At 43.0% G+C, this 288,358-nt stretch overlaps 7 protein-coding genes and 1 long non-coding RNA gene across 23 annotated transcripts in view; 2 read left to right on the forward strand and 6 right to left on the reverse strand.

Moving 5' to 3' along the window:
• Window positions 1-1,451, forward strand: part of ppib (peptidylprolyl isomerase B (cyclophilin B)) — a 4,834-nt gene extending 3,383 nt beyond the window's left edge. Inside the window, exons 2-5 of the mRNA XM_071326754.1 lie at window positions 356-469; window positions 581-674; window positions 772-956; window positions 1,058-1,451. Coding sequence (XP_071182855.1) covers window positions 356-469; window positions 581-674; window positions 772-956; window positions 1,058-1,180 — 516 coding nt within the window. The 3' untranslated portion in view covers window positions 1,181-1,451. The remainder of the gene's footprint in view (window positions 1-355; window positions 470-580; window positions 675-771; window positions 957-1,057) is intronic.
• A 150-nt stretch (window positions 1,452-1,601) lies between these two features.
• Window positions 1,602-22,647, reverse strand: snx22 (sorting nexin 22). Of its 2 annotated transcripts, none has more exons than XM_071326753.1 (7): window positions 22,333-22,647; window positions 9,647-9,730; window positions 9,312-9,416; window positions 8,093-8,187; window positions 5,868-5,900; window positions 5,312-5,379; window positions 1,602-2,494 (listed from the first exon to the last, which is right to left on the reverse strand). In XM_071326753.1, the coding sequence occupies exons 1-7, from the start codon at window positions 22,411-22,413 to the stop codon at window positions 2,334-2,336; spliced, it is 627 nt and encodes a 208-aa protein (XP_071182854.1). In that variant the 5' UTR covers window positions 22,414-22,647; the 3' UTR covers window positions 1,602-2,333. The 2 variants fall into 2 exon arrangements, with proteins under 2 accessions (XP_071182854.1, XP_071182853.1); XM_071326752.1 differs by having other exon boundaries at window positions 8,037-8,187; window positions 22,333-22,608.
• A 6,371-nt stretch (window positions 22,648-29,018) lies between these two features.
• snx1a (sorting nexin 1a) lies at window positions 29,019-42,081 on the reverse strand. Of its 2 annotated transcripts, none has more exons than XM_071326755.1 (15): window positions 41,876-42,081; window positions 37,391-38,261; window positions 36,577-36,713; window positions 35,476-35,539; window positions 34,945-34,988; window positions 34,701-34,842; window positions 34,373-34,451; window positions 34,054-34,129; window positions 33,523-33,636; window positions 33,207-33,300; window positions 32,817-33,022; window positions 31,263-31,406; window positions 30,648-30,728; window positions 30,484-30,555; window positions 29,019-30,190 (listed from the first exon to the last, which is right to left on the reverse strand). In XM_071326755.1, exons 1-15 carry the CDS (start codon window positions 41,993-41,995, stop codon window positions 30,140-30,142), a joined length of 2,295 nt encoding a protein of 764 aa, XP_071182856.1. In that variant the 5' UTR covers window positions 41,996-42,081; the 3' UTR covers window positions 29,019-30,139. The 2 variants fall into 2 exon arrangements, with proteins under 2 accessions (XP_071182856.1, XP_071182857.1); XM_071326756.1 differs by lacking the exon at window positions 41,876-42,081 and adding an exon at window positions 38,481-38,574.
• Window positions 42,082-43,483: 1,402 nt separating this feature from the next.
• On the forward strand, window positions 43,484-74,109 carry sv2 (synaptic vesicle glycoprotein 2). 2 transcript variants are annotated; one of them, XM_071326758.1, is made up of 13 exons: window positions 43,484-44,161; window positions 44,398-44,496; window positions 46,531-46,692; window positions 47,026-47,188; window positions 47,506-47,627; window positions 47,971-48,134; window positions 48,373-48,453; window positions 57,108-57,200; window positions 57,544-57,632; window positions 57,800-57,927; window positions 58,189-58,284; window positions 58,603-58,762; window positions 73,724-74,109. In XM_071326758.1, exons 1-13 carry the CDS (start codon window positions 44,047-44,049, stop codon window positions 73,731-73,733), a joined length of 1,482 nt encoding a protein of 493 aa, XP_071182859.1. In that variant the 5' UTR covers window positions 43,484-44,046; the 3' UTR covers window positions 73,734-74,109. The 2 variants fall into 2 exon arrangements, with proteins under 2 accessions (XP_071182859.1, XP_071182858.1); XM_071326757.1 differs by lacking the exon at window positions 73,724-74,109 and adding an exon at window positions 61,771-65,740 and having other exon boundaries at window positions 43,485-44,161.
• LOC139530390 (uncharacterized) lies at window positions 53,028-54,501 on the reverse strand. The gene is made up of 2 exons (XR_011666018.1): window positions 53,914-54,501; window positions 53,028-53,814 (listed from the first exon to the last, which is right to left on the reverse strand). It is a non-coding gene; the product is annotated as an uncharacterized lncRNA (long non-coding RNA).
• Window positions 74,110-74,174: 65 nt separating the features above from the next.
• On the reverse strand, window positions 74,175-97,977 carry cpeb1a (cytoplasmic polyadenylation element binding protein 1a). 2 transcript variants are annotated; one of them, XM_071326761.1, is made up of 12 exons: window positions 97,584-97,977; window positions 96,911-97,085; window positions 95,341-95,547; window positions 82,226-82,428; window positions 78,011-78,296; window positions 77,494-77,607; window positions 77,260-77,349; window positions 76,718-76,854; window positions 76,231-76,429; window positions 75,875-75,969; window positions 75,700-75,780; window positions 74,175-75,518 (listed from the first exon to the last, which is right to left on the reverse strand). In XM_071326761.1, exons 1-12 carry the CDS (start codon window positions 97,596-97,598, stop codon window positions 75,408-75,410), a joined length of 1,713 nt encoding a protein of 570 aa, XP_071182862.1. In that variant the 5' UTR covers window positions 97,599-97,977; the 3' UTR covers window positions 74,175-75,407. The 2 variants fall into 2 exon arrangements, with proteins under 2 accessions (XP_071182862.1, XP_071182861.1); XM_071326760.1 differs by having other exon boundaries at window positions 77,245-77,349; window positions 97,584-97,887.
• Window positions 97,978-99,082: 1,105 nt separating this feature from the next.
• LOC139530403 (AP-3 complex subunit beta-2) lies at window positions 99,083-200,453 on the reverse strand. 11 transcript variants are annotated; one of them, XM_071326780.1, is made up of 28 exons: window positions 200,284-200,453; window positions 146,858-146,933; window positions 141,746-141,820; window positions 141,164-141,259; window positions 140,220-140,380; window positions 140,044-140,110; window positions 139,586-139,768; window positions 139,239-139,448; window positions 138,989-139,086; window positions 137,926-137,980; window positions 137,683-137,754; window positions 137,538-137,600; window positions 137,237-137,369; window positions 132,188-132,297; window positions 131,695-131,871; window positions 129,387-129,573; window positions 124,249-124,367; window positions 116,052-116,166; window positions 115,082-115,268; window positions 110,133-110,304; window positions 108,149-108,236; window positions 107,664-107,776; window positions 103,771-103,999; window positions 103,388-103,472; window positions 102,959-103,056; window positions 102,369-102,389; window positions 100,704-100,842; window positions 99,083-100,458 (listed from the first exon to the last, which is right to left on the reverse strand). In XM_071326780.1, exons 1-28 carry the CDS (start codon window positions 200,394-200,396, stop codon window positions 100,272-100,274), a joined length of 3,429 nt encoding a protein of 1,142 aa, XP_071182881.1. In that variant the 5' UTR covers window positions 200,397-200,453; the 3' UTR covers window positions 99,083-100,271. The 11 variants fall into 11 exon arrangements, with proteins under 11 accessions (XP_071182881.1, XP_071182880.1, XP_071182876.1 ...); XM_071326779.1 differs by having other exon boundaries at window positions 124,237-124,367; XM_071326775.1 differs by lacking the exon at window positions 200,284-200,453 and adding an exon at window positions 177,872-178,254.
• A 29,596-nt stretch (window positions 200,454-230,049) lies between these two features.
• On the reverse strand, window positions 230,050-244,217 carry rbpms2a (RNA binding protein, mRNA processing factor 2a). 2 transcript variants are annotated; one of them, XM_071326762.1, is made up of 8 exons: window positions 243,657-244,217; window positions 236,755-236,832; window positions 236,551-236,589; window positions 236,217-236,279; window positions 235,534-235,684; window positions 234,620-234,783; window positions 231,353-231,425; window positions 230,050-231,109 (listed from the first exon to the last, which is right to left on the reverse strand). In XM_071326762.1, exons 1-7 carry the CDS (start codon window positions 243,711-243,713, stop codon window positions 231,360-231,362), a joined length of 618 nt encoding a protein of 205 aa, XP_071182863.1. In that variant the 5' UTR covers window positions 243,714-244,217; the 3' UTR covers window positions 230,050-231,109; window positions 231,353-231,359. The 2 variants fall into 2 exon arrangements, with proteins under 2 accessions (XP_071182863.1, XP_071182864.1); XM_071326763.1 differs by having other exon boundaries at window positions 234,635-234,783; window positions 243,657-244,208.
• Window positions 244,218-288,358: the final 44,141 nt, after the last annotated feature.

The following is a 288,358-nucleotide window of genomic DNA, read 5'->3' on the forward strand; positions in this document are numbered from 1 at the left end:
AACAATGTTATAGTCGTTTGGACCAGACGGCATCAGATGGCCTACACGTAGAGACAGAGGGGTGCTGTTTCACTTGCTCAGATGCTTTTTCCGGTGAGCTACATTCAGCTTCTTGAGAACTGAAGGAACATTATGAAACGCGGGATGGAAGATATATATATTTTTTATGATGTGCGCACCATCAGTGGTCCTCTGGGGGGGGGGGGAGGACATGTAAATGCATCGTGACATTTCTCATGTCACTTGAGTTCCATGATGGCCTATCTGTAGTGCTCAAGGGATGACATTCCAGGATGAGGACAAGTTGCTTCCGATAATTCCTGCTAACCCATTTACTCATTCTTTCCCTTAACAGGTTTATTTCGACATCAGAATTGGAGATGAGGATGTTGGACGAATTGTCATTGGGTTGTTTGGGAAAACGGTACCCAAGACCGTTGAGAACTTCATTACACTAGCAACTGGAGAGGTGAGTTTTTTTAATAAATTTTTTATACCCAGGGTATCGATTTAGCAAATTGGATGTGTTATGGTAGAACCATTGAGGTACTGACTAATGCATTGCTTCTTGTCTTCACAGAAAGGATTTGGCTACAAAAGCAGCAAGTTCCACAGAGTAATCAAGGATTTCATGATCCAGGGTGGTGACTTCACCAGAGGAGATGGCACTGGAGGTGAGGGGAATTCACTTGGATATCGCTCTAACTACCAATAATGATATGGGCATCAATGCAAATGTTGATTATCGTCAATGTCCTTGTTTCCCTGAAGGAAAGAGCATCTACGGAGACCGATTCCCTGATGAGAACTTCAAGCTGAAGCACTACGGACCTTACTGGCTGAGCATGGCCAACGCTGGCAAGGACACCAACGGCTCCCAGTTCTTCATCACCACCATTCAGACACCTTGGTTGGATGGCAAGCACGTGGTTTTCGGCAAAATTTTGGAAGGCACGGTGAGTACTCCCCACCCACCCCAACACAGAACAAATACACACCTCCCCCTGCAGCTGAATCTGTTTGCATACCCCTCACTTGCGGTATTGCTCCCCTACAGGATGTGGTGAAGAAGATCGAGGGCACAAAGACAGACGGCCGGGACAAGCCCCTCAAAGACGTGTCCATCCACGACTGTGGCAAGATTGAAGTGGAGAAACCCTTCGCGATTGCCAAGGAGTAAAAACAAGTCAACTCTATTAAATGGGGGAACAGGACTGTGGGGTGTAGGTAGACCATTGAATTTTCTGTTTTGTTTACCACTGGTCCTGTAGCGGGGCTCCTGCGCGGGTTGTCCTGGTAGCAGAAGCTGCCCATTGAAGTTAAGTGCCAGATCAACGCAAAGGCACACTGGGTCCATTTCCAAACAGGCATTCCAGTATGGTTGTCGTGCAGCTGATACCTGCTCATTTTGTAAAGAATACATCTTCAATAAAGGATCCAGGTTTTGTTAAGATGGTTTCTAGTGTTCAATTATTGTCAATGTTTTAGTAGTGTTGTCACAATCTTATGTATGTTGTACCTTATTTTTAGTATTACATTGTTATTGATTACTGCATTGTTGGGGTTAGAGCTTGCAAGAAAAGCAGTTCACTGTGCATGCGCATGTGACAACTTTACTTTATTAAGTGGCACTTAGTTTCTTGTAAGAGATTGCAAGTAGAACAATGAACATCCAAACGGACCACTTGATGGGGCAAGTATTACATTTATATAGCTTAACATGTGAAAACATTTACATATGAAATGCCAGTGATTGTGAAACTGGCACTTGCTTTAATGCATAAACCAATGGTTTGTTGCCACACTGGATAGGTGCAGTGACATGTTTTACAGGGTCAGCCATAGTAGTACAGCATCCCTGGGGGAAACTAGGGTTTAGTGCCTTGCTCAAGGGCAAAGCATTTCAGTCAGCAACCTTTCGCTTACTGGCCCGACATGCTAACCGCCACCCTATTAGTGAGGCATCAAATCGTTGTATGTGGATAGCTGATAGACACATCTGGACATTGATCTGGTAGGTGACCGATAGTCAGGTCATTTTGAGTGAGCTAAGGCAGTTAATGGTGGACTCAACTCTGCTTACAAACCAAATTGCAGATTTGAGTTTTGTTTATAAGCAGGAACCACCCTGCTTTATCTTGAACACCTTCAATTGGCCTATATTGGTGACTTTAGTCAAGCACCCAGAGTAAAGTAAACATCTATTGTATGGTAATATACAAGCAAATGGGCCTCCACTGGTTGCCGACTGACACTGGACATTAATCCAAATTACTATCAAGGCCATTTAAAATCCACAGATCCTAGTGTCAGGACTTCTGCACGGGCTGCCACTATATAGAGGGAATTGCTGGAGCTTTGAAGGTACGGGCTGGACCTGGAGCCAGACTGGGTCTCTCTGGGAGGCTGGGTTTTGTGCAGGCTGTGAAGCTGACACGGATGTCTCGGGGGTACAAGCCCTGTAGGACCCCATCCATGACGATGTCCGGCAGATCTGTTGGAAAATATTAATTCAAAGTTCAATACCCATGGTTGCGTTCCAGGCCGACTAGATTAGTTGCACGCCATATGTGGATAGCTGATACCACCTATCCTGGCAGGCAACTCCAATGTACACTGAGGCCAAAAGTATGTACACTGCTCAAAAAAAAAAGGGAACACTTAAACAACACAATGTAACTCCAAGTCAATCACACTTCTGTGAAATCAAACTGTCCACGTAGGAAGCAACACTGATTGACAATACATTTCACATGCTGTTGTGCAAATGGAATAGACAAAAGGTGGAAATTATAGGCAATTAGCAAGACACCCCCAATAAAGGAGTGGTTCTGCAGGTGGTGACCACAGACCACTTCTCAGTTCCTATGCTTCCTGGCTGATGTTTTAGTCACTTTTGAATGCTGGCGGTGCTTTCACTCTAGTGGTAGCATGAGACGGAGTCTACAACCCACACAAGTGGTTCAGGTAGTGCAGCTCATTCAGGATGGCACATCAATGCGAGCTGTGGCAAGAAGGTTTGCTGTGTCTGTCAGCGTAGTGTCCAGAGCATGGAGGCGCTACCAGGAGACAGGTCAGTACATCAGGAGACGTGGAGGAGGCCGTAGGAGGGCAACAACCCAGCAACAGGACCGCTACCTCCGCCTTTGTGCAAGGAGGAGCACTGCCAGAGCCCTGCAAAATGACCTCCAGCAGGCCACAAATATGCATGTATCAGCATATGGTCTCACAAGGGGTCTGAGGATCTCATCTCGGTACCTAATGGCAGTCAGGCTACCTCTGGCGAGCACATGGAGGGCTGTGCGGCCCCACAAAGAAATGCCACCCCACACCATGACTGACCCACCGCCAAACCGGTCATGCTGGAGGATGTTGCAGGCAGCAGAACGTTCTCCACGGCGTCTCCAGACTCTGTCACGTCTGTCACGTGCTCAGTGTGAACCTGCTTTCATCTGTGAAGAGCACAGGGCGCCAGTGGCGAATTTGCCAATCTTGGTGTTCTCTGGCAAATGCCAACCGTCTTGCACGGTGTTGGGCTGTAAGCACAACCCCCACCTGTGGACGTCGGGCCCTCATACCACCCTCATGGAGTCTGTTTCTGACCGTTTGAGCAGACACATGCACATTTGTGGCCTGCTGGAGGTCATTTTGCAGGGCTCTGGCAGTGCTCCTCCTTGCACAAAGGCGGAGGTAGCGGTCCTGCTGCTGGGTTGTTTCCCTCCTACGGCCTCCTCCACGTCTCCTGATGTACTGGCCTGTCTCCTGGTAGCGCCTCCATGCTCTGGACACTACGCTGACAGACACAGCAAACCTTCTTGCCACAGCTCGCATTGATGTGCCATCCTGGATGAGCTGCACTACCTGAGCCACTTGTGTGGGTTGTAGACTCCGTCTCATGCTACCACTAGAGTGAAAGCACCGCCAGCATTCAAAAGTGACCAAAACATCAGCCAGGAAGCATAGGAACTGAGAAGTGGTCTGTGGTCACCACCTGCAGAACCACTCCTTTATTGGGGGTGTCTTGCTAATTGCCTATAATTTCCACCTTTTGTCTATTCCATTTGCACAACAGCATGTGAAATTTATTGTCAATCAGTGTTGCTTCCTAAGTGGACAGTTTGATTTCACAGAAGTGTGATTGACTTGGAGTTACATTGTGTTGTTTAAGTGTTCCCTTTATTTTTTTGAGCAGTGTATATGGACACCCCCTCAAATGAGTGGATTCGGCTATTTCAGCCACACCCGTTGCCGACAGGTGTATAAAAATCGAGCACACAGCCATGCAATCTCCATAGACAAACAGTAGTAGAATCAACCGTACTGAGGGGCTCAGTGACCTTAAATGTGGCACCGTCATAAGTCCAACAAGTTAGTTTGTCAAATAATTTGCCCTGCTAGAGCTTCCCCGGTCAACTGTGCTGTTATTGGTTCGGGCTAGGCTCCTTAGTTACAGTGAAGGTAAAGCTTAACGCTACAGCACATGACATTCTAGACGATTCTGTGCATCCAACGTTGTGGCAGCAGTTTGGGGATGGCTTTGGGGATGGTTTGGGGATGGCTGTTTGGTTTGGGGATGGCTGTTTCAGCATGACAATGCCCCCGTGCACAAAGCGAGGTCCAAACAGAACTGGTTTGTTGACATTGGTGTGATAGAACTTGACTGGCCTGTACAGAGCCCTGACCTCAACCGCATTAAACACCTTTGGGGTGAATTGGAATGCCTGCTGCGAGCCAGGCCTAATCGCTCAACATCAGTGACCAACCTCCCTAATGCTCGTGGCTGAATGGAAGTCCCCGCAGCAATGTTCCAACATCAAGTGGATGCCTTCCCAGAAGAGTGGAGGCTGTTATGGCAGCAAAGGGGGAGACCAACTCCATATTAATACCCATGATTTTGGAATGGGATGTTCGACGAGCAGCAGGTGTCCACATACTTTTGTCCACATACTGTCTTTGATCTGGAACACGACCAATAACTAAAACGTAAACAAAAATACTAAAGCACAGGGCATTTGCGGAGAAAGCTTTCAGCAAGCTCTTTAAAAGGGAGACCATCCTGAGGAAACATTAACATTGAGCTTGCTGGATGTTACTGGCAATGATGATAGAGTGTGGTGATCTCAAAATGAGGAGATAGGCTCTAAGCCAAGGGTGGGCAGTTCTAAATATACAGTATAGGTCCATTATCATTTCTACTTACTCTCTACCTAGTTTTAGACACTAAAGTGTAAGCCCCCCCCCCCCCCATTTAATCGTCTGGGTGGTCTAAGGATCTCCAACAACCATACGACAATGCGGAGGCCTGCCGTACCTGAGGGGGACTCCAGGAGATAGGGGTCACGACAGAATCCCACCACACGTTGATGCTGCAGCTGACAGCTGAGGGACAAGAGACCACTGGGTGAGTCGAAGAGCTGAACGAGTAAAATGTATGTTGCTACAATATAGATGTGTGCATTGCAATATGGAGTGTAACCTTTGCAGATTTCAACATTCTAAATTGAGATTTTACTTTTCTTATGCATAAATTTAATTGGCATCTTTTTGTATGGCATTTACACTTGCCCTCTGCTCTGCATGCCCAAACCCTCATAAGCCAGACGTTCTCACTTTGCCCCCCCAGCCAATCCACCAGGACAACCAATCCACCAGGACAACTGACTCAACAAATCAAGGGCTTGCTGATGAGTTGGCAAGATGAATCAGTTGTGCTAGTGTTAGAATAGATCATAGTGGAACTTCAGAGGGTCCCGAGCCCGAGCATAAACCCGAGGACCGGTTCGGAAACCAAAGTACAGGGGGACATGTACTCTATGGCACACAGGAGGAATACACATGGCTGTTCACAAGATAAAAGGGAAGCTCACCCATATCCCTGAGGGTCACTATCATCAAATGATCTGAAATGAGGAAACCACCGTTTTTATTACAGCCTATTATTTGCCCATGTTAAACAATATACACAGAGTATACCAAACATTAGGAACACCTTCCTAATATTGAGTTGCGCCCCCAGCCTCAATTTGTCGGGTCATTGACTCTACAAGGTGTCTAAAGCGTTCCACAGGGATGCTGGCCCATGTTGGCTCCAATGCGTCACACAGTTGTGTCAAGTTGGCTGGATGTCCTTTCGGTGGTGGACCATTATTGATACACACAGAAAACTGTTGAGCGTGAAAAACCTGTCAAGAAACTTGAGCGTGAAAAACCTGGCAGTGTTGAAGTTCTTGACACAAACCGGTGCGCCTGGCACCTACTACCGTACCCCGTTCAAAGACACTTGTATCTTTTGTCTTGCCCATTCACCCTCTGAATGGCACACACACAATCCATGTCTCAATTGTCTCAAAAAAATCCTTCTTTAACCTGTCTCCTCCCCTTCATCTACACTGATTGAAGTGGATTTAACACATGACATCCATAAGGGATCATAGCTTTGAACTGGCCAGTCTCATGTAAAGAGCAGGTGTTCTTAATGTTTTGTACAATTTGTGTATATTGGCTACATATAACATGACCGAATTCAATAGAGGGTCTCTACATTTTCAATAGCAAAACACTGCAGCGTATAAGGTAGTGTGTACAGTGCCTTTAGAAAGTATTCACACCCCTTGAAGTTTTCCACATTGTTGTGTTATAAAGTGGGATTAAAATAGATTTAATTGTCATTTTTTGTCAACTACATACACAAAATACTCTGTCAAAGTGAAAGACAAACTAATTTAAAAAAAATATTATTTTGGAAAATAAAATACTAATATATCTTGATTAGATAAGTATTCAACCCTATGAGGCGATACAAGTTAGAATCACCTTTGGCAGCGATTACATCTGTGAATCTTTTTGGGTAAGTCTCGAAAAGCTTTGCACACCTGGATTGTACAATATTTGCCCATTATTATTTTCAAAATTCTTCAAGCTCGGTCAAGTTGGTTGTTGATCCTTGCTAGACAGCCATGTTCAAGTCTTGCCATACCATTTTTGCTTAAATCTATCTAGGCCACTCAGGAACATTCAATGTCGTCTTAGTAAGCAACTCCAGTGTATATTTGGCCTTGTGTTAAGTAATTGTCCTGCTGAAAGGTGAATTTGTCTCCCAGTGTCTGATGGGAAGCAGACAAACAAGTTTCTCTAGGATTTTGCCTATGCTTAGCTTAATTACATTTCTTTTTATCCTAAAAAACTCCCTTGTCCTTGATGTTGATAAGCATACCCATAATATGATGCAGACACCACCATGCTTGAAAATATTAAGAGTGGTACTCAGTCATGTGTTGGATTTCCCCCTAGACAAAAAGTGAATTTCTTTGCCACATTTTTTGCAGTATTACATTAGTGCCATATTGCAAAAAGGATGCATGTTTTGGATAAAATAAAATAAATTCTGTACAGGCTTCTTACTTTTCACTCTTTCAATTAGGTTAGTATTAGTCATTAAACTCTAACTGTTTTAAAGTCACCATTGGCCACATGGGGAAATCTCTGAGCGGTTTCCTTCCTCAGAGTTCGGAAGGACGCCTGTATCTTTGATACACCATCCTAAGTGTAATTAATAACTTCACCATGCTCAAACGGATATTCAATAGGTGTCCTTCTTTGCGAACCATTGGAAAACCTCCCTGGTCCTTGTGGTTGAATCTGTGTTTGAAATTCACTGCTCGACTGAGGGACCTTACAGATAATTGTATGTGTGGGGTACAGAGATGGCGTAGTCATTTAAAAACCATGTTAAACACTATTATTGCACACAGAGTCCATGCAACTTGTGACTTATTGAGGCTTGCCATAACAAAAGGGTTGAATACTTATTTTTAGTTCTTTTGTAAACATTTGTAAAAACATAATTCCATTTTGACATGGGGTATAGTGTGTAGATCAGTGACACAAAAAAAGTCAAGGGGTATAAATATTTTGAAGGCACTGTATACCTCAGATATCATACAAGCTTGACTGACATCGGATTCTCCATTCCTAACCACACATGTCATATTCAGTATACTTTTTTTCTGTCTGATATGTCTGATATTGAAGTGAACCTGATGTGAGTAGCTGGTTGAGGTGAGGGGACAGAGGCAGGCAGGCAGGTACATACTCAAGGCTGCTTATTTTGTTCCCAGAGTGGAAATGTTTCACATGCAGGAAGTCCAGCAGCACCTGAGGGACTTCTTCATACTGGTAAATTAGATCCTACAAAGAGAGGCCAGTAGAAAATACAAAGAAAATGGTTTTGATCACACACAGTCTAAAATAAGATTAGTAACTGTTATTGAAAATTTCAACTATCCCAGACTGCAATCCAGTGGGGCTAGTGTAAGCATCAGGTAATGCCCATACGGAACATAGTCCCTCAGTCATACCTAAATATTGTATGTCAATTCATACCTGAATATAGTTTCAAATTCCTAATATGGCACGTACAATATATTAATTCATTACATTTCATACGTAAATATTACACCTGAATGTGGTAACTGAACATGGTATGTAATTAATATATGTAGTCCTCCTAACTGAATAAAGTAAATACAGTAACACTTTACTTGACACCCAGCGTTATAACATGTCATTACAGCTGAAATAACTTGTCATAACACTGTCATGACATCTATTTAGACCTGTTGTGACATATATTGCGTTATTTTATGGCTGGTTATGACACCTACATAAGAGTGTCAAAACCCACAAAACCTACCACACAAGGCAAAACATTCCATTACACCACAGGCTATTTGTTAACAATATATTTATGTTCTATAAAATGTTCTGAAATTGACCATCTTAAAACATCATTGTAATTGAGCACAAATTTCAGGAGCAGGACAAGACACCGTCTTTTTGACTGATGACTGACAAGGGCATATACGTGATAGGCCTATCTGGCTTAAATGATTTTGACGGTCCTAATGCTTCTCGACGGGGTCATAAAGTGTATTTTCTTAGTCCAAGTGAAGTGACACAGGATGGTCATAATGCTTCACGACAGTGTCAAAGTGTATTTTCTGCAAGTTATTTAAAATATGATGAAAAAAAAACATGACCGTAAAACAGAATTCATTACAACAAAGGACTTAAGAAACAAAGTTTCAAAACGAAAGGAAACTTCTTGGCTGGGAAAAAACACATTGGAATAAATGTGGGTTTTGACAATCTTATGTAGGTGTCATATTGCATTATTTTATGGCTGGTTATATGTCACAACATGTTTAAATATATTGGCCATGACAGTGTTATGACCATATTATGACACGTTATGTCAGCTGTTATGACGTTGGGTGTCAAGTAAAGTGTTACATGTATCTACGCTATTCTACCTGAATGTAGTCCTCCAGCTGCTGCCTCCTCTGCTCAAGAGGCTTGGTTCTCAGATGGGTGCTCCTCTTGCTGGGGAAGTCTGGGGGATGCAGAATCTTCTTCAGCTATGGAGGCAGGAGGAAACTGTAAATGACATTACGGGGATGGGCCTGTAATGGCTTAATGTCCATCACGCTTCAACAACTTATCCGTTGCATTGCGACCATCATTTGCATGTTTCAAGCAGGGAAATGTAAGCATATTTGTAGAGCAGATTTTTTTTTTTTTAATCATTCAGATACTGTATAATTCTGGTGTCAAGTAAGGGGAGGCAGAGAGTCAGCAATTGCTTTACCTTTCTGTGCAGGGTCTGGAATTCACTGTGTCTTCTGAGCACAAAGTGTTTCCTTCCATTGAACAATATCTCAACTCTAAAGAGCTAGAAAAGAAAAGAGCAGAGCGGAGCTTTGGGCTATTACACTGGTTTTCTGGAAAGGAATATCAATAGAATTATGTTTGCTCGTCATCGGACAGAAACATTTATGTACAAAAGGTAAGTCTTTCCATTCACATGAGAGTTTGCCTTTCTAAAAGGTAGTTCTACACCAACTAGATGGGACTTGACTGTGCTGCAATCATGCCTGAGTTTAGTGTCCAGTGTAATGCAGTCAGATATCCAGCAGGGGAAGGAAGAGGCCTGTTGGAGATAAAAACGAATCCTATCAAACTTTGCAGCTTTTGCTTGAGGAATTGGACAACAAGTGTGCGTCCCAATATCTCCTTTCTCCTGCAGTATGGACTCGTTCCCACAAATGGTTGGTGCGGACATAGGCTTGTGGGAGTTCCCACCATATTTCTTATAGTAGTAATTTCCTTTCAAAATCAGTGAAGGGGTCAAATGCAGTCTTGGGAAGCAGGAGAGACAATTGGGACATTACCCAGGAGCACTTGCCTAGACCTGACCAGTCAACAGACAGGGCAAACAACTAGATGTACAAAAATCGCTTTGCCTTTTCGTGGATGCTAAAATTCTAATTTAAGTTTCTGGCAAAACACGCAGTGTAGTGTATAGAATCATTGTATCATCTAAACCGCTGTGAAATATATTTTCAAATACCAAAAATATAGTATTTTCAGCATTTTGAAGCTGGTGTACAAAATTGAAAGTACACTGCTCAAAAAAATAAAGGGAACACTAAAATAACACATCCTAGATCTGAATGAATGAAATATTCTTATTAAATACTTTTTTCTTTACATAGTTGAATGTGCTGACAACAAAATCACACAAAAATTATCAATGGAAATCAAATTTATCAACCCGTGGAGGTCTGGATTTGGAGTCACACTCAAAATTAAAGTGGAAAACCACACTACAGGCTGATCCAACTTTGATGTAATGTCCTTAAAACAAGTAAAAATGAGGCTCAGTAGTGTGTGTGGCCTCCACGTGCCTGTATGACCTCCCTACAACGCCTGGGCATGCTCCTGATGAGGTGGCGGATGGTCTCCTGAGGGATCTCCTCTCAGACCTTGACTAAAGCATCCGCCAACTCCTGGACAGTCTGTGGTGCAACGTGGCGTTGGTGGATGGAGCGAGACATGATGTCCCAGATGTGCTCAATTGGATTCAGGTCTGGGGAACGGGCGGGCCAGTCCATAGCATCAATGCCTTCCTCTTGCAGGAACTGCTGACACACTCCAGCCACATGAGGTCTAGCATTGTCTTGCATTAGGAGGAACCCAGGGCCAACCACACCAGCATATGGTCTCACAAGGGGTCTGAGGATCTCATCTCGGTACCCAATGGCAGTCAGGCTACCTCTGGCGAGCACAGAGGGCTGTGCGGCCCCCCAAAGAAATGCCACCCCACACCATGACTGACCCACCGCCAAACCGGTCATGCTGGAGGATGTTGCAGGCAGCAGAACGTTCTCCACGGAGTCTCCAGACTCTGTCATGTCTGTCACGTGCTCAGTGTGAACCTGCTTTAATCTGTGAAGAGCACAGGGCGCCAGTGGCGAATTTGCCAATCTTGGTGTTCTCTGGCAAATGCCAAACGTCCTGCACGGTGTTGGGCTGTAAGCACAACCCCCACCTGTGGACGTCGGGCCCTCATACCACCCTCATGGAGTCTGTTTCTGACCGTTTGAGCAGACACATGCACATTTGTGGCCTGCTGGAGGTCATTTTGCAGGGCTCTGGCAGTGCTCCTCCTGATCCTCCTTGCACAAAGGCGGAGGTAGCGGTCCTGCTGCTGGGTTGTTGCCCTCCTACGGCCTCCTCCACGTCTCCTGATGTACTGGCCTGTCTCCTGGTAGCTCCTCCATGCTCTGGACACTACGCTGACAGACACAGCAAACCTTCTTGCCACAGCTCGCATTGATGTGCCATCCTGGATGAGCTGCACTACCTGAGCCACTTGTGTGGGTTGTAGACTCCGTCTCATGCTACCACTAGAGTGAAAGCACCGCCAGCATTCAAAAGTGACCAAAACATCAGCCAGGAAGCATAGGAACTGAGAAGTGGTCTGTGGTCACCACCTGCAGAACCACTCCTTTATTGGGGGTGTCTTGCTAATTGCCTATAATTTCCACCTGTTGTCTATTCCATTTGCACAACAGCATGTGAAATTTATTGTCAATCAGTGTTGCTTCCTAAGTGGACAGTTTGATTTCACAGAAGTGTGATTGACTTGGAGTTACATTGTGTTGTTTAAGTGTTCCCTTTATTTTTTTGAGCAGTGTATAAAGAGGCATAAACGAAACTTAAGAACAGATTGCATAGACAACTCGCACATAGAACATATCTACCGCTTCTTAGACTCGTTTTTAATGAGAATCACAGATCTCTCTCTCAAATTTCTATGTGCATTTGGTCGGGTCGACAAAAAAGTTACATATTACAGCTTTACGTGGTCAAAAACAACTCAGTTATACATGCATTACTGCTCACAAGAAAAGCAAAACAGATCCCCTAGAATGACCATAACCCTAGGTAAAAGGACGACCTGTGGAAATGTTCTTTCTTAAAGACATTCTATACCTTCCTGAATGGGAGGACACGTCCGCTACAGCGCACCTGCACATCCTTAGCAATCAGTAATTTGATAATTTGACAGATAACTGGCAGAATGCAGCCAAAGGACAGGAGTTGCAGGACCAGTATTGTTTTTATAGCCCAAGTGCACTGTCCACATTTTTTATGCTTGGAAAATAGTACTGATAGTACACTAATTATTGTAGGCTGCTTTCTTGTACATTACAACAAATCAAACAAGGGCAGCTTCCTTTTCCAGTGAAGATCCAGTGTGTACCATGGTAGTTAATAAGCAGGCTTATTTGGATAAATGGCAACGCTGCCGGCTGTATAGCCGTGGCAGCTAGCTGATATTCATCTGGACAAATACACATGAGAATACACCCGTCACCCAGAACTGAGGTTAATGACAAGTAGAAAAGTGTCCATCCTTTGGTCTTCCCCACTTTCTAAAATTAAGAAAACAGGGATATCTTTTCCAAATTGGTCTGAAACCAAGTTAACAATAATACATAAATAGCCACTGACAAAGAGAGAGGGATAGAGTTTCAAAAAATATGAATAGAAGGGACTCTGTCTAAACATGACAAGGTGTGGTGAACAATGAATGACAAAAATTCTAGCCTACATTTCCAGCAAGCTATTATCTAAATATTCCTTTGAAGTTGTTGACTTAAAGTTGGAGCTTCAGGACATGCTGTTTAGAATCCAGTATTCAGGGCCATGTTCATACGGGCATGCAGCAGAAAACAATCCAGGTAGACCCTCCCCATTTGAGTCTGTTTCCTTATATTTAGTGCCAAATGAACATGACCCAGGACAGAGAGTCATCCTGACATGGGGATTAGCCGAGTCATGCAGTTGATCCACACTTTTTTTTTGCCAGGCCCTCACGTTAAATATAGCTGACTGGCTACATTCAGGCTATAATTAAAAGGCCCATGCCCCCCTTTCCACCTAAACTCATCTCTCATGGGTTGATCCAGAGTGATTGCTACAAGGACGATTTTGCCACCCTATAACTAATTTAAAGCTATATTTTAATCTATGAACTAGTCTACAACCATACAACACAATAAATAAATAAAAACTGTACATTAAAGAGTTTACCTTTTTGGTATTTGTTCTTGACCTAAAAATACATCGGGTCCTTAATTATTCGCAACTGGCTGAGCACTCTCTCTGTTACTTCGAAAGAGTGGTGACCCTAAATCAGCAGTGACTCGAGCGGTCAGCCTAGTACAGTACTTAACTCCTCTCTCAGCAAACAGTCATGTTGACTCTCTGTAGCTGTGTAGCCTGGTCCCAGATGTGTCTGTGCTGACTTGCCAAGTACCAACTCTGGCAAGACAGCACAGACCGATCTGGTACCAGGCTAGCTGTTCAAAGAAGGCACAGGGCCTCCATATTCCTGGATTGCCAAGGCGACTCGCGACCCAGTGGACCGATGGGGCTGGAGCCATGTCATCACATACCAATGATGGTCCAAAACAGATGACCCTCAATCCATGGATGAATGAGCTCTCAGAGCAGGAGGGCTGTGGCCATTATCCAGGCAGCCACTGGATCTAACATGGATCCTCATGAGCAGAATAATCATCAATCCTTGACTAATTATCATATTGGTAAAATCATTATAAGTTATTTTTATAGAGTTACTCTACTCTGCAATCAGTGCCCAATGCCCAGAGTATACATTTGAGATGTTTCAAGATGACTGTTTACATAATACAAGATTATTACCCTGACGATACAGACTTTTGACCATCACCTGAACTGTGATTAATGGTTATTTAGTGACAAAGATATGTGACTGACTGTTCATGAGCTTTAAAAGTAACCAATTCCTCTCAATGACACACAAATTTCCCTTTCCTGAAGTTGCTGTTCTTCCCGCTATGGAGGAACTCACTGGTTTAGTCAGTTCCACAAAGTCAAGTATCACAATGAACAACAAGTACCTGCTTCTGCTCAATGTTCAGCCTGCTTCACTAATCTGCAGAAGTCAGTCTCAACCTCAGCGCCTATTTCATATGAAATAACTCCCCTGGCCTACGCATGCACACCTTGTGCTTCTTCATTCGTTTACCAAATTACTGTTCAGGACAAGAAGCACATGATTTAATTGATTGAGTTACATCTGCCCAAAAAGGTACTTCTTGTCAAAGAAAAGAGTCTTTGTCTGCTCACTCGAGACTGGTAAACAAGTTTAAAAAAAACAGCTCATCCACTTTTGATGCTTTAACTCGTTAATTTCAGGTAACAAAATGTCACTATATGTTCCCCATGCAATTATATGTCTACAGATGAGCTGATGGTACATTCACTCAGTCCGTGGGGATATATGAGAGTACAGAGATTGTCATCAGTTTATGGGAAAGACCATTTTTCCATATCGGGTCTCTTTGTTCTTGAAGCCATACAGCCGGTTTACAGACAGAACTGGGGCCATCCTCTCTTTCTCGCCATCCCGTCAATGGTCACCCTTCCGTCACAGAGCTTTCATTGTTGCGGGTGTGCAGATAGGACTAGATATTTCCACCTGCAAACCCCTGGCACAGAGGGGCCCGATGCCCCCTCCTTACATAACACAGCAGAAGGCTCAGAGTGGAACACACAGCACCCCAAATGAGACAGTTAACAGACAAGCAAGACCCTTTTCACACTACTTAGCCGAGCTCATCCAAGGTTTGCTGAACTGGCCTGGATACGCATGCACCATACTAGCTTGAACCCTGTTTGAAAGGGCAAACTGTATGTGCATAGAAAATATACAAGCCAGCACAGAATAGTTTGGGTCGGCATGTTGGCGTGAAAGGGATATGATTGGACCACTTCTTGAACCCCACTCTATTTCAAGAAATGGATAATTGACTATGCCCCTCTGCTTGTTTAAAAGAAGACTGGCACCAGCTATATTATCAGACTAGCTAAGGGTCAGCTCAGCTCACTTTTAGCTTCCCAAGCAATATTAGTCTCATGCTGGAAAGGAGTAGACAATGTGAAAAGAACATATCCAAGCCTGCACAGAAAGTGCTGTTCAGGGTGGCACAATAGTGTGAACACACACACACACACACCAAAAGCTCATGAGTGACTCGAAGCAGAATTATGTGTCAGTCAAAAATGACTTCAGTCTTACGTTTGTTGATCATGGAGGCAGGCAATTTAGTCATCCTGTTAAGACTACAGCTGCTGTGGGATGTGTAACGTGAACCCATTTTTCAACTGGGTCATGGGTTTGATTCCAGCCGTGGCCACCAATAAGGAAAAGTATACAATTACTGCTTTGGATAAAAGTATCTGCTAAATGGCATACAATGAGTGTACAAAACATTAAGAACACCGCCCTAATATTGAGTAGCACCCCCTCTTTTGCCCTCAGAACAGCCTCAATTCGTTGTGGAATGGACTCTACAAGGTGCAGAAAGCTTTCCACAGGGATGTTGGCCCATGTTGACTCCAATGCTTCCCACAGTTGTGTCAAGTTGGCTGGATGTCACTTGGGTGGTGGACCATTCTTGATACACACAGAAAAATGTTGAGCATTGCAGTTCTTGACACAAACTGGTGTGCCTGGAACCTACTACCATACCCCGTTCAAAGGCACTTCAATACTTTGTCTTGCCCATTCACCCTCTGATTGGCACACACACAATCCATGTCTGAAGGCTTAAACATCCTTCTTTAACCCGTCTCCTCCCATTCAGCTACACTGATTGAAGTGGATTTAACAAGTGACATCTAACTTGGATTTAACAAGTGCATAGCTTTCACCTCATCCATCTATTTCATGGAAAGAGCAGGTGTTCAAATTGTTTTGTATTCTTTGTGTAATTTGGCAACATATAACGTGACTGCATTTACTGGCTCAAAGTTCAGAGACTTGGGCAAAGGGTTTCCTTTTGCTTGTTTTTTACAGTGAAATTAGATATTTTCACATCAGATATTTGTCAGAAAAAAAGACCAGAATTGGGCTGCCCTGTGTAGATGCAACCCAACAAGCAGACAGCTCTCAAGCCAACAAGTAGAGAGCTCTCAAGCCAACAAGCAGACAGCTCTCAAGCCAACAAGCAGACAGCTCTCAAGCCAACAAGCAGACAGCTCTCAAGCAGACAGCTCTCAAGCCAACAAGCAGACAGCTCTCAAGCCAACAAGCAGACAGCTCTCAAGCCAACAAGCAGACAGCTCTCAAGCCAACAGCTCTCAAGCCAACAGCTCTCAAGCCAACAGCTCTCAACGAAAACCGGTGGTAAATGACTTCAGACATTGTTTGGGGGTTTTCACTGTCAAAAACAAAATACTTCTTGCCCAAGTCCAGGAACTTTGAGCCAGTATATTCAGTCATGTTATATGTATCCTATATATGCCATTCAGCAGATTATTTTATCCAAAGCAATCAGAATTGGGCTGCCTGTGTAAATGTAGACAAAAAGTGCACTCAAGTCCCCAGTGCTAGGTAGGTGCAAAAAGTGCTGTCAACTAAAGGTCGACCGATTAATCGGAATGGCCGATTAATTAGGGCCGATTTCAAGTTTTCATGACAACCGGAAATCGGTATTTTTGGACACCTTTATTTAACTAGGCAAGTCAGTTAAGAACACATTCTTATTTTCAATGATGGCCTAGGAACGGTGGGTTAACTGCCTTGTTCATGGGCAGAACGACAGTTTTTTACCTTGTCAGCTCGGGGATTCAATCTTGCAACCTTACGGTTAATTAGTCCAACGCTCTAACCACCTGCCTTACATTACACTCCACGAGGAGCCTGCCTGTTATGCGAATGCAGTAAGAAGCCAAGGTAAGTTGCTAGCTAGCATTAAACTTATCTTATAAAAACAATCAATCAATCATAATCACTAGTTAAATACACATGGTTAATGATATTACTAGTTTATCTAGCGTGTCCTGGGTTGCATATAATCGATGCAGTGCGCATTCGCGAAAAAGGACTGTCGTTGCTCCAACGTGTACCTAACCATAAACATCAATGCCTTTCTTAAAATCAATACACAAGTATATATTTTTTAAATCTGCATATTTAGTTAATATTGCCTGCTAACATGAATTTCTTTTAACTAGGGAAAATGTGTCACTTCTCTTGCAACAGAGTCAGGGTATATGCAGCAGTTTGGGCCGCCTGGCTCGTTGCGAACTGTGTGAAGACTATTTCTTCCTAACAAAGACAGCCAACTTCGCCAAACGTGGGATGACTTAACTAAAGTGCATTTGCAAAAAAAAGCACAATCGTAGCACGACTGTACCTAACCATAAACATCAATGCCTTTATTAAAATCAATACACAGAAGTATATATTTTTAAACCTGCATATTTAGCTAAAAGAAATCCAGGTTAGCAGGCAATATTAACCAGGTGAAATTGTGTCACTTCTCTTGCGTTCATTGCACGCAGAGTCAGGGTATATGCAACAGTTTGGGCCGCCTGGCTCGTTGCGAACTAATTTGCCAGAATTTTACGTAATTATGACAGAACATTGAAGGTTGTGCAATGTAACAGGAATATTTAGACTTATGGATGCCACCCGTTAGATAAAATACGGAACGGTTCCGTATTTCACTGAAAGAATAAATGTTTTGTTTTCGAGATGATAGTTTCCGGATTCGACCATATTAATGACCTAAGGCTCGTATGTCTGTGTGTTATTATGTTATAATTAAGTCTATGATTTGATAGAGCAGTCTGACTGAGCGATGGTAGGCACCAGCAGGCTCGTAAGCATTCATTCAAACAGTACTTTCGTGCGTTCTGCCAGCAGCTCTTCGCAATGCTTCAAGCATTGCGCTGTTTATGACTTCAAGCCTGTCAACTCCTGAGATTAGGCTGGTGTAACTGATGTGAAATGGCTAGCTAGTTAGCGGGGTGCGCGCTAATAGCGTTTCAAACGTCACTCGCTCTGAGACTTGGAGTAGTTGTTCCCCTGGCTCTGCATGGGTAACGCTGCTTCGAGGGTAGCTGATGTCGATGTGTTCCTGGTTCGAGCCCAGGTTTGAGCGAGGAGGGGGACGGAAGCTATACTGTTACACTGGCAATACTAAAGTGCCTATAAGAACATCCAATAGTCAAAGGTATATGAAATACAAATCGTATAGAGAGAAATAGTCCTATAATAACTACAACCTAAAACTTCTTACCTGGGAATATTGAAGACTCATGTTAAAAGGAACCATCAGCTTTCATATGTTCTCATGTTCTGAGCAAGGAACTTAAACGTTAGCTTTCTTACATGGCACATATTGCACTTTTACTTTCTTCTCCAACACTTTGTTTTTGCATTATTTAAACCAAATTGATCATGTTTCATTATTTATTTGAGGCTAAATTGATTTTATTGATGTATTATATTAAGTTAAAATAAGTGTTCATTCAGTATTGTTGTAATTGTCATTATTACAAATAAATAAATAAATAAATAGGTCGATTAATCGGTATCGGCTTTTTTGGTCCTCCAATAATCGGTATCGTTATTGAAAAATCATAAATCGGTCGACCTCTACTGTCAACACCAACTTTTCTTCTGGCAATTGTCATTCCAGCAGCTAGGTGTAGTCAGTGGTGTAAAGTAACTAAGTACAAATACTTTGAAGTGCCATTTAAGTATCTGTACTTGACTATTTATATTTTTACTCCACTACATGCCTAAAGAAAAATGTAGTTTTTACTCCCATACATTTTTCCTGACACCCAAAATTACCCTTTACATTTCGAATGCTCAGCAGGACAGAAACATTGTCAAATTCACGCACTTATCAATAGAACATGTGGTCATCACTACTTCCTCTGTCATGCTGAGCAAACCCCGCCCGCATTTTTTGCACGAGCGTTATAAAAATACATTTACACATACATGTTATTCAATCGTTTCATCCAAACTGCTTGTGGATGTCAGTATAGCCAGGCTCTAAAATAGAACTTTGTTCTATTTTAGACGTTTGACGCGCTGCAATTCCCGCCTCTCCCATCTACTCATTGGTTTTTAGGAGCATACTAACCCACCCGGGTGATTGAAAGATGAACAAGGTCCACACTCCAGTCGTTGGTGGCGGTTATGCACCTTAAAAGTTGGTTGCCAACCGCCATATAAAATCCACAGAAGAACAAACGAGGAGATATTAATCAAGGAAAACTGAAAACGAACTAGGTTTCCCTTTTTATCTGTGGATTAATTGTCGGAGTACAGAACCCACGATTTTGTGTGACTCAAAATGGGTTAAAATTCTACAAAGTTCCAGCAAAAAAAGGACCATATGCATTTTAGGTAAAATAACAACCCAATATTTTTCTCCCAAGTCAAATTAGCAAGCTAGCTAAATGTCCATGAATGTTTTGTGTGTGTTTGACTAGAGGTCGACCAATCAACGCCGATACCGATTATTGGAGGACCAAAAAATTGACGATACCGATTAATTAATAAATATATAATAATGACAATTACAACAATACTGAATGAACACTTATTTTAACTTAATATAATACATCAATAAAATCAATTTAGCCTCAAATAAATAATGAAAGCAGTTCAATTTGGTTTAAATAATGCAAAAACACTGTTGGAGAAGTGCAATATGTGCCATGTAAAAAAGCTAGCGTTTAAGTTCCTTGCTCAGAATATGAGAACATATGAAAGCTGGTGGTTCACTATTCCCAGTTCTTCAATATTCACAGTTAAGAAGTTTTAGGTTGTAGTTAATATAGGAATTATGACACGTCTACTATTTCTCTCTATACCATTTGTATTTCATATATCTTTGGCTATTGGATGTTCTTACAGGCACTGTAGTATTGCCAGCCTAATCTCGAGAATTGATAGGCTTGAAGTCATAAACAGCACTGTGATTCAAGCATTGCTAAGAGCTGCTGGCAAACGCAGTAAAGTGCTGTTTGAATGAATGCTTACGAGCCTGCTGCTGCCTACCACCGCTCAGTCAGACTGCTCTATCAAATCATTGACTTAATTATAAAAAAACACAGAAATATGAGCCTTTGGTCATTAATATGGTCAAATCCGGAAACTATCATTTAGAAAACAAAACGTTTATTCTTTCAGTGAAATACGGAACCTTTCTGTATTTCATCGAACGGGTGGCAACCCTAAGTCTAAATACTGCTGTTACATTGCACAACCTTCAATGTTATGTCATAATTATGTAAAATTCTGGCAAATTAGTTCACAACGAGCCAGGCGGCCGAAACTGTTGCATATACCCTGACTCTGCTTGCACTGAATGCAAGAGAAGTGACAATTTCCCTAGTTAATATTGCCTGCTAACCTGGATTTCTTTTAAACTGAACATGCAGGTAAAAAAATATATACTTCTGTGTATTGATTTTAAGAAAGGCTTTGATGTTTATGGTTAGGTACATTTGTGCAACGATTTAGCTTTTTTCGCGAATGTGCTTCCGTTAAATCATCACCCGTTTGGCGAAGTTGAAGTAGGCTGTGATTCGATGATAAATTAACAGGCACCGTATTGATTATATGCAACGCAGGACAAGCTAGTTAACCTAGTAATATCATCAACCATGTGTAGTTAACTAGTGATTATGTGAAGATTTAATTTATAAAAAACAATCAGTTTAACGCTAGCTAAGAACTTACCTTGGCTCATTGTAGCCACAAGGTCCTTTTGACGCTGCACTCGCGTAACAGGTGGTCAGCCTGCCATGCAGTTTCCTTGTGGATTGCAATGTAATCGGCCATAATCGTTGTCCAAAAAGGCCGATTACCGATTGTTATGAAAACTTGAAATCGGACCCAATTACAAATGGGCCATGCCGATTAATCGGTCGACCTCTAGGTTTGACATGAATTAATATAGTTGGTTTTGGTATTTTAACCTGCGTGTCATGAACGTGTCTGGAGGGCATAGACAAAATCAACATGCGCACAATGACTTACGCGCAGAGCCAGTTTTGTCAGCATATGATTTGGCGGAGTCACTAAACAAATAATTTGTCAATTGTGTTGGCGTGTGCCCCTGGCAGTGGCGATTTTAGCATGTAAATCTTGGTGTGGCAAACTAAAAAATGTTTTTTAGATGCATGCCAGCAAAGACACTACATAACACTAAACAATACATGAATTGCACTATAACAGCGACAAGCGGTGCCCAAAGTGTTAGGGCCTTTGTGACACGTATTAATGCCAAAATAACATGCAAAACAGGCAAGCCCCCCCAAAAAATGGCATCTATAAATGTGGGGTTCAGAGCCCCACCTGCCCTGAATGATGGGTCCCTGACTGGCCCCTGGCAATCCGTAATTAAAAAACTAAATCATGCTGTCTTGCTTACTTAACAAGGAATGTGAAATGATTCATAGCATTTATTGTTGATACTTAAGTATATTTAAAACGAAATACATTTTGAATTCTACTCAAGTAGTATTTTACTGGGTGACTTTCACTTGAGTCGTTTCTATTAAGGCATCTTTACTTTTATTAAAGTATGACCATTGGGTACTATTTCCACCACTGGGTGTAGCCTGTGTTTATGGCAACTGTCCTCGAAAAAAGATTGGGTGCTTGGCTTCCTTTTGTTTGGCATGCAAACTGCAATACTTTGTGTTTATGTGTCTCTTTTTCAAATGAGGCTCAGGGCTTTCAAATTATATTTTAAGGGAAAGTGGGAGAAAGCTGCCACAGACAACTGAAGCTTTTCACAATTGTGTAATACAAGACACAAGGGCAACAATGGTTCACAAAATGATAGAAATTATATAATATACGCTATATAAATCTATGGAATAGGTGCCCTTCTAGCTTGCCTGGTGCAAAGGAATGGCGCGGCAGCCAGCACGAATGGCAAACCTGGACCAGTGGAATATCGCCTATCCAAGCAGTAAAAAATATTTTTTAAATCTTATTTGTCCAACAAAATGTGCATGACAAGTTGTGGGAAAACATAAGAGAATGCCTTAAAATAAGTATTGAACTTTACTGTACCACACATATCCAGGTATTTTTTAAAGTCTACAACAGTTTACCTTTCTCAATTTCCCCGACTCGTCTACCTCTCGCTCCAGCGACGGAATCGATACCTCAATCATAGGGGAATCTTCAGCCATTCATCGGACTTTTCTGAGCGCAAACTGTCCAATTACCTTCCTACTGAGTGGTGCTGCGGCTTTTCTGTCTTCAATCTTTAACAATGTCCCCTTCTAAACATTCGGGAAAATTCAGGTAAGAGAACATAAAGCGATAATGGCCAACGTGACAATATCAACTCGGTTACCGTAAATTCAGGACAACGTTTGAGACTCTCTCCAATGCTCCTCCCACAAACTATTTGGAGAATCTGTGCACCCCATCTAAAATGCCCTACGTTAAAAGAAAAAAACGATATCCTTGTGTTGATTCAAATGTTTCGTGTTACACAGGGCATTAATTCAATAGCCATAATGACCAAACAACATTATTTTACATGGTGTGCGGGAATAACTGGTTTGACAGATTACATATAGCTTCGTCTCTTGCTGAGGTAGGGCTATTCTGCCTTTGTAGAAAGACAATAATGAAAGCTTCGGACTATGAGGTTCTATTTGGAATAAATAAATAAATAAATGAGTTGGTCACATAATTGATGTTTAGATGGTTCTTCATCTGTCTGTGAAGTTAGATTTCAAAAATACATTTTTTTAACTATAAAGTTCTATCTGCATAAACCCATTTGAACATGGCACTATATGACTATAAGGTTATATCTGCAATCCAATCACCAGCCAAAACAATTACAGATGGACCAAACAGAACACGTCTTTGCCAATAGAGTACTACAGTATGAGTCATAATACCCATAAAACCTAGCGGTCAAACAAGGAAATGGTTCCAATAGTTTTCCTACCATTCATTTTTCCCCATAGGGGATTTTTAGAAACACTTCAAATAAGGGTTGTGTTTTGTGTAGGCTTACCCTGGAATTACGTTTTGATAACCATGTAAATCACTCTAGGACAAAGTGACTTTTAATAATATATTCACCAATATTTACCCCCCCCCCCCGAAATTAAATGCTAATTTGGCTATCATAAAGAACTAATAATGCCATGATGATGATCTGGATGAGACTGCCGAATCGAGGCAAAGGCAAGAATCTCTGGATTAACTATCTAATGTTAGCTAAATGTAGTAATGAACAAAATGGCTACATTTCTTTAAGTGGACAATTCTGTGAACTGTCTTGTGCAAGTTAGCATAGGTGTCAGAAAGCGATGACGCTCAGGAGTTTGCAGGGATTTGTAGTCTTGCATGATGTCTACGTTGATGCTAATTAGCATTTTCTAATCTGAGCATAAATAGAGCCAAATATATTGATAAGTCTCCTTGTCCGAGAGATTTACATGGTTAGCAAAATGTCAAGCCTACACGAAACACAGACGTTATTTTAAGTGTTTCTAAAATCCCCTAAGGGAAAAATGAATGGTGAAAAAACGATTGGAGCCATTTCCCTCTTTGACCGCAAGGTTTTATGGTTATGACACCTCCATTGTGGTGCTCTATGGTCTAGGCTAGTCGGTCATCACTTCCACAAAGTCATAAACCCTGCCTATGTCTACAATTAATTTTCTTATAGATGCACTATGCAGAAATCCCTCAGCCATTTCCAGGTTGCTAAAATTCTAATAGTTCACCTCATTTCAGTTTGTTACAAAACAAGCAAGTAAAGTGTAGAGAATCATTGTACCATCTAAACCGCTATGAAACATATTTTCCATAACCCCAAAATATTGTATTTTCAGCTGTTTGAAGCTGGTGTAAAAAAACGAAAGTAAAAAATGCAAAAACAAAACTGAAAGAACGGGAAGTATAGAAATAGTGCACATAGAACAGATCTACCTCTTCTTAGACTTGCGTTCAATGAAAGACATAAAACACATTTAAGTGAATTGTTTCCCAAAAAGTTAAATATTGCAGCTTTAAATTGTGATTTTAAACCTAACCTTAACCATACTGATAATACCTTACCCTAATCTTAAATTAAGACCAAATAGCACATTTTTTTTTCATGAATTTTTACCATACAGCCAATGTTGACTTTGTGGCTGTAGTAACTAGTGGAAAATCCAGTCTAGTCAGCAATAATGGAAGGCAAGTTTAAAAAACTACACTGTCAAAAATCTTAGTGTATGATGTTGGATCGTTGTTCAGGGATGACAGTAATTATTCTTAATTTCTTAATGTATTGGATTATGTGTTCTGACTCTTATATTGGTAAAATAGTGTTATTCTATCATGTATGTATTCAAATAGCTACAGTTTTCTTAACGGAACATGTCTAATTCAGAAGTGTCAGATAGAACCTCATGGCTGGACCCAGATTGACATTTCAGAGCCATAAGGTTCTATCTGCGATTGCACCCCCCTAAAAAAAAACGAATTTACAAATGTCTCAGGATTTTGATACTCTGCACTTTAGGTACCTTTAAGACCTTAATGGCTTATTAAAGAGAAATTCACTACAAATCAGTTCTGAGATCTGAAAACTATATTGCACAGGTAGAACCTTATCTTCCCAAAGTCATTTCATAGGCTACACACACACACACACACACACACACACACACACACACTTTCTAATGTGAAACAATATACTTATTATTGAGGATTGTGGATATAAAAAAAAAACTCCCCCTCGCCAAACATGGTTACCTGACCAAACACGAATTTGCATGTTTACACAAGTCCAATTACATAATTTTCTATGTATATAAAATGATAAATGAGAATCACATGGTGTGACATGATATCCTGTGACTTCCTCATTCATGTATTCCTCTGCTGACTTGGGCTTATTCAATCCAAGCAGGAAATAATGCTCACATAAGCAACTCTGAGGAACAGGGCATTGTGCTGCGCTATACACTTGGTTAACCAGAAAAAAACAGAAGGCTAGAGTATAGTAGGAACAAAGATAACATTAGCTGTACGCACACAACTACTGCAGTAGAAGTCACAGCATCAGCAAACTAAAAAAACAGCACAAAAAGAAAGTTAGTCTCAGCTATGTGGTCATTGGCCATGTGAGGCCGGGCTTTGTATAATGGACAATCTGATCTGTTTGGAGCCTCTGAACACACACACACACTAATTAAAATAATATCTTCTAAAAGGCTTTATTTCACCAGAGTTCTGAGAAAAGTTATGTCCTTGAGGTGACAGTGGCTGTAAAAATAAATTAAGTTAAAGATAAACAAGGCAAGGTTCCCGTAAAAAGATTTACAGTTTAGAACTTGGACTATAAACCCACAAGTCGTTGTTGGGAAATAATTTACCCTCAGCTTTTGTAAGACATACTGCCTACCAAGGCCTTGTTTAGACTTGACCTGAAGTGAGTAAAGGGAAAGTTGGGGGAAAGGTATTTCTCCACCTGAATAGTCAGCTAGCTTGGGCTGCTCAGTCAATAACCTCAGGGGTTTCTGTATGTGCATAATCCTAACCCTAATGTGATGTTGGCAGATGAGTTGCAAAGATAGACTGACGTCAACAAAACTACTCCTACAGTAAGTCTAGTTTAAGCAATTCAACCTAAAAGCAAAGGACATTGAGACTAAGGAGGAGCTTATAAAAGAAATGTGACTAAAAACATAAGCAACAGTGAAAGTGTGAGGGCTTCAAACCAAGGATCAGTTCCCTACTAGTCGGAGTAGGATGTGTGAGCCCGAGGGCAATATAATAGCTTTATACACATCCCCTAACAGGTTAAAAGTGGAGAAAGTGGATCCATTTGTGGTTTCAGGGTGGGTGGGAAAGGAGTTGGGTGCAGTTGAATCAGTGAAGGTAACCTGTAGTGGTCTTGTGATATGTTTGTTTTTTTCTGCCCAGATGGAGCATTGGTCAACATCTGTTTCTTGTTTTGCGCTTAGGAATAGGGCACTACTGAAAGGAGTGATTGATTTCTGGTGTAGTGTTAATTGTGGAGGTGGAGCAATTGAATTTGAAGTTTGGCGTTCGTGACGCCTGCTGTTTGATGCAACGCAGACCCGGTGGTGAGCGTGGTGAAACGAGTCACAGTCAGTCGTTTTGAGTCAGTGTCTTTTTCCAATAAAGTCATGTTAGAATATATCAGTGTCTGTTAGAGCTTTTCTACTGAATCCACAGCAGTGTCTCAGGTGCAACATTTATGGACAGGTTGCAGCAGTGTGTAGGAGGGAGATTCCAAGTTGTGGGAAGTGTTCAGGAGGGCATAGGACAGAGGATTGTGTAGTTTCGATGGATAAAGTTGTGTGTGCCAACTGTAGGGGGTGTCCATTTTGCTGGGAATCAGAAGTGTCTGGTGCGAAAGAGGCAGGTTGAAGTGGCCAGAGTAGTGCAGAAGTTGTCGTATGCTGAGGCAGTGAAGAAAGTAGAGGAGGATGGGTCAAGGGTGAGGGATCCTGAGAGGATCCCTGTGAGTAGTAGATCTGTGCCAGCACAGAGGGATAGGCCAATGAGTGATATATACTTCAGTAACGTTGGCTTCTTAGCATTCATAGCAATGGTTCTCAACTGTACTGCAGAAATCACTGAAAATAGATGTTGGCAGCTGCAGAGAAGTACATTTGACTTCAGAAGATTTACAGGGTGTGTTGAGCAGTGGTGTCCCGTCCTCCCAGGCCGTTGGCATGGTGCAGGAGCAGATAAGGTCAAAGTAGTGAAATGGGGTAGTGGGGGTTTTTCACAAAAAAAATTGTATCAAAGTATAATGGATTTATATTATATTCCAGTTGGGGGCAGTAATGCAACATATTGGATGCCAACCACTATTAAACATTGATGTCACCCATTAAATCCACACCAATCAGTGTAGATGAACTGGAGGAAACAGGTTAAAAATATACTTTTAAGCCTTGAGACATGGATTGTGTATGTGTGCCATTCAGAGGGTAAATGGGCAAGACACAAGATTTAAGTGCCTTTGAACGAGGTAATGTAGTAGGGGCCAGGCACACTGGTGTCAAGAACTGAAACGCTGCTGTGTTTTTCCACACACAACAGTTTCCTGTGTGTTAGTCAACAATGGTCCACCACCCAAAGGACATCCAGCCAACGTGGCACGACTGTGGGGAGCATCGGAGTCAACATGGACCAGCATCCCTGTGGAACGCTTTCGACACCTTGTAGAGTCCATGCCCCGGAGATTTGTGGCTGTGTTGAGGACAAAAGTGGTCAATATTAGGAAGGTGTTTCTAATGTTCTGTACACTCAGAGGTTGGAATAATACTGTGAAAATGCCTTTTTAATGTAAGAGCTGTTTGAAAACTTGGATGGAGCTTTTGGCCTGCCTGAAGACATCACCATGTGCTAAATTAGTTACACCAATAAGAGTTCCAAACATCTCTGCCAATAACAGCTACTCAGACCACTTCCAGACAGTCCTAGGAAAATGCTTGCTTCAGAAATTGTTTTAAATTAAAATGGTCAAAAGCAATCACAGCAAGGTACATAATTGTTACCCAGAAATTGTTTGATGAAGAGAACTCCCAGAATACAGTAGCCCTTTATTAGTATTGCACATGGAGGGGGCATATAAATAACGGGTAATTTGACGCCTTTTTTGTCTTCAAACAACTTTATTTCCCATGATTTACTGCAGTTAAAAAACCTCTGGTGTCTGAGCTGCCAACTAGAATTAAACGTCCCCCTTAGGTATAATCTGTTGTGTAGCCATTACCGCAATTGAGTTTAAGAAAAAAAAAAAAAAATACATGCTAATCCAAAATAGAGAAATGTATGTTAGAAGTGGGATCGATTAATAGGGCTGTCATAACATGATAATTGAGCAGCATTGAGTGTGTTGGAAATTAGCCGCCTTATATGTAAAAGTATAACATTTATTTATTTCTGCCTTAACCAATGATCTGTGTCTCTCTTAGTGGTAATACAACGATGGAAGAAACGTGATCTGTGTATTGGCCTATGGTTTACATAAACACATATAAAAGAAAACTCTCAGTATATTGTATGCTCTAAAATAAAATGCATCCCAAAAAGTTAGAAGCATTTGAATTGCACTATAGAAGGGTTAGCTGACAACGTCACAAACGATGCGCACGCTTCTAATGGGGCTTGTGGAGACTCGTTTCATCTTGTTCTTGATACCATGTCTTGAGGTATTTTGACGTTACGTATATGCTAGATAGCTAACCAACAACTAACAATGTATTTGAGTGCTCATCGTGCAAATGTATTCGTTTTCAATAAACATTGAAGACGAAATAAAGTTTACATGTCAACAATCTAAGCCAACCCCATCTGTTTTGCACCATAGCTGCGCACGCGTCATTTTGTTGCTAAACAACCAGTCTCTAGCATCCTCCAGGTTGAAATTAATTTAGCTATGGTTTACATCCCAAAATCCCATACATTGAGTCTTGCTTGTTTCTCTTGACTACTACAATTATGATTTGTGCATCTTTAATCTTAACAGGTGTTGTTTGACGCAAGCATCTTGAGGACCATGTTCTTAGACTAATTGATAAGCACTGAAAAATAGACTTAGTCATATGTATATAGCCTACACATGGCTCTAATCTGAGCCAATAAATCATGATCAACTGGTTGCACAAAGTCCAGGAAGTTTCACTCAATCAGAATGACCAACCCAATTGTATTACTAGCTAGTCTACTGAATTAAAGACCCACTACCTTTTATTCTGGGAAAGTAACAACCTGCAACAACTCTGTTCCACAAAGATTACAGGTAGTTGAACATTTTTAATGGATGCGGTTCCTCATGCAAAGTGAAAACTACAATGCATGTTGAGAAGATTTGATTGCCCTTTTGGATGTAGGAGTATTTCCCTGAAACAGTTTCATTTCCCCCCAAATCCGATGCCATTCATCCAAATTAATCACAATCTGCAATAACTGTTATATAAAGACAGCTTCCATTGAAATTAACACGTTTTCCATGTGGACCAGCAGTACTTTTAACAGTTACTGACGTGGTTTCAACTTTTTACATTATTTTTCACACAATCAACCATGGTTCTTATTTTCTTGACTTTTATTTTGGAGGGTTGATGTCATGTCCACAGTGATTGAACCGATCATGTATAATAATACAAAAAAAAGTTTGATTCAAAATTTAGAAATGTAAACATCTCAAGATCCTCCCAAATTATACAGGCTGAATGTGGCTCCACGTGTGTCTTTGACTCAATTCCAAATGGACCCCCAGCCACAATATAGCAATGTAGTAATAACACCAAGCCTTTTGGAAGACTGGGTGGATGTTCTGTGTTATTATTGCTTACTTCTACCCAATCCTTTATCTTGATTTTTAAGAAGTGCATGGGGAGTAGGGTGCTGGTGTTTGATTTGGAATTGGGCATTTAATTCAATTAGGTCCCCTTGAAAGCCCCAGAAACTCTGCCTAGTGTGTCATGTTTTGTGTGATGGGCACTCTGTTGTGAATTATTAACAATGCTAATGTCTAAAAATCTCCTATTGTTAATATAAGGATGTTGCACTGAGAACAATGATTTCTCCTGCTCTGAAGTGGAAACTAATGGAATCATTAACATTGCATACGCAAGTAGGACACCCAGCCCTCACACACATCCATACCATCACAAAAGAGCTAAAGTTTGTTTTCACCATTTAGAAAATATATGTGGAAGGTTAAATGAAAATATACAATTATTAATACAACAGTTAGAATGAAGCGCTATAGGTTTAGGATGATTTTAAAAAACGAATCAAATTTCCCTTTGCAGCGCACTCTCTGGTTATTTTCTTGGTTTATAGGAGAGAGGTAAAGTGTATAAAAAAGGCAGCCTCCTCTTCTTTCTTTCCATTGGCTGGCGGACTCCATCACGCAATTGCTTTTGCCTCTGGCAAGAATGCCTCCCAGTACTTTATCAGCTAAAAAGAGGGAGAAGTACAAGAACATTGTCACTGATGTTCCCAAAACAATTCAGATATTCTTGCCATTGGAAACTGCCTTCTTATACCAAATAACTCATGCGTTATGTAATGCATCTGACCCAGTCTTTATTTAGCAGGGTCCATATTCAAAACATGTCTCAGTATGTGCTTAAATAGGATAAAATACCCCTGTCCATATGAAAGGGCTAAATGTATCCAAGATCAGCAGTCATGTTCTGAGACACTATGAACACAGGCCCAGGTTTACTCCAATGCGCAGAAACTATTACCTGTTGCTGCGACTGTAGCAGAGACTCCAGGTATTTGATGATCTGTTTTTTGAAATCGCGGGCCTTCTCTTTCTGTTAGAAAAAATTACACAAGTAATAATTGTTTTTATATTCTCTCCATCTTATCCAGCACCTAACCCCCCCGCAGAATAAAAATGTTTTACCTCAAACCTGAGCACCTCCTTGCGAACTGTAGCAGACACTCTGTCAAAGTCTCTCTCATACTGAGTCACCTTGGCCTCCCACTAGGAAAGAGAGGAGTTGAGAAAGGAGGCACAGTTGGTATGTAAGCAATGCACATTTACTTCCCTTTAGGTTACCATTTGGTTTGTATGCTAATGTGTACAGTTGGAGTCAAATCCAGTATACACAGTGGATTTAAAGGATCAAATGTTAAGAAACATTCTAGTGGTGGGCAATGGGTGAAAGGCACAATCTGCAAGTTTAATTTCTGGTAAAAAGTGATGCCATTTTTGGAGGACTGAAAGTAAAAGGAACAGGTGCATTTTATTGGCATTAGTCAAACAGTGACTTTCGTGTCACGTGATTTTTGTATGTACTTGGTCTGGTTGCAACAGGGGACAGAACTTCCTGACCATGTGTTTAAGTCTGAGACATTAGGGCACGATTCAGAAAATGCTTTACGACGAAAAATCCAATTAGACTTTTCGAAAAAAAATAAATGTATATATATTCCCTCCCTTTTCAATTTGTTTTCTTCCATTTGGTGCCTGATGAACACAACCCTGAGAGACAGAAGGTGTCGGGCAGCGCTCTACCTCAGTGATGTCATCCTTGGCCTGCTGCAGCTTGTCAGGCTTGTTGGCCCACAGCAGCTTGGCCTCTGTCTCCCTCTTTTTCTGCAGCATGTTCTGAGCATCCTGCCAGTGCTGCCACGACTTCATCCGCTGGTCAAAGGAGGCCTTAGGACAGAAACGCACACCGTTTAACGGTCTCATCTCAGGGTGACAGTTATTATGGTGTGTTGCCTATAGCTGCATCTGAAAACGTTACTCTTATTAGGGCTGTGGCAGTCATTACATTTTGTCAGCCAAGTTATTGTCATGCAAAAGACTGACGGTTTCACGGTAATTGACCATTAATTAACAAGCACGTTTAGCTTCACCAGGCCTCCACACATACAGGCCTACATGCCTTTGGAACATCTACATTTAAAAAAGTAATATACACCATAAAATGTTTATTTTAGTCAGGTCTAAAGAAACACGAAGAGAATGTATTTCAGAAGAATAGAATGAGTTAGCCTACTGTATGTAATCTGACTATGGGTCTGTTAAGAAATGCTTAAAGTCCTGTGCCATTATTGTATATGGAACAAAAATATAAATCGCAACACGCAACAATTTCAAAGATTTTGCTAAGTTACAGTTAATAAAGGAAGTCAATTTAAATAACTTCAATAAGCCCTAATCTACGGATTTCCCATAACTGGGCACTGGGGAGCCAGGCCCAGCCAATCAGACAGCAGACAGCAGGAGCGGTAGAGATACTCTGAATGATCGGCTATGAAAAGCCAACTGACATTTACTGAGGTGCTGACCTGTTGCACCCTCGACAACTACTGTGATTATTATTATTTGACCATGTGGGTTAATTATTGAACATCTTGGCCATGTTCTGTTGTAATCTCCACCCGGCACAGCCAGAAGAGGACTGGCCCACCCCTCATAGCCTGGTTCCTCTAGGTTTTGGCCTTTCTAGGGAGTTTTTCCTAGCCACCGTGATCATATTTTCACCCATCAGACTATTCTCAATTTAATCTTTACTAATATGTCATTTGTTTGTTAGGCTCTGTTGTTAGGCTTTGAAACATCCACAATGACCATGTTTTACACCGTTTCAACCTGCTGTTAAACATCAGTGAGGTAAGTTTCGAAATCATGTTTTGATGATAAGTGTTATGTTATTTTCGATTGCATTTGCATTGATGTCAGAGTGGTTAGAGGGACAATAGAGCAAAGAGTACCAGGTCATTAGGACCTGATGGTCATTAGCAAGATGGGTACTACCAACATGTCCAGAGTTCATAAGAGGAGATTACCGTGACTCCACAGTCACATGGAATTTTACTGCGGTCATGTCACGACTGCCGGTGTCGTGGTAATACGGTCACCGCAACAGCCTTAGTCATAGTCAAATCGCTTCCTCAGTCCTTGTTTCCTTAATACTTCACTCTCAAAGTGCCCTTACCTCCAATGTGCTTTGAGAAAGGGGAAAGAACTGGAGGAAAAAAGGACGAGGAAACAAGGATTTAACAGCTTTTAACATTTTCAGACACAGCCTTTGTTATGCCATTGACTCTCTGTAGGTACCCGGACGGATCCCAGCAGGCGGATGTAGTCGGCGAGCAGCTCGGCGAAGCAGAACGAGTCGCTGGCTGCCTGCTCTTGGTGCAGCTGCTCCATCTTGTCCTCCACCTCGGCAAGCTGGGAGAGGGCTCTGGACAGGGCCGTGTTGTCCTCCGAGCTGCCCAGCATCGCCACGCTCTTGGCAAAGCCCCCCGTGTTTACCGACAACTCTGGGGGAAGTAGAGCGGGGGAGTTAAGCATGTGCCGCTTAAAGCCTATTGTGTGTAGTTTGGTGGGAAAAAGGGACAGCAAGAAGACATATTTTCCACACACAATAGGTGGCCATGCACTGCTTATAGCCTTGTGTCCGTCTGAGTCTGTCCGATAAAACACTTATATTCCATTGTACCGTACCTTTCCTGTGTCCGACCAGAGAGTCCACCATGATGTGGAGCTTCCTCAGCTGCTGGTCCTCAGCCTCCACTTCCTGCAGTTTCTCCTCGAACCACTGGTAACACAGCATGACACAGGCAACCACACATTAGAGCCGCAACGGTTGTATCTATTATGCAAGATAGTGGGTGCATTCGTTTTAGTGACGCTGGGTCCATTCGCCTGGATGGGTGGAGATTTCACTTTAAAATAAGCACACTCCGCCACTGGGGCTACAGGCGAGGTAAAACGAACACACCCAGTCAAATGGAGACTGTGTCAGTGGAGGGAGACTCACCACGTCCGACTCGTTCATTTTGATGGTCATCTTGCTGATGGAGTCTGTAGCCCTGTTGATCATCTTCAGGAAGCCGGCGCCGCTCAGAGCCTGGGTGTTGTGAGCCCTGGGCATCTACAATACACACACACCCTAAGAGTCACATCAGGGTCGCATTCATTAGTGCACAACGTAGCAAAATGCTTTGCAGTCAGGTCTCTTGTTGTCAATTCAGGCAGTCAATTGAAATGGCTGCAAATTCACGTATGGAAAAATCCGAATTGAAAATGGACGGCGCTCTGAAATTCTTGAATCAGACACCAACCCTGATGCACTTGCACACATGGATGACAAGTCTGAACAATTTGGGATAATATATATCACTTAGCGTGTGAAAATGTAACAGAAAGCCTGTCAAGCATTTAACAGAAAATGGGACAGCAGGGTCCTGAGACATTAAATGGGGCATGTGCAGTGCAAGCACCTCTTGTGTGTGGATAAACAGACAGTATCTTTGTGTGAGGGTGGTGCACGCACACAAGCCGAGCTTACATCGTCTCTCTCCAAGAATTCTCTGACATCAGGGTCTTGTAGCAGCGATGGGTGGAACACCACTCTCTGCAGATACCTTTTGGGATGACAAAACCAAACAAATCAAAACATTTCACGACAATTAAATTGGAGCCATTTAGTCCGAACTTCTTATTGACCTCCCAACTTTTTGCATACTACCATGACAAACCAAGTCCCTATGCAATGGCTCATTAAAATGTGCTCATCTGCAAGTTATACTATCACGGTTCCAAGTCTACTGCTACCCATCACCGTTTTGCCAATACAGGAAACCTCAAGAGGAAAGCCTATTCGGTACCTCTCCAGAGCCGCCCGCCTCCTCTCCACAAACTCAGCCGACGAGTTGTCCTCTTTTCCCACTTTGACTTTAGTCATTCCTGTCCGAAACATGACAAATCAATTAGGCTAAAACACACATACAATGGTCAAAACCAGGACAAACACATCAATAGGTCAAAGACCCACGAACCAAAATTGATCCTTTGGCAAGTCCCGCCCCCTGTAGCTACTGTTATCATTTAGGTATTAGTGGAAAATGCATGACTCCCATTGAGAAACTATGAATGATTTGCTGCCTGAAGCGACATTAACTCAAGGTATCCAATTATGCGTATACTATAGATTACCCATAATGCTCTTCTCAGGCGGCGGGGGCACAATGTAGCCGTTCAGCGTGTGTTTATCCGAGAGCTTCTCGTAGAGGCCTAAGAAGTCACTGAAACGCCGGCGCACTGTGAACGTCTTACTGCGGAACATGGGCAGTGTGGTCTAAAAGAGAGAGGAGTGGAGATGCAAAGTGATAGCTAAGGGGTAAAGAAGACACTGAACTGGAAAAGGCTAAATGTTTAGAAAATGTTACATTGATATTACCTGTGTGGAGACTTTGTAGGCCATGTAAGCGTTCATGCCATCCCCTGTAGAATGAAAGACAATTATTAACTGGACAAATATTCTAAGGGGTAAAACCAACATCAGTTTTAAACTTCTTGGTTTGACCCCTTTTATCGTTGCATGTTACTTTTGTTTTAAAAAATATGACCTCCACGTATTACATTGATATGGGTAGTTTGGTAGCGATCATAAGCAGAGTAACAGAAGGGTATACTTTATACTGTACTGGAGGACATCCACTGAAAATTACAATATCTTTACCATGAAAGAACTAGAAAATGTCAGTCTTTAGAAAAGCAGTTGACAGGAAGAACCAATCAGATCTACAGCTCTATTGCTGGCTACGCCCTTCACTCTCACTTCAGAGAAAGGAAGGAGAGGAACCAGGAAAAGAGAAGCAGCAGGCATTGAGAGAAAGAGGAAGCCGTTTATTTTTTTACGACAACACTGATGCAGGGTTCAGCATAATAGGTGTCATTTTCACAAAAGGAAGAAAACGGTGAAACTCACCAACTTTCTCTGGATTGGTTATTGAGATATTCAGCTCAAATTTGTCCTCAACCTCCTCTTCCAACTGCATATAGTAGAGACAAAATGGTCATTCAAATCAGTCAATTGCCATTATCTGAAATGTTTTCACAACAAGTTCACATACAAAATAGTGATGTTGTATTGTTGGACCCAGACAATTTAGAGTAAGAACTATACTAAACACAAATATAAAATGCAACATATATATTTTTAAAAAAGTGTTGGTTCCATGTTTCATGAGCTGAAATAAAAGATCCCAGACATTTCAGGGACAAATTTGTTAGTTAGTGAGCATTTCTCCTTTGCCAAGATAATCAATCCACCTGACAGGTGTTGCATATCAAGAAGCTGATTAAACAGCATGATCATTACACAGGTGCACCTTGTGCTGGGGGAGAATATAAGGACACTAAAATATGCCGTTTTATCACAACAATGCCACAGATGTCAACTTTGCACAGCTATTAGAGGAGTGGGACAACATTCCACAATCAACAGCCTGATCAACTCTATGTGAAGGAGATGTGTTACGCTGCATGAGGCAAACGGTGGTCACACCAAATACTGACTGGTTGTCTGATCCACATCCCTACTTTTTTATATTTTTTTATCCTGTTACTAACAGATGCATATCTGTATTCCTAGTCATGTGAAATCCATAGATTAGGGCCTAATTAAATGTATTGCAAATGACTGATTTCCTTATAACTGGTACTGTACATACACACATGTAAATACATTTTCCTTGATTACTTTCTAATCCTACCACCCGTCCCCAAATTGGAGAAAACTAGTGAACAACAACTTAAGCTTCTACTTTCAGCTTTTATTTATATATACACACACTATATGCATTTTATGGGCACAGTCTATTTTACAATAGTTATATTTTGTTTGTTTTTACTTATGTCCTTCCTCTAACCTCAACAATCTATTTCTTTCACAAAAGTTCTGAACCTATATATATTTTACAGACATGGTATGTTTTAAATTAGTTAGCTTGTTGTTATTAGTTCCACCCTTCAGCTCCATTCAACCCCTCCCAGCTATCTCTTAACACCATCCATATTGGATTTCTACCTCCTCCAGGGTCTTGGGTTGCGGTTTGGAAGCACTTGTTGAGACTGAGGGAGCAGGGGCAGAGGCAGAGGGCTTGCCTGCCTCTTTCTTTTTTCTGTCATTCCTAGGGCTGTCCAGAGACAGCTCTACAGTGGCTTCTGAAAGAGGGGAGCAGAAAAAAAGAGAGAAAGAGCAATGAGGGTAGTAAGACTAAAATGTAATGGTATTGGAGACAGTCACGCTTTTTCAAATTTAAGTTAATTGGAGTAAATTCCCACATTTCCAATTTACCCCAAACCTGTTTATTTTCTTTGCATCAGTAGAACCACTGAGAACCACTGCGAACCTGCTGGTTGCCACAAACTCACTCAAAGGTCTGGAAGATCTGACTACAATAGAGGCACCGTCTCTGTCAGGGAATAGTGATAACAGCACTATTCTTCCAGACTAAATCATAGTCAATATTTTCTGAGATTGTGGTGGAAAAGCCAATGGGAGAATCAATTGAAGATTGACTGATATTTCACTCCCGTCTTTTGGTCAGGTGAGTGTGTTTGAGTCCACGTGAGAGGGGCCACATTCCTTATGATCAACACCAGGAAGGTACTACTCTGTCTGTTTATTAATGTGAGTGAGGTGTCAGCAAAGGACACTCCTGTTCCAGCTTTCCTCTTCCTAACGGCACAACGCTGAGACAGCAGTTTCCTTATCAGCCCAAATGGCGTGCACACACACCGTTTTTGTTCATTTCACTGCTTGTTTCAAGCCCTCAGCAAATATAGGACGTTAAAATGTATCATTTGAAATATATGATTAATAATCTGTAAATTCTTACCTGCAAATATATCAGGTTCCTCATCGGAGTGGACCCCGTTGGTCTTGGAGTTGACGGAAACAGTACTGACTGCACTAGGGAGAGTAGTGATGGCCTCCTCAGTGAATATATCACTGGGGTCCTCTTTGTAGTTGTCACTCAGAGGCCCGCAGACATTGCTAGCTTTGGCCACTGGTGCAAGTGCTTCTTTGAAGACATCATTCTGAGGTTTCTTCGAGGCTTCACCCAGTGGGTCGCTGAAGAGGTCCTCATCAGGTTCGTCGAAGATGCTAGTTTGTTGTTGCTTGGCAGTGTTACTTTGTCGTGGTTCAGCGAAAAGTTCGCTGGGCTCATCGTCAAAAAGGTCGCTCGGTGGCTCCTGGGGCATCGCAGCAACCAGTGTTTTGACTTCACTGAGTGGAGTGTCGTTGATAATGTCAGCCAATGGGTCGATGTCAGGTTTGGGAGGCTCCTTTAGGTCGTCGCTTGCTGGTTCCATAAGGAAGTCAACCATTGGAGCACCAGATGCATTGCTTGCTGGTTGCATAAGGAGATTCGTCGGAGCACTAGATGCCTCGCTTGCTGGTTCCATAAGGAGGTCCACCATTGGAGCACTAGATGCCTCGCTTGCTGGTTCCATAAGGAGGTCCATCATTGGAGCACTAGATGCCTCGCTTGCTGGTTCCATAAGGAGGTTCATCATTGGAGCACTAAATGCCTCGCTTGCTGGTTCCATAAGGAGGTCCACCATTGGCGCACTAGATGCCTCGCTTGCTGGTTCACTAAGGATGTCCATCACTGGAGGACTAGATGCTTCACTCAGTGGTTTGGTTGAACTTGCAATGTCACTTGCAGACAGCGAAGGGTCCATCTTTATCTCCAATGGGTTATCCTGGAGATGAAGAAAGAACAGCATTTCTCAAATCATGCAAATAAGCAAGGTTGCAGCAGCAACAGCAAAGACACTTGCGTCTCTGTCACATTTTACAATTGATTTAACATCCATGTGAATTCCACCCAAACTACATAAGAGTCAAAGATTTAAAACAAATACAAATAACTATTCCACATAAAAATGAGTCTAACTGCACAGGAGAAATAGAGAACTTACCAGGAATAACACAAAACGTCTGTCGGGTCTACACAGATAAATACATGTCTACCACAACTTCTAAGAGGAGGAATTCAATGTTTTTCAGGAATCAAAGATTGCGTTCAGAAGCCAGATTGAAGAATTCAAACTTGGGATCTATGGAAAACTTCCTGGTAGTGAGCATGTGGCCACATCTGAGACTCACATGACTGGAGGCTGAGCTTTAGCCTCCCTTCCTGTACTTTTACAGCAATATGAGGTTCACTTGACATGTGCAAACTCCAGGGTGTGACCTATACTCAAACTTGCCTTGCCCTCCTACACCCTGAGTGAGTAATTTAGCTGACAAAGCTGTTGGGTTCACCGACAGAGGTTTTTAGAAAAGTTTGCACAAGAATCTAAAACAGGGGAGCTTTGGAGCAGGTAGGGACAGTTCACTCCAAAATCAAAGCTTTTCAGGAAAGTACTCTACTGTCAGGATAAATCCACATCATGGGTTGTGTAGATCATGGGTTGTCTTACAAGCGAGTGGTGGGGGGGGGGGGGTCACAGCACTTAGAATGCAGCTATAAAGTAAGTAGGCACGTGCTCATCTAACATCTTATTCTAAAAAACCATGGGCATTAATAAGGAGTTGATTCCCCTTTGCTATAGCAGCCTCCACTCTTCTGAGGATATTGGAACATTGCTGCGGGGATTTGCATCCATTCAGCAACAAGAGCATTAGCGAGGTCGGGCACTAATGTTAGGCGATTAGGCCTGGCTCGCAGTCGGCGTTCCAATTCACCCCAAAGGTGTTCGATGGGGTGGAGGTCTGTGTAGGCCAGTCAAGTTCATCCACACCGATCTCGACAAACCCTTTCTTTACGGACCTCGCTTTGTAAACAGGGGCATTGTCCTGCTGAAACAAGGGCCTTCCCCAAACTGTTGCCACAAAGTTAAAAACACAGAATCGTCATTGTATGTTGTAGCGTTAAGACTTCCTGTCACTTAATTTCAGTCACAGGAAATATTAACGCTACAGCATACAATGTTGATTCTGTGTTTCTACCTTTGTGACAACAGTTTGGGGAAGGCCCTTTCCATGAAAAACACCCCCAGACCATTATTCCTCCTCCACCAAACTTTACAGTTGGCACTATGCATTGGGGCAGGTAGCATTCTCCTGGCATCCGCCACACCCATATTCATCCGTTGGACTGCCAGATGGTGAAGCATGATTCCTCACTCCAGAGAACACGTTTCCACTGCTCCAAGCTTTACACCAATCCAGCCACCGATTGGCTGTGCGCGTGATGATTTGCGGCTGCTCGGCCATAGAAACCCATTTCATGAAGCTGCTGACGAACAGTTCTTGTGCTGACATCACAACTGCAACGCCATGGTCCTTCTACACACGCTCAATATAAATATTGTCTTATTTTTATATATATACATATACATTTAACTGGGCAAGTCAGTTAAGAACATATTCTTGTTTACAATGATGGCCTACCGGGGAACAGTGGGTTAAAACGGCCTTGTTCAGGGGCAGAACGGCAGATTTTTACCTTGTCAGCTCGGGGATTCGATCCAGCAACCTTACGGTTACAGGCCCAACACTAACCACTAGGCTACCTGCTGCCCCAGTGTCTATCTGCACATACTTGGCCAAATCCTTTATAAATTCTTACACTGAAGTTGTTTGGGGAGGAAAGCTCTTACAGCGTCTTACATAACCAAGCTTCACAGTAGGTATTTGATCTTAATCAAAAAGCAACAGGACCGACAGACTTCTGTTTTCTCCATTCACCCAGCAGGTCAGACGACGGGCACCAACCACACCAGGAATTCTCTTCAGGTATTCAACCTGAACATTTGTCCTCACCACTGAGATGACTCCTTTGAAGGGTGCTCTACTCCAAAGTTCAAAACACAATTTCTATTGTCCGGATTCTTTGAGGCCCATTGCAATCTTCCTCACAGAAATACAATTCATCAAAAACAAGACCACTCCTGGTCACAGACTACATTTTTCCTAACTGCATACTTCACAATTTCCAACAACTCAAACCGGTCTCTCACATACGCATCCTTAAACAAACGCATCCCAACAAGAAGTGATTCATCATCATTCATACACGCATCCTCCACTCCAATTTTAGACAATTTCCTTTTTGTTCCAGTTTTCGATACTACTGTTGTCCATTCTGAACATTCGTATTCACCAACTTTGCTCGACGCGCTGCTTGATTCGATCTCAGCATCCACTTCCGCTACCTTCTTCAAATTCCGAGTGTTTTTTTGAGCAGTGATAGTTTTAATAGGACATGCAACCTCATCTCTCGTGCAATTGATTTCAACGTGATAATTGGTTGTTTTGTCGATGTTGCGTTTCTGTTTAGGTGACCCCCGTAACAAAGCGCAAATGGTTAAGGACTAGGACACTTTAAAAAATGTTTTGACATTGGGTTATTTATCATTAGGTCTTGTCAACCGGACGCAGCGACAGCATTTTCAACGTAAGTTTAAGGAATATAAAATGGAACTTTCAATATTATTTATTGTGGTATTGTACTCAGGTAAAAACCGCTGAATGAGTCCAAAAACGTGCTGTTTATTTTGATGATATACCAGAAAATCCCCCAAAATGGTTTGCCCTGCCTACTATTGATCAAGGTACAGTACTGCTTCCCCGGGGACTTTTGTAAGAGCCACAAAGCTTGCGTTTATTACGGTACGGTTTTGCAAACATAAGGAACGCATCTTTCATATCAGCGAGAAATAATGTTTAACTAAAAAGTTTAATTACTACACACCTTTATAGAGTTAGGGCTAGTGTTCCCACACCGCCATATCTCCATGTTACAGCGCGTGTTTAGGGAAGACCGCTAATTAGCACAAGTGGTCGTCTATCTAGCGTGCTCCGAACGCCTACCTGTGTGTGGAAGGCCGCCAGAAACGTGTTGTGACTGAAAAATACTTCTGGCTGCAACTGTAATAGCAGGTTTAAATAGTGTATATTTAGTATTTGTGAAATTATTTTGATGTGACTTGAAAGTAAAGGGCTTTATGTTTCTAGAACCGTATCGCAATTGAACATTAATTCACGTTTATATGGAGTATTTGGCTGTTTTGGCTGCCCGAGCCAGTCTACCTCTGAAAATAACATGTATTTGGACCTGAATGAGTAAGTTACCGTTAACGGTAGGGCACGCCATACTCGGGGGTAACGTTAGCTGCTCCGGAGAGATGCATATCCGGCTAGTTAGCTAACTAATAGCTTCGTGTCAATGAACCCAATGGATTTCACAGGCCCTTGTTAGCAATGTTTGGCAGCTACAGTAGCTAGCTACTTGGATAACAACCCGGGGAGTGCCGAGTTGTCTAGACAAAATAATAACGTTAGTATGAAATCAACAACAGACACTCACTGCGCCAAGAAAAATGTCTTCTCCGTCATCACTGTCTTGGTCTCCAACTTCGTCAGGCTCCGGTTCCAGGTCCTCGGGAAAGGGAGGGGGACTACGCTCTGAACTGGTCGCCATCTTCATTCAACGCAAACAGACAGACAGCATCATATAAAACTTTTGAGACTGAGGGGAGGCAGAAAAAAATAACACCACCTACCGGCACAAACAATAGTGTGCAAGTGCAGCCTACAATTCGGGGCATTCCTGCATCTGCAGGAACGCCTCCATCACCGAGTATCCAATTGGTTCCTTCATGAACATCCCCCCTCGAGTATCCCATTGGTTCCTGCATGGACGCCCCCACCCCCAGCACCCCTTGTGTTCCTGCAAGAGTATTCTTCAAATGTCATCGCTATGCTATTAATTTAGCATTTCATTAAAATGTCAATGTATTGAAATAAGCACTTTTATTTTGAAGTCCAACCAAATTCAGACCGCAAATTTTTACCTTTATTTAACTAGGCAAGTCAGGTAAAAACAAATTCTTATTTACAATGAAGGCCTACCCTGGCCAAACCCGGACGACGCTGGGCCAATTGTGCGCAGCCATATGGGACTCCCAATCATGACCAGATACAACCTGTGATACTGCCTGGAATCAAACCAGGGACTGTAGTGACGCCTCTTGCACTGAGATGCAGTGCCTTAGACCGCTGCGCCACTCGGGAGCCCAATACAATACAAAGAACAGTGGTTCTCAACTGGTCTTGCCTTGGTACCTAAATTGAACCAGGTTGTCTCAGTCGTGACCCAACATTCGCACCGCGAAAAATATTCGCCAAAATACAATCTGGAAAACTATTTGAATGCTATATTGATGGTAAATGTAGCAACTCTTTCATTGTCAATAATAAAAAAAATCCCCATATTCTTGACAAGGAATCAACCAAAATAGTGCCGCTAATAGCTGTATTGATAATACTGTGATTGAAAAAAAAAAAACTGAGATTAAATTATTAAAAAATATGAATGCATTATAATTTCTACACACTTTCTACCTGGTTTAAGTCATTTAGGTTCAGACTGAAGTATTTTTTCATTGTAAAAAAAAAAGTTATTTATTATTTAATTTTTTACTCAGACACCCGCAACCCATTCAAAACCTCGACCCACCAGTTGAGAATCATTGCCATAGAAGAAGGCCAACCAGGTCCGTGACACCTGTGACACTCGCAGACCCAGTGGTGAAACAGAATGTCTGTCTGTCCTTTTGAGTTTTGATGCTGAGTCGTTACCCAACAAAGTAATGTTAGTAATCAGTTATCCCATAGAACCTTTTGTGCTGAATCCACTATGGTGTTTCAGGTGCCAAGTTTATGGTCATGTTGTGTGTAGGATCTGATAGGGTTACATTTGTGCAAGGTTGTGGCGGTTTTTTAGTGAGTATAGGGGTTAGTTGTCAGGAAAAAAACATGTGATCTTCCTTTTCCTATGTTGTGTCACAAAGTATAATGGATTTGTACTCCAGTTGGTGGCGGTAATGCAACATTATATTGGATGCCAACCGCCGTTAAACCCCACCGAAGAAGGCTAACAGATCATCCATTTCTTAAAACAGGAAGTAGGTTCAGTTCACTCAGAGAGGAAGAGGCGAAGCAAGAGGGGTAACTTAGGCCAAAATCTGTCTACTCCGGCATGTGGCGTTTCCGCTCACCAAGCGAGGAGTTTTTGTATGGAGGTCAATGAGAGTGTCGAATTTGGTTAACAAAAAGTTGAATGGTTTATTTGCTACATGTGGCTTATTTGATATAATCGAAGTTTTGAAATGCGTGGTTTGTTACGCGTGTACTGAAATACGTAGGACACGTGACATCCTGGCAACTTTGAGAAAAAACACTTCATATCGGAGTTGCGCGTGTTGTTCACTCAAGTTTAGACCTCTCATTGGCTAGAATGGTCCCACATGATCTTGCCTCCTCCGACTGCCTTCCTTTTTTTGAAAACATATCGTTTCATTGTTAGAGCGGCCACTAGAGTATCTGGTCAATATAATGGATCATTTTTTGGTTCACTCCATAACTGTGTGTGGATAAATATGTGGTTCTCTGGTAATACAGTTACTGTGCATTAAGAAAGTCTACACTGACATGTAGTCTCTACAAAACAAGAGGTCGTACTGGTGCTTTAGCTTGATGAAACAGCCGGCTATGTCTCGACATATCCATATAGAGGCGTCCGGCGATGATGCAGCACGAGTGCCACTTCTCACCAGCCACCTGGAGCTAGCTAGCCTCGACTCGGATGAAGGTACATGCGTAAACTCCACCTGGTAGACTTGGAACTTTCATGCAGTCTCCCACGTAAACTAGTCCAACCTGTGTACTCTTTATTAGTTTAAAAATGTAATTCTGATGTCAAATTCAACAGGTAGTAGGTGTACCTGCATTATCAGACGTATGTTTTCCATTAAATGTTTTGAGTAATTTATGCTCATACAATTTACAAAGCCATTTATCATGCATGTTTTTTTTTTTACATTTCAGGTGAAGTTATTTTTGAGAGGAGTATTGGAGATAATGCAAATGATGTTCAGAGAAGTACACAAAGAAAACGAACATATGAGGAAGCTGTTGAGGACGCAGGTAGACTTTACTGGTATTTTGATTTTGATGTGTAACACGAGGTGTATTCATTATTATAAACTGGGTGGTTTGAGCCCTGAATGCTTTTTATTAATTGTTACTGTTCTAATTACGTTAGTAACCAGTTTATAATAGTGTAACGACCCTGGGTTTATAAGCGCGGATATCGACTCTGCCGCACGAGCATGCTTTTGCGGCACAGTCGATAGCGCGCTGGACAATAGCTATAAGGCACCCCACCCCAAAATCTACACACAATACCCCATAAACTGAAATGTATCACATTTACATAAGTATTCATAGTCCTTTAGGTGCCTTTTGCCAAACTCCAAGTGGGCTGTTATGCGTCTTTTACTGAGGCAATTACTTCTGTCTGGCCACTCTACTCTACCATAAAGGCCTGATTGGTGGAGTGCTGCAGAGATGGTTGTCCTTCTGGAACCTTCTCCCATCTCCACAGAGGAACTCTGGAGCTCTGTCAGATTGACCATCGGGTTCTTGGTCACCTCCCTGACCAAGGCCCTTGTCCCCTGATTGCTCAGTTTGGCTGGGTGGCTAGCTCTAAGAAGAGTCTTGGTGGTTCCAAACCTATTCAATTTAAGAATGATGGAGGCCACTGTTCTTGGGGACCTTTAATGCTACTACAATTTTTTTTTTTTGGTACCATTCCCCAGATCTGTGCCTTGACACAATTCTATCTCAGAGCTCTACGGACAATTCCTTTCGACCTATGGCTTGGTTTTTGCTCTGACATGCGCTGTCAACTGTGGGACCTTTATATAGACAGGTGTGTTACCACAAGTGGATTCCAATCAAGTTGTAGAAACATCTCTAGGATGACCAACGGAAACAGGATGCACCGGAGTTCAATTTCAAGCCTCATAGCAAAGGGTCTGAATACTTATGTAAATAAGGTATCTGTTTTTATTTTTTTTATAAATATGCAAAAAATCTAAATTATGGGCAATTGTGTGTGTGTATAATGATGAGGAAAACAATTAATTGTATCCATTCTAGAATAAGGCTAATGTAACAATGTGTAAAAATTTAAGGGTCTGAATACTTTCCAAAAGCACTTTATATGGCCAATATACCATGACTAAGGGCTGTATCGCTTTGCGTCGTGCATAAAAACAGCCCTTAGTTGTGGTATATTAGTTATTATAAACTGGATGGTTTGAGCTCTGAATGCTGATTGGCTGAAAGTCGTGGTATATCAGACCGTATACCACGGGTATGACGAAGCATTTATTTTTACTGCTCTAATTATGTTGGTAACCAGTTTATAATAGCAATAAGTCACCTTGGGGGTTTGTGAAATATGGCCAATATACCAATGCTAAGTGCTGTGTCCTAGCACTACGCGTTGCTTTATGTATAAGAACAGCTCTTAGCCGTGGTATATTGGCCATATACCACACCCCTGCTCTAATTACGTTGGTTACCAGTTTATAATAGCAATAAGGCACCTCTGGGGTTATACCACACCCCCTCGGGGCCTTATTTCTTAAAGTGCAAACCGTAGCAAATGTCCCTTATTGATCAAGTTCAGGGGTGTATTCATTAGTGCACACCATCATAATGGAAAACTCTAAAATTAGAGTTTCTGTTAGAGAAATTCAGGTAGCTCCCTCCCCGTTTCCTTCTGTTTGGTTCCGCTTGGTTCATAGTGAATACACCCCAGGTAGGTTCCTCCCCATTTCCTTCTGTTTGGTTCATAGTGAATACACCACAGGTAGATTCCTCCCCGTTTGGTTCATAGTGAATACACCCCAGGTAGGTCCCTCCCCGTTTCCTTCTGTTTGGTTCCTAGTGAATACACCCCAGGTAGGTTCCTTCCCGTTTCCTTCTGTTTGGTTCCTAGTGAATACACCCCAGGTAGGTCCCTCCCCGTTTCCTTCTGTTTGGTTCTGTTTGGTTCCTAGTGAATACACCGCTGATGCCTCAGTCTCAGACTTCCAGACATCACACTGTATTCTCATTAGAAAATGAACAGTATTCCTGTAGTGTCTGGTTTCTGCGCCCCACCTTCAGGTTTTGGTTTGTTCCATGGGCTCCTGTTGGTGGTGTGTGGATGGGCCAATGCCAGTGATGCGGTGGAGATCCTGTGTGTTTCTTTTCTGCTGCCCACTGCCCGCTGTGACCTCCATCTCAGCACCTCAGACATGGGGTTACTGACGGCCAACATTTTCCTCGGTAAGGAATAGCTTATATGGGTAAATAGTTTAAATAATTTCAACTAACGAATTCAGTCATCACATTTTAAAGTAGGCCTAAATATCAGTTCAGTTGATTACAGATGCTGCTGTATTACTTATATGTAAGTGCAGACTTAACCAGGGTTCTATTAGTGTGATAAGACTCATGCTTAACAACCAAGTCATTCATCATCAATCACATGTAAAACAAAATTTCACATCAAGGTCAAGGATTATGAATAGCAACATTGTAAGAATTCTGTGCATAAAACCTTTTCTAAATGAGGCCTCTGACTTTTCTGTGCTCTGTTTTTGCCCTTTGTCCCCATAGGAATGATGATAGGTGGGTACATGTGGGGTTACCTGGCTGACCAGAGGGGGCGCCAGAAGGTCTTGGTGATGTCCCTGACAGTGAACGGAGTGTTTGGAGCGCTGGCCAGCTTTGCCCCCAGGTTCTGGCTCTTCCTTCTACTACGGTTCATCAGTGGTGTAGGGTAAGCACTTCATTACATACCCCTCTGATTGGATCTAATGAAGATGGTACACAGACACACACACACACACACACATACACACATCCACAAAGACACCAACACAGAAATGTAATGTGAATCATTTTACAAACACTCAAAGTTGCATCTGTGCTCTTCATTTAAAGAATTCATTTCAACTTTCACCGGAGTGTCTTTCCAGGGCATAGGCTACTCGTATGTACCTAGACTCTGCTCAGTTAACACTTTGGAAATCTACTGTGTAGGCACACTAATTGTGTAGTGGATTCTAACAAGTCTTTTCCATTTGCCTTTTCCAGGGTGGGAGGTTCAATCCCGGTCATCTTCTCCTACTTTTCAGAGTTTCAGCCCCGGCTGAAGAGAGGGGCAATGATAAGTGCTCTGGCCACCTTCTGGATGGCAGGGAATATTCTGGCAGCAGGTGCGCAGTTGACACCATTACTACACATTGTCTTCTGTTAGTCAGATGATGTTTGTCCTCGTGTAAAATGTTTGAGGGAGGTAGAGATGATTACTGTTGCATGTGTCTGTAGGCAATGTTTAGGTCCACATGCTCGTTAAAAGCATAAAATATAGACCCATGTCCAGTAATATGATTTTTCTGTTTGTGTGTCAGTCATTCGTGAGATGTGTACCTAATGGAAATGCGTTAACAAATAGTCTAGCTGCACAATTTTGCTCCAATGCAAATTATTTATGGAAAGTCACAATATATGATGTTAATGAACATTAGGTAAGCATCTGGGTGTGTGTTTTCCCTACAGGCCTGGCGTGGTTGGTCATTCCCCGGACCTGGGTCCGCTTTTCTCTGGGTGGGCTGGACTTCCAGAGCTGGAGGCTGTTTGTGGTGCTGTGCTCTGTCCCCAGCCTCACATCGGCACTCATCTTCAGTCTGGCCATGCCTGAGAGCCCCCGGTTCCTCATGGAGGTACACCAGTGCTTACAGGCCACCAATCTTTAAAATCCAAAATGCTGTCTATAAAGACTGCCTTTTTGTGTAACAGTAGGCCAGCCATACAGTATAGCTCCAATAAGTGTTTCTGAGTAATACAATAGGACACTTAGCCTTGTATACAAGTCCAACCAAGTTCAACAAGTTAGTTTACAAAATAATATCTGTTTTTTGGTTTGTTTCTTCATTAAACACACTTCTCTTTCTTTGCAAGGCTGGCCGTGAGACAGAAGCACTACGTGTCTTCAGCAGGATGTTTGCAATAAACCACAGAGGCAGTCTCAAGACCTTCTCAGTATGTACCGTACTATATCTACCTTAGTGCAGTGGCTCCCAAACTGTGGGTCGGGGCAGATGTGTCACACGATTTGACATTTTTTGGCCATAGATACTCATCAACCCTTATTGGGGGTTTGCCACTCAAAAGACACGTCAATTGGTGGGTTATGAAGCAAAAGGTTTGAACCCCAATATATACCATCCCATAACTCTCCAGGTATAACAAACTTTAATATATAAGATATTGGTTTTGTTAAAATGTTTTACTCAAAGAAAATTAAGTGAGTTCAGCAGGCACATTTATTGAGTATAAAGATTACAATCTAAACATCAAGGTATAAATTTAGAGTTATTAAAGTGACTTAATAATAACTTCTTAAATAAGTTGTTAATGCTTTATTAATAGTTAAATGGCTACAATGCTTAGAAATGTTGTAAATGTTGAAAAAAATGCTGGACTACTCATTTATTGATAACATATTATTTTTTAGATAGTTGCTTAACAAGTTTCAGTAATTAAGTGATTCATCACACTTACAAATCATCAAATATAATCTAAAATATTATACTTTAACGCTAATTGTGGACCTTCATGTTCTATACAAACTCTGATAAATGTACTATGTTACTATAACATGTGAAAATGAATAGTACAGGTCATGAAACATTTCCCTCAAGGACCCCTGATACATGGGAGTTTCCCATCCTTAAGGAGGTATAGGAGGGGCTGCACACACCCAGTCACAACTACAATAGACAAACTAATTGCCCTGGCAAGAATACCCCGTGTGAATTCTAAGTAATCTTGCATTACTATTACCGCTATAATCGGAAGATAATTAATCGGCATTGTCACTAGGATAATCAAAATGATCCCGTGGCCCAGGTTTCAGACCTCTCAGAACCGTCAAACAGCAGAACAACTTCAGAGAACCAGACCAGGGAACTGCTTAAGATACAGTTGAATGTATCACTATTTGAATGTAGAATTTAACACTGTTTGACGTTGACGTGTCAAATAACACTAGTCAAATAACACTATTTGACTTATTTGACGTCAAATAAGCTTCTTTACCAATCAGGACCTGAATATGACTCCGTCACACAATAATTTAACACGTTCATTAATTTTGTACGTAGTTATTACATATTGATTACACTGACTCGTATTTCATATATCACAACGATTCACAGATTTTGTCACTGATGATCACATTTGCATAAAGGTCGTTTGGACTCCGCCCAAGTCTCAGGTACTGATGAAAGACGTTTACTCAACTTCTGTTCGAGGTAAAATTAGCTAGCTAGTTAACAATGGCTGCCCAATTTCTCGAAAATTGTAAATCTACCATCTCTGATGCACCAGACTGCTGCTCACGGACAGAAGACATGGACTTCAACCATCAATAGCCAGGTAACGTTAACTTAATGTTAGCTAGCTATCTAACGTAGGTGTTGAGAGTGAGTGGTGTAACAGCTGCAAAAAAACTAACGTTACATAATATAACACTAACGTCACCTAACTACCAACGGCGTTAGCTGGCTAACGTTAGATCTGCCGGGCCATTGATATTTAACTGAACTCAAGATAGCTAGCTAAAGTTAATTGTTCATAATCTAATGTTAATTATGGAATCTATAAAACGTTAACTAGTTACTGCTGTACAGTAACGTTAGCTAGCTAGTGAATGAAGATACATTTTGTAGCTAGTTTGTAGCTAAAGTACGTTAGTTAAAACTGAATCGCCTGTCAGAGTTGGCACAGTTTAGACAAGAGAAAACTTTTGGGGTTAACTACATACAGATAAAATGTCACTGGACCCATCGGGTCTGCGGTCTATTTTTCAGGCTAGAGACCATGTTGCGGAGCCTCCGGTGGGCAAGCGGTCATTTGATTGATGAAGAGATGGCCAGCAATCTAATTGCTGTTGCAGAGGAGTTCCTACAAGAGGCAAATGACATCCAACAACGGAACCTTACGAAGATGGCAAGTTGTTACATTTGTTTCATTTTTTTGTTGTTGTACGGCATGAGTGGCAAAGGCTGAGAGTGTATCATTTTACTTGTCCTGTGTTAAAACTTCTTATGGCTGCAGGGGCAGTATTGAGTAGCTTGGATGAAAAGGTGCCCAGAGTAAACTGCCTGCTCCTCAGTCCCAGTTTCTAATATATGCATATTATTATTATTATTGGATAGAAAACACTCTGAAGTTTCTAAAACTGTTTGAATGATGTCTGTGAGTATGACAGAACTCATATGGCAGGCAAAAACCTGAGGGGAAAATCCAACCAGGAAGTGGGAAATCTGAGGTTTGTAGGTTTTCAACTCATCGCCTGTGGGATATGGGTCAGTTTGCACTTCCTACGGCTTCCACTAGATGTCAGCAGTCTGTAGAACCTTGTCTGATGCTTCTACTGTGAAGTGGGGCCCGAAGGAGACAGAAATGAGTCAGGTCTATCATGGGCTGACCATGCGCATTCACATGAGGGAGCTCTGTTCCATTGCACTTCTGAAGACAATGGAATTCTCCGGTTGGAACGTTATTGAAGATTTATGTTAAAAACATCCTAAAGATTGATTCAATACATCGTTTGACATGTTTCTACTGACCGTTACGGAACTTTTTGACATTGTCTGCTTTTAGTGAACGCGCTTTCTGACTTTGGATTTGTTTACCAAACATGCTAACAAAAATAGCTATTTTGACATAAATTATGGACATTACCGAACAAAACTAACATTTCTTGTGGGAGTCCTGGGAGTGCATTCCGACGAAGATCAGCAAAGGTAAGGGAAGATTTATAATGCTATTTATGAGTTTTGTTGACTGCACAATTTGGCGGGTAACTGTATGGCTTCCTTTTGTGGCTGAACGCTGTTCTCAGATTATTGAATATTGTGCTTTTGCCGTAAAGCTTTTTGAAATCTGACACAGCGGTTGCATTAAGTCTCCTGTGTCAAGTCAATCAATAAAAAAAACATTTGGTTGGCCTATAATGCTGTTCCTAAATTCTATATGGTGATCTTAGTCTTTTAACCTAAAGTTTTTAGGAGTGTATTTTGTAATTAATTATCTATTGTATTTTTTTATTTCAGTATCCTATCAAGCGCCTTTGGAGGGAAGGCGGTATCACATCACCAAGGAGCAGCTTGAGTTCTTCATAGATTGTCATATGACCATCAGACAAATGGCAGATGTTCTCAATGTGTCGCACTCTGTGGTCAAACTGTTGCGGACAATCATTCCATTGGAAGGCCCCAGAAACAGCCTGGGAGTTGACAATCTACAGAGGGTTATGGCAGTTATATCTTCAGCGCCACTCGTTCCTACTCCAACCTGACTTACTACATACACCCCTACTGGGTTGAGGGATTGGACGCTATATCTTTAGCGCCACTCGTTCCTTTGATTCAGTTAATTTTTATAATACTATTATACATTTTATAATACTAACATTCCCCATCTTTCACACACTGTATGATTTGGTCTCTATAAAGGTACGATAGACATCTTCAACTCTAAACGGATGGGACCAGAGTTTAGCCACAGGTGGCCTTAACAAATGTTAAGTACTTCCCCATTCCAGTATGATTTTGTTTGGTCATATTTGGAGATATAAGGCCTATGGTTATTGTATTTTGCTTTAGCACAGCATTCCATCTGCTGACACAATATTTGTCTTCCACTCAGTACAACATGACCCAGGAGAGGCCTACTGCGAGCACTGGATTGGAGCCTTCAGAGCGTGCTTGCTGTGGGAGGACAACAGAACATTCTGAATGGACATTATTAAAACAGAACTTACATTTTTATAATGCCCAATCGGGACTTTTATAAATTGTTAATATAAATAATTGTGTGGAGAACGCCCTATAGTTAAAAAAAAAAACTATGAAGATAGTGGTTCGCCCCCGTTACATTTTATATAATTGTGATTAATAGCAACCTATTACAGTTAGTAACATAACATTGTTGACACATTGTGACAGCTCAAATTATGTGGTTGAAGATGAACTAGTGCAGGGCTCCTAACCTTGTTCCTGGAGAGCTACTGTCTTGTAGGTTCACTCCGACCCTAATCTAGTGCACCTGAATTTAATAATTACCTGCTTAATAAGTTAATGAGGTTAGTTAACTGAGGTTGGATTGAAAACCTACAGGAGGGTAGCTCTCCAGGAACAGGGTTGGAGAGCCTAGGACTAATGGATCTAGTTCTTAGATCAATGCATTTGAAATTCGATAAGTCACTACAAAGGTGCAGTTCCCAGAAGTGGAGCTGTCACTTAATGCAGTGGATGGGAAACCTTATTTCATGTAGTTCTAATGAAATGATAATGGCTGAAGTTAATTTGTTCTTAATGTAGGACATCAAGTTTAGATGTGTTGGCTGCAGTACTTCAGTCAATATCAGCAACGGCTATTGGTTATTAGTAAAGTGTTACTAAAAAAATGAAACTTTAACACCAAAACAAGCAATATAGATTGATTCCAAGAACACAGGATGAGATGTTACTATCCTTTGTGCAAGCACTTCCAAGAGTTCATGAACAGTGAGACTGGTGAAATTTGGGGAGCGCATCATCAGTAGTGTGTATAATTAAATTTTAATGATCATTAAGTGAACAATAACAGCCAATATGGAAATACAGTGCATTTGGAAAGTATTCAGACCCCTTGACCTTTTCCACATTGTTACATTAGAGCTTTATTCTAAAATGTATTAAATAAATACAACTGTAGCGTCACCCAAGAAGACTATTGTGTAATCGCTGCCAAAGGTGCTTCAGCAAAGTACTGAGTAAAGGGTCATAAATGTAATATTTCCTTTTTATTTTTTTTAAATAAATTTATAAAAATGTCAACCTGTTTTTGCTTTGCCATGATGGGGTATTGTGTGTAGATTGATGAGGGGGGGAAAGTATTGTATCCATTTTTGAATAAGGCTGTAACGTAATAACATGTGGAAAAAGTCAAGGGGTCTGAATACGTTCCGAATGCACTGTACAAACAATACAGATGTAAGTAGATAAATGCTTAAATATTGATGTACAGTTACATTTTCAAACACTCAATTGCTACTGTAAGTTAGTGCTACTAGATACAATTATGTATCGTAAAAATGTTTTTATGCAACACCGAAATGTGGGGAATTCACAATACCCGAGGTCATGAATTCCCTAAAGGCATTGTAGGTGCTATGAAGAGGGAGCCTTAGTGTCACAGCACACGTGTTTGCCTCTGGGTACTTTTTCTTCTGCTGCCCAGCGAGACGCCCTCGCGCTGTGGAGGAATTCAATGGTCGGGGTGTCCTCAAACCCACCGTTGCCCCAGTAGCAAACTCAAACACCATCGCCACTGTTAGAGGACATTCTCCATCTGTGGAGTACACAGTAAAACATTTAAAATACATATTTAAATCACAAAATGGAATAATATGCAGTTACGGATAAACTTGGAACAATTTACTAATTTTACCTTGCACCTCAGCCAGCCAGTTGAACCAGTGGCAGATGGTGTCGGTCTCCAAACACCGCCGGTTGCCGCCAGGTATGGAATAGGTTACTTTAAACAGGTCCCTGGCAGTGGGAGGCTTTATGGAGTCCACAAAAAGTGCTCGGAAGCTGTCCGGGTGGTTCCTCAATGCTTTGAGCAGCCCAAGAGAGTTGAGACGATATTTGAACCTGTTATGGTTTAGAGACAGTATGTATATTTAAAATAAGTGTTAAGGACAATATAGTGATGTGTATTGATTTAGGGGGGTGGACTGATTTAAAAATACTTATGTTAGAGGAGGTAATGACAAGTACTTCACAGATTTATGACAGAGTTGACTTACTGCTCCAAGGCCACCTGCATGCTCCCTTGGACAAATTGTTGAGCCACCAATTCAACCACACCATCTCTGTCCTCCATTGTCTTGACAACACTCCTTTAATTGTAGGGGAACAAGCCTCCTCCTGTCTGTCTTAAAGGCCTCTACATTTGGATTCATCTGGGGGAATGTTTCCCCCAAAACCTTTAAGAAGCTGCTCTCCTCCTGACCATGGGGCACGTTGATCTGCCTCACAGGACACTCTAAATATACTGATATATGGAAACATTATTTAAATCGAATAAAAAGTATGCTAATATAAAACAGGGAAATAGTCCATGATCTTTAAATCAGTAAAATAACATACAATAAATCTATGTTGAATCACAAGATAGATTCACACCTAGCTTACTTACAAAGCAAGCACTGTGCATCGCACTGTGTCCTCATGTACTACATGGATATAGGGAACATGTACCTATCCTGTTCAGCTGCTGCATGTTAGGCTCAGCGATCAGGCAAACCCTCATAGTTATCAACCTGATTCTCCCGGTTTGCCGCCTTTTGACTCCAACATTATCCCGTCTCCTGAACGATTGAAATCTGACATGTGCAAACGTTATAAAAGTTACAATAATGACACTCAGCATAATCGACGCCGCCCATACTCGCGCACCCCACGGTAGCTGTTGCAATCATTAGCAAGCTAACGTTACTAGGTAGTTGTGCCGGTTAATGTAGACTTTTGCCAGGTATTACCTGACTTACCAGAATTAATCCTACCTTTGAACCACCCGATCCTCCTGGGGTGGTTGCACTTGGTTGGCAAAACTTAAAAAGCGGTCTCATGTTTTCAAGGTTCGACATGACTTAGTCGTTTGTTGGTGATGATGAATGAGAAGTTTTTCATATAGTGATTGGCCAACATTTGCATATAGTTTACATATTGTTATTTGACGTGTCAAATAGTGTTACTTAACGTGTATCTTTTTGACACGCAAAGACCCAAACGGCGTTCCATAAATGATAGAAGTTTCTAGTGGCTGTTTAAAGAAACCATGGAAAACCGAACCATGGATTACAGTGTCTCCTGTCACATGTTATAGACTACTTTCAGGATGAGGAACCATAAAACATCAAGTTATAAAATCCTGAACTTCCCCTTACGTGAATACAACTGAATACAATATTTTGCTATCCAAATATGTGACATTTCAAAGATATATTTTAAGTATAACATTAACAACTTAATTTTAAGTACTTAATTAATTTAACATTGATGCTGGTCTTTAAAAAAACAATGGCTATATGAATTGATCACGTGACACCATTCATTCCTATGTTACATTTACATTTAAGTCATTTAGCAGACGCTCTTATCCAGAGCGACTTACAAATTGGTGCATTCACCTTATGATATCCAGTGGAACAACCACTTTACAATAGTGCATCTAACTCTTTTAAGGGGGAGGGGGGGGGTTAGGAGGATTACTTTATCCTATCCTAGGTATTCCTTAAAGAGGTGGGGTTTCAGGTGTCTCCGGAAGGTGGTGATTGACTCCGCTGACCTGGCGTCGTGAGGGAGTTTGTTCCACCATTGGGGTGCCAGAGCAGCGAACAGTTTTGACTGGGCTGAGCGGGAACTGTACTTCCTCAGAGGTAGGGAGGCGAGCAGGCCAGAGGTGGATGAACGCAGTGCCCTTGTTTGGGTGTAGGGCCTGATCAGAGCCTGAAGGTACGGAGGTGCCGTTCCCCTCACTATGTCATGACTTCATGACCTCATCAGTCCATTAGAAGCTTTCAGGCCCGTACACACTATGGTCGTGGAATGGATGTACAGCCAGATCTGGGTTCAAATACATGATTTTTATATCACATATCAGTTTAGGATTAGGTATGCTTCATATTGTGGACCCTGCTCAATATACATTATATGTCTTGGAGGGACCAGTTAGACCAGGGGTGTCAAATGTGGTTCATGGGCCATTTTTGTCTCCATTTCTTTTCTTTTTTTTAAAATAAATGTGGCCTTCACTTGTGCTCCCTCTTTCCAGTAATGGCCCCAATGGAAAAAATACTTTGACACTCCCAAGTTAGAAAGATCACTTTTTAATGTTTTGGCCTTGATGAACTGCATGTACTGTGTTACTGCAAGTGTATAGTGGTTGCTTCTCCAGTTAGCAGTAAATATCTCTAAATCGATCCATTCTTCCTGAACACGTGTCTCCATCTTTTTGTAAATAAATACAGCCCATCACATGGAGCACGGTATGTAAAAGTAGAGGGAAATTGGCACTCATGACCTTTCTGATCAGCCCCTCTTCACAGTAATGGCAAAATCACACTTGCAAGTTAGACAGACATACAGTATGTTTTAGCTCCCCATATCTCTGAACTAAAAGCTGCCCAATTTTGTTGATATTATCTTTTCAAATCCCTTTGTTTTGGCCTCGATTAACTGCACATATGGTATTAGCTCATATACCAGAGGTGATCAATCTTGGGTCTCTATTTAATCTGTATCTCTGAAGTGTTACAGATAGCGAGATAGAAATGTGAAAGGTAATTTCCGATTGAGCCAATATATGCAGTGTTGTACGATGAATGCAGTCTCGGCTAACACGGGAACATTGCCTTTAAATTTAAATCACGCTGTAACGCTGAACTTCCGTGATACGGATTGAATACGGCCCTTACCCTTCACGTTTCAGTGTGGTTGCAGGCTTTTGCTCCAGCCAAGCAGTAAACATACTTCTATCAATCATAGTCTTCCTTCATTAGTAGAATTAGATATGTTAATGATGCTACTACTTTTCACTTGATATGTTAAATATAGTGTGTTCTATATCATTTACAGATTTGTGGGCTGCATATCCCTTCTGAGAAGAAAGAGAGGGAGACTAGGAGAGGTGGAACATACACTCAGCGCTTTGTCAACCTCCTCAAACAGGTAACACCATGCATACATGTACACAGACATAGGAGACCGGCACATACACAAATACACTCTCATGGTGTTTTTTTTCTTCTTCAAGACTGGAGCACCCTCCGATGGGGTATCACAGCTTCAAAACTATCGGATTTGCTGAAGGAAATGTTGTACTGTACTTTTATGCTGCATCTCAGATCCCCTATATACATGTATGCTGTTGGCCTTTACATTCAGGTTTTTCTTTATCACATGAGGTTCAGCACAAAGTAAAATACAAACCCAGTATGTGAATATTCCAATAACACTTATTGTATGTAGGACATGTTTATTTTCACTTAAATCAATGTTGCTTGTGTTGCAGGTCTTGGCACCAATAAGACAGCTGTTTGTTGGAGAGTTGGCCTCTAGAAGTGTATGTCTGGTCGTTATATTCTACTGCATCTCATTTGGGTGGGTCTCAGCTCTGCTTAATACAATGTCTGTCTTCAGCTGTCCTTGTTATCCATACTGTATGTACGGATGACTTTTTTGACACAAATATACATAAACATTGACAGCTAATATTTCTGTGGGTAGTTATCCTGTGTCCTAACCCCTTTGTGTGTGTGTGTGTATAGATACTATGGTCTGTGGATGTGGTTCCCAGAGCTTTTCAAGAGAGCAGAGGATGGAGGCTCACCTTGTGCCAACGTGTCTCGCTTACAAAGCCATGACAACCAAAGCTGCTACCCAGTCAAAACGGCAGGTGTGTACAACACGAGAGCAATGCACTTTTCAATAAAATGCTCACTCCTGTCAGACTTACAGAAAAAGGTTGTGTAAACAGTAGCTATGTATGTTATGTAAATCTGTGGGCACCAGTTTCTCTTAAATGATGAAATATTGCGCTATCTATAACATTTTGCAAAGTTTGTTATTCAAGTAAAAAAGTATATTTCATGGCACTTTACTGGCACTTTTATTTATTGAAAACTAAGTGAGTGTGTTGGACTGCTTCCTTTCGCAGTGTACATGGAGGGCTTTGTCACTGCAGCCTCAAACCTACCAGGGAACATCTTCACCGTTCTCCTAATGGATGTCATTGGAGGAAAGGCCCTGCTTTGTGAGTTGTTTTCCCCTCCCTTCTTAAAAGACAGTAGGGCATGATCAAAAATTTTATTTAGTTATTAGAAGTTTCAGTGACATTGTGGCTCAATCAGAATAATTTTGCTGCATTGGGAATGGTGTCATAAAATGGCCATTTGCAGACGCTTTGATCCAAAGCCTCTCACAGTTAACCCATGTTTGTGGTCTATGCCGGAATCAAGTCAAAGTTGCTAGCCTAGATCCACATTCCAACCAAAGCCATCTTGGCATGGATTCTATTCCCTGTGTGTGTCCGTCTGGTTTTTTGAAGTATGTACTGTGCTCTCTGTCCCAGGTTGCAGCCTATTGTTGTCCAGTGTGAGTGTGTTCCTCATCTACGAGGTGAAGACGAAAGCACAGAGTCTGCTCATCTCCTGTGTTTTCAGTGGAGTGTCTGTGGTGGCCTGGAATTCCTTGGACGTGTTGGGTACTGAGCTCTACCCCACCCAGCTACGGTAACTGCAGACACCATCATAATAGCCTGGTCCTAGATCTGTTTGTGTTGCCTTCCCAACTCCTATGTACTAGAAGGCTTCACAGATCCACCTGTACCGGAATACACGAGACCCAAGCGGGTCCGGATCCAGAATTCTAAATAGTGTCATGGGTCTGATCTAATATGATTGTCACGGGTCTCGGGCATGTGTAATTTTAACGGACTTGTCCGGAAGGGCCCGTACAGATCATAAACGCGACTGCTGCAGTAGAAGCGAGACATTTCGTAATTCACGCTGCTGCTGTAGCTTTTCACGAGAGTGCAGCATGGCGCGTATAGCTTGTTGTTGACCAATCATAAGTCATCAAAGCGGCATTAGGCTAACGTCAAAGAGCCTCACTCCGTGTGTGGCAAAAGTTAAGAGATATTTAATCAATGGAAGATGGAATCAAAAGTTAAAGGAGAAGGATAGGCTACAACAACCAAGAACCAACTGGTAGGCAGGCTGCTACTTAATATTCAGAATGCCGTTGTTGTCATTTGTAACTGTAGGATGAGGAAGCGCATGCGCTGCAGCCTCAGTTAGCCTGCTAGCTAACGTTAGCTAGCTTAACTAGCTTCTCCCGGTTTGATGCAATCCAAGACAGATACTACGTAATCATATTTGATGTTAAATAACCTAGCTATGTCAGCTATTAGTCTACTAAGTCGGCTTGGTTGGTTGCTGTCTCTTCCTCCCTGCACCCCATGTCACTCGCTCACAGTACAGCCCCTCCCCCCGCCTGCTAGAGCGACACCCCTCTCGCTTTCAGCTCCTTTTTAACTTAAATTACTTTTCAGCTGCTTCCCTCACTCGGATCAGACAGGCTCTGGATCCAACCAGATATATACAGTCATGGCCTAAAGTTTTGAGAATAACACAAATATTAATTTTCACAGTCTGCTGCCTCAGTTTGTATGATGGCAATTTGCATATACTCCAGAATGTTATGAAGAGTGATCAGATGAATTGCAAAGTCCCTCTTTGCCATGCAAATGAACTGAATCCCCAAAAAACATTTCCACTGCATTTCAGCCCTGACACAAAAGGACCAGCTGACATCATGTCAGTGATTCTCTCGTTAACCTCTCTAGGGTACGTGGGACGGTAGCATCCAAATTCAAAACAACAGAAATCCTATAATAAAAATTCCTCAAACATACATGTATTTTACATCATTTTAAAGATAAACTTGTTGTAAATCCAGCCACAGTGTCCGATTTCAAAAAGGCTTTACGACGAAAGCAAACCAAACGATTATGTTAGGTGAGTGCCTATTCACAGAATAACACAGCCATTTTTCCAAAGAAAGGATTCACAAAAAGCAGAAATATAGATACAATTAATCACTAACCTTTGATGATCTTCATCAGATGACACTCATAGGACTTCATGTTACACAATACATGTATGTTTTGTTCGGTAAAGTTAATATTTATATCCAAATATCTAAGTTTACATTGGCGCGTTACGTTCAGTAGTTCCAAAACATCCGGTGATTTTGCAGAGAGCCACGTCAATTTACAGAAATACTCATTATAAATGTTGATGAAAATACAAGTGTTATGCATAGAATTTTAGATGCTCTTCTCCTTAATGCAACAACCGCTGTGTCAGATTTCAAAAAAGCTTTACGGAAAAAGCAAACCATGCAATAATCTGAGGTCGGCGCTCAGAGCCCAATCAAGACAAAAATATATCCGCCATATTGTACAGTCAACAGAAGTCAGAAATAACATTATAAACATTCACTTACCTTTGATGATCTTCATCAGAATGCACTCCCAGGAATCCCAGTTCCACAATAAATGTTTGTTTTGTTCGATAATGTCCATCATTTATGTCCAAATTCCTCCTTGTTCTAGCGTTCAGTACACTTTCCAAACTCACGACGCGCGGGCAAGTCCAGCGGAAAGTACGGACGAAAAGTTTATAAAGTTATATTACAGTGCGTAAAAACATGACAAACGAAGTATTGAATCAATCTTTAGGATGTTTTTAACATAATTCTTCAATAATGTTCCAACCGGAAAATTCCTTTGTCTTCAGAAGTGCGATGGAACAGAGCTTGCTCTCACATGAACGCGCATGGTCAGCGCATGTTCAGGTCATGGTAGACCTTACTCAATCCCCTCTCATTCGGCACCACTTCACAGTAGAAGCATCAGACAAGGTTCTAAAGACTGTTGACATCTAGTGGAAGCCTTAGGAAGTACAACATTACCAATATCTCACTGTATCTTAAATAGGAGCCGAGTTGAAAATCGACCAACCTCAGATTTCCCACTTCCTGGTTGGATTTTTCCCTCAGGTTTTTGCTTGCCATATGAGTTCTGTTATACTCAGACATCATTCAAACAGTTTTAGAAACTTCAGAGTGTTTTCTATCAAAATCTACTAATAATATGCATATTCTAGCTTTTATGGCTGAGTAGCAGCATAATTGACAGCATGCCAGGGCGGATTGCAGAGGTCTTGAAAAAGAAGGGTCAACACTGCAAATATTGACTCTCTGCATCAACTTCATGTAATTGTCAATAAAAGCCTTTGACACTTATGAAATGCTTGTAATTATACTTCAGTATTCCATAGTAACATCTGACAAAAATATCTAAAGACTCTGAAGCAGCAGACTGTGAAAATTAATATTTGTGTCATTCTCAAAACTTTTGGCCACGACTGTACATAACGGGCCTAGTTGTCCTCGGGTCCGTTCGGAACGGGTCTCTATATTTAAAGAAATGTATTTATGCATATTGGGTCCGGGTGGGAAAGCCCCAGGTCCACTTTAGAACGGGTTCTATTGGTCCTCTATTGTCACGACTGGTCCAAGATCTTTTTCTGCTGTCTTGCCAACTCCTATGACATGTAATGGGACCAAGCTACCATACAGCCTTCTTTTAAACAATTTCCCAGCAAAGGCTCTTTGCCAGGCTGATTGTCTTGTCTCTCCCACTGTGCTCACTGTCAATCTTGGTTTATTTTAGGTCCTCCGCTCTGGGCTTCTTCACAGGAATAGGCAGAGTGGCAGCCATCATGGGTAACATAGTCTTTGGCCAGCTGGTGGACACCAACTGTGTGATACCAGTTGTACTTGTGTCTGCTTTGCTGCTGACAGGGGGGATCACTGCCTTGCGCCTTCCACGCACTAAACAAGCAGAGCTCACCTGAGGTCTCTGTGAAAATGAAGTCCAGAAGACACTTTTTTCCCCCTGCTCGTAGTCCTCGCCAAGGGTTATTCCCTGAACCTAGTCTACCTAGAGATGCCTTTTTCCTATCATGACCAAAGATAGACGTAGAATAGATTTTATAAAACGGATGTTGTGAAATGCTGGATTGCACAAGTGCACTTTGAGAAACCGTGTACCTTAATGGTTTCTCAATCATTACATCATTGACCAGAGCTAATAATACAGTGATCTACAAAAGTATGGGGACAGTGACACATTTTTTGTTGTGTATTAAAAGTAGTCAAAAGTTTAGTATTTGTTCCCATATTCCTAGCATGCAATAATTACATCAAGCTTCTGAATCTACAAAGTTGTTGGATGCATTTGCTGTTTTGGTGGTTTCATTTCTATTGGTCACAAAATAATCAATGGTAAATAATGTATTGTCATTTTGGATGAACTTTTATTGTAAATAAGAATAGAATATGTTTCTAAACACTTCTACATTAATGTGAATTAGTGTTGCATGGTATACCGGTACCACAGTAATATCACCGTACAAAAACATCATGATACCAACATTTATAGATTATCGTTTCATATAACACTACCACATTTTTCAGTCCTACCGATCTAAGGCACTGGCGCCTGTTATAAAATGTGTATAAAGTCAGTTTTGTTTATAAATTCTGTAAAAAAAAAAAAATACATGCAACTAGTCTCTTGTACAATAATGTCCACTTAACTTTCATGCCATATCACGTGTAGCAGCTGTAATCCGCCAGCCCATCCCATTCCAGCCATCACTCACCTGTTTCTCTCCGTCTGCTCTTCCTGCACATCCATTCCTTCATCAGTTTTTAAAATATAATAATTTAGCCGTGATGGCAAGGGGGATGCATACCCTGATCAGTCTTCTGTTGTTACATTTGTACATTTAATACTTTGGAGCAGCGTGTGCAGAGCAAGCAAAATTGATACATTGTATATAATTTAATCTCTGGGTTAACCAAGTGCACAGGCCAGTCGTATAGGCTTTGCAAGTTTGCTGTCACACAGCAGTGCTAGAGGAAAAACAGCTTTGCGACAGTCATACTTGCAGCTTTACAGCATAGAAAACGGCTCCTCTCTAGATCAAACGGTTAAAAAAATTACTCATTACCGGAGCTACTTTTTTTTAAATTTTTCTACCTCCGATTTTGCACGCATTTGATATATTGAACAAAAATATAAACACAACATGCAACAATTTCAAAGATTTTACTGAGTTAGTCAATTGAAAAATGAATTGGGCCCTAATCTATGGATTTCACATGACTGGGAATACAGATATGCATCGATTGGTCAAAGATACCCTTTTTTTTTTTTAAAGAAGAAAATAAAAAAAGTAGGAGCGTGGAACAGAAAACCAGTCAGTATCTGGTGTGACCACCATTTTCCTCATGCAGCGCGACATCTCCTTCGCATAGAGTTTATCAGGCTGTTGATTGTGGCCTGTGGAATATTGTCCCACTCCTCTTCAATGGCTGTGTGAAGTTGCTGGATATTGGCGGGAACTGGAACATACTGTCGTACACGTTGATCCAGAGCATCCCAAACATGCTCAATGGGTGACCATGTCTGGTGAGTATGCAGGCCATGGAAGAACTGACATTTTCAGCTTCCAGGAATTGTGTGCAGATCCTTGTGACATGGGGCCATGCGTTATCATGTAACATGAGGTGATCGCGGTGGATGAATGGCACGACAATGGGCCTCAGAATCTCCTCACGGTATCTCTGTGCATTCACTTTGCCATCGATAAAATGCAATTGTGCTCGTTGTCCGTAGCTTATGTCTACCCATACCATAACCCCACCGCCACCATGGGGCACTCTGTTCTCAACGTTGACATCAGCGAACCGCTCGCCCACATGACCCCATACACGTGGTGTAAACAAATTTGTGCATAACATTTTTGAGAAATAAGCTTTTTGTGCATATGGAACATTTTTGGGATCTTTTTTTCAGCTCACAAAACATGGGACCAACACTTTACATTTTTATATATTATATTTTTCCCCCCCGAGTAATTTCACAAACCATGTCGCGGGTCGTTTTAAACTAATCCCAGGATGCTTATTATTGTTTTGATAACAAACAATGTTGTTCAAATTTGATTGGCACAGGAAAAAAGTAATGGTATCATCCACATGAATGTAGAAATATATTCTGTCCTTATTTACAATAAAAGTGACTCCAAAATGACATTCATTTCTATTGGGCACAAAATAATCTGAAACACCATCAAAACAAACAGCAAATGCATACAACAAGTTTAGAGTGACAAACTTGATGTAATCATTGTGTGCTAGGAATATGGGACCAAATACTACACTTTTGACTATAATACACCATAAGAGAATTTGTCCTAATATTTTTGTTCCCCTAAAATTGTGGGACTATGTACAAAAAGTGCTGTAGTTTCTAAATGGTTCGCCTGATATGGATGACAATACCCTCAAATTAAAGTTGACAGTCTGCTCTTTAACATCAGTTTAACATTGTTTAATTTAAAATAAAGTGCTGTGTAAGTGTTGGTGCTCACTGTGTATTCGATATGAATAAATCAGTGATTCATTAATTCATTGCTTGAGTCTGGGCACTTAAAGGAGAACTCCACTTACTATCTTTTGGTCTTTTTTTCATTAGTCCACTGTTGATACAATCACAACATGTTTTGCATGTTCGCAGTCAAGTTTAAAAGATATTGGATTTCAAGAAGCCAAGTGTTACCAGCCATATCACAAAACGCATCATCATCATGATGTGGCCGGTGATACTTTGCTTGAACTTGACTGCTGACATGCAAAACATTTTGGGACTATATCAACAGTTGATTATTGGGGAAAATACCAAAAGATCGTTTGAGTGGAGTTCCCCTTTAAGTCAAGTGACAATCAAGATAGTGTGGCCCACAACATTTTGTCAAAATGCTAAGAAAATCCAATGTATAGGTATTTGCATTGAGTTTACTTAATTAGATCCAAAGATGTATGACCATCTGTAAGGATGGGTTGCCACTGCTTATAGTCCATGTTATAACACACGTTGCATCGAAACCCAGATATGGTGCAGAGCGTTCGATTTGGTTGCTGGGGGGCAAGGAGACCCCCAGCTCCGCTTAAACCATTGACAACTACTTACCGTTTAAGAGACTGTTAAATAAATGCTAATTATTTGGTTGTAATGTCATCACCTCTTCAAGAGCACAGTCAGAACTACAAATGTCAGATTATTCCATGTAAAACAATTGTGCACATTTAGCTCTATCATCAGTGTTAAAGTAACTGTAGGCTTTTCATAATCAGTAAACATTGATCATGTAATTTGAATTGCATATACTCGACGGTAGTGATGGGTTCTGATTTCTTAAATGTTGGAATCATGAAATATACTTATTAATTTCACTGAGGGAGAGAGGATAATGTATAACATTTACATTATGTCAGGATATGTTATTTTTTGCCATCAGGGATCCTATGGGAGAAGAGACAGTCTAGTACCAGTCACCATGACAGCCATGAGTTGGGGAGGACTGAGGAATTTGGGCAGAGGTCAGGTTAGATGAAGTGAGGAAGAATATATATAACTAGTCTTCTGGATAGCAACAGAGGTGTATTGGCTGTTCAGATGTGTAAGGGGCTCAGCATAGGAGAAAGGGTTAAATATCAGTGCTTGTGAGAATCTGGTATTTGTTTGTTAAGCTGTTCGATCCTTTGGGGTGAATAAACTTGGTTGGAGCTTTTATAGTGTCCGTCGATTTCTTACTCTGATTTTTATAACCTAACAGTAGCCTCAATATATATCAATATTGGCCACTATTAATTGGATATTTGAGTGATATAAAAGTCAACTATACCTGACAAGTATGAGTGGTTTTGGTTAATTTCCCGTCCTGTCAAGCAGCAGAAGGGCGCAATTGCTGGCGATGTAATTAATAAACTAAACAAAAAAATACTGTGTTAGCTGATAATGTTTACTTTGCAAGCTACCGGTAGAAACGTACAATTGGCTAAACATAGTTATAAATAGACCTAATGTACTTTTTTCTCCAACGTAGGCATACAGTTCCTAGTGAAGTTGGCTCTCTTTTCCCCATTTTGTTTTTAAGTGTTTAATCACGATTTGCTGCTGACAGACATGATAGGCTGTTGATTGGACCACGTCAAATTGTCTAGCTAGCTAATAACAGATCACCTCAATATGGCTAGTTGACAAGCTAACTTTCAGGGGATTAACCAGATGGCTATATTTGTATGGAGGACCAAACCTGCCGTAATTAGAAATAAATGTATAAATCAATCAATACACACAAATACATGAATGAATAAATTCATATACAGTAAATGCGCACAGATATTATTATTGAAGTCATTCTTAAATCAACAAACTACATCATACCTAAAAACACATTCTAAAATGTTTTTGTTTAGTTGCATTGGAATGTACGTCACGATTATCAGCCAAAGAGACGATTCCAAAGGACTTTCTTCAATTAGCTAACTAACCCTGCTTTTAAGATGCCGAAAAGCTGTTGCGTACTGGTTTTTTTAAGCAATAGGAGAAAAGACCACCAAATTTAGTTTCATCAACTGCCTAAGGTCCAGGTTAGACGAACCTCATGGTTTCAGGCTATTACGCCGTGATGATGATGGAAAGCTGTTACAGCTCCTGTTACTCGATACGTGTTCAAAACACCTCATCACTGGTAAGTCACTTTGCATAAAGGTTACTAGGACTAGTGAGCTGTATCCGTCCAAATAACAGCTGTAATATTCTTCTGCATTTATGCAAACCTGGAGATTCCACCAAGTAGGTGTCTATCGCCATAGCCTACGTTGGTTTGGGCCATTTGGTAGGGTTATATTTAGGGTTGGGCGGTATCCAGATTTTCATATCGTCATACTGTCCTTCTCTCATGTTGTGTTGCAACCATGCTGTGTTGTCATGTGTTGCTGCCTTGCTATGTTGTTGTCTTAGGTCTCTATGTAGTGTTGTGTTGTCACTCTTGTCGTGATGTGTGTGTTGTCCTATTTTGAATCCCAGCCCCCGTCCCCGCAGGAGGCCTTTTGGTAGGCAGTCATTGTAAATAATAATTTGTTCTTAACTGACTTGTCTGGTTAAATAAAATAAATGTTATAAATTGCCACCACTAGAAATTGTTGTGAACAACATGTAATTTATGTACATTCAGATTTAAGATTTTACTTAAAGTTCATCTGCGTCTTTGGGAACTCTGAAGTGGTCATCCATGACTTCCTGTTTCACTGGAGTGTAAATATGAGGTGACACACAGGCTAAACTCCCTTAGTCATCCATAAACATGGGAAAGGTTAGAGACCATAAATTAAATGAGAAAATGTTGTTGACCTTCACAAATCAGGCAATGGCTATAAAGATAGCTACACACCTGAAAAAAAACCTATCTCCACTATTAGGGCAATAATTAAGACATTTAAAACAATTGGATCTGTGATGAACCTGCCTGGAAGAGGATACAAGTGTATTTTGCCCCCACTCACAGTGTGAAGGGTGGTTCAAGTGGCCAAAAAATATCCAAGGATCACAGTTGGAGAATTGCAAAAGTTGGTTACATCTTGGGTCCACAAAAACTACAATTAGACGGCACTCCCATGCCAACAAGTAAATTGGAAGGGTTGCCAAACCACAAACATAAATTCCTGGAGAAAATGGTTCACTGATCATAGAATCTAGATTTTGCAATGGCCATCCCAGTCCCCTGACCTAAACCCCATTGAAAACCTGTGGGGTGAGCTGAAGAGAGTCCACAAGTGTGGACCTTGGAATCTGAAGGATCTGGAGAGATTCTGTATGATGGAATGGTCTCAAATCCCTTCCTGTGTGTTCTACCACCTCATCAAACATTATAGGAGATGACTCCGAGCTCTTCTCTTGGCAAAGAGAGGGTGCATAAAGTACTAAATGCAGATGTGCCAATAATTGTGCCACTTTCTTTAAAAAAAACATGCATATTTATTGATTACGAACTCAAAGGTTAGATTTGATAAGAGTTTAAGATAAACAACAATTACATTTTTTCACAGACTTTTCCCCCCTCATATTTACCTAGTGTGCCAATAATTCAGGAGGGCACAGTATGCTAACGAGTGCAAACGAAAATAAACGAATTGCAAAGACAGGCAATCCAGCTCAAAGTTATACGTGTATATATTGTGACGTACAGCAGGTCAGCCACCAGGGGGAGACTCGTCGAGCCCTGGTAACAGATGGAGTATACATCACGAGGCGATGGCTCCATCTGCTGGACGTGCCAGGTCTCGACGGGCTCTCCAGCCAGGACTAATTGGAGCTGATTGGGAGCTGGTGAGTAATCAAGGGCGGATTGCTCACCAGCTGTGCAAGGCCCATAAAGCTGCCAGAAGGGCAGCACACAAGGGGAACGGGGGAAGAAAGGACTCCCGTGGTATTGTTGACTGGTTTGTTGACGGTTGCAGAGGTAAGAAGAGGGAGTTCAGTTTTGTGCCCGACAGGATACAGCCAGACCCGGAATACCAGAAGACGACATCCCGGAGAGGGTCTCATAGGGGAGACCTATCCTTTTTGAGCTATTATTTAAATGAACACCCTTGAAACTGAGTTAATCCTTCTCTGTCCGTGTCTGATATGTGTAAACGTCTTGACCAAACCCCCTGGTCTGCCACAAGATATATATGTGTATACACACACACACTTGAAGTCGGATGTTTACATACACCTTAGACAAATACATTTAAACTCAGTTTTTCACAATTCCTGACATTTAATCAGTAAAAATTCCCTGTCTTAAGTCAGTTATTATGATTTTTCAATGCCGATAGCGATTATTGGAGGACAGAAAAAGCCGATACCGATTTATCGGGCGATTTAAAAAAATATATATATATGTTTTTAAATATATATATATCATACACACACATTTTTGTAATAATGACAATTGCAACAATACTGAATGAACAATGAACACTTTTATTTTAACTTAATATAATACATAAATACACACACAGCGCTGAAGTGACAATGATACTGAAGAGTCTGCTTAGGAGACAAATACTCAACTGTTTGAATAAAAATAGAGTTTAAGTTACCTGTGATGAATGTTGAAAACAAAAACTTTAATTTCTATATGCAGGAAATCCTATTTTAATAATGGGCATGGTAAGAATTGACAACCAAAGTGCGAGTCATAATTCCCATGACACCTAGCAAAATCTGAAAAGCGGTTCCTTCATTTATTCCATAGGATATTTTTAGATTCACTTAAAATAAGGTCTGTGTTTTGTGTAGGCTTACATCACCGTGACAATTTTATAACTGTGTAGATATCCATAGGACAAGGTAACTGATCAATATTGGCTAAATATAAGCGAAGATTAAAAAAAAAAATTGTAGAGGATTTATGAAAATATGTTGACAAACGTTACCTTATCCTAGTGAGATTTACACTGGTATCAAAACGTCGAGGCGGTTTAAGCCTGCACGAAACACAGACCTTATTTGAAGTAGATCAAGACATTCTCTATGGAAGACATGAACGGTAAAATAACGAAGGAACCCCTTTCAAATTCAGCCGCAAGTTATTACAGGAATTATAACCATCGACTATTTCTCTCTAAACCATATACCTTTGACTAATCCGGAAACTATCACATCGAAAACAAAACGTTTATTCCGTTCCGTATTTTATCTAACGGGTGGCATCCATGAGTCTAAATATTCCTGTTACATTGCACAACCTTCAATGTTGTCATAATTACGTAAAGTTCTGGCAAATTAGTTCGCAAAGAGCCAGGCGGCCCAAACTGTTGCATATACCCTGACTCTGCGTGCAATGAACGCAAGAGAAATGACACAATTTCACCTGGTTAATATTGCCTGCTAACCTGGATTTCTTTTAGCTAAATATGCAGGTTTAAAAATATATACTTGTGTATTGATTTTAAGAAAGGCATTGATGTTTATGGTTAAGTACACATTGGAGCAATGACAGTCATTGATTGATTGTTTTTTAAAGATAAGTTTAATGCTAGCTAGCAACTTACCTTAGCTTACTGCATTCGCTAACAGGCAGGCTCCTCATGGAGTGCAATGTAATCAATGCAAGATTGGATCCCCCGAGCTGACAATGTTAAAAATCTGTCGTTCTGCCTCGTTCCTAGGCCGTCATTGAAAATAAGAATGTGTTCTTAACTGACTTGCCTAGTTAAATAAAGATTAAATAAAGGTGTAAAAAAATAAAAAATAAAAATCGGCTCCCAAAAATACCAATTTCCGATTGTTATGAAAACTTGAAATCGGCCCCGATTAATCGGTGGACCTCTAATAGTGACGCCTCAAGCACTGAGCTGCATTGTCTTAGACCACTGCGCATAACGAGCATAACGTTAATTAATAAAGATGATTTTGGGAAACGTCTCAGAAATTCAAGGATGCTCTTACAAAGGTTCTAACGATGACCTTTTAAGATGTTGTTGGGAAACCGGGCCCAGATGAATAGCTAGCAAATATATAAATATATGGCTGACCCAAGTTTTCGATGCATGCCTCCACACGGAAAAGCAGGTACAGCGGAAATGTTGTTTTCAGCTGAGGCCAGCACTTCCAGAGCCACCTATGTGAAGCTACCCACAATAACTATTAGCCACAATAGTGACATTTGTGGTTCGCTTTCAAAAATAAAAGTCCTGCATTGAAACTGATGCAAACAGATACAAATAGTGGAATCATGACATATTTGGGCTAGATAATGCTTAAGAAGTTTGGAATGTTATATACATTTAACAAAATACAATAATTAGTTAATTTGACTAAGGACAAATCAGTTGAAATCACACTGTGGATGTATTAGACTTCATAATTGCATTGGAGGCATACTGTATGCGCCGTACAGCCTTACCTATGGATCTAGGGTCCATGATATGGGGTATCAGCCTATTCAGTGACACCCACAGAACACAACTGTTCAGAGTCTACACACATATTGTCGTAGCTCTTATTGCAAATCTTTGATTTTGGGAAATCACCTCAATATTGAGCCTATTGTGTGTATTGAACATTCATATTGTAATCTACAGCCTTACCTATGGATCTTGTGTCAATGAAATCAGGTCCTAAGAGCGATGACGCTAATATTTGTGTAAAAACTTCACAGTTGTGTTCTGTGGGTGTCACTGTGTAGGCTGATACCTATGGATCTTGGGTCCATGAAATGGGGTCAGGCTATACATTGCAATATTAAATGTTTAGTTTATTAGGATCCTGCACATGCAGCAGCTACTCTTCCTGGGGTCCACATAACATGTACAAATACATGACAAAGTACAGAACAGAAAAACCAAGTTATCTTTTGTCCTCCGAAGAGAGGGGTGGATGGGCCAATAAAATAAATACAAATAGAGTATGTAAACTGGGTTAGGGTGGCGTTTCCCCTTACACTGTAAATAGCTTTAGGTGTCTAGAAAAGTGCCAAGTAAGTCCAATCAGTTATTATTATTGATACATGTTTTGCCGTCTTCCATAGTTTGAAGACCAGGCCTTTGTAGAGACAGAAACTGATACAAAGAAAGTTTAGTTAAATAAATTACTATAGTAAGTGCCCAGATGCCAAATAAATTAACAGGGTTGAAGTTATCTTAATTCAGCCAATTTCAAAAGTTGACATTTTTGTGAGTCTACTTTTGAACTTTCGTTTTAGGACTAATGCCTCGCTGAGCGTTCTACTCAATGCAGCGTCAATGGGTGCTGATGATTTAGTTTAAAGTGCATTACTGTAGCTTGGAAATACATGACATTTCAAAAGGAATCAAATACTTAGTAGGGCAAGCTTTTGTCATCGTGATGTTTCCAGATTGACTTTAGATGCAGTATAATTTTAGCTAGCTAAGATTAAGGGGAGGACAACATTTTTGCCAGCTAACGTTAACGTTGTTAGCTATTTCTTTCTTTTACCTCTTTTTCGGTAGATACAGTCTTGTCCCATTACTGCAACTCCCCTACTGGAGAGGCGAAGGTCGAGAGCCAATGCATCTTCCGAAACACGACCCTTCCAAGCCGCGCTGCTTCTTGACACACTGCTCACTTAACCCGGAAGCCAGCCACACCAATGTGTCGGAGGAAACACCGTCCAGCTGGCGAAGTTAGCTTGCAGGCGCCCGGCCCGCCACAAGGAGTAGCTGGTGCGCGATGGGGCAAGGAAATCCCAGCCTGCCAAATCCTCCCCAAACCTCGACAATTGTGCACCGCCTCATGGGTCTCCCGGTCACGGGCATCTGACACAACCTGTGATTGAACCCAGGTCTGTAGTGACGCCTCAAGAACTGCGATGCATTGCCTTCGCTAGCAATGGCCTCCTGAGTGGCGCAGCAGTCTATTTCTTACGAACTGTGCTAGCTCATGCATGGCAACTTTGCCATCTCCCTAAAATAAACTTTATCATAATGGCAAACCTGTTTACTAATTATCGGTCTACTTTAGAAACATATTTCCAGGCCACTATAGTGTAAATTTGACGAAACAATCATTGGCCCCGATCAGAAAGACTTGACATTAACCAGAGATCCTAAAAGATTACTAGAGGTGTTATGTCATAAACCTGTTACATATTGGGAAAAAATGGCAGCCATCTTGGACAGGGAGAAATCCAAAACCAGTCTAATTGGAATGAATGGCAGTAGAGGCATAGGTGATGCATTTCCTGCCTTTTAATTATGCAGGATAATTTTTTTTTTAAAGACACGTGATGTATCAGACATTGTGTAATGGAATATTGTCATATATACAGTTTATGGGTTTTATACAAATAGCCTCATGTTTGACCATAAATGTCTCAGATTCTGTTTTCTTGTAAAGCTGCAAGTGCGATTATATGATATCAGTTCGTGTTGCATTTACAATTTGTCTAACTCCTATCAACTGATTTGAGCCAGTGTATGGCTGTGGATTGACTTCATTGTTTGAATGGAATGTTAGCATATTGGCAGTTTATTAGAACAATTCTAAAATTGGCTAGCTAGCTAGTACACATACAGTGCAGATAAATTCTTCACATTCATTGTTTCAGACAATATCTGATCACAAACCAACATGGCTGACTTTTGGATTATCACAAGGGTGGATGCCATTCTAGTATTGTAATTCCTAATTCTATGGCATTAACCATCATTCAGACAACAATATGCTGCAGCAGCTGTAGAAAGATGATAACAATGAGACTTTGAGACAGGTGCAAACCATGAATACTAACATTTTGTAAAACTGGAGGGAACTTGGTTTATGCAAGATAGTCAAACAGGACATACAGTTGAGGCCAAAAATATTGGCCGCAAAACAGGCACTCTACATGGTGATGATTTGTAGAGAGGAACTAGCTAGTTTTGCATAAGTATTGACACCTGACTTCAACTAATCCCCATTTCCCAGGGTAGCGTACCCATTCATACACACAGAGTACCAGTCAAAAGTTTGGACACAATTCAGGGTTTTTCTTTATTTTGACTATTTCCTACATTGTAGACATCAAAACTATCAAACACATATGGAATCATGAAGTAACCAACTAAAAAAGGGTTTAACAATTCAAAATATATTTTAGATTCTTCAAAGTAGCCACCCTTTGCCTTGACAGCTTTGCATGCGCTCAACCAGCTTCAGGTAGTCACCTGGAGTGCATTTCAATTAACAGGTGTGCCTTTCATTCCTTCCTTTGTTTAAGGTCTACTTGACCAAGGAGATTGATGGAATGTTGCATCAAATGACTTCGCCTCCATCACCTGACCTCAACCCAATTGAGATGGGTTGGGATGAGTTGGACCGCAGAGCGAACTCCTTCAAGACTGTTGGAAAAGCATTCCAGTTGAAGCTGGTTGAGAGAATGCCAAGCGTGTGCAAAGCGTGGCTACTTTGAAGAATCTAAAATATATTTTGATTTGTTTACTACATGATTCCGTATGTGTTATTTCATAGCTTTGATGTCTTCACTATTATTCTACAATGTATAAAATAGCACAAAAGAAAAACCCTTGAGTAGGTGTATCCAAACTTTTGATTGGTACTGTATATAAACACACACTAAGGTCATGTGTACATTTGTGAATTTACTCTCATATTCCCTTGAAGCCAACACTCAATGCGGGTTTTTTAGCAAATAAACAAGGAACCAATGATAATGCTTCAACACCTTTATTGTGCAATCAGAACACCCTCCACACCTGTAGGCAACTTTAGCAATATTAGCAAACCAATGAGGTAGACTTTCAAACCCTAAAAAGCAGCACAAGAAACTTGATAAAAGAAAAAGAGGGATGACAATAGGTCTTTGGAACAGAGCCTCCGATGACAACAAAAGGGGTGGGAGAAGGGTATGGGGAGGTAAGCCATGTTTGGTCATATCATACTAGCAAAGTTAGTTCTACATTCAACAGGAACCAAGCGGCTAAGAAAAACACTTCCAATGACATCTGTCCTGCTGAAAAAAAGATAACAGGTGATTAAAAAAACAAGTCAAACCTTTTCTCAAGTGCAAATTAAAAAGTACAACACTAAGTTGATTAAAACTATGTACAGTCGAGATCAAGGTTTGTTCCAGTGTTATTTCCATATTATCTGATCATTAGTTGAAAGCCTGTTGGTTTGACTGGTCAGCATCTGGCAATGGATGGCTAAAAACGCTGGAGCACCGACACAGCTAGGCAGAGCAAAGGCTTCAACCACTTCATATTTCTAAAAAATGAAATGTACAAACCGACAGCCCCAGGCAATTACTTTGAAGGGGCAAAAACTAAAAATCGGGCAAAAAAAATTAAAAAGCAGTCAAGTAGATATTATATTAAGTTACCATGTTAGGACTTAAAACCATGAGTAAAAATGTGTAAAATACCTGCGTAAAAATATCAAGGTACGCTACTGGACAACTGATTCCCAAACTCCTCACCCCCCACAACAAAAACATCTACCTCTGAGGAATTTTAGTAGGTGTGGTGGGATGGTCAAAATCACAAAACAAAAAAAAACACACAAAAAAAGGCACAGTCTGGCATCTGCAATGAAGGACAATGGGACCTGAAATATATAAAGTGAAGGATCAACAACAAAATTAACTCAAAATCTAGGGAGAGGAACATCTATGGATGCCTTTTAATGTCCTGCCCTGAATTGTAATAGTAGTTGTCTCAATGACTCCAACACTTTACTGCGCATAAGTGCCATTAGTGAAAACAAGTAAACGGCAAAAAGAGAGCGCAGTGCAGTAGTGAATATTCCTAGTGGTTCCTCCCCCTGGGCCCTGTTGAGGGGGACAACAAGCTCTGGGGCTCCTGTGGTTAACCTATCCCTCATCCTGGCTCCAGCTCCTGTGGGGGATCTCTGGAGCCCCCTGGAGTGTTGCCATGGCAGGCAGCTTAGCTGCAGTCCAAGCGCTTCTGGTTCCTCATGAGAGGCCTGTGGCTGCGGAGCACGTCCATGGAGTGCTGCCAGTGCCAGCAAGAGCGGCAGAAGTACTTGTAGCAGGCCTGTAGAGAAAACAAGTCACTCAGTCAGTCACCACTTCAGACTGGAGCACTCGCATTTATTTCACTAATAACAAGACCTGAAATGCAGCATCCCCAAACTGTTTAGTATTAAGTAATAACCCATCAATAAAATTAGTGCTGGACATTATCCTCTACCCTCCATTGCATGGTGTGTTCTCACCAGGTCTCTGCAGAAGAAGGGCCCTGGTTGTCGGTTACACACTTGGCACGTGGAGTCCTCCAAGTAGGGGTCGATCTGAACCTGAGTAGACAAATCAATGCATTGATCCAGCTAGAGAGCTTAGGTTGCCTCAATCCATCTCTCAATGGAGATGCCCAATGGAAGCTCTCCTTACCTTTTTGGTGAACTTTGGAGTCTTGATCTCCACAAAGGCGGCGCTCACAGCCTTCAGGTAGCTCCTCTGGTTGTTGAAGGTCACACGTCCCGACCCTGCCGTTAAGGACACATGCTTAAACATCCCCTTCGTCAAAGTCACAACTACCTCAGTCAGACTGTCAGCTGTTAACAGATTCATTTCCCCTTGTATTATAAAGGCACTATTCCCTTTTTAAATATCATGCTACTTGTTATCCCTGAGAAAAAACAGCTCACGTGGTCCAGTAGATAATGATGGAGCTTGGGAGGGTAAAGAGTAGTGTCAGGAGACAAGGCTAACCAATCCCAGAGTGCGTTGGTCCACACTACACCTACCTATAGGGTACTTGTGTTTGTCCGTGTCGATGCCAGAGTACATGACCCCTCCGAAGAGGTTGTTCATGATGAAGGCCAGGGCCTCTGCGTTGAGCATGCCATGCAGCGCTCCTACAAACACAGTCTTACTGGGGACCATCCGCTGGGACGGGCAGCGCACAAAGTTACTGTCAACCAGCACCCAAGGGATTACCTGCACCTGAGGACATGCGGGGAAGAAGAAGATTTAAAAAAATGTAATACAGAGGGTTTCAATTTGAATACTGCAACCAATTATGAAGGCTCCATCCAAAGTCAGTCACACATGGAAATGAGTCTAGCCCTGATGGGGCCAAAGACTGAATTAGTGAGAGCAATATAGCAGAAGGGCCAACCTCATTGCCTTCACCCATCTAATTCCTACAGGTCAGACAGCAGGTAGGCTAGGTGCTACAAGAACGTCCTATGGACAGAAATGGAACCAGGCGTTTGAAAGGGCACTACTCACGTCCTTGCAGCGCATCCTTCGGCTAGACATCTTGTAGTAATACTCCCTATAGTCATCCTTGTGGAGCAGGTCCTGGGTGCAAGCCTGCAGCAGCCCATGGACAGACCGCTCACTCTCAAACACCAGATACACATAGCCTGCAGAGACCAGTGTCAGTTCAAAAACACACGCACGGAGTATATCATTCCCTGCCTGACGTAGGCTAGACATATCACAGCGTGTCAGTGTTATTCTACATTCTTCAATATCTATATCCCTGTAGCATTGTATCCCTCTTGTATATCCTTACCGCCTACATGCAAAAAAACACAACAAAAAAAAGGTACATAACATTTGCACATTTCCCTGAAATACAATTCAGGTTGACTATGGATTTTAGGTTATTTTATTCCACCGAAGAATAAACAAAAATAGAAGGCACCACTTACTGTTAAACACCAGAAGTGAATACATGCCAATGTACGTGTCCACCTCTGTGCTCTGGGAGAACAATGAGTAAAATAAAATTCCTACCACATCAGCATTACCTTTAGGCATATTACCTTTGGGTGGGCAGCGTGGGTGCCTCCCATCCTTACCCGGCCACTCCACACTCAGAGGTCCGTACATGCTGAACGTGCCGACCAGGCTGGCTGTGGAGGGAGGGGAGAGAAGAAGTTTGTCTGCTAAATTACTGTGACTCTAATCCATCAAACCTGGGTTATGTTCAGTAGCGCACAACGTTTTGAAACGGAAACAAAATTAGCATTCTTATTGGGTTATTTGGCTCTTCTCACCTTCAGTCACATCCCATGGCACACCGCCCAGGAACACTTTACATGAGTACACTTGGTTCTTGTAGTTCCTGGGAGGCAGCTGGCCACTCCATGTGAAGGTGGCATCGTTCACAGCTGGAAGAAAAAGTAAGAAAGATGATAGCACAGAACTGTAGCATGTAGAAGAATATAGTGTAAAATGCAACTAAATTACTAGACTCCTGAAATTGCCCAATTAATGTAAATGAGTGACAATCAAGTTGAGTGAGAGGGGAAACCAGCAAGAACGTGGCCGTGGAGAACTGGGGTGTATTCATTACTTCTTGCAACAAAAACATTTACTGTTTAAGAACCAAAACGGAAGCAAACAGAGCAAACGGAAAGAGGGGCCTACATGAATCTGTCCAATAGACATTGGAAAATGTTTTCCATTTGGAGTAAACAGTGTTGCAAAACATTTTGTAAAAGACAAATCATTTTGCAATCGAATCAAACTAACGAATACACCCAATGTTGTTTCCTGTGGTAGCTACAGTACCTGCAGCCTGTCTGTGCAGGCGAGCCTCCCTCTCGATGTTGAAGGGCTTTTGGGGATCCTCCAGCAAGTCCCAGCTGGGCCACACTGAGGCCTGGGGAAAGCGCTTGGCCAGGGGCACCCCACAGCGGCCCTGGCCCGGTAGGGTGGGGGGCTCAGGGCTGAGAGCGGAGTTGTCGTCGTGGAGGTCCAGGCGAGAACAGCCAACGGCTGTGCCTAGAACGTGGGGGTCCCTCTGTTGTACCCCCGGCATCATGAAGGGCAGGGGCGGAGAGATCCGCAGAGAAGACTGCAGAGAGGGAACACACACACTTAACTACAGCCAGAACTGTGCACAGAACTCTAGTGTCAGTTCCAAATCAATACCTACCAGTGTTGTGTTCGAGACCGATTCAAGATCAAGACCGGGAGGGGGACAAGGGGTCCGAGAGAGTCAAGACCAGAAAAATGCCAGTCCAATTCAAGACCATTGTAATTTTGTAAAACCACCACCATAAGAGTTCAAAATATCCAGTATTTCTGTGTTCATATTTCAGAACATTTGGATTCTTTAGACATTCAGAATAGTGAAAAAATACATGCGGAGGGAAAAATAGAGCCACTTTACAAATTATTACTAGCCCAAACACCGTGGGGAATAATGGGCCTGCTAACGATTTATAAAATAATGTAATTATTTTTAAATATTTCCAATTTATTCTCTTTGGTTTTTGTTGGAAAGGAAAGGGTTAACACGGAAGAGAAAATATATATAAATCCTGATTGTTTCTTTGCTGGTCTCTAGCTAGCCAAGTCAGCTATTGGCTAGGCCATCTGAAGCAAGATAAAGGCATCTGCCATTCAACTGTAGTAGGGCAACATTTTGTGGAGTGACAGTGGAATCAACCAATAACAATTTTTTGTTAACTAGTCAAGTCAGTTAATTAAGAACAAATTCTTATTTACAATGACGGCCTACCCCGGACGATGCTGGGCCAATTGTGCACTGCCCTATGGGACCCCCAATCGCGGCCGGATGTGATACAGCCTGGATTCGAACCAAGGACTGTAGTGGCGCCTCTTGCACTGAGATGCAGTGCTACACCGCTGCGCCACTCGGGGAGCTTAATAGGTGGGACCGTTTTTATAAAAACGTATGGAAACTTCTGCCTTCTTGAAGGCCAACACGTCACCGCGCAATAGCGAGCAGTAGTTTTCCCCATCTCGCTAGCTAGCTTTTGTCGTCGGCTAGTTTGCAGTGGCTGCAGCAGGTGTTATCAAAGAGGATGTTGTTGCTAATTTGTTCATTTGCTAGTTAAGTTTCAAATGATCATCATCAGGTGAATGGAACTGTGTTTATTGCAGTGCGCTTGCTGTTTGCCATCGCTGAAAATAACATGTGAGAAACATTGCTGCATTTAAAGTTTTACTGACAGCATTTTAGCGTCATGAAATCTTATTAAAATCTGTTCATATACACCCCCAGGAAGTGTGACACTTAAACATTTTCTGACAAGCGACCACTTAGAGGTGGCCATTTTCACGTTTACATTAATTTTTAGAATGTGTATACTATGGCATGTGTGAAAATTCTATAGCAATATAGTGTGTGAAAGTGGCTGTGCATTTGGACAATTAATAGACACTGCAGTAAATAAAACATGTCTTGTCCAGGACCGGAGTCTACACAGACCTGACCTTGCAACAGCGCAAATTTAGATAATTCGAACGCATTCGCTAAAAGCCACAAAATACACCTGCATGGATATCTGTAAACACCACGTGAGTCCTCTAACATTTGGGAACTTTACAGTCCTATTGATCAAACAACCATGAAAGGTAGGCTCTCTCCCTCAGTTATGCACATCAACTAATGCTAGCCAGAGCAAGATGAGCTCAAATTTAACAACGGAACATTAGATAAACCCTCTCAAAACTTTGCAACTAGTTGGCCGTCAAAATTGCACTGATAAACGATGGGGAATTGTAGCCTCCTCATCCTTCTGCAGCCTCCTCATCCTTCTGCAGCTTGCCTGCCAATGCATACTTATCCCAACCTAGCACCCAAGCTAACTGGCTAAAGTTGGCTAGCTAGCTACTTCCAGACAAATGAGAGAACACCTCACTGACCATTTTACACGCCTTAGCAGAGCTGGTTACATGTTATCTAGAGCATTCTTGACCATCACGCTCCCCATCCAACCTGACAGAGCTTGAGAGGATCTCCAGAGAAGAATGGGAGAAACTCCCCAAATACAAGTGTGCCAAGCTTGTAGCATCATATCCAAGAAGACTTGAGGCTTTAATCGCTGCCAAAGATGCTTCAATAAAGTATGGAGTAAAGGGTCTGAATACTTAAATCCAGGTGATTTAAGTTTATTTTTAATACATTTGCAAAAATGTAAAAAGGGGTATTGTGTGTAGATTGATGAGAAAAGCAAAACAATTTTATCCATTTTAGAAAAAGGCTGCAACATTGAATGTTGAAAAAGTCAAGGGGTCTGAATACTTTCCGAATGCACTGTAAATTGAAACGTCTTTCCTTCCCTACCGATGTCATTCTTCTGTGAGCTGCTCCTTGCCAAAACAAGTTGAAAGCTGCACAATCTTGCTGCCTGCAGATGATATTCCACTGAAACTAGGCTATGTGTGCGGCGCGCATGTGAATATATTTCATGCGCTTTGCGATTATGTAGGCTACTTTGAGCATGATTTCTCTATTGTACTACATAATTGATCGTATACCTCCACTACACTACCTTGATACATATCAGTAGGGAATAAGTAGTGAGTATACACAATGCCCACTGAAAAAAAAGATGGGTATAATGTTTATACCTGCGTATACCCTCCTCTACACCACTGGCAGTGGTGAGTGCGCTGGTATTACGTTTGCTGTCCTTTCAGAATCGCAATGTTTTCAAGAAAGGAGTCTATACATCCTTTCTGGTATGGCAACAGCTTGGCCTCCGACCGCAAGGCACTACAGAGGATAGCGCGCACGGCCCAGTACATCCCTGGGGCCACGCTTCCTGACATCCAGGATCTATATACTAGGCGGTGTCAGGGGAAGGCCCCAAAACATTGTCAAAGACTCCAGTCACCCAAGTCATAGATTGTTCTCTCTGCTACCGGAGCTCCAAGTCTAGGACCAAAAGGCTCCTTAACAGCTTCTACCCCCAAGCCATAAGACTGCTGAACAATTAAATCAGATGGCCACCCAGACTATTTACATTGACCCCCCCCTTTTTTGTTTTTACACTGCTGCTATCACTTATCTATGCAGTCACTTTACCCCTACCTACATGTACAAAATAACTTGACTTACTGTACCCCTGCACCGGTACACCCTGTATATAGCCAAGTTATTTTTATTGTGTTACTTTTTAATTTGACTATTTTTACTTCAGTTTATTTAGTAAATATTTTCTTAACTCTTTCTTGAACTGCATTGTTGGTTAAGGGCTTGTAAGTAAGCATGTCACAATACCTGATGTATTCTGAGCATGTGAAAAGTCAAATTTGATATACATTTTGTCTGACAAAGCGGTTATGCGCTGACAGAATGGAAGCAGATCATTTGTTTTTTTTGTGTTTTTTTAAAACTCCGCTGGTCTAGGCTGTCAGACGGAGTCAAGACCGAATACATATGTATCCGACAAGACCGAGCCAATGTGTGATCTCGAGACTGGTTTTGAGTACTACAACACTGATACCTACCCAACCTTTACTCTGACATACATTTTTCACAATTAGTTTGTTGTTGATGGATCCAGACAGTTTAAGTGCATACCAGGAATATTTCCAGCTGCCTCAGGCTAGCCATAACTGATTATAGTGGAATCAAATGGGGCAAACCGCTATTTCACAATAAAAAGCACAAAATGGCCTACATCATCTTGAATATAGCTGAGGAGTGATCAGATTAAACAGGGCCCCTTAACTTACTGTTTGAATAGTAGACATCAGCAGTGCTCCTCGTCATTCACTAACAGACCTTAGCTCAATTATTAGCCTTTAAACTGCAACATTTTATCTCCACCCCATGCCAAAATGTGTTGAATTGCAGGAAATTAACTTTTGATTTGGTTGGTGGGGTGTCGCAAAAGGTCCCAAGGTGGTGGGGCCCCCAACCTAAACTTGCTTAGAACCCCTAAAAGGCTAGGGCCGGGCCTGAATCTGGGCCTATGAAACTGCGCCATAAAGACGTCTATTCTAGGGTCTTCAATCAAAACTCACCAGCAGCTCAGAGAGGTGGTCCGATCCGGAGCTAAAACCACTGGTTTCAGAGTCGGCCGGGCTGTTGCAGCGCGAGTCCAGGAAGGCGCGCCCCTCCACGCGGGGATTCCCACCATGACTCAGCCCAGGGAACATCGCCAGCAGATCTGTGGTGCCCAGAGGTTCCAGAGGCTGGCCCAGTGGGCTACCCAGCATGCCTAGCACTATAAATACAAAGAATACTCATGTGCTCATCATACTGCAACTTGAGTGGGACGTCACTGAAGGTAACCTCAACAAATTCACAGAGCCAGTGAAGACAGCATTTTGTTTCCTCTAGGTCAGCGTTTCTTAATTCTGGTCCTTGTGCAAAGAGGTACACATTTTAGCCCCAGCACTACAAAGCGGATTCAAATAATTAACTCAAGCTTTGAATCAGGTGTGTAGTGCTAAGGCAAAAAACTAAAATGTGCACCCCTTTGGATTCCTGCAACCAAGATTAAGAAATGCTGCTCTGGGTGATTTCAAGTTATAAACCTTGGAACACATTAAAGTGAAGTACACAACCTTAATGTATGGGTTTTAATGGTAAAAGGATAAAGCAGAGGAGTATTCAGATGAACAGCCCTGGGCACAGTTTCCCAAAAGCGTCAACGCTAAGTTCATCGTTAGAACTTGCATAAGAGCGTCATTAAATCGGAGCGGTTTCCCAAAAACATTGTTAACGTTGCAATTGAAAAACGCTCGTAATCTAACACCTGCCTAAGACCACTCATAGAAGACCTAAGTACGTCATTAGATACTTTTTGCCCTCCCGTCACTTTATACACAGATCTCCATTTAACAGAATCACACGCTTTATCCATATCTCTGTGACCGTGATAACTTCAGAACAAAGTTGATAAGTTGCCAATGTCTTTGCAATTGATACAAACAAGCAACGTATAAAACAATGCTTCAAATGAAAACAAATCATATTTAAATACATTTCATGTTCAAGCAATTGAGTTTTTACTACTGTCCAATTTGTCTCGATACATTTCATGTGTAGCCTAACAGTGTGACAAATCTGTAATTTAGTGTATTTTCATTTTGTAAGCATTAGATTAAGCCGCCTCAATATTTGCAGGCATAGGTGGTAATATTCCTAGAAGCTGATCAGTCGTCAGTATTGTGAAATTATAATGTTAAGGTAAGATTTGATTGGAGAAAGTACAGCGCTCCCCTTTTGATCCTATAGTATCGACATGCTCCAACGACACACTTAGCATCTCTGCATGGTGTTTTGGGAAACTCATGTTACATCTTCGGCCGTTGTAGAAAAGATGCATTGTTAAAACACTCCTAAGCCCCATCGCTATTAGGGAACTGGGCCCTCGGCATTCAAATGTGATTACATTCAGTGGCCTCACTGCCCTGGACGAGGGTGCCACTGCCAGGCCAAACAAAACCGTGTCAGCAGCGAGTGTGCCATGCCAGAGAAAACTGATTAGTCATAGCAAAGAATTAAGAGACGTGACGAGGCAGAACCAGGGCTGGCCCCTTCTGGAAGAGTGTTTACCCTTGTGCACAGAAATAGGTCTGATGAATCATCCTTGGAAGTAGGAGCTCATTGCTGCCACTTGCATCAGAGGCCATCCTAATTCAGAGAGCACATTATAGCTCAAAAATCATACCAGCACACCCCAAAAGGGGATTAGGGGGTTCTATTAGAACATTTGAAAGAATTAATCACAGCAAGGTTTATCACAGCAAAGGGTTCTATTAGGGCTGTGGTGGTCACTAAATTTTGTCAGCCAGTAACTGTCAAGCAAATAACTGTCGATCTCACGCGAAATGTGTTTATGTTAATTAACGGCAATTGGCATAAACACATTTCGCATCTCCCGGCTTCCACACAAGCCACTGATGCAGATCTTTGGAACATCTACATTTTTAAAAGTCTATAAGTTCATGTAATATAGGCTACACCTTCACAATAAATACATTATTTTTGACAGTGTGAGAGCAAAATTGAAAGATTGTTATAATACTTTAAATGCATCAAATGGTTGTTTTATGCAACAGAATAGAGAGTTCTTAGAACTCTATTGTGTCTGTGTGAACTGAAAGTGGGCCTCTGGGAGATAACACTGACAGGAGATTTACAATGTCTTTGGGGATACCGCATTCCAGAGCATGAGTTCATGTTTCTGTTCTATATGGTACCAGAGAGACATGGCTCCAGTATGGAGTTGGGGGGCCAGACACTGGTCTCTACACAATGAAAACTTTACAGCAGATACAGTCTGCTGTGAATTATAAGTATCTTTCATATAAATCTTAACCTCGTGACCCCTATTGTGTTTTATGTAGACTGGAAGATGGACTTTGCTATAAAATGCTGTGGCTCAAACCAGCTTGTTGAGTTGGCAGTGATCACCTCCAGGGGTGGTTACCAACCAGCTCCATTACTGCAGTAAATAAATAACGTTTGATTTTTAGATTTCTTCAAAATAACCTCTCCTTTTGATTACAATATTTACACCACAACAGGCCTAAAGAAACATGATATGAAGAAAATGTAGTCTATTTCAGAAGAACAGAAAAGCATACTTTTTAAAAGTTATCCTTATGTTAGGTACTGATCTGGCTATGCCATATGGCTGTGGGCTACACTAGTTCATTTAGCAGACAAGATTTGCTTATAATTCTGTGGCATTATTTTATAGTATGAAGATCAAATTTAATAGAAATAATATTTCCTCCAAACAATTTGAGGTAGTGCACACATGCAGCTATTCTATGTTGAGAGGTTAACAAAGAAATAGGTACTCCTATATACTTAATTTAGAGTTATGTAACTTTAGTTGTGATACAAATGGTGGGCTACATGTTTAGATTTTTAATACATTGTAAGGCTGCATGATGCAACTAATGATGATTTGAAAAAAGTTGCTTGAAAGGCATGAGCTCTACTTTGTTTTTTTATGCAGGCTGTAGACACTTCGTCGTCTCTCATTCACAATTTGAGAAGCACTTGATAATGCCTTGAATTTCCCAGCGGCATCCCCTTTGTGTGGCCATAATGTAACCTAAAAAAATCCATTCCTTTTGCATCCCTTCTCCCCGAGTGCTGCCTGTTCCGAAGCACCTCTCGCTCACGCGGCTGATCGGATCTTTCTCACAGGCTACAAGTGAAGACAGACACATCGGGACACAACTGCTTGCGTCCTTATACAACTCCGAGGTGCATATTGAAGATATTTGAAGAACTGTCCACATTTACTTTGTCAGCCAACAAGATGAGTAAACCTAACGAACAGCAAAGGCACTAGCCTATGTCAATCTACTACCATAGTACAAAGTTGACCCATTCTATTCTGTGCCAGAAAGAAATAATCTGGCACAGTTGTGGGATGCGATAGATCCAAAATTAATACAAGCACTAGCATCAAAAAAACTTTTTTACATAACGAGGCTGACATGTGACTGATTTCTTCACATTATATGAGCAGCAATGCGCACACGGCAATAGGCTATAAGCACGAATGGTCCATTAGCTGGAAAACACCATTATGACCACAAATGCGATTATGCGTGTAATGCTTTTATTATAAAAGGTGAATTTTTATGGTGAAAATGATCTTCCACAAACTTGAAACTAACACGCTGCGTGACCCAGTTAGGCTCTACACCTGTTTTAAAGCGGATTAATGTGGTTAATTTTAAGAAGTTATTCGGCCACTTTAGTTGTGATACAAACCTTATGAAAACCTTACAGGCCTCTGGGCAAGGCTACATGTGTGCAACTGTGATTAGAAATTTGTTTAAAAAGGCATTGTTTGCCTTAAGCTGGGTATCATTCCCAAGTGCTAATATATAATTCACAAGTGATACAGTAGGCTAATATTGTCACCCATCAGACTAATTTTGATTTAACCTTTACATATACTAACATGTGTAAAATTCATTTTGATTTAGAATGGACCATTATCATGCACGGTCTCAAAATAGGGACAGGGGGGGAAAACGATGATGTTGCCTTCGTGACTGGTTGAGCACCGCCGGTACACACTACCAAGTGCGCCATTTTTCAGATGTTGCCCTACCGGAGATACACAGTAATAGCGTCACTGCTATTAGCTTCACGGCATACTATGGAACGCCGTTTGGGTCTTTGTGTGTCAAAAAAGACACGTCAAATAACACTATTTGACACGTTAAAAAAGCTTTTAATTTATCACGTCAAATAACAGTTCTATTAAAGAATGTTGTGTGTTCTGAATTTGCAAGTGCAAGCCAAGCGCCACCACTACTATCAGTAGCACTGTCAAAGTCTGCAAACAAGCGAACACCGGCCACGAACGATGTGCTTACAATACCGCGTTGGTAATAAAGAATAATTCGTTCGACTGCAACTTCTGGCTAGCACCAATACAACCAGCCTGAAGACCATGACCAGTAGAAACTGCAGTCATTTTCATTATTCTTAGCAATGATTTAGGAATCCCTGCGAGTAAGTATTAGCTAGGTAGCAACTTGTTCGCCTATTGAAAATAAATAGCTAGCCAGCTACTTAACCCTGTTGCCCAAAGCCAACGTTACAAGCAGCCGGCTAGCTTCATCTGGCTAGTGAAGCTCGAGTGGACCGGGTTTTGTTGTGAAGCCAGCCACAATAAGGATTAGGCACAATAGTGGAATTTGCAGTTTGCCTTCAAAATAAAATGCAGAAGGTTACAAATTGGTGGAATCATACCATATTTAGACTAGATAATGTTAAACAAGGTTGGAATGTGAAGCAATGAAATGGGGTATCAGTCTACTCGGTGGTACCCAAAGAACACAACTGTTAAAGAGTTTACGCAAATATTAGCGTTGTGTCTCTTATCGCGGGACTGTGGAATCACCTACCCAGTCAGCCTATTGTGTGTATTGACATTCATATTGCACTGTACAGCTTTACCTAAGGCTTGGGGATCAATGAAATAAGTTATCAGTCTACTCAATGCCCAATATATTTTTTCCCAACGTCCTCCTCAGAGTTCAGACTCCAAAATATCCACGCAGTATTGTTTTTCCTCAGGAATAGTGTTCAGTACACATAGGTTGACAATAAATGTGGCTCAATTCAGTTGTTGTTTGAGTCCCGCAATAAGAGCTACGACACTAATGTTCTCTGGGTCACTGAGTAGACTGATACCACATGTAATTGATCCACAATCCATAGGCTGTAAAGTGAAATAAGTAAGCCCCCAATGCAATTCTAAAGTATAATACATCCAGTGTGATTTCAGATTAAATAATTTGTTAATTTGACACTTGTTGATTTTATGTAACATGCCAACCTCGTTTAGCATGATCTATTCAATTATGGCATAATTCTACTATTTGTATTAATTTGCATCACTGTCAATGTCATATTTATATTTTGAAGGCTAACCTCAAAGTCCGTGGCTAATCCTTATTGTGGCGAGCTTAACATAGATGGGTCCGACCACCATTAATCAAATAAAATAACTGTCTTATAAACTAGGGTTATTATAGATGACACCTACTGAAACATGTCGTTTTGCTATGTTTTAGGGGAAGAACATTGTTTGCATCCATAAACTAGCTTTTTTTTTTTTTTAATGACCAGCACTGTAGGTGTGCGAGACAACTTTACCAGCATCATAGCATACGTATCGATGAACCGTTGTGACATGTGAAATACAAGTGAGTGTAACCAATATGTAATAACTCCGTAAAAAATGTATGAACACGTTAAATTATTATGTGACATGAGGTCATATTCAGGTCCTGATTGGTCAACAAACTTATTTGACGTGCATCTTTGACACGCAAAGACCCAAACGGCGTTCCATAGAAATCCTGGTTGAGAATGAAACGACTGAACAAATGAACAACAAAACAGCACAGCAAGTAAGTGAAAGAAATAGGTTTTGATTATGTTTCACTGGTAATGGGGACTAGAGGTCGACCGATTATGATTTTTCAACGCCGATACCGATTATTGGAGGACCAAAAAAGCCGATACCAATTTAAAAAATGTATTTGTAATAAAGACAACAACAATACTGAATGAACACTTATTTTCACTTAATATAATACATCAATAAAAATCTATTTAGCCTCAAATAAATATTGAAACATGTTCAATTTGTTAAAATAATGCAAAAACAAAGTGTTGGAGAAGAAAGTAAAAGTGCAATATGTGCCATGTAAAAAAGCTAATGTTTAAGTTCCTTGCTCAGAACATGAGAACATATGAAAGCTGGTGGTTCCTTTTAACAGGAGTCTTCAATATTCCCAGTTAAGAAGTTTTAGGTTGTAGTTATTATAGGAATTATAGGACTATTTCTCTCTATACGATTTGTATTTCATATACCTTTGACTATTGGATGTTCTTATAGGCACTTTAGTATTGCCAGTGTAACAGTATAGCTTCCGTCCCTCTCCTCGCCTCTACCTGGGCTCGAACCAGGAACACATCGACAACAGCCACCCTCGAAGCGGCGTTACCCATTGCTCCACAAAAGCCGCGGCCCTTGCAGTGCAAGGGGAACAACCACTCCAAGTCTCAGAGCGAGTGACGTTTGAAACGCTATTAGCGCGCACCCCGCTAACTAACTAGCCATTTCACATCGGTTACACCAGCCTAATCTCGGGAGTTGATAGGCTTGAAGTCATAAACAGCTCAATGCTTGAAGCACAGCGACGAGCTGCTGGCAAAACACACGAAAGTGCTGTTTGAATGAATGCTTACGAGCGTGCTGGTGCCTACCATCGCTCAGTCAGGCTGCTCTATCAAATCATAGACTTAATTATAACATAATAACACACAGAAATACGAGAAATACTTAGGTCATTAATATGGTTGAATCCGGAAACTATCATCTCGAAAACAAGACGTTTATTCTTTCAGTGAAATACGGAACCGTTCCGTATTCTAAGTCTAAATATTCCTGTTACATTGCACAACCTTCAATGTTATGTCATAATTACGTAAAATTCTGGCAAATTAGGCGGCCCAAATTGTTGCATATACACTGACTCTGCGTGCAATGAACGCAAGAGAAGTGACAATTTCACCTGGTTAATATTGCCTGCTAACCTGAATTTCTTTTAGCAAAATATTTAGGTTTAAAAATATATACTTTTGTGTATTGATTTTAAGAAAGGCATTGACGTTTATGGTTAGGTACAGTCGTGCAACGATTGTGCTTTTTTCGCAAATGCGCTTTTGTTAAATCATCCCCCGTTTGGTGAAGTTGGCTGTCTTTGTTAGGAAGAAATAGTCTTCAGAGTTCGCAACGAGCCAGGTTAGCAGGCAATAACTAAATATGCAGGTTTAAAAATATATACTTGTGTATTAATTTTAAGAAAGTCATTGATGTTTAGGTACACATTGGAGCAAAACAGTCCTTTTTCACAAATACGCACCGCATCGATTATATGCAACGCAGGACACGCTAGATAAACTAGTAATATCATCAACCATGTGTAGTTAACAAGTGATTATGATTGTTTTTTTAAGATAAGTTTAATGCTAGCTAGCAACTTACCTTGGCTTCTTACTGCATTTGCGTAACAGGCAGTCTCTTCGTGGAGTGCAATGTAATCAGGTGGTTAGAGCATTGGACTAGTTAACTGTAAGGTTGCAAAATTGAATCCCCGAGCTGACAAGGTAAAAATCTGTCATTCTGCCCCTGAACAAGGCAGTTAACCCACCGTTCCTAGGCCATCATTGAAAATAAGAATGTGTTCTTAACTGACTTGCCTAGTTAAATAAAGGATAAATAAAAGGTGTAAAAAATAAAAAAATAATTTATATATATATATATATACACTGCTCAAAAAAATAAAGGGAACACTTAAACAACACAATGTAACTCCAAGTCAATCACACTTCTATGAAATCAAACTGTCCACTTAGGAAGCAACACTGATTGACAATAAATTTCACATGCTGTTGTGCAAATGGAATAGACAAAAGGTGGAAATTATAGGCAATTAGCAAGACACCCCCAAAAAAGGAGTGATTCTGCAGGTGGTGACCACAGACCACTTCTCAGTTCCTATGCTTCCTGGCTGATGTTTTGGTCACTTTTGAATGCTGGCGGTGCTCTCACTCTAGTGGTAGCATGAGACGGAGTCTACAACCCACACAAGTGGCTCAGGTAGTGCAGTTCATCCAGGATGGCACATCAATGCGAGCTGTGGCAAAAAGGTTTGCTGTGTCTGTCAGCGTAGTGTCCAGAGCATGGAGGCGCTACCAGGAGACAGGCCAGTACATCAGGAGACGTGGAGGAGGCCGTAGGAGGGCAACAACCCAGCAGCAGGACCGCTACCTCCGCCTTTGTGCAAGGAGGTGCACTGCCAGAGCCCTGCAAAATGACCTCCAGCAGGCCACAAATGTGCATGTGTCAGCATATGGTCTCACAAGGGGTCTGAGGATCTCATCTCGGTACCTAATGGCAGTCAGGCTACCTCTGGCGAGCACATGGAGGGCTGTGCGGCCCCACAAAGAAATGCCACCCCACACCATGACTGACCCACCGCCAAACCGGTCATGCTGGAGGATGTTGAAGGCAGCAGAACGTTCTCCACGGCGTCTCCAGACTCTGTCACGTCTGTCACATGTGCTCAGTGTGAACCTGCTTTCATCTGTGAAGAGCACAGGGCGCCAGTGGCGAATTTGCCAATCTTGGTGTTCTCTGGCAAATGCCAAACGTCCTGCACGGTGTTGGGCTGTAAGCACAACCCCCACCTGTGGACGTCGGGCCCTCATACCACCCTCATGGAGTCTGTTTCTGACCGTTTGAGCAGACACATGCACATTTGTGGCCTGCTGGAGGTCATTTTGCAGGGCTCTGGCAGTGCACCTCCTGGCACAAAGGCGGAGGTAGCGGTCCTGCTGCTGGGTTGTTGCCCTCCTACGGCCTCCTCCACGTCTCCTGATGTACTGGCCTGTCTCCTGGTAGCGCCTCCATGCTCTGGACACTACGCTGACAGACACAGCAAACCTTTTTGCCACAGCTCGCATTGATGTGCCATCCTGGATGAACTGCACTACCTGAGCCACTTGTGTGGGTTGTAGACTCCGTCGCATGCTACCACTAGAGTGAGAGCACCGCCAGCATTCAAAAGTGACCAAAATATCAGCCAGGAAGCATAGGAACTGAGAAGTGGTCTGTGGTCACCACCTGCAGAATCACTCCTTTTTTGGGGGTGTCTTGCTAATTGCCTATAATTTCCACCTTTTGTCTATTCCATTTGCACAACAGCATGTGAAATTTATTGTCAATCAGTGTTGCTTCCTAATTGGACAGTTTGATTTCACAGAAGTGTGATTGACTTGGAGTTACATTGTGTTGTTTAAGTATTCCCTTTATTTTTTTGAGCAGTATATATATATATATATATATATATATAAATAAATAAATAAATAAAAAAAAATATCGGCCAAATCAGTGTAAAAAAATAACGATTTCCGATTGTTATGAAAACTTGAAATCGGCCCTAATTAAAATCGGCCATTCCGATGAATCGGTCGACCTCTAATGGGGACATACGTAAATGCCAACAAAATAACCTTTTGGTCAGTGTGGTGTGTGTGTGTAACCTTAAACTAGGAAAATCAGTTAAGAACAAATATATTTACAATGAAGGCCTACCCCGGACGACCCTGGACCAACTTTGCGCCGCCCTATGGGACTCCCAATCACGGCTAGATTTGATATAGCCTGGATTCGAACCAGGGACTGTAGTGACGCCTCTTGCACTGATATGCAGTGCCTTAAACCGCTGCGTCCATGTGTGTGTGTTAACTATTTAACTGTACTAGAATGCTTAAAAGGCCGCTCAAATATCGGTTATTGGCTCCAGGATGCTGGCCTTCTAGGCAGCGTTGCAAAGAAAAAGCCATATCTCAGACTGGCCAATAAAAAGAAAAGATTAAGATGGGCAAAAGAACAGACACTGGACAGAGGAACTCTGCCTAGAAGGCCAGCATCCCGGAGTTGCCTCTTCACTGTTGACGTTGAGACTGGTGTTTTGCGGGTACTATTTAATGAAGCTGCCAGTTGAGGACTTGTGAGGAGTCGGTTTCTCGAACTAGACACTCTAATGTACTTGTCCTCTTGCTCAGTTGTACACCGGGGCCTCCCACTCTTTCTATTCTGGTTAGAGACTGTTTGCGCTGTTCTGTGAAGGGAGTAGTACACAGCGTTGTATGAGATCTTCAGGTTCATGGCAATTTCTCGCATGGAATAGCCTTCATTTCTCAGAACAAGAATAGACTGACGAGTTTCAGAAGAAAGTGCTTGTTTCTGGCCATTTTGAGCCTGTAATCGAAATGCTGATTCTCCAGATGCTCAACTAATCTAAAGGCGGCCAGTTTTATTGCTTCTTTAAAAATCAGAAAAACAGTTTTCAGCTGTGCTAACAATTGCAAAAGGGTTTTCTAATGATCAAATAGGTTTATTTGAACAGTGACAAACAGAATAACAAAAATCCAGAAAACCACATGTCAAATTTTATAAATTGATTTGCATTTTAATGAGGGAATTAAGTATTTGACCCCCTCTCAATCAGAAAGATTTCTGGCTCCCAGGTGTCTTTTATACAGGTAACTAGATGAGATTAGGAGCACGCTCTTAAAGGGAGTGCTCCTAATCTCAGCTTGTTACCTGTATAAAAGATACCCGTCCACAGAAGCAATCAATCAATCAGATTCCAAACTCTCCACCATGGCCAAGACCAAAGAGCTCTCCAAGGATGTCAGGGACAAGATTGTAGACCTACACAAGGCTAGAATGGGCTACAAGACCATCGCCAAGCAGCTTGGTGAGAAGGCAACAGTTAGTGCGATTATTCACAAATGGAAGAAACACAAAAGAACTGTCAATCTCCCTCGTCCTGGGGCTCCATGCAAGATCTCACCTCGTGGAGTTGCAATGATCATGAGAACGGTGAGGAATCAGCCTAGAACTACACAGGAGGATCTTGTCAATGATCTCAAGGCAGCTGGGACCATAGTCACCAAGAAAACAATTGGTAACACACTACGCTGTGAAGGACTGAAATCCTGCAGCGCCCGCATTGTCCCCCTGCTCAAGAAAGCACATATACATGCCCGTCTGAAGTTTGCCAATGAACATCTGAATGATTCAGAGGACAACTGGGTTAAAGTGTTGTGGTCAGATGAGACCAAAATGGAGCTCTTTGGCATCAACTCAACTCGCCGTGTTTGGAGGCGGAGGAATGCTGCCTATGACCCCCAAGAACACCATCCCCACCGTCAAACATGGAGGTGGAAACATTATGCTTTGGGGGTGTTTTTCTGCTAAGGGGACAGGACAACTTCACCGCATCAAAGGGACGATGGACGGGGCCATGTACCGTCAAATCTTGGGGGAGAACCTCCTTCCCTCAGCCAGGGCATTGAAAATGGGTCGTGGATGGGTATTCCAGCATGACAATTACCCAAAACACACGGCCAAGGCAACAAAGGAGTGGCTCAAGAAGAAGCACATTAAGGTCCTGAAGTGGCCTAGCCAGTCTCCAGACCTTATTCCCATAGAAAATCTGTGGAGGGAGCTGAAGGTTCGAGTTGCCAAACGTCAGCCTCGAAACCTTAATGACCTTAAAGATCTGAAGAGAGGAGTGGGACAAAATCCCTCCTGAGATGTGGGGAAACCTGGTGGCCAACTACAAGAAACGTCTGACCTCTGTGATTGCCAACAAGGGTTTTGCCACCAAGTACTAAGTCATGTTTTGCAGAGGGGTCAAATACTTATTTCCCTCATTAAATTGCAAATCAATTTATAACATTTTTGACATGCATTTTTCTGGATTTTTTTGTTGTTATTCCGTCTCTCACTGTTCAAATAAACCTACCGTTAAAATATAGACTGATCATTTCTTTGTCAGTGGGCAAACGTACAAAATCAGCAGGGGATTAAATACGTTTTTCCCTCACTGTACACATTTTTTAAATCAGCCGTTTCCAGCTCCAATAGTAATTTACAACATTAACAATGTCTACACTGTATTTCTGATCAATTATGTTATTTTAATGATATTTTTATTTTTTTATTTTTTTTAACGTGCTTTTCTTTCAAAAACAAGGACATTTCTAAGTGACCCCAAACTTCTGAACGGTAGTGTACACGCTCGTAGTTCGTCTATTTTATAATCCAATGATTGTACGTTGGCTAATAGGACCGATGGTAAAGGCAAACCCACTCGCTATCGGATCCTTACAAGGCACCCAGACCTACATTCCCGATATCTCCCTCTCTTTCACCTGCGAATGACAGGGATGAGGGCCTTGCGGGTGTCTGGAGTAAATCCTTCGGGCCCGACGAGTTAAAGAAAAAATCTTCTTCCAGTACGAGGTGAGTAATCGCTGTCCTGATATCTAGAAGCTCTTTTCGGTCATAGGAGACAGTGGCAGAAACATTATGTGCAAAATAAGTTACAAATAACGCAAAACAAGACAATAGCACAATTGGTTAGGGGACTGTAAAACGGCAGCCATCTCCTCCGGCACCATTATCCTATCCTATAAGCAATGTACTTCATATTAGGAAAGTTGAGAAATAAATAGAGTAGGCCTAGCCTACATAAAGCTGATGGAATTGTCTTTTTAAGAGGCCATCACTTTGTTTTCTCACGCAATAGCATAGCCTATAGAAATGTTACACAACATGAGCTCATGGGCTCTCATGAAGTGTTTGATTAGATTTTCGATTACATTTGCATTGATGTCAGAGTGATTATAGGGACAATAGAGTGCCGAGTACCAGGAAGTTAGCAAGTTTGGTAAGCTACTAATAATCATAATCATCATCAGCATAAGAGATTGGAGAAGCCTAATCACCGTGACCCAACGGTCACATGGAATTTTACGGTCTTCATGACCGTGATACGGCCCCCGCAACAGCCCTAAGTCCTATTCCTTCCCGGTGATCCCAAAACCAGTTTCTAACGAAAAGCTAAAATCATGATTCTTCCATTTATCCAAAACAGACTACTCCCACCTCAACTACATTTCATAAAGGTTTTTTTAATTTCTTAAAGAAGAAACCCATTTTTCCCCCCTTATGAATGTTTTGTAGGTATGTGTATAATATGGCACTGGTACTCACTGGAGGGCGAGTTGGTGTGCGACGGAGGCTCCATGGCAGCGGAGGGCTGCTCCCAGCAGGCTAGGCTGAGCGACTGCAGCCCCAGGCCCAGCTGAGTGAGATCAGACAGGCCACCACCACGGAGCGTAGAGCCCTGGGCTCTGGAGGGGCAAGGAACCTTGCTGCCTATAGGGCTACCCATCGGAGCAAAATCACCATCTAGTAAGTCTGGAGAGAAGGAGAGAGAGATAGAGTGAGTATAAATGAGGCAGAGAAGGAGTACAAAGAGAGAGAACCAGACAAACCAAGTTGGGAGAAACTGAGTAAGGGAAGGCGTGAATCAGACAAAATAACAGAGAGCAGGTATAAAGGGAGGGTATAGTGAGAAAACATTCACACCAAGAGAAATGCACAACCTCTGGAAAATCAATTCTACATAGTCTAGTACCTAACTACCTCCCACCTCATCCACCACACCCCTACCATCATCTCAGCCTTACCTACTGTACCCGGGCAAGTGCCCAGAGGCTGCCATGCCTCTGTCGGCATCACCACCCAGCTAAGCATGTGACCTGGACCAGGCTGCCCTCACACACTTCTGACGCTGCCATTCGGTGGTGTGAGAGATGGGTTGAATAAAGCTCTCACTCAGCACATGGATCCAACCAGGCAGCACCCGTGGCTGGGTGGCTCAGGAAGCAATGTGCTCTACTCGGTATCTCTCGGTAGAACGTGTGTGAGTGTGGGGCTCAGCAGTGCTCCCCAGAATCTCTCGGCCGACAATGTATGTGTGCGTGCGCGTATGGCCGACTCTCCTGTAGCTCTCGCGAGTGTCCAACCGCCGCTGCGCACTGATCAGACAGGCTGAGCGCTGCTTTCTCTTGCCTGCCTGAGCATGTGTTCCAAAACACTGACTGGATTCACACAACAGCGATCTGAGGAGAACAGCAGTCTGAGAAGTTGGACCCCCTCCAGATTCACCTCATACGCCTCCAGACCCCCTCCCCATACGCCTCAGTCTGGTCTGACTCAGCAAATTGGACCGGTAGGGAGGCAGACAGATTCAACACTACTATTCATTCAACACTACAAAAAAAGCCTAGAAGCTTATTCAGAAGAGTATAAATTTACTGCTCAGATAAAGATATATATTTTGAGATGCATAATTATCAGCCTTGTAGAACAGGGCATTATGTCTGTTCAATACATTACAATTCTATCTGCAATGTTACAAATCTTGCTTCTTGCTGAATAAGCCCTTTACCATTTGGCAAAACTAACAAGACGTCCCTGTAAGGAGATGGAAGTCAAGTTCTGCCTCGGTATTGGCAGGAACTAGTACCTGGATCAGTTACAAGAGCAGCATGAATCAGCTTCAATGCTTTCCCAATCTCATTGACAAAAAGGGAATCAGCTGACTGCCATTGTGGTCCCAAACTGCTATAGAATGAGTTCTGCAGGAGTTATGAGAAACAATGCTGAGAACTCAGCATATTTATCAGAATAAAACTGAAAAGTGATGCCTCATAGCTGTTCAATTCTAGACTAGACCCAATTTTACAAAACATTTCTTAAATGGCTTTGGAATTACCTGACAGGTGATGGACACGCTCCCCCTTGTGGTTTGTGGGTGTAGTGCACACCCCAGTGAGGTCCAGAGAGTTGCCCAACATATTGTTAATTCGGCGGAAGATATCACCATTGCTGCATGTAGGCAGGGTTTGAGAGCCTGTATGCCAGTGGTCATGGAGCCTCAGGTCTTCTTTCTGTTTGCAGTATGAATGTAGAACATGCAATGTACAACAAACAGACAATACTGCACATACATCAAATTTAGGCTTATTCCCCAATAAGGTAGGTTTATTCCCCGTGTAGTCTAGATAGGAAACGTTAAAATAATAGGCCTAGTCTTTACAACTTGGCCTTGTTGGCTATTATTTCTCCGGTTGTCACTACGTTTGAGGTAAACTTATTATCAGTCAAGTGATGGCAAAAACACGATTAAATTTGCACTAGACATAAAAGGCAACCATAACTACATTTACATCGTTCAACAGTTAGAGCTGGACTGGTGATTATTTATGAATGGAAAATGTTAAATTGAAATAACATATTGAAAATGTCTATAGCTAACGTTAGCAGTTGCACCGTGGACAAAAGCTAAAGATGCTAAAGGTTCATTTTACAAAGGACATAGTCGTTGAACGACTGCGAAATTTATTTTATAGACAGCGCTCGACTATTCACACAAAAAGTCTACTTACCAGAGAAAAGGCCATATTATTGGACAGGAACCCGCGGGGATGTGTCAAATATCTGTCTGTCTGCCTCGAAACACTATTTGAAGACTACTTTCAAGACTCAGGTGTCATGATTAGGAAAATGTGCGTCAACTTATCTGTTAACGGCATGCGGGGTAATTCATTTGAAATGGCTGAAGCGGCACCACTGAAGTAGAGATGCACAGACCTACAAATCACATTTTAACTAATTAAAATGGGGTACATCATGTCGTAGTTTCAGTACTATAACTTCAGTATTTCATTGCCTCCAGTTAACCTCTGAAAACGGATTTTGAGACACCTATTGAACTATTTAAAGTTCAGCACGCGGAGCGAAATCACAGTCTGCTCATGGGCCCTAGGGTCAGTTGCTTCCAGACATGACGTCATATCATATCTAAATTGGATACATTGTACTTTACAAACAGGAAGTAGCTGAATTTGAAGACAAGTCGATAACAAATATCCACATCAAAGTGTATCAAGTTAGGTTTTCCATCTCTTCGGTCCACATACAAAAAGGCTATAGACATTGACACATTTCATCCGTTTTATTTCATTATTTTCATTTGAATAATAAATAAAGCTTAAACACCACATTATTTCATAACCACACAGAAGATATGGTAGACCATAATCATGACATCAGAAAGAGAAAGCGAGTGTGCATTAAAATAACAATACCCTTTAAAGGATTGCTCCATCCACTATTATCTTAAATTCATTGCAAAGTTTTCATTTTGAGAGAAAGGTTTAACCTTTTAAAGTTATATATAGCTTTGTATTTTAGGGGAGGAAATAATAGACCACTGCCACGTTTAACAGTACTTTTCATAAGGTATGTGGTCAATGGTATGAGTTAAGCAAATTATGTCCTCAAATTGTCTGCATACCAGTAGTAAAATGAATTTGAAATTACATGTAAATTCAACTTAAATTCTCCTTTGTTCTTTGACTGTGTCATGACTCCACAAACCAGTGAATTAAGTTCACAAGCTTGAAAGATTTACCAGTGCGATACTGAACAAATAAAACAATTCAAATTTCAAGGAGTAAAAAACTGCTGTCATTTTCCCTTTTCTTTCACTCTTCAACTTTCTATGATAACTGTTATTGATGCTTGCTGTATTGAACTCCTTTGGTGAGATGATACAATTACATGTTCCTATGGCAAAAAAATCTAAACAAATAAATAAATAACTTCACTTATGTCACGAAGGCAGCTCGCAGATATGCAGCTGGGTTATATCATATCAGGTGTCTCCCCTATACAGAGCAAGGCCCTTTACCTAGCGCCCAAAACAGCATAGCACAGTTTCCTTAGGATCGCATTTCCATTTCCGTAGGTCTCATTATGACAACATCAGTGGGTTTATAGCATGATAGAAACCACCTTTAATTATAGCATGGTTAACCTATACTGGAAATACAGTAAGTATATGCAAAAGTCAATGGAAAGGCAGAAAAACACAGACAGCTGCTGATTACAGAACAGTTTGCCTTGGGCCATGAGGATTTAATATTGTCATGTTTGGAAATCATTCATACACACAGACACAGACTAACACAGACCTTCATTTTTGTATTAAATATTGCAATGCATACAATCACATTTACTGTGTATCATTTTCATCTGCAGGAGTCCCACTCAATAACATCTATTCTATGTGTATGACATTTAGCGGGCCAGGCGGTAGAGATTGAGAATAGAGAACCACACTACTCAAAGGGGGACTTCATTGAACATTCAGCAGACCAAAGTAAATTGAGGAGCGACCACTTTTTCCTTGATGATATACCCTGTTACTGTACCTAAGTAATGTTGGTAATGGTGTAATGGTACCACGCTACATTTAAAAAAGGCATGGTGTTTTCTACATAGTACATTTATGCTTGGCTGAAACAAGTATAGCAAGAGTATAGGTGAGGACTCGCAGTCTTTCGTTCAGACAACACATCATGAGCCATTCGTAGATATGGCTAAAGAGAGCATGTCAAACCTTTACAGCAGTCATGACAAATGATAAGGAGGATTTTAGGTTAGGATAAACATCCCACTGGGCACTGACCTCAGTTCAATGTCTAGTTTTGATTAAAACATTTTTGAGTTAACGTGAATTCAATGTGAAATCAACAAACAAATGTAGGTTAAAAGTTGGGTGAAAAAAATAACAAAATTCCCTTACGTTGATTACTTTTTGCAAATCCAATCAGTTTTCCATGTTGATTCAACGCCGTCACAGATTTTATTTGATCAGTGGGATGATTCTTAATGACTTATTGTCTTTACAAATCGTGTACAGTAATGCCATTCTGTAATTTGTTATGACAGTTCGTAGGAAGTGATTTTAAAAGTCAAAGTGGGGCCTATTATTTCCCCCAGATTTGCGTCTCTCGTATAAGTAAAAAATCATCATAATTTGTTTGAAACCTGCATTACATGCAGAATATCAATTGAGCGATGGATCAAACCTGTCTTCTACATATTCTTATCAGACTACCAGTATCTTAATGAAGAGAAAGAGGACCCTAAGTATGGGGGTATTTGGAATGGGAGTGGATGAATGTGTGGTTGTATGTATGCGAGTGAGCAAAGGGAGACAGAACCGAGCTGTAGGAGAGGAAGGAAATTGCTGGGGTCAAAGGTCAGGGGTCAAGAGTTAGGGGTCATCACTGGGTGAGGGCCTGAAGGATGTCCTTGACCAGCATCGTGCCAATCACCATTTTCTCACAGTTGACCGTCAGCTGGGCGGCCCCGTCCTCTTTGGTGACCACACTGACCAGTACAAGGCTGCCACTGGTCACCGTCTTCCCAGCGAACCTGTGAATCGGAAACGGGGGAGGAGGAACAGGAGGGCTAAGTTCAAAGATCAAAGAGCAGAAGTAAAGAGGAAGTTGAATAGTTGAATCAATATTATGACACAAAACAGCAATATTCTTTCATGATTTCATAACTTCCTATTTGACACATTCCCCTACTATCTCCCCTGTCTAATAAAACATGCAACATACTAATTCAATAAATAAAAAAATCTATATCAATATGTATTCTGGCGACATCTGCCAACTTTGACAACTTTTCCAAACGCTCGCCACCCTCACCTGCACTCCTTGTCTGAGCCACAGGGCACTCGGCTGAGGTTGGCGGCAGTGGTAACCCTCTGAACGACAGCGTGCTCGCCCTGACACTTCTCCTCCAGGATCAGCTTCTCTGTGATCTCATTCATGCCCATCAACTGACCTGAGGACAGTACAAAATACCAGCGGTCAAAAGACGAGTGGTCAAGGAGTCTGCATCAGCATCTCAATTCATCTTCCCGCGATTCCTTGCATCCTATCTCCTCGGCTCCTTCCCCTCCGTATTGGAAGAGACGGTCCAAGGCCCCTCGCCTCAGACTTTCTTCTCCAATACCTTTTTAGGGATGCAAGGAAAGAGGATGTGAGGAATCTAGGAAAGATGAATTACAGGTTCCAGCTTGAGTGAGATTGAACATGTGTTTGAAGAAGGTCAATTGAATTTTTGTTTTTATGAATGCTCATTGTCACCAGACTCCTTCAAAATAGGAGACTGTCCCGTGAATACATAACATTTTAACCAAACCTCCTTGTGTAATATCTCATACTATATGGAGGCATTTGTGTCCATATACCATTTGATACTACAACAATCTAAAATCCATACAACTCTATAGGGTCTACTACCATAAAAGGGTTGGGTTTTACACAATTCTCTTAGGACTACACTAACTATATAATGCCTTAGGATTAAAAGACTAGAGATATGAGCCATTACATAAGCATGGGGCTTAATGTGAAAAACTATCTCGCAAGGGAGTGACACTTTCCTAAGAATAAGAAAGTAATCTGATATTTGCCAAAAACAGGAGTTTGAGGGGAATAACCTGCATGTGGATTACTTTATTTATCAGGTTGCAGGTCTATAACTCATATTTCTATCCTGCTTGTCTACTTGTCACAAACTAATTTTCTCATATATCACTGTCAAACTTCCTTGAACATAGAAAAGGCTCCCTGAAAGAGATTGAAATGTTCTCTCTTCGTTCTGTGATGTCTTAGTTATATATAGCTGAATTCAGCAAACTTCTGCACAAACTTCCTCCACACTAAATCTAGAATACAATGACCATTAACTTGAAATGTATTATAAAACACCATTATATGCATTAAATGGAAGCAGCATGCTATACTGTCCTCTCACCACTCAAAGTTAAGTTAGCTATACTTCTCTAAAACATCTGAATGTGGTGAATGTGGCCTACAGTATGCATTAGTTACAGCCCATGTGTCTTACAGCCCGTATAACACAATCAATGCTGTGAAAGAAGAGCGCAATGGTTTCAAATGCAGTGCCTTTTAAAAAATTAGACATCCTCTTTGCGCATTCCCGGAACTACAGTATTCCAGTGCTAAGACATTGATTTGGGATTAGTGGATCTAAGTGGAGCATTCCCCGTCATTCCCAGTGGAGCTACGGTACATGTTAGAGGCTGGGATGCAGGTTAGGTTATGTTAGGTCAGTTGTGTCTGCCATTGAAGTGAACTGGAGATACATAGTGCAAATAGTCATTGGCACCCAGGCATTAGATATCGCTGTGGGGGGTATAGGAGGGAACAGCTTGAAGCAAGGGGGGAGATGTTGAGGGGAAGGATGGGGAGGAGAGGTTGAGTCTCGTATGGGGGGTAGGTTGTTAAGGCAGGTGGCACATAGACAGCTGACGAGAACAAGTTCTATCAAAGGAAACTTACCTAGACTTTGTAATAGCGTCTCTATTGGGGCCAGTATCAAGAGGGAAGAACGGAGGATATGACACGTTTAAACACACAATATGGTTGGATTTGAGTTGAAAACCTTGCCCAGTGTTAGTGATTATGCTCCAAGGGTGACCATTGCTATTAAACCAAGTTAGAATGAATACCAAGGTTTCCTGGTGGATGTGGATTGATCAAGTCAGAGGTGATAGTGCGGTAGTAGTCACATGCCATTGTTAGGGTTAGTTTGTGTAGTGACTGGTGGAAACTGCCAGTCACTGGCATTATTGACAAAAAATAAATATACTATGATTTGCCTCAGAAATGTATTAATTCTTGAGTGTTCTTTTGGATACCAACTCAAAACAACACCCAGAGAGGCAAAGACATCTCAAAACATACTGCATCAATTCAGGGATTTTACTATTACAAAACTATAAAGTTGTATTACTCTTTGTTGACACTAGCATTGTTTCTTTAGCTCAGCCAAAATGGGGCCCATATCAAATGTGTTTGAGGTGGTTTCGTTGTCACTTTGATGTTTTTGTTCAATTGTTTGATTTCCAGGCAGTGGTTCCTGTGCTCACCTTGCTCCTTTTTGAACTCATTTTCTGTCATAAAGATTGGCATCATCAGCTCTCCAACCGGTGGCTGGATCGACACAAAGAACTTCCTGGTGTGAGTGCTGCAAAGGAACAATAAAACATGACATGATTCACTTATAGGAGAATAGAGCAATAGAACTGTGCGGTGATTAGGGTCGCAAAATTCCGGGAACTTTCCCAGGAATTCTCTGGTTTTCCAGAACTCCCAATAAGATTCCCGGAATCAGGAGGGAATAAGTAGGTAGGGAATCCTACAACTCGGAATCTTCCAACCAGGATTTCTGAAAAACCCAGGAACTTTGGGAAAGTTTCCAGAATTTTGCAACACTAGTTTGATACTTGATTGGCCATATGTAGGGTGGGGGGGTGGGGGCTCTCCCTACAGCCATCAGGGAGCAGGCTCTTTCTTACCAGAGCTGGAAGTTGGCCGCCTGTGTGGAATCACAGAAATCGATGCCCATCACCACGCTAAGAGTCTCACCCGCAGGTAACACCTCTGAAAACAACACAAGATACTAGGTAAAAGAGACAGTGCACTAACTAGCCCAAAACAATGACAAACAGCTACCAAGATAGATCACTGAATGACTGAGGTGTAATTCTAATTTAAACTGACCCCGTTGCAAAACTTAACCCAACAAAGAACCATTTCTTTCAATTAGCTTTTCCCGAAAAAGTCTTCTTCAGATAAAAAAGGGTTCCATGTAGAACCCTACCGGTCCTCAAAGGATCCTTTTAGAACCCCTTTTTCAAAACTATTAAAAGAGGAATTCTGTTGTGAAATGTTGACTGACCGATCTCAGGGAACTCTTTGATCCTCATGCCTGACTGCAACTTGGTGTCCTCCATGTGCAGGCTCTTGGCCTCGGAGGTGGCGCTGTTGGTGAACTGGATTTTGACTGCCACCATGTGTGGGTCGGGGCTGAACGGCTGGCGGCTGAAGCAGTACTCCACTGACAGGCCCTCGCCGGTGATACGGTGGAGCAGCTCATAGGTCTTCAGGTTGCCGGATGGGACGATGGTCTGTGGTACGGAAACAGGTAGGGGGTTGAGTAAAAACTGCATGTTCAGCCAACCAGGCGTACATATTGTAGCAAACACCTGGACACCTCATGATCTGTTGATGTAAGGGCTATAGTGTTGGGTTGACAGTCGCTGGACCCAGTTTAGAATCCCGGTTGGGGTTACTGTAGTAGGATGGCCCTTGTGGTATCCGTACCTACGTATGACATGCGCAGACTAGGCTAGTAAACATGCTGAAGCAAGAACCTCGTTGTTGTACCTCCTTATTTTAGATGATACTACATTGTGTCAGAAGTGGTTTTAATAATCACATAAACGTGAAGGACTTACCAAGTAAATCATACATTCAGTATCTGTATGACGTGTGAAATGCTTGATAATGTATGTGATATCAACAGAGAGGTATATTTTCTGGGTGATATAAATATTGACTGGCTTTCATCAAGCAGCCCACTCAAGAAAAAGCTTCAAACTGTAACCAGTGCCTGCAATCTGGTTCAGGTTATCAGTCAACCTACCAGGGTAGTTACAAACAGCACATGAATGAAACCATCAATATGTATTGATTACATCTTTACTAATGCTGCAGAAACTCTACTCCACATCAAGTAACTCATGCAAGCAGTAAAATTAGATTAAAAAAACAGACAAAAAAAACATCTTATGGAACAGCGGGGACTGTGAAGCAACACAAACATAGGCACAGACACATACATATACACACACACACGATAATATACGTACACATGGATTTTGTACTGTATATATGTGGTAGTGTTGGAGTAGGGGCCTGAGGGCATACAGTCTGTGAATGTATTGTAATGTTTTTAAAATTGTATAAACTGCCTTAATTTTGCTGGACCCCAGGAAGAGCAGCCCCAGGAAGAGTAGCCTTGGCAGCAGCTAATGGGGATCCATGATAAAAACAAATACAAATACAAAGCAAATGCATGAGGTCTCAGAGGAGGAACAGCAGCTACAGCAGGACAGCATCTTTCTGGGACAAGTAAGGAAAAAACAATGCTGGCTGGTACTCAGATATTAAACTCAATGGAGAGGTTGTGTCATTTAAACCAGACACAGGGGCAGCAGTGACAGTAATCCCCACAAGACTGTATAGTTATAGTAGAAATGGCCCTTTGCTCTCTACAAACAAAAAACTGTAAGATATTACCAGTGGTAGGGCAGTTGGTGAGTAAACTGGAGAGTAAAGACAAAAGTGCCATCCAACCTGTCTTCGTCATTCACTCTCTGGCCAGACCGTTGCTGGGGCTGCCAGAAATTGAACTGGATTACCCAAGGGAGGTTTTCCATCATCACAGACATGCCCATCCCCCAGAATGCGGCTGAAGTCATGACCTTCTTCGGCATTGCCACATATTTCGGTATGTTCCTCCCACAGTTTTCAGATACAATCAAACCCCTGAGAGACTTACTAGCCAAAGAGAATGGCTGGTCATGGGGTCACGTGCAACAGGTGGCATTTGACAAGATCAAAGGAGACCTGCTGTCACAGAGAGTGTTGGCCCAGTACCGTCCCCAAGCTATGACAAAGGTGTCAGCAGATGCATCATCCTTTGGGCTAGGGGCGGTCCTCACACAGATGCGGGACAACATGGAGTGGCGTCCAATAGCATACATCTCACAAAGCTTATCCGACACGGAGCAAAGGTATGCACAAGTGGAGAAGGAGGCGTTTGCTATCACATGGGCATGTGAAAGGCTCAGCCAATACCTTATTGGCCTGCAGTTTTCAGCAGAGACTGACCACAAACCACTGTTGGCTCTGTTAGGGACAAAAGCACTGGACGACTTGCTTCCCAGAGTTCTGCGCTTCCGCCTCAGATTGCTGAGGTTCACCTACAAGATGGTGTATGTGCCAGGGAAGGCACTGATCACAGCAGATGCACTCCCCAGGGCCCCAATTAAACGTCCATTAACAGAGGAGGAGCAATGTCTGGAGGGTGAGGTACAGGTGTACATTAATGCAGTAAGAGACAGTCTACCTGCATCTCAGACCAAACTGCAGCAGATTGCAGAGGAGCAACAGCGAGACCCCATCTGCCGACAGATAGTACAGCAGTGCAAAATGGGATGGCCCTTGCAGGAGGAACTGCCTCAGCTGCTGAAGCCCTATTGGGTGCACCAAAGTGACTTCCACTATAATGGAGACCTTCTCATGAAAGGACAACGAATAGTTATCTCAGAGACTCTACAACCGGAAATTCTAGAGAGTGCATGAGGGACACATGGGGATAACCAAATGCAGACAGAGGGCTCAACAGTCGGTGTGGTGGCTGGGTCTGAGTGAGGTGTGTGCACAATGTCAACCTTGTCATCCTGAACCAATGATGGCAACGGAGCTGCCAAAACAGCCATGGCAAAAGGTAGGGGCAGATAAGTTCTTATGGAAAAAAGACACCCATTACCACATCAGCTGGTGTTATCAATGTACTAAAGTCCATTTTTTCTGGGCAAGGGGTCGCTGAGGTCCTGGTTACAGATAACACTCCCCAGTTCTCCGCAAGCTCCTTTCCTGCTTTTGCCGTAGAATATGAACTTCACACGTGACCAGAAGCCCCTACCATGCACAGAGCAACGGTGAGGTAGAGAGAGCTGTGAAAACAGTCAAAGGACTGTTGAAAAAGGACAAGGATCCATACATGGCTCTGTTAGTTTACAGAGTTACACCACTGCATCATGGGCCGCCGCCTGCCGAGCTCCTGATGGGCAGGAGGCTGCGCTCCCTCCCTTGCCTGTCTCGACGGCTGGGCTTAAACCCCAATGGTCTAACAGGAAGGCCTTCACTAAAAGGGACAAATGGCTGAAAAAAACACAAACTGTAGACTTTAAATTGGAGACACCGTGCTACGGAGAGGCAAGAACTGACAGAACGTCAACGTGTGTGGATTACAAACTAAAAGACACCAGAAATAGTGCTGAGGAAAGCGGATGCCCCACGCTCCTATGTGGTGGACACAGGCTCCGAGGAGATACGGATTAACAAAACACACCTCAGAGCTCTTCCAGATCTACCAGGCACACAGGTTGAGGAGGCCACAGACAACGCACAAAAAAGAGGGAGAAGGAGAGAGAACGCTCACAGAGCCACAAGCTCACCCAAAAAGGGATGTGAAGCCACCAGAGTGGCTGAAAGACTATGTTGCATGAATTGAATGCATACTGTTGGGGACCATACCCAGCAAAAAGAGACAGTACCTAAGTTAATGCATAAGTGTTAAAGAGAATAATAATGGTTTCCAAATTACATTTCAATTATGCTTCAGTGGTTATGAATGTAGAATTACTTTTCATTGGAGAGGGGAAGATGTAGTAGGATGGCCCTTGTGGGTATCTGTACCCATGTATGACATGCACAGACTAGGCTAGTAAACATGCTGAAGCTAGAACCTCATTGTTGTTCCTTCTTATTTTAGATGATACTACAGTTACCCCCTAAAATTTTACTGAAAATACTATACATCTTCAAAAATATTCAGTAAAATTGGCATTCATAAAATGTTATAAAGCTTGGAATGTATGGTACTTAATCTCTCTTTAAATCTACGTACATTATCTTTCTCTATCAATCTACATCTTTATGAAGTGCTTAGGCCCTCGGGGTTAGGGGCTATGGGTAGTTTGTCCTAGAAAGGGTACTCACCGTAGGGGACAGAACGTTGTCGGTCAGGGACAAGCCCTCCAGATCTGTCACTAGGCTGCTGGACAGGAAGTTGTTGAGGGGCGTGACTTGAGACGGAGATGGAGCAGGGTCAACTAGGAAGAGGAAGGAGCACAGCGTTTTCTCAAAGACTGGGGAGAAATCATGTATAGTCTGATGCTGCGCTAATGTAAACAAACAAGCAAATAGCGGCGATTCTGCATCATTGACAATGGTGATTGTGTACTTCTGAAGATGCAATGTTCAGTACCACAGACACGGATATATTTGATTTTAAACATTTGATTTCGAATTTTAAATAATAGGGAATAAATCTGCACATAATTAAAATAGACTTATCCAGTGACATCCATTACCAATCGTTCATCACCCCATTCAAATTCTATGTAGGACCACTTGAGGGGGAAAGTGTAGACTGTCACTGTATTCCTGGTATCGTGGATTTAGTAAAAAGGAGGTGAACTTACAGTCATCAAAATCAAGCAGAGACATTTCTTTCTTTTCTTTCTTGTTCTCTTTTTTGGGTGGTTTGGATGAAGGTTTAGATGCTGTGGTCTGAAAAGAAGAGAAAGAGAAACTAACCCACAAGCAAAAGGAGACCTGCTACCTGAATATAGTGAGGAAAAAACGTAAATAGATATAAACTATATTACCACTTGTGCATGAAAGCAAAGGAATATGTTCATACAGTCCCACCGTGACGCTGGCGTGTTTTGGACTTCTAACCCCTTTTAAACATAGTGTGTTTGAGCAACAGACTTCTGTTGAACCATTGGATTAATCTCGCTCTTCTGCATCCATTGAAACCAATCACTAGTCTGTGTGATTAACTTGGGCTGAGCTAGGGCAGTGTTTGTGAGACAAGGGCGGATCCCAAAGGGGCCTGGGGGCGAATCTTCTCACAAAAACGTCTCTAAAGCCAGAATGATTTGAGCGGAGACTCTTTCGTACACGTACATGTAATCGTGCATGTTTTGCATGCATTGTTTGCTCTATGACGCTCACAAGCCATACAACAGTTTTTTGAAGGTAAGGAGTTTTTCTACATTGAAGATCATAGGAAATCCCAGGACATACTGTCTATAATACTGCAATAAGCTCAGATAGTTGCTGTCACAAATTCCAAACTTCTTTTTTTTTTTTTACATTTGTCAATAAAACTCATGAATGTAACTGTTTATGTCAAATTGTAAAAAACTTAATTGTGAGGCTAAATATAAGGGTTAGACATGCAGATAAATGAAAGTAGTGCCTAGGGCAACTCCACGACTTTTCAGCCTCATTTTCATTATGTCCAGCACAATACCAGTGTCAGTATATGTGAAAATGGCGAATTTCGACGTTTTGAAGAAAAAAAATTGTTAACAAGTTCATCAAAACTTAAAACATTTTAAAAACAGTGATTTTCAAACACTGATATTTGAGGGGAGCAAGAAAATACTCTCCCTTGGGCTAGAAACTCATTTAAAAAATGTGTATTTTTTATTTTTTAATTCATAATACAAAAAAAAATTACATTGCTACATCATGGTCTAGAAACTCATTGCAGTTTTTGATCCTACCTTGTGATGTCACAGAGAAGCATTTCTATTTTAACCATGGATCATAGAAACACTGTTTTCACATATGTAGACACTGGTTGGTGGTGGAGATTATGAATATGAGGTTGAAAAGTGGCAGAATTGCCCTTTAAGTTTATTCGTTTACTGTATCCATTGGGATACATGTTGACATCAAATAATATCTATGTGCTTTATGCCAACCATCAGATAATGCCAATGTAGAATGTGTGTGTTACGTTTTTCCTTTATGAAGTCTTATAAATTGAAAAATTATTTTTACAGCTTATTAGCGTACACCTAATATGTTCCCCCTGTTGACGATGCTCATTATATATTAAGGTTAAACCAAAAGATTACATGTAACAAAAATGAAATGAAATGATTATGTGAAATTGAATGAAACAACAATAATGTATGTTGATGCTAATATGATGTACAATATTCCATTATGTTTCTATATGATAACAATAGTGTAATATATTTAATATGCCATATACTATTTTTTAACAGTTTGACAAATTTATTTTAATTAACTTAATCATTATGACACACCCCTCACTATTGTCATTAGTTACACTAATTGCACTGTGTGTCTGTCTACATAACCTGGTTCAAAGTATTTATGACATTACCCTGAGGAAGGCACAGTGATGCCGAAACGTTGGTAAATACCCATTACATTGCTGGGAGTTTATACATGGAGTGTGCAACTTTCTTTATTTTGATAGTCCATGGGAAATTTTGACATCAAAGAATATCTATGTGCTTTATGCCAACCATCAGATAATGCCAATTTAGAATGTGTGTGTTACGTCTCTCACTGTGTGTGTGTGTGTTTGTGTGTGCGTCTGTAGTACGTGTATTTTAGAGTCTCTCTATCTTTACCCACCTTCTTTTTCTTCTTGGTCTCCTCCTCTGACTCCTCTTCTGACTCCTCCTCCTCTGACTCGCTGCTCTCTGATTCACTATCGCCGTCCTCATCGGATTCTGACTCTGTGCTACCAATCCGCGGTTTGCTCTTCTTCTCGCTCTTCTTCTCATCCTCTCCACTGCTCTGCTCACTGTGATGCAATGGTCAACAAGTATCAAAGGTTTAATGAAGGAATTTCACATCTTTAGAGCTCATGTCATAGCATTGCATTTCCTAGTGCTCTGCTACAGATTTTGACTACATTCCCTGGGTTACACACTTGGTAGACATATCAGATTGAATATGAATTAATAGGTAAAGGGATTTTTTTTTACAATTTCAACTTTTGACTGGAAATCCTCTTTAATCATTATCCAGGTCATGTATAATTGAGATTAGGGCCAACAATGAATTGTCAATGGCTGATATTAAAGATGCGTTATAAAGGTTTTGTATAATTTTAGCCAGTAGTTTTGAAAGTAGCGCACACGAGCCAAAACGTGTCCCCGAACATTGCGCACAATTGCGTACATCATCACATCATTGTTCTCGAGCCTCTATAGAGTGTGAGAAGAGAAGAAGAAAAAAGATGTGGGGTTCATGTTGGGCTCATTGGACAATACTGTGCTGACCTGATCCCACCTCCCACTTTAATCTTGCAACCTCATTGGACATCATTCCACCTGCCAATCAACATTGTTTATCAGCTTCGGTTGTCACGCATGGTCTCATCAGATTAGTATGGCAAACCAGCAAGCGAATGTGATAATGTAATTTTATACAACGGAAAATGTATACTTATGTTTGCATCAAATGTCCTACTCCTTGAAAGTCAGGTATCAATTATATCACATGCCTACGTGATGAATGATGATCGCTGGCAATTAACAGCTGTAGTGTTGCCTACATTGGATTGCCCCATATCATAGAATATGTGTGTGAGAGTTTATAAAGACAAAAAGTGGACACATTAAATTATTTGATTTGGATGGACGGTTGAGACAACATAAAGGGGAATCTGGTAATGAACGTTATAGCTGTTGAACAAGTTGAGACTAAATTACTTGGTGTTACCTTAGATAGTAAACTGTCACGGTCAAAACATATCGATTCAATGGTTGTAAAGATGGGGAGAGGTCTGCCCGTAATTAATAGATGCTCTTTTTTCATGACACCGCATTCCAAAAAGTCCTGCAGACTCTAGTTTTGTCTTCTCTTGATTATTGTCCAGTCGTGTGGTCGACTGCTGCAAGGAATTGACCTAGTTAAGCTGCAGCTGACCCAGAACAGAGCGGTACGTCTTGCTCTGCTAGAGATTTGAGTCAGTATGTTGGCAGCAGCCACTAAAAGTCTGATGGCCTTGAGATAGAAGCCTTTTTTTCAGTCTCTCGGTCCCAGCTTTGATGCATCTGTACTGACCTCGCCTTCTGGATGATAGCGGGTGAACAGACAGTGGCTCGGGTGGTTGTTGTCCTTGAGTATTTTTTTGGCCTTCCTGTGACATCGGGGTGCTGTAGTTTGCCCCTGGTGATGCGTTGTGCAGGCCTCACTATCCTCTGGAGAGCCTTACGGTTGTGGGCGTAGCAGTTGCTGTATCAGGCGGTGATACAGCCCGACAGGATGCTCTCGATTGTGCATCTGTAAAAGTTTGTGAGTGTTTTCGGGGAAAAGCCACATTTCTTCAGCCTCCTGAGGTTGAAGAGGCACTGTTGCGCCTTCTTCACCACACTGTCTGTGTGGGTGGACCATTTCAGTTCACCCATGATGTGTACACCGAGGAACTTAAAACCTTCCACCTTTTCCACTACTGTCCCGTCGATGTGGATAGGCGAGTGCTCCTTCTGCTGTTTCCTGAAGTCCACAATCATCTCCTTTGTTTTGTTGACGTTGAGTGTGAGGTTATTTTCCTGACACCACACTCCGAGGGCCCTCACCTCCTCCCTGTAGTAAGTCTCGTCGTTGTTGGTAATCAAGCCTACTACTATAGTGTCGTCTGCAAACTTGATGATTGAGTTGGAGGCTTGCATGGCCACGCAGTCATGGGTGAACAGGGAGTACAGGAGAGGGCTGAGAACGCACCCTTGTGGGGCCCCAGTGTAGATGATCAGCGGGGTGGAGATGTTGTTTCCTACCCTCACCACCTGGGGGCGGCCCGTCAGGAAGTCCAGGACCCAGTTGCACAGGGTGGGGTCGAGACCCAGGGTCTCGAGCTTAATGACGAGTTCGGAGGGTACTATGGTGTTAAATGCTGAGCTGTAATCGATGAACAGCATTCTTACATAGGTATTCCTCTTGTCCAGATGGGTTAGGGCAGTGTGCAGTGTGATTGCGATTGTGTCGTCTGTGGACCTATTGGGGCGGTAAGCAAATTGGAGTGGGTCTAGGGTGTCAGGTAGGGTGGAGGTGATATGGAACAATAGTGGCCCTCTTGAGGCATGTGTGAACAGCAGACTGGGATAGGGATTGATTGAATATGTCCGTAAACACACCAGCCAGCTGGTCTGCGCATGCTCTTAGGACGCGGCTAGGGAGGCCGTCTGGGCCGGCAGCCTTGCGAGGTTTAACACGTTTAATTGTTTTACTCACGTTGGCTGCGGTGAAGGAGAGCCCGCAGATTTTGGTAGTGGGCGGTGTCAGTGGCACTGTATTGTCCTCAAAGCAAGCACATAAGTTGTTTAATTTGTCTGGGAGCAAGACGTCGATGTCTGCGACGGGGCTGGTTTTCTTTTTGTAATCCGGGATTGACTGTAGACCCTGCCACATATGTCTCGTGTCTGAGCCGTTGAATTGCGACTCTACTTTGTCTCTATACTGACACTTAGCTTGTTTGATTACCTTGCGGAGGGAATAGCTACACTGCTTATATTCGGTCATGTTTCCAGTCGCCTTGCCATGATTAAAAGCAGTGGTTCGCGCTTTCAGTTTTGCGCAAATGCTGCCATCAATCCACGGTTTCTGGTTGGGAAAGGTTTTAATAGTCACCGTGGGTACAACATCACCGATGCACTTGCTAATAAACTCGCTCTCCGAATCAGCGTATCTATCAATGTTGTCTGAGGCTATCCGGAACATATCCCAGTCCACGTGATCGAAGCAATCTTGAAGCGTGGAATCTGATTGGTCGGACCAACGTTGAACAGACTTGAGCACGGGAGTTTCCTGTTTTAGTTTCTGTCTATAGGCTGGGAGCAACAAAATGGAGTCGTGGTCAGATTTGCCGAAAGGAGGGTGAGGGAGGGCTTTGTATGCGTTGCGGAAGTTAGAGTAGCAATGATCCAGAATACTGCCGGCTGGGTCGCGCATTCGATATGCTGATAAAATTTAGGAAGCCTTGTTTTCAGATTAGCTTTGTTAATATCCCCAGCTACAATATATGCAGCCTCAGGATATATTGTTTCCAGTTTACATAGAGTCCAACGAAGTTCTTTCAGGGCCGTCGAGGTGTCTGCTTGGGTGGGGATATACACGGCTGTGATTATAATCGAAGAGAATTCTCTTGGTAGATAATGCGGATGGCATTTGATTGTAAGGAATTCTAGGTGAGGTGAACAAAAGGACTTGAGTTCCTGTATGTTGTTATGATCATACCACGACTCTTTAATCATAAGGCATACACCCCCATCCTTCTTACCAGAGAGACGTTTGTTTCTGTCGGCGTGATGTGTGAAGAAACCGGGTGGCTGTACCGACTCTGATAACATATCCAGAGTGAGCCATGTTTCCGTGAAACAGAGAATGTTACAATCTCTGATGTCTCTCTGGAAGGCAACCCTTGCTCGAATTTCGTCTACCTTGTTGTCAAGAGACTGAACATTGGCGAGAATTATACTCGGGAGCAGTGAGCGATGTGCCCGTCTACAGAGCTTGACCAGAAGACCGCTCCGTCTGCCCCTTCTGCGGCGCCGTTGTTTTGGGTCGCCTACTGGGATCCAATCCATTGTCCTGGGTGGTGGTCCAAACAGAGGATCCGCTTCGGGATAGTCGTATTCCTGGTCATAATGTTGGTAAGTTGATGTTGCTCTTATATCCCATAGTTCTTCCCGGCTGTATGTAATAATACTGAAGATTTCCTGGGGTAACAATGTAAGAAATAATACATAAAAAAACAAAATACTGCATAGTTTCCTAAGAACGCGAAGCGAGGCGACCATCTCTGTTGGCGCCATCATCTCTGGTCTGTTCTGTATTATGTCATGTTTCATATGGATCACAGGAAGAGTAGCTGCTGCTTTCGCAACAGCTAATGGGGATCCTAATAAAATACCGAATACTAAGGTAGGCCAATAATTTTTCATCTAAAAAGTGAGTGAAAGTTTGCAGTACACATTTCTCGAGCGCATCAAAGTTGTATGTTGTGTTGCGATTCACGAAAGGGATGGATGGACGCGTGCCTTGTAAAAATCTTATAGCCTATTCCACAATATATTCTAAAATGTTAACAAAATACACCAAAAACATCATTTAGGAGATATGAGCATCGTGTTTCTGATTGGGTTAACAATGATCTTCTAATGTGTTTGTGTGCCTACAATGCCATCTTTAGTGCAAAACATGTTCTGGTTTGCAGAGAAATACATTGAAAGAGACAAATGAAACCACGACCGAGGTCTAATACATCTAACTTATCATTTGAAATGTTTTATCGCTTATAATGCATGGATTTGATTGATGCATTCAATGTATTTTCACTGTTATCAAAATAACTAATGTTAAGCCATGCAGCCACTTGAAAACTTGCTTCAGAGTGGGGGTTCACTACATCACAGGAACGAGCACATTCTAAAGGATGGCAGGTTAGAATGTAGATGGTTTATTATGCATTTATGAACCATACATTGACATGTCGAGTCCAAAACGTGAGGTTTAAAAAATAACAAGGTAGTTTTCAATATTCCGGAATATTTCTTTAAGCGAAAAATGTGTGCTACCTTTCACTTTCTGGAACAGGTTTCCTTGCTTTGATCTTCTCCACATTCTTCTTTTTCTTCTTCCCCTCTTCCTCCTCGTCCTCCTCGCTTGCAGACTCAGACTCCTCGTTGCTCTCCTCACTCTCGGATCCCGAGCCGCTCTCCTCACTGCCACTGCCACTCTCTGAGCCGCTGGCTGTGTCTGAGGCTGGGGGTGGAGAGGAAAGGTTTATATTCATCCCATCCTACACAGATTCTGTCTCATATACTTAAAGGTAGGGTTGCAAAAGACCTGTAAGTTATTGGCATTTTCATATTTTTTTTTTAATTAACAGCTAATCTATGGCAACTTTGGTAATTTATACTTGAATAACTTAAAATAAAAAAAGATTTATATAAAATATAAATGTTTTGTTCATCTTTATATCTGTCTCCACATTTTCTATGAGGTTGTAGTGGAAAATAGGCTAATTAATGAAAAAAGCATTGAATTAACAATGGCATCATTTTCAATTAAACTCTGCAACTGTCACAACTATTGACTTTTTTCACAACTGCCTCAAAAACATTTACAACAAAGACATATTGACATAGTAAAATAAATAAAAGTGTGTAAAAATATAAAGGATATTCCCTGATATTAAACACCAACGGTATTCACTAAGTTGATGGGTTATATTTAGGATAATGTTTTACAGCTTTTTCATAATTTTCTTTAATTTAAAAATCATCTTATCTTATTATTTTATGAAAATTACATAAAATCCTTGAAAGTTTCCCAAATTCCGGTGGTTTACTGGTAAACGTAATATACCCTCCCTTTGCAACCCTACTCATAGGACATGATAAAACACATATAGGCAAACATTTCCATGGATGCACACACACGCACACAAACGCTTTTTACGTCATCACAGTATTATTCTTCATTTTAGGACGTGTGGTGAAGGGGGTTGTGAGGTTGTGTATGGAAGTAAGCAGCCCAAGTCACCACTGTCAGCAGACTCGGTCGGGCCAGACTCGCCCTCCGAGTCAGAGTAGAATGGCTTGTCCGCCTTCTTTTCTTTCCTTTTCTCACGGCTGCTGCACTTGGTCCACTCCGGCACCTGGCAAAGAGGTCAGAGGTCAAAGAGTCAGCCGTGTCACCACCACGTCCGAAGCATTTCAATGGAAGCAGAGAAGAGGGGTTCATCCGAAATGCCACCGTATTCCCTAATGCAATACTTTTGACCAGGGCCCGCATAGGGCTCAGGTCAAAAGTAGTGCGCTATAGGGGAATGGGGTGCCATTTCGGATGCAGCCAAGGATCGAAGACGCAGCATGGCCATGACTGCTTCCCCCTGGGGCCGACCCTGTGAACCAAACCAACCAGCCATAATGGGCTTCCATTATGGTACAGTCCCGTGAAGCTTTAGTTTACACAATTGTCATAACATGTACTGTATAACATGTTTAACTTGTATTTATTGTTTTCCACAACTAGGTGGCAGCACCAGGTGATGCCTTCATGGCCAGTTCGGTAACAGTGTTTGATTTAGATTTTAAAGGGAGTAGTTCCAATAAAGATGTGATGTCCTCCAGGAGTAGTCAATGTCCTGGCACTGAAAAATGTAACAACATTAAAATGTATTGTATTAACCAGGGTGTATTCTTTTCTATTCTTACTGATACGGTATGTTAGTTGTTTATCTCACATGCAAACAACAATAACAACCATAAAAAGTAAGAAGAAGAGAAGTTTCAACAAGTGGGAGGACCGTCAACTCTTCTGAAGGAATCGACTCTTTAATGGTAGAGAGAGGAGGTTGCTGAGCTGGGTAGTTTTGCTGAGTTAGCTAGGCACAGAACAGCAGCTACGGTAGGGTGTCAAAAAGCACTTTGGCGCTTTGGGGAAGTGGGGGGGGGGCTCAAAGAGGCAAGCTCTTTGCCACTGACTGACTCACGCTGGTTAAAGTTGTGACTCTTTCAAGCAGCGTAATAACCTGGCAGGACGGAAGAAAGAAAAAGATTGGGATGGAAGTGAGATGACAAAAAGGAAGAAAAGTCTAGAAAGAGGTATGAAAAACAAGGCAAAAAGGAACAGACGGATTCAAGTTGCACTTACTCAATACTGTAGTTGTTCAAAAACATTTTTCACCTCTACGCGATTGTTACGACAAGGCTTTATCTTACTCTCTTTAAAAAATATTATTTAACCATAATTAAGCATTCATGAAACAACATTACCAAAGTACTTAAACATTACTTCAACAACTTGAAATTACTTCAACTAGCAATTTGTTAACTTACTTTAACCAAGTTATTAAATAACTTAATAAAGTTCAAGTTAACAAATTCACAATTACTTATGGTTATCATAATCATTACAGTACACCCAATATCAAAGACTATATATCAATGGTAAAGCATGAGGTGGTGTTTGCTTATTTAACGTCGCTATGGCAGTGCAACCTTGATTGAATGAATCCAGCGGGGGTTGAATGGTGGAATACATGAGGAGAGGAACATAGAAGATCGAGAGAGGCAGATTTTGGATTGGAAACAAGGTTGGCACACACCGCACAACAAGCAAGAGTCAAACACAGCAGTTCACACGCAAAATACACAAACTGTACCACTAACTCAAGTCCAATTTCAGTTACTAAAATTAGAGACCAGTAGCCTAACTATCCATCTAGCTAAGGTCCCTTTCAAAACGGAAACTTTCTCTTTATATAAATAGCTATAAGAGACAGAGCTTCTATAGCATTAATTATTAGAATAGAATACCTGTAGCAATTTACCATCCTTTATAGGCTCAGCTAAGTAATAGTAATAAGTGAATTCCCATCTAAACCAATCGGCACTTTGACATCCAACACCAATCTTTTTGAATATGGTGCCACAGCTGGTGTGCGATCTCTAATATTTATATCCTGTAGTACTGCTCAGCGGAGTTGGAATACTTCAATAAAAACTGTCGACCATACTATTTACCAAGAATTTTCATCTATATTTTCCGTAGCTGTCTATTTACCACCAAAAACCAATGCTGGCACTAAGACCGCACTCAACGAGCTATATAGGGCCATAAGCAAACAAGAAAATGCTCATCCAGAGGCAGCGCCCCTAGTTGCGTTTTTTTTAACGCAGGGAAACTGAAATCTGTTTTACCAAATTTCTACCCGCATGTCACCTGTGCAACTACAGGAGAAATAAATCTAGATCACCTTTACTCCACACACAGAAACAAATACAAAGCTCTTCCTCTGCCTCCATTTGGCAAATCTTACCATAACTCTATCCTCCTGATTCCTTACAAGCAAACACTCAAACAGGAAGTGCCAGTGACTCGGTCAATACAGAAGTGGTCCGATGAAGCGGATGCTAAGCTACAGGACTGTTTCCCTAGCACAGACTGGAATATTTTCCGGAATTCATCCGATGGCATTGAGGAGTTTACCACATCAGTCACCGGCTTCATTAATAAAGTACATTGATGACATCATCCCCACAGTGACAGTGCGTACATATCCCAACCAGAAGCCATGGATTACAGGCAACATCCGCACTGACCTAAAGGCTAGAGCTGCCACTTTCAAGGAACGGGACATTAATCCGACGTAGACGTAGAGCCGGAGTAGTAGGATTTGATCTTAGTCCTGTATTGAAGCTTTGCCTGTTTGATGGCTCCTCCTGCTACGACCTTTGACGAGCCATCAAACAGACAAAGCATCAATACAGGCCTAAGATCGCATCCTACTACACTGACTCTGATACTCGTTGGATGTTGCAGGGCTGGCAAATTATTACAGATTACAAAGGGAAACCCAGCCGCGAGCTGCCAAGTGACGCGAGCCTACCAGACGAGCTAAATGCCTTCTATGCTTGCTTCAAGGCATGCAACACTGAACCATGCATGAGAGTACCAGCTATTCCGGACGACTGTTTGATCACACTCTCTGTAGCCGATGTAAACAGGTTAACATTCACAAGGCCGCAGGGCCAGACAGATTACTAGGACGGGTAAGAGCATGCGCTGGCAAGTGTCTTCACTGACATTTTCAACCTCTCCCTGACACAGTCTGTAATGCCTAAATGTTTCAAGCAGACTAACATAGTCCCTTGTGCCAAAGAACGCCAAGGTAATCTGTCTAAATGACTATCGCCCCGTAGCACTCACATATGTAGCAATGAAATGCTTTGAAAGGCTGGTCATGGCTCACATCAACACCATTATCCCATAAACCCTGGACCCACTCCAATTCGCATACCACAGATGACGCAAACTCTATTGCACTCCACACTGCCCTCTCCCACCTGTACCAGAGGAACACTTATGTGAGAATGCTGTTCATTGACTACAGCTCAGCGTTCAACACCATAGTGCCCTCCAAGCTCATCCCTAAGCTAAGAACCCTGGGACTGAACACCTCCCTCTGCAACTGGAACCTGGACTTCCTGATGGGCCGCCCCCAGGTGGTGAGGGTAGGCAACATCCCATCCTCCACACTGAACCTTTAACATGGGCGCCCCTCAGGGGTGCATGCTTAGTCCCCCCTGTACTCCCTGTTCACCCACAACTGCGTGGCCGCGCACAACTCCAAAACCATCATTAAGTTTGCTGACAACAAGACAGTGGTAGGCCTGATCACCGACGATGATGAGACAGTCTATAAGGAGGAGGTCAGAGACCCGGCAGTGTGGTGTCAGGACAACAACCTCTCCCTCAACGAAAGCAAGACTAAGGAGCTGATCATGGACTGGGGACGGGTCGAGAGCTTCAAGTTCCTCGGTGTCCACATCACTAACGATCTATCATGGTCCACACAAACCAACACAGTTGTGAAGAGGGCACAACAATACCTTGGGTTTGGCCGGCCGGGATGTCCTTGTCCCATCGCACTCTAGTGACTCCTGTGGCGGGCCGGGCGCATGCACGCTGACACGGTCGCCAGGTGTACAGTGTTTCCTCCGACACATTGGTGTGGCTGGCTTCCGGGTTAAGCGGGCATTGTGTCAAGAAACAGTGCAGCTTGGCTGGGTCGTGTTTCGGAGGACACACGGCTCTCGACCTTCGCCTCTCCCAAGTCCGTACGGGAGTTGCAGCGATGGGACAAGACTGTAACTACCAATTGGATACCAATAAATTGGGGAGAAAAAGGGGTAAAAATAATAATTAAAAAAGATTCTATAGCTGCATTACTGAGAGCATATTGACTGGCTGCAACACCGCTTGGTATGGCAACTGCTTGGCTTTGACCACAAGGGGCTACACAGGGTAGTGCATATGGCCCAGTACATCACTAGGGCCAAGCTCCCTGTCATCTAGGACCTCTATAACAGGTGGTGTCAGAGGAAATCCCTAAAAATTGTCAAAGACTACACTCTGCTACTGCACGGCAAGCGATAACGATGCACCAAGTCTGGAACCAACAGGACCCTGAACAGCTTCTACCCCCAAGCCATATGACTGCTAAATAGTTAGTTAAATAGATAACCAAATAAACTGAACAAAAATATAAACGCATTATGCAACAATTGAAAAATTTGACTGAGTTACAGTTCATTTAAGGAAATCAGTCAATTGAAATAAATTCACTAGACCCTAATCTATGGTTTTCACATGACTGGGGATACAGATATGCATATTTTGTTCACAAACACCTTAAAAAAAATGGGCCTCACAATGGGCCTCATCACGGTATTTCTGTGAATTCAAGTTGCCATTGATAAAACGCAATTATTTTAGTTGTCCGTAGCTTATACCTGCGCCACCGCCACCATGGGGCACTTTGTTCAAAATGTTGACATTAGCAAACCGGTCCCCCACACAATGCAATACACATGGTCTCCTGTTGAGCGGCTGGTTGGACGTACTGCCAATTGCAATCTGTGGCATTGTGTTGTGTGACAAAACTGCACATTAGAGTGGCCTTTTATTGTCCCCAGCACAGTAATGATCATGCTGTTTAATAAGCTTCTTGATATGCCACACCTGGATGGGTTATCTTGGCAAAGGAGAAATGCTCACTAACAGGGATGTAAACAAAATGGGAGAGAAAAAAACGTTTTTGTGCGTATGGAACATTTCTGGGATCTTTTATTTCAGCTCATGAAACATGGGACCAACACTTTACATGTTGCGTTTATATATATTTTTCATAATTACAGTATTTTACTAGGTGAATTTCACTTTTACTTGAGGCATTTTCTATTAAGGTGTCATGACTCTCCTGTGAGGATCCGAAGGATCAGGTTACAGTGAGTCCGCTCTACAGCGCCCTCTCTCTCCCGCAGAGGGGGAGAGGGGTGACGTTGGCCGTTTTATGACGCTCGTAAATACATTGTAGAAACAGGATTGAGGGGAATGAAACCTTTTGTTTCAAGGAGATTACTCCCGCCAAAACTACAACATCAAAAGGCTGGATAATGAACAATATTTCTGTAATCCAGACATTGGGAATGGTCCGTGGGTATTTAAAGAATAAGGATGTTAGCCTTCTAAATGAAAAAATTGTTTTTCATATAAAGTCTTAACCAGTCAGTGACCACACCCACGTGGGCACAGACATTATGTCGGCGTCATGGAACGCCCCTTTTGCCAGAGTGCATAAAACCCCTTGTGAAGAATTAACATATCAGACCAAGCCGGTGGACGGTGTTGAACCGGACGTCATAAATGGTTCGACTCTATGAGACCAGAAAAACGTGAAGCGCGGCTGCACGTTGAAATGGTAGGAATTTAAATCTCTAGATATAGTACATTGCTGTGTTGCTAAGGGCGTGTAAAATGGTTAGACTCTACATTAGACCAGCGTGACCGACAGCGTGAGCTGAAAGATACGAAATGGTTAGAAACTCTCTCTCTCTCGAAGACAACACAGGAACATTCAGTCTGCAGCTGTTTAAGTATTATTCAACTGTATGTACGATAGTGGAATTCCTTTGTTTCTCCCTTTCCCTCTCTTTTGAATCCGCCATTTAGTGTAACAAAACGTCATATCGGTTTAGTCCACTAGGGACCTTTCATTGCATTGTGTTAGTAACCAATAACTATACTGTGTGTGTGTGTTTATGTATTTCTGTATGATTATTTAGTTAGTTAGTAAATAAATAATTAAGCCAATTTGTATATTGCTGATTCATAATTTATGCTAGGGTTCGTGCAGATATCCAAGAATATTGACTATGACTGATGTAAGAGATATTTATATCTTTAGAGTTTAGTCAGGAGATAGTAACTCGTTAAATAACTTTTCCCGTGGTGCCCCAGATTACTACTTAATGAATTGTTATATGATTCATTTAATTGCGTAATAATTGAACGTGGTATGTAATTATTTTATAAAATAACAGTCAAACACATTAATGATAGTCATGACACGACAAAGGTATTTTTACTTAAGTATGATAATTGGGTTCTTTTTCCACCACTGGATAGAATCCTCTGCAAAGGGTTCTACCCAGCACCAAAAAGGGTGCCCCTATGGGGACACACCGAAGACCCCTATATGGTTCTAATTAGCACCTTTTTTTCTAAGAGTGTAGCTAGACTATCCATACAATAAGATCAACTAGTTATTTGGGCAAACTACCCCATCAAGTGTCTGGAATTAGTTATTTGGATGAACTATCTCTTTAAGTCACTGAAGCGCCCTGTTTGAGTGGTACAGAGAAATTAGAGAGAGAGTAGAGCAGTCAGTAAAAATACACTGCACTCTCAAACGGGAGGCACCTCTCGCCTGTCTCCTAGCAAGCCGATCCGCCCCTCACTGCTGGTTATGACCTCCTCTATCTGCGGACCGAGGGCAGAGAGAGAGAGGTCATGGGGTCAAAAGTCACCAGATACAAATCCACATGTGAACTCATCTGGAAATCTGCTTTGGTCATGAATGACACATTAATGCAGAATCATGGGGAATGAAAAGACATTGTTAAAACATAAACAGTTCACGGAGCAACGATAAACCAATGGAACAACCAAACCAAATCAAGAATTCAAGTCCCTCCTCCAGCGCAATTTTTTAAAAGGGTTTTGTAGGCTGATTTGGACGTAAGGAGCGAGACTTAAGGATATTGATTTGATGTCAGCCTTTGGCACATATCGTTGAAAATGAACCGATGGCACATGGAATGATAATGTGGAAAAATGGGAGCCTCTGTGGTTTGGGTAATTAGAGGTGTTTAGGTGAGACTATACTGCATGGTGGTTATTTGAGTCTGTGTGGTGTGTTTTAGTAACAGTACATTTGCTGGGTTGTTTTCATTAGGCATCAAACAGAAAAAAAATACTTGGAGTTGTCCAATAAACGCTTATTATGGTTTTCCGTTGTAAAATGAATAAGACCCTGTTTTGCCTCTTTTCTGTGTGTTCCAAGCTGAGCTGCATTGCTGGAAGGTACCCTTCCATCCCTTTATGCCATGTGCCATTGGCTCAAGCAGGTGAGTTATCACCAAAGGGGGTGGGGGTGTGGGTGATTGAGTGTTTGTTACCCTATAGAGGCCAGAGGAGCGAGGGGTCTAATGGGTAGCATAGTATTGGATAAACTTGACAAGTAGGCCACAGCTAGGCCAGCTAGAGTTTACTAGCGGACACCTGACAGTGATTTCCCAATTTCACTAGTGTGTGCTCAGATGTGATAGCTAACTAGCCTCAGCTGCCATTAGCATAACAATATTCCACTCTGTTACCAGTTGATCGGAGTTGACACTTGGACAGGTGATTCCTGTTACCCAGTCAATTTCAGATTCATTCTGTTACGTTATTAGCTGTTACATAATCATGTTTACTGGGCAGATAATATGGCAACCATACAGTTTAAGCATCTGGGTCCTTGAACTTGACTAAAACAGAATTAACCTTTTTAGGACACATTCTGGCACCACTGGCAGTATGTGCGGAAGCAGCATCCCATTGACAATGCATGGGAGACAATAGGGATGTCCGTAGTGCATACGTGGATGACGTTATGCTAATGAACAGTGAGTGACCAGTGAATGACTGGCAGGTGGTCATGATTAATGAAGTCAGTGTTATGTGTCAGTGTTTGGGTGCTACTGCAATTTGGTGGTGGTGCTGCGCCCCCTCCAAGGCAATGCCCAACTAGAGGAGCGCCCCCTCGGGCCCCCCTCGGGTTTTGGGGGGCCCCTAGAGGCCCCCTGTCTCTGGCTGTTACTGTTTCCACTGCACGCACAGACTCCTTCACCTCCACGTTGCGCACAGAGGGGTCTGGGGCGGCCTCGGGCCAGTCGGGCAGCACCTGGTAGCCGCCGGCCTTGGCATTCAGTAGGTGGGACAACGAGCCCAGCTGGAAGTGGTCTCGATCTGATAAACACAGAGGAAAAAAGACAGTAAGATCCACATCATTTCATAAAACATTATTATATTGTATCTCTATGGTATGAATTATGGTTAGGACCATGTTTACTTACAATTTATTTTTAAAAGGCTCATGTCTGACAACACAAAACAGAAATAGTAAGGGTCTCAGATCTGGTTGTGCCATCTTGCCAACTCTGCGGTCATTATCTGTCACGACTTCTGCCGAAGTCGTTGCCTCTCCTTGTCCGGGCGGTGTTCGGCGGTCGACTTCACCGGTCTTCTAGTCATCATCGATCCATTTTTCATTTTCCATTGGTTTTGTCTTGTCTTCCCACACACCTGTTGTCAATCCCATTCATTACCTGTTGTGTATTTAACCCTCTGTTTCCCTTCATGTGTTTGTCAGAGATTGTTCGTTGTCATGTGTTGTGTTAATTGTGTATAGGTGTGCGACGGGTCTTCGTACCCAGATTTGTTTTATATTTTTTCCGTGAGTGTTATGGAGCAGATTACTAGGACTTTAATTAAAGTACTCCATTCTACACTCTATTTGACTCTCCTGCGCCTGACTTCCTCTGCCACTTATACACGCAATTGTGACAGAATCTCCTGCCTTACCGGGAAAGCCCTGGAGTGGGCCAACGCTGTGTGTGGAGTGGATAAGGCGTTGGACCATTTTGAGGAGCTCATCTGCCATTTCCGGAAGGTATTCGACCACCCATCCGAAGGCAGAGCAGCAGGTGAGCTCCTCTATCATCTGAGGCAGGGGAAGAGGAGTGCTCAGGAGTTCGCGTTGGAGTTTAGGACTTTGGCTGCCGGCGCTGGATGGAGCGACAGGGCCCTGATCGACCACTACCGTTGTAGTCTACGCGAGGACGTCCGTCGGGAGCTGGCCTGTAGAGACACCACCCTCAACTTCGACCAACTGGTGGATATGTCCATCAGGCTGGACAACATGCTGGCTACTCGGGGACGTCTAGATCGGGGTCTGGTTGTTCCATCCTCCCGCACTCTCTCTCCCGAACCTATGGAATTGGGAGGGATGGTGCGCAGGGAGACCGGAGGGGGTACCCGCTCGAGCACCATCTATGATCGCAGAGATCACACTGCTGATCGGTGCCGGGTTGGTTCCTCTGGGAATAGAGAAGGCAGGCAGGGCACTCTGGCATCACCCCAGGTGAGTAGGCACCATACTCATCCAGAGCCCTCTGCTGCACTTATGTTTGTCTCTGTCACCTTTCCGGATTTTTCCCTGCATTCCCAGTATAAGGCGCTAGTAGATTCAGGCGCGGCTGGGAATTTCATTAATAAAAATTTAGCTTATAGTTTAGGGATTCCTATTGTTTCTGTGGATATGCCTTTCCCTATTCATGCCTTAGATAGTCGACCAATAGGGTCAGGGTTTATCAGGGAGGTCACCGCACCTTTGTCTATGATAACGCAGGGGGGTCACAAGGAGAAGATTAGTCTTTTCCTTATTGATTCTCCTGCGTATTCTGTGGTGTTAGGCCTACCCTGGTTAACTACTCATAACCCCACTGTTTCTTGGCCACAGAGGGCTCTCACGGGGTGGTCGCGAGAGTGCTCAGGTAGGTGTGTAGGGGTTTCCGTTGGTGCTACTACGGTGGAAAGTCCAGACCAGGTTTCCACCGTGCGCATTCCCCCAGAATATGCCGATTTGGCACTCGCCTTCTGTAAAAAGAAGGCGACTCAATTACCACCCCATCGACAGGGGGATTGTGCGATAGATCTCCTGGTAGACGCTGCATATCCCAGGAGTCATGTGTATCCTCTGTCGCAAGCGGAGACAGTGGCTATGAATAATTATATCTCTGAATCCCTGCGTCAGGGGTTCATTCAGCCATCCATTTCACCCGCCTCTTCGAGTTTCTTTTTTGTGAAGAAGAAGGATGGCGGTTTACGCCCGTGCATTGATTATCGAGACCTTAATAAAATCACGGTAAAATATAGTTACCCGCTACCTTTGATTAATACAGTAATGGAGTCAATGCGCGGGGCCCGCTTCTTCACAAAATTGGATCTCAGGAGTGCGTACAATCTGGTGCGTATTAGGAAGGGGGATGAGTGGAAGACGGCATTTAGCACCACCTCAGGTCATTATGAGTACCTGGTCATGCCATATGGGTTGATGAATGCTCCATCAGTCTTCCAATCGTTTGTAGATGAGATCTTCAGGGACCTGAATGGGCAGGGTGTAGTGGTGTATATCGATGATATTTTGATATACTCTGCTACACGCGCTGAGCATGTGTCCTTGGTGCGCAGGGTGCTTGGTCGCCTGTTGGAGCATGATTTATATGTCAAGGCTGAGAAATGCTTGTTCTTCCAACAATCTATCTCCTTCCTAGGGCATCAGATTTCCACTTCAGGAGTGGAAATGGAGAGCGATCGCATTACAGCCGTGCGTAATTGGCCGACTCCAACCACGGTAAAGGAGGTGCAGCGTTTTTTAGGGTTTGCCAATTACTACCGGAGATTTATCCGGGGTTTTGGTCAGGTTGCAGCTCCCATTACCTCACTGCTAAAGGGGGGACCGGTGCGCTTGCAGTGGTCGGCCGAGGCGAATAGGGCTTTTGGTAAACTGAAGGCTCTGTTTACCTCGGCGCCTGTGTTGGCTCATCCGGATCCCTCTTTGCCATTCATAGTAGAGGTGGACGCATCCGAAGCTGGGATAGGAGCAGTGCTCTCTCAGCGTTCGGGTGTGCCACCGAAGCTTCGCCCCTGTGCTTTCTTTTCGAAGAAGCTCAGCCCGGCGGAGCGTAACTATGATGTGGGGGACCGAGAGCTGTTAGCTGTCGTAAAAGCCTTGAAGGTGTGGAGGCATTGGCTTGAGGGGGCTAATCACCCTTTTCTCATCTGGACTGACCACCGCAATCTGGAGTACATCCGGCAGGCGAAGAGACTAAATCCTCGCCAGGCAAGGTGGGCCATGTTTTTCACTCGTTTTGTGTTTACGCTTACTTACAGACCAGGCTCCCAGAACGTCAAGGCAGACGCATTGTCTCGGCTGTATGACACAGAGGAGCGACCCATGGATCCCACTCCCATACTCCCAGAGTCGTGTTTGGTGGCGCCAGTAGTGTGGGAGCTGGACGCGGACATTGAGCGGGCGTCACGTGCAGAGCCCTCTCCTCCTGAGTGTCCAGCTGGTCGTCTGTACGTTCCGTCTGCTGTCCGCGACCGATTGATCTATTGGGCTCACACATCACCCTCCTCTGGTCATCCTGGGATAGGTCGGACGATGCGCTGTCTTGATGGGAGGTACTGGTGGCCCACTTTAGCTAAGGACGTGAGGATTTATGTTTCCTCCTGTTCGGTGTGCGCCCAGTGCAAGGCTCCTAGACACCTGCCTAGAGGTAAGCTTTTACCTTTACCCGTTCCTCAACGGCCGTGGTCGCACCTGTCAGTGGATTTTGTGACTGATCTTCCACCTTCACAGGGTTACACCACGATCCTGGTCGTTGTGGATCGGTTCTCTAAGTCCTGTCGTCTTCTCCCTTTGCCCGGTCTCCCTACGGCCTTACAAACTGCGGAGGCTCTGTTTACACATGTTTTCCGGCATTATGGGGTGCCTGAGGATATAGTGTCTGATCGGGGTCCCCAGTTCACGTCAAGGGTCTGGAAGGCGTTCATGGAACGTCTGGGGATCTCGGTTAGTCTTACCTCAGGTTTTCACCCCGAGAGTAATGGGCAGGTGGAGAGAGTTAACCAGGATGTGGGCAGGTTTCTGCGGTCCTATTGCCAGGACCGGCCAGGGGAGTGGGCGAAGTTCGTGCCCTGGGCAGAGATAGCCCAGAACTCGCTACGTCACTCCTCCACTAACCTTACCCCTTTTCAATGTGTATTAGGGTATCAGCCGGTTCTGGCTCCTTGGCATCAGAGTCAGACCGAAGCTCCTGCGGTGGACAATTGGTTTCGGCACGCTGAGGAAACTTGGGAGGCAGCCCACGTCCACCTTCAGCGTGCCATAAGGCGCCAGAAAATTGGCGCAGACCGTCGCCGCAGTGAGGCCCCGGTGTTCGTACCAGGGGACAGGGTCTGGCTCTCGACCCGAAACCTGCCCCTCCGCCTGCTCTGCCGGAAGCTGTGTCCGCGGTTTGTGGGGCCGTTTAAAGTCCTGAGGAGAGTGAACGAGGTATGTTATAGATTACAACTGCCCATTAATTACCGTATTAACCCCTCGTTCCATGTGTCTCTCCTCAGGCCGGTGGTGGCTGGCCCGCTCCAGGAGGCTGAAGTGCGTGAAGTTCCTCCGCCTCCTCTAGACATCGAGGGGGTCCCGGCGTACGCTATTCGATCCATTTTGGATTCGAGACGTCGGGCGAGGGGCCTTCAGTACCTCGTGGACTGGGAGGGGTACGGGCCGGAGGAGAGATGCTGGGTTCCGGTGGAGGACGTTTTAGATCCTTCTATGTTAAAAGAATTCCACCGCCTCCATCCGGATCGCCCTGCACCTCGCCCTCCGGGTCGTCCCCGAGGCCGGTGTCGACGCGCTGCTGGAGCCGCGCGTCAGGGGGGGGGTAATGTCACGACTTCTGCCGAAGTCGTTGCCTCTCCTTGTCCGGGCGGTGTTCGGCGGTCGACTTCACCGGTCTTCTAGTCATCATCGATCCATTTTTCATTTTCCATTGGTTTTGTCTTGTCTTCCCACACACCTGTTGTCAATCCCATTCATTACCTGTTGTGTATTTAACCCTCTGTTTCCCTTCATGTGTTTGTCAGAGATTGTTCGTTGTCATGTGTTGTGTTAATTGTGTATAGGTGTGCGACGGGTCTTCGTACCCAGATTTGTTTTATATTTTTTCCGTGAGTGTTATGGAGCAGATTACTAGGACTTTAATTAAAGTACTCCATTCTACACTCTATTTGACTCTCCTGCGCCTGACTTCCTCTGCCACTTATACACGCAATTGTGACATTATCGCCATAGACGTTGGCAGTAGAGCACAAACTGATCTGGGACCAGGATAGTAAAAAATAACACCATCTGATGAAAGACACCTTTAAATGGAGACTCGAGGACGGGCGCAGGCTTAAGGGCCAGGAACAGCTTCTTGGCATACTTGCTGAGGGCACCACTCTTGTCAGTGGGCACGATGAGCTGGCGGATGAAGCGCGCCCGGTCGCGAATGTCATAGTTCTGGTCGTACTTGGCCAGGTTCAGCACGTACTGAGTGAGCAGTTTTGTCTGAGGGAGGAGAGGAACAAGGGAGGAGGGAGTGTGGGAGGAGGGGAAAAGAGAGAGAATGTTACTTTCAACTGGCGGGAGGTGACAGCTTGGTGCCAGAGACAGAGAGAGAGAGACACACAGAGAGAGAGTTTTCAACACCATGGACAGCGCCATAGGGATGACTGTATCATACCAGTGGATCATTGGTGGAAGGACCATAGAAATAGTAACTGTACAAGAGCCTTGGCTGTACCATATTGAATCATGCTGAAAGTCTAAATCACTCCCTACCTATGGAAAATATGCTTTAATGGTGAGATGGAAGTGTTTTTATCCAAAAAGGGAGTAAGCCTGCTTGTGCAGTAAAATCAGAACAACATTATTTGCTTCTCTGCCATCTTGGGAAAGGGTTTAATACAAGACACTGCTGCGAAGCTGGGGAGCTAAAGCAGCTAAAGGACGTGGCCATACTAAACCCACTGTTTTCTCAGTGTTTTGGTAAAGACTTTACAAATACAAGCTGCTGTACCAGCTGTTCCCTAGAGAACCATGGGATAGAAGGGGAATAAAGACAAAGGGAAAATATAGCCTAGTGCTGTGCCTGTCTTATTCTCATATGCCGAAACATGAGGTGATGGCGGCAGCTGAATGGCACGACAATGGGCCTCAAGATATCTCTGTGCATTCAAATTGCCATCGATAAAATGCAATTGTGTTCGTTTTCCGTTGCTTATGCCGGCCCATACTATAACCCTATCATGGGGCACTCAATGTTGACATCAGCAAACCGCTTGCCCACACAACACCATACACGTGGTCTGCGGTTGCGAGGCTGGTTGGACGTCCTGCCAAATTCTCTTAAACGACGTGAGAGGCAGCTTATGGTAGAGAAATGAACATTAAATTCTCTGACAAAAAGCTCTGTTGAACATTCCTGCAGTCAGCATGCCAATTGCACGCTCCCTCAAAACATTTACATTACATTTAAGTCATTTAGCAGACGCTCTTATCCAGAGCGACTTACAAGTTGGTGCATTCACCTTATGATGTCCAGTGGAACAACCACTTTACAATAGTGCATCTAACTCTAAGGGGGGGGGGGGTTAGAAGGATTACTTTATCCTATCCTAGGTATTCCTTAAAGAGGTGGGGTTTCAGGTGTCTCCGGAATATGAGACCATGTGGAGAGCAGAGATAATATGAGACCATGTGGAGAGCAGAGAGAATATGAGACCATGTGGAGAGCAGAAAGAGAATATGAGACCATGTGGAGAGCAGAGATAATGAGACGATGTGGAGAGCAGAGAGAGAATATGAGACCATGTGGAGATCAGAGAGAGAATATGAGACCATGTGGAGAGCAGAGAGAGAACATGAGACTATGTGGAGATCAGAGAGAGAATATGAGACCATGTGGAGAGCAGAAAGAGCATATGAGACCATGTGGAGAGCAGAGTCTCATGATGTACCTACCTCAAAACTTGAGACATCTGTGGTATTGTGTTGTGTGACAAAACTGCACATTTTAGAGTGGCCTTTTATTGTCCCCAGCACAAGGTGCACCTGTGTAATGATCATGCTGTTTAATCAGCTTCTTGATATGCCACACCTGTCAGGTGGATGGATAATCTTGGCAAAAGAGAAATGCTCACTAACAGGGATGTAAACAAATTTGTGGACAACATTTGAGAGATTTAAGCTTTTTACACGTATGGAACATTTTTGGGATCTTTCATTTCAGCTCATGAAACATGGGACCAACATTTTACATGTTGTGTTCATATTTGTATTCAGTGTAGATGCTGGCACCTGTTCGGAGTTGGCCAGGTAGAGTTTGTCAGCCAGGAGATGGTTATAACACATTATAACGGAGTCATACATGCTCATCACAAGTCCTAAATGCATTATAACTGCATCATCTGTTTGGAGTTGGCCAGGTAGAGTTTGTCAGCCAGGAGATGGTTATAACACATTATAACGGGGTCATACATGCTCATCACAAGTCCTAAATGCATTATAACTGCATCACCTGTTTGGAGTTGGCCAGGTAGAGTTTGTCAGCCAGGAGATGGTTATAACACATTATAACGGGGTCATACATGCTCATCACAAGTCCTAAATGCATTATAACTGCATCACCTGTTTGGAGTTGGTCAGGTAGAGTTTGGCAGCCAGGTTGATGATCTGCAGCTTGACGATGTCTTCCTCGTTGGTGAAGGTCTTGGCCATCTTCCTCAGGACATCCGGAGCGATCTTGGGAACGTGCTCACAGTACTCCCCGATCAGCCACAGGATACTGGCCCGCGCCATGGGCACCTGTGTAGGCAGACAGTGCATGAACATTGCAAACAGGCTGAGTCGAGTGGAGAAACTGGAAGAGCTAGCTCTGGCTCTCGGTCATATGTTACAATTCCTGAAATACAATCATAATACAATACAATTAGTTTTTTCAACAAAAGTGCCTATTTGTTGCTTACTCAAAACAAACTGACAGCACAACCAAGCAGGACTGTTGTGAAGGTTTGGGGACAAATATGATTAAAAAAATAAAATAATTATGACAAGAAAAAGAGCACCTCATGTAGTAACACTATGGGGTCAAAGTTAAGATCAGAGGCCTAGGTACACATACCTGGATGTTGTCGGTGAGTTTGGCCATGTGCTTGATGATGTCACTGTGCTGCTCGGGCTGCATCTGCAGCAGCTTCTTAATCACCACCACCGACTCGGCCACTACTAACTCTGCAACCGACACATGTTCATGCTGTTATTTCACAACCTTCATTGAACTTTTGTTATATCACATGGGCCGTTGAGAGGAAATGTTTGATATGCTGTCAGCTGAAGCACAGGGAATCCTGATATGTTCAAACCCAAAACTTGACTCTACAGGAATGACCCCAACACAGCCAAAACCCATTTGTAAGAAAATCAATACTTAAAAAAAAAATGGACCAGCCGTGACTGCTTTTCTTCCCCTTTTCTTCAGTTTACAATAGGATTCACTATATCTTTAGTAAAGATAGGCACATAATTGAGGAATATGATATAGAAAAAAATTTAAATAAAAAAATACCTTATTTACATAAGTATTTAGATGTTTCTACAACTTGATTGGAGTCCACCGGTGGTCAATTTAATTGATTGGACATGATTTGGAAAAACACACACCTGTCTATATAAGGTCCCACAGTTGACCGTGCAAGTCAGAGCAAAAACCAAGCCATGAGGTCGAAGGAATTGTCCATAGAGCTCAGAGACAGAATTGAGTCGAGACACAGATCTGGGGAAGGGTACCAAAAAATGTCTTCAAGACAAGAATACAGTGGCCTCCATCATTTGTAAATGGAAGAAGTTTGGAAACACCAAGACTCTTCCTAGAGCTGGGCGCCTGGCCAAACTGAGCAATCGGGGGAGAAGGGCCTTGGTCAGGAAGGTGACCAAGAACCCGATGGTCACTCTGACAGAGCTCCAGAGGTTCTCTGTGAAGATGGGAGAACCTTCCAGAAGGACAACCATCTCTGCAGCACTCCACCAATCAGGCCTTTATGGTAGAATGGCCAGACGAAAGCCACTCCTCAGTAAAAGGCACATGACAGCGTGTTTGGAGTTCGCCAAAAGGCACCTTAAGGATTCTCAGACCATGGCGAAGGTTCCCTTCCAACAGGACAACGACCCTAAGCACACAGCCAAAACAACGCATGAGTGGCTTCGGGACAAGTCTCTGAATGTCCTTGAGGGGCCCAGCCAGAGCCCGGACTTGAACCCGATCAAACATCTCGAGAGACCTGAAAATAGCTGTGCAGTTATGCTCCCCATCCAACCTGACAGAGCTTGAGAGGATTTGCAGAGAAGAATGGGAGAAACTCCCCAAATACAGATGTGCCAAATTGTAGCGTCATACCCAAGAAGACTGAAGGCTGTAATCGCTGCCAAAGGTGCTTCAACAACGTACTGAGTAAAGGTTCTGAATACTTACGTAAATGTGATATTTACATTTTTATTTTTAATACATTTGCAAAAAAAAAAAAAAAAACTGTTTTTGCTTTGTCATTATGGGGTATTATTGTGTGTAGAATGATGAGGGGAAAAAACAATTGAATCCATTTTAGAATAAGGCTGTAACGTAACAAAATGTGGAAAAAGTCAAGGGGTCTGAATACTTTCCGAATGCACTTTGAACGGGGTATGGTTCAAAGGCACCATACCCCATATTTTGTATCGCTCAGAAAGATGGCAGGAATATGAGCATTCGTAATTTCAGACTTTTTCGTTATGATACTTATTTCAACGTCTGTTAAAATAGTGAGACAAGAAAATAACATTTTGCAGGAATATAAAAGTTTTGGGAAGGGCAAGGAGAGTTCAGCTCAGTATGGTTAAAGACGCACCAGTTTGCATCAAGATCTGCAACGCTGCTGGTATTTCCACGCTCAACATTTTCCTGTGTGTATCAAGAATATTCTACCACCCAAAGGACTTGATACAACTGTGGGAAGCATTGGAGTCAACATCGGTCAGTATCCATGGGGGGGGGGGGGGTTGCAACTCAATATTAGGAAGGTGTTCCTAATGTTTGGTATACTCAGTGTATGTCCATGTGTTTGAATAATAGACCAAGATCGACTCAAGTATTTGGAATCACCCACAGATGAAGGTACAACGGTGAGGTGTCACCGTCTGTGCTCTGGGATGTATGCAAAGCTGTAATGAGGGGGGAAATGATCCCCTCTACATCTCTTTTAAAGAACATTAGAAGAGAGAAACTTAATAAACTGCAATCTCAGTTAAAACAATTAAAAAGGGCTCATAAACCTCTGGATTCCAAGCTGAAACAAGAAATTAAAAAGATGAAGAATAAAATGGAAGAAAATGTACTCACAAGAAAAAAAAAGGTGTATTCCTACAACAGAGGTACTATGAAGTAGGCAGTAAGTCTATGAAACTATTAGCCTATAGACTGAAAAAAGAACAAGGCAACAGTCTCCCACAAATGATTCAGCGCCCCCCCCCCCCCCCCCCCTTGGGCCAATTAGTGCCAGTTATTGAAATGTATGGTGCGTGGAGTAATGAGAGAGATAAATAAATAAATAAATCGAATTAAAAAGTATAATTTGCGGAAAATATAATGGGCGGAGCTTATATGCCCTTATGGGAAAATTGTTGCTTAATTTCCTTATGGGGGACAACAAGCAGATATAACTGTCTACAAGATAAGGAACCCCCAAACCAAAATAATTCAACATAAAGTAGAAGGGATACAAGAGAGCTTTGAAATATTTTACAGAAACCTACACTCCCAATCACATTTTGACAATGACTGTCACGTTCGTCATAACTAGGAGACCAAGGCGCAGCGTGATGATAATACATCTTCTTTTTAATAACGAAGAAGACTGAACAAACTATACAAAATAACAACACGACCGCTAAATGACACGAGTGCAGACATGCAACATCACATAGACAATAACCCACAAACCAAACTGGAAAATGGCAACCTAAATAGGATCCCCAATCAGAGACAACGATAAACAGCTGCCTCTGATTGGGAACCAATCTAGGCCACCATAGACCTACATATGCCTAGACTACACACACACACCTAGACATACAAAAACCCTAGACAATATAAAACAATCATATCCACCCTCGTCACACCCTGACAGAAAACATAGAATACTAAGGTCAGGGCGTGACAATGACTTACAAATAGACACATTTTCTTACTCACTGAACTTACAGTACCCACCATCATTGAAGAACAGAATGAGATGTTAAGCTCAGAAATTACCACAGAGGAATTAAATACAGCTATTACTGGTATAAAAGCAAACAAATCCTTGGGTACGGACTGTTTCACCTTTGAATGGTAGAAGTCATTTAGAGAACAGATTATCCCAAGTTTACTTGCAGCCTGTAACTGGGCATTTCAGAAAGGTGAAATCCCCTCCTTGTGGATCTCGGTCCTAAATATGCATTAAACTATACACATCTATTCTAACTAGAAAAATTGAAAATATCTTACCAGAACTCATTCACTTAGACCAGACAGGCTTTATCCGACAGACACACTCAGTACAATATTACACGAACATTACAAATGATGATACATTTCCAAATTAATAAGGTAGAAGCCATTGCATTGTGCCTGGATGCTGAGAAGGCTTTTGATTCTGTCAGATGGGCCTATATCTATTCTGTGAGGACATTATTAAAGCCTTTCAGGCATTATATGATAGACCATTAGCAAGAATTAAAATCAATGGTGACCTCTCAAACCAGTTTGTATAAGAACAGGGTTTGACACAGGGATGCCTGGCCTCGCCCCTTCTCTTCGCCCTATTTATAGAACCCCTGAGTCAATGGATTAGACAGAATAACAACATTAAAGAGATGGATATGGTGGGAGGAGAGAAGATATATGAGATAACCAGTTTAAAGGATGGGCAACAAGAGGCCTCTCAGCCTACTGTACTTTAGTACACAAGGGGGCACTTCAAAGCTTCCAAGTATTAAGAGAGCGAAAAGGATTAGAATGTCAAGATTTCCATTAATATCTCAAAATAAGTCACCGATTTGATGAAATCATAAAGGTGGAGGACTCTGAGACTATAGAACATGCCATATTCAAATATTAATATCTGCTTATGAATCAGAAACATGCCGCAAAACTTTCTCCAGACTATACAACGACTTCTTAAAGTACAAATCTGAAAATACACTATACTGTATATAAAAGGAGAAATGGGAAAGGGAGGGTAACATGGTCATTTCTGTGGATGAGTGGGAAACCCTATGCCAATTACAATGGAAATCAACAAGCTATTTGACTTGTGGGGAATTTGGATGGAAAAATATGATGCAGTTCTTTAACACGTCAGGGTAATGAAATGGAGTGTTGGAGATTATGAGGGCCTATTGAAGCAAACCATTACCACATATTTTGGGAATGCCCTAAGCTTGTTCCATACTGGCAGGATGTCCATAAATGCATGGAAGCCGTATTTAGTGTTGATGTCCCATTCAGAGGGGAGGTCCTGTATTTAGGGTGCATTACATTTGATCTCAGTGATGCTTTAGACAAACACTTGAATGGGATACTTCTAGTAGCAAGTAAGAAAGCCCAGACTAAAAAAATGGTCACAACAAGAGGCCCCCGTGGTCGATGATTGGACAGATGTGATACATGAGATGTTTGTGATGGAGAGACCGACCTTTTCTCTGAGACTACGAAAAATACAATCATAAAGATTTGGTTGAATTGAGTATATAACAGTGTTAAGGTCCGATTTTGTTTCATGGTCAAAGTGGAAAAAACTAACATCCCCCTGTTCAACTGTTAATAGTTACTGTGAGAAGAACAGAAGAGAAGAAATAAAATCATGGGGATAATGCCTAATTATTAAGACCGTTGAGCTATTTGTTTTTCACATATTTTGTTGTGCTCTTTTCCTTTTTAACCGTTGACATCTTGCATACGCTCGCTGTTCATTAACGGTGGCAACTATGTACATGCTCTGTATGGACTTAGTGGTGCGGCGTGGCCCTGAGGGCTGCGTTGCATGTATAGACTTGCATCTGGACTATTGCCAAACTATGGATTGGTGTAAAAGAAGTCTCAATGGCAATGCAAAAATGTCATGCGTGTCTGAACAGGGAGAGTGTGACGTCTACTCACCATCGCGGTTGGAGAGCAGCTGCACCAGGCCGTTGAGACAGGTGTCCCTCACCTCCCCAATGTTGGTGGCACAGCGGCCGATGGCCTGGATGGTGGCTGCCACAAAGTCCTTATCATTGCTTTTAATGTACGTCTGCCAGAGAGAAAACATGGAATGAAGTTAACCCACTGTAGGCAGACCTGTACTGTACCTCCATGTACCCCTAGTGACATATGTATCCAAACACACAGGAAAGCAAAACAAATAATCCTCCTGATCACAAATGGCTGTCAAGCCAACCAGAAGTCTGATCCATTTTACCTGGAATTCTCTCAGGATGGTAGATATGTTTGTCTCGTTGGCCAGATTGGTCAAAACCTCCAGCTGTCGAAACAATCAGGACCATAATTAAAGTTCTGAAAGGTCAACGTGTTGCAGCATGTCATTGTGAGAAGTGTTTGGTCACCTTGAGGACTTTAATCTGGGTTGGGTCTGTGGAGCGGATGTAGAAGCTCTTCAGATAGGGCTCAAACATCCCCTGGGAAACACAGAGACAAATAACATGTATCATTTCAGATCGTGCTGCAGACCCCATGCAGTACCTCCTCGGTTCCAAACAATCAGCCCCTAAACAATTTTGAATCCATTTTACCATTCAATACAGCCCCCTTTTGCACCCTTTGGAGATATTGTTGGAGTTATGACTCACCCTTCTCTTGATGGACATCGTTGCCACATTCTGAAGGACGACATATTGCACTTCACTACATGGGGATAGAAAGGGGGGGGGGGGGGGGAGAGAGAACATGAATATAATTAATTACATGCAGCTGCCTCTTCACACACACACACACACACACACACACACACACACACACACACACACACACACACACACACACACACACACACACACACACACACACACACACACACACACACACGAGATGTAGCTGTTGTCACGTCACACGTGACAATACTGAAGTCATCCCTGGGCATATGGATGTAGCCTGTTCTCTGAGCAATTTCATGGTGACATTTCCTCGTTGCTGACTGATGACCTCATCACTGTGCACGCAGCTCCACAACACCATAAATAAACTAAAGAGCAGGTGCTAGACAGCCAGGATGAGACACAGCAATTTCTTTGCTTTTTGTGACATTGTTCACTGTTTGTGCCTGTTCTTGTCTATGGTCCCATTCATGTACACTCTAGATTAGAGTTATATTAATAATATTCAAACACATTCAAACAATATAAAAAGTCTTACTTATAGGTGTAGGATCTTAATTTGATCACCCTGTTGTGTGACTATTTTCCTGCGCTGCAGGAAATACAAACTTGTAGCGTATTCAAGGTTTAAAAAGGCTTCTAAAGTTAGTAATTTCCTCTAAAATGTCAGACTTGATTTGCTCTAATGAAAAATGGATAAACCCCTACAAAAATGTCCATGAATTATTATCCACATAATAATTCCCATTTCCTGTTGTTGCAGGATTATTTTGCTGCTGTGAGGAACTGGTCAAATTAAAACCCTACATATGTAAATTAATGACACTAATATAACCATATAAGTTATGACAATGTAGTAGATAAGAGAATTCTCTAACAAATTTAGAACAGGGTGTTGAGTTTCTCTAATGGAAAGAGAGCACCGTCTCACGTCATATAGCATGACGACGCTGTACTGAGTATAGATAGTTCATGGCAACACGTCGGCTACAATGACTCCATCTCTGGGAAGACAATGGGAAAGACAGGTGACACTGACCTGTGACTCCTCATGAGGCGCACCAAAGCCTTGGCAATGACGCCTACCTCCGCTTTGGGTGCCAGGTGGAAATATAGCTGAGCCACAGCCATCACCACCTAGAGATAAGAGAGAAGGAAGAAGAGAGAAATAATCATTAGAATAGTAGTAGTAGTAGTAGTAGTAGTAGTAGTAGTAGTAGTAGTAGTACTGGTAGTAGTACTGGTAGTAGTAGAAGTCGTAGCAGTAGTAATAGTTTTATTATACTCACTGCTGCGTTTCGACTCTGCAGTAGGGGCTTGGTATTCCTCAGCAGTAGCCGGTGGTCTGGGTCCATGACGTAAGGCTTCCTCTTGACAATGGCAGTCGCCTCAGTCTTCTTCTTCTCCTTCTCCTCTTTGTCTTCCTCATCATCGCTGTCATCATCATTATCAGAGCCATAGAAGGCCTTCTCTCCACCCCCCTCCTCCAACAGGGATTCCTATAGAGAGAGGGAGGGATGAGTGAAGTAACACAGACACACATGTGCGCGCGCGCACCCACACACAAACTGTACACCCACACACAAACAAACAGACAACCACGAAGACACAGTATGTGGGGACCTGCTGTACTCACGTTCATGTTGGGGTTGAGGAACTGCGTCCGGGCATAGCGAGTGAGCATGTTGATGATGACCACCTGACCCCACTCCTCCACGTCGATCAGCAGGTTACACAGCTTACGGTAGTTCTTATGGATCAGGTCTATGCGCTCAGGACACACCTCCTCAAAGGCCATGACAACACTACCTGCCACTAGCTGCAGGCACAGTCAGAGGGAGAGAAATTCTGTAAGTCCTGTAGATACCGTAAGCTCAAAAAATGGCCATATGTTGACTTTGGCAGAGGCATGAGAATTGGCACATAAGTATCATTTTCACACTTAACACAACCTGATATGGTACCATTCACGCAAGCCTGTAATGCCACCAATAGGCCAAAGCAGAATATGGGTTTACCTAAGCTTAAGTTTTCAGTCATAGTTTCCCTTGTAAAGGGCATACAGAGTTGGCTAACGGGAAATATTTAACCTACTGTGGTTTTATCAGCCAGGAGCTTCTCAATGACCTCAATCAGACAGTCCTTCTGCTCTGGGTCCAAGCTGAGAGGAGACAAGAGACATGTGTCAGGAAGACAAGGAGCTGGATTCAATCTCTCTCTTTCTGCCTATATCTCTTTCTCTCTCGTACAGACACCCCCCCATGTTATACCTGTAGAGTTTGGGGATGGCGTGAGCGGCCGTCTTCCTCACGTAGGGGGACATGTCGGAGGCAGCCTCTTTGATGGCCAGCATCATGATAGGGACAATAATGGTGACTCTGATGCTGGAGAGCACACGCAGAGCACTGGCCCGGATCAACTGGTTAGGGTCCTAGAAAGAGACAGAAAGAGTCAGAGACACAGAGAGAGAGAGAGAGAGAGAGAGAAAGATTTAAGAGACATTTTAAGAGATCATTGAATGACAAGCCATTTCTTTATAACTCAATTACTTCCTTTATTATACATATGGCTATTCTTGACTGCTGGGAGGCTCTGTAGGTCCAGTGTGAATTCAGTGAAGTGTCAAAAACACCATGACCCTCGATCATGAAGAAACCTACTGATATGCTACATGTATCAAGCTTCCAACCTTTTGGGCCTATTTGGACCTAGCAGCATCCTTACGTGTGGCAGCGAGGACAGAGTGACAAAAAAACGAGAACTCTAATCTCAGAATTAACTATCGATTGGCTATTAAATCTGTGAGAGAGAGGAAATGGAAATGGAAAGGGGAGAGAGAGGAGATCTAGCTATTTTTTATTAACCTCCTCTAGTATCTCCTCTCAGATTCAGTAGGAGAGCAGGTGAAACAGATGGTTATTGTAAAATGGCTGGAGAGAAATCCCCTGCTCCTGCTGTGTATGTGTCTGAAGAAAAAAAGAATGATCTTACGACTTTGATAATAGAACTATCTTTGTCTTGTCATAACAACACCATCGGATCATGTCACGTGTTCACAACTCAATGGACCCCTTTTACTCCAGAGGAGTACATAGAAGTTGCCTCTGACCACAGGTCTAGGGTCAGATATCTTTGTCTCCCTCCAATGGTTAAGGTTAGGATCAGGGGTAGGATATCTAATGCTAGATCTGTGGTTATGGGCAAGGTGACTGACCTTCAGGCCTCTCTGAAAGGTTGAAATGGAGAGCAGAGCCAGATCCTGCTGCTCCTCAGCATAGCGCACCAGGTACACATAGACCAGCTTCTTCACCTGAGATAGTGAAGAGGTCGGGGAAGAGGAGAGAGGGGGGGGGAACTTGAGACATGACGGTACAACACACCTTTGGATATATTACCCAAAACCTGCCAATTACCAATCTACAATGCTTCCATTCATTGCCATTCACTGGCATTCATAGGCAGTCTTTAAGCAAAACCATCACCTTAATATTTGTCTCGCATCCACACTTTGTTTCACATGAAACAGAGCAATATTCAGTCTGGATGCAAGACAACCTAAACATTGCCAAGCCTTCAACTACTCTTCTGCCTCTATATTGTTAGCTTCATTGTCTGCTTGAGATAGTTTACAAAATGAAAATAACGGGCAATTTAACAGTTTGATATATAGGCCTATGCACGGCTCAAAGATCTAAAATGTAACACTCGGGCCAGCCAATACCCCCCTGAAAAATAAATGTGACCTCAACTGCATGCTACTGTATATGTGGGATGGCTGGCTGGCTCCAAGACTTACCTCGATGTTCTTGCAGGCCACGTTCTTCACCACTGCTGGGAAGAGGTCTGAGGCATTCTTCCCTCTGGCGATCATCTGGGGATCACAAACCCAGTACAGAACGGTCACACACTGGACTGCATTGTCAAAACCATCAATTTAGCCGTGTGTTATTGGATTAGTGAGAAACTATGAACAATCAAATGCATAGCAGCAGACAGTAGCCTGAATCTCAAAGGACAGTGTGGGCTTTAAAATATATTATGTCCATGTGGAATGGAGTCAAACACATGATTTCATATGTTTGATATGGTAAAATGTATTCAGTTCTAGACATTACAATGAGCCCGTCCTCCTATAGCTTCTCCCACCAGCCTCCACTGTAGTACATATTCTGCTGTTCTATTGCGTATGCAATGACGTTCGAGAGAAAAAAGCAGTGTTCGTTGTTTGCAGTAACTTTGTTGTTGTAATATCCCAAACTGATGTGGCAGTTTCAGCAATTAGTGATTCCAGCTTTAAAGGTAAACCCAGCAATATGACATCATCATAAACAGCCACATCCTGCTTGAAACATTACACTGTTCCAAGATTGTCACCATCGGCTCTTGAGTTGAAGGGGGATAACGGCAAATTCTAGCTAGGTGCAAGGTGGCTAACGTTAACTAGGCTAGGGGTTAGGGTTAAGTTTGGGAGTTAGGTTAAAGGGTTAAGGTTAGCTAAAAGGGTTAAGGTTAGGTGAAGCGCTAAGGTTATGGTTAGGGGAAGGGTTACTTAACATGCTAAGTAGTTGAAAAGTTGCTAATTAGCTAAAATTGTCTGTGATGAGATTTGAGGGTTAATGCAAAGTAACTAAAAAGTAGTAAGTGGTTGAAAAGTTGCTAATTACCTAAAATGCAACGGTTATCCGTTATGAAATTCGAACTCGGAACGTTTGGTTTGCTAGACGTTTACCCACACCGACCAACCACCATCCTATCGTTGTTGGCTTGAGTAATCATCTGTCTTATGTAACCATACCAAACGTGACATATCATACCAAACGTGACATATCATACCAAATGGAGTTTCTCGGAATTACGTACAGAATAATACGAAATGGTCTGAGACCAGGTCGTCACAGGGTTAATACAGCCCACCACTCACTGCACTACTAGATATATCTTCGCCAAACGCAACTCTACGAAAAATATAAATGTTCTGTCACAACAAAAATACTAAATTGGGAAAGTCGATTGTGAGATATGGCATATACATTTTACATGATACATTTGGGTCGCGGGTTCACAATTTGACATTTTCTGAGATCTCTGCCGATCAAAGAGGAAAAAGCCACCAGTTTATGCAACAACACACGCAGGAGGCGGCTGCTCATAAAACACAACACGCCGGCAGTTTTCAAAATAGCCTACATCAGAATTTAGCACAACACAACACGACTTTTAGCCTACTTTATTGTCAGAAGCATCATCAGACCTCAGTAGTAGCCTATTTATCTCTGTTTCAATGCTCTGGAAACCAAGCAGAAAATCCTGTGCTCTAAAGGTGGCATCATAGCCACACAAATACATTATAAGATAATTGTCGATCTGATCAGAAACAGTGTGCTCACAACCTTAATCTCCTAAATTATGTCGCTGATGTATTTTGTTTGAATTTTGGAATATATTGCACAATAGAGCCCCACAGTGGAGGTGTCATAATACCCATAAACCCCAGCGGCCAAACAGGGACATGGTTTTTCCACCATTCATTTTTCCCATAGGGAATTTTAGAAACACTTAAAATAAGGGCTGTGTTTCTTGTTGGCTTACACTGGCGTGATGTTTTGATAACCATGTAAATCTCTCTTGGACAAGGTTACTTATCAATATATTCGGCTCTATTTCCTCTCAGATTCAGAAATGCTAATTAGTAAATCCCTGCAAGCTCCTGCACGTCATCGCTAAGAATACTTTTCCATTTGATCAAATTTGCCTACATTCTCTTGCTCGCTCGAGGAAGGCAATTTGGGGTAATAATAGCAAATTTGATCTATGAAAACTTGGACGTGAGCATGAAATACATTTCAATAGATGCATGCATCAGTACCTAAGCTATCTATTATATCTGCAACAGAAATTAATTTACAAGGATATGTTCGGTGTCAGCTGGCTTCTGGATGAAATTTATAATCAAATGATACATTTGTTTCATAAATAATCCTTATAGCCCATATGTGTCATCCCATGAAGCGGACGTTATGTTGTACACTCACTAGTCTTTCCCTCTCAATTTACTAGATATATTTTGCCATAATGATCTGATCACACCATGCAATGAGGGAAGTAGCCTACAGTCAGAGAGGGAAGACGGACAAATGTGTAAACTGCAGCCCGCAATTCGAGGCGTTCCTGCATGTGGGCATTCTTGCATCTGCAGGAATGCCCACCCCCACCCCCCTCGAGCACCCCATTGGTTCCTACATTAACGTCCCCCCTCAAGCACAATATCTTCATGCTTGTGTGACATTTTGAATGTGGGTCAAAAGGGAAATAAAACTATTATCTGAGTGTCCTTCACTCACGCCTGCCCTCACCGTTGTTAACAGAACTGCAGGAAAACAGTGCCCGACAGGCAGGGTCAAGAGGACACTGTCTACCGGTTGCCCCGTCTCCAGTTAGTACAGCAGGCGGGAGGCTGGAGTGACACCATGTGCTAGCAAACTAGCTAGTGTAACCGGTGTGAAATGGTTAGCGGGATGCGCGCTAACAGCGTTTCAATCGGTGACGTCACTCGTTCTGAGACTTTGAAGTAGTTGTTTCCCTTGGTCTCCCTTGGTCTCCCTTGTGGAGCGATAGGTAACGATGCTTCGAGGGTGTCAGTTGTTGATGTGTGCAGAGGGTCCCTGGTTCGAGCCCAGGTTGGGGCGAGGAGAGGCACGGAAGCAACACTGTTACACTAGTTTGCTAGTTAGCGACACCATGTGCTTGCTTGCTAGTTAGCTAGCAGATTGTGTAACCCCCGCCTGCTGTGTACCGGAGAAACCCATGCCCGACAGGTGGGGGCGAAGGACACTGTCTACCAATGTTGTCCCTGCCTACTGCTAACTACTCTGGTACACAGCAGGCAGGGGCGGCACTGTGTGCTTGTGACACAGTATGCTAGCTTACTAGTTAGCGAACCAGCACATGGTGTCGCCCCCACATGTCATGTACCGGAGTCCTATTTAGGACTAGCTGGCTAAGCTAGCACACAGTGTCCTTCGCTCCCACCTGCCGAACACCTGCCCTTGCCGTCGTTAACAGAGCTGCGGGATAACACTGCCAAACAGGCAGGGGCGAAGGACATCTGTGTGTACTAGTTATAGCTAGCTACCGTTGTTGCCCCCGGAATTAGGATTACGTCAGCTCCTTTCCTCATTGCTTAGCAGAGATCTCAGAAAAGGTAAAATTGTGAACCCGCCACAGGAGGTTGGTGGCACCTTAATTGGGGAGGTTGGGCTAGTGGTAATGGCTGGAGCGGAATAAGTGAAATGGTATCAAATACACGGTTTCCATGTGGTTGATCCATTTGCACCGTTCTGGCAATTATTATGAGCCGTTTTCCAATCAGCAGCCTCCTGTGGAACAGATTATTTCAATTCACTGTATCACAATTCCAGTTGGTCAGAAGTTTACATACACTAAGTTGACTGTGCCTTTAAACAGCTTGGGAAATTCCATAAAATGATGTCATGGCTTTAGAAGCTTCTGATAGGCTAGTTGACATAATTTGAGTCAATTGTAGGTGTACCTGTGACATTATTTAAAGGCTTACCTTTAAACTCAGTGCCTCTTTGCTTGACATCATGGGACGCCCTTACAGACGGATCCGGCCCGTGGGTCGTATTTTTGACACCCCTGGCCTAGACGATTATATCCGCCAATCAGGGTTGTGTATATAAAAATAAATATAAAGAGGCTCAGCGAAATGATAAAACCTGTATTTGGAGTTATTTTCATAAATTAAACACCGTGTTTTTTTTTTTTTAGACATACAGTGATGATGTTAATTTTTAAGACAGCATGGCTTTAAAAGATGTTGACCAATTCTTCTATCCTTTTGTCAAAGTAGGCTGAACATGAAACCTTATACTTTGTGTAACAGTACTGGTGGCGGCAATACATTCGCAGTCGAACAGACTTATATTTGACCACAAACTTACTCGGCCTAGCTTCATTTCCCCCTCCACCTCTCTAACTATTCTCAGATATAAATTATGCAGTCACAGCTGCTCTGCTTCAGTAGTAAGAAACTGACACCAATAATGAATATTCTCTCGCTTTCTCTTACAGCTGTCGTCTTTTATGGGACGTCTGGGATCAGTGTTAGGAACGGCAGATATTCAACTTCAATACCTCAGGCTATTCTTGTTATCAGGAGTATGTCCTCTTCGATTGAAAGCACATTTTTGACAGTAGCAGAGGAAATGATTTATGCGAAAGAGGAAAGAGAAAGTGTACTCCAGAAAATAAACTGTTCTGCCTTTACAATTACATAATTAATGTCATGAATATTTTAAAAGCTACCGTATTCATAATAGATGTCGATTGGAAAATGCAAAGGGTGCAACTGACGTATGTGCTAATTGGGACAGTCAGGAGGGTAACTCACACAAGTTAGAAGACTAAAGCCTACTGATGGTTGTTGAAGCTAGGACTAAGACCCTTTATCAACCACCAGAAGGATATAAGATATAGAAGGATATAGGATAAATGCCATCTATGATTTCCAAAATAGTGTGGGCTAGTGAGTTTACAGAAATCATAATTACTCAAAGAGTAAGATCTGAAACTTTACCTAGGACATGGGGTGGAAACAGATTTGAAAGTCATTTTTTTGAGTCATTTTTTATGATGGACAGAAGGTGTCAAGGTGACAGTGAATCCTCTTAGAAAGTATTGAGTCTGTTTCTCTTTTTACTCCCGTTTGGTTATTTTGAGAGAGAGAGAGAGAGAATATTGAAAGTATTTTCCAAAGATTCCTCATGTGCTTGATTTCTCGCCTCCACCTGAGTAATCAAGGAATGACTTCTGAGATTCACCCAGTGAGTTTTTGTTGTTGTTGAAGATGGTGGTGGTTGACAGTGGAGATGAAGACAGCAGTACTCACAGCCACAATCCTCTTCATAGCTTCCAGCTTCAGGGAGTCTTTGTTGCTGTCCAGCATCTCTTTCAAGTCATCATGTCTGGGGGAAGAAGAAGGAAGAGTCTTCAATTACTGAAGTTATCCAAACTAGCCACTTTCTGGTGTAAAAGGTCATTAGCAACCTTGTCTGAGACCTGAAGACTCACTTTAGCTCCCTGAGCTTATTCCTAAGGCTTTAGCTCAGCAGGCTAAAACAGTTTGTGGAGTGCCGATGACCCCGTTTTCACACCCAGTTGATCACACTAACAGACATCTATGTCTGTGGTTGAGAGCAACTTCTACCTCGAGCATGTAACCATCGCAGGTGATGGGTAACGAGATACTTCTGGGTCCTGTTCAGTAGGCACGAAACCATCTGAATTTTTCAATAAGAAGCACTCATATTTGTTTTCTATTTTAAAATAGATGTCGGAAAAACAGGATGAGGGACATGTCAAAATCCATCTTTTTTTGCACTTTAGCAAGTTTGTATTCATATCAAAATGTATTGAACTTTCCATGTGGTCTATATTAAAGGGTACAATTCAATATTGGTGCACAATACTTACTTTTTCAAATCAAAGGGATGCAAAATGTACTCTATTCTTGGAACGACCCACGAGACGAGATTTGGAAGGATGGCCACGCGAGACTATATTTGACATGCCACATAAATATTGCAATGTAGGCTTGATCGAATAGAGCTATGAGTCTAGGTTTACAATATTAAACTAACTCTGAAATCTTTCGAACAGCAATCCCAACCGATTTGTGACACTGTACGTTGAGTAGCGAAGCACGTTTTTGCAGTGGCTTGACTCATTCACTCATCATGGCTCTACTCTGTATTGTGGAAGCTTTGTTATTGTTTCAACTGCGGATTTCCCCTTTAAGGCTGTCACGAGAGACTACCTGTTCAGTAAAGCCACAAAGCCAGTCCCAGTGACAGCACAATGGTCCCATTTAATCCCATGCTATCGAGTCTGAAGATATGAAACAGTATATCAATGACAATTTGGTTAAATGGTTTATTCAGAATATAGAAAAAAAGCTAGACTATAGATATGAATTATGTGAATTATTCAATTAGAAGTGCAGTGACCATCTCAGTATATATCACAGGCTTGGATATGAGGGATGAAGCTTTCCAATCTACCTCATTGATACTATAAGTGCCTATTTAACTTCCAGTCTAGAGGTACTGTATACTCAGCAAATAGTTAAGTGATTAGTTTGGGTTGGTCATCATCTCTGATCATTACCAGTGTTCCCCCCCCTCCATACACTTCTAAGGAGCAGCAGCTTGGGCACTAAGTAACAACGCTATTTAAGTAACTACGCACTTCCAAGTAACAACGCTATTTAAGGCTAATTGAAACCAGTTGAGACTAAATGGTGTAAGGTAGGGGGGCAATAAAGCAATACATCATAAGGCAATGAATCAAAACCATGACTGTCCGTAAGGAAAGCATGGAAGACAGTGGTTTTAACTTTGTTACTAAATGTAATCCTTTGGTGAGCTAAATATGGGAGAAACGTGGGAAGAATGCAGAGGGACAACAGAAGACCAAGCAACTCGCAGTCGAATTCCCCCTCTACATGGATATATTCACTAACTGTTAAATACTAATCTGAATTAAGTCTGAACAGTGTAAAAATAGGCCTCAACACGATGGCACATGTCGCAAAAATGCTCCTGCTCCCGAACACACACATATGCACATGCATGCAGACTGACACACACATGCACGCACGCACGCACACACACACACACACACACACACACACACACACACACACACACACACACACACACACACACACACACACACACACACACACACACACACACACACACACACACACACACACACACACACACACACACACACACACAAAAAGAGCTCCTGTAGCCTGTTATTCACACTTGGCTGGGGAGATGTCCAAACAGGCCCTGAGAGAGACAGTCCAACACCACAGCACAACACTCAATAGTTTATGTGAAAGATAAAACACACACGGTGTTTCTATGGCAACAGTCATTCGTTTCTTTAGCGCAGGTGATCAATGGCGTCGTTAGTAAGATTCCCCAGCTAACTAATTTCACATAAGAGATAGGACATGCAGGCAGAGTGTGAATTATACTGTGACATTCGGGGGTGTAATTCTTTTTTGATGGGATTTCCTATTTGGCGTGCACTTTTTTTATGGGCCTAATAGTAAAGACATGTATTTTAATGGTACACATGTAGTACAATTTAATGTGGTGTTAACACAAGCAGTCATGATGTTCTCATCTGATTGTCAAACAAATCTCTTAAAAAAGTAGGCTACCTGTGCACATTCGTCCACTCCAAAATAATCCCAGCATCCAAACAGTGCACTGTGCACCTGCCATTTGATGGGAAAGAGACATCTGTTACAAAACACCAAAACGTGTAATGAATCCATTCACTTAATCTATACATGCTGTACTGTAGCAGTACCTTCTCAATATCACACTTACAGTCCTATGTGGTAAAAGCTTACAACGATACACCCATGCATAAAGAAACTTGAATTCTATCCAAAAAGAGGATGATATCACATTGATACATTTATAGTCAGTCCAGGCCAGCCTGAAATGGTTCTGTAAAATTCCTAATATGTAGCTATTTGATCTGTGCCGTCTTAATGTGTTCATGGGCCATTTGGGGAGCAAAGACGCAAAGACCTTGGCTCCATCCCAAATCGCAGCCTATTCCCTTTGCACTACTTTTGACCAGAACCCTATGGGCCCTGGTCAAATGTAGTTCACTAAATAGGGACTATGGTGCCATTTGGGACACATATCTTCTCTAAATAGTAGCCCCATTTGCTAAGAGCCTGCTGAATGTGAAAGGAGATGGGTTTTTCATTGGGCCAGGGTGAGGGAGATTTGTTCATCTGTCATCCATGCGAGTGGCAATGGGGACAGACTAGCTGCAACACGTGTGGGCTTAGAGTCATGCTGAGGGTGTCACGTTCCTGACCTATTTCTGTTAGTTTTTGTGTGTTAGTTGGTCAGGACGTGAGGTTGGGTGGGCATTCTATGTTTTCTGTTTCTGTGTTGGTTTTTGGGTTGCCTGGTATGGCTCTTAATTAGAGGCAGGTGTTTGGCGTTCCTCTAATTAAGAGTCATATTTAGGTAGGCGTTGTCACAGTGTTCGTTGTGGGTGATTGTCTCCTGTGTCAGTGTTTGTCGCACCATACGGGACTGTTACGGTTTGTTCATTTCATGTAGGCTATTTTTCCCTGTTCGTGCGTTCTCGTGTTTATGTATGTTCGTCGTTCAGGTCTGTCTACTTTCGTTTTGTTATTTTGTATCATTATCAAGTATAGTTCGTTTTCGTCTTGTCTTTAATAAATATTATGTGTTCACAACCCGCTGCGCCTTGGTTCCCTCACTACTCCTCCTTTTCGGTAGAAGAGGAGGAGGACTGTAAATACAGAATCACCCACCAAGAATCCAGAACCAAGCAGCGTAATTTGGAGCAACGGGGAAGTATACAGGACTTATGGAGTTGGGAGCAAGTATTTAACGGAGAAGGACCATGGGCTAAAGTAAATCACCGTCCATGGGAACAGCTGGAGGCACTGAGGAGAACAGAGGCAACCGGAGAAGGGAACCGGCGTTATGAGGGGACGCGTCTTGCACGGAAGCCCGAAAAGCCCGTGAGTAACTCCCAAAAATTTCTTGGGGGGGGGGCTAAGGGGTTGTGGGCCAAGGGCAGGTAGGAGACCTGCGCCCACTTCCCAGGCTAACCGTGGAGAGCGGGAGTACGGGCAGACACCGTGTTACGCAGTAGAGCGCACGGTGTCTCCTGTACGTGTGCATAGCCCGGTGCGGGTTATTCCACCTCCCCGCACTGGTAGGGCTAGATTGGGCATTGAGCCAGGTGTCATGAGGCCGGCTCAACGCGTCTGGTCTCCAGTGCGTCTCCTCGGGCCGGCATACATGGCACCTGCCTTACGCATGGTTTCCCCGGTTCGCCTACACAGCCCGGTGCGGGTTATTCCACCTCCCCGCACTGGGCGGGCGACCGGGAGCATTCAACCAGGTAAGGTTGGGCAGGCTCAATGCTCAAGAGAGCCAGTACGCCTGCACGGTCCGGTATTTCCGGCGCCACCTCCCCGCCCCAGCCTAGTACCTACAGTGCCTACACTACGCACTAGGCTACCAGTGCGTCTCCTGAGCCCTGTTCCTCCTCTACGCACTCTCCCTGTAGTGCGTGTATCCAGTTCGGTGCCTCCAGTTCCGGCACTACGCACTAAGCCTCCTGTGCGTCTCCAGAGCCCTGTACACACTGTTTCTTCTCCCCCTACTAATCCTGATGTGCTTGCCCTCAGCCCGGTGTCACCAGTGCCGGTACCACGCACCAGGTATAGAGTGGGCTTTGAGAGTCCAGTGTGCCCTGTCCCTGCTCCCCGCACTAGTATGAAGGTGCGTGTCCTTAGCCCGGTGCCTCCAGTTCCGGCACCACGCACCAGGTCTACAGTGCGCCTTATCCGGCCAGAGCCATCCGTCTCCCCAGCGCTATCTGAGCCATCCGTCTCCCGAGCGCCATCTGAGCCATCCGTCTCCCCAGCGCCGTCTGAGCCATCCGTCTACCCAGCGCCATCTGAGCCATCCGTCTCCCCAGCGCCGTCTGAGCCATCCGTCTGCAATGAGCCTGCAAAGCCGCCCGTCTGCCATGAGCCTGCAAAGCCGCCCGTCTGCCATGAGCCTACAGAGCCGTCCGCCAGACAGGAGCCGCTAGAGCCGTCCGCCAGACAGGAGCCGCTAGAGCCGCCCGTCAGACAGGATCTGCCAGAGCCGCCAACCAGACAGGATCTGCCAGAGCCGCCAATCAGACAGGATCTGCCAGAGCCGCCAATCAGACAGGATCTGCCAGAGCCGCCAGCCAGACAGGATCTGCCAGAGCCGCCAGCCAGACAGGATCTGCCAGAGCCGCCAGCCAGACAGGATCTGCCAGAGCCGTCAGCGAGCCATGAGCAGCCAGAGCCGTCAGAGAGCCATGAGCAGCCAGAGCCGTCAGAGAGCCATGAGCAGCCAGAGCCGTCAGAGAGCCATGAGCAGCCAGAGCCGTCAGAGAGCCATGAGCAGCCAGAGCCGTCAGAGAGCCATGAGCAGCCAGAGCCGTTAGAGAGCCATGAGCAGCCAGAGCCGTCAGCCTGCCATGAGCGTCCAGAGCCGTCAGCCTGCCATGAGCGTCCAGAGCCGTCAGCCTGCCATGAGCGTCCAGAGCCGTCAGCCTGCCATGAGCGTCCAGAGCCGTCAGCCTGCCATGAGCGTCCAGAGCCGTCAGCCTGCCATGAGCGTCCAGAGCCGTCAGCCTGCCATGAGCGTCCAGAGCCGTCAGCCTGCCATGAGCGTCCAGAGCCGTCAGCCTGCCATGAGCGTCCAGAGCCGTCAGCCTGCCATGAGCGTCCAGAGCCGTCAGCCTGCCATGAGCGTCCAGAGCCGTCAGCCTGCCATGAGCGTCCAGAGCCGTCAGCCTGCCATGAGCGTCCAGAGCCGTCAGTCAGCCATGAGCTGTCCCTCAGCCAGAAGCGGCTAGTAATTCAGAACTGCCCCTCAGTCCAGAGCTGTCTCTCTGTCCGGAGCTGCCCTTCAGTCCGGAGTTGCCCCTCTATCCTGAGCTACCTCTTTATCCTGAGCTACCTCTCTCTCCTAAGCTATCCCTCTGTCCTGAGCTATCCCTATGTCCTGAGCTACCTTGTCCCAGAGCTGTCCTTGATTCTGGTGTTGCCCCTAAATTTAGGTGGGGTTATTTGGAGGGTGGTCATTGTGGGGAGGATAGGGAAGCGGGGATTGATTATGGTGGGGTGGGAACCACGCCCGGAGCCTAAGCCACCACCGTGGTCAGATGCCCACCCAGACCCTCCCCTGGACTTTTTGGTGATGCGTTCGGAGTACGCATCTTGAGGGGGGGGTTATGTCACGTTCCTGACCTATTTCTGTTAGTTTTTGTGTGTTAGTTGGTCAGGACGTGAGGTTGGGTGGGCATTCTATGTTTTCTGTTTCTGTGTTGGTTTTTGGGTTGCCTGGTATGGCTCTTAATTAGAGGCAGGTGTTTGGCGTTCCTCTAATTAAGAGTCATATTTAGGTAGGCGTTGTCACAGTGTTCGTTGTGGGTGATTGTCTCCTGTGTCAGTGTTTGTCGCACCATACGGGACTGTTACGGTTTGTTCATTTCATGTAGGCTATTTTTCCCTGTTCGTGCGTTCTCGTGTTTATGTATGTTCGTCGTTCAGGTCTGTCTACTTTCGTTTTGTTATTTTGTATCATTATCAAGTATAGTTCGTTTTCGTCTTGTCTTTAATAACGAACACTGTGACAACGCCTACCTAAATATGACTCTTAATTAGAGGAACGCCAAACACCTGCCTCTAATTAAGAGCCATACCAGGCAACCCAAAAACCAACACAGAAACAGAAAACATAGAATGCCCACCCAACCTCACGTCCTGACCAACTAACACACAAAAACTAACAGAAATAGGTCAGGAACGTGACAGAGGGGATCTGAGGTGATATTTTCTCTTCCCCCCCACACACACACACACACACACACACACACACACACACACACACACACACACACACACACACACACACAATATCTTCCAAATTGATTTTATTATATGCTACACAGAGATTCTCTACAAATCCTATGAGAATAGGAACAATTGATCATTTTTAACCATGGCCTGATTACCTTACCTGTTTGGCAGAAACTCATGAGATTACTTATTCCAGTAAACTAGCCTATGTACAAGTAATCTCGTCCCCCAAGCCGGCTCTCTCTCTGCTGAACCAATTGAGCCTGGGGACGAGGTCAATGTATAAGCCATTTCTGATCAATACACTCCTGCATGCATTCATACAAACAAAACTCTGACCTAATAATACGTAGTCCGTTTGAAAAGCATTCTTCCATTAATATTGCTCAAGGACATACATTTTTTTTGTAGTATGAGTTTTAATGTCTATATTAAATCATATTGCTGTTTCTGCTAATTATAATAATTACTGGGATGTTAGGATGCAAGTCTTCAACACTCAAGCACATTCAAAGTCAACAGCATTGCAATGCAATGTGGTGTAGCACACTGTTCCAATGTTAGTTAAAGCTGTAACTTTTTGGGCGACGCAACCAAAAATTCACATAGAAATGTGAGTTATAGATCTGTCATTCTCATTGAAAACAAGTCTAAGAAGCGGTAGATCTGCTCTATGTGCGCTATTTCTAAGCTTCCCGTTCTTAAACCTGCACTGCGTGACTGTGTGTACATTGTCTTTAGAGACCCCTCTGGCAAGAATGCAATATTTTTTTCTAGATTTGAACACGATATCCCAGAAACCCCAGCTCTCATTGGTTGTCGCCGCTGGGATGACGTAACACAGGCCTGGGCAATTATTTTCCATGGAGGGCCACATTAGAATAGATTTTTGCCATCATGGGCCAGAATCATATTACAGGATTATACATCATGTGTATGACTGTGTTATAGAGATATAGATACAGATATATAGATACAGATATATCTACTATAAATCACATCCAGATATGCTACTTATTTAACTTTTTTATCATGCACAGAAATAAACCACTTCTATGTTCTCCTTTCGGTAGGTATTTTCATTATTAAACATGCAATGAACTACACAGAGGGAAAAGTACACTGTGCATTCAGCACCACAGACAGAACTCTTGTTAACTCTTAAGGATCCGCCCCTTTTTTCCAATTTTCGCCTAAAATGACATACCCAAATCTAACTGCCTGTAGCTCAGGCCCTGAAGCAAGGACATGCATATTCTTGGTACTATTTGAAAGGAAACACTTTGCAGTTTGTGGAAATGTGAATGCAAGAGAAAGGCCATAATGTATTATTCCAGCCCAGGTACAATTTAGATTTTGGCCACTAGATGGCAGCAGTGTATGTGTAACGTTTTAGACTGTTCCAATGAACCATTGCATTTCTGTTCAAAATGTTGTATCAAGACTGCCCAAATGTTCCTAATTTGTTGATTAATAACTTTCCATGTTCAAAATTGTGCACTCTCCTCAAACAATAGCATGGTATTATTTCACTAATAGCTACTGTAAATTGGACAGTGCAGTTAGATTAACAAGAATTTAAGTTTTCTGCAAATATCAGATATGTCTATGTTACAACCTCATGCTAATCACATTAGCCTACGTTAGCTCAACCGTCCCGTGAACGGGACACCGATCCCGAAGAAGATTTATTAATGGGTATGCACAAAAACACAAGAAAGAGAGAGAGCTCAACATTACATTTAAACTAGTCAGTGTGAGGAATGAAGTCTCTGAAGGGCATTGACTAGAGTAGTGAAGTCAGGTATAGTTTCTGACGTCGCTATGCACAGAATTGTTGAGAGGTGAGAGTCAGTAAGAGATGATCTGTGCCTTGACTTGTTATATTTCATCACTGAAAATGTCTGTTCACATACATAGGTTGACCCAAACAGTACAAACATCTCTGAGCATGACCCCTAATCTTTGGAAAGTTTTGTTCATCGAGAGATGCATAGAACCTCATCAGTGACATTGTTTTGAATAGTTCTCCAATCATTGCATCAGACTGAAGATCGATAAGCTCAAGTTGCATGTCAGTGGGAGCGTTATCCACGTTGAAGGTGAAAGGAGAGGAAACCAACAGCATATCATTTTCCAAGCTTTTTAAATCCTCAAAACGGAGAGAAAACTCACCATTCAAAGCACACAGCAGCGATGTATACTTCTCCCGCTGGTCATCTGATAGGGAACAGACTAGTAGTGTTGGAAGGTGGGTGAGATTGTTGGCTTCTACTTGGCGGGTCAGGAGGAGTAATTTTCCCTTGAAGGCTTTGACAAGGCTGTACATCTGATGTGCAAAAAGGCCTTTCCCTTGTAGTTTGGAATTCAGTTCATTCATGTGGGCCATGATGTCCACGGTGAAGGTAAAATCAGCCAACCATTTTTTATCTTGAGGTTGAGGGAATTCCACATATATTCCTTTAATTTGCAAAAATTCAGCAATCTCTGACTTCAGGTCCCACACCCTTTTAAGCACCTTTCCCAAACTCAGCCATCTCACGTTTGTGTGGTAGGGGAGATCTGCATGACCCAACTCTGTTCCTTCCAACAGTGAGACAAACTGCCTGTGGTTTAAAGATTTTGCTCTTATGAGGTTTACCACTTTAGTGACTTGTATCCACAACATTGCTCATTTTCAACATGGCTCATTTGGTCACCCCCAAAGCCAATTCCCCCAAAGCCATACTATTATTTATTTTTTGCTCCTTTGTACCCCAGTATCTCTACTTGCACATTCATCTTCTGCACACCAATCACTCCAGTGTTAAATTGCTAAATTGTAAATATTTCGCCACTATGGCCTATTTATTGCCTTACCTCCCTTATCTTACCTCATTTGCACACACTGTATATAGACTTTTTTCCTATTGTGTTATTGACTGTATGTTTGTTTATTCCATGTGTAACTCTGTGTTGTTGTTTGTGTTGCACTGCTTTGCTTTATCTTGTCGAAGTCGCAGTTGTAAATGAGAACTCGTTCTCAACTAGCCTACCTGGTTAAATAAAGGTGAAATAAAAAATTCAAAAACATAACAGGTTAATACTTTCCACGACTACACTGTACTTTATTCTTCATTTGGATCCCAATCGTGAAAAATACTTAATTCAGTGATATCTTTTGTTTTCCTTTCTTTTTTAAAATAGTTTTTTAGGGGGTAGATCAGCTTTAATATTGCAGACAGAAGCCACAATCTATCAATGTAATTGTCTGCATCATTTCCAATCCCCTTTCAGTGCATTCGGAAAGTATTCAGACCCTTTCCCATTTTCCCCATTTTGTTATGTTACAACCTTATTCAAAAAATGATTTAATCAAAAAAAGGTTCCTTAAATCTACATAGAATACCCCATAATGAAAGAGTGAAAATGTTTTTTTAGAATTTTTTTGCAAATGTATTAAAGATTTAAAAAAAAACGGATATACCTTATTTACATAAGTATTCAGACCCTTTGCCATGAGACTCGAAATTGAGCTCAGGTGCATCCCGTTTCCATTGATCATCCTTGAGATGGCAGCATCATGCTGTGGCTACCACCATGCTTCACCATAGAGATGGTGCCAGGTTTCCTCCAGATATGACGCTTGGCATTCAGGCCAAAGAGTTCAATCTTGATTTCATCAGACCAGAGAATCTTGTTTCTCATGGTCTGAGAGTCCTTTAGGTGCCTTTTGGCAAACTCCAAGCGGGCTGTCATGTTCCTTCACTGAGGAGTGGCTTCCATCTGGCCACTTTACCATAAAGGCCTGATTGGTAGAGTGCTGCAGAAATGGTTGTCCTTCTGGAAGGGTTCTCCCATCTCCACAGAGGAACTCTGGAGCTCTGTCAGAGTGACCATCGGATTCTTGGTCACCTCCCTGACCAAGGCCCTTCTCCCCAGATTGCTCAGTTTGGCCGGGTGGCCAGCTCTAGGAAGAGTCTTGGTGGTTCCAAACTTCTTCCATTTAAGAATGATGGAGGCCACTGTGTTTTTGGGGACCTTCAATGCTGCAGACATTTTTTGGTACCCTTACCCAGATCTGTGCCTCGACACAATCCTGTCTCGCAGCTCTACGGAGAATTAATTTGACTTCATGGCTTGGTTTTTCCTCTGACATGCACTGTTAACTGTGGGACCTTATATAGACAGGTGTGCCTTTCCAAATCATGTCCAATCAATTGAATTTACCTCAGGTGGACGCCAATCAAGTTGTAGAAACATCTCAAGGATGATCAATGGAAACAGGATGCACCTGAGCTCAATTTCAAGTCTCATAGCAATGGGTCTGAATACTTATGTAAATACGATATTTCAGGTTCTTATTTTCAATACATTTACAACCTTTTTTCGCTTTGTCATGATTACGTGTTGTGTGTAGGTTGATGAGGGGAAAAAAATATTTTATCCACATTTTAGAATAATGCTGTAACAAAATGAAAAAATATATAGAAAAAGTGAAGTGGTCTGAATACTTTCTGAATGCACTGTATTTTTTTGTAAATATACAGTACCAGGCAAAAGTTTGGACACACCTAAACAAATCAAAATATATTTCATATTTGAGATTCTTCAAAGTAGCCACCCTTTGCCTTGATGACAGCTTTGCACACTCTTGTCAGCAGTGTGCTGACTAGCTATTAGCTAACGTTAGCTAGCTAATACGAACTATTGGACACGTGGCTTGAAAACAATCAAAAAAGTAATCCAAAATATTACTGGCATACATATTTACAAAAAAAGCGATTTCTGCATATTGCACCTTTGATATGAAGCTCACTTCAATAGCTTCCCGCCATACAAGGGAAGCTGGTAGGGAATTCCACAAAGTAAGATGGGCTTTCGTTACTGTTAATCAGTAGAGTGAACAATTCATGAATCAGTGGTTCAGTGGATGATCCTCAATCAATTATTCCATACGTGATTTTTTAAATTGAGAGATTGATATACTTTGATATACTGTATTTTAAAAGCTTCCAGATATACACTAGTCCAAACAAGTTTAACCTGGAACTGCTAAAATGTGCAGCAGTTTTTTGATGATGAGCGACAAGTATCTCTAATTAAATAATTTAAATCAACTTTGTTCTCATATTCAGTTTGCTTTTCATAATGTTCTGGATCTGATTATTGCAAATGTCAATGTAAACTAGGGCTGTTACTAAACATAAGGTTTGTGTGTGTATAACTGTTTGTTTCTTTACCGTGTGTATGCAGATGTGTGTATCTGTTTGAATGTGTGTGAATATTCGCATAGGTGTTTGTACAGTATGTGGTAGTGGACTTGTTTGTGAGAGTGGATGCTTCTGTGTGTGTAGGTCTGTGTCTGCAGCAGCATAGTACACTGACAATGACCATTTCTGATACTAATTAGCTGTGTGTGTGTGTGTGTGTGTGTTTTGTGTGTGTGTTGCGCATGTCACCTAACAGCTGAGGCACATATGTGTTTGGGACCGCAAAACCTGACTCAATAGAGGATGGTCCGGGTGGGCATCTATGATGGATGACACATGGCGTCGGGGGCGGCTCCGGTACGGGGCGCATCGCCGGAAGCTCCGGACCGTGGGTCGTCGCCGGAGGCACCGGACCGTGGATCGTTGCCGGAGGCTCCGGACCGTGGATCGTCGCCGGAGGAACCAGACCGTGGATCGTCGCCGGAGGAACCGGACCGTAGATCGTCGCAGGAGGCTCTGGACTGAGAACCCCTGCTGAAGGCTCCGGACCGCCGACCGTCGCTGGAGGCTCCGGACCGCCGACCGTCGCTGGAGGCTCCGGACCGCAGACCGTCGATGGAGGCTTCGGACCGTAGACCGTCTCAGGAGGTTCCGGACCGTAGACCGTCTCAGGAGGTTCCGGTCCATAGACCGTCGTTGGAGGTTCCGGACCGTGGCCCGTCGTAGGAGGTTCTGGACTGGGAACTGTCGCCGGAAGCTCTGGACTGGGAACTGTCGCCGGAAGCTCTGGACTGGGAACTGTCGCCGGAAGCTCTGGACTGGGAACTGTCGCCGGAAGCTCTGGACTGGGAACTGTCGCCGGAAGCTCTGGACTGGGAACTGTCGCCGGAAGCTCTGGACTGTGGAGGCGCACTGGAGGCCTGATGCGTGGGACCGGTACAGGTGGCACCGGGCTGATGACACGCACCTCAGGGCGAGTGCGAGTAAGAGGCACAGGACGTACTGGACTGTGGAGGCGCACTAGAGGCTTGATGCGTGGAACCGTTACAGGTGGCACCGGGCTGATGACACGCACCTCAGGGCGAGTGCGGGGAGGAGGCACAGGACGCACTGGACTGTGGAGGCGCACTGGAGACCTGATGCGTGGAACCGGGAACAGGTGGCACCGGGCTGATGACACGCACCTCAGGGCGAGTGCGAGTAAGAGGCACAGGACGTACTGGACTGTGGAGGCGCACTAGGGGCTTGATGCGTGGAACCGGTACAGGTGGCACCGGGCTGATGACACGCACCTCAGGGCGAGTGCGGGGAGGAGGCACAGGACGCACTGGACTGTGGAGGTGCACTGGAGGTCTAGAGCGCAGAGCTGGCACAACCCTTCCTGATTGGATGCTCATTCCAGCCCGGCAAGTGCAGGAAGCTAGCACAGGACGCACTGGGCTGTGAAGGCGCACTGGCGACACAGTGCGTAGAACCGGCGCAGGATATCCTGGACCGAGGAGACGTACTGGAGACCAGGAGCGCTGAGCCGGCACAATCCGTCCTGGCTGAATGTCCACTCTAGCACCGCAACTGCGGGGAGCTTGCACAGAGCGCACCGAGCTGTGGAAGGCATGGTGCGCAGAACCGGATAACACAGCGCCTGACCGGTCACTTGCTCCCCACGGTAAGCACGGGGAGTTGGCTCAGGTCTGAACCCTGACTCCACCAATCTCCCCGTGTTCCCCCCCCAAATTTTGGGTCGGGCTGCCTCTCGTGCTTGGTTCGTTGAGCTATCTCCTCGTATCGTCGCCATTCCGCTTTCGCTGCCTCTATCTCCTCCTTCGGACGACGATACTCCCCGGCCCTTGTCCAGGGTCCTGCTCCCTCCAGGATTTCCTCCCAGGTCCATTTCTCCTGGCCACACTGCTTGGTCCGTTTTTGTTGGGATCTTCTGTCACGCTCGTCGTAATGAATAGACCAAGGCGCAGCGTGAGTAGAGTTCCACATATTTTTTATAAACCGAAACTCAGCAAAACAAAACAAAAAGGCACAAAAACAAAACGTGAAGCTACTGTTGTGCACTCAGGCAACTAAATGTAGACAAGATCCCACGAATAACCATGGGGAAATGGCTACCTAAATATGATCCCCAATCAGAGACAACGATAAACAGCTGCCTCTGATTGGGAACCATATCAGGCCACCATAGACATACAAATTCACCCAGATGACCCACCCAAGTCACTATCACGCCCCAACCAACACAGAGAATAAACAGCTTACTATGGTCAGGGCGTGACAACGTGCCTTTTAGCAAATTCCAGGCATGCATGTCATGTGCCTTTTTCTCTGGACTGGCTTCTGTCTAGCCACTCTCCCATAAAGCCCAGATTGGTGAAGTGTTGTAGACTGTTGTCCTTCTGGCAGGTTCTCCCATCTCAGCCAACGAACTCTGTAGTTCTGTCAGAGTGGTCATTCGGTTCTTGGTCATCTCCCTGACCAAGGTCCTTCTTACCTGGTTGTCAGAGTCTGGGTAGTTCCATATTTTTTTAATTTTCCAATGATGGAGACCACTGTGCTCTTGAAAACATTCAACATTATTGAAATTGTTTTATATCCTTCCCCATATATACTGTATGCCTCATCACAATGCTATCTCACAGCTCTACGGACAGTTCCTTGGTATAGTTTCTGCTCTGACATGCACTGTCATCTGTGGTACTTTATACAGGGCGTGTACAAAATGTTAAGAACACGTGCTCTTTCCATAACATAGACTGACTAGGTGAATCCCTTATTGATGGCACTTGTTAAATCGACTTCAATCAGTGTAGATGAAGGGGAGGTTAAATAATTATTTTTAAGCCTTGAGACAATTGAGGCATAGAATGTGAATTTGTGCCATTCACAAAATATTTAAGTGCCTTTGAACAGGGTTTTGTAGTAAGTGCCAGGCGCACCGGTTTGTGTTAAGCACTGCAACTCTGCTGGGGTTTTCACGCTCAGCAGTTTTCCATGCGTATCAAGAATGGTCCACCACCCAAAGGATATCCAGTCAACTTGAGACAACTGTGGGAAGCATTGGAGTCAACATGAGCCAGTAACTCAATATTAGGAAGGTGTTCTTAATGTTTTGTACATTGAGTGTATAGCCAGCTGTGTTTCTTTCTAAATCATGTCCAAACAATCGAATTGGCCACAGGTGGACTCCAATACAGTTGTAGTGACATCAAGGATGATCAAAGGAAATTGGATACACCTGAGCTCAATTTGGTGTGTCATAGCAAAGGGGTGTGAAGACTTATGTAAATTAGATATTTCTGTTTATAATTTTCAATACATTTGCAAAAAAAATCTAAAAACATGTTTTCACTTTGTCATTATGGGGGATTGGGTATAGATGGTTGATAACCGCCCCCCCCACTTTAATCAATTTTGAATCCAGGCTGTAACACAACAAAATGTGGAATAAGTCAAGGGGTATGAATACTTTCTAAATATAGTGGGGTCCGAAATTATTGATTATTGAGCAAAGATTACTGTATAAAATAAATAATAAAAAAAAACTGAGCTAAATAGAATGCTTGTGCTCAGTACTTCACCGAAATGTTGGTTATTTTTAGTTTTTTATACAACTACTGTAATTGACCTACGTTGGTTCAATTTTTTGAATTCCATTTCAAATAATGTAGTAGGGATGTAGTAGGGAGTTGTAGTTTCCAACAGGCCAGTATTCTACATAGTTTAGAGCAAAAACGTGGTAATTAACTACGATGACCACAATCCATTGCACGCCTACTTGTCCGGTCTGTGTTTTTTTTTACGCCTGCTACATAAAAAAGAGACAGAAGAATGCGCAATCGAGAGGGATAGAGAGCAGTTGCTTTGTGAGGTATTTCTACCTTAAAATACATGATCTAAGCAATTGATAGTTGGTATTCAGAAGTCATAAAATAATGCCTTATTTACTTTGTAGAACTACTAAAATTGTGATTTTCTCAGACAGCATAAGCAGCAGCTCTATAGAGATGAGATGATGACTTGGAGTGAAACAATAAAGTCATCAAATGAAACATGCAATATACACAACAACTGAAATATGTTAACAATTATATGTTAACAATTCATCACGGTTTTTGATTTCAGTTTAGCTATTTTTTTAAACATGAAAATGCACTATGCATTATGTGGGTTGAATGCTGTAACAACATAATAAACTATTCATAAAAGTCCCATGATGGTAGTGACTGCCCATTACTGCTTATCACATCATTTACTCACATTACTTTATTTTATCCCAAATTCTAATATCATCACTATAAAGCTGCATGCTGCCTATGCTGTCTGACAAAATCACTATTTTAGTTGTTTTTCAAAGTAATTAAGGCATACTTTTATGACGGCTCAACACTAATTATCATCACTTAGATCATGTATTTTCAGGTATAGATACTTCGTGAAGAAACTGCTATCCCTTTTGATGGTGCATCCTTCTGTCTCTGCTTGAAGCAGGCGTAAAATAGGCGCAACATGGATTATGGTCATTGTAGGTAATTACCATGTTTTCTGCGCTAAACTATGTTGAATATTAGCCTGTTGGAAATTACAACTCCCAACTACGTCGCACACTTTGGGCTTGATCTGATAATTTTAAATTTTTTTATTTCACCTTTATTTAACCAGGTAGGCAAGTTGAGAACAAGTTCTCATTTACAATTGCGACCTGGCCAAGATAAAGCAAAGCAGTTCGACACATACAACAACACAGAGTTACACATGGAGTAAAACAAACATACAGTCAATAATACAGTAGAAAAATAAGTCTATATACAATGTGAGCAAATGTGGTGAGATAAGGGAGGTAAAGGCAAAAAATGCCATGGTGGCGAAGTAAATACAATACAGCAAGTAAAACACTGGAATGGTAGATTTGCAGTGGAAGAATGTGCAAAGTAGAAATAGAAATAATGGGGTGCAAAGGAGCAAAAATAAATAAATAAATACAGTAGGGGAAGAGGTAGTTGTTTGGGCTAAATTATAGATGGGCTATGTACAGGTGCAGTAATCTGTGAGCTGCTCTGACAGCTGGTACTTAAAGCTAGTGAGGGAGATAAGTGTTTCCAGTTTCAGAGATTTTTGTAGTTCGTTCCAGTCATTGGCAGCAGAGAACTGGAAGGAGAGGCGGCCAAAGGAGGAATTGGCATTGGGGGTGACCAGAGAGATATACCTGCTGGAGCGCGTGCTACAGGTGGGTGCTGCTATGGTGACCAGCGAGCTGAGATAAGGGGGGACTTTACCTAGCAGGGTCTTGTAGATGACCTGGAGCCAGTGGGTTTGGCGACGAATATGAAGCGAGGGTCAGCGAACGAGAGCGTACAGGTCGCAGTGGTGGGTAGTATATGGGGCTTTGGTGACAAAACGAATGGCACTGTGATAGACTGCATCCAATTTATTGAGTAGGGTATTGGAGGCTATTTTGTAAATTACATTGCCGAAGTCGAGGATCGGTAGGATGGTCAGTTTTACGAGGGTATGTTTGGCAGCATGAGTGAAGGATGCTTTGTTGCGAAATAGGAAGCCAATTCTAGATTTAACTTTGGATTGGAGATGTTTGATATGAGTCTGGAATGAGAGTTTACAGTCTAACCAGACACCTAGGTATTTGTAGTTGTCCACATATTCTAAGTCATAACCGTCCAGAGTAGTGATGCTGGACTGGCGGGCAGGTGCAGGCAGTGATCGGTTGAAGAGCATGCATTTAGTTTTACTTGTATTTAAGAGCAGTTGGAGGCCACGGAAGTAGAGTTGTATGGCATTGAAGCTCGTCCGGAGGGTTGTTTTAAGTATAAAGAATGGTGTCGTCTGCGTAGAGGTGGATCAGAGACTCACCAGCAGCAAGAGCGACATCATTGATGTATACAGAGAAGAGAGTCGGCCCAAGAATTGAACCCTGTGGCACCCCCATAGAGACTGCCAGAGGCCCGGACAACAGGCCCTCCGATTTGACACACTGAACTCTATCAGAGAAATAGTTGGTGAACCAGGCGAGGCAATCACTTGAGAAATAAAGGCTATCGATTCTGCCGATGAGGATGTGGTGATTGACAGAGTCGAAAGCCTTGGCCAGGTCAATGAATACGGCTGCACAGTATTGTTTCTTATCGATGGCGGTTAAGATATCGTTTAGGACCTTGAGCATGGTTGAGGTGCACCCATGACCAGCTCTGAAACCAGATTGCATAACGGAGAAGGTGCGGTGGGATTCGAAATGGTCGGTGATCTGTTTGTTGACTTGGCTTTCGAAGACCTTAGAAAGGCAGGGTAGGATAGATATAGGTCTGTAGCAGTTTGGGTCAAGAGTGTCCCCCCCTTTGAAGAGGAGGATGACCGCAGCTGCTTTCCAATCTTTGGGAATCTCAGACGACACGAAAGAGAGGTTGAACAGGCTAGTAATAGGGGTTGCAACAATTTCGGCAGATAATTTTAGAAAGAAAGGGTCCAGATCGTCTAGCCAGGCTGATTTGTAGGGGTCCAGATTTTGCAGCTCTTTCAGAACATCAGCTGACTGGATTTGGGAGAAGGAGAAATGGGGAAGGCTTGGGCGAGTTGCTGTGGGGGGTGCAGTGCAGTTGACCGGGGTAGGGGTAGCCAGGTGGAAAGCCTGGCCAGCCGTAGAAAAATGCTTATTGAAATTCTCAAATATAGTGTATTTATCTGTGGTGACAGAGTTTCCTATCCTCAGTGCAGTGGGCAGCTAGGAGGAGGTGTTCTTATTCTCCATGGACTTTACAGTGTCCCAGAACTTTTTTGAGTTTGTATTGCAGGAAGCTAATTTCTGCTTGAAAAAGCTAGCCTTGGCTTTTCTAACTGCCTGTGTATATTGGTTTCTAACTTCCCTGAAAATTTGCATATCACGGGGGCTGTTCGATGCTAATGCAGAACGCCACAGGATGTTTTTGTGTTAGTTAAGGGCAGTCAGGTCTGGAGAGAACCAAGGGCTATATCTGTTCCTGGTTCTAAATTTCTTGAATACCCGGGCCAGGTTAATTAGAAAGGCCTGCTCGCTGAAGTGTTTCAGGGAGCGTTTGACAGTGATGAGGGGAGGTCGTTTGACCGCTGACCCATTACGGATGCAGGCAATGAGGCAGTGATCGCTGAGATCTTGGTTGAAAACAGCAGAGGTGTATTTAGAGGGCAAGTTAGTTAGGATGATATCTTTGAGGGTGCCCGTGTTTACGGCTTTGGGGTGGTACCTGGTAGGTTCATTGATAATTTGTGTGAGATTGAGGGCATCAAGCTTAGATTGTAGGATGGCTGGGGTGTTAAGCATGTCTCAGTTTAGGTCACCTAGCAGCACGAGCTCTGAAAATAGATGGGGGGCAATCAGTTCACATATGGTGTCCAGAGCACAGCTGGGGGCAGAGGGTGGTCTATAGCAGGCGGCAACGGTGAGAGACTTGTTTTTGGAGAGGTGGATTTTTAAAAGTAGAAGTTCAAATTGTTTGGGTACAGACCTGGATAGTAGGACAGAACTCTGCAGGCTATCTCTGCAGTAGATTGCAACACCGCCCCCTTTGGCCGTTCTATCTTGTCTGAAAATGTTTTAGTTAGGGATGGAGATTTCAGAGTTTTTGGTAGTCTTCCTAAGCCAGGATTCAGACACGGCTAGGACATCCAGGTTGGCAGAGTGTGCTAAAGCAGTGAATAAAACAAATTTAGGGAAGAGGCTTCTAATGTTAACATGCATGAAACCAAGGCTATTACGGTTACAGAAGTCATCAAAAGAGAGCGCCTGGGGAATGGGAGTGGAGCTAGGCACTGCAGGGCCTGGATTCACCTCTACATCACCAGAGGAACAGAGGAGGAGTAGGATAAGGGTACGGCTAAAAGCTATGAGAATTGGTTCTTCTAGGACGTCCGGAACAGAGAGTAAAAGGAGCAGGTTTCTGGGGGCGATAAAATTGCTTCAAGGTATAATGTACAGACAAAGGTATGGTAGGATGTGAATACAGTGGAGGTAAACCTTGGCATTGAGTGATGATGAGAGAGATATTGTCTCTAGAAACATCATTGAAACCAGGTGATGTCATCGCATGTGTGGGTGGTGGAACTGAAAGGTTGGATAAGGTATAATGAGCAGGGCTAGAGGCTCTACAGTGAAATAAGCCAATAAACACTAACCAGAACAGCAATGGACAAGGCATATTGACATTAAGGAGAGGCATGCTTAGCCGAGTGATCATAAGGGTCCAGTGAATAGTGAGGTTGGTTGGGGTGACGGCGATTCAGACAGCTAGCCGGGCCATGGGTAGCAAGCTGGCAGAGGATGGAGGTCTGTTTTTAGCCACCTCGTGCATTTCCGTCGGTAGATTAGTGGGGTTCCGTGTGGTAGAGGGGACCAATCCAATTGGCAAAATAGTTATAGTTATAGTGGCCCAAGAAAATTGTCCGATAGACCTATTCAGATAGCAGCCTATAAGACAGCTAACGATTAGCGGGTCGCAGATGGGCGTTCAGCTTACGTCGCGACGGAGGGGCCAGTTGGATAACTCCCTCGGGCAGATAACGTCGGTAGTCCAGTCGTGAAGGCCCGGTGGGGGCTCCGCATCGGCAGTAAAACGGGTCCGGATAGGTGATTGTAGCCCAGGAGTGGCTGATGGAACTCTTCAGCTGGCTAGCTCCGGAATAATTGATGTATGCTCCGGGACCGACGTTAGCCAATAGTCACTCGGATAGCAGCTATTTATCTCTAGAGAATCTCTGCAATGTGCGCATTGAGCTCACAGAAAAAAAAACGGGTAAATTAGTTGTTTAAAAAACAAATGGAAAATTGCTCAGCACTAGCCAGCAGAGACCTCACATGAGTATCTGTACAGTTTTTCCCTTGGCAATCCTCTACTGACCAAACCACCCCAAGCCAGTTTCTCTAGAAGACACGTCATAGCACTGAGAAATAACAATACAGTAGCAGCCCCTGAATGTCCCCCACACCCACCTCTCTTCCAAATGAACGTCTATTGAAATGAGCCAGACTACAACAGGTTAGGCGAGGGAAGCAGACCTGGGTTCAAATACTATTTGAAATCTTTAAATACTTAGTGTTTGCTTTAGCCAGCCTGGAGTGCCAGATGGGCGGGGTTTGGACTTTTGCCGCTATTCTATTGTGCCAGACAAACTCAATCAAACCCAGTTCAAGTATTTGAAATACATTAAAATAGTATTTGAACCCAGGTTTGGAGGGTAGCAAACAGAATAAAGAAAACTGGCTAATTGAAAAGATTCCCCTGGGAGTCCGGGCTCTCCATAATTTAAATAGCTATGATATCTCTGCACAAGCCCAGGTTCTCCTGACTAGTTTCCAAGGCAACATAGAATGTGATAAAGTGAAGGGAAGTGATTTCCTGCCTCCGTCGTGTCTTTGTTGCAGCTGCATGCAGAGAAGCAGGCATGAAGTGTCTAACTAGGTGTGACACCGCAGTCTTAAGAGATCATTCCCCCAGGTACATTCCTTTGAGGAAGACGGTCGTTCAAATTCACCTATCAATCAAATCTCTTGATGTCATCTTTTGGGAGGCTGCTGGTTTCAGATCCCAGGTAGTGGCACTATCTCCTGCCATTGTGCCCTTGAGCAACATACTTGTAAACAACATTTTTACTTCAGGGGCCCTGTACTATGGACCCTGACCCTGGGTTGCTCCCAAAATGTGGGCTGTCTGTTGGGGACAAAGCAGAATTTCCATCTCTGCAGATGGACTAATGATTGCTGACTAAAAGCAATATAATCAAAACAGTCATTAAAAGTCCATTAAATAACAGAACAGAGAGCACATCTGGCAAAGTAGACAGCCAAATACACAGCCAAATGGAGGGCAAAATAGCCCTAGTCAATTGTGGGTAAAATAGCCAAGTGTGGGTGCGAACACTGAAAAGACCACTCTTTCAACATAGCACCCGCCTGCCATTGTCTGGAAAGCTCTTCTATAGGTCGTTATCAATAAAACGTTACAATAAGGTGCAGAGCATTCTATTTGCCTTCTGGGGTGCAAGGAGACCCGCCGCTCCTCTAAAACCATTGCCAACTGCGTGCTATTTTCAAGGGATTGTTAAATAAATGTTAACTATTTGGTTGTAATATTATCTCCTCTTGAAGAGCATAGTCACAACTACACATTTCCGATTATTCCATGCAAAACAATTTCACACATTTAGCTCAATCATCAGAGTTCTAGGCCAACAGCAAGTAGACCTAACTGCATGCTTTTTATGATCAGTAAACATAAATTGATCGTGTAATTTCAAATACATGAGGGAAGCTTCATGATATCTCCCAATATTGGCCATCATTAATTGGATATTTGAGTGATATAAAATGGAAGTGAACTATACCTGACAAGTATGAGTGGTTTTGGTTAATTTCCCATCCTTTGTGGGATCTGCCTGTCAAGCAGCAGAAGGGCGCATTTGCCGATGTAACGTTACTGTTGACTGATAATGTTTACTTTAAGTTGGTAAGTAGACCTTCTTCTCCAACCAAATGTCGGATTACCTAGCGAAGTTAGCTACCATTATCCCATTTTCAACATTGTATTTAAATAATGTTTAAACATGATTGCTGCTGACAGACATGATAGACTACATTGACTGATGGACCATATCAAATTGGCTACCTAGCTAACAACATAGCAGGTCAATATTGCTAGTTAACAAGCTAACTTTCAGGGGATAAACTAGATCGCCATATTCAAATATTGTTTGATTTGCTTGCTATCTATATCAGTGATGACCATTAGGCCGACTGACAACTTTACCAGGACGATGTCAAGCTCTTTCCAAAAGCCTTATCTCTGATGAAGCAAGCTAAATTACACGTTGTTTGCTTTAGCTAGCTAGCTAGCCAAATGGATGTGGTTACACTCACGTATCTGAAAATAAATGATGAATTGATGTTTACTGATTGCTGTATAACTCTGATGATGGAGCTAATTGTGGAATAGTCTGAAATGTGTAGTTTGACTATGCTCTTCAAGAGGTGATGATATTAAAAACAAATAGTTACAACATATATTTAACAATACCTTGAAAACGGCACGTAGTTTTCAATGGTTTTAGCAGAGCTGGAGGTCTCCTTGCCCCCCAACAACCAAATCGAACGCTAGTTTTATTGATAATGACCTATAGTGTTGAATGAAGCTTGGAGGGTCAGACAGGGAAAACTCTAACTTGGTAGATGATGAAAAACGTAATATCTTTCTACATTGACCATTGTTTTGAGTTGATGTTGAGGCCTTTTCTGGTTGATGTTTGATCTTTACATGCAAAGCGTTCAAACATATCAAAGGCTAAATCTATTTCACTACAATCTGTTATATCCTTCGGTCCATATTTGATTTCACAAATGTACATAATCAAACACAGGCAGGATTTCACAAGAAAAGCCTGTACAACATTAGGAGGGTATTATCCATGGGAGATTGCCTTAATTCCACGCAATCAGAAAAAGACTGAACATTTGATGCAGGCAGATATAAAGACATCATTAAAAGTGGCTGGGCCTGAGAAGAAGATTAAAGATTCAACAGAGCCAATTTTGCAACATTGAGTTCAGACTGAACTGAAATAGCTTATTCTCTCCTGAGGGTTGATTAGCATTTCTAGCTGAATTATGATTAGGAGGAACCCCTACTTTGGTCTCGGTACACTTCAGTGGAGGCTGCTGAGGGGAGGACGGCTAACAATAATGGCTGGAATGGAGCAAATGGAATGGCATCAAACACATAGAAAATGTTTTTTTTTTGTATTTGGTACCATTCCACTAATTCCGTTCCAGCCATTACCACGAGACTGTCCTCCTTAATTAAGGTGCCACCCTCCTTCTGTGCTACACATTCATGCAGTGGTGACCCGTCATTCAGGGCAGGTGGGCAGAGTTATTTTGGCATTAATACGTGTGACATATCAGTTTGCAAACAATGTAAAAAAAAAAAAGAAGCATTGAGTTAATAAAGCCACATACAAACATAGTCTATTTTTTGCTTTCTTGAGTAAGTGCTTTCTGTGGTGGTGGGGCAGCCAGCGGAAAATATGGAGCGTAGGTGTTGGTTATGTTCTCTAGTTGCACCATGATTAGCTCAGTGTTCTATCACTCGTGGGGACAGTATGTCACCGCCAAGTCTAAGGGTAGACCTCGAAAATTCAAGCCCCTTGGATGCTGCCATAGAGTTACATTAGAAGTGCCCATCTAAGAAGGCTTAAGGTCATTGGCCACAGATAAAATGACGTCAAATCACATTATATCTACAGTAGCTTTGATTGGGATGATCATGTCAACATCATACTTTCAAAATCATAGCTAGCAGTCATCATGAATCAAGTCGACAATCTACTGGCAAATCCTTTTTAATCCTTGTCATATGAAGATAAACTATTAAGATAAATTATAGATAAAACGTATCGGTGCTCATCGGCCATTGGACACAAACATTTCAAAGGAATCAGTGACAGTGGTTAACTGCAAGCATTGCAAAGCAATCACTACTGCTATTCAGTGGAGTGGCTGTGTGGTCCTAAATCTGTGATTAAGTGTCTCTTTTCCAAGTTTAAAATGATAAACATTCAACATTGGCCATGCTGTCAATGAAGCATGATTTGTGCCGTGCTCAAAACAATTGTTAACTCGGAACTGCGAAAACTTGACTTCAGTGAGTTCAAGACAACTGGGAATTTCGGAAAAAACGAGCTCCGACAGGGAAATACATTTTGAACGGTCATCCAGCTCAAAATTTTAAGTCGGGAACTCGGGCCTCTTTCTAGAGCTATGACCTGAAGATCAATGACGTCATCATGAGTCGTGACCCAGACGGGAGACACAGTTGAAAGCACCATAAATCCAGAGAATACCAGACTTTGATGACAAAATTTCCCCACGAAGGACCGCCGTGCCACCTTCCTGTTCAAGTGAGTACAGCACAACAAGGTGAGTCCAACAATGTATTGTATGCTGCTGCATAAATTATGTAAAATGCCAGGGAGATATGTATACTGTAGCTAAGAAAGTAATACTAAGTGTATGTTGTGTAGTAAGCTGTTAGTAGCCCATGTGCCTCACCCTAATAATTTGGTATATTTACCCCTCTTAATTTTGCCTACTGTTCTGACTTGGTGGTGCACATGTAGCCTACATCTTGTTTTAGAGAAATGTAATCATCAAATTTTGTAAGAACTTTCATTGTTTGCTTATATGCCCCATTTATTTATCCTACGGTTCAGCCCATGTTCTGAATTCTGTCGCTGTACATTTCAAAGTGCTAAACAAATAGTTATATTGACTACGTCTGTACTAGCTCGCTCATTAATGTCTAGATCGAAATTACGGATTGCCTATTATCCGCTTGTCGTCCCATTATGCCATAGTTTGTACATCTCAATTGTCATTTGAAACCACAGTTGATATGGCTGACTTGCTTAAACAAATATGTTTTTTTACAAGGCAGTAAATGAGGCTGAATGAACTGTTTCGTTGCCAGACAAGGCTCCACTGGTAGCCAGGTGTAGCAGTGGTAAGATGTTAGGGCCTACATAAAGCTGTCCCAACAGCAGTCCCAACAGTTTGTGGGCACCGTTTGTTACCGTTAGAGTGCAATTAATGTATTGTTTTGTGTTGTGTTGTGTAGTGGCTTTGCTTGCATGCATCCCACTTTTTGCCCCACCAAGATTTACATGCTAAAATCGCCACTGCATTCATGTTCCTACGTGGCTTCTGTTGGTAGACTGTGCATTATTCAGTTATTTCGAACTGAACACTGGAAGCTTCATAGAGGAGAGCTAAGAAGGACTACAGTTCCCATAAAGCAATGCACCATGCTTCCATGTAAAATCAAATCGGGTAATAACTCAAAGTTAAAGTAAAAATGATTTTAGTGCTAGGTTAACAATCTTGCATTTATCTCCTTATGAATACAAGTCATAATGTACATGATTGAGCCAAAATTTGCATCCTGCATGACCAAAGAAGCCTTTTTGGTGGCCATCTTCAAAACTAACACTTGATTCACTGTCGTTGTCAAATGTTAGTGTGATAGTTTAGGAATGCCTTACACCCTCTTTCTCTCCTGTCAGTAAAGAAAGACAGGTGGGTGAGTTGATCCAGAACTAGTCAGATATCAAGTTCCACAGAAAAGGAACCATACACCTATATTGGGTTTCACTGTCCTAGGTCTTTGTCTTGCCCGGCAGAGAATAGCTTAATTTACGAACCCAGTACTCAATTATTTAACTTACCGAGGCATTGTAGAGCACTGGCCCAATGTCTGCATTGGTGGTCAGGTTACTGGTGGTCAGTTTATAAGATCAGCCAGAACTTTCTAGCTATTTTGAACTATTTTAGAAGCCTTTCACAAACGCAAAGTAGGGTGCCTATGGCAGTTACTACAAAGTTAGAATATGTACATACAGTGGGGAGAACAAGTATTTGATACACTGCCGATTTTGCAGGTTTTCCTACTTACAAAGCATGTAGAGGTCTGTAATTTTTATCATAGGTACACTTCAACTGTGAGAGACGGAATCTAAAACAAAAATCCAGAAAATCACATTGTATGATTTTTAAGTAATTAATTTGCATTTTATTGCATGACATAAGTATTTGATCACCTACCAACCAGTAAGAATTCCGGCTCTCACAGACCTGTTAGTTTTTCTTTAAGAAGCCCTCCTGTTCTCCACTCATTACCTGTATTAACTGCACCTGTTTGAACTCGTTACCTGTATAAAAGACACCTGTCCACACGCTCAATCAAACAGACTCCAACCTCTCCACAATGGCCAAGACCAGAGAGCTGTGTAAGGACATCAGGGATAAAATTGTAGACCTGCACAAGGCTAGGATGGGCTACAGGACAATAGGCAAGCTTGGTGAGAAGGCAACAACTGTTGGCGCAATTATTAGAAAATGGAAGAAGTTCAAGATGACGGTCAATCACCTTCGGTCTGGGGCTCCATGCAAGATCTCACCTCGTGGGGCATCAATGATCATGAGGAAGGTGAGGGATCAGCCCAGAACTACACGGCAGGACCTGGTCAATGACCTGAAGAGAGCTGGGACCACAGTCTCAAAGAAAACCATTAGTAACAGACTACGCCGTCATGGATTAAAATCCTGCAGCGCACGCAAGGTCCCCCTGCTCAAGCCAGCGCATGTCCAGGCCCGTCTGAAGTTTGCCAATGACCATCTGGATGATCCAGAGGAGGAATGGGAGAAGGTCATGTGGTCTGATGAGACAAAAACAGAGCTTTTTGGTCTAAACTCCACTCGCCGTGTTTGGAGGAAGAAGAAGGATGAGTACAACCCCAAGAACACCATCCCAACCGTGAAGCATGGAGGTGGAAACATCATTCTTTGGGGATGCTTTTCTGCAAAGGGGACAGGACGACTGCACCGTATTGAGGGGAGGATGGATGGGGCCATGTATCGCGAGATCTTGGCCAACAACCTCCTTCCCTCAGTAAGAGCATTAAAGATGGGTCGTGGCTGGGTCTTCCAGCATGACAACGACCCGATTCACAGCCAGGGCAACTAAGGAGTGGCTCCGTAAGAAGCATCTCATGGTCCTGGAGTGGCCTAGCCAGTCTCCAGACCTGAACCCAATAGAAAATCTTTGGAGGGAGCTGAAAGTCCGTATTGCCCAGCGACAGCCCCGAAACCTGAAGGATCTGGAGAAGGTCTGTATGGAGGAGTGGGCCAAAATCCCTGCTGCAGTGTGTGCAAACCTGGTCAAGAACTACAGGAAACGTATGATCTCTGTAATTGCAAACAAAGGTTTCTGTACCAAATATTAAGTTCTGCTTTTCTGATGTATCAAATACTTATGTCATGCAATAAAATGCTAATTAATTACTTAAAAATCATACAATGAGATTTTCTGGATTTTTGTTATAGATTCCGTCTCTCACAGTTGAAGTGTACCTATGATAAAAATTACAGACCTCTACATGTTTTGTAAGTAGGAAAACCTGCAAAATCGGCAGTGTATCAAATACTTGTTCTCCCCACTGTATATGTTTTACTGTGTATAAATCCATGGCAATGGCAGGGTAATTATACTGTACGTTTGTGCTAATGGATACAGAGCCTTCAGAAAGTATTCACACCACTTGACATTTTCCACATTTTGTTGTGTTACAGCCTGATTTTAAAATGGATACAATTTAGATTTTGTGTCACTGGCCTACACACAATACCCCATAATGTCAAAGTGGAATTAAGACATTTTTACAAATTAATAAAAAATGAAAAGCTGAAATGTCTTGAATCAACAAGTATTCAACCCCTTTGTTATGGCAAGCCTAAATAAGTTCAGGAGTTTCAAGCATGGTGGTTGTTGCGTCATGTTATGGGTATGCTTGTCATCGGCAAGGACTAGAGAGTTTTTTGGGGGATAAAAATAAATGGAATAGAGCTAAGCACAGGAGGACCGAGAGGAAAACCTGGTTCAGTCTGCTTTCCAAACAGACACTGGAAGACAAATCCACTTTTCAGCAGGTCAATAACCTAAAGCACAAGGCCAATATACACTGGAGTTGCTTACCAAGACAACATTGAATGTTCCTGAGTGGCTTAGTTACAGTTTTCACTTAAATCGGCTTGAAAATCTATGGCAAGACTTGAAAATGGCTGTCTAACAATGATCCACAACCAACTTGACAGAATTTGAAGAATTTTTAAAATAATAATGTGCAAATATTTTACAATCCAGGTGTGCAAAGCTCACCGCTGTAATCATTGCCTAAGGTGATTCTAACATGTATTGACTCAGGCGTGTGAATACTTATGTAAATGAGATATTTCCACATGGTTTAATGAAAAACTCATGAGGTTCCAGCCTGAGTCCTGGTCAGTAGATCAAACAACACAAAGTGTCCAAAGTGCTGTTGTGTTGTGAACCTCAACATGCAGAAATTTCCTTACTAAGTAGTCAGTTTAGCCTCCAGCTAGAACAAGCTCGTACTGTGACAGTCACATCCATAAAACATAGAAGAGGCCTCTTCTTGCATTCGAAATTGGACTAAAAGGCGCATGTAATTTACACCACCCATGAATTCACATAAATTGACTAAGACACTTTGAGAATCTACAATGTCCTCGTGCCTCTGTTAAACTATCCATTGGTTCTCAAGAACAGCTACATTTGCATGAATTCTCTGATGCATTGCTGGGGAGAGACTACTAGTGCTGTTTTTTACGACAGCGCAAAAATAGACTGAATCCTTTGAACCCTGTGTACAGTTCAAACCTCTGGGATCAGGAGAGAGGCCTCGAGAACACAAAAACAAAATAAAAAAGACCTCTAGAGCAACTGTTTCATACCTGTGCTCTTTAAACATTTACTCTCTCACTGCAGCTGCACACACAAAAACAGAAGCGATTCGGGTGAGAAGCTTAAAGTAAAGAACATCAATGACTAATACGTGTGAGCATATATGTGTGTGCGCATGTGTCTGAGTAACTCCACAGCAGCAGGTGCGAGCAATGTTTTTTTCAGGCATTTTCAGCAGTACATAACCTAGCGGTGTGCTTATTTCTGAGGTCCAAACACTAGCCGATGAGTCACTTAAGTACCCGTGGCCTTTTAAAAGCCCCCCCCCCCCAGAGGAAAATTGCCGACACTGTCCATGAGAGGAAATGCAAGTTTAGGTTCCACTTCTGAAGAATGATGAAGGCTACATAAAGATATTAACGAATTGGGTGTGCGAATTTCCATGTGGAGTTGATAAACATCAACAAATAGGGCACTGACAGCTGTCAGTGTAGCTAGCTAGCATGCTGACCTTATCGAGCTAGCTATCTAGCTAACCTTATCTAGCTAGCTAATGTTATCTGTTGTTTCATTTATTTTATTTTAACAACACCGTATTCAAAAGATTAACCAGCTGTCTCAATGGCTGGTTCTGGGGCTGGATTTGTCATAAGCATTGACTTAAGGAAAACTTCGCCACTGATAAACTACTGGCAGCGAATCTGCTATAGAAATACTTAGAAATAATAAGATGACGTTCCAGGTTATATGGATAACTATTGACAGATAGCTGATATGCGTTTTTCTACATTGTAATGGACACGGTGCAACCATTGGTAGGTAGGCTGCTGGCAGACTTCGGCAGCGGTACAGCAAAGCCAAGTCAGCCCGTGCTCATGTTTCTCACAGGGGAAGTGAAATTACAGGCTACAATGACTTTGCTCACGATCATGCATGCCACAAATGAAATGTGTTACTTGAATTTTCTTTTGCGGGTGCTTGCTCATTATCTGAATATACACTTGTGGTTTCTAGCTAACGTCACAACAATAAAAGCAGTGGAGAATGAAGTGAAGCAAAACTTTAGTGGTCAAAACCATTCATCTTGGGGCAAAGGTGGAGCGGGTTTTCAAAATGCTATCATATCAAGTAATTATATTTATAAAATGGTCACATATATATTTTTAATACAAACTATCTCCAAAATTGTTAACATTTACAAATTACCCAGTAGATTATGATAATTTTCTGTTAAAAAAAGTGGAGGCGCAAAGACAGGTTTGCGCACCTTATTTTAATTTGCTCCATGGCTCAGGAGGCCAAGTAGATACAAGGCTGTTTGGCTCATCTCAGTCACGAAGAGGAATAACTTTGCAGTGGTTTCTGATGAATAAAAAATGCCATGCTGGTGGGTGGTAACAATCAAATAAAACCCAGGCCTGAAACGAAACGTAGGCTGAAAATAATTTGTACGTCATATCATAGGAATAGTCGCCGCATTCACACGGATTGTACAAAGTGGGCAGTTTTGATTTGTTACTTCAAGCTTAAATATATCATACTTTGACTAAAACGACGACTTACTGACTTAAATCGTTGTGCAACATCATGGGTGAGCTCTGGCCATCGTCTTTCAGCTCAAAAAAGTAGATTTCTAATGGTGTGGGCGTTTAACAGCAGTATTATTAACATAGATTACTGTTTTCACAAGGCCTGGAAGCAACAGGCATATAGTGTTAAGAGTTTGTGTGTGTACACGAGGTGTTTTCACATCCCAGGTGTGTGTGTGTGTGTTTATGCTTATCTAATTACGCTGGTCTCTTTCTCATTATGTCTAATTACTGTCGTCTGCATACTCACTCATCAGTAACACACGTGCGCAAGTGTTTTCAGGTCTGTTTATGCACATATTCACACGGCACATGTGTCTCATGCTGATGGCACCCTACCGCAAAGGCTGGGTCACAAGGCTGGATAAACTGCCTCCCCCTTCCTCCAGGTGGGCCCGCTCCTCCTGGTCACCACCTCCGCTGCCAAACCGGATGTGGCGCGGGTCGTTGGGCTCCCCGTTGTACCAGTTATGGTTTCCCCCATCCGGGGTCATCACAGGGCTTTTGGCCTCATCCTGCTGCCCCATCTGGTCCTGCGCCGTCTTCACCATATTCATCGCGTTCACCGGCAACTGGAGGAGCTTTTGCATGGGCGTCATGGCTAGCGTCGTAGAGTCCTTTCCCGAGAAGAAGCCCAATCGCAACCTTATGGACTGAAGAACTCAAAAAAACCTAGACCTTCGTAGATCGTTTCTATATGGCGTAGCTGTAGATGTGGGGTACTGGAATGAGGATTGGAGAAGGTAGATCCAACAGTGGGTGTCCACTTTCATTCTCCAGAAGCTAATGTGGTGAATACAGTCATCAACAACAAACCCAAACTCTTGGTATCTTCCTTTGAGATGGAACTACTGAGCTGGAGAATAATGACTTATCCACTATGGATATGCCTTCGAAGAGGAAATAATGATGCGTCAGGTCTTGCCTTGGATGAAGCCTTAATGATGACGAGTGCTGACAGCTTCCTCTGACACCACATAGAAACACAGCCTTACAGTTGCTCTTCTCGTGTGAACCGTACGCTCTGCTATGCTAGGGCTGTCTAAGGGAGTCCAGTGAAGCAACAGTAGACTGCACAGCACAGTGAGTAGCAAGTAGGTGCTGAGGATAGAAGGCGTGGATGGAGTTCCCTCCCCTTATTTTTCCTCCTTCGCTTCCTCTTCTGCTCCTTCTCTTGCTCCTCTCATGGGAAAAGGAGCTCCGTCTGCCTCTCCGAGGGTTTGGCGTCTGGCGCTGATCTCCAGTGTTGCTCTGCGCCGATGGCATAGCCCCCTTCTCTCCCTCCTTCCTCCTTCTCCGCCACGTTAGCAGCTAGCACCCCTCCCTTCTCCTCTCCTCTTCACTCCTCCCCCTCTCCATCTCGTGTGTACGCAGGTTTTCCGACGCTCTGCTCCGTTTCATCTCTCGCTCTGCCTTGACTCCAGTGCACTCCTCTCCCCTGAAACTGTATTTGTCTCTCATCGCTTGCTCTCTTCTCCCCACCATCTTTATCTCCATCATGCTTAGTTCCCTTCTTCTTCACCTGATCTTGTTCCCTTCGTTCACCACCCCTCCCTGTTTCCTTGCTTGCTTCCTTCTGGTTACATTATCTTTGTCCGTGCCCTCTTTTCTCTCCCTTCGTTTTCCTGTTCCCTCGCTCTCTTGCCTTACATGACTCAGCTTTCACAGCAGTGTCGTGGTGATGATGTTGCTCTTTCTCACACGCACACTCCTCCTCGTTCTTCCAATCAACAGTGCTACCTAACAGCAGGAATCCTTTCTCTCTTCCTCTCTCTCATTCCTTAATCTCTCTCATTCCTTCCCCTCTTCCTCTCTCATTCCTTAATCTCTCATTCCTTCCCCTCTTCCGCTCTCATTCCTTCCCCTATTCCTCTCATTATTCCTTTATGCCTCACTTTCTCTCTTTTTCCTTTCTCTCTTTCTCTCTCTCATTCCTCTTTCTCCCGGAGGCTATAATGTAACGGGTTAATTTACAGCCAGAGGGAGACTGTGGGATTGTGGAGGACTGATGGCCATGATGATGGCCCCCTGTGTGTGTGTGTGTTTGTAGGCTGATCGAGATAAGGGAGTGCCGCACTGAAGCAAGGGAACATTAAATCACATCCTTTACTAAAGGGGCATAGGCTGCTAGGCAAGGGTACTAAATTACCCCCTTCAGTAAGGGGCTAGGACACAGAGATGTGGCCCATGTTCTGTTCAGTGCTAAGGTTCCAGAAAACACAGATTGAGCATCAAAGTCAGGTTATTTTGCTTGTATCTGTACTGAATCTAACACACTAAATTAAACATGTCAGATGCATAAAATCTCAACAATTATCCAATTTGCTTTTTCATGGTATGGTATGTCTCTCTTCTCTCTCTCTGCAGTATTACTGGTACCATCCCCCACCTATCTCCTTTCACCATTTCTCACCAGGATGCGTGAAACTGTGACATCGCGCTCTAGTGAATTACACACACACACACACACACACACACACACACACACACACACACACACACACACACACACACACACACACACACACACACACACACACACACACACACACACACACACACACACACACACACACACACACACACACACACAGTCAGCCAGCCAATGTGGCACATAAACAGTTTCTCCTCACAGCTCGACATCATCTCATCAGTCAGCCCTGCTGCACTCTCTGCAACTCATGCCAAGTCAATTGCCCACCATCCAACAGACAGGGATACTATGACATTTCATCTTCAAGTGAATTTGTCTGATACACACTCCTGTTTCAGAGACCGAGAAAGAGAGCGAGACAGAGACACAGAGACTGATCCCCGACTGACCGGACCGACTGATCTAGAAATTATAATTATTAGTTAGATAGGATGCAGGGTGATTTACAGATCTCCTCAAACACACACAGATAAAGAGACCGAGACTGCAAAATCAATTGAATAATAGGGGAATTGTTCAATTATCAATTGACAATTAACACTGAGTGACATTGTTGTAATCAACAATCAAGTGAACACTGCAAACAACCAAACCAAGATGGCCGCTTAGATGGCGCACAAACATATTGAGTCTTCTGAGAAATAAACAGAGAGGATGAGTAGGTGTGGGCCACAGGAGAGAGACATTTTTCAGAGAAAAAGCCAGACAAAAATCAATGACATTTAGAGAGGCAGGGGAGGGAAAATAAAGATGATATCAGAACAGACAGTCATACGTACTCCGAGGAGGTGAGAGAGAGGAGAAAGATCAAGTGAAGTGAGCAAAAGCGAGGGAGTCAGGGGAAGCAATGTATTATACACAGTGCCTACAGAAAGTATTCATACCCCTTGACTTTTTCCACATTTTGTTGTGTTAGATTTTGTGTCACTGGCCTACACACAATAACCCATCATGTAAACATGGGATTATGTTTTTACACATTTTTACAAATTAATACAAAATGAAAAGCTGAAATGTCTTGAGTCAATAAGTATTCGACTCCTTTGTTATGACTAGCCTAAATAAGTTCAGAAGTAAAGATATGCTTAACAAGTCACATAATAAGTTGCATGGACTCACTCTGCGTGCAATAATAGTGTTTAAAATGATTTTGAATGACTACCTCATCTCTGTAGCCCACACATACAGATAATTGTAAGGTCCCTCAGTCGAGCAATACATTTCAAACAAAGATTCAACCACAAAGACATGGGAGGTTTTCCAATGCCTCGCAAAGAAGGGCACCTATTGGTAGAATAAAGAAAATGCAGACATTGAATATCCCTTTGAGCATGGTGAAGTTATGAATTACACTTTGGATGGTGTATCAATACACCCAGTCACTACAAAGATACAGGTGTCCTTCCTAACTCAGTTGCCGGAATGGAAGGAAACAACACCATGAGGCCAATCGTGAATTTAAAACAGTTACAGAGTTTAATGGCTGTGATAGGAGAAAACTGAGGATGGATCAACAACATTGTTGTTACTCCACAATACTAACCTAAATTACAGAGTGAAAAGAAGGAAGCATGTACAGAATAAAATGATTCCAAAACATGCATCCAATAAGGCACTAAAGTAAAACTGCAAAAAATGTGGTGCAAATCCAACACAAACCATCACTGAGTACCACTTCATACACTATGTATACAAAAGTATGTGGACACCCCTTCAAATCGGCTATTTCAGCCACAGACGTTGCTGCCAGGTATCTAAAAATCGAGCACACAGCCATGCAATCTCCATAGACAAACATTGCCAGTAGAATGGCCTTATTGAAGAGCTCAGTGACTTTTAATGTGGCACCGTCATAGGATGGCAACTTTCCAGCAAGTCAGTTCATCAACTTCTGCCCTGCTAGAGCTGCCCTGTAAGTGTATGTGCTGTTCTTGTGAAGTGGAAACGTCTAGGAGCAACAATGCCTCAGCCGTGAAGTGGTAGGCCACACAAGCTCACAGAATGGGACTGTCGAGTGCTGAAGTGTGTAGTGCGTAAAAATTGCAGGTCCTCGGTTGCAACACTCACTACCAAGTTCCAAACTGCCTCTGGAAGCAACGTCAGCACAATAATTGTTTGTCGGGGGCTTCATGAAATGGGTTTTCATGGCCGAGCAGCCGCCCACAAGCCTAAGATCACCATGCGCAATGCCAGGCGTCGGCTGGAGTGGTGTAAAGCTCGCCGCCATTGGACTCTGGTGCAGTGGAAACGCGTTCTCTGGAGTGATGAATCACGCTTCACCATCTGGTAGTCTGACGGACGAATATGGGTTTGGCGGATACCAGGAGAATGCTACCTGCCCGAATGCATAGTGCCCACTGTAAAGTTTGGTGGAGGAGGAATAATGGTCTCGGGCTGTTTTTCCATGGTTCGGGCTTGGCCCCTTAGTTCCAGTGAAGGGATCTTAACGCTACTGCATACAATTACATTCTAGACGATTCTGTGCTTCCAACTTTGTAGCAACAGTTTACTTTTCCTGTTTCAGCATGACAATGCCCCTGTGCACAAAGCGAGGTCTGTCAGAAATGGTTTGTCAAGATCGGTGTTGAAGAACTTGACTGGCCTGCACAGAGCCCTGACCTCAACCCCATCGAACACCTTTGGGATGTATTGGAACGCCGACTGTGAGCCAGACCTAATCCCCCAACATCAGTGCCCGACCTGACTAATGCTCTTGTGACTGAAAGGAAGCAAGTCCCCACGGCAATGTTCCAACATCTAGTGGAAAGCCTTCCCAGAAGTGGAGGCTGTTATAGCAGCAAAGGGGGGACTAAATCCATATTAATCCCCATGATTTTTGAATTAGATGTTCGACGAGCAGGTGTCCACATACTTTTGTAATGTAGTATATTTTCAAGCATGGTTGGTGGTGGTTGCATCATGTTATGGGTATGTTTGTCGTTGGCAAGAACTAGAGTTTTTTTTAGGATGAAAATAAATGGAATAGAGCTAAGCACAGGCAAAATCCTAGAGGAAAATCTACTTTCCAACAGACACTGGCAGACAAATTCAACGTTCAGCAGGACAATAACCTAAAACACAAGGCCAAATATACAATGGAGTTGCTTACCAAGATGACATTGAATGTTCCTAAGTGGCCTAGTTACAGTTTTCACTTAAATCGGGTTGAAAATCTATGGAAAGACTTGAAAATGGCTCTGTAGCAATGATCAACAACCAAATTGACAAATTAATTATTTGCAAATAATGTGCAAATACTGTACAATCCAGGTGTGCAAAGCTCTTAGAGACTTGCCCAGAAATACCCAGAGCTGTAATTGCTGCTGATTCTAACATTTATTGACTCAGGGGTGTGAATACTTATACTTTAATATTTCTATATTTAATTTTCAATACATTTGCAAACATTTCTAAAAACATGTTTTCACGTTGTCATTATGGAGTATTGTGTGTAGATGGGTCAAAAACAACATTTAATCCATTTTGAATTCAGGCTGTAACACAACAAAATGTGGAATAAGTCAAGAGGTATGAATACTTTCTGAAGGCACTGTAGACTACTGTCGAGATCTTACTCCGAGGGAGTAGTTCGCTGGGGTGAGAATGGTGCTGTTGACAGGTTTCGAGACCTCAAATCCCACAAACCTTAAAACCTGCTCCCTTCCATCATCCATCACAGTCTATGGTTCCTCCACAGAGAATACAATGGACTTAACCGGACTTAGCTTCACAACTGCGCCTCAACCAACGCAGGCTTAACAAGACATTTATTCTCTTCCTTCAGGAGCCTGTTAGTTGATGACTCATTGCTAATAGAAGAACACATTACGTAGGGACGTACAGTAGGCCTCCGTGACTAGAGAATCTTCTGATGTTTAGCATCATGCTAACAGAGGATGATACTAGTGGGCTGGCGTATTGCTCAGCAGGGTGGGACTGTAAATTAGATTTCAATAGATAATGAAGTTATCGATTTTGACAATGAAAGGAAGGCAAATCTTGGAGAGATTACTAGCCTGGTCCCTGAGCTGCATTTACTGTTTAGCCAACTCCTATAGTTGTTGTCCTGTCAAATTTGTTGGCACAAAACAGATCTGGGTGTCACGCCCTGACCGTAGATTGCTTTGTATGTTTCTATTTTTAGTTTGGTCAGGGTGTGATGTGGGTGGGTATTCTATGTTGTAGGTCTAGGTTTTCTATTTCTATGTGTTTGGCCTGGTATGGTTCTCAATCAGAGGCAGCTGTCTATCGTTGTCTCTGATTGAGAGCCATACTTAGGTAGCCTGTTTTACCACTTTTGTTTGTGGGTGGTTATTTTCTGGTTAGTGTTTGTTGCACCTGTCAGAACTGTTCGTTGGTCGTTTTGTTGTTTTTGTTTGTGTATTCTTCTTGATTAAAAGTAATTATGGATACGCTTCCAATACTCTACTCAGCAAACTGGATGCAGTTTATCACAGTGCCATCCGTTTTGTTACTAAAGCACCTTATACGACCCACCACTGCGACCTGTATGCCCTAGTCGGCTGGCCCTCGCTACATGTTCGTCGTCAGACCCACTGGCTCCAGGTCATCTACAAGGCTATGCTAGGTAAAGTGCCGCCTTATCTCAGTTCACTGGTCACGATGGCTACACCCACCCGTAGCACGCGCTCCAGCAGGTGTATCTCACTGATCATCCCTAAAGCCAAAACCTCATTTGGACGCCTTTCCTTCCAGTTCTCTGCTGCCTGCGACTGGAACGAATTGCAAAAATCTCTGAAGTTGGAGACTTTTATCTCCCTGAACAACTTTAAAAATCTGCTATCCGAGCAGCTAACCGATCGCTGCAGCTGTACATAGTCCATCTGTAAACTACCCACCCAATTTACCTACCTCACCCCCCATACTGCTTTTATTTATTTACTTTTCTGCTCTTTTGCACACCAGTATCTCTTCTTGCACATGATCATCTGATGATTTATCACTCCAGTGTTAATCTGCTAAATTGTAATTATAATCGATTTATTGCCTACCTCATGCCTTTTGCACACATTGTATATAGATTCTCTTTTTTTTCTACCATGTTATTGACTTGTTTATTGTTTACTCCATGTGTAACTCTGTGTTGTCTGTTCACACTGCTATGCTTTATCTTGGCCAGGTCGCAGTTGCAAATGAGAACTTGTTCTCAACTAGCCTACCTGGTTAAATAAAGGTTAAATAAAAAAATAAAAAAAATAAACGTACCACGCTGCACTTTGGTCCTCCTCTCCTTCTCCCGACGACAAACGTTACACTGGGACTGGGCTAGTAGATTACACCACCAAGACAACAACCTATTCAAATAACCTACCCAAAATAATGAGGAGGAACATCTTGACTTTACTGTGTGTAAGCGGTTAGTGGTTTGTCTTTGGCTTACATGACAACATGGAGAATGTTTGTGCAGAAACATGAACATTCCTTCATCTGCTACATCCATCTCCCAGCTGTGTGAATGTCACATTGAAAAAGCAATCCTCTCCAAGGTCTTATTGCTTTTTCTCCACGAACGTCACTTCATCCTACATCTCAACTCAAAATGTTATATTAGAACCAATTTTCGCTATATTTTTTTATCATCACTGAGAAAATTTCAGGTCTGCTGAGAGAACTCGAACATTCTGTGCGTCTTCTGGCACGCGTTTAATGTTAACACTGAGGCTGTACCCGCTTTAAGTTAGTTTTAACAATGGTCAAGTAAGCTACTGTAGCTATTTGAACGTAATGTAGGCCTACCAGAGTGTCTCAAAATACAACAAAATAAGACAAAAGCAAGCACTTTACCTTACTCGCTTTTCAAAGATGTCTAGAAATGCACACGTTTTGTGCTCTTGTAAGAAGCAATCACTCCCCCATTGCTGACTACAGATTATCTATAACTGCGCTAATAATTTACTAACTAGCAAAGGATATGAACAAATGTACAAATGTGCACACCTCGCTACATGTAACTCAGTTTGATCTCAAAACAAGCGCATCTACCCACAACCGCTGATGCTGTAAAAACAGTCCAGTTTAAAGTGAATGGCACAGATCCATACATGGCAATGGTCTATTTTCATATAGGCCTACTGCATCTCTGATTGGTTATGGCGCACCGGTCTGTGCAGAGTACATGTCTGAATCGTGCCAGTCAATTAAATAAAATCATACTCTGTGTTCTGCCTACAACAAAATCTCCTGTATTGTTAGTTTTGCATACTAAGTCTTGCGTAGTTCATTTTGTTTTGTTGCATTGAAAGTGGCTAATATTGCGTTGATTCGATCACAATTCCCAAAGTAAAGGGAAAAGTTGAGTGAAGTTCAATCTCGTGCTTCTCTGCGGCGTGCTAATATTTCTTCTGCTTGGCAGTCCAGGGGAGCTGTGCTTTAGAGGGAACATAGATTGTAACCCCACTTCATCCTAATTCATCAATGCAGAATTTAAGGATTCAAATGGACAATTTGTTTAAGAGCCAAACAGATCTACAAATGGCATCAATCTGTCACGTTTTCGATGACATGGCAGAGAAAAATGCCCTAAGCAACATGGAATGTGGTGGTGACTCGGGCAGGTTTCCAAGGCAACAGCCTTTCCTCTGCCATGTTTATACAGAGACCAGCCGACTTGCCATCCCGTGCACCTGGGATACAACAGAACAATGCAAACATGCTGGGTAATTGCACATCAGATAAAAACTAGCTGTCGAGTGGCCATTATTGAACAGTTGACTAAGTGCTGCTGCTGCTATGACAATTTAAAACAGGATTTAAAGCTGTACAACGGAGGTATATTGTGTGTGTTGTTGTCTCATCTAGACATGTCATATAAGCAAGGTTTAGGGTCCAACTTTAAGAAATATTTTGTGCATGAACCAGTTTGTTCAAGCTCTGTAGTAATTGTTGTTGCTGCTATGACAATCTAAAACGGGATTTAAAGATGGACGATAGTAGTATATTCTCTGTGTGTTTTCTCAACCAGACCTGCAATATAGGATAGGCTAAGGGTTCAACTTTTAGAATGTCCATGCACTGGTAGTTTGTTTGGCTCCCCATGTCCTGTAAAAGCACATTTTCTATGGCATGCCACTAAATCAATCTCTCATTTGAAAGGCCTGAGCTAGATATCTTTCCCATTATGTATGATACCATAAAAAATAAACTGAATGTACAAAACATTAGGAACACCTGCTCTTTCCCTGACAGACTGACCAGATAAATGCAGGTGAAAGCTACAGGATGATCCCTTATTGATGTCACTTGTTAAATCCACTTCAATCGGTGTAGATGAAGGGGAGGAGACAGGTTAAAGAAGGATTTTTAAGCCTTAAAACAATTGAGACATGGATTGTGTATGTATGCCATTCCAGCTCTCTCCAAAATCTCTGCTTAGAACATAAGATTGCACAGCCAACCAAACATTTCTGCTGAATACATGGTATATACTGTAAAGCTTCGATACAATAACCATGTTTCCATCCACATTTTTTATTTGAGTAAAATCATAGCATATGAAAAAAAATCACAACAGCTGTGATGGAAACAGGAAGTTACTGTACATTTTTATAAATGCCAACAGTTCATTCGTTCGTTCGACAGTGTGGGGTCTTTTTTGTGTCGGTAAAATTAGTTATGTGAGAAATGGCGGTGGAAGCAACTTTATTGGCAAATGTTGATATAACAACCATCATATCGAAGTAAACTTGGAGTCACGCGATGATATGGTGAGTGGTCCTCCCACCACGACTCGGGAAACCATGCAGTTTATTAGGCTACAGATTAAATAAATGATGATGAACTTCACAGGGTGGTGAAAGTGCACATTTATCTTGATGCTCCTTTCTAATAAATATCGAGGGCCTTATTCTGGTAACATGATGATTGACGCTTAACTGCCATTTGACAAATACAAATATTCTCGCTCTTACCCATAATAATCTCATCATGTAGACTAGCCTACCCGCACTTTATCAGCGAGCTGTTGGCTAGAGCGCACGTTGCCAACTCCTCAGTAAGGAAAGTAGCTATTGGCTGTCCTAAAAGTCGCTAAATGAAGTCATCACGAATTTACATAATTGGCCTTGCGCATGTAATTGTGATGGACGCTGTAGGAGAGAGGAATAACGTCGTAGGAGAGACAAAAAGTGAGTAAAAACACCCTAAATATGTTTAGAACTACAAATGAGCAAGCTGCAGAGTGGCACACACAGCGAATAAGAACCAGATATTTGAGGCCATACTCCTCCTTCAGCACTTTATGGACCCCATTGTTAATCCGCATCATAACAGAGGCATTGTCAGTCCCTATCCCCAGGAGTTTCTCTTTTTTTAAGACAACACTTCTCGAGGAAAGCCACAACAGCACGGGCTATAGATTTGGCATCTCCTCCCTCAACTCAACAAGCCCCAGAAATGTTGATACAATTGTCTGCTTGGTGTCACTAAAGTACCTTATCACAACCCCCAGGTACTTAGAAACACTTACATCCGTGGACTCATCGAGGAGGAGGCTGAAACGCTGGTCACCCACATCTGCGACCAACTTTTTCAGAAAGTATGGTCCTAGAACACCATTAATCATTTCTGTGCACTTTGTCCTGTACATTTTGAAGTGGGTAGAAGCAGTGGAGTCTGAGAAAGCAGCTCTACATGCTTCTCCAATGTGATCACATGCCAGGATGGAACATTGTTCAGTGATAGCTAATGCCATGGTGGCCTCAGCCTTTTTTGCAGAGTCAATTTTTTTAACCATAAATGGCAGCTTGTTTTGGGTGGAACTGTTATAAGGCTTTGCCTTTTGAGTATGTTTTTGAGTTGTCATGTGTTTTTCTACATCACTAAGTTTGGCGTAGAAATCAGCGTTACAATACAGGCAGTATGCCCGTGTATCATCTCCAATAAACGGCTTCAACCAGCCTTTGAATTCAGGGTTTGATTCCCACTCCTTTCTGTATTTTTGAGTGTACAGTTTAGACTGAGACATGATGAGCTAGCCAGTTAGATGTTTAGCTTATGTCACAGAGAGGCACACACACAGTGGACAAGGTGAGTAAGTGACTGAGGCTGTGTGAGTCAAATGCAGTGATTTATTTTAGACAAAGAACATTTTACATCCCACCCTGAATATAAGCCAGGGCGGGATCAGCCAGCGGCGGCTTCCCGCATGCGCGATTCATTTGAAGTCTGGACGCGAGGGGTTCAGGAGATGTTCTCCTGCTCTGACTGCAGCTGGGAGGGACTGCTGCGCGAGGACTGGGCTGCCTGTGAGCGCTTCGGGACGGGGGTGGGGCCCACGGCAGCACCCGCTGCTCATTGAGAAGAGTAAGAACGATACGTGCTTTCACGTCAGAGTCTCCAATAACACCAGGAAAAGTCGCTAGATTTGTCGCTAGAGGGGTCTGAATTCTCGCTAAATATAGCGACAAAGTCGCTAAGTTGGCAACACTGGCCAAGACCAGAGTAGGCACATTTGCTATTTAATGCAACAGTTTTTGTGGCAAAACTACGGTAGAGTTGATGGAGCGACTTTACCGTAGCGATGGAAACACATTTAACTTTAGATTTTTATTCGGTACATGAAAAATGTTGTGTGCAGTACGTCATCACTCACTGAATGGAAAATGCGCATCTTTTCTTCTTGCAGATTTTAGAATATTTGCATTAAACTCTGTCGCCAATTAGATGGAAACTAGCTATTAATTAAGTGGCCAAGAATAATTATATTGTTTTGAAAATTGTGAATTTACACTGTTATCCCAATTCACTCAATTCACCTTCACTCTCTGTGTGTGAAACATTCAATTAGCTTAAATCTAATACATTATCTAAAATTGGGTTATTTGTGATGTTCATAGTTTTATCACAGGTTGCACTCTGTCTCACTAGGGTTGCAAACATGGCCAGCAAAATCCATGGAATATTAAAAAAATTATAAGTCAGCAACTTGGCGTGCCTAGCTGGTTGGGGTTCTCTGACACAGACTGTGTACCCATTGAAACCACTCAAGGCCATCCTGTCATGGAATAGCAATCCAGTGAAAAAGCCTTCAACACAGTGACTTAACTGTGAGCACCATCTGCTGGTGTAAATGTTTCAGTACACTTTATCGAAGGTATTCTATTGTCAATAGCATTGACTTTTGTGCTTATGTCAACAATTGCAGGTTAGTATGTCACTGAAAATATGTTAACGTATATTATATTGATGTTATAATAAGGGGTATTGAGGGTTTGTGCATTGAGTATTTCACAATTGCTTTTGCAGGGGTGCTTTCATGTAATGGAGGCTAGTTTGTTTGCCATCCTCATCCACTAAAGCCTAAAGAAGACCAAAATATATAATATGTGAAAAAAGTTTATTACAAGACAATTTTATGCCAATTGTTTATCCCAATAGACAGTTGAATATTTTACACCATGATGTCATGGTTAAAAAATGTGGAGCTTGCTTGCAAATGAACTCTGTTATGGCAATCATTTCACTGTGAATACATCATGGCAATCTCCAAAACGGATCTTGCAATAACAGCCTCTGTTCTATTCCACCAAAAGAGAGTAAGTGTAGCTCCTGTTTGGTAAGCCTACTTTAAATTGTGATGTATTATCTGTAAGTAAAAAAAAAAAAAGGTGCTTAAATAAACCTTCCTTAAATGGTGGTGTATTATCTGTCAGCCAAAATAAAGTTGCTTAAAAAGTGAGCTGACCTATTTAATGTGAGAGCAATTTGAATGATTTCTCACTAATTTGTGGTTGTCATTAACACTGAATATTTCTGAGTGAAAATCTTTCAAAAGATGTAGAAGGAAAACCATGAAGGTGTTCAAACAAAGGTGTGAATGTGTAATAAAACATGCTTAATTTCTAGCCTAGTCACTACATATAGTAGGCCAGTCACTAGACTACACGGCTCCCCAGACACATATAAAGTCTACACTTATATATATATCATCAAATATACCAACATAACAGACCAGAACCTCTACATGGCCAGGAAATTAACTTATTTTTAATCACACAAGATGATAGCATCTTTGCTATTGGCTTCAGCAACACACACACACACACACACACACACACACACACACACACACACACACACACACACACACACACACACAGTGATGCCTCCCATTTTGCATATTTAATGCATTCATTTCACAGGCACCTAAATATAGCCCCTACCTGGAGTACATCCCAAATGGCACCCTACTCACTATATCGTGCACTACCTTTGACCAGGGCCCATTGGGAATAGAGTTCCATGTGGGACACACCCCTGGAGTGCAGCAAATACAGTAAATACCACAGACTAGTCCGACTAGTCCCATGGAGAATCATAAAAGAGTAAATTAATAATTATGTTTTTAATAACAGAATGACAAGGACAATCTGCTTCAGCTGGGGACTTAGAGCACCATGCAATCATGCTAAAGAGTAGCACTTTGGCTCAAAGTGATGGCGTCCTTTAATAAAGGCCTAATGTGTGGGAGCTGAAAGCTATGCTCATAGGGGGGAATTCCGACCAGAGTTATGCATGTGTAAATGGAACATAATTCCCTTTTTTAATGGACTTTTTTCTCGACGCATCTGCTGACCTTAGACTATGCATGAGAATAGCATGCTATTCCCCCGCTATTTGTTTGGGGTGGAGACCAAAGAAATGAACATGTGGTGGAGGTGTGTCTACAGATACGCCGTATTCCAACCTTGACTTAATTCCCTAATAATTCCACCACCTTTATGCGCGATAAAGTGATGAATAAGGTCAAGCAACCTGTTGGTTCCAAGTGGAAAAACATCTAATTTATTTTTCCCCCGATAGAAATAACACCATTCTCCATTAAATGTAATTTACAAATTGATCAGAGCTATTGATAAGAGCTAAGTAAATGAGTAAGCCGTTTGGAGAAGGGGATTGTAAACATAAATGACCATTTTTTAAATCTATAAATCTATTTTATCTTATGATCGCTGGAGATAAATGTTAAACAAGTCATATGGCAGCAAACTGAAGCATACACAGCTAATCACCATTTCCACAGTGAAGTTTATTAAATGCTGGCCTTTATAATTTGCAAGGATGAAAGAGACCCACTCTATAGGCTTCTGTTGACATGCGCAAACAAGAGTATAGCGCCAAACCTACCTAATTGATTTATGATTTCTAGAATGTTTTAATTATACTACCGGACTTTTCACTGTATTTGTTTTTTTTACCATTTTGATCGTATACATTTTTTGCCACTAATCGGTAGCCACAGTCAGGTATACCCACATACAGTGCCTTCTGAAAGTACTCAGACCCCTTGACCTTTTACACATTTTGTTAGGTTACAGCCTTATTCTAAAATTGATTAAATAGTTTTTTCCCCCCTCATCAATCTACACACAATACCCCATAATGACAAAGCAAAAACAGTTTTTTAGAAAAACTGAAATATTACATTCACGTATGTATTCAGACCCTTTACAAAGTACTTTGTTGAAGCACCTTTCGCAGCGATTACAGCCTCGAATCTTATTGGGAATGACGCTACAAGCTTGGCACACCTGTATTTGGGGAGTTTCTCCCATTCTTCTCTGCAGATCCTATCAAGCTCTGTCAGGATGGATGGGGAGCGTCGCTGCACAGCTATTTTCAGGTCTCTCCAGAGATGTTCGATCGGGCTCAAGTCCGGGCTCTGGCTGGGCCATTCAAGGACATTCAGACACTTGTCCCGAAGCCACTCCTGCATTGTCTTGGCTGTGTGCTTAGGGTCGTTGTCCTGTTGGAAGGTGAACCTTAGCCCCAGTCTGAGGTCCTGAGCCCTATGGAGAAGGTTTTCATCAAGGATCTCTCTGTACTTTGCTCCGTTCATCTTTCCCTCATTCCTGACTAGTCTCACAGTCCCTGCCGCTGAAAAACATCCTCACAGCATGATGCTGCCACCACCATGCTTCACTGTAAGGATGGTGCCAGGTTTCCTCCAGATGTGACGCTTGGCATTCAGGCCAAAGAGTTCCATCTTGGTTTCACCAGACCAGACAATCTTGTTTCTCATGGTCTGAGTCCTCTAGGTGCCTTTTGGCAAACTCCAAACGGGCTGTCATGTACCTTTTACTGATGAGTGGCTTCCGTCTGGCCACTCTACCATAAAGGCCTAATTGGTGGAGGGCTGTAGAGATGGTTGTCATTCTGAAAGGATCTCCCATCTCCACAGAGGAACTCTGGAGCTCTGTCAGAGTGACCATCGGGTCCTTGGTCACCTCCCTGACCACCTCCCTCACCCCAGAGAATGCGATTCCACTGCTCCAGAGTCCAATGGCGGCGAGCTTTACACCACTCCAGCCGATGCTTGGCATTTCGCATGGTGATGTTAGGCTTGTGTGCGGCTGTTCGGCCATGGAAACCCATTTCATGAAGCTCCCGATGAATAGTTATTGTGCTGACATTGCTTCCAGAGGCAGTTTGGAACTCGATAGTGAGTGTTGCAACCGAGGACAGACGATTTTGATGTGCTACGCGCCTCAGCACTCGACTATCCCGTTCTGTGAGCTTGTGTGGTCTACCACTTTGCGGCTGAGCCGTTGTTGCTCCTAGACGTTTCCACTTCACAAGAACAGCACTTACAGTTGACCGGGGCAGCTCTAGCAGGGCAGAAATTTGACGAACTGACTTGTTGGAAAGGTGGCATCCTATGACGATGCCACATTGAAAGTCAGTGAGCTATACTGGCAATGTTTGTCTGTGGAGATTGCATGGCCGTGTGCTCGATTTTTATACACCTGTCAGCAACGGGTGTGGCTGAAATAGCCAGATCCACTACTTTGAAGGGGTGTCCACATACTTCTATATATATAGTGAACTTAGTGCGTGAAGTGTCGCCAAACCATTTTTTAAATAATTCATAAACTACTTTCCTAACCCTAAATAATATACAAGATCAGAGTATTTTTAAATATACAAATTTGTCACACCCTGAACTGTTTCACCTGTCTTCGTGCTGTCACCCATCTTCCTCATTATCCCCAGTGTATTTCTACCTGTGTTCTCTGTTTGTCTGTTGCCAGTTTGTCTTGTCTTGTCAGGTCTTACCAGTGTGTTTTCCCGTCTCCCTGCTTTCTCAAGTTCTGTTTCCTAGTTTCCCCGGCTTTGACCATTCTGCCTGACCTGACCCCGAGCCTGCCTGCCGTTCTGTACCTGCCTGACTCTGACTCGTTTACGAACCTCTGCCTGTCCTGACCCCAAGCCTGCCTGCTGTTCTGTACCTTATAGACTCTGCCCTGGATTACAGACCTATGCCTGTCTTTGACCTGTCTTTTGCCTGCCCCCTGTTCGGGTCAATAAACATCTGTGACTCTAGCAGTCTGCATCTGGGTCTTATCCTGAGTTCTGATACCAATTAGTGCTGAAAAGGAGAAGAATATGTGTATATTTAGGCCTACGTGGCTTTATTTCATTGATCCCTAATATTCTGAACCGTTCTCTCCATATATTCCAGGGAGTCTGTCGAGAAAATGCTAATTAAAAGGTACACCAAATTTAAAGGGATGGCTTTAGATAAATTTACTGAAAACCATTATGAATGAACTTCACGAGACATTCTGTTGGTTGGAGGGTTTTCAGCGGTTGAATTCAATTTATTCAGGGCACGCATGGGAACCAGGCCTGCAAAGCCTGTTATGCACCTACATAAGGTAAGTCTGAACATCAACTTCTGAGACGTGTGTAGGAAAGGCGTAAATCTGAATCGGGCCCATAGTATATAACACAGTCTGTCTCCAAAGGATATTGTAAAATTAATTTTAAAATGTATTCAATAAAATATCAGGTGCATGATAAATGTTTTTTATCACAACATTAAATATGTTTACAGGGATAGTTCACCCAAATTACAAAATTACATATTGGTTTCCTTACCCTATAAGCGGTCTATTGACAAGGTATGACAGCAATCCATGCTTTGGTTAAAAGGCGCTGCATGGTCAATCCGACGTCTGCATTGGCCGTGCAGCATTTACGGGGATACGGCCTCTGCAGAAGGCAGGGCATTCATACTTCTTGCTCTGCACCGAGCAAGGAAGGAAGTCTGTGTTTATACAGGACCTCCCGCCCCCACCTCCCATCAACCAATCATGTCAATGCGGAGCTATACAGAGCCCTATGCATTGTTACAAAATTTGGGCGGCGCATGGTGATGCAGCACGGAACTCAATTTGGCCTCTGCATGCCTCCGGAGGATCCGCAATTGCGTCACACCATCCATACGGCCCCTCTGACCACATGTTTGGATCAAGCATAAATTGTCTCTTAGTTTCCCTGGCGTGGTTTACCACATACTTAGGGATGTGGCGGTGATGAGATTTTGTCAGCCGGTGATTGTCAAGCAAATAACTGCCGGTCTCACGGTAGATAATCAAATGTTAATTAACATAAATACATTTAGCATCTCATCGCTTCCACGCATAGTCTACAAGCCACTGATGCAGAACTTTGGAACATCTACATTTTAAAAAGTCTAATAAATCCATGTAATATAGCCCACACCATCACAATAAATACATTTTTTTAAATTTTAGACAGGTCTAAAGAAACATGATATGAAGAAAATGTAGTCTATTTCAGAAGAACAGAATAGCATACTCTGAGTTATCCTTATGTTAGGTCCTGATCTGGTTATGCCATATGGCCGTGGGCTACACTAGTTCATTTAGCAGACAATATTTGCTTAGAATTCCATGGCATTCTTTTATACTATTTTATAGTATGAAGAATACAACTGAACATAGCTGAATAAAATAGAAAGGATCTTTTCTTCAAACGATTTGAGGGAGTGCGCACATGCAGCTAATCTGCATTGAGTGGTTATCAAAGAAACAGGTCCTATATGCTTAATTTAGAGTTATTTATGCAACTTTGTTTGTGATACAAACGTTGGGCTATATGTTTTGATTGTTAATACATTCTAAGGCGGCATGATGCAACTCTAATGATGATTTTTTTAAAGGCATGAAAGGCATGAACTCTGCTTTGTTTTTTTGCGCAGGCTCCACACACTTCATCAGTCTCTCATTCACAATTTGACAAGCATTTGATAGTGCCTTGATTTTCCTGGCGGCATCCCTTTTGTGTGGCCATAATGCCCCCTAAAAAAATCCTGAACTTTTGCAGCCAGTGGCCGTTGTGCTCTTGGGCTGAATATAATAATTATAATTCCCTTCTCCCGGCTGCTTGCTCCGAAGCAACTCTCACTCACATGGCTATCTCAGATAGCTCAATTCTTATTAGCCAATGCCAGTCACGTGATCGGGACTTAAACATATATATATTGAATATTAAAACATACAATCAACCTGCAGTGAAGTCACTCAACATTTACATTGCATTCAGTCATCTAACAGACTCCCATCCAGAGCGACCCACAGGCGCAACCAGGGTTAAGCGCCCCGCCCAAGGGCACGTTGACAGATCTCCCATCAAGTCAAATCGGGGACCCGAACCCGCAACCTATCGGCCACCGGCCCAAGCTCCCAACTGCCAGGCCACCAACCATCTAAGATCCCCCCACAGTTCCCTGTGATCGGTTCTTTGTCACAGGCTAAAAGTGAAGACAGACACATTGGGGACACAACTGTGATCGTCCTTATCCAATTCTGAGGTGCATATTGAAAATATTGGTAGAACTGTCCACATGTACTTTTCGTCAGCCAACAAAATGAGTAGGCCTAATGAACAGCAAAGGCAGTAGCCTATCTCAATCTACTATCCCCCATAGTACAAAAGTTTACCTATTCTATTCTGTGTGAGGGATAAAAATTCCAAGCATAGTCTGGGATGTGATAGATTCCAAATTAATACAACCACTACCATCAAAAAAATGTTTTTACGCAATGTGGCTGACACAACAGATCAGAACATTCAGCTTAAAATGTTGATAAACTATTAGGCTATTTCTTCACATTATAAGCGCAGCAATGCGCACACGGCAGTAGGCTATAAGCGCATATGTTCCAAAATACTATCAATTAGCGGTAAAAAAACACCATTCTCAAAAGTCAACTCTAATGCAAATATGCATGTAATGCTTTCATTATAAAGGTGCATTTTTATGGTATGCATGCCAGTTAAGCTCTACACTCGTTGTAAAACTGATTAATGTGCTTAATTTTAAGAAGTTGTTTGGCCATTTAATTGTGATACAAACCTTATCAGGCCTATGGGCTTGGCTACATGAGGTGTGTGACTATTATTTGAAAAAGGTCGCTAAAAAAAAGGCATGCTCTGTTTCTTGCCTTACTGCACACAAGCTGGGCATCATTCACATGTGATAATATGTAATTCACAAGTGATAGGCTAATATTGTCACCCATCAGACTATTCTTGATTTCATCTTTTGTCTTTACATATACTAAATAATATATGTGTGAAATTTGTTTGGATTTAGAATGGACCAGGGGCAAGGGAAAAAATACATGCCATCTATGCACTTAAATAGCGAATTAATGGTTTCCCATGGTTCATTATCATGCCAGCCAGGTAGACTATACTCCTGTTGTAAAGAGAAGCAATGTGCTTAATATTAGGAAAGTTGAGAAATAAATATAGTAGGCCTAGCCTATAGAAAGCTGATGGGATCCTCCTATTTTTAATAGAGAACATCACTCTGTTTTCTCATGCAATTTCTTAGCCTATTGAAATGTTGCGCAACATGAGCTCATGGGCTCTCATGAAGTGTTTGATTAGATTTTCAATTACATTTGCATTGATGACAGAGTGATTAGAGGGACAATAGAGTGCTGAGTACCAGGCAGTTAGCAAGTTTGGTAGCCTACTAATGATCATCAGCAGCATCAGAGCTTGGAGAAGCCTAATTACCATGACTAAATGGTCACGTGGAATTTGACTGCCGCCACAACTCGTGACTGCCGGTGTGGCGGTAATACGGTCACCGTAACAGCCCTACACATACTGACGTTTTAGCATTTGTGGCACAAATACCATTCAAGTCATGGGACCGATATTAGCAATTTTCACACATCATCTTCAAATCATCTATAAGTGACTTTGTTGAGCTTCACAATCAATTTTAAATACTTTTGGACATAATGCGCGAAAAATGCTAATATTGGACCTATAATTTGAATGGGACTTTTTTGTCACAAATGCTAAAACGTTAGCATATGGAAACGGTGGCATGAAAACTAAACCAAAGAATGAAATCCTGTCATATCTTGTCCATAGACGGCTTAAAGGGTAAGGAAACCAGTGTGTCATTTTGTAACTTGGGTGAACTATCCCTTTAAGTATAAAAATGGGATTACCGATAAATGTATAAAAGATGCCACATTTTGGCAAAAGGACCAGATGTGGCTTAATGACCTTTTATAACACCCTCTATGTAGTACTATAACTTTGCTTATGAATGATTAGTTAACCATTATGTAGTGATTGTGGAGACTATGAAGCCTTTATAATTTGTTGTTATGCCTGTTTTAAAGGTGTGACCGATGAAACAAACACCTACAAAGCACAGATGCAAAAGTTAGACCTTTATGAGGTTGTCTTATCTTACATGAAAAATCGTTTGTGGTCCTTCCAATGCAGCCATGCATGCACATATCAAATAACACAAGCCGTTGTGACATCAATGTTTCCTCTTTTATGAAGAAAGCATCAATGTGAAAGTGACAGCTCAAGCAAAGGCAGCTGGGATGACCTGTCCTGTCCTGACCCGCATATTTTACTCTAGCTTTCTCACTGGAGCCATAGACCGGCCCACTTGCCATGTCAGAAAAAAATACAGTATTTGGAAGGACATTAAGGCTATAAAGTATTACTTATACAGTAATCTTGGCACCCTGAACCAAACAGTGACACAAGAGACTTATACAGTATAAGTGTCTACCCTGACTTGGGCATATTAATAGTGTAACCAGTGCTCCTTTTCTCCAATGTACTTTATTGCATTGCACTTAGAGCGGGTTGGGGTTGATGCCTGCAGCAATCAATGAACTTCAGATAAGAGCAGAAGTGACAGGTAGGCAGACTGCCCTTTCCTCTGCCCTGCAATCTTCAACCATAGATCCAGGATCCAAGACAATAGACTCGACACACACACTAAGCTACAAACTAGTTTCAATAGCAGCATCAGCATCTCCCCCTACTCCTTCATCAATCTCAAATAACATGAATACAACAATACTGATAAATAATACAGTCCAATTTAATAGCACTGTCTAGACCTGCAATGATTAGACTCAACAGAGCATTGTGTAGGGTCAAACATCAGATTCAGACAGCACAGTTAATCAACTGAATTATTTAAATGGCAAACTTTATATCTCAGAAATTCATTAATCAAATAACATTTTATTAGTGTAAAATAGCAGTGAATATCGGTTGATAGCAGCCTATTAATTGTCTTAGTTTGCCTTAGCTTTCTTAACCTTTTGCCAAGTGGCCAAAAATGGAAATTATATTAATCACAGTTCCCTAATTGCCCTTCAAGAGTAGGCTATACAGACAAGGCCACTTGAAACGACCTTTCTGGAGAGCATTCTATGAACACAAGCCACTTCGCCCTACACACACACCGTCCTCTTCAGCACCACGGAGCTGTCCGGTCGGCGGTTCTGCAAATATATAGAAAACGAACGCTCTTTACGTAGACTATTATGAAGATTATTATGCCTAGTTTCATCTGTAGTATCAATTTCCAACAACAATCTATCGCATATTTTCCCCTCCTATCATGTTTGGTTGACTAGGCACTGTAAACTGATTTCTAATGGGACAGCGTTTTGGACGAATAGGCTATGCTACACACGAGTTGTCAGCCCCATTCGCGTTCAACTCAGATTAAGAATTTAAAATGTAGCCTATAGCCTAGATAGGATACTGAACAATTACGCTATGTAATAGCAATCTGTCAATAAATAAACCCACTCTAACAGAATATGCATATTGCTTCTGCGGCCTAGTCCCATTTAAATTGGCCCAACACCAAATCACTGTAAGATTCAGAGCTTCAGCCCTGATGGCCTTGTCGTGGTAGCAGCATACGGCAGTTTTCCCAAGCAAATAATCTAGGACTCAAGAAAATACACAACTATGACTGTTCAAACACATATTTTTCAATCGAAGTAGGCTATGTTGGAGACATTTTTTATTCTAACGTCCCCAAGCCTATAAAGCCCGTTCAAGCGCCGCTTCCTCTCCATCTTGACAGGCAGGAAATTGCATCCACCTCGCACCTCCCCCATAAACTGCCCATGATATTTCAATATGACAACATTAAACATGACCGCGACAAACGCAGGCGACGGGTTTTTGCACGTACCTTTTGTAGTCGGAGGAGAAAATCCCTCCGCTGGCCGGGTCGTGGCCATATTCGGGCTCCCCGACATTCGAGGAGCCCCCTTTTTCATCATTGAAAGCGGAGCTAGCAGACATTTCAGCAGCTTCTTTGGAACACAATGATGGAGATTTAGTGCGGCGGTCAGGACACCTCTTAAAGGCACACTACCCGCTATCTCCCCTCTATTCTCTGTGACACACTGTCACCAAGTAGACTAGGAAATTCCCCAACATTGGAGCTACGTAAACCTACAGTCGACAACATAAGGTCTGGGGACTCATTTATAACAGTTGCGTAGATTTCTGTGTGCGCCATTTCTGAAAAGTCTGCGCATGTACACAAATATTGAGATTTATAAACTTGCCATATATACATGTTTCTGTTATAAATCAGACCTGTCGTAAAACTGCACATGAACGAGCGTTAAAACTCCGTTTGGAAAACGCCCAACATTCACCTTTTATGGTGACAATAACGCCATTTATTTGCTGTAAAATGTGAAACTATTTGAATTAGGCCATGGCAGTTTCTATAATATATATATATATATAGTGGTAGACCAGGGGGTTTGGTCAAGACGTTTACACAGATCAGACACGGACAGAGTATGATTAGCTCGGTTTCAATGGTGTTTATTTAAATAATAAATCAAAAGAAAATAATAGGTCTCCCCCATGAGACCCTCTCCGGGTTACCGTCTTCTGGGCTCCGGGTCTTGCTGTATCCTGTCAGGCACAAAAACTGAACTCCCTCCTTTTAGCTCGGGCATCGTCTCCAACTATACGGAAGTCACCTTTTTCCCCCCAGTCCCTCCCCTTGTGTGCTGCCCTTCTGGCAGCTTTATGGTACTCGTACAAGCTGGTGAGCAATCAGCCCTTGATTACCCACCAACTACAATCAGCCCCGATTAGTCCTGGCCGGAGAGCCCGTCGATACCTGGCACGTCCAGCAGAGGGAGCCATCGCCTCGTGATGTAGACTCCATCTGCCACCAGGCCTCGACGAGTCTCCCCCTGGTGGCTGACCTGCTGTACGCCACAATATAGTACCAGTCAAAATTCGGACACATCTACTCATTCCAGGGTTTTTATTTATTTACACTATTTTCTACATTGAAGTCAATATGCCTTGTCTATTGCTGTTTTGGTTAGTCGGGGTTGCAATCAACTGCAGAGATAGCCTGCAGAGTTCTGTCATTCTATCCAGGTTTGTGCCCAAACAATTCTAGCTTCTACTTTTAAAAATCCTCCTTTCCAGAAACAAGTCTCTCACTGTTGCCGCTTGTTATAGACCCCTTTCAGCCCCCAGCTGTGCCCTGGGCACCATATGTGAATTGATCGCCCCCCATCTATCTTCAGAGTTCGTACTGTTAGGTGACCTAAACTGGGATATGCTTAACCCCCCGGCCGTGCTACAATCTAAGCTAGATGCTGACAATCTTACAAAAAAATAATCAAGGAGCCTACGAAGGGAAAAACCCTAAATCTGTAACCAGATATCATCTAGACCAACTTGCCCTCTGATTACACCACTGCTGTCTTCAACCAGGATCTCAGCGATCCCTGCCTCATTTCCTGCGTGCGTAATGGGTCCGTGGTCAAACGACCACCCCTCATCACTGTCAAACGCTCCCTAAAACACTTCAGCAAGCAGGCCTTTCTAATCGACCTGGCCCGGGTATCCTGGAAGGATATTGACCTCATCCCGTCAGTAAAGGATGCCTGGTTGCTCTTCAAAAGTGCTTTCCTCTCCATCTTAAATAAGCATGCCCCATTCAAAAAATGTAGAACTAAGAACAGATATAGCCCTTGGTTCACCCCAGACTTGACTGCCCTTGACCAGCACAAAAACATCCTGTGGCGTTCTGCATTAGCATCAAATAGCCCCCGCGATATGCAACTTTTCAGGGAAGTCAGGAACCAATATACTCAGTCATTTAGGAAAGCTAAGGCTAGCTTTTTCAAACAGAAATTTGTTTCCTGTAGCACTAATCCAAAAAGTTTTGGGACACTAAAGTACATGGAGAATAAGAGCACCTCCTCCCAGCTGCCCACTGCACTGAGGCTAGGAAACACTGTCACCACCGATATACAGTGGGGAGAACAAGTATTTGATACACTGCCGATTTTGCAGGTTTTCCTACTTACAAAGCATGTAGAGGTCTGTAATTTTTATCATAGGTACACTTCAACTGTGAGAGACGGAATCTAAAACAAAAATCCAGAAAATCACATTGTATGATTTTTAAGTAATTCATTTGCATTTTATTGCATGACATAAGTATTTGATCACCTAACAACCAGTAAGAATTCCGGCTCTCACAGACCTGTTAGTTTTTCTTTAAGAAGCCTCCTGTTCTCCACTCATTACCTGTATTAACTGCACCTGTTTGAACTCGTTACCTGTATAAAAGACACCTGTCCACACACTCAATCACTGCATTCTTATCGGCAGATTCAACAGCCTTGGCTTCTCAAATGACCGCCTCGCCTGGTTTAACAACTACTTCTCAGATAGAGTTCAGTGTGGCATATCAGAGGGCCTGTTGTTCGGACCTCTGGCAGTCTCTATGGAGGTGCCACAGGGTTCAATTCTCGGGCCGACTCTTTTCTCTGTATACATCAATGATGTCGCTCTTGCTACTGGTGATTCACTGATCCACCTCTACGCAGATATCACCATTCTGTATACTTCTGGCCCTTCTTTGGACACTGTGCTAACAAACCTCCAAACGAGCTTCAACGCCATACAACACTCCTTCCGTGGCCTCCAACTGCTTTTAAATGCTAGTAAAACTAAGTGCATGCTCTTCAACCGATTGCTGCCCGCACCCTCCCGCCCGAAAAAAATCACTGATGCTGGAGTCTTATATCTCCCCCTCTAACTTTAAGCATCAGCTGTCAGAGCAGCTTACCGATCACTGTACCTGTACACAGCCAATCTCTAAATAGCACACCTGACTACCTCATCCCCATATTATTACTTACCCTCTTGCTCTTTTGCACCCCAGTATCTCTACTTGCACATCATCATCTACACATCTATCACTCCAGTGTTAATGCTAAATTGTAATTATTTTCGCCTCTATGGCCTATTTATTGCCTTACCTCCCTACTCTTCTACATTTGCACACCCTGTACATAGATTTTTGTATTTTTCTTTTCTTTTGTGTTATTGACTGTACGTTTGTTTATGTGTTACTCTGTGTTGATGTTTTTGTCACACTGCTTTGCTTTATCTTGGCCAGGTTGTAGTTGTAAATGAGAACTTGTTCTCAACTGTCCTACCTGGTTAAATAAAGGTGAAAAAAGCACGAGAAACAGTGTTTAAACCCTTTACAATGAAGATCTGTGAAGTTATTTTGAATTTTACGAATTATCTTTGAAAGACAGGGTCGTGAAAAGGGGACGTTTCTTTTTTTGCTGAGTTTATATACACTGAGTGTACAAAACATTACCAACACCTTCCTTCAGTTGCAATGTTTTGTGCACTTTGTATATTTCAAATGAAACATGCATGCTGCTCATATAGCGAGTGCCTGTCCACGCATTCTGCAATATTGATTGTATTTTCGAAACAATTTAAAAGTAGGCTAAATGCTACACTTTTATGCAAAATACTTTGTTTATTATTGGGTTTCTATATCCTGCTTTGGATTAGGCTCTGAGATTCAACAGGCAATGATGTTGCACTGTTATCGCACAGCAATAGGCTACTGTAACTTACGCATACTATCAAATATTTTACATAAGCTACCGGTCTATTTACTGTGTTGGCAGAATCTTTTAATCTTTTGCAGTAATTTATACCGTATTTGGCAAAGGACTGTGCCAGTTTCTGTAAGAGAAAACAAAGGCAAATTGTTGTGGACCTTTCAGCAGAACGTTTGAATTCAACAATGTATTGCATCGACTTTTCCCCCAGTCTAAATATTATGGACCTGAAATATTATGGACCTGCGAATTCTGAAACATTGTAAAAAAAAAATTAAAAAAAATCAGTACTTACAGTAGCATACATACAGTGCCTTCGGAAAGTATTCAAACACCTTGACTTTTTCCACATTTTGTTAAGTTACAGGCCTTTTTCTAAAATGTATTAAATATTTGTATTCCTAGCAGCCTACCCCATAATGATAAAATGAAAACAGGTTTTTAGAAATGTTTGAAAATATATAAAAAATAAAAAACAGAAATACCTTATTTACATAAGTTTTCAGACCCTTTGCTATGAAACTCGAAATTGAGCTCAGGTGCATTCTGTTTCCATTCATCATCCTTGAGATGTTTCTACAACTTGATTGGAGTCCACCTGTGGTAAATTCAATTGATTGCACATGATTTGGAAAGACATACACCTGTCCATATAAGGTCCCACAGTTGGAAGTGTATGTCAGAGCAAAAAGCAAGCCATGAGTTCGAAGGAATTGTTCGTAGAGCTCTGAGACAGGATTTTATCGAGGCACAGATCTGGGGAAGGGTACCAAAAACCTTTCTGCAGCATTGAAGGTCCCCAAGAACACAGTGGCCTCCATCATTCTTAAATGGAAGAAGTTTGGAACCACCAAGACACTTCCTAGAGCTGGCCGCCTGGCCAAACTAAGCAATTGGGGGAGAAGGGCCTTGGTCAGGGAGGTGACCAAGAACCCAATGGTCACTCTGAAAGAGCTCTAGAGTTCCTCTGTGGAGATGGGAGAACCTTCCAGAAGGACAACCATCTCTGCAGCAGTCACCCAATCAGGTCTTTATAGTAAAGTGGCCAGACGGAAGCCACTCCTCAGTAAGGCATATGACAGCGCGCTTGGAGTTTGGCAAAAGGCACCTAAAGACTCTCAGACCATGAGAAACAAGATTCTCTGGTCTGATGAAACCAAGATTGAACTATTTGGCCTGAATGCTAAGCGTCACATCTGGAGGAAACCTTATACCATCCCTACGGTGAAGCATGGTGGTGGCAGAATCATGCTGTGGGGATGTTTTTCAGTGGCAGGGACTGGAAGACTAGTCAGGATCAAGGCAAAGATGAACGGAGCAAAGTACAGAGAGATCCTTGATGAAAACCTGCTCCAGAGCACTCAGGACCTTAGACTGGGGTGAAGGTTCACCTTCCAACAGGACAATGACCCTAAGCACACAACCAAGACTGCGCAGGAGTGGCTTTGGGACAAGTCTCTGATTGTCCTTGAGTGGCCTAGCCAGAGCCTGTACTAGAACCCGATCGAACATCTCTGGAGAGACCTGTAAATTGCTGTGCAGCAACGCTCCCCATCCAGCCTGACAGAGCTTGAGAGGATCTGCAGAGAAGAATGGGAGAAACTCCCCAAATACAGGTGTGCCAAGCTTGTAGTGTCATACCCAAGAAGACTCGAAGTTGTAATCGCTGCCAAAGGTGCTTCAACAAAGTTCTTTGTAAAGGGTCTGAATACTTATGTGATACTTATGTTTTTTATATTTGATACATTTGAAAAATATTCTAAAAACCTGTTTTTGCTTTGTCATTATGGGGTATTGTGTGTAGATTGATGAGGGGAAAAAACTATTTAATACATTTTACAATAAGGCTGCAACGTAACAAAATGTGTTAAAGTCAAGGGGTCTAAATACTTTCCAATGGCACGGTAGATCTACTTCAATGTAAAAGATCAACTGTTAAATTTGACTATATATGTAACGAGTGCGCTGAGAGTCGGGAAGCAATTACAGGGAGTGAGTGTTTTAATAAGTAAACAAAACAATAAAAACACGAAACACAAACAACGCACCGACATGAAACAAAGTCAATAACAGCTGAGGAAAGAACCAAGGGGAGTGACAGATATAGTGAAGATAATCAAGGAGGTGATGGAGTCCGGGTGAGTGTCATGAGGCGCTAATAATAATAATCAGCAGCCTGATGACCTAGAGGCCGGAGAGGGCGTATACGTGACAATATATTAGGAACTGCGCTGCCTATGGGATTGCAATACGTATGCAATGTCTATCTGCCATGTCTATCAGGCATTTAGCAAACAGAGAAATGATTATGATTTTCCTAGAGCAAGAAGCACCATCCTACTTGAGTTATAGTGTTTCAGAGACTTTTAGCAATGAATGAAAATTGCTGAAAGACCTCCAATTGTCACGTCGTGTATGTAGGTGGCAGGGAAGTCAGGCGCAGCAGAGTATTTTAATAACTTAAAACACAAACTACAAAACCAAAGTCCATAATAAAATAAATGTGGGTACAAGAACCCGTCGCACACCAATCCATGAAACATGAACATAACAACAAACAATCTCTGACAAGGACATGAGGGGAAACAGAGGGTTAAATACACAACATATAATGAATGGGATTGGAACCAGGTGTGTAAGAAGACAAGACAAAACCAATGGAAAATGAAACATAGATCAATGATGGCTAGAAGACCGGTGACGTCGAATGCCGAACACCGCCCAAACAAGGAGAGGCATCGACTTCGGTAGAAGTCGTGACAGTACCCCCCCCTCCCCTGACGCGCGGCTCCAGCAGCGCGTCGACCCCGGCGACATCCCGGAGAACGAGGAGCAGGGCGATCCGGATGGAGACGGTGGAACTCTCGTAGCAGGGAAGGATCTAACACGTCCTCCACCAGAACCCAGCATCTCTCCTCCGGACCGTACCCCTCCCAGTCCACAAGGTACTGAAGGCCCCTCGCCCGACGTCTCGAATCCAGGATGGATCGAACAGAGTACGCCGGGACCCCCTCGATATCCAGAGGGGGCGGAGGAACCTCCCGCACCTCAGCCTCCTGGAGCGGGCCAGCCACCACCGGCCTGAGGATAGACACATGGAACGAGGGCTTAATACGGTAATCTGTAACCTATAACATACCTTGTTCACTCTCCTCAGGACTTTAAATGGCCCCACAAACCGCGGACCCAGCTTCCGGCAGGGCAGGCGGAGGGGCAGGTTTCGGGTCGAGAGCCAGACCCTGCCCAGGGCCTAACTGCAGTGACGGTCTGCGCCAACTTTCTGGCGTAGTACAGCGTGCTGAAGGTGGACGTGGGCGGCGTCCCATGTTTCCTCCGCACGCCGGAACCAGTCGTCCACCGCAGGAGCCTCTGTCTGACTCTGATGCCATGGAGCCAGAACCGGCTGATACCCTAATACACACTGAAATGGAGAAAGGTTAGTGGAGGAGTGGCGGAGCGAGTTCTGGGCAATCTCTGCCCTAGGCACGAACGCCGCCCACTCCCCCGGCCGGTCCTGGCAATAAGACCTCAGAAACCTACCCACATTCTGGTTAACTCTCTCTACCTGCCCGTTACTCTCGGGGTGAGAGTTGAACCTGTTAAAGGTCTATTGGCAGATGCCACTGACAAGTAGGGCACATGAAATCTCTGCCTTTACTACACCCTCCGGTCTGTACTCGTATTCGGTTATGAGTTTTGGCCCGCTAATGCACCTGCCACTTTTCAGCTTATGAATAGGGTTGTCTCCGGTCTGGTCGGGTGCACTGTTTATCTGGACGATGTAGTGGTTTATGCAGATATTTGGGAGGAGAATCTGTCCCATATTCAAGCCTTGTTCGACCGCCTGGCTGCGGGTCGCCTCACTGTCAATCTGGCTAAGTGTGAGTTTGCTCAGGCGACCGTTACGTACCTTGGTAAGGTGGTTGGGCAAGGTGAAGTGTGTCCTGTTCGAGCTAAAGTGGTAGCTATTGATGCTTTTCCACCACCAACTACTGAAAAGGAACTGATGCGTTTTTTGGGAATGATTGGCAATTACCGTAGTTTCTGTAGGAACTTCTCTACCGTAGTCGCTCCCCTGACAGATGTACTGAAAGCTAAGGTGGAAAGCTAAGGTGGTTTACGTCTGGTCTCCTCTCTATCAATAGGCTTTTGAGGATGCAAAGAGGTTGCTTACTTAAACTCCGGTGCTGGCTGCTCCTTGCATGAATTTGTCATTCACCTTGAGGGTGGATGCCCGTCACGTTGGGGCAGGTGCAGTCCTGCTGCAAGCAGATGTGTCCGGTGTTGAGGCCTGTTAGTTTATTTTCCAAGAAGTTTAACCCTTATCAGTTGAACTACTCCGTGGTGGAAAAAGAAGCGCTAGCACTCATATGGGCGCTACCACATTTCGAGGTCTATGTCGGGTGTTGTCGTCTACACTGACCATAATCCTCTTACCTGCTTGAGGTCTATGATGTGTCCTAACCAGAGTATAATGAGATGGTGTTTGTTTTTACAGGCATTCCATCTCGATGTGCGGCACATCAGGGGGACTGATATGTCTTTGCTGACGCGCTCTCTCGTGCGCCGTGTTCCTGAGTTGTCTGGTCCTATTGATTGGTGGACACGCGTTTTCTCATAGGCGTTGTCCCCGAGTGTATTGTGTCGTCCACGTGACCGGCCACTGTTTATTTTTGGTTTTGCATTGTCCTGTTGCTCCTGTCTGTTCCCTTCTGGTCTCATTTTCTTCTTTCCTCTTAAAGGTTGCTTCCTGTGCCCAAAGGTTGCTGAGGTCTGGGGAGGATGAGGTTGGCTGGGGCAGTGGGATAGTGTTATAACCAGGGCAGAATTTTGTTTACCTTAGTTAATACATCTATTTTTGTTATTCCTTGATCTCCATGTTGTCTCCCTTTTTGTTACGAGCCGGTTCGTGACAGAGGGTAAACGGTATTAAAATCAAATATATGTAATCAAAAAGCTGTTGACAGCTTAAGCTTTGATGATAAACCCCAAATTATCAACACTTATCATACTGGTCACTTATTGCAGGCATTTTTCTGTTATCTTTCATTACGGTTAGTAGCCCATACTACAGAAATGTGATGTTTGAAATTAAATAATGTGCTAATATGGGTGATTGTTAATGGGACAATTGACTACAACCATTAAATTCATATTAGTAGTTTAAAGGATCATTTAAAAAAAAACTGGTGCAGATTAATGTTATAAACATATCATACTATTTATCGTTATCACATCAATTCAGGAAATGTATCTCGATATGGATTTTTGTCCATATCGCCCAGCTCTACGTTAAGCTATATCATAATTACCCAAACAGGCATCCTAGGCACATCATGCTGAAATGATAAAGGAAATTAAAAACATGAATACTGATAATACAGTCATGTGATATTTAAAACATGACACAATTTACATTTTTTCTCCATGTTTTGATGTAATTTCTAGGACAACAGTGCATGATGTAGTAGGTAAAATGCCATTCACAGATGGTGGTACAGGGATTGGGACACTCACAGGCGCCGTGTGGGGGTACTCAGAGGCCAGAGGAAGAGTTGAGGCCTTCACAGACGCCGGTGCAAGGGTGGGGGCAAGCGTGGCCAGGCTACAGACATCTTGTGATTATTGGTCTTGCTGATGACACATGAGAGCCCCCACACCTTTGCTTATTGAACTGCAAAAGAGCGAAACAACCTAGTAGTGGTCACAATGAACAGAAGAGGAAACCAAATCACCTGTCAAAAGGATCATCTGAATCAGTGTTATATCATGGTAGCAGAGTCATAGTAGTTGAGGAAAAATGTCAATATCTTTATTGACAACTATTATTGACAACTATTTCAATGCAGTCCTCAATGGAGGAGTCTGAACAGTAGACACAGACGCAGGCGAAGTTGTACGGTAGGTGTTGGCCCAGCAGGTCCACTGGAAGAGACCTGCTTAAATTATAGGGAGGGAAATACACAAGACAACATGGTATCCAATTTCAGTACATCAGAAAAGAGAATACATGTTTCAACCTGTAAGCTTGATTATTTTACCTTCTGGGGGTGAAATCTACAGACACATCTCTGAATCCCCTGAGCAGAGTTGTCCAGATTGGACAATTCACCCCACTACCCATCCCCCCACAGCCAAAACCATGAGTCAAGGGGTGATGAACTCTGGCTCTCTCTTGAATGTTCCTTAACCTGTTGTAATGGTTGACAAGATCACAGCTTGGGATGTCACTTGTGTTTTTCACAAGTTTACTGTAGCAGGTGTAGCCCATCATGCAAACAATGTTTCCATGATGGGCTATTAGCAGGACAATAGACTCTTCATAGCCTGGCTACTGTAGGTGTGATAATCAATTCTAACAGTATTTTACAAAAGAAGTCTTCCAACCTTGATGGGCTATCAGCAGGACAATTGACTCTTACCGAGTCCACCAAATGCACTGCTTTCTAACCACATCTGGATGGATCCATAATAAATTACTATGGGAATAAATATCACTGAATAACAGAAATATTTGAATAAAGTAGGCTAATGAAGCCAGCATTGTTGCTTACTGAAACTCCCAAAGTCATCCGATTGTTAAAATAGGATTTGAAGCAATAGCCTACCCGCTTGTGGTCAACTATTTCAGCACCGTTTTTTGCTGCTCTGAGACAAACATGGGGACTGGTCTTGATAAATCAATGAGATGTTTATTTTCACAGAATCTTTGTTTGGGTATTGGTTAGCCTACAATTAGGGTGTGGAAATGTTAGGATTATTTTGCTCTTCACTTGCAGTCACTTAGTAAAATATATTTTGATTTGTTCAACACTTTTTTGCTTACTACATGATTCCATATGTGTTATTTAATAGTTTTGATGTCTTCACTATTATTCTATAATGTAGAAAATAGTACAAATAAAGAAAACACCTTGAATGAGAAGGTGTATCCAAACTTTTGACTGGTACTGTAGGTCCTGGATGGCAGGAAGCTTGGTCCCAGTGATGTATTGGGCCGTACGCACTACCCTCTGTAGCGCCTTACGGTCTGATGCTGAGCAGTTGCCATACCAGGCAGTGATGCAACTGGTCAGGATGCTCTCGATGGTGCAGATGTAGAACTTTTGGAGGATCTGGGGAACCATGCCAAATCATGATATGGACACCAAGGAACTTGAAACTCTCGACAAGCTCCACTACAGCCCTGTCAATGTTAATGGGGGCCATTTCGGCCCTCCTTTCTCTTTTGTCATGCTCACATTGAGGGAGAGGTTATTTTCCTGGCACCAAACTGCCAGGTCTCTGACCTCCTCGCTGTCTCATCTTTGTTGGTGATCAGGCCTACCACTGTTGCTTGGTCACACATTCGTGGGTGCACAGGGAGTACAGGAGGGGACTGAGCACGCACCCCTGAGGGACCCCGGTGATGAGGATCTACTTGACAGATGTGTTGTTGCCTACCCTTACCAACTTGGGGCGGCCCGTAAGGAAGTCCAGGATCCAGTTACAGAGGGAGGTGTTAGTCCCAGGGTCATAAACTGAACTAAATGACTATTGCCCCGTAGCACTCACTTCTGTCATCATGAAGTGCTTTGAGAGACTAGTCAAGGATCATATCACCTCCACCTTACCTGACACCCTAGACCCACTTCAATTTGCTTACCACCTCAATAGATCCACAGATGATGCAATCGCAATTGCACTGCCCAATCCCATCTGGACAACTATGTAAGAATGCTGTACATTGACTATAGCTCAGCTTTCAACACCATAGTAGCCTCCAGGGAGGAGATGAGGGCCCTGGGAATGTGGTGCCAGGAAAATAACCTCTCACCCAACGTCAACAAAACAAAGGAGCTGATCGTGGACTTCAAGAAACAGCAGAGAGACCACCGCCCCATCCACATTGACGGGACTGCAGTGGAGAAGGCGGAAAGCTTCAAGTTCCTTGGCGTACACATCACCGACAAACTGAAATGGTCCACCCATACAGACAGCGCCTCTTCAACCTCAGCAGGCTGAAGACATTTGGCTTGGCACCTAAAACACTCACAAACTTTTATAGATGCACAATTGAAAGCATCCTGTCGGGCTGTATCAACACCTGATACGGCAGCTGCACCGCCCGCAACCGCAGGGCACTCCAGAGGGTGGTGCGATCTGCCCAATGCATCACCGGGGGCAAACTAACTGCCTTCCAGGACACCTACAGCACCCGATGTCACAGGAAGGCCAAAAAGATCATCAAGTGCAACAACCACCCGAGCCACTGCCTGTTCACCCCGCTATCATCCAGAAGGCGAGGTCAGTACAGGTGCATCAAAGCTGGGACTGATAGACTGAAAAACAGCTTCCATCTCAAGGCCATCAGACTGTTAAATAGACATCACTAACACAGAGGCTGCCACACTATATACACAGACTTGAGTTCACAGGCCACTTTAATAATTGGAACACTAGTCACTTTAATTATGTTTACATGTTTTGCATTACTCATCTCATATGTACACTGTATTCTTTCCTATTCTACTGTATCTTAGTCTGTGCTGCTCTGACATTGCTCATCCAAATATGTACACTACCGTTCAAATGTTTGGGGTCACTTAGAAATGTCCTTGTTTTTGAAAGAAAAGCATTTTTTTGTCCATTAAAATATCAAATTGATCAGAAATACAGTGTAGACATTGTTAATGTTGTAAATGACTATTGTAGCTGGAAATGGCAGATTTTTTATGGAATGTCTACATAGGCGTACAGATGCCCATTATCAGCAACCATCACTCCTGTGTTCCAATGGCACGTTGTGTTAACTAATCCAAGTTAATCATTTTAAAAGTCGAATTGATCATTAGAAAACGCTTTTGCAATTATGTTAGCACAGCTGAAAACTTTTGTTCTGATTAAAGAAGCAATAAAACTGGCCTTTAGACTAGTTGAGTATCTGGAGCATCAGCATTTGTGGGTTCGATTACAGGCTCAAAATGGCCAGAAACAAATAACTTTCTTCTGAAACTCGTCAGTCTATTCTTCTTCTGAGAAATGAAGGCTATTCCATGCGAGAAATTGCCATGAAACTGAAGATCTCGTACAACGCTGTGCACTACTCCCTTCCCAGAACAGCGCAAACTGGCTCTAACCAGAATAGAAAGAGTGGGAGACCCCAGTGCACAACTGAGCAAGAGGACAAGTACATTAGAGTGACTAGTTTGATAAACAGACGCCTCACAAGTCCTCAACTGAAGGCTTCATTAAATAGTACTCGCAAAACACCAGTCTCAACGTCGAATGTGAAGAGGCGACTCCGGGATGCTGGCCTTCTAGGCAGAGTTGCAAAGAAAAAAGCCAGACTGGCCAATAAAAATAAAAGATTAAGATGGGCAAAATAACACAGACACTGGACATAGGAACTCTGCCTAGATGACTGGTTGTGTTTTTGCCACATTAAAAGGCATAGGATAGGGGAAGCTTTCCCTAAAGTAAATTGAATTGCCAAAATAGGCTACTACACCAGAAAGCATGTTTTAGCCACAGAGGATCATTAGCTTCTTAAAAAAAGAAGCTGTGGATTGTTTTCAATCGCATAGCCTGCAATTTGAAGGGCCCGAAGGGCGTTGCGACTGTCAGCGAAAAGCGGAGACCCAGCGAGGCATATCGCAATATTTAAAAATGCAATCACAGAAAAACTGTTTGTAAAGCAAATGGGTATTGCTGTAAAGAGATAACAATGAAAAGACTCCAATCTGTCTTTTAGTTATCAAAATTCTTAACTTGAGGGAACAGTAGCATATCTTATTAGCACCAGCGGAGAACATCAGCCATATCCCTAACAAATCAGAGTATCAAAGCCAATGATGAATTTTCAAACTGTCGTTTTACCCATGTGTGTTCTGGCTCTGGCCCAACCCATCAGTTTCTAGGCCAATCAGACTGGCCCGAATGTGTTCCCATTCTGTGAAGGGTCGGGGGAGGTACTCAGATTCAGACCAGGGATACTTTTGAGGAGATGGGAAACTCCATTGGAATTGTATTAACGCTCATTGTGTGCTTTGCCCATGCTTCGTCAAAGGACAGCGTGGTGCATTTTGGGCGATTCTGGGACAAGGAGAGGTCTCCTTCAAGGAGTGAATGGGAGTCAATTGAGTGCTAGCGCAAAAACCCAACATTAGCATGAATTTTGTGAAAAAGAAGTACAACATTACAAATATTTTCCGGGATAAGAGCTAATTAACTTGTTATCTGTAATATCGTATAGCTTTTGAATCGTGACATTACGTACTTTTGAGAAAAATACGCAGGTTTCTCATACTTTACTGTACTGAACTCTACTGTACTGAACTCTACTGTGCTGAACTCTACTGTGCTGTACTCTATTTCTACTGTACTGTGTTGTACTCTACTGTGCTGTAATTTGATGTCCAAACTTGTAAAACATCTGTGACATCTGTGATTGGTTCAGATTTGGTCCGGTCCAACCAAATTTGGTCTTGTTTGGGTGCATAGCTCATTCAAATAGCCATTGTGTAGAACAGGGCTGGGCAACTGGCAGCATGCGACGCCCCTTTTGAAGGCCCTCAGTCGGGGTCTCAACTTACTGTTGCGAGTTAGAATAGTACAATGCTTAAGGTGCAAGTTCCAAATGGGGTTGTGCATCAGCGTCAGTCACTGATAGTCACCCATGTCGGCAATTCTTTTTTTAGATTGGTAGCAATCATTGTCGAATTACCGTCCGGGGGCCCTCATTGATTTTGATAGTCAATGTCACTGCAAACATTTCACTCCACCCTATAGAAAAATGCATAGAATTCCAGGAAATTAGCTGTTAAACAAAATTTGTATAATTGTACGAAATTAACTCTAAAATGTACAAATTAGCTCTCTGCTGTCAAGAGCAGGGCAGCTAATGTTTTCCTCCCAAGGTAGGGGTGTGTGGTGGTATATGGATGTGGGTACGCAGAACTGCGAGCAACTGCGGCCCCTCATGAGGAGTTCAGATTCTTTGTGGCCCCACCCCCGTCAAAGTTACCCATCCCTGTGGTAGAATAATATTCAAATATGCAAAAGAAGGATATTGCATATTTATACCTTTGTGTGCCTATTAGGATACATCACCATGAAGTGAATGACATTCATATCCATAATTAGGCATTTCTGTGCAGTAGAGATCAGGGACCCATGACTGTTAGCAGTGACTGTTAGTGAGGCGTCCTCACCAGCTGTAGCTTCCAACACTTTTGACATTAGTAGGCAGATTGACTCTCTGAACAAAGGTACTAAGGCAGAGGTTGACAGAGGTTGATTTGAACGTATAGCCGTAGCATTGAAATGGCCTGAAGAGGTATGGTGCCTATTACTTCAGTGTAAATTAACTGGTAAAGCCCAAGAGGTTTTGTCAGCGCTACCTCTGGAAGACAGTTTGAATTATGAAGTGGTCAAAGCTACTGTTCTTCGTGCCTATGAGCTTGTGCCTGAGGCATACCGACAGAGATTTAGGTCTCATAAGAAGTCTTCTAGTAAGACTTATGTGGAATTTGCTAGAGACAAGGGAAATTTGTTTGATAAATGGCATGCTGCTAGCAAGGTCACTGATTTTAATTCTCTCCGGGAGTTAATCTTGTTGGAAGAGTTTAAAAACTGCTTACCCGAACGCATTGTAGTGTACCTAAACGAACAGAAAGTATCCTCCCTGTCAGAAGCGTCTGTGTTGGCAGACGAGTTTGTGTTGACGCACAAGTGTGTGTTTTCGGCTCATACTGAGAGTAGAGCCACTGAGTTGCCTACTTTTAGCCCTAGTCGGCCAGCAGTATATCATGCACGCCAGAAAAATGAGCGTCCCTGTTTCTATTGTCATAAAGTGGGACATATGATTAATGATTGCTTCCTGCTAAAACATAAACAAGGGATGCCTCTTCGTGCCAAGCCACCAACAGGTGTTGGTCTAATTCGTACGGTTGTGAGGTCTGAAATGAAACAGATGCCTCAGGGTAAATGTATTTTGAAAGACCCAGTCCCCGACCGTAGTTATGAACCGTTCATTTTCGAGGGGTTTGTGTCCCTAGTGAATGACGAAGAGTCTCAGAGTCCGGTTAAAATCCTTAGAGATACTGGTGCGGCGCAGTCGTTTATATTGTCTGATGTGTTGCCCTTATCCGAAGATACATACTGTGGTTCCAGTGTGTTAGTTCAGGGTATTGAAATGGGTTTTGTCCCAGTGCCATTGCACTTGGTGAAAGTACACTCTGAGTTAATCAGTGGAATATTCAGAGTGGGGGTACGTCCTATGTTGCCAGTAAAAGGTGTGACCTTTATAATGGGTAACGATATTGCCGGAGGAAAGGTAGTACCCGTTTTGGAAGTAATGGATAAAAGTGACCACTCTCTCTCCAATGAGCTGGCACAGAGTTATCCACATGTGTTCCCTGCTTGTGCCGTCACTCGTGCTCAGGCACGACAAGAGGGTGACGTAATAGATTTGTCGAACACTGTTCTGTTCAAAGAGGTTGATCAAGAGGATGGGTTGTGTGCTACCTCTGAGAAGCTGATCACCTCTGACCAACAGCCCAGGAAAGAAGCGAAGAATGTTGAACTTATTGCTGATGCAATACAGTTACCAGTCACTTGTGAGCAGCTGGTTGCTAACCAAAAGGTTGACACCAAGCTTGCTAAATGTGTTTCTAGTGTTGTCTCATTGGAAGATGTAAAGAAGAAGAACGTGGCTTACTTCATTGATGGTAATCTCCTCATGCGTAAATGGACATCCCATGTTGACGCGGACAGAGATTGGAATGCTGTTTACCAAATAGTGATTCCTACAGCCTTTCGACAAACCGTGTTATCCCTTGCTCATAATCACCAGTGGTCCGGGCATTTAGGAATCACAAAAACGTATGATCGGATCCTTCGCCATTTCTTTTGGCCGGGTTTAAAACAAGATGTGGCTCAGTTCTGTCGGACATGCCACACATGTCAGACAACAGGAAAACCAAATCAGGTTATTCCTCCCGCTCCTCTTTGTCCAATACCTGTCATTGGTGAACCATTTGAACATGTGGTGGTTGATTGTGTTGGACGGTTACCGAAGACAAAATCGGGTAACCAGTTTCTGTTGACAATTATGTGTATGGCAACAAGATACCCCGAGGCCATTCCTCTGCGAAGGATTACAGCCCCGGTAGTGAGTAAAGCCTTAATAAAATTCTTCACGACATTCGGATTACCTATGGTGGTACGAAGTGATCAAGGTACCAATTTCCTATCCAAGCTCTGCAAACAGGTGTTAAAATCCTTGTCAATTACGCACCGTGTGTCAAGCGCCTATCACCCAGAGTCTCAGGGTGCGCTTGAACGTTGGCATCAGACACTGAAGTCTATGCTACGTAAATATTGTTTGGAATCTGAGAAAGATTGGGAAGAGGGAGTTCCTCTAGTTTTGTTTGCTGCTCGTGAAACTGTACAGGAGTCCCTAGGTTTCAGCCCGGCTGAACTAGTGTTTGGTCACACAGTGAGAGGACCAATGAAAGTTCTTAAAGAACAGTTTTTGTCCCAAGAGTTGTGTACAGGAGATGAGAATGTGTTGGACTGTGTTGGACTTGTGTTGGTCGCTTTCGTGCGCGCCTACACCAAGCCTGTGCTCTTGCAAAGGAAGCTCCGTCTTCCTCACAAAGGAGCATGAAAAGACACTATGACAGGATCTTCACTGTCAGCTCGTTTCTCTGGTCCTTATTTAATTGAGAAGAAACTAAGTGAAACTGACTATGTGCTGCAAACTCCTGATAGAAAACGCCAATCTCGTGTGTGCCACATTAACATGTTGAAAGCATACCACACCCGACCCATCACACAAGTAGATACTTCAAAAACAGCGGAAGGTACTGCTGTCTCCTCTGCTTCTACTGCTATGATAGTGGACGGTCATATTGACGATGTTGAGGGAGATGGATTAGAGTTGCGCAATACTCCGCAGCAGTGCGTTAGATTGCCCAACTCAGAAATGCTGCTATCTATCCAGTCAGGTCTGGTTCATTTAACGGACGGACAGGCCGACGATATTGTGAGGCTACTACACAGTTTTCCAGGTCTCTTTAATGACGTTCCTACTCGCAACGTGTTGGAACATGACATTAATGTTGGAAATGCGACACCTATCAAGCAACACCCATATCGTATCAACGCTTCCAAGAGGAAGATAATGAGGGATGAGGTGAGATATTTGTTGGAGAATGACCTGGCTACGCCAAGTTCAAGCCCTTGGAGTTCTCCTTGCATTCTGGTTCCTAAACCTGATGGTACGTCCGGGTTATGTACGGATTATCGAAAGGTTAATTCTGTCACAATGCCAGATTCGTTCCCGTTACCCAGACTGGATGACTGTATCGACACTATTGGTGCTGCTAAGTATGTAACTAAGTTGGACCTCTTAAAAGGTTAAAAAGGCCTTTGTGACCCCCGACAACTTCCTACAGTACTCAGTCATGGCTTTTGGGATGCGAAATGCACCAGCCACTTTCCAACGACTGGTTAACTCCGTATTAGCTGGAGTTCCCAATTGTAGTGCTTATCTTGATGATCTGGTGATTTATTCGTCTGAGTGGTCAGATCATGTTGACTCTCTAAGGGTAGTATGTGAACGGTTGGCAGCTGCTTCGCTAACCCTGAACTTGGCCAAGTGCGAGTTTGGGAAGGCTACTGTTACCTATCTTGGCAAGGAGGTCGGCCATGGACAGGTGCGCCCTGTTGATGCCAAGGTATTGGCTATAACTGCATTTCCCGCACCTACCACCAGACGAGAGCTACGCCGCTTTTTGGAGATGGTTGGCTACTACCGTAGTTTCTGTAAGAATTTCTCTGCGGTAGTTGCTCCATTGACCGATTTGCTCAGTACGGCTAGATAATTTGTGTGGTCCCCTGATTGTAAGGTAGCTTTTGAATATAATTTGGAGATCCGCCACAAAAAGGGTTCTGAAAATGTATTAGCAGATGCTTTGTCACGTGTGTAAAAATTATAATTTTTGGGATATTTGTAAATGTGTTCGCAATCCCTAGGGTTGCTCTTTTTTAAGGTAGTTAGTTAGCTGTTGTTGAAATAGGCTAGTCTAGCTTAGGGGTGTTTTTGGATGCTTATTCTTTCTTTCCTTGGGTCCAGCTCAGCCCCTTTTCCTGCCCCCCCATTACCGTGTGTTTACTAATAAACCCTGAGTTTGACGGTAGATTTAAGTTGTCGTGGTTATTTGTTCTCACTGTTACGTTTTCACTATTATAATTTGCGTGAGTTGTGTTACGGGTCGCATTACCATCCCCCCCTAGATTGTCGGGCCAAAGGGATTCGTAACAGGCATCCTTTAGTAGTGGTTTCTTTGCAGCAATTCGACCATGAAGGCCTGATTCACGCAGTCTGTAACGGCTGTTCTCCTCTTCGTCTGAAGAGGAGGAGTAGGGATTGGACCAAAGCGCAGCGTTGAAGGTAGACATAATATTTATTCAAATGAGAATGACGAAACAACACTTGAATAATATACTACAAAACAAATAAACGATGTAGACAACAGACCTGAACAAACTAACTTACATAACACGAAGAACGCACGAACAGGAAAATAGACTACACAAAAACTGAACGAACAAAACGAAACAGTCCCATGTGGTGCAAACAGACACAGACACGGAAGACAACCACCCACAACAAACAATGTGAAACCACCTACCTTAATATGGTTCTCAATCAGAGGAGATGAAAACCACCTGCCTCTAATTGAGAACCATATCAGGTCACCCATTAACCAACATAGAAACACATAACATAGAATGCCCACCCACACTCACGCCCTGACCGACTAACACATACAAAAACAACAGAAAACAGGTCAGGAACGTGACACAGTCTCCTCTGAACAGTTGATGTTGAGATGTGTCTGTTACTTGAACTCTGTGAAGCATTTATTTGGTCTGCAATTTCTGAGGCTGGTAACTCTAATGAACGCTGCCTGATGAGGACTAGTAGTCGAAACGCGTTGCAGTTGTGCGTCCGGGTGTACTAGGCTGACTGCTCCCATATGTATTATTTTGTAAATGTATGATGTTCTTAGTTCACTAAAGTTTATTGCAACATACCGGCCGCCTACCTGTCTTCTTCCTTTGGGTTACCTGCCATTTAGGGGCCTGCCTTCTCACCTGTGGAACATAACTGTCAGTTATCTAAAATGTATGCTTAATCCAGTATAAACTAATGTATAGAATTGATTACACAACTGACACAATTCACAAATTCTACAGCACAATGGCAGAGTCATGTCTTAAGTGCAAAACTAACAATGACTCAATAATCCATGCCTTCTGGGAATGCTGTCCTAATGCTCTTTACCGCTAGGCTACCCGCCGCTTAGGTAAAGGAGCGCAAATAAATGTGGCGCAAACCAAACAGGTGAGACAAGATAAAAGGCTTTGTTTCACAACTTAAAAAGGGCGAGCTACAGTAAACAGCAGTCTAGCACTTCCAACATCTCTCATGCCAACTGGAGCATTGGCTCTGCAGCTCTTAACTGACTAAACGAGGCGACAGGTGCAACACATCCTGACCAATGAGGAAGACTCCAATCACACCCAAATTGAACCAACCTTGAAATCGAAAACCAAAGCCTGCAACACTCATAGCATCATCAGCTGGATAGTATAATGTACTGCATACTATGTATGCAGTACATTATTCAATCCAGGAGATGGAGGAGTTGTATAAATAGGCACAGTCTAGGAATTGGCAGTGTTGCCTCTGCAGGCTCTTGTCTGGTTGCTGTCCAGAAAGTATGAGGAATTGGGTGATGTGCAAATGGAATTCATGGGCAGAATATCTGGCAACAGTATATTACAACCGATTTACAAATGCACACCTTGCTGCTTTTTTACTTAAAGGGTAGGTAACATAAATGTAACAAACATGTAACATATGGATTTGCATTAGTATACACATGAAAAGTCACACTGCAAAGTTACACCTCACTTTTCTATTTTTCAAGTTGATACATATAACCGATCATGTTTTTCCAGGGTGTGATGTAATATGGAGGACCCGGCAAGCTAGCCTATTGCCTATAATGTAAACCCCAATAGAAATAACTTCAAATGTATAACTTAAAATAAAATAATTTGCACTCATTACTACAGGTTTCAATTACATTTTCAGCCAACTTACAGGCAAATACTTTATAAATGTATTGTTACAAATCAACTTGCAAGGTTGCTAGCCAACTACCCTGCTAACGTTATCCCTATTAGCCTGATAATGCTACGTTAGCACTGCATGAGTTAGCCAGCTGCTATTAACATCTAGCTTACAGCTACATTGAAGTAAACCAATGTTTTGGAAATACACAATGCCATCTAACCAGTCATCAAAGAACGTTAGCTATTTGCAGTTATCTTAGCCGGCAAGATAGCCAGTCAGCTAACATTAGCTATTTAGACAACTATCTATTAGCTTAGCCAGCCACCATTGTTATGGTTGGCAAGGTAAACCCAACTACTGGAGACCAGCTAGAACACAACTAAAACATAACGCATTTTAAAAGCAAAGAGAGAGCAGAGACAGATTGATGTTTGGGGCCCATGTGATGGTAAAACTTTAAAACAGTGAAATTCAGAGCTCCGAAACAGGATTGTGATGAGGCACAGGTCTGGTGAAGGGTACCAAAAAATGTCTGCACAGTGGCCTCCACCATTCTTAAATGGAAGATGTTTGGAACCACCAAGACTCTTCCTAGAGCTGGCTCCCCAGCAAACTGAGCAATCGGGGGAGAAGGGCCTTGATAAGGGAGGCAACCTAGAACCCGATGGTCACTCTGAATGAGCTCCAGAGTTCCTTTGTGGAGATTTGAGAACGTTCCAGAAGGACAACCATCTCCGCAGCACTCCGCCAAATCAGGCCTTTATGGCAGAGTGGCCAGATGGAAGCCACTCCTCAGTAAAAGGCACATGACAGCCCGCTTGTAGTTTCCCGAAAGGCACCTAAAGGACTCATACCACAAGATGAAACCAAGATTGAACTCTTTGCCAGATCGTCGGGCTAATAAATTCATGAACTTCTTTGAGGAAAAGATCATGATCATTAGAAAGCAAATTACGGACTCCTCTTTAAATCTGCGTATTCCTCCAAAGCTCAGCTGTCCTGAGTCTGCACAACTCTGCCAGGACCTAGGATCAAGAGAGACACTTAAGTGTTTTAGTACTATATCTCTTGACACAATGATGAAAATAATCATGGCCTCAACCTTCAAGCTGCATACTGGACCCTATTCCAACTAAACTACTTAAAGAGCTGCTTCATGTGCTTGGCCCTCCTATGTTGAACATAATAAACGGCTCTCTATCCACCGGATGTGTACCAAACTCACTAAAAGTGGCAGTAATAAAGCCTCTCTTGAAAAAGCCAAACCTTGACCCAGAAAATATAAAAAAACTATCGGCCTATATCGAATCTTCCATTCCTCTCATAAAATTTAGAAAAAGCTGTTGAGCAGCAACTCACTGCCTTCCTGAAGACAAACAATGTATACGAAATGCTTCAGTCTGGTTTTAGACCCCACCATAGCACTGAGACTGCACTTGTGAAGGTGGTAAATGACCTTTTAATGGCGTCAGACCGAGGCTCTGCATCTGTCCTCGTGCTACTAGACCTTAGTGCTGCCTTTGATACCATCGATCACCACATTCTTTTGGAGAGATTGGAAACCCAAATTGGTCTACACGGACAAGTTCTGGCCTGGTTTAGATTCTTATCTGTCGGAAAGATATCAGTTTGTCTCTGTGAATGGTTTGTCCTCTGACAAATCAACTGTACATTTGTGTTCCTCAAGGTTCCGTTTTAGGACCACTATTGTTTTCACTATATATTTTACCTCTTGGGGATGTTATTCGAAAACATAATGTTAACTTTCACTGCTATGCGGATGACACCCAGCTGTACATTTCAATGAAACATGGTGAAACCCCAAAATTGCCCTCGCTAGAAGCCTGTGTTTCAGACATAAGGAAGTGGATGGCTGAAAACGTTCTACTTTTAAACTCGGACAAAACAGAGATGCTTGTTCTAGGTCCCAAGAAACAAAGAGATCTTCTGTTGAATCTGACAATTAATCTTGATGGTTGTAAAGTCGTCTCAAATAAAACTGAAGGACCTCGGCGTTACTCTGGACCCTGATCTCTCTTTTGACGAACATATCAAGACTGTTTCAAGGACAGCGTTTTTACATCTACGTAACATTGCAAAAATTAGTATTTTTCTGTCCAAAAATGATGCGGAAAAATGTATCCATGCTTTTGTTATTTCTAAGTTAGACTACTGCAATGCTCTACTTTCCGGCTACCCGGATAAAGCACTAAATAAACTTCAGTTGGTGCTAAATACGGCTGCTAGAATCCTGACTAGAACCAAAAAAAATTATCATATTACTCCAGTGCTAGCCTCCCTACACTGGCTTCCTGTTAAGGCAAGGGCTGATTTCAAGGTTTTACTGTTAACCTACAAAGCGTTACATGGGCTTGCTCCTACCTATCTTTCCGAGTTGGTCCTGCCGTACATACCTACACGTACGCTACGGTCACAAGACGCAGGCCTCCTAATTGTCCCTAGAATTTCTAAGCAAACAGCAGGAGGCAGGGCTTTCTCCTATAGATCTTCATTTTTATGGAATGGTCTGCCTACCCATGTGAGAGACGCAGACTCGGTCTCAACCTTTAAGTCTTTACTGAAGACTTATCTCTTCAGTGGGTCATATGATTGAGTGTAGTCTGGCCCTAGAGTGTGAAGGTGAACGGAAAGGCTCTGGAGCAACGAACCGCCCTTGCTGTCTCTGCCTGGCCGGTTCCCCTCTCTCCACTGGGATTCTCTGCTCCTAACCCTATTACAGGGGCTGAGTCACTGGCTTACTGGTGCTCTTTCATGCCGTCCCTAGGAGGGGTGCGTCACTTGAGTGGGTTGAGTCACTGACGTGATCTTCCTGTCTGGGTTGGCGCCCCCCCTTGGGTTGTGCCGTGGCGGAGATCTTTGTGGGCTATACTCAGCCTTGTCTCAGGATGGTAAGTTGGTGGTTGAAGATATCCCTCTAGTGGTGTGGGGGCTGTGCTTTGGCAAAGTGGGTGGGGTTATATCCTTCCTGTTTGGCCCTGTCCGGGGGTATCATCGGATGGGGCCACAGTGTCTCCTGACCCCTCCTGTCTCAGCCTCCAGTATTTATGCTGCAGTAGTTTGTGTCCTTGCTGTCCCCAGTCCACCTGGCCGTGCTGCTGCTCCAGTTTCAACTGTTCTGCCTGCGGCTATGGAACCCTGACCTGTTCACCGGACGTGCTACCTGTCCCAGACCTGCTGTTTTCAACTCTCTAGAGACCGCAGGAGCGGTAGAGATACTCTTAATGATCGGCTATGAAAAGCCAACTGACATTTACTCCTGAGGTGCCGACTTGCTGCACCCTCGACAACTACTGTGATTATTATTATTTGACCATGCTGGTCATTTATGAACATTTGAACATCTTGGCCATGTTCTGTTATAATCTCCACCCGGCACAGCCAGAAGAGGACTGGCCACCCCTCATAGCCTGGTTCCTCTCTAAGTTTCTTCCTAGGTTTTGGCTTTTCTAGGGAGTTTTTCCTAGCCACCGTGCTTCTACACCTGTATTGCTTGCTGTTTGGGGTTTTAGGCTGGGTTTCTGTACAGCACTTTGAGATATCAGCTGATGTACGAAGGGCTATATAAAAAGAAATATTTGAGTAGTAGCGGGTAGCGGTGCTTCTCCGTGATGTCAATGAGGCCCCTGTAGTCGATGCACGGCGCAGGGTTTTGTCCTTCTTCTCCACAAAGGAGAACCCTGCGCTGGCTGAGGAGGAAGAAGGACGGATACACACTGCAGCTAAGGAGTCCTCGATGTAGGTCTCCATAGACTTGGTCTCCGGACCTGACAGAGAGTACAGTCGTCCCCGGGGAGGTGCTGGGAGAAGGTCAATCCCACAGTCATAGGGTCGGTGCAGAGGAAGTGAAGTGGCCTTACTGAAACCCTCCTGGAGGTCCTGGTACTCCGCAAGAATGGCGGGGAGGTCTGGGGCAACTTCTGAGCCCACAGGAAGACGTCCCGGGGCAGTCAGCACTGCCTTCAGGCAATGGTTGTGGCAGAACGGGCTCCAGCCCATGATGGCACCTGCAGAGCCAAGAGCATCCCAATACCATGGGAACCTGAGGAGACTTAATTAGCATGAATTGGATTGCCTCTCTGTGTTTCACTGACACTCGTAGCTTGATGGGAGTGGTATTGTGAGTGACCCGGCCTATAGAGGGCCCGTCCAGCGCTCTAACGTCCATGGGAATGGAGAGGGGCTGAGTGGGGATGCCCAGCTGTTCAACACGTTCCTGCACGGATTATCTGAGGAAGTGAAGGACGAGCTAGCAGCCTGGGAACTACCGACGGATCTCAACTCACTCATTGCCTTGACCATCCAGATTGACGGGAATGTAGGAAGGAGAGGAGGTCCAATTCCACCTCGCCTCTGAGGCATCCCGGAAGTCCCCGACATCTCCGTGGCAGAGAGGACCTGAGGTCTGCCGATTCACCTCTTCCCGAGGCGATGCAACTAGGCGGAGCTAGGCTGTCCCCAGACGAACGTCTACACCGGCTACTTTTGCGAGTTTGGGTGAACTATCCCTTTAACATTGATTTTCTTTGAAAAAATAAATAAAATACCATCACCCTAAAGTAGGAACAGCACCATCTAGTGGTCAGCACCTGGTAATATCAGGATGTAGGATGGAACACATACCTAACAACTTCAATGATACATTTCTCTGAACAGGGGGAAAAAACATTAACAAATTCACTGAGAATACATTACATAGGATGAAGAAACAATACTCCAAGCCACAGCTCCATACTACTTGTCATACATAGAGAACTGATACTCTATACTTGTTGTTAGAGTGGGATTGGCGTGAGGTGTTGTGGGTTCGTGGGAGGCTTTTGATGATTTCTTACTCTTTGTTACTAAAAATATTTGTCCAAATCGGATGTTAGGTACTATATTTATTGAATATTACATGAGTCCTATAAATTAAAATGTCCAATTTGGGTGCAATAAATTTGATTAATTTCTCAGAGATAAAATTATATTTCAACAGAATAATGGCAAACTGTGGCAAATTAATGTCAGTGTCATTGTGGACTTTTCCATGAAATGAGATGTTGGCCTATCAGGGCTTATACCTGCATCTAGCACAGCAAAGCATGGCAACGTTAAATTGCAATTATAAACCCTGATTTTAGTCAGCCTATATGCCTATTGAAATAACAAATCAATCTTGCAATTAGGCCATTTATAACAGTTTGTAGTCTTAATATCTGGAATATAATGGCACAATTGCCAGAAAATAGCTTAACATTTGTTTTTTGAAGTTCGTTCACGTGTTCCTTGCAGAGATTTCGAGATCCTCTGCCTAACTTTCAGCACTCTCCTGCACGTGAGCAAATGGCACTTATTTACAATTATAAACTGGGTGGTTTGAGCCCTGAATGCTGATTGGTTTAAAGCCTTGGTATATCAGACTGTGTACCGACGACCATTTTTTTTACTGTTCTAATTACATTGGTAACCAGTTTATAATAGAAATAAAGCACCTCAGGGGTTTGTAGTATATGGCCAATATACCATGACTAAGGGAGGTGTTGTGGGACACAGCCTCGGGCCTTATTGCTTAAGCATAGCAGTGAAACAAATTAAATCGACATCCATTGATGGAAAATAATCTGGCGAGTTTAATAAAAGGCAAATTATCTTTTCTTTAAGGACATATTCTTAAACTCGCAAGAATTATTATTTTTGATGGAAAACGTGCTTCTTAGCCTACATCGTTACAAATTACATCGATATTCCTTAATTTGCTCGATAACGTTATGGGAAAAGGATTTATTGGATAAACGTGGCAGCTCCTCTCTTGGTGCAAAAAAACCCAAAACATTTTGGGCTCGTTTTCAGGCCTTGTGGGTGGGGTTTGAGATGTCATTGGGCTAGACATGGCCACCCTGGGCATGTTTGTTTGGATTTGCAGATGATGCCCCCATACAAATGTATGTGGACACCCCTTCGAATCCCTGAGCTGTCGTTCTGCACAAGGCAGTTAACCCACTGTAAATAAGAATTTGTTCTTAACTGACTTGCCTAGTTAAATAAAAGGTCAAATAAATAGACAAACATTGGCAGTAGAATGGCCTTACTGAAGAGCTCAGGGACTTTCAACGTGGCACCGTCATAGGACGCTACCTTTCCAACTAGTCAAATTTCTGTCCTGCTAGAGCTGCCCCGGTGAATTGTAAGTGCTGTTATTGGGATTTGGAACCGTCTAGGGTCAACAGCGGCTCAGTCGGGAAGTGGTAGGCCACACAGAACAGGACCGGAGAGTACTGAAGAACGTAACGTGTAAAAAATCGTCTGTCCTCATACTTTTGGTCATGTAGTGTACCTAATTTGCAAATCCGGGTTGGTTAGCATGTCTTTGTCCGAGTTGAAATACGTTAGCTAGTTCGAGTTGAAAAATTGAAAGCAAGCTGGCTACATCCTATGATTAGCAAGTTAATATCCAAGTGCCTGCCTTGAATTGACTCTAAATGCTAATGGACTACAGTTAGCTGTTGTTAGCAAGGTAACGTTAGCTAGCTAACGTGAGCTATACACTTCTTCCTCTGACAAACTACAGCACCTTACCTTGCTGTATTTAACTAACTACAGTATCCTTCCCCTCGAATCTGGTATCAGAGCTAGCCTGGCTCACTAGCATTACCATATAACGTTGTATAACCAAAAGTCAGATGGGACCAAATCACTATTATTCGAAGGTCCAAATCGAGTCTCAAATTGATATTGTCAAGTCCAAGTCGTGCATTCTGAAGTCGTAATAATTCATTTGAACAAATTCCAAATGCAAACTTCATAAGTAAAGATCAATTTCATGCTATTTGGACATACCAAAAGACCAGTAGGCCTTTGCTAGTAATTGTTGCCCCATTGCCAGTGATATTGCAAAATAAACTGTTCATATTCTTGATCACCAAACTATTTTTTTAGCTGCATATTCATTTATGGCAGTCCTCTCTCTACAAGTTCACGTTTGCGCTGCAACGGGTCCTATAGCTGTTACAGCAAATCAGCAATCTGTTCGCTAGCTCAGCGGTTTTCAAACTTTGACCCGCCACCCCCAAAAAGATGTGGTTCAAAACTTGAGAACCCCGCACGCGTTCATGGACGCACAATCGCAGCGCAAATGTATCCTGTCATTACAGCCCTAAACGGTGATGCATTTTCAAACCGCAAGATAGAGAAATAAACTACATTTTAAACCTTTCATGTTAGCAGTCAATATCAACAAGCGATGTCATCACATTGTCACTTCACTGGAGTCCAGAGGAAGCAGGATCATACCCGTATCCAGTGGAGGTTGCAGGATCGGATGGAAAGCATGATCTGTCTCACAAATATCATACATAAATTGCCAGAATGTTGCATCTTCATCGAATAAGTAGTCCCTACCGAAGGACATATAGCCAGTACCACCACTGAGGTATGTAATTACAATGAACAAAAATATAAACACATGTCCTAGGGAGTTTTTCCTAGCCCCCGTGCTTCTACACCTGCACTGCTTGCTGTTTGGGTTTTTAGGCTGGGTTTCTGTACAGCACTTTGAGATATCAACTGATGTAAGGGCTTTATAAATACATTTGATTTGATGTTGTGTTGGTCCCATATTTCATGAGCTGAAATAAAAAATACCAGAAATGTTCCATACACACAAAAACCTTATTTTTCTCTCATTTTGAGCACACATTTGTTAATATCCCTTTTAGTGAGCATTTCTCATTTGTCAAGATAATCCATCCACCTGACAGGTGTGGCATATCAAGAAGCTAATTAAACAGCATGATCATTACACAGGTGCACCTTGTACTGGGGACAATAAAAGGCCACTTTAAAATGTGCAGTTTTGTCAACACAATGCCACAGATGTCTCAAGTTGAAGGAGCTTGTCCGTCAAAGCTTTTGCCAGTGAATTGAATGTTAATTTCTCTACCATAAGCTGCCTCCAATGTCATTTTAAAGAATTTGGCAGTACGTCCAACTGGCCTCAACCGCAGACCACGTGTAACCACGCCAGCCCAGGACCTCCACATTCGGCTTCTTGACCTGTGAGAGTCTGGGGGGGAGCCAAGGAGTATTTTTGTCTAATAAAGCCCTCATTCTGATTTGGCAATAGCATGTTTGAATCTATTTCTCTCAACCTATGCTGGACTGACTGCAAATTCTGAAATATTGTCTACTCCAGAAATATGAAATTACAGTATTCACACATCAATGGAAAAGGTGAACTGTCCTGAAGTTCAACTGTAGCCTATTGTTTAAACCGTGGTCCAGGTCAGATAGCAAAATACTTTAAGTAGCCATTTACAATTGTGAAGTAGTTCCAATTAAATGGGACGAATGGTGTCCTTATTTTTTGGCTGTGTCGGGAGTATGAAAGCATCAGTCAAATTATATTTATTCTGCTAATTATTTTAGATTGCACAAACTCCTCACTAACGGCAAATGACAGCATCTTTTTACAATATTTTCCAGTTAAAAAAAAAAGCCTAAGCGTGGCATGTCCCCCATTTTCACAAAATACTGTCTGCTTGCAATTCAACCACTACATAGTGCATATGCACAGTCTAAAGTTCACAGGGCATTAAGCACATTTAGTTCAGTTTTTATTAATGCCCATTTTTGCGTGAACTGGCACCTGTTTGAGTAGATTTTTTTTACATTATCATTTAAGTAAGTCCCCAGAGCACTACAACTGCTCCTAGGCATTCATTATAAAAAGACCCAAAGGCTGAATGGAAAGAAATACAATCCAAGGACATCATGGGGGACCACCAGAAACCAAAAGTGCCCAATTCAAAGTGTACATTTATGTTCAAATCCATCATGTTCCATCCTTCAGTTTAGAGGTAACATCTGAACACAGTAACTTGTGATAAAAATAAAAAAGCAACACTTTAGATCAATCCATTTATTATCCAGTTTCACATTCTGAATGATCAGCATTTTGTTTTACAACAATCTCATGTTAGCAGTCCATGTACAGTAGCAGTTATGACTGCCACGGTCAGAATATTTCAGTATTTAACACCAAGCCAAAGAAAATTGCACTTTTTTCTACTTCAAAACAGGATATTATAGACAGGATTCCACATCCATCAAAAATAACACCAAAGAAACCCACAAGGGCAGACTAAACATCAACTTATACAGATTACTTCTTTAAATTGCACAAAAATGCATAAATACTCATTACACAAATGTACAAAAATACTTGTACTCACTTTTTTGTTCAAATATAATCTAAACAGACACATATTTTGTCAACTGGGTCGTTAGAGGATGCATTCAAAAGGTCCAAGGTTACAGACAGTGTCAGCATTCTTGGACAGGTTTACAGTTAAAGATCAGAGGAAGAAAAAGAAAACCCAGTGCATACATTATCCATTCTGAACAAAGAAAAAAACAAAATGACAAGTAACAAGATGTCTGCATCTACTTCGCAGGTAACATCGTAAGCAACTCAATCCAAGTTAATCTTCAAAGCAGCGAGACTAAGAATAATAAAAACATACTGTAGGGGTCCGCCGAGACCTCTCGCTATTATGGCAACATAAGCAATATGAAACGAGGACAAATGTTTGGATTTCTAATTCATGCCGAATACCTCAACATGGGTTGATTGTTGAGTCCCACCCACATCCAATAGAGAGCAGCTTGATAGTTTTCAGCACAGAGTTAGGTCCACTTCGAGAGAAGACTGCGCACACTTTTTTTTGAGGGGGGGGGGGGGCTGTACCGTCAAAGGCCAAAAAGTTAGATTGTCGTCCGCTTCAGATTGTCGTCCGCAACATGTTTCTACGGTCTCAAAATCCTCCTCAATTTCTGCGAGGAAAGCAACATCGGTAATGCACCTTAATGTCCGTTAAATAAACCTGATTTAAATTCAATCGAGTTCAGAATACCTTTACTCTGCTCTGAGGGAAAAACAAAAACCTTCAGGTAATGACTGGGATCTGGGGAGATCGAGAAAATGGTTTAAAAACATTGTTTTGCAAGTCCATACAAATTAGCCAACTGAAAGCCTCATGTGAAAGCTCAAGAAATAATGACATGGGCTGAGTCTGAAATGGCACCCACCCTATTCTCTACAGTGCACTACTTCCTATGTAGGCCCTTGTCAAAAGTTGTGTAGTAAGTAATAGGGTGCCATTTCAGATGCAGAGTTAGCTAGGCCTCTTGGGATGGGTCATACTTACTAAATACTTAACAGAACTGACGGGATTTCCATCCTGGTTGTGAGGTTTCAGATGGGGACGGGTACCAACGCATCTGGGGAATACAAAGCAGACTTATAGGGCACTCCAGCAGAAAAGCCCATGCTTGGGTCATGTTCCGCATTTGATTTATGAGACAAGGTAGTCCCTCCCTGTTGGTCTGTTTTCTTCCATGTGCTGCCTAATGAACACAACCCAGGTGAAATACTGGCCTAGTATTCCTAGTATACCTTACCAGAGACAAAATTACTTTCAGGGTTACCAAATACTTGGTTATGTGAATATTGCTTCAGACACTTTACAGACATTCAATTGTTACAGAGTAGCCATTGTTTGTCCGGTCAATAAATCTGATTTACACAGCAACAGAGTGCTCCTTTTTCTTTTTTCTCCCAGATAGTGACCAGTTGAAGTATCCTGGAGTAAGGAATGTTGTTTTAGCCACAGAGGTACTAAAAATGGGGAGACCAGAAATAATCAAAACAGGGGGTCCATTCTGGGGGTGCTCCAAGTTCAAATAATGGACTTTCACCGACAAGACATTTAACATGCAGTACAACTCCACACGCCAGAAGGCATTAGTGTCAGTCTACTCTACAAAACATCCACTGAGCTGTACAGGAAAGCTACTGTTTTCAGACCCAATTTCTGTAGCTTTCACCACGTCGCCATTAGTCGTTTTCCTGTCCTGTCCCCCATTGGACAGTGCCACGCATCAGACCTTTGTGTTCCGGCCAAGGGCACCGGTAGGAGAACACCAGACAATGTGTTTGGCACTTCCATACCCTGTAGTCATGTTGCATTATTTTTTCCCCCCGGAACGCGCCCCTCAGAATGCCCCACATTCCTCGGGCCCCGCTGGGCTTGGAAAATAGACTTAACAATTAACTTCCTATGCAAATAGAATGAGAGGGAGCCTGTTAATGTATGAGAGGGAGCCCATCAATGAGCAGCCACCATTGTTGGGTCAAAGTTCAAGTAGCAGAGCTATTAGCCACAGGCTCCAGGGTGAAGTTTCCCCAAGGAACAGATACAGGAGGCTGCTGAGGGGAGGACAGCTCATAAATGCTTAAATGGAATGGTATCAACACATGAAAACCATGTTTGATACCATTGCATTTATTCCAGACATTACTAGGTGCCCGTCCTCCCCAATTAAGGTGCTACCAGCCACCTGCAATACAAATCTAGGGGATCAGCATCTTCTCCCCTAATCCTAACCATTAGTGGGGCAAATGCAAAACTGGCTCAAGATCAGCATCTAGGGGTAGCTTCACTCTATACCTACCAACTGTGAGGGAGGTGGTTTTACTACAGTAAACAGAGCTACAGGGTGTGCAGGCTTTTGTTCCAGCCAGCACTAAACAATGCAGCTCTAGCATCAGTTGTCTTTTCAATCATAATGAAAAAGAGGGAGGGTGAGGCTGAGCTATATCTCAGATATCCGTGTTCACAAAATGTAGTTTTGGTGCCGGGCGGTTACTCGCCATTTATCTATGCATAGTCACTTTACCCATAATGTACATATTACGTCAATTACCTCTACTAACCTGTACCCCCGCACATTGACTCAGTACTGGTAGCCTTGTTACTTACAAGAATATTTACTAAATTAAATGTTTGTTTTAAACTTATTTTCTGAAAACGGCATTGTTCCTTAAGGGCTTGTAAGTAAGCATGTCAGGGTAAGGTCTACACCTGTTGTAGTCGGCGCATAAAATCTTATTGGATACAAACGCCATATAGTTCTCCAGGACCAAGGTTGGTGACTACTACGAATACATAGCATCTCATAAGTGAACTTGTGGAATTCTGGGGCTTAGCTCTGCAGGCGCTACACATTACATAAAGGCCCTCTGACCTAAGACTTTGATTACCTATGCACATTGAGGGGAATGAATGATGCATGGATGCCCTCATTCACCTCACTGAACTTTACGGTTAGCAGTTACTGAGATTTGACTGCACTTTCACCTTTAATGGTCTCTTTTGCAGCCAGCCATCGACATGATATACTGTGGTTTCCAATTGGTGTGTATACCACAACTATTAAGGGAACGGTTAGTACAATGCCACCCATGGAAAACTGCGATTGAATGTGTGAGTGAGAAAAGGCAACTGCATTGCCTTAAACCAGAATATTGGGAACAGCAAAGGGAACAGCTACAGGAACACAACATGCCCAAGACTTCAGGTACACTGTAGCCCTGAAGTACATAGAATCAGGTTGATATGTGCTGGCAGGTAGAAAACAGTCAACCCCTACACAGCTTTGACCTTTAACTCGCATTGAGTTATTGCCACGGCAATTCGCAGGAATGCCAGAGCCAACCAAAGGATTGGTCTGCTCACCGAGAGCTGGTTCTCAGGACAACCAGTCACTACCGATTAAAGGTTTACAATGAACATCATTTAGAGTCATAGCACTCTAGTCACCAGAGTGCTGAGACACATTCTATTTTCATACAGTATAAGAATGTGTGATATTTTACTTGTGACAAAGCCATCAAGATGCATATCCAGGGGCGAAGCAAGCAACTTAATTTCATTCAACAGATGTCATACACGAGAAACAACGCGAGACACCCCGTATTTAATGACACCTCATAATTCCATGTATCATACTTGAGGGTCAGAGTTCATTGGGAATAAAACAATGCTCTATCTGAGCAGTGCTGTCAAGACTGTCCTCACTCACTCGTTTTAAGAGGTCATAAATACAGCCAAAACAGTGGAGGCTTGGCTAACGTTTAACAGGACTTTATGGGCAACAGATTCACTCAACGACCAATGCATAATCCAACCTGAGAGCCAATTAAAAACAGATTTTCTCTGTTGTGATCTCTTAGCAACGATTCCCGTGCACAGGAATGTTGTTGTGAGGAACTTTACGAAAGGAGTGAAGCAGACAGAGGTTAGACCCTTATTTTACTCCACTGGTGTGGTTTCTTACAGTATGCAAGACAGGCAGTCAGCGGGCTTGGTACCAAGCCCCCCAAATGCACACAGAATGGATCCCCTGTCATGCTGAACAGTACAGTGTCAGGTTGTGGATGTTTAAGGGTGGATAAGCTCACTACTGGTCCCTTATGTCATCAGATTGAAATGGAACTATCAAGAATGATTATCCAATTTTATTTGGTCTTAATCCCAATCCTGATGTGTATCCATGCATGTTCCACGATCATATGCTACACAGAGCAAGGGATGGTAAATGAGAGAGAGATGTTGAAGGGGCAGTAGACCCACCGGTTGGTCCCTCACCTGGGCGTGGAGGGCTGCGGCAGCAGCGGCAGCAGCCGGGTAGGTGAAGGCAGCATGGGGGAGCCCAGGGGGAAGCTCCGTGGTGTACAGTGGGTAAGGGGCCCACGCCTCGGGAGAGGCCGGGATCAGTGCTGCCCCCGTTAGGTCATCTATGAAAAAAGATATGCTCAAATGCGTAGTAGTAGTTCTGATCTCAATTTGGGAATTTCTTGGGAGGGGGGGGGGACAAAGATCACTTTAGGGAGATATCAGTTAGCATCTCCCCATTTCAAAGCATTTGCTCCCTTTTGGTGCCTACTAAAAATGACTCAGGACTATGGCCATGTTTAAAAAGTTGGAAAATGTAACTGGCCCTCCAGATTATTTTTGATTTAACGGAATATGATGTGTGAAATCAAGTTCCCAACCAAATTGTTTACACCTGTGTAAATATGTTAGATCGGTGATGAATAAGGGCAGGAGGATGTATTGGTCAAGTATTCAAACTGGATCCATGTCCTGCTAGTCTGACTACAACAATCATCTCTTTCACTGTGCCTTACTTCTGGGGGACCCGTCATGAAGGATGAGAGCCGAGACGATTTAAAGTGTGGATTTAACAGAGTGTTGGGGGAGCAAAGCGCAGGTGCACGTGATTAAAAACCCTGGTGCTGCAGATTAATCAATACCACTGAGGACCCTTCTAAGTCCTGGTTCCAACAATCGTGGTGAATGTAATTGAAGTGGAACATTGTGCACTACCTAGTTGTGCCTGACCAGCCGAGATAAAACAACAATCTACTAGAGGTGTAGAGGTGAGTTAGTTGATCCAGCATCGCCTGTAGTGCATATTCTAAAAGGAGAGGGGGAAAGCCTATGTTCGCGTGTTGAGTGTTTCTAGGGTAGAGCCGCACACTTACATGGGTCCCGTGCAATGAAGTGTGCTCCTAGAGCTGGGTGGATATTTGTGGGGTTCGGTGTGGCCATCAGCTTACTCTTTGCCATCTTCGTGTTGGCTTTAGCGAACTCTAAGCGCAGGGTCTGGGGACTCTCGGGGTCAAAACGGATCCCCTAGGGAGAGATGGTGAACACTGTAAGGGGGTGGCGGTGGAGGGACTATACTCTGCGAAGAGGTGCAAAGTGCTCTTTAGTCTGCTCACATGCATGCAGGTCAAATTCCTGTACCACGGTAACTCTTCAGAAGAGCCCATTGAGGAAAACACTTACACAAGGAGAGGGGGGGGGGGTAGGCGGGGTGTAGAGCTTCTGGCCAATATGGAAAAGGAGGCCTTTTAGTTGACTGGTTAAACATGACTACATTAGTTGAACCATAGAGGTCAAATATATCACAGTAAAAACAGCCATCTTGTCACATTTCAACTGCATTATGGTAAGTAAACAATTGAGTCTTCTTCCATAGTGGGCAGTCGTGACCCAACAATCTTGCATATTGGAATTAAAGTCAAGGTCAACATTCAGTTCCTATTTCAAGGTATCATCCTGCAGTTCAGCATGAAAACAAATCCCCAAAGGTTGAAGAGGATTACTCAATAATTCAGGGCTAGCCTCACGTCCACTTATTAATGTCTGAATGACTGCGTACGTTTAATGCGTTCTTCGCAGCTTCAGCACCAGTCCGGTTGTCAAAGGTAACAAACCCGACAGGCTGGAAGAGAGAGCGAGAGAACAGAGCATCAGAGACAATACAGGGAAAGACCGATGGCCCTTAGATTGGCTAAAAGGTACACTGTTACATTTCCACATGCAAACAATGGTGTGTTAGCGGTAATAATGGAATGAACCAAAGGAAACATTTAATATTTAGGCTACTAGAGCATCATTTGAAGGTATAAAATTGCAAGTCTACAGTACAATCAACTACAAGCATCCTCGCTCCCTTTGTACCTCTCATACCTCAGATATGGACATAGTCTCACCTGCTTTGAAGTCAACTTAATAAGGGATCCTTCATAACCCTGCAAATACAAGTAAAACCACAAACACCTTGTAAGTCACCATAGAAATGGCAAGGTCACACGAACACCGAACTTGACAAGCTAGATACACTTATTAAGCATGTCAATTAGGCAAATCAGGAAAAAACTAATAGTTCAGACATTTGACAAAATATTCTGGCCTACCTTGAATGGTCTGAAGAGCAGGTAGAGTTCCCGTGGCTTGATATCAACTGGAAGGCCGCTGACAAAGAGAGTTCGTACCTGGAAACACAAAATGCTAAATTGAGACACACGCTACTAAAAAGGTCAGGTTAGGTTGGGTATAAAAATCACAAGAGATCATCCAAGAGTGAGGGTTGAGGCAATATGCATACCGCCAATTTAAAACCTGGCTATGCTATTTTCTATGCTTTGATTCTGAACACATTTTGTCCTGGCAACAGGGCCAATGTTTTTGGGGTTCAGAAACCAATGTTTGAGTTTATTTTACCTTTATTAAACTAGGCAAGTCAGTTAAGAACAAATTCTTATTTTCAATGACAGCCTAGGAACAGTGCCTTGTTCAGGGGCAGAACGACATTTTACCTTGTCAGCGTGGGGATTTGATCTTGCAACCTTTCGGTTACTAGTCCAACACTCTAACCACTAGGCTACCCGAGTGAGGCAGGCATGGGATAATAGAATGAAAAGCGCAAGACAAACAACCCTACTTTGATTAAAATTTGAGCTAAGTTTATATATTCAATAGTTATAATTTGTCCATGTCCTTTTTTTATTAGCTCAATAGGTCAAGTAGGCCATTTCTGATGTAGCTTCAAATTCCAGATAACTTATGTCAGAATGCGTGAAGAAGCCAACCAATGCACATGAGAATGCAAAGTTTACTAGCTGAAGCACAGACGCCTCAGAAGAGGTGTACATTTAATATTGAAAGCGAAAATCTAGCAATTACAACTATCAGCATTGATATATTCATTGTTGTGAATTGAAATGATTGTAAGTTGAACTTCAGGGTTAATTTGGGTACAGCTTTGAGCCTTTAACACTCACTCGGTACCTTAAGGCTACAGAAGCGTGTATATTGCCTTGAAGTCACCCCAGCTGTTTAATTTCAGGTTTGCCATTCTTACCTTCTGTAGCATTTTTCACTGAGGCTTACTTTGGAAAAAATGACATTTTCATAAAAATTTCACTGGTATACCTATGTGTCATTCCTAACATTGGCTTTTAATGGGCTTTGGGCAAAATGTGCAAATATCAGAACACTTAATATACAGGTATTCAGAGACTTCTGCCAATGTACAGCTAATCTGTGAGAATGTTTTTGCACTAGATAGGATGAGAACAAGTGAACGCCAGGCTTTCGAAGGAATAAATGTGAACACCACCTAGGGCTCATATTAACAGGCCTTTTGGGAAAATTATGGCCACTTCAGCCAAAGGGAACTGATACTTGTTAAATTGAACCTGCCGATTAAACACAAGGGTGAATGCCATCTAATTTTAGAACAAATGGGCATCACAGCTTTTTCCAGACAGAGGATGTGAGGAATCAAGAAAAGACTAAATTTAGAAAGCCTATTTCAGAACCTAGCCAAGCATATGGTCGAGGTTTCTGGACATTAAAAGGGAGGATAAGGATGCACACACACAAACAAAAGGCAATATCAAGAGATGCGTTTTCCTTATTCAGGACAGATGGTAATTTCCACCAATACACTGGAAATGACTCAACGCTTCAGACACCATGAGTATATTATTCCTGGGAGAACACAATTGATTTCTAACAAGGGTAATTACGATAGCAGCACGGTAACTAACACCCATCTAGCAATTCAGAGAAGTAAATAATCTTAAAGCTGGAATCAGTAATGGTGAAACTGCCACGCCCATTTCCGATATTAAAAAGAAAAAAAGACTTCCCCCTCAGAAATCATTGCATGAGCGATAGAACAGCAGATTATGTATTGCGATATATTTTTTTTTAAACCACAATTCTAAAGTGGTCCTCGCCCCAGTTTCATAAACAAAAAAACAAGGTGCTGGGGTGAACAGTCCACCGTTTCCCATAATGTGGATTCCAGCTTCAAAGCGTGCAATGCTCAGGTGGTAAATTAAAATACAGATCTCATTGCACTTTGTGAAGAAATTCACAAGTGACATTTTGCACACATTTTCTACTCAATTAAAATAGGAAAAGGTTGACTTTTCCCCTGGGGCCTACACACTTGGGTTAGGGTTGAAGGACTTGATTGGTATGAGCAAACTTCTACCTAAACTACCAGGGGGAGCTATTACCATATTTCTTACACTTGTTACATCCTTTCAGATCGCCACAAGTGTGAAGGGTTTAGTTGTCTATTTGGGATTGGGCTGTAGGCTACAGGTACTGAAGCCTTAGAGATTAACTGTACACTGGAGGACATTTACAACAGTAAGCCCTATGAAACAAGAACAGTACCACTGGTCCAAAAGCTGACTTCAGCTCACCGAGGACAGGTCTGAGGATATAAATGACGGATGACTACTGAATTTTGTTTATCCGGTAAGACAAGGCACAATGAACTGAAATCTAGGTCTTAACTTTGAAGAAACATGAAACTCACCAAAATAGTCATATTCATCCAATTATTCTACAGTCACTTCATTGGCTTTTGACAAAGATCCAAAATGCATTCAGGGCCTGTAACATTTCCATGAGCAAGGTCGCAACAGCCTCAGCACAATTGGTAGCTTAAAATTAAAATTATTATACTGCCTCCTACTGGAGGATTTTACATTGGTTTTTGTAGGCATAATTGCTTGACAGGGCTGGCAGTGCATTCAAGAGCTTCCATTGGACCGAAGCTGTGCAGTTTCATCACTGTAGCTATACATTCAAGGGCCAAGGCTGGACAGTACACATGCAGATTAAACAATATACAGTACCAGTCAAGTTCGGAAACACTCATTCAAGGGATTATTTATTTTTAATAATTTCTACACGGTAGAATGAAGGCATCAAAACTATTAACACATGGAATCATGTAGTAACCCAAACAAAGAGTTTAACAAATCAAAATACATTTTAGAGTCTTCAAAAGTAGCCAATCTTTGCATTAATGACAGCTTTGCACACTCTTGGCATTCTCTCAACCAGCTTCATGAGGAATGCTTTTACAACAGTCTTGGAGTTCACACATATGCTGAGCTCGTTGGCTGCTTTTCCAACTCATCCCAAACTGGGTTGAGGTTGGGGGATTGTGGAGGCCAGGTCATCTGATGCAGCACTCCAGCACTCTAATTCTTGGTCAAATAGCCCTTACACAGCCTGGAGGTATGTTAGGCGATTGTCCTGTTGAAAAACAAATGACAGTGGGACTAAGCGCAAACCAGATGGGATGGCGTATTGCCGTATTGCTGCTGCCCATTTATTTGGGCTGCATTTATTTGGGCTGCAATTTGAGGCTGGTAACTTATCCTCCGCAGCAGAGGTAACTCTGGGTCTTTCCTGTGGCGGCCCTCAGAGCCAGTTTCATCATAGCGCTTGATGGTTTGTGACTGCACTTGAAGAAACGTTCAAAGTTCTTTACATTTTCCTGATTGACTGACCGTCATGTCTTAAAGTAATGGACTGTCGTTTCTCTTTGCTTATTTGTGCTGTTCTTGCCATAATATGGACTCAGTAATCAAATAGGGCTCTCTTCTGTATACCACCTCTACCTTGTCACAACACAACTGATTGGCTCAAATGCATTAAGTAAAGAAATTCCAAATTAACAAGGCGATGTTAATTGAAATGCATTGCAGGTGACTACCTCGAAGCTGGCTGACAGAATGCCAAGAAAGTGCAAAGCTTTAATCAAGGCAAAGGGTGCCTATTTGAACAACCGCAAATATATTTTGATTTGTTTATTTCATAGTTTGTGTCGTCAATATTATGCTACAATGTAGAAAATAGTACAAAAAGAAAAACCCTGGAATGAATAGCTGTCCAAACTTTTGACTGGTACTGTACACAACCGTTCAAAAGTTTGGGGTCACTTAGAAAGGTCCTTGTTTTTGAAAGAACATTTTGTCCATTAAAATAACATCAAATTGATCAGAAATACACTGTAGACATTGTTAATGCTGTAAATGACTATTGTAGCTGGAAACAGCTGATTGTTCATGGAATATCTACATAGGCGTACAATCAGCTGTTTCCACATCTTAAAGGATTTCCTAGCAGGACTTACTGTAGTGACTGAATACATTTTTATACTGGTCCACCATGTGAATCGAACCCACAACCCTGGACATGCTCTACCAGCTACGCCACACAGGACATGTCACACAGTGTATTTGGAAAGTATTCAGACCCTTTGACTTTTTCCACATTGTTATTTTACAGCCTTAATCTACAATTGATTAAATTGTTCCCCCACCCTCTACACACAATACCCCATAATGAAAAAGCTAAAACCGATTTTTAGAAAAAAAAAAAAATGGAAATAACACATTTACCTAAGTATTCAAACCCTTTACTCAGTACTTTGTTGAAGCACCTTCGGCAGCAATTACAGTCTCAAATCTTCTTGGGTATGAGGCTACAAGCTTGGCACACCTGTATTTGGGGAGTTTCTCCCATTCTTCTCTGCAGATCCTCTCAAGCTCTGTCAGGTTGGATGTGGAGCAATTCTGCACAGCTATTTTCAGGTCTCTCCAGAGATGTTCGATCAGGTTCAAGGTTCACATCAAGGATCTGTACTTTGCTCCATTCATCTTTCCCTCTATCCTGACTGGTCTCCCAGTCCCTGCCGCTGAATAACATCCCCACAGCATGTGTCCATCGCCACCATGCTTCACCGTAGGGATGGTGCCAGGTTTCCTCCAGACATGCTTGGCATTCAGGCAAAAGAGTTCAATATTGGTTTCATCAGACCAGAGAATCTTGTTTCTCAAGGTCTTAGAGTCTTTAGGTGCCGTCTGGCCACTACCATGAAGGCCTAACTGGTGGAGTGCTGAAGAGATGGTTGCCCTTCTGGAATGTTCTCCCATCTCCACGTAGGTCAGTGACCAACACCTCCCTGACCAAGGCCCTTCTCCCCTGATTGCTCAGTTTGGCTGGGCACCCAGCTCTAGGGAGAGTATTGGTGGTCCTTAACTTCTTCCATTTAAGAATGATGAAAGAAACACTTCTTGGGGACCATCAATACTGCAGAAATGTTTTGGCACAGTTCTGGGGAAGGGTACCTCGACACAATCCTGTCTGAGCTCTACGGACAATTCCTTCAACATCATGGCTTGGTTTTTGCTCTGACATGCACCGTCAACTGTGGGACCTTATATAGGACAGGCGTGTGCCTTTTCAGATCATGTCCAATCAATTGTATTTACCACAGGTGGACTCCAATCAAGTTGTAGAAACATCTCAATGATGATCAATTGAAGCATGATGCACCTGAGCACAATTGAGTGTCATAGCAAAGGGTTTGAATACAGATGTAAATAAGGTGTTTTTTATATATTTGCAAAATGTCTAAAAACCTGTTTCGCTTTGTCATTATGGGGTGTTGTGTAGATTGATGAAACTTTACATATATATATTTTTTTATCAATTTTAGAATGAGGCAGTATTGTAACAAAACTTGGAAAAAGTCTAGGGTTCTGAAAACTTTCCATAGGCAATTTATATCACATTGAAGAGACAATCTCAAATTCAATTAGCCAAACAGCAGTATCACCACTTTTTTACTATAAAGCTAAGAGATGGGCTGGAGAAACTATTAAAATTCATAGATTGAGCTATGGATGCAAATAATGAAAATCCATGAGTTCAAGTTTAACACATTGAAGCTAAACAATAATATAAATTGTTTACAATGGAGTAAAAAAACATTTCAGTTCTTCATGGGGCAATAGTTGTACTATTAAAGCTCATTAGGCGGAGCCTACAAATAATATTCTTCAAGAATCTATGGGTACATTTAATTATAAACTGGGTAGTACGAGCCCTGAATGCTGATTGGCTGACAGCCGTGGTATACCACAGGTATGACAAAACATTTGTTACTTTGGTAACCAGTTTATAATAGCAATAAGTCACCTTGCGGGTTTGTGGTATATCGCCAATATACCACGGCTAAGGGCTGTATCCAGGCATTCCGTCGTGTGTAAAAACAGCCCATACCCCTTGTGCCTTATTGCTTAAATGACCATTGAATAGCAGTAATTGCAGATTGTTCCAGTAGGCCTACTTGTAGATTATGTGCAGTGTGTATTTTGATTATGCATTACCCTCCCCATAGTAGTGAAGTAGCCTCCAAAATCCATGTATTTAATAAAAACGCAGTTGCAGCCAATTCATGCTTTAAAAATCTTGGGGAATCAAATGTTCAGCAATTAAGGTCTCAATTATGAAGGGAAGACTAAGCTGAACATACATCCCACACAGAATCGAAATCCAACCTTTTTTTCCTGAAATGATCTCAAGGTCAAGGGTGACTAATAAAACGACGAGATTCCCACAGGCCCCCCACTGTTTGTAAATAATATTTCGACTTAAGAGATCCTCCCTTTAGTTTGCAAGTAGTGAACTCTCGTCAAGTATCTTTGCCTTTACAAGACGATTTTTTTTGTTGTTGCAATATTTGTGGTTTGATCGCACGCTGGCTTTCCCACAAAGTAGCCTACATTACAGGTGTGTCGCATAGTGTCAATCCACCGAAAGACCCAAATGTGATGCTAAAAGTCAACATGTTTTTGGTCTACTTGCCCCATAATATCCTTATCCAATATATTGACTTGGTCAAAAAATACTACAAGGTACTATGTTGAAGTGTGAAAAGAACAGTGAATTCGGAGTAAAAAATATTTAAAAAAGTAGCCTCATTGCTACATTTGGATTTATATGGCGCAATTTGCAAGGCCTACAGAAGTGTAAAATACAACGAAGCTAGGCTACAAAGGAAGATACATGCGCTACAAGTTTACACACTAGGCAAATCAGTCTTAAATGTAATAAGACTTCTTGGAATCCTCAGACCTGAAAAAAAGCGACACACGCCAATGACACGCTCAATAAAAGTGTGCAACAAAACACCAAGGACTAATCTCCCCCTTACCTCCTCTTCCAAGGATACAACATTGTTGTTCGGCTCAGAATCAGATTTGAGACTCATTGTGTGACTTTTGCGCTTCTTTGTATAAGACAAAAGTAGGTTTTCCCTGTTGGTGGATTTTTCTCTGAAGTGCTTTAAAGTTGCGGAAGAAATCTTGGTGCCGTTTCGTGAGACTGCAGTAAAAGGGTGACCAGGTGAATCCGTGCTGTAAAGCCAAAAGTATCCGAGGAACCACAAAATAAGTTAAACTAAAGGTGAAATAGTGGATAGGTGCACTGTGAAGGTGAGAGAAAGGTTAAAAAAAAACAAGTGCTCTTGTTTCCCCCTTGCTCACATCAAGCTCGTTTGCGTCAAAATGAAATAAGGGAGAAAAAAATAATCGACCTAGGAAAATCTTTAAGGTGAGGTGTCCACGCCGTTGTCCCTCGTCCTCTGCTTTGCAATTTGCTCATCAATTACATTAAAAGCCAAAGCGAATGACTTGCACTCATCTCTGATGGCTCCCAGCTTGTCCAACAAAGCCCAACCCACTCCACCACCGTCAATCATTGGGCTACTTCAAAAAGGAAAATGAAAGGTCCAATGCAGGCGTTTTTATCTCGACATCAAATCATTTCTGGGTAACAATTAAGTACCTTACTGCGATTGTTTTCAATTGGTCAAAAATAAACAAAAATAGATTTTTAGCAATAGCAATTTCTCAAGCTATAATTTTGCTAGGAGTGTCTAGACTTTTTTTTTTCAAAGTACAATCCACATTATTACAAAAAAATCAGATTTAGCATCATTTGATTTTAGTAGCATATTTCGTTAAACTAATTTTAAATACTAATTTCGTCACATTTATGTGGTAAAAAGGGAAATCTAGATTAAAATAAAGGTCCTATTTATCAAATTACTATAGGTGGAATTAGGTGTTTTTGTTTGGCGTCAAAATGAGGGTTAATAAAATGCTTCTTTGCACATAATTGATTAATGGGAAAATAATGAGAAACTCTCATATATTATTGAATACTATTACACATATTATAACAAACAAAAATATTTACTGTAAATAGTGATTATTATAATGTCGATATTAATAGTTTAGACAATAAACTGTAAGAGCTCCCCCTTTCTGATGGCAGAGTAGGCCTATGTAATATCTTTGTCTACCTCTTAAAAATAATAGTGCTTAGGTTTAGATAATACTGTATAAATGTAAGTTTTATGTTTTTCAATTTGTTTTTAATGCTATTCACAAAAAGTCATCAAAGATGGTTGCATTGCTTTATTGTCTAATTCTATAGGTTAAGACAAATTTGCCCAAGAATATCAATGCAGAAAGAAAACAATATAAAATAATATAATGCCCTATATGCATTTTGAGATTTTATTTCATTTACATGTTTTATTTGTATAATATATAAAAGGGGATGAAAAGGAATAAAACAAATTGGTTGAATAATACATTTTATAAGAATAATTGTATGATTTTTCCCCAAATTTATTAAAAACACATTTTAAAAAACAAAATAAGAAGACTAAAGAAGGACCTCCCAAGTTTTCCATCTCGACAATGCATCATATCAGTTAAGAGGTTACAATTAGTGCCTCATGTTTTCTTTGCCTGTGATTAACCCTGTCCTGGGCTGTGCCCTGCATGCTGTGTGGTGCAGAATTAGCTGCTAATGAAGCAATCAAGGGGAGGCTCCATCTCTGATGACGAATCCCAGACCTCTAGAGGCCTTGATACGGAGCAAAACAACACCTAACACCCCAGCACCAGTTCAGCCAAAAGGGGGGAGAGTGCGGAAACTTGTGCCCTGCCCTCCCCTCCCTCCCTACACTAATCTCAATTTCTCCCCAATGATGGCCCCTGGTCCTGCCCATAGAGATAGATAGACGACTCTAGTGCCCAAAAGACTGTTTTAGCATGGCCAGTGCCATTAAGGACTTTCACCATTTTGAAGTAGTCAACTTCCTATGGGTTAAGGAAGGATCACATGATTCCATCCAGGTCACCAGGGGGGATAAGACAATTAATTAAACTTGTGAGGAAACATTCCATAACCGCATGTGGCAGTAAGTCGCCAACCTTGGCTTTATACCTGTTCAAACAACACACTATAGGTGGCAGTGTGAACCCTTTCAGTTTGTTTGACAACTCATAGAAGTAGTAGAAGAAGAAAATGGACTACTTCAAAATGGAGATGTCCTCAATGGAGGCCATGCTCTCACAAACGCCATAATAAGACAGATACAATGATGGTCCTGCATCAATTCCCTCAGGTGTCGGTGAAAATGTTTTGTACAGAGCTCTGCCTGGCCCGCTCTATCTCTGTAATCTCTGACGCGAGCGTAGGCGCTCATCGCAAACTGCCCTAGTTCCTCAATTAAAGAAGAATGTCACAGAATGTTATAGAAACATGCAGTCGAATAAAATGCTTGGGAGAAGGAGTGGATATTTAATTAAAAAGGGAGATTAGCCTAGGTTTTCAACATCAGAGAAGTGGGGGGCCTTGTTTAAGTGTGTGAGACCCCGTTGGAGGCTGTCCGTTGATATATTAAACAGTGTTCCTCTCCTCAGGAGTGTGGAGCTAGCTTGTGTCTCCACGAGCATACCGTTTCCTGACTTTGTGTGGGAACACAATTAGGGAAAGGCCGGGCTCTCGAGGGGGGGGCTCTGGAAATATTTGGGTCTTTTGTAATCATTGACCCAATGTTGTTTCTTACAGCCAGGCCTATAAATAGACACCAGGGCCTCTTTCGTTTTTCCCTCCCTAGCTTTCTATCAAACTTGGCAGGGATGCAAAATATTAGCACTCCTTAGTAACTGCTGCAGTGATGGTATATCTCGGTGTGAAAACCTTGCTAGTTGAGGAAAGGAGTCGGTGTTATTGTGATATGATATAATACTTGTGGAATGTTACAACTCCTCAGTTATTCTTGCTGATAATTCATGACCTATTTTCTCTATTTGGTTAGATGTGCTGTTTATGTTACGGTTTATGTTGCTGTTCATATTAGGAATGGTCATATTCTCCCAGTGGTGTGAGACATTACTCAAGAAACATAAAACCACATTCTTCTGCAGTTGATAAACTTTACACAAATGTTACACAAAAACTAGTACACATTCTGTATAACCTTTACACAAATGTTACACAACATTTCAAATTCATGACATCAGTTTGACTAGGATTATTGTTATGATCTGATTCCATTGGCTCAGGAAAATGCCAAAATTAAGTCAATACATTATATTCAATGCAAAAAAAGCTGGTGTTAAAGCTGCAATGGGTAAATTGGGGAAAGTCACAGACAGACATATACTGTACATTTACAGACAGACAGACATCTCTCTCTCTTTTCTAATCCCTTCCTCTCCCTATCTCTCTCTCTAACTCCTAATTATCCCCTCCTTCTCTTCTCTCTCCCTCTTATTTCACCCCTTCACCCTCTTCCCACCTCTCCCCATCTCTCTCTCTCTCCCCTCTGTCCTCTATCCCCCTCCCTCCTTCACCCTCTCCCCACCTCCCTCAATCTCCCCCTTCTCTCATTCTCCCGCAATGGGTAAATTGGTGAAAGGCTCAGAGAGACAGGCAGGCAGACTCTAATCTCAACCCTAAACCTACCCTAACCCTAGCTTCATGTCCAAATTCTGGCTCAACCCTAACCCTTGCCATAGGTTAAGTGTTGAGTATAGAGTTAGAGTTGGGCTGGGATGTGGACAATAATTTAGGTTTAGTGTTATAGCTAGGGTTGAGCCAAGATGTGAAGATGAAGCGAGGGTTGAGGTTTAGGGTTGAACCAGGAGTGGATGTGAAGCTAGGGTTATGGTTATGGTTAGGTTAAAGAGGGTTTCTGTTTGTGCTGGTATCAAGCCTTGGGTTGCACGGGCCTATTGCAACTTCCTGCTCTGGTTAGTGTTGAGTCTTAGGTGAGGGTTGAGCCGGAATGTGGATTTGAAGCTAGGAATAGAGTTAAGGTTTAGGGTTGATGCGGGCATGAAGCTAGAGACATCGGCAGAACGGTTGAGGCTAGAAATAATTCACGTATTAAATCTTTCAGCAGACACTCTGGATCAACGCAAACCTACACGTCACCATGTGAAATTAACTCTTCACGGTGAAAACTTGGTCCCACAGCGAACATTCTTCCATAGAAAAGCATTAGCTACAAACCTTACATAACCCTTACGCCCGTGAACTCCATTGAACTAGCTAACCGTCCTTACACAAACCCATCGTGACCTTATAAGATGCCAGGTGTTGAGGTTCAGCTTCCTGTGGCAAAAGGAAGTGGCTTAATTTGTCCTCAACATGGTCCTTCATTCTCTCCCTGCAGTTACACTGGCTTCCATCCTCTGTAGAATAGTCCATTCTTAATGTAAAGACTCAGAGCCTTGTTAAAAAGTGTCCCCAGGAGGCTGTACGTTGAATTAAGGGTCATGGGGGCGATTTGGATGGGTTGAAAGATTGAGTTGAAGTCGGAAGTTTACATACACTTAGGTTGGAGTCATTAAAACTAATTTTTCAACCACTCCACAAATTTCTTGTTAACAAACTAAAGTGTTGGCAAGTCGGTTAGGACATCTACTTTGTGCATGACACAAGTAATTTTTCCAACAATTGTTTACAGACAGATTATTTCACTTATAATTCACTGTATCACAATTCCAGTGGGTCAGAAGTTTACATACACTAAGTTGACTGTGCTTTTAAACAGCTTGGAAATTTTTTGAAAATGATGTCATGGCTTTAGAAGCTTCTGACAGGCTAATTGACATGATTTGAGTCAATTGGAGGAGTATCTGTGGATGTATTTCAAGGCCTACCTTCAAACGCAGTGCCTCTTTGCTTGACATCATGGGAAAATCAAAAGAAATCAGCCAAGACCTCAGAAAAATAATTGTAGACCTCCACAAGTCTGGTTCATCCTTGGGAGCAATTTCCAAACGCCTGAAGGTACCACGTTCATCTGTACAAACAATAGAACGTAAGTATAAACACCATGGGACCACGCAGCTGTCATACCGCTCAGGAAGGAGACGCGTTCTGTCTCCTAGAGATGAACGTACTTTGGTGTGAAAAGTGCAAATCAATCCCAGAACAGCAAAGGACCTTTTGAACATGCTGGAGGAAACAGGTAACAAAGTATCTATATCCACAGTAAAACGAGTCCTATACCGACATAACCTGACAGGCTGCTCAGCAAGGAAGAAGCCATTGCTCCAAAACCACCATAAAAATGCCAGACTACGGTTTGCAACTGCACATGGGTACAAAGATCGTACTTTTTGGAGAAATGTCCTCTGGTCTGACTAAACAAAAATATAACTGTTTGGCCATAATGACCATCGTTAGGATTGGAGGAAAAAGGGGGAGGCTTGTAAGCCGAAGAACACCATCCCAATCGTGAAGCATGGGGTGGCAGCATCATGTTGTGGGGGTGCTTTTCTGCAGGAGGAACTGGTGCACTTCACAAAATAGATGGCATTATGAAGAGGGAAATTATGTGGATATATTGAAGCAACATCTCAAGACATCAGTCAGGAAGTTAAAGCTTGGTCGCAAATGGGTCTTCCAAATGGACAATAACCCCCAAGCAGACTTCCAAAGTTGTGTCAAAATGGCTTAAGGACAACAATGTCAAGGTATTGGAGTGGCCATCACAAAGCCCTGACCTCAATCCTATAGAAAATCTGTGGGCAGAATTGAAAAAGCGTGTGCGAGCAAGGAGTACTACAAACCTGACTCTGTTACACCAGCTCTGTCAGGAGAAATGGGCCAAAATTCACCCAATGTATTGTGGGAAGCTTGTGGAAGGCTACCCAAAACGTTTGACCCAAGTTAAACAATTTAAAGGCAATGCTACCAAATACTAATTTAGTGTATGTAAACGTCTGACCCACTGGGAATGTGATGAAAGAAATAAAAGCTGAAATCAATCATTATCTCTAATATTATTCTGACATTTCACATTCTTAACATAAAGTGGTGATCCTAACTGACCTAAGACAGGGAATTTTTACTATAATTAAATGTCAGGAATTGTGAAAAACTGAGTTTAAGTGGATTTTGCTAAGGAGTATGTAAACTTCTGACTTCAACTGTAGTTGTGCCTGTAGGACCATCATGACATGGCGTATCAAATTTGACGTCAAGCGGCCCAAAAGCATATTTAACTACCATTATACAGTTCAAGAAACTAAGAGCCTTGTTAGAATGAATTCTGAAGAAGGTGTTGGTGACATATTTTTTGATTGACTTGAAACTGTCGGTCTGTCTGTTTACCCATTGCAGCTTTATCAACAACTTTTTTGGCTTGATTGCAATGTATTATCATATGCATCACCCCTTATAACCCCATATCGATGTAGACACAATTTCTAGACATCAGTCAGGTTTGAGGTCATTTCGGAATTTAATTCAATTCAGCCCATGAATTGAAATTCTAATTGGCCACACTCCACAGGAAGCAGAATTTGAAGGAAGTAGAATTTAATTCAAATAAATTAAACTGAGACATGAAACATGAGTCTCAAACATTTTGCCAAAAGCATCTGCCACTTATTAATGCAACGAATACAGACACCATTTAAAATGAGCTTGATTATAATAAAAAAATATCAAACAGTTGTCACACCCTGACCGTAGAGATCCTTTTTTGTCTCTATTTTGGTTGGTCAGGGCGTGAGTTTGGATGGGCATTCTATGTCTGGTGTTCTATGTTGTCCTTGTTTTGTATTTCTATGTGTTTGGCCTGGTATGGTTCTCAATCAGATGCAGCTGTCTATCGTTGTCTCTGATTGAGAATCATACTTAGGTAGCCTGTTCCCACCTGTGTTTGTGGGTGGTTGTTTCCTGTTTAGTGTTTGTTTCACCTTTCAGGACTGTTCGTTTGTCGTTTTGGCTAGTGGTTCATATTTTAATTAAATAGTATGAACACTTACCACGCTGCACCTTGGTCCTCTTCTCCTTCTCCCGACAACGTGCGTTACAACAGTATTTTATTTGTATTTTTGCCATGATATGTCAGGCTGCTCCCTTGCATTCTGGAGTGTTTCATCTAATGCATTCTGAGAAATGTATTTTCCCCCTAATATTTAATAACATGTAAGTGAAGTATGAATTATTACAGACCTACAAATATATCTTAGAATATTTCCAGACCACTGTAATTATAAAATACTTTTTTAGGAGGATGTGTTTTAAAAATTAAATGTTTCCAGAACATGTTAAACATAGTATTGGTAACCATACATTGTCAAAATAAACATGTGAATAATGACGTATGGAATAAATTACCCATTTGAATTTTATTGAATTCTACTTTCTTTAATAAAAATTCTGCTTCATGTGGGGTGTGGCAAATTCAATTAAAATTCAAGAATTGGAATTAAAAACTAATACGCAACTCAATTCAGAATTGACCCCAACCCTGGGGTCAGTAGCAGTGTGTCACGCCCTGACCTTAGAGATCCTTTTTATGTCTCTCTTTTGGTTTGGTCAGGGTGTGAGTTGGGGTGGGTATTCTATGTTCTATTATTTGTATTTCTATGTTTTGGCCGGGTAGGGTTCTCAATCAGGGACAGCTGTCTATCGTTGTCTCTGATTGAGAACCATACTTAGGTAGCCCTTTTTCCCACCTGTCTTTGTGGGAAGTTGACTTTGTTTATGGCGCATAGCCTTTAGCTTCACGGTTTGTTTTGTAGTGTTTATTGTTTTTGTCGGCATTTCCAATAATAAAGGAATATGTACGCTCACCACGCTGCACCTTGGTCCTCTTCCTTCAACAGCCGTGACATAGTGTAATGTATTGACCTAGACCAGGGCTAATTAACTATATTATTACGGGGGCCAGATGTTTAATAAAAAAATGGGGCAGGACATTTTCCACATGCGATATATAGATATATTTTAAAAATGCACAGCCTCCAAAAAAAAGCCCTTTTCTTAAAAAGAAATGTTGCCAAAAGTAATGAGGAGAGAAGTGCTTGTCATTTTTGCACTGAACATTGGACTTTGGTAGGAATTTCTTTCAGATCTTTTGTCAGAATTGTTCAAAGGGCCTATATAAATTAATGAACGGGCCATATCAGGCCCACGGGCCGGCAGTTGAATAGACCTGACCTAGACACTTATCTCCTCCCATTGAATGCAATGTATTCATTTAGGCATCATGTCCATGAGGCCTTTCTCTAGGCATCAATAGTGTGAGGCTAATCTTCACCCCATTGAATGCAAGGCATTCACTTAGGTGTTATGTCCGTGAAGGCTTTCTCTAGAATTCCACAGTGTGACACTAATTTCCCCCCATTGAATGCAATGTATTCACATAAGCATCATATTCCTTGATCCATATCTGTGATGTGGTGAGGTTGGACCCAGGCGCAGAGAAGAGACCAGACGAGGAATCAGTGGTTAAGGATAAACATAATACTTTACTGAGAAACGGTAAGCAAAGGATCACAGTATCACTGGGAAAACAACAAACACTAAGTCTCAAACTCACCCAGGAGACAAAAGCACACGGCAAACAATGTCCAGTTAATTTAGAGGAGTGTCCCCATTGTAGTACCTGGGAACGGGCTGATCGCAGAACATAAAGTCTGTGAGTGGGACCCCCGCCGGGGTCAGGTTCTCAGGTCTGGGCTTGTCGGACCATGGTCTCAATATTCCTTATCACAGTGGCCACAATGCAGGAGCTGGGGATGATGGGCTCAGAGTCCCTGTCCTCGTTAGAGACATCGTGTTGGCGGGACAGGGCGTCTGCTTTCCCGGGCAATAGGCTAGTGTGAAGTTGAACCTGTTAAAGAACAGAGCAAACCTAGCCTGGCAAGCGTTCAACCTCTTGGCTTCTTGAATGGAGACCAAGTTCTTATGGTCCGTCCAGATCACGAAAGGATGAGGTGCCAGTGTCTCCACCCCTCAAGGCCCCACTTAACTGCCAAGAGCTCCCGGTTGCCTACATCGTAGTTGCATTCTGCTGGCGAGAACTGCTTGGAGAGAAAGGCTCATTGGTGCAGTGTCTTGACCCACTCATTCTGCTGTGAAAGGACCGGCCCTGCTCCGGTGTCTGAGGCGTCCAACTCTACCACGAAGGGACAGGTAGGATCAGGATGGGTCTGGAGGTGAAATGTCCCTTGAGCTCCCCGAATGCCCTGTCAGCCTCGGGGTCCAGCAAAAAATGGTTCTGGGACTTGCGGGTTAGGGCCGTGAGAGGTGCTGCCACCGCACCAAAGTTTGGTATAAAATGCCTGTAAAAATTGGCAAACCCGAGGAACCGCTGGACTTGAGAGGCGGGACGGGGCCAGTCGGTGACCACCCTCACCTTTACAGGGTCCATTTGGATGCTGGCTGTAGAGATAATGTGGCCCAGGAAAGAAACTTGGCATACAAGGAACTCACACTTCTCTATCTTGATGTATAGTTGTCTCTGCAGGTGGTGTCTCAGTACCTGCAGGATGTGTTCCGGAAGGGTCTTGGAGAAGATCAGGATGTCGTTCAATAATCCGAAGGGCATGACTAAATGCTCATAGTGGCCACTCGGGGTGTTAAAGGCAGTCTTTCATTCATCTTCCTCCCTGATTCTCACCAGATTGTAAGCATTGCAGAGGTTCAGTTTGGTGAAGAATTGGGCCCCATGGGCCAACTCCAAGTTGGCGGACATCTGGGGTAGGGGGGTAATGATTCTTTATCGTAATCCTGTTTAGCCTTCTGTAATCGATTCAGGGACGCAGACCTTCATCCTTCTTTCCCACAAAGAAGAAGTCTGCTCCAGCTGGGGATGTAGAGGAGCGAATGTAACATGCCTCCAGTGACTCCCGGATGTAATTGTCCATGATTGCTGCTTCAGGGGTCGAGAGGGAGTACAGACGGCCCCAGGGAGGGGTGGAGCTGGGTAGGAGTTCTATCGCACAGTCGTATGGACGATGAGGAGGGAGGGTGGAGGATTACGTCTTACCGAAGGCCTTCCGGAGGTCGAAGGACTCGGGAGAGAGAGAGGAAAAGTCTTGGTCTTCAATGGATGCCGGGGAACACGGCAAGGCTCTTGGTGGGGGTCTTAGGCATTTAATCTGGCAGTTCTAGTAGGTATCCTGTGGACCTGGATAATAGTGGGTTATGTAGCACTAGCCAGGGGTACCCTAGGATAAGGGGGTTCTCGGGAGCAGTGATCAAAAGAAACCGAAGAGTCTGAGGGGTTCACCCCAACCTGCAGTAGAATGGCTGATGGCTGAGACCTCCGCAGTAGAGGCAGCAGCCGTCGCGCGTGCGCCTGTCACATTCCTGTGAGATCAGACGTGTGTCCCAGCTGCCTGGGCTCCTCAATGCTGGGCTTGGGGTGCTTCGGAAACCGGGATGGTGTCAAAAAGGTGCTGTCTCACACATTCTTGGATGCGGTTGTCAATCCTGATGGCCAGCGTTATCAGGGACTCGAGGTCCTCTCCCAGTTCCCGAGCGGCCAGTTCATCCTTGATGGAGTTAGACAGACCCTGGTGGAAAGCTCAGTATCCCACCCACTCTCGGCGTAGAGGGTGTGGAACTCAATGGCGAAGTCAGCCACTGGTCTGGCCCCTTGGCGGAGGTTGAACAGTTGTTTTTCCCGCCTCTCGTCTGCCAACTGGGTGGTTGATGCTCAGCAGTGAAGGCTAATATGGAGCTGCAGGATGGTGGCTGCTGTTCCCACACCGCTGTTGCCCATGCCAAGGCCTTGCCCGAGAGTAGAGAGATGATGTAGGCGATCATGGCCCGATCAGTGTGGAACGAGAAGGACTGTAGCTCGAACACCAGAGAGCACTGAGTGAGGAACCCCTTGCATCCTCCCGGGTGGCCATCATGCCTATCAGGGGCTGGGATCTTGGGTTCCCGGTGCATGTTCCCTGGAGGAACTACGGCGACACCTGTAGCACTGGGCAATGAGACTTGGGCATTGGCTCCTCCTGGGTTAGGGTTGGACTGTGGTTGGAGGAAGTCGGTAAGTGCCCGGAAGGTCTCCGGAGAGTTGTTCTTGCTGCAGCACCCAGCAGTGCTCCGTGGTGGGCTACAACATTCTTAGTGGAAACCACTAAGCCTCGACAACTCATCCAGGGCGGGCGGGCAACAATTCAAGCTTCTGCAAAGCACAACAGAAAACACACCACTTTTAAAGGGAAATCATAATGAGTAAATAGGACACACCTGAGTGTCGTTAATGTCTCTAGGACGGTCTCTGCCACCTTCTGGTGACAGGTAGAACCATGACAATATCTTTTGGATCAGTGTGAGGCTAATCTCCCTAAACATTGAATGCAATGTATTCACATAAACGTCCTGTTCCTTGAATTATATATTTTTTGAAAATCATATCAGATTGACGCTTATATGCTGATACCAAGCTGAAAATACTTGTACAACTCAAAGCTGGGTATTGTTTCAGAGATGTCAATGTTCAACCTCTACACAGCAGTTATTGCAGAGGCTTGGCCTCTTGGGTAGCCGTTCCCGGCAGTTAATAATAAACATTATTTTTTTTAAAGACGCAGAAAATATTTCTAGGACAAAAGCTTTTGTTATATTTCAGGCTTCTGTGATGTAGAAGAGGAATATTGGGATGCAAACTCAAAATTGAATACATTTCAACTCTACAGTGCATTCGGAAATTATTGAGACCCCTTCCCTTTTTCCACATTTTGTTACATTACAGCCTTATTCTAAAATTGATACAATCATTTCCCCCCCTCATCAATCTACACACAACACCCTATAATGACAAAGTGAAAACAGTTTTTTAGAAATGTTAGCAAATCTATAAAAAAATATATATATACGTATTTACGTAGGTATCCAGACCCTTTGCTATGAGACTCGAAATTGATCTCAGGTACATCCTGTTTCCATTGATCATCCTTGAGATGTTTCCACCTGTGGTAAATTCAATTGATTGGACATGATTTGGAAAGGCACACACACGTCTATATTAGGTCCCACAGTTGACAGTGCATGTCAGAGCAAAAACCAAGCCACGAGGTCGAAGGAATTGTCCGTAGAGCTCCGAGACAGGATTGTGGCACAGATCTGGGGAAGGGTACCAAAACATTTCTGGAGCATTGAAGGTTCCCAAGAACACAGTGGCTTCCATCATTCTTAAATGGAAGTAGTTTGGAACCACCAAGACTCTTCCAAGAGCAGGCTGCCCGGCCAAACTGAGCAATCAGGGGAGAAGGGACTTGTTCAGGGAGGTGAGCAAGAACCCAATTGTCACTCTGACAGAGCTCCAGAGTTCCTCTGTGGAGTTGGGAGAACCTTTGAGAAGGACCACCATCTCTGCAGCACTCCACCAATCAGGTCTTTATGTTAGAGTGGCCAGACACAGCACGCTTGGAATTTTCCAAAAGGCACCTAATGGACTCTCAGACCATGAGAAACAAGATTATCTTGTCTGATGAAACCAAGATTGAACTCTTTGGCCTGAATGCCAAGTGTCACGTCTGGACGAAACCTGGCACCATCCCTACGGTGAAGCATGCTGTGGGGATGTTTTTCAGCGGCAGGGACTGGGAGACAAGTCAGGATTAAGGGAAAGATGACCTCATACTGGGGTGAAGGTTCATCTTCCAACAGGACAATGACCCTAAGCACACAGCCAAGACAATGCAGCAGTGGGTTTGGTACAAGTCTCTGAATGTCCTTGAGTGGCCCAGCCAGAGCCCGGACTTGAACCCGATCGAACATCTCTGGAGAGACCTGAAAATAGCTGTGCAGCGACGCTCCCCGTCCAACCTGACAGAGCTTGAAAGGATATGCAGAACATAATGAGAGAAACTCCCCAAATACAGATGTGCCAAGCTTGTAGCGTAATACCCAAGAAGACTCAAGGCTGTAATCGCTGCCAAAGGTGCTTCAACAAAGTACTGAGTAAAGGGTGTGAATATTTATGTAAATGTGATATTTCAGGTAAGAAAATGTATATACATTGTGTGTATATTGTGTGTATTGTATTGTATTGTGTGTAGATTGATATGGGCAACAACAACAAAAATATAACATTTTTTGAAAAAGTCAAGTGGTCTGAATACTTTCCGAATGCACAGTATATCTGATATGGTACTGGTGTCTTATTTTTTTAAGCCCATAACCACGTGTGTGACGTGTATACTTTTGTTTCAAAATAGATTTATTTAAGACTACCAAGAAACACTCTGTGTGACCCTGATTTTGCCCACTGCAGTAAATGAATATTCAGGCCACAATCCGTTTTCTCTGATGTGGTACGATTTAGTCAACACGAGTGAAAGAGTTACCTTTTTCCCCTGAAGCAACTGTTTGCCAAGCCTGATCCCTTAATTCCTGGAGGGCTTACGGAAGCTTTGCCTGCCCCTCCCTCCCTCTATCCGAAGGCTTCAGCCCTACCAGTTTGGCAAGAGACCTGTAGGAAGGATACGGACACTGGACCCGGGAGAGAGGAGCCATCCCATCCCATTTCTATGAAATTTCTCTGACCAAGTGCTTGAGAGGAAGCAAGCCCTAGAACAGCTGTACTCAACAGGCGGACTGCGGTCCAGATCTGGACCCAGAACAGGGTCAATATGGACCGCTGGTCCCGACAAAAAGGAACTGTCGGGCCTCAACCGCTGATATCATATGAACACACATAAGACATGGTCAAATGTAGAATTGCAGGAAATTAGGTTTAAAATGCTAAATTTTGTCTCCGCACCATGGCAAAATGTGTAGAATTGCAGGAAATAAGCTTTCAAAATGCTACATTTATTCTCTGCCAACAAAAGGGGTGTGAACATTTTGAATAGTTTGGGATCACATGGGTTGCGAGGTGCGGGTTTGTTACTTCGCCAATAAATGACAATATCCTTCCGGACCTTTGCCACCAAGGAAGTTTTTGTGACCGGACCTTCTCAAATAGTACTTGAGTACCCCTGCCTTAGAAGTTGAGCCCATCCTACTTTGGCTATCCAGGCATTGGTTCAGAGTTAGTATATCATCGCAGTCAGACTATTGTCCTATAAAGGCTGTCAGAATGACAAAGAGTGACCAATAGGGCTGAACCAACATCCAATGCTGGGGGGATTAACTATTTATTTAATAAAGGGGAATGGAACCAAACTCCCATTTTGCATTTTTCTCTATTTTAAGACCGTGCTAAACTAAACAGAAAGTAATGGACAGCATAGAAGGTGGCACACCAGGGTTTCAAACCCAGTGCTGTAGGGGGCTATTTGTGGTTTACAGTCAGCTGTGTTGACCACAAGGCCAACCTCTGGCACAATGCTTGGCATGTACCCTGTCCTTCCCACTGGGTAAATCTCTGTGATAAAGATGTCTCCAAGCGCCTCTCCTCTATCAGCCGCTCAGGGTTTTTAGATAACAGCCCTTGTCGTGTCACATCTCCCAACACTCTGAAAGAGGACCTAGGCTAGTTCTGTGGAAGGCAGGGCCATAAAGTTAGACATACAGTGCCATGAGAAGGTATTTTCCCCCTTTCTAATTTTCCCTACTTTTGCAAAGTTTTTATACAGAATATTATCAGATCTTCAACCAAAACCTAATATTAGATAAAGGGAACATGACTGAACAAATAACACAACAATACCATCGAGAGCATCCTGACTGGTTGCATCACCGCCTGGTATGGCAACTGATCGGCATCCAACCTGGAGGCGCTACAGAGGGTAGTGCGTATGGCCCAGTATATCACCGGGGCCAAGCTTCTTACTAGGCGGTGTTAGAGGAAGGCCCCAAAAATTGTCAAAGACTCCTGTCACCCAAGTTATAGACTGTTTTCTCTGCTACCACACGGCAAGTGGTACCGGAGCGCCAATTCTAGGTCTATAAGGCTCCCTAACAGCTTCTACCCCCAAGCCATAAGACTGCTGAACAATTAATCAAATGGCCACCCGGACTATTTGCATTGATGCACCCCCTCCCCCCTTTTGCTTTTACAAATCCCAAAATAGATGGCAGAATGAGGAAGGAAAATGATGTGGATATATTGAAGCAACATCTCAAGACATCAGTCAGGAAGGTAAAACTTGGTTGCAAATAGGTCTCCTAAATGGACAATGACCCCAAGCATACTTCCAAAGTTGTGGCAAAATGGCTTAAGGACAACAAAGTCAAGGTATTGGAGTGGCCATCACAAAGCCCTGACCTCAATCCTAAATTTTTAATCCAGAACCCAGATTTTGTTTACCAAACCCATCCAAAAATATGATTCAATGTTCCCTGAGTTTTGAGGAATTTCTTTATTCATTTGCTTTTTACCTTGCTACAAATACAAATGCTTGGATGAACTCAAATGAATGAGTAGAATAAAGATCATGCCGTCCAGTGATCTTTCTCACCACATTTGCTAGCAGAGATACTGTTTGCTTTTCACTTCAGTGTTTGTTAGAGATGGTTTATAACAGTGGTGAAATGAAAAATAAGTGTTTCACTGTCCAAACAGGAAGAAAACTCTTGTATTTGGACTTTGGTGAGGCCTGAATATTGACAGCTCATAATCAAAAGATCCTTGTTGAGTGAATCTTTTTTCAAATCTTTCATATTCAAGTAATTTTTCTTGAAGGGTTTATGTAGGCCTATATTGACAGATACTCAGGACATTTTGTTTCGTGGTCCCTCACACAACACACTATACACCCTTGACTCACCCATTGCAGTAGACAACTAGTCAAACAGAACAGAAGCTACATGTGCCACAGAAGAGTGACTACAAACTGTTGGTTGAGGTGAAGCCATCGAAGCGCTTCATTTGGTTTAAGATAACAGTGAAGATTCCCCTCCTTTTAAGGTGATCTCATGGATGTGTTTTGCTCAGGCCCAACGCTCTGTGCGATGGCTGCCAAGATCAGGGTGAGCGCTTCTCAGTGACTCCTCAAGGACTGTCACTGGGATATTCACCAGCCTACCCCGCGTGTGTTAACCACACTAACAACAGGACATAATAAACTCTACATGTTCTCTGGTCTCTGTTAACAGCAACATGCTGTCCAATAAGGTGACGTGTGTGTGTGTGTGTGTGTGTGTGTGTGTGTGTGTGTGTGTGTGTGTGTGTGTGTGTGTGTGTGTGTGTGTGTGTGTGTGTGTGTGTGTGTGTGTGTGTGTGTGTGTGTGTGTGTGTGTGTGTGTGTGTGTGTGTGTGAGCGAAAAATTGAGAGAGCAAGAAATTGATCCGTGTCACATAGCATGTAGTAGTCCTACACGTAATAAATTAATAATCAAATATGTACACAGGAGCTAGAACGTGCCTCGCATCCCCTAGAAAATACATCATGCTCCCAGAACAATGAACTGTGTAAACATGATTTCTCCAGTACCACAGGTCCTTTTATGGTCTCCTGTGCTGACCTACTTAAACCACCTTCACCGTTTACTTTCAGAGGCATTTAGGAGTTGAGGGACCCCTTAATCTCACAATTGAAATTCTCTGTTAAGAGGAAGCCCCACCCCCCTAAAATGTCTAGTCTGGGAAGATCTGGGCCCCCATTCATAAAGCGTCTCAGAGTCGGGCCCTGGAATCTGAAAGAGGAAACCTAGACAATTGACACCAAGCAGATAGACGATGACAAGAGCAAAGATTCAGAGTCAGTTCAACCTTACGTGGATTGAAGATTTCTCCCTCCCATTTGAATTGGTTACAAACCTGTGTGGTCCAGTGTCTTTGTGGCTTTTATTAGATACTCACCAAATTGAAAAAGCGTGGACCCTATTTAGGGAGATCTGTGGTATTTTGTGCTTTCCAGTCCTTGTAGGGAAGCGAGGCAGTCAAGGACATCAAAGTAAATACAATGAAGGAAAAACACATCACCTCCAGCTATTGTCTTCACTGACCGTGTGTGTGCGTGTGCGTGTGCGTGTGCGTGTGCGTGTGCGTGTGTGTCAGACCAAAGTCAGGAGCGGGGAAAAGAACAGTATGCTCTGAGGTTCTTAGTGCGGTTTTATGTTTGGTTTATGTGGCGGGAACTCTGGAAAGACATCACAGGGACTTGTGTGTAGTGTTTCTCTGTGAGTCTGATGTATCACCCCGCTAGGTGACTCTGAGGCCCGCAGAGTTTGTGTTATTTAAAACTGTGTGTTCAAGAAAGGCTCGTCCGCTAAGGCTACATGGTTATTTCACCTGATATGAATTGACATAACTTTAAATATTACAATCTCTGTGTTAGACAGACAGACAGACAGACAGACAGACAGACAGACAGACAGACAGACAGACAGACAGACAGACAGACAGACAGACAGACAGACAGACAGACAGACAGACAGACAGACAGACAGACAGACAGACAGACAGACAGACAGACAGACAGACAGACAGACAGACAGACAGACAGACAGACAGACAGACAGACAGAGCATATGTGTGTTTGGAAGAGGGAGGGTTTCAAGCTAGAGTTTCTAGCAAATCTAATGATATTTTATGATATTGAATGGTGTTTGGTTGTAAACGCAACCAAATATCAACATTTGAAGGAAATGTATATTCTGCTTAGTCTGGCTTTATCTACAAATTAATAATTGATATGTTTGATTGACGTCTCTGTCTCAACCAAAAATCTAAGTTAAAGAATAGAACTAAATGAAATCAAACTTTATTTAAAGCACATTTAAAGTTTGATTTAATTTAGTCCTATTCTTTAACTTAGATATTTGGTTGAGATGGAGACGTGAATCCAATATAGCGTATCAATTATTAATTTGTAAACAAACTGGAACAAACTGGAATCCAAACAGAAGATAAAACCTCCTTCAAATGTTGACATGTGGTTGCATTGACAACCAAACACAACTCAACATAACTTTTGAAATTCAATAAATAGCCTATAAACTTGTCGACAACTGAAGTTAACAAATAATATGTTGGATTCACGTCTCCAACTCAACCAAAAATAGAAGTTAAAGAATGTTATTAAGCCAGTGGCCCCGATGTAACTATCCAAGCAGTATAGATCATCTCCTTTAAATGTTGATATTTGGTTGCGTTGTCAACCAGTCAACCAGCGTTCTCTGGAAAATAATGAACGAAGTGCAAGATGTGTTCTGCGAAAATAAATGTAGAAATCCATTTTATTCAATTATTGCACCCACACTGCAAGCACGCGCCAACAAGCGTCTGCGATGCCTAAAGGGCTAAAATAGAACTCCTTTCTATTTCTGACGCAGATCGCGCTGGAAGTCCTGCTTCTCCCATCTCCTCATTGGTTATACCCACGTGGGTGATTGAAAGACAAACTGTTTTGCCGGTAGTCGTGGTAGTACTATGAAAGTTTAGATGACGATCACCATATAAGTTCAAAGATGAAAAAGCCTGGAAGGAGGAGAGATGACTAGAAACGATTCGGTTGGCCGTTTTATGTGTGGATTAATTGTTGGAGTAGAGGACCTTGTGCATTTCAGCTAAAATAACAACTCAATGTTTATATCCCAGGGCAAATTAGCTAGCAACAGCAAGCTAGCTAAATAGGACAAATTAGCTAGCAAGTGCAAGCTAACTAGCTAAATTGCCATACATGTTTAATGCTTTTCGACCTGTCCCCAAATTAATGTCATTGGTTCAGAGTTTGTTTTGATATTTTTACCTGCGTGTTGTGATCGCGTTTGGTGTAGGGGGACAAAATACATTTATGCACAATAGCGCACAATGGCGCACGCGCGCAGCCGGTTTGGGTTCCGTGTTAGTTACATTATTCGCATAGAGGCCCGAGTTGATTATCCCTTTTATACCGTGGCTATAATTTAACACATTTGCATCTGGAAATGTGTTCAACATCCAGTGAAGTAGCTAGCACGTTTACTAGATATACAGTTGTTGCTGTGGCAACCAAACAAAGAGTTGCTAGTTTAGCTAAACAAACCGTCAGTCCTAGCTTGCCATTATGAAAATCTAATTCAACGATCCCAATAATGTTTTCATTTCGACTCTTGCTTTCAAGAGCTCAAACATAGAACACGTAATAATGAACTATATCCATTGAATTCTACCGTGCAAATATACCGTACATTATAGGGAAATAATGCACGCCCTAGAATGGCTGTCAAGCCAATCAGAAACAAGTATTCAAAATGCCATGGTACAATACTTTTGTAATACAGTTAATAGCTTAAAGTTAAGGCTATTTTACTAACTAATGTAACATTCATCCTTAAAATGAGTAACATATCCATGGCCATTTTGAAGATACTGTAATATAAATGTCTTATGTAATCATATAAAGCGTGCATGTTCAAGACAGCATGCATACTATAGGTCGTCACAGGTCTGTGGAGATCTTCACAGTTGCTGTAATAATCTGCACAGAATCTCTAACGGCATTGATCACTTGCACCATACTCTTTTAATGTAATCTCAACTGCAATCCACCATAGCAACACCCACCCGTAGCACGCGCTCAACTGCAGCAGGTATATTTCACTGGTCATCCCCAAAGCCAACACCTGCTTTGGCCGCCTTTCCTTCCAGTTCTCTGCTACCAATGACTGGAACGAATTGCAAAAATCACTGAAGTTGGAGGCTTATATCTCCCTCACTAACTTCAAGCATTGGCTGTCAGAGCAGCTTACTGATCGCTGCAGCTGTACACAGCCCATCCAACTACCCACCTCATCCCCATATTTGTTTTTTTCTGCTCTTTTGCACACCAGTATTTCTACTTGCACATCCTCATCTGCACATATATCACTCCAGTGTAAATTGCTATATTGTAATTACTTCGCCACTATGGCCTATTTATTGCCTTACCTCCTTACTTAATTTGCACACACTGTATACAGATTTTCTATTGTGTTATTGACTGTACGTTTGTTTAGCCCATGTTTAACTCTGTGTTGTTGTTTTTGTCGCACTGCTTTGCTTTATCTTGGCCAGGTCGCAGTTGTAAATGAGAACTTGTTCTCTACTGGCCTACCTGGTTAAATAAAGGTGAAATGTGGTTCTGCTATTAGATGAAGCACAGTAATCTGTTGTATAAATTAACAAAATATCTGACATTGTATTCCCATTTGATATTTGCTCTGCTTTTAAATGGTTGAAAGTGCAGTGATAGACATTTGGGTGAGAACTACAACAAAATTCTGACATTGTTTTTCCAATGTAATTTGGTTGTGCTTTTAGATGGTTGAAAGTGTAGTCATAACACATTGGAAATTCACATTCGGCAATTGTCACTGGGTCTACACTCTTGTAGCCTGAATTAAATGATGTGTTTTGCTGACAAAAATGACCTTTTTTATAGAAAGAAAAGTTGTGACACCTGAAAAGGTGCTGAGATACGGGACTGTCCCGGGATGACAAGAGCAGACAATTTTTAAACCTTGACACAGAGGTGGGGATGTTTGTTAAATTTGGAATAAACTTTTATTTTTATATTTCCCACTGCATCAGTACAAATTGCATTTTAAACAATTAGGAGAATAGTTCAAGTTTGACTGTTGCATTTATGGGGACTCATGTCTCATTCAGGGGGTCTGAGTCCCCCCTGGGCCCCTGTAATTGGCACTCTGAGAGAGGGAGATAAGCATGATCTCCCCTTCCTCTTCTCTCTTCCTTAAAAGGGCCTGTCTGTTCCTGAGGTCTTTATCTCTAACTGGTGGAGAGCAGGAGGACTGGGGCTCGCTCCCTGACACTCAGCACATCCCCTACGCCCTAAGGAGGGCCCCTGATAAGCATATTAGGGTTGACACTACGCAGTCCCAGGCCCGGCTCCATAAGGGGCACCTTGGTGAGATGTCTGGTCCTCGGGAGTGGGGTAGTGGTTATAGAGCTTGATTCACCACTGTAGGGTTGAAGAGTCAGTTTCACTGTAGGAAACCCATGTAATCTAATACTGTACCTTGGCATTTTGCTTTGAGTTTGGAGTGGGTATTTTTGAAGTTGGGTATATTATGTGTGTGGAGCGGTGGACTTTTGGAAGTGAGCAACTGACAAAGATCATTGTTGGTCCTCATCGTCATCAACATCATTGTAATTATTATCATCATCATAGTCACAAGCATACATTGTATTTTTGTATTTATTTAACCTTTATTTAACAAGGCAAGTCAGTTAATTAAAATAACAAATTCTTATTTACAATGATGGCCTATCAGAAGGCAAAAGGCCTCCTGCGGAGACAGGGGATGGGATTACAAATACAAAATACAAATAAAATATAGGCCATAACACACATCACGACAAGAGAGACACCACAACACTACATAAAGAGAGACCTAAGACAACAACAGCATGGCAGCAACACATGAAAACACAGCATGGTAGCAACACAACATGACAATAACATGGTAGCAGCACAACATGGTAGCAGCACAAAACATGGTACAAACATTATTGGGAACAGACAACAGCACAAAAGGCAAGAAGTTAGAGACAACAATACATCATGCGAAGCAGCCGCAAATGTCAGTAAGAGTGTCCATGATTGAGTCTTTGAATGAAGAGATGGAGATAAAACGGTCCAGTTTGAGTTTTTTTTGCAGCTCGTTCCAGTCGCTAGTTGCAGCGAACTGAAAAGAGGAGCGACCCAGGGATGTGTGTGCTTGAAATGTATCATGAAATCTCATGTAAATACAGGATTTCTATAAATGTTGTGGATACAAAACCAAGGACCTTATGACTGGTTCACCACTGACCACCATTGACCCCTAATATTGACCCCTAATTCCCCAGTAGTTAAGTAAACTATTATACACGTTATAGTCAAGATTATTTAGGTTATGTGGTTTCTTCCTCAATCTGTCTATCACGCAAATAGGGAATTTGTCATTTCAAATTCAACTCCTAAATATTGAATTTACTCTAACCCTAGATTGTAAACCAGTGTATGCTCAAGACGAAAGCAGACCATTGACGGATGAAAAAGAGGTGAAGTATAACCACCAGCCATTCCTCAGTCAGTCAGTGGTAGCTAGAGTAGGGTTCGTCGAACAGGAGTGGCCCCAGGACAGAGCAACAGAGGCAGGCTTTTAGCAGACCTCGGGGGGCCTGTCTTCTGTCTCGCTGCCTCTCTTTCCACAAAGATGATTCTTCTGCTTCATTACCCAGGCAAGAAAGTTCAGAAAGTACCTTTCTCCTATCACACATGTTGGGCCTGCTTTTAGAAACAGCAGCCAGCCAAAGTAATGTAATGCAAATAAAAAATAAATGCAATGTGTGCGCTGGGATCATGGCAAAAAATGAGGTGAGGGGAGAGAGGAAGAAGGGAGAGAGAAAGTTTAGTGTAGAGTTCTAGAGAAAGTGCAATGTTGTCTTGATTTAGTGGTGAGCCGAGCTGTTGAAAATCAGGAGCATCTGCCATTTGTCACAATAGGAGAAAGGAGCTTGGAATCTATAGTATAGCCACTCAACAGCAGAAGAGTGAGATTGTGTACTTGTAGGTCATGAGGGCAATTTGGGTCAGAAACTGAAATTCCATTCCTCAATAAATACTCTATATGAAATCATGACATTGGATATCCCTAAGGAAACATGGCTTATATGGCATTGTGTATTGTATTGCCCCCTAATATGAGTAAGAGATTGGAATGAATGGAAGGTCATCTACTTCCTGCTTTCTTCCTGGAAACTACTGTAGGCTGGGAAACATCTGTAATATACACACTTTTCCCTCCCACATAGAAAGTGGTCACATCTGGAGGGTCTAATCTAATACATTGTGTATTAATAAAATGACCATTAAACTGATTACATTGTTCAGTATTTGAATGGTTATTTTCCACAGCGCCGACAAATGGAACATTTCTCTAAAATGCTGTATGCCCATAAATGTACATTATTTGGAGCAAATGGTTCTAATCAACGCCAACACAAATGCTAACAGTGGCCAATAGTGCTTCCTTCAGATGTGAATGTACATCAGTACATAGAGCCAGCTTCATAGGTTAAGTAGCATGATCCACGCTAGCCTGGAGAGTTCCCAGCTTATTAAGGCCTGAAACTGCTGCTGCTGTCAAGTCCGATGAGCCTCAACACCCTCAGCTACAACATGCATAGCTCTGCCCCCACGTCTGGGGCGGGCCAGATCCCCTTATGTACTCTGTGCATTAGCCACCTGCTGATGCCTCCCGCTGGGCGCTCACTTGATGGACCTCGACTGAGAGAAACATCCCCAAGTACGTAGAACCCCCCTAGGCCTAGTTTACAGTACAACCCCCATTGGAAACATCAGCCTTCCACAGAGTCTTCAACTAAAGTTCGTGTTAAAGGGGGTCTGAACATCCTGATTTGGCCTTATTTTTTAGCTTGCTCATTAAGAAATGCTAGCAACCATGACTGAAGTCAAACGAGAGTTGTCTTGGGGGTGTGGTTTGATGTGGGTATTTCTTTGGTGTGTCTTTGCCATTCAAACACAACATACAGTGAGTAGTGACAGCGAGGTAAGCTAAGCTAGTTTTGCTATGGAGAGAACAAAGTCAGCCAATTCAGTTATATGTGTAGGCTAAGGCATTCGCTGACCTTGTGTTTAGCCAAGTTGACAGCAGCTAGCTAGCATAGCTTGGGGATAGCTGCAGCTGGCTAGCCTATCTAGCTGATATTTCTCGGTCAAATCACAGTTATGCCATGATAGCAAGAACCAGTGTCTGGAATATTTCATGAGACACTCGTTCGCTACAACACCTTGCTACGAAAGTAGCTTGCAACTTAGTTGCAAAGTTTCATCACGTCATGTAAAGACATGTTACTATGGAAACGGTATCAACTGCGAGTTGAATGCCTGGATTTCAGTCATAAAACACAATATTCTGTAACTGGTTGCGTCTTGTCTCTCCTTATGTCCACTGTTAGATATTTCTCTGGGGACAAATCCCAGAACTACTAATATCCCTACAGGTGTAGGATACATGTGGACATCTCACAAACATCACCCAACTTGAGTGTAGATGCATTTATCAATCGATGGGTGTGTTCATGTTACAAAGAAAGAAAGAATTCTGCTGTAAAAATCATATTGATGTGCTTATAAAGACAGTATGCCAAAATAAGTTGTGTGAAGAACTAGATAGAATGTCTAACCAGAAGTCCCTTCCATCTATGTAATGTCTTACAGGTTATGGACAGGTCCAGACAGGTGGCAGGAGGGGTGAAGTGCATGACACCCCATCCTGGATATGACAGAGTTTGCTTCAACCCATGGGTCCAGCAGGTAGAGTTCAATAACTACAAGCAGATGTTAGACGCTGGAGGACGGCACTCTTCTCATACCACTCTGTAGGCTACTGACCGATTCAAAGCTTCCTCCAGAAGTTAAAGCTTCCTCCAGGAGGAAGCTTTGAATCAGTCAGTAGTTTACAAAGTAGTATGAGAAGAGCGCAATTGTTGAACATATAGTATGAAAATATTCTAAATATATTCCAGTGTAACAGTTCCATGTAGAATAAACCATAATTCACATAATACTGTAGAAGCAGTGTTCTGCTTACCCAACAAGGTAACACTTTACATGACACCCAGCATCATATCACGTTATGAAACGGTCATAACCATGTCATAATGTGTCATAACAGCTGACATAACTTGTCATAACCTGTTATAATATGGTCATAACACTGTCATGACACATATTTAGACCTATTGTGACATTTTGCATTATTTTATGGCTGGTTATGACACCAACATAAGAGCGTCAAAACCCACAACACTGCAACAATGCTTTAAGATTATTGCTTTCCTACTTATTTTCTTCAAACATGTCAGTAGGCATATCTTCCTGTATGGTTTCCCATATAAGACAGGAGTTCCCTGACATGTTTTGATAGTACCATAAGATTCATAGATGTGTATTGTATAATCTTTTACGTTTTACATTTTAGTAATTTAGCAGACGCTGTTATCCAGAGCGACGTACAGTTGTGAGTGCATACATTTTCATACTTTTTTCGTACTGATCCCCTGTGGGAATCGAACCCATTATTCTAGACTAGCAAGCGCCATGCTCTACCAACTGAGTCACACGGGTCCTTTTTCCTTTTTCCATAAATAAGCATTTCACTGTTAGTATACACCTGTTGTTTACGAAGCATATGACAAATAGATTTTATTTGATTACATGTTGTCACACCCTGATCTGTTTTACCTGTCTTTGTGATTGTCTCCACCCCCCTCCAGGTGTCACCCATCTTCCCCATTATCCCCTGTGTATTTACCTGTGTTCTCTGTTTGTCTGTTGCTAGTTCGCCTTGTTTGTCAAGTCAACCAGCATTTGTGTTTTAGCTCCTGCTTTTCCAAGTCTCTCTTTTTCTCACCCTCCTGGTTTTGACCCTTGCCTGTCCTGACTCTGACTGCCCCTGAGCCTGCCTGCCGACCTGTACCTTTGCCCCACCTCTGGATTATTGACCTCTGCCTACCCTGACCCTGAGCCTGCCTGCACCGTTGCCCCACCTCTGGTTAATGACCCCTGCCTGCCTTGACCTGTCTATTGCCTGCCCTTGTTGGATTATTAAACCATTGTTAATTCGATGTTGTCTGCATCTGGGTCTTACTTTCATACCTGATACACGTTAGGGAGAGGTTACATATTTAGCTAGTTACATCACAGTATCATGGCTAGCCTGGCTCTCCAGCATTGATCAAATACGTAACTAGCTAGCTATAACCAACAACAACACACCAGTCTCAGGTTTGACGGTTGACAGCCCACAGAGGTAGTAGCTAGCATCGTATTTAATCCATATCCTTGCCATCTGCCCAGGATTGCTGAACTTTATGTAAGCCCAGATTCACTCGTATTTGCATAGCAAAATGTGTATAGCACCACATGCTGCATCCGTAGACATGACAATATGATCCTCATGGCAGGGGGGTGTTACCACACTGTATTGTCACTGGGGAATTGGGCACCATTGGAAAAAGAGGGCACGTAATCCATACCCAACCCCTCAGGAAAACTGTGGCATACCCTTCACTCGTGACATACTGTACTATATTTTCCTAATCATCTTGCAAATCTCCGTTTTGGACAAGACAGACTTTATGACTAAAATTATCCTATTTACACTTTGTAGTACATTTTGAGACTATAATAAATGTTTCTGACTCATATCGATGCCACATAGGCCGTTTTCAAAAGGAGATGTTGCTTTTGTGGGTCAGTCGCCCTTTAAAGCTATTTCTTATTAATAGTCAGTTTCTATTTTGTGCTCGCTCAGGAGGAAACATTGTGTCCAACCCCTCCTCGCCCGCGGAGGCTCCATAAGTAATGAGCCCCCAGAAGCAACCGCAGGGGCCCTATGCCTGTCCGCTGCTCAACTCGACATCAACTAGTGCCGTCAGGGAGTTAAATCATTCATGGGTATATAAATGCAGAGAATAGTGCTGGAGTGAGCCAAAGTTAAGCTAGCTACTTTCCTCTGTGAACCACCTGATGAAACAAGTGTGGCTAGTTTTCAGCTTCCATGATGTCCCTAGACTTTTGCAGCTCTGCATGGCATCAACATTGATCAAATGAAGAGGATTTTGGACTTGAGGCTTGAGGCTTAGACACAAAACAGTTTTTTTTAAAAACAGCTTTAGGTTTAAGATGTGAACACAGACAAATAGTTAGACATGTAGCCACAAGACTGCTCTGAAGAGTTTGGAAACCCATTGTTTCATGGCACAGAGTTGCTGTTTGTTCCATGGTCTGGGCTTGCTTGGCTCAGCACTTGATTTGTGTCTTAATTGTTCTCCATCTTGGCTTTCGGCCATTGAGTGTTACTCTACCGACCTCGCTGGTCCTATCTGTGTGTATAAGCCTTCCTTCCTTCCTTACTCGTGCTAACACCTGGGTTGTGTTTATAAAGTACACTATATATACAAAAGTATGTGGACACCCCTTCAAATCACTGGATTGCTGACAGGTGTAGGAAATTGAGCAAACAGCCATGTAATCTCCATAGACAAACATTGGCAGTAGAACGGCCTTACTGAAGAGCTCAGTGACTTTCAGCGTGGCACCGTCATAGGATGTCACCTTTCCAACAAGTCAGTTTTCTGAACTGCTAGAGCTGCTTCAGTCAACTGTAAGTGCTGTTATTGTGAAGTTGACACGTCTAGGAGCAACAATGGCTCAGCCGCAAAGTGGTAGGCCACACAAGCTCACAGAAAGTGACCGCCGAGTGCTGAAGCACGTAGTGCGTAAAAACCGTCTCTCCTCGTTTGCAACACTCACTATCGAGTTACAAACTGCCTCTGGAAACAACGTCAGCATAAGAACTGTTCATCGGGAGCTTCATGAAATGGGTTTCCATGGCCGAGCAGCCATACACAAGCCTAAGATCACCATGCGCAATGCCAAACGTTGGCTGGAGTGGTGTAAAGCGTGTCGCCATTAGACTCTGGTGCAGTGGAAACGTGTTCTCTGGAGTGATGAATCACTCTTCACCATCTGGTAGTCCGAAGGACGATTCTGGGTTTGGTGGATGCCAGGAGAACACTACCTGCCCCAATGCATAGTACCAACAGTAAAGTTTGGTGGAGGAGGAATAATGGTCTTGGGCTGTATTTCATGGTCCGGGCTAGGCCTCTTAGTTCCAGTGAAGGGAAATCTTAATGCTACAGCATACAATGACATTGAAACGATTTTGGGCTTCCAACTTTGTGGCAACAGTTTGCTCTTTCCTGACAATGCCGCCATGCACAAAGCGAGGTCCATACAGAAATGGTTTGTCGAGATCACTGTGGAAGAACTTGACTGGCCTGCACGGAGCCTTGACCTCAACCTTATTGAACACCTTTGGGATGAATTGGAACGCCGACTGCGTGCCAGGCCTAATCACACAACATCAGTGCCCGACCTCACTAATGCGTGGTTAAATGGAAGCAAGTCCACACAGCAATGTTCTAACATCTAGTGAAAAGCCTACCCAGAAGAGTGGAGGTTGTTATAGCAGCAAAGGGGGGACCAACTCCATATTAATGACCATGATTCTGGAATGAGATGTTTGACGAACAGGTGTCTACATACTTTCGGTCATGTAGTGTACTAAACGGGAGAAAACGGACTAAAACAGAGGGACTACCTGGACTTTTTTCATATTCCGTTGCAAAACATTTTCTGTTTCATTCCCTAATGAACTCATACCAACACCTGCTCGTTGATGTGATCTTTACTTCCAGACATTTGACTATGGGCTCCCTGGAAGACACATCCCCCTTATCTCCAGCCTGTCTGGGGATTACATCATTATGCATACATTACATGACACTACAGGGAAATGCATCTTGAAATGTCAATCCAAGCAGGTCGAAATATTTCAGGGGGGAGGGCAAGGATAGAATCGATATCCTCCTCTACTCCCCAACTCATCCCAATACAAATGTTAGTCCCATAATAATGTATTGTGAGCCTTGTTCAGAAGCAACCCCCTACCACCCCTAGCTCCTACTCACTTATGTAGATCTGAGAGGATTAGATGAATATGGAAAAGATTCCCCCTAGCCTATCAGAGGGAAAGATGGGCCAGATTAAAGACGCCTGGCCCTCATCCACTTTCCTCTCCTTCACTGTGCAAAGGCCCCATACAAATCAAAACTAATTGTATTTGTCACATGGTTAGCATGTGTTAATGCGAGTGTAGCGAAATGCTTGTGCTTCTAGTTCCGACCATGCAGTAATATCTAACAAGTACTCTAACCTAACAATTTCACAACTACTACCTTATACACACACAAGTGTAAAGGAATGAATAAGAATATGTACATAAATATATATGAATGAGTGATGGCCGAACGGCATAGGCAAGGTGCAGTAGATGGTATAGAGTACAGTATATACATATGAGATGAGTAATGTAGGGTATGTAAACATTATATAAAGTGGCATTGTTTAAAGTGGCTAGTGATACATTTATTACATCAATCTTTCCATTATTAAAGTGGCTTGAGTTGAGTCAGTATGTTGGCAGCAGCCACTCAATGTTAGTGATGGCTGTTTAACAGTCTGATGGCCTTGAGATAGAAGCTGTTTTTCAGTCTCTCGGTCCCAGCTTTGATGCACCTGTACTGACCTTGCCTTCTGGATGATAGCGGAGTGAACAGGCAGTGGCTCGGGTGGTTGTTGTCCTTGATGATCTTTTTGGCCTTCCTGTGACATCGGCTGCTGTAGGTGTCCTGGAGGGCAGGTAGTTTGCCCCCGGTGATGCGTTGTGCAGACCTCACTCACTGTGCATCTGTAAAAGTTTGTGAGTGGCGCTGCTGAGTGGCGCTGCTGCGCCTTCTTCACCACGCTGTCTGTGTGGTTGGACCATTTCAGTTTGTCCGTGATGTGTAAGCCGAGGAACTTAACTTAACTTTCCACCTTCTCCACTACTGTCCCGTCAATGTGGATAGGGGGCTGCTCCCTCTGCTGTTTCCTGAAGTCCACGATCATCTCCTTTGTTTTGTTGACATTGAGTGTGAGGTTATTTTCCTGACACCCTCACCTCCTCCCTGTAGGCCGTCTCGTTGTTGTTGGTAATCAAGCCTAGCACTGTAGTGTCGTCTGCAAACTTGATGATTTAGTTGGAGGCGTGCATGGCCACGCAGTCATGGGTGAACAGGGACTACAGTAGAGGGCTTGTGGGGCCCCAGTGTTGAGGATCAGCGGGGTGGAGATGTTACCTACCCTCACCACCTGGGGGCGGCCCGTCAGGAAGTCTAGGTCGGCGATCAAGCAGGTACAGTACAGTAAGAGAGCTCTACCGTCTGAGCTCTTAATTTTATCATGATCCTGCTGCCATCCCAGAGGTTCCGCCTACCCACCACCTCCCCTCCTTTATGTCTCAGCAAACCTGTTCGGTTGTATCATCTCCGCGACGCCGTTAAAGCCCTCGCCCTGTGTTTGTTGTGTCCTCCACACCTAAAGTGGAGCATCTATCCATTTGAGGCAGAGGGATAAAACCTTCTGCTCTGCTGAATAAAACAGCATAGACCAGCATATATGTCAAGCTTGTCCATGCTTGTCATGCTGGTCAGATGCTGGTCAAGCTGGTTATGCCAGCATGGTCTAGCTCAGGGCTCTCCAACCCTTTTCCTGGCTTACGAGTGGTTAAACGATGCATTTTTCCTACAATGCAGAGTTAAAAAGAAAATGTGCAAAATAATAAATAAGGGAATAGTAACCCAATAAAATAACAATAGCGAGGCTATATACAAGAAGTACCGGTATCGAGTCAATGTGCTGGGGGTACGAGGCAGTTGAGGTGATTGAGGTAATATGTACAGAGAAGGACACAGAGACAGGGAGGTTCTAGTCAGAAAATATGACTTTACTAGGCAACACAAAATAAACGTAACAACAAAATAACTTCGGGTTGGCTCGGTCCTTCTTCTCATATTCGGCTCTGTGCCTCCGGGAGCTTTGTTTCTCTCTGTTGGCTCATAACACTCTTTTTACATCCTGCGGTGTGCCACGGTGCTCCATTTATGTGGCCTGCACAGGTGGTTGGCACTCTCCCCTAATTGGTGCCATCCCCATCGGGGTGCACAAGCAGAGGGAGCCAACATCGCGGCACATACCTCCCTTTTATCACAACCCCAGGGGTAGACCTTCAGGGGATATCCCCCACCCCCTTAGCCCTGACTGGGAGGGAGACGTGCTCAAGGCTAGGTTTGCATCCCTCCTGGACAGGACATACACATTGCCGCGCCGGGCCCCCAACCACCTGTGGATGACAGAGAAAGAGTATTGCTGTAAGGACAGGAATGGTCATTTGCGTCCTTACCTCTTGCCATCCACACGAGGGGGGAATGGTCGATGATCAGGGTGAACTTCCTCCCGAGGAGGTAATGCTTGAGGGTGCCCAGTGGCCACTTCACCGCAAGGCACTCCTTCTCGACAATCGAGTACATCTTCTCCCTTGGGAGGAGCTTCTTGCTGAAATGCATGATGGGGTGCTCCTTGCCTTCCTGCTCTTGGGACAAGACGGCCCCCACCCCTGTGCCAGATGCGTCTGTCTGGACCAGGAGGTTTTTTGAGAAGTCCGGGGTGACAAGTACCAGGTGCAAACATAACGCGTCCTTCATGGCCTGGAACTTCGCCTCGGTGTCCATCGCACCATCTGGGTTAGGTGTGCCTTCTTTAGGTCTGTGAGGGAAGAATCTATTGCGGCAAAGTTAGTTACAAATCGACTGTAATAGCCTGCTAACACCAAGAATGACTTAACCTGCCTCATGGTTCGGGGGACCGACCATTCACTAATTTCTTTTTCTTGGGGCTTCACGTTTCCCCGCCCGATTCAATAGCCCAGGTACTCCACCTAGGCGTAGCCCAGCCTGCACTTGTGGGGGTTCGCGGTCAGCCCCACATCCTTTAGCGCATCCACCACCACCTGTAGCCTACAGAGATGGGACTCCCAACTGTCACTGTGCACAATGTGGCACCGGAGCCGATGGCTGCAGCTTTACGGGCTCCTAACCAACTGTGCTATTTTGTTTGTATTTTTGCATTTTTTGTAACAAATTTTGTACATAGTGTTGCTACTACCGTCTCTTACGACCAAAAAGAGCTTCTGGACATCAGAACAGTGATTACTCACCTCAAACTGGACTAAGATTTCTTCTTTAATGAGTCCTCCGCCAAGGATATACACTGCTTCGTCAAGACAAGACCCAAATCCCTGTCATCAGCGTGAAGAATAGCTTGTCCGTTTGTGGATAGTACACTCTAGGCCTCACCTGTTTGATTCGTAAAAGATTGCAGACATATTTCATTACACAAGGTGCCCTGGTCCGTCAGAATTTCCCGCGGGATACCCACTCAGCTGAATAAATGGAAGAGCTCCCGTGCGTTACCTTTCGCTGCCGCCGTGCGTAACTGGATCGAGTCCGGATACCGGGTGGTGTAATCCACGATTACCAGGTTGTATTGGTGTCCTCTCACGGTCTTCACCAACGGACCCACCAGAACCATTGCCACCCCCTCAAACGGCACCCCTATAATGGGCAGGGGAACCAAAGGGGTTCTACAATGTGCCCTCGGGGCTGTGACCTGGCACTCCGGGCAGGTACGGCAGTAGTTCTCCACGGCACAATTGACTCCGAGCCAGTGGAACCGATACACTCAATGGTTTTCTCCATCCCCAGGTGTGCCCTGAGCAGGTGGGTGTGGGCAAGCTGCAAGACAGTACTAACATACTGGGTGGGTATGAGTAACAAGTCTTTCGTCTACCCATTGAGCTTTACTACCTGATACAATAAATTAGGCTTGATGGCGAAGTGTGGGTAGCGGTACTCACTTACCCCGGGTAATAGCGCGCCGTCCACCGCGATCACCTGGCCCCTTGCGTTCATGAGGTTGTGGTCCTCTAACTTGGTCGTCGCGAACTTGCCCGTGACGATTCCTGTGTCGGGCAGCCCGTCTGGTGCTTCCTCCTCCATAAATGGGAGCCTGAGGTCCTCCTCGGACGATGGCTTGTTTTCCGGCATGGTGTCGTCTCCCTCCTCCTGGTCCGACTCTGGCCCAGTGGACACCTCTCGCAGCGGGACGTGGGTTGCGCAGGTGACCATCGTTTTTCCTCTCCGTTCTACCTCACATGTGCACCTCCTCAGGTCCCTCCTCCACAGTGCCTGGAAGAGAGGGCAATCTCTACTGAGGAGAATGGTCACGGGCAGGTTAGGAACGGCCCACACGCGCATCTGGTACTCCCCCCTCGGGGTTGTTATGCGTTCCTGGCACGGTTGGGTAGCTCTTCGTGTCCCTGTGTACACAGGACACAGTCCTCTTCTCATCCCCCGGTTCATTTTTCCCCTCTTGTGTAAGCCACTGCAGTTGGGCCAGGGTCACCATGCTCCCGAAGTCCAGCAGAGCGCTGGTGTCGACGCCATCAATTCATACTGGAACCATTGGAGGGGCTGTCTCGGTGTGCACCCAGCTCGCCTCCCTCATAACAACGCCTCTGATCTGGGTCTAGCAGCGGACGTTGTCGTCGGTTCGGGTTACCCTTTGGCTTCATGGCCTCGGCTGGTTCCATCCAGGCCCCCTTCAGCCCTGGCCTCTCTCGCTGCTTTTCTTCCCCCTAAACGCATCCCCTCTCTCTGCCCGGGCCCCTTTCAGCAGGTCCTGGGTGTTCCGGTGGAAACAGCAAATCAGCCAGGCTTTGGGGGTTCTACGTCGGTCAGTAGCCAGCTCTTGGTAAGGCGCACCAGGTCACTCATCTACAGCATGGGTAGAGATGGTGGAGTCAAAAGCCCAGTCATGGACCAGTTGTTTACGGCATGCGAGGCTGAATCCATAACGACTCAGGATCTCGTGTTTGAGTCCCTCATAAATCGCTGCCTGGTCGGCGTTCAAGTCGAAGTAAGTCTTCTGGGCCTTCCCGGAGAGGTAGGGTGACAAAAGTCTGGCTCCCTTGGGCTTGGGCCACCCTTCCTGCTGCGCCGTCCTCTTGAAGGTGCACAAATACTTCTCCACGTCATCTTACTCTATTAGCTTGACCTGGAACTGAATCGGGCTTGACTCCTGAACCGCACCACCTTTCAACTGGGCTACCTCTGTTTTGTCCAGCGCTTGCTCCGAGAGAAACTGAGCCACCAGTTCCTCCATGGTAATCTCCATACACTCGACCCTACGGCACCCAAAGCTACTGAGATGCCTGCATTCTCCACCATATGTGGTAAACTGTGGGGTGTTGGGCTGAGCGCACAGAGAATGACACAGAGACAGGGAGGTTCTAGTCAGAAAACCCGACTTTACTAGGCAACAAAACATTTACGTAGCTACAAAATAACTTTGGGTAGGCTCGGTCCTTCTCTCATATTCAGCTCTGTGCCTCCAGGAGCTTCATTCCCCTCTGTCGGCTCACTCTTTGCCTCTCCCTTTTCCCCCTCCCACAGTGTGCCACGGTGCTCCATTTAAGTTGCCTGCACGGCTGGTTGGCACTCTCCGCTAATTGGTAACATCAGCGTCGGGGTGCCCAGCCCGGGTACTCCCAGCAGTGGAAGCCACCCGTTGCGGCACGTACCCCCCCTCTATCACCAACCCTTGGGGTAGACCTCCCGGGATAGCACAGTACATGGAGGTAGGGGTAAAAGTGACTAAGCAATCAGGATATCCTGTTTGGGATAGGGGGCAATATTTTCACGTTCGGATGAAAAGCGTGCCCAGAGTAAACTGCCTTTTCATTTCTAAAGACAAAGGAATTGTCCGGTTGAAACATTATTGAAGATTTATGATAAAAACATCCTAAAGATTTATTCTATACATCGTTTGACATGTTTCTACAAACTGTAATATAACTTTTTTGACTTTTCGTCTGGACTTTCGTCTGGACTTGCCCGCGCCTTGTGAATTTTGATTGGTGAACTAAACGCGCTAACAAAAAGGAGGTATTTGAACATAAAGATGAACTTTATCGAACAAAACTAAAATTTATTGTGGAACTAGGATTCATGGGAGTGCATTCTGATGAAGATCATCAAAGGTAAGTGAATATTTATAATGCTATTTCTGACTTTTACTGACTCCACAACATGGCGGGTATCTGTATGGCTTGTTTTTGTGGCTTAGCGCTGTACTCAGATTATTGCATGGTGTGCTTTTTCCGTAAAGCTTTTTGGAAATCTGACACAGTGTCACGTTCCTGACCTGTTTTCTGTTAGTTTTTGTATGTGTTAGTTGGTCAGGACGTGAGTTTGGGTGGGCAGTCTATGTTTTCTGTTTCTATGTTGGTTAATGGGTACCTAATATGGTTCTCAATTAGAGGCAGGTGGTTTTCATCTCCTCTGATTGAGAATCATATTAAGGTAGGTGTTGTCACATTGTTTGTCGTGGGTGGTTGTCTCCTGTGTTAGTGTCTGTCTATGTTGCACCATACGGGACTGTTTCGGTTTGTTTGTTCATTTTGTTCGTTCGGTTTTTATGTAGTCATTTCCCTGTTCGTGCGTTCTTCGTGTTACATGTAAGTTCTTACGTCCAGGTTTGTCTACATTCGTTTTTTTATTTTGTTAGTTATTTCAAGTATAGTTCGTTTTTTGTCTTCGTTGTTTTGTCGTGTCTAAATAAATATCATGTCTAAATATCACGCTGCGTCTTGGTTCAATCCATGCTCCTCCTCTTCGGATGAAGAGGAAGAGGAGAACCGTTACAGAACCACCCACCCTACCAGAACCAAGCAGCGGAAATTCGAGCAGCGGCCAAGTAAGCAGGACTCGTGGACTTGGGAGGAAATATTGGACGGAAAAGGTCCATGGGCACAGCCGGGAGAATATCGCCGTCCCAAAGCTGAGCTGGAGGCAGCGAAAGCAGAGAGGCGGCGATATGAGGAGGCAGCAAGGAGACGTGGCTGGAAGCCGGAGAATCAAGCTCAAGACCGGATTTATGAAGGTACGCGGCTAGCAAGGAAGCCCGAGAAGAAACCCCAAACATTTCTTGGGGGGGGGCTAAGAGGTAGTGGGTCAAGGGCAGGTAGGAGACCTGCGCCCACTTCCCAGGCTAACCGTGGAGAGCGGGAGTACGGGCAGACACCGTGTTACGCAGTAGAGCGCACGGTGTCTCCTGTACGTGTGCATAGCCCGGTGCGGGTTATTCCACCTCCCCGCACTGGTAGGGCTAGATTGAGCATTGAGCCAAGTGCCATGAAGCCGGCTCTATATATCTGGCCACCAGTACGTCTCTTTGGGCCGGCTTACATGGCACCAGCCTTACGCATGGTGTCCCCGGTTCGCCTACATAGCCCGGTGCGGGTTATTCCACCTCCCCGCACTGGTCGGGCGACGGGGAGCATTCAACCAGGTAAGGTTGGGCAGGCTCAATGCTCAAGGGAGCCAGTACGCCTGCACGGTCCGGTATTTCCGGCGCTACCTCCCCGCCCCAGCCCAGTACCACCAGTGCCTACACCACGCACCAGGCTTCCAGTGCGTTTTCAGAGCCCTGTTCCTCCTCCACGCACTCTTCCTATGGTGCGTGTCTCCAGCCCAGTGCCTCCAGTTCCGGCACAACGCACTAAGCCACCTGTGCGTCTCCAGAGCCCTGTACACACTGTTCCTTCTCCCCGTACTCGTCCTGATGTGCGTGCCCGCAGCCCGGTGCCACCAGTGCCGGTACCACGCACCAGGCAAATAGTACGCTTTGAGAGTCCAGTGTGCCCTGTCCCTGCTCCCCGCACTAGCATGAAGGTGCGTGTCCTTAGCCCGGTGCCTCCAGTTCCGGCACCACGCACCAGGTCTACAGTGCGCCTTATCCGGCCAGAGCCATCCGTCTCCCCAGCGCCATCTGAGCCATCCGTCTCCCTAGCGCCATCTGAGCCATCCGTCTCCCCAGCGCCATCTGAGCCATCCGTCTCCCCAGCGCCATCTGAGCCATCCGTCTCCCCAGCGCCATCTGAGCCATCCGTCTCCCCAGCGCCATCTGAGCCATCCGTCTCCCCAGCGCCGTCTGAGCCATCCGTCTGTCCCGAGCCATTAGAGCCGCCCGTCTGTCCCGAGCCGTCAGAGCCGATAGTCAGTCAGGAGCCGCTAGAGCCATTCGTCAGACAGGATCTGCCAGAGCCGCCAACCAGACAGGATCTGCCAGAGCCGCTAACCAGACAGGATCTGCCAGAGCCGCTAACCAGACAGGATCTGCCAGAGCCGCCAACCAGACAGGATCTGCCAGAGCCGCCAACCAGACAGGATCTGCCAGAGCCGCCAACCAGACAGGATCTGCCAGAGCCGCCAACCAGACAGGATCTGCCAGAGCCGCCAGCGAGCCATGAGCGTCCAGAGCCGCCAGCCAGCCATGAGCGTCCAGAGCCGTCAGCCAGCCATGAGCGTCCAGAGCCGTCAGCCAGCCATGAGCGTCCAGAGCCGTCAGCCAGCCATGAGCGTCCAGAGCCGTCAGCCAGCCCGGAGCTGCCAGTAATCCGGAACTGCCCCTCAGTCCAGAGCTGTCTCTCTGTCCGGAGCTGCCTTTCAGTCCGGAGTTGCCCCTCTATCCTGAGCTATCTCTTTATCCTGAGCTACCTCTCTATCCTGAGCTACCTCTCTATCTCGACCTACCTCGCTGTCCTGAGCTACCTTGTCCCGGAGCTGTCCCTTATCTTGGTGTTGCCCCTTATATTAGGTGGGTGGAAAAAGAGGGTGGTCATTCTAAGGGGGAGATGTAAGCTGGGATTGACTATGGTGGGGTGGGGACCTCGCCCTGAGCCTGAGCCACCACCGTGGTCAGATGCCCACCCAGACCCTCCCTTAGACTTTTGGTGGTGCGTTCGGAGTACGCACCTTGAGGGGGGGGGTTATGTCACGTTCCTGACCTGTTTTCTGTTAGTTTTTGTATGTGTTAGTTGGTCAGGACGTGAGTTTGGGTGGGCAGTCTATGTTTTCTGTTTCTATGTTGGTTAATGGGTACCTAATATGGTTCTCAATTAGAGGCAGGTGGTTTTCATCTCCTCTGATTGAGAATCATATTAAGGTAGGTGTTGTCACATTGTTTGTCGTGGGTGGTTGTCTCCTGTGTTAGTGTCTGTCTATGTTGCACCATACGGGACTGTTTCGGTTTGTTTGTTCATTTTGTTTGTTCGGTTTTTATGTAGTCATTTCCCTGTTCGTGCGTTCTTCGTGTTACATGTAAGTTCTTACGTCCAGGTTTGTCTACATTCGTTTTTTTATTTTGTTAGTTATTTCAAGTATAGTTCGTTTTTTGTCTTCGTTGTTTTGTCGTGTCTAAATAAATATCATGTCTAAATATCACGCTGCGTCTTGGTTCAATCCATGCTCCTCCTCTTCGGATGAAGAGGAAGAGGAGAACCGTTACACACAGCGGTTGCATTAAGGAGAAGTATATCTTTAATTCTATGCATAACACTTGTATCTTTTATCAAAGTTTATGATGAGTATTTTTGTAAATTGATGTGGCTCTCTGCAAATTCGCCGGATGTTTTCGAACATAACGCGGCAATGTAAACTGAGATTTTTGGATATAAATATGAACTTAATCGAACAAAACATACATGTATTGTGTAATATGAAGTCCTATGAGTGCCATCTGATGAAGATCATCAGAGGTTAGTGATTAATTTTATCTCTATTTCTGCTTTTTGTGACTCCTCTCTTTGGCTGGAAAATGGCTGTATGTTTTTGTGACTAGGCACTGACCTAACATAATCGTATGGTGTGCTTTCGCTGTCATGCCTTTTTGAAATCAGACATGATGGCTAAATTAACAAGAAGTTAAGCTTTCATTTGGTGTATTGCACTTGTGAATGTATGAAAGTTAAATATTTCTAAAAATATATTTTTGAATTTCGTGCTTTGCCATTTCCGCGGATGTTGTCGAGAGGTTCCGCTAGCCTTAAGAAGATATATAATAAACAGTAGCGGCAGCGTGTGTGAAGAGTGAAAGAGTGTCTGTGTGTGTGTCTATGTGTGTGTGTGTGTGTGGCCTCAATATGCACATTTCTGTATGTTTTGTATGTGTAAGCGTATGTAGTGTGTGTGTGTGTGTGTGTGTGTGTGTGTGTGTGTGTGTGTGTGTGTGTGTGTGTGTGTGTGTGTGTGTGTGTGTGTGTGTGTGTGTGTGTGTGTGTGTGTGTGTGTGTGTGTGTGTGTGTCGGTGTAGTATGGGTGAGTGTGTGGAGTGTGCACAGCGCCATAAACTGGGCCGTGTCCTTGGCTGAGGGCAACTTGGGAAGGGAAATGAAATGTGTGGCTTTGGAAAACCTATCCAAAACCATAAGGATGGTGGTGTTGCCATCTGATGGGGGGAGACAAGTGACAAAGTCCAGGGATATATGGGGCCAGATGCGGTGAGGAACAGGGAGTGGTTGAAGGAGGCCAGCTGGAGCTTGCTGCTGAGTCTTGTTCTGTGTGCACACAGTGCAGGCAGCGACAAATGCAGAGACGTCAGGAACCATGGTGGGCCACCAAAAATGTTGTCGGATGAAAACCAGGGTCGGGAGGACAGGTGAGTTTAGTGGAATGAACCCATTCCAGGACCGGGGACTGGGCCGAATCAGGGACAAACATCCAGTTAGCCGGGCACCCCACCCGGGGTCTGGCTGGGAATTCTGCGCCTTGCAGACCAAGCTCTCAATACCCCAGACAAGTGTAGCTGCAAGACAGGAGGTAGTGAGGATGGTCTCTGGGTCAGAGGGTGTCTTCCTCCCCGTCAAGCCAGTGCCTCCACTACTCCAGGGCCATCTTGACTAGAAGAAGTCAGGGGGTTGTGCCTCTGGAGCCATGAAAATCCCAAAACCACAGGAACATGAGGAGATTCAATTAGTGGAAACTGTATGGACTCACTGTGATTGCCCGTCACTCACAGGTTAATGGGAACCGTACTGTGAGTGACCCTGCCAATGGAACGTCCGTCCAATGGCATCCATGAGAATAGAAAGGAGTTGAGTGGAGATACAAAGCTCAGATACAGTGGGGAGAACAAGTATTTGATACACTGCCGATTTTGCAGGTTTTCCTACTTACAAAGCATGTAGAGGTCTGTAATTTTTATCATAGGTACACTTCAACTGTGAGAGACGGAATCTAAAACAAAAATCCAGAAAATCACATTGTATGATTTTTAAATAATTAATTTGCATTTTATTGCATGACATAAGTATTTGATCACCTACCAACCAGTAAGAATTCCAGCTCTCACAGACCTGTTAGTTTTTGTTTAAGAAGCCCTCCTGTTCTCCACTCATTACCTGTATTAACTGCACCTGTTTGAACTCGTTACCTGTATAAAATACACCTGTCCACACACTCAATCAAACAGATTCCAACCTCTCCACAATGGCCAAGACCAGAGAGCTGTGTAAGGACATCAGGGATAAAATTGTAGACCTGCACAAGGCTGGGATGGGCTACAGGACAATAGGCAAGCAGCTTGGTGAGAAGGAAACAACTGTTGGCGCAATTATTAGAAAATGGAAGAAGTTCAAGATGACGGTCAATCACCCTCGGTCTGGGGCTCCATGCAAGATTTCACCTCGTGGGGCATCAATGATCATGAGGAAGGTGAGGGATCAGCCCAGAACTACACGGCAGGACCTGGTCAATGACCTGAAGAGAGCTGGGACCACAGTCTCAAAGAAAACCATTAGTAACACACTACGCCGTCATGGATTAAAATCCTGCAGCGCACGCAAGGTCCCCCTGCTTAAGCCAGTGCATGTCCAGGCCTGTCTGAAGTTTGCCAATGACCATCTGGATGATCCAGAGGAGGAATGGGAGAAGGTCATGTGGTCTGATGAGACAAAAATAGAGCTTTTTGGTCTAACTCCACTCGCCGTGTTTGGAGGAAGAAGAAGTATGAGTACAACCCCAAGAACACCATCCCAACCGTGAAGCATGGAGGTGGAAACATCATTCTTTGGGGATGCTTTTCTGCAAAGGGGACAGGACGACTGCACCGTATTGAGGGGAGGATGGATGGGGCCATGTATCGCGAGATCTTGGCCAACAACCTCCTTCCCTCAGTAAGAGCATTGAAGATGGGTCGTGGCTGGGTCTTCCAGCATGACAACGACACGAAGCACACAGCCATGGCAACTAAGGAGTGGCTCCGTAAGAAGCATCTCAAGGTCCTGGAGTGGCCTAGCCAGTCTCCAGACCTGAACCCAATAGAAAATCTTTGGAGGGAGCTGAAACTCCGTATTGCCCAGCGACAGCCCCGAAACCTGAAGGATCTGGAGAAGATCTGTAGGGAGGAGTGGGCCAAAATCCCTGCTGCAGTGTGTGCAAACCTAGTCAAGAACTACAGGAAACGTATGATCTCTGTAATTGCAAACAAAGGTTTCTGTACCAAATATTAAGTTCTGCTTTTCTGATGTATCAAATACTTATGTCATGCAATAAAATGCAAATTAATTACTTAAAAATCATACAATGTGATTTTCTGGATTTTTGTTTTAGATTCCGTCTCTCATAGTTGAAGTGTACCTATGATAAAAATTACAGACCTCTACATGCTTTGTAAGTAGGAAAACCTGCAAAATCGGCAGTGTATCAAATACTTGTTCTCCCCACTGTACCAGAGTAGCATCCATGAAGCTCTCATCTGCCACAGAGTCAATGAGCACCCGGAGAGATTTAGACCGGTCACCCCACAGCAGAATAACATGGAGAAGAGTACATGTAATGGGAGTTTGGAAACTCCCAGTATGGCCCACCAGCGTACCTACTCAGTACCTACTGACGAACCTGGTCTTTTACTGGACAGGTGGATATATAATGTCCTGTAGTACCACAATACAGGCAACTGTTGGAGCTCAGCCTACATAAACGTTCAATAGGAGACAGTCTAGCCCTGCCCAGCTGCATGGGCTCTGGAGGAGATGAATCACCAGTCCCCGATGATACCCGAGGGAACTCCAATGACTTTGGATTCTTTCAGGAATGCAGGCTTCTGGGACTTCCCGGGGCGAGGGAGAAACCGTGGACGAGCGAGTGTGGCCGAGAACAGACCTCATCTCCCTCCTGCGTTCCCGTAGGCACCCATCAATCCTTATGGTCAAGGCTATGAGGGAGTCGAGGTCCATGGGTAACTCCCAAGCCGCGAGCTCATCTTTAATTTCCTACAATAATCCATAAAGGAAGGTGTCGACCTGGGACTCCGGGTTCCAGGCACTCTCGGCGGCCAATGTGCGAAAGTCTACCTCGTAGTCTGCCACACTATGAAAGTCTTGACGTAGTTGAAGTAGCTTCCAAGCCGCCTCTCTCCGGAAACTGGAGACATGAACACTTTCCCCATTCACCGCTGGTTTTTCTGGTGATCAGCGTGTGCTTTTACACTCGTGACCAGCTTTTGTTGGTCACCAGTGTCCAAAACACAGTGAAGGCTGGTCACCAGCAAAAATACAGCAAAGGCTGGTCACCAGCAAAACAGCACTAGTCACCAGGCATGACCAGCCTATGCGGTGACAAGCATGACCAGCCTATGCGGGTTCATACAGTCTTTTTCAGCAGGGTGGCTAAAAGGAAGGTTGACTCCCCCTCCCTCCCACCCATGCATCACTTCCTGACAGCTGTTTGTTTTGATAAAGATGTTAATATCACCGCTCGAGAACTGCGTCATCGGTTCGCAACTTCTCATCATGTGAGTGGCCATTTTGTTTTTTTGTATGTCTTTAGGGTGGTCAAGTCCAAGTCCTGATGTTGTGATAATGCGACCAGAGATCAAACGAAGGTCAGAGTCAAATGTCTTCCAGGATCAGCTGTTGCCATGGCAATGAGACAACCCTGCAAGTCTGTCTCCTGTGCGACACTGAGTGGACCTAGGACTGAAATGTTCTTCACCACCCACATGACATAATCTCTCTTTATCTACCACAAAGCGTAAATAAACTACACACACCCCATATCACCAAGAGAGGATTATGGTCATCTAAGATTTACTAAAGTCGTTTAGAAAAACCCCATGTCCTTTGTAATGAATCACTATCAAAGGCTTCAGTTCTTCAGAACTTCCTTGGAAAAAATTATGTTATCATACTGTATTTTCAGAAAATCATCTATTGGGTTCTTACATAAGTACTGTATCAACTGTGCAATGTTTATGTTTAAATTCAATCATGTGTATTAATTTAAACAGTAGAAATGACTGGGGCTGTGTCCCACTACTCTTAGTTACCCAGCAAACATGACCCCATTGGCCCCATGTGGGTATTACTGTAGGTGGGCAAGGGCTAGCCCACACCAAGCCACACCAACCTCACACCATACCAGCACGGGCAAGCCCAGCACAGACTAGCCCACAGCAATCCCACACCAGCTCAACACGGGCAAGCCCACACCAATCCCAACACAGGCAAGCCCACACCAATCCCACATCAGCCCAACACGGGCTAGACTACACCAGCCCAAAACAGGCTAGCCCACAACAAGCCCATATCAGCCCAACACGGGCTAGCCTACACTAGACCAACACAGGCTAGCCCACAACTAGCCCATATCAAGTCCAACACAAGCTAGCCTACAACAGCCCAACACAGGCTAGCCTACACCAGACCAGCACAGGCTAGTAGACACCAGCCCAACATGGTCTGTCCCACACCAAGCCCAGCTACTATTTCATAATGTAGAAGCAAGGGCTTATTAGAATATTTCAGGGCATGGTTTGCAAATACCCCAATTCATGTTGTTAAATAAAACAACAAGATAAAAATTCAAACACCATTCAAACTAATGAGGGTTCTGAACTTTAAAGCCAATTATCTCAGAATCCAATTTTTTCAAATGACAATTTTTGTGAAACCGTTACTTTGTGTCGTTCCACCTCAAGTGTTCTGTTGTGTGACATTAACAAATAAATTATATTGTACACTGCCAATGATGAAGTCTGAAGAGACTTAGATAAGTGCATGTGACATTATGAGAAACTGAATTTTTCTTTGGGAGAAATATATACCAGTGTGAAAAATATTTTGAAGGTCTTCCTAATATTGAGTTGCACTTAAGTCTTTTGTCTTTCCCATTCACACATACACCAGTTATGTCTCATTTGGCTCAAGGCTTAAAAATCCTTCTTTATCCCATCTCCTCCCCTTCATGCTCCCGAGTGGCGCGGCGGTCCAAGGCACTGCATCTCAGTGCAAGAGGCGTCACTACAGACCTTGGTTCTGCATCAGGCTGTATCACATCCAGCTGTGATTTTGAGTCCCATAGGGCGGCGCCGGCCCAGCGTCGTCCGGGTTTGGCCGGGGAAGGACGTCATTGTAAATAAGAATTTGTTTTTAACTGACTTGTCTTGTTAAATAAAGAAATATGAATCTACACTGATTGAAGTGGATTTAACAAGTGGCATCAATAAGGGATCATAACTTTCAATTGGATTCACCTGGTCAGTCTATGTCATGGAAAGAGCAGGTGTTGGCCACTTTAATAAATGGATCACTAATAATGCCACTTTAATAATGTTTACATACCTTGCATTACTCATCTCATATGTATATACTGTATTCTATACCATCTATTGTATCTTGCCTATGCCGCTCAGTCATCCATATATTTATATGTACATATTCTTATTCCATCCCATTACTTAGATTTGTGTGTATTAGGTAGTTGTTGTGGAATTGTTAGATTACTTGTTAGATATTACTGCACTGTCGGAACTAGAAGGACAAGCATTTCTCTAGACTCGCATTAACATCTTCTAACCATGTGTATGTGACCAATAAAATGTGATTTGATCCTAGTGTTTTGTACACTCGGTGTATATGACAGCAACAATTTATTGTCGCAGATACAATGTAACGGGCAGCAGATCCAATAGGGTGGGCTTATTTCAGGTGAAGTGAGGGCTGTCCTTGGGGCCAATGTGGAGCCGATGAGCAAAGGCAAATTGGCCCAATCTACATGGGTCAAATGTTTTAACCCACATTGGGCCCACATCGTGTCAATGTGGACATGTTCGCTGGGTAGCACCTTTCCTCATCTGACTGGGTGGGTGGAAAACAGTTGTGGAAGTTCCACCATCTTGCCCTCACTTATCTTGTCCTTTTAATTCAGGGTGCATCATAATTCAACGGAAAGGAGATGAGGAAAGGAAGCCATTTAATAGAATTGGGACGTAGCCTAGTTCTGTATCCTCCCACATTCATACTCAATGTCAGAATAACCCAGACATAAGTGCTTTGAGGAACCGTGGCTCTTCTCGTCCTCCTCGTCTTTCCCTTTCTCTGGCATAACTTTTCCTTCGTTTATACTGCAGCTTCATAAATCTCAACCCCATCCGAAGGGCCAAGTGTCAGAACACACTGTCCTGCCTGCTTTCTTTGGTTCTGTTAACATTCTAGAGAGTGCTCTTTTCTCTCTCACTCCACACAGAGGAGAACACGTCTTTCGCACGTCAGACCCCTTTC

Source organism: Salvelinus alpinus, chromosome 9, assembly GCF_045679555.1.
Source record: "Salvelinus alpinus chromosome 9, SLU_Salpinus.1, whole genome shotgun sequence".
NCBI lineage: Eukaryota > Metazoa > Chordata > Actinopteri > Salmoniformes > Salmonidae > Salvelinus > Salvelinus alpinus.

Excerpts from the sequence above, each read along its gene's own strand:
- snx1a (XM_071326755.1), bottom strand. The coding sequence starts at position 41,995 with ATGAAGATGGCGACCAGTTCAGAGCGTAGTCCCCCTCCCTTTCCCGAG. Across the intron at positions 34,843-34,944 it reads CCTACAAAGTCTCCACACAG|ACCACACTGCCCATGTTCCG; the intron begins GTAATATCAATG and ends TCTCTCTTTTAG. Across the intron at positions 34,452-34,700 it reads GCCTGAGAAGAGCATTATGG|GAATGACTAAAGTCAAAGTG; the intron begins GTAATCTATAGT and ends TGTTTCGGACAG.
- cpeb1a (XM_071326760.1), bottom strand. Across the intron at positions 82,429-95,340 it reads GCACACCAACTCGCCCTCCA|TGCTAGGCATGCTGGGTAGC; the intron begins GTGAGTACCAGT and ends TTGTATTTATAG. Across the intron at positions 77,608-78,010 it reads CCTGCACAGACAGGCTGCAG|CTGTGAACGATGCCACCTTC; the intron begins GTACTGTAGCTA and ends TTTTTCTTCCAG.
- LOC139530403 (XM_071326774.1), bottom strand. The coding sequence starts at position 178,131 with ATGACGCCCATGCAAAAGCTCCTCCAGTTGCCGGTGAACGCGATGAAT. Across the intron at positions 139,449-139,585 it reads TCCTCAACCCCAACATGAAC|GAATCCCTGTTGGAGGAGGG; the intron begins GTGAGTACAGCA and ends CTCTCTCTATAG. Across the intron at positions 139,087-139,238 it reads TGCAGAGTCGAAACGCAGCA|GTGGTGATGGCTGTGGCTCA; the intron begins GTGAGTATAATA and ends TCTTATCTCTAG.
- sv2 (XM_071326757.1), top strand. The coding sequence starts at position 44,047 with ATGAAACAGCCGGCTATGTCTCGACATATCCATATAGAGGCGTCCGGC. Across the intron at positions 44,162-44,397 it reads TAGCCTCGACTCGGATGAAG|GTGAAGTTATTTTTGAGAGG; the intron begins GTACATGCGTAA and ends TTTACATTTCAG. Across the intron at positions 57,201-57,543 it reads TTGTCAACCTCCTCAAACAG|GTCTTGGCACCAATAAGACA; the intron begins GTAACACCATGC and ends CTTGTGTTGCAG.
- snx22 (XM_071326752.1), bottom strand. The coding sequence starts at position 22,413 with ATGGCTGAAGATTCCCCTATGATTGAGGTATCGATTCCGTCGCTGGAG. Across the intron at positions 9,417-9,646 it reads TCCAGACCCTGCACAGAAAG|CTGAAGAAGATTCTGCATCC; the intron begins GTAAAGCAATTG and ends CTGCCTCCATAG. Across the intron at positions 8,188-9,311 it reads AGCTGGAGGACTACATTCAG|GATCTAATTTACCAGTATGA; the intron begins GTAGAATAGCGT and ends CTCTCTTTGTAG.
- rbpms2a (XM_071326762.1), bottom strand. The coding sequence starts at position 243,713 with ATGAGTCTCAAATCTGATTCTGAGCCGAACAACAATGTTGTATCCTTG. Across the intron at positions 236,833-243,656 it reads TTGTATCCTTGGAAGAGGAG|GTACGAACTCTCTTTGTCAG; the intron begins GTAAGGGGGAGA and ends TTGTGTTTCCAG. Across the intron at positions 235,685-236,216 it reads CTGCGAAGAACGCATTAAAC|GGGATCCGTTTTGACCCCGA; the intron begins GTACGCAGTCAT and ends ATCTCTCCCTAG.